The following is a 288,358-nucleotide window of genomic DNA, read 5'->3' as shown; positions in this document are numbered from 1 at the left end:
AGTAATAGCTGAGCTCTACATATTGCTATCAAATTAGCTATTTTACTATGATGGATATATTTTGTTGTTAGTTAAGACTTTTGTGCCATACTTGGATATTTATATTTTCTCTGGCGCATATGGTATTAGGTTTTTATAATTGCTCATGCATCAGAAAAAAGGAATGCATACATAATTGTTCTAATAATGAACATAGGAGCAAGTATTAGTCGCTGGCTATGTTTTGAAGAATCTCCACTTTTTTCTCCTGAGATAAACATTATACTTGTTTGCTACTTGACTCCTGTCCTAGTTTATTGTTAATTTTGAAACTGTCTTTGACAGAATATTTTCAGCTTTTAGCTTCAAGTTATCACAAATTCAAAGCCTGCCTACAAAGTCAGTGTCTTTCTTATCTGCTAATCTAATTATTTTCTAGCTATTTCCAAAGAATGATCAAAGAACAGAATTAGACTAATCATTACTATTCCAATTGGTCATGAGAATCTAGGCCACATCTACACTAGCCAAAAACTTCGAAATGGCCATGAAAATGGCCATTTCAGAGTTTACTAATGAAGCACTGAAATACATATTCAGTGCCTCATTAGCATGCAGGTGACCGCGGCACTTAGAAATTGACGCGGCTCGCCACCGCGCGGCTCGTCCAGACGGGGCCCCTTTTCGAAAGGACTCCACCGACTTCGAAGTCCCCTTATTCCTATGAGCAGATGGGAATAAGGGGACTTCAAAGTAGCCAGGGTCCTTTCAAAAAGAAGCCCCATCTGGATGAGCCGCATCAATTTCAAAGTGCTGCGGCCTCCCACATGCTAATGAGGCGCTGAATATGTATTTCAGCACTTCTTTAGTAAACTTCAAAATGGCCATTTCCATGGCCATTTCAAAGTTTGGAGCTAGTGTAGACACGGCCATTGCTAGAACAAGTCTTAAAATATATTAAAGACCTAAGAAGCTATCCAGAAAAAACATTAGCTGTAGTTTAGACTGTAAACGCATGACTGTATCTTAAGGGTGCGTCTACACTTGCATTCCTCTTTTGAAAGAGGTATGCAAATGAGGGAAATTGAAAATACAAACAAGCTGTATATTTGCATATTTGGCATCTCATTTACATATTCTTATTCAAAAGAGCTTCTTTCGTAGATGCTGCTCTTTTGAGAGTAAACCCCATCTTTGAAAGAATCCTTCTTCCCATTAAATAAAGGGCCACTACAGGCCCTTTATTTAATGGCCAGGCCATTAAATAAAGGGAAGAAGGATTCTTTTGAAGATGGGGTTTACTTTCGAAACAGCAGTGTATACACTGATTTTCTTTTTTCGAAAGAAGCTCTTTTGAAATAAGAATATACAAATATGTAAATATGCCTCTCATTTGCATTTTTGATTTTCCTCATTTGCATACGTCTTTCAAAAGAGACAGGCAAATGAGGTAAAATGAAAATGCAAATGAGGTATACATTTGCATATTTGGTGTCTCATTTGCATATTCTAATTTCAAATGAGCTGCTTTCAAAAGAAGAAAGCCAGTGTAGATGCTGCTTTTTTGAAGTAAACCCATCTTTGAAAGAATCCTTCTTCCTTTTATTTAATAGGAAGAAGGATTCTTTCGAAGATGGGGTTTACTTTCAAAAGAGCAGTGTCTACACTGGCTTTCTTCTTTCGAAAGCAGCTCGTTCAAAATTAGAATATGCACATAAGGCACCAAATATGTGAATTTATACCTCATTTGCATTTTTGATTTACCTCATTTGCATACCTCTTTCGAAAGAGGAATGCAAGTGTAGACACACCCTAAGAGAATAAACGCTTCAATATTATTTAAGTGAAAAAGAATGCTAGCAAGCTTCAAAAGTATGGTACAATTTTAATAAAAGAAAATTAGTTATGGAGCATGGCAATCTTACTCTCCCATTATTCCTTCTTACCCTATATCTATGCCTTTTTAGTAACACGAAGCTACCATACCATGCTCAGAATGTTATTTATGTATGCACTTACTATAATTCTTAGAGATAATTATGTTAGTAACTCAAACATGTTACAAAATCACCCCTACCCCCGCCAAAACAACCCCTAATTACAAAAGTGCTGCATGCACAAAGGCCTTGGTATTAGCTAGGAAAAGGCTTTGGATAAACTGTGGTTATCACATTTTACTTTTGATTTATTTTCCCTGTAGTATTTAATAAAGTTCCCTTTCAATACAGCTAATATACAATCTTCAAAGGGTGATAAATCTGTGTATTCTACTGTATATAGCATATAAGATGAACTTCAGAAAGAATGAGCGGAAAAAAATCTAGTTAAGCGAAGTATTTGTATTTAAAGTTCTACTTTATTTTTGTCATTTGCCTGTATGGATCTTAGAATCATAGCATCCTCGGGCTGGAAGAAACCTCAGGAGGTCATCAAGGCCAGCCCCTTGCACAAAGCAGGACCAACTGTAACTAAATCATCCCAGCTAGGACTTTGTCAAGCTGGGACTTAAAAACCTCAAGCTGTGTCTCCACTAGCAAGTTCTTTCAAAAGATTTTTCAAAAGGTCTCTCTAGTGTAGACGTACTCCTAGGGATGGCAGTTCCAGCACCTCACTAGATAATGCATTCCAGAGCTTCACCACCTTCCTGGTAAAATAGTTTTTCCTAATATCCAACCTAGACCTCCCAAACTGTAACCTGAGACCATTGCTCCTTTTTCTGCCATCTGTCACTATTGAGAACAGCTTCTCTCCATCCTCATTAGAGCTCCCCCTCAGGAAGTTAAAGGCTGCTATCACATTGTCCCTCACTCTTCTCTTTTGCAAACTAAATAAGTCCGTATCCCTCAGTCTCTCTTCGTAGGTCCTGTGCTTCAGCCTCCTAATCATTTTGGTCATCCTCTGCTGGACCCTCTTCAATGCACCCACATCTTTTCTACACTGGGGGGCCCTGAACTGGATGCAATAGTCCAGATGTGGCCTCACCAGTGCTGAATCTTGTCTGTGATTCTAATTCCATTAAAATAAACTACGGCTTAAAGATAAAAAGAAACCATAAGGTTGTACTTCAACACTTGATCAAAGAATAAATAAGTCTGAAAGAATGTTTTCAATGTTTTACATTTTCTTCCAAGGCAAAGGAATGTGGAATATTATTTAATATTATTTTTTGTAAAACCTTAATAGACTCTTTATTCCATCCAGTAATCATAATCCTTTTTAAATGATATGGCATGCTTACATACAATAAATAATGTCCCCTTCAACTCAATGTATATTAAAACTAATAACAATACCTTGTGCAGTTAATAGCTGTAATTGGCAGCAGTGCTGTAACTCCTTGTCAATTTATAGTTGATAAAATATTCATTCTTATGTCTATCACAGAAGAATGCAATTACTGAGTCTCCGCTCTTACCAGACTACCAATCACTAAATATTTAATCAAAAGTTATGTAGCACATCAGCACTATTATGTACAATATTATTTTCTTGTGGTCAAGAAATATGTAGTATTCCTCTCAGCTGTTAGCACATTCAACTTTCAGTCTAGAAAACTGAGGGAGTGGGCGGGGCAATAGTCCCACACTAGGGCCATGTCTACACTAGCCAAAAACTTCGAAATGGCCTTGCAAATGGCCATTTCGAAGGTTACTAATGAAGTGCTGAAATACATATTCAGCACCTCATTAGCATGCGGGCAGCCATGGCACTTCAAAATTATTCAAGGGGACTTCGAAGTAGCCGGGGTCCTTTCGAAAAGGAGCCCCATCTGGACAAGCTGCGCGGTGGTGAGCCACGTCAATTTCGAAGTGCTGCAGCCACCCGCATGCTAATGAGGCGCTGAATATGTATTTCAGTGCTTCATTAGTAACCTTCGAAATGGCCATTTGCATGGCCATTTCGAAGTTTTTGGCTAGTGTAGACATGGCCTAGATGGCACAAGTTGTACACAGCCCATACCATAGGATAAACCTAAATCTTACCCTTTCCAGGGTGGGGATACACTCTTAGAGCAGGAGCTGGATCAAAAAAGGGTCAGCATGTTTTACAATATAGGCACCTGCTCTTGCATATACTAAAGTGTTGGCCATTAAAATGATCTTTAAAGAGTGGCCAAAAGAATAGCCAAAAGAATTTTTAAAGAAAGTACTTGTGAGATGCATGTTTTCCAGTTCAGGTATTCATAGATCGTAAGAATTTGAAGCACTTAAGAACTGCAGAGGGCGTTCTCAATAAACAGCAGATGTGTTGTTTTCTCTTCTTCCTCACAATGGCTACGTCTACACGTGAAGCCTACATCGAAGTAGCCTATTTCGATGTTGCGATATCGAAATAGGCTATTTCGATGAATAGCGTCTACACGTCCTCCAGGGCCGGCAACGTCGATGTTCAGCTTCGACGTTGCTCAGCCCAACATCGAAATAGGCGCAGCGAGGGAACGTCTACACGCCCAAGTAGCACACATCGAAATAGGGATGCTAGGCACAGCTGCAGACAGGGTCACAGGGCGGACTAGCGCTTCCGGGGCAACAGCTAGCCGCTCCCTTAAAGGGCCCCTCCCAGACACACTCAGCCTGCACAGCACGTGGTCTGAGGAACCATAGGAACACAGACCCCGGGCGACGCAGGCATGGACCCCCAGCAGCAGCAGCAGCAGCAGCTAGAGGTCCACCCAGCCCTCCCGGCAGGAGCAGGGCTTGCCCTGACCCATGCCATGTGGGAGGCAGCTGAGCACCTCCTTGCCCCAGGGGAGGAGATGCCCCCAGGGCAGCAGGGCTCAACCCCTACCCCTGCAGCACCCCGCTCCACCCCCCGCCTCACACGCCGGCGGCTGTGGAGCTACCCCACCAGCACCGACTGGTGGGAGCGGCTGGTGCTTGGGGAGTGGGACGACAACCACTGGCTCAGGAACTTCAGGATGACCTGGCAGACATTCCTGGAGCTGTGCCAGTGGCTCACTCCTGCACTCAGGCACCAGGACACTGCCATGCGGCGTGCCCTCATGGTGCAGAAACAGGTCGGCATCGCTGTCTGGAAGCTGGCCACTCCGGACAGCTACCGATCCGTGGGACAGCAGTTTGGTGTCGGAAAGGCCACCGTCGGGGCTGTCTTCATGGAGGTAAGCGAACCCACGGGGGGAGGCCAGGGCAGGGGGGCCAGGGCAGGGCAGGGCAGGGCCACGGCAGGGAAGCCAGAGCCGGGCAGGGGGGCCACGGCAGGGGGGCCAGGGCAGGGCAGGGGGGCCAGAGCAGGGGGGCCAGAGCAGGGCAGGGGGGCCACGGCAGGAGGGCCAGGGCAGGGCAGGGGGGCCAGAGCAGGGCAGGGGGGCCAGAGCAGGGCAGGCCACGGCAGGGGGGCCAGGGCAGGGCAGGGCAGGGCCACGCACACCCTGCTGACCCCTCATTGGTGCCGTCCCATGTGCTTTCTCTGCAGGTCGTGCGTACCATCAACGCCATGCTCCTGCACAGGCTCGTGAGGCTGGGGGACCCAGATGCCACCATCGCGGCCTTTGCCACCCTGGGCTTCCCCAACTGCTTCGGGGCTCTGGATGGGACTCACATCCCCATCCGTGCCCCGCATCACAGTGGCGGACGATACCTCAATCGCAAGGGCTACCATTCTGTCGTCCTGCAGGCCTTGGTGGACAGCCGGGGACGTTTCCAGGACATTTACGTGGGCTGGCCTGGCAGCACCCACGAAGCCCGGGTTTTCCGGAACTCGGGCCTGTGCCGCCGGCTGGAGGCGGGGACCTACATCTCCCAGCGGGAGATCCCTCTGGGGGACACCACCATGCCCTTCTGCGTCATCGCAGATGCGGCATACCCCCTCCGGCCGTGGCTCATGCACCCCTACATGGGCCATCTCTCCGCTAGCCAGGAGCGCTTCAACGAGCGCCTGAACCGTGCGCGCCAGGTGGTGGAGCGCTCATTTGGCCGCCTCAAGGGACGCTGGAGATGTCTCCTGACCCGCCTGGATGCGGGCCCCAACAACATCCCCCAGATTGTGGGTGCCTGCTGCACCCTGCACAACCTCGTGGAGAGCAAGGGGGAGACCTTTCTGCAGGGCTGGGCTGCGGAGGCCAGCAGGGCACACGTCCAGCCACCTGCTGCCCCCAGTCGGCAGGTGGACCCCGAGGGGACCCGGGTCCGGGAGGCCCTGCGGGCCCGCTTCGACGACCAGGCCGCGGGGTGAACTCTGCCCAGGCCCCCTACTGCCCGCCCCCTCCTCCCCCACACTCCTGCCCCAACGCCCACACCATGGAGCACCCCAGCGCCCCCCGCCACTTGTCCTGGACAAATGACAGCACGCACTTGTGACTGAACGTAAACTTTTTTTGGGTCTTTCTGAAACTTTTTTTTGGGGGATGTAAAAAGAAATATGTCAACCACAAACAGAAAACAGGGACAAACGTCCAACCAAAGCAATATGTATAACAATAAAACAATGCAAATAAACAACAGTGTGCAATAAATAATAAAAAGGAAACCAGGGAGGATAAAGGGGAGAACTATTTACATGGGGGGGACAGGGCAAACGGGGGGGCCAAACAAACAGGATGCAACTATATACAAAAGGGGGGGCCACGTCCCGGGCCCCTCGCCCCTATAGCCCGGCACTGGGCGTCGCTGGCCGGGAGCCCCGCCGCGCCTGCAGCCTGGTCCGCGGCTGGGTGGGAGCGGGCTGGACCGGAAGGTATCGGGGCCGGCGAGTGTCAGGTGGCTCCAGGGGTCCCTCGGCACTCTGGCCCTCATGGGTGGGTGGCGGGGCGACGGCGGACGGGCCGGCGACGGGCGGAGCAGCTGGTGGTGGGGCTGCAGGAGCGGGCAGGGCGGGCGATCTTTCAGCCGGCGCAGCATGGGGGGCCAGGTAGTCCACAAGCCGGTTAAATGTCTGCATGTAGGCCCCCCATGCCTCCTGGCGCCAGGCCAGCGCCCGCTCCTGCAGGTGGAGGTGCTGCTCCGCGACCTCCAGCTGCTGACGGAGGATGGCCAGCAGCTGGGGGTCCGTCGCTGGCGGCGGTTGTTGGCGCGGGGTCCGCCGTCTAGCCCTCTGTGGGGCCGGTCGGTCCTCGGCCGAGGGGCTGCCCGGGAACGAGGGTCCCGGAGGGCTGTCCGGGACGACTGATGCCTCGCCGGCGCTCTCTTCCGGTCCTTTTGATGGTGCAGGTGCAGGACACAGGAGAGGAGGGGGGGAAGAAGAATAGAGACAGGCGTTAGTGTGGGCCCCGAGCCGTGGCCTTTGTCCCCCCAGCCCTGTGCTGCAGGTTCCCCATCCCCGTCCCCGGGAGACGCTGCTGTGATGGATGGGGTTCAGGGGTCCCCCAGCCCTGCACCCCGTCCCCTGGTGGGAGCGACTCTCACTTCACCCCGCAGGGTCTGACAGCAGGAGAGGTTGCTTAGGCCACAGATGCCCAGTTTCTGGCAGGAGTGACAGCACCAGCTGTCGGAAGAGACAGTCCTTCCAACCCATCGTGGGGAGAAGACCCCAAGGGGGGCCCCTCGGGGATGTAGCTTTCCCCTTTCTCAGGCTGGCTGCCTACCAGCTCTCCCTTCCCCTAGCCTCTACTTGTGGCCCCCGCCCTCGCCCCCCAATTCCAAGCCAGCTCGGCTCCTCCCTCCTGTTGGTTCAGGGCAGAGGTGTCACCTGCCAGCTGTAGCGCCAGGATCCCCCTTTGGCCCTGGGAGGTATTCGGCTCTTGTGGCTCATATGTAGCCTGAGTCTCCCTTTTGCACTCCCCCCACTCCATCACATGCTGCTGCTGCGGGGTGTCCCACCCCCTCCTCCCGGGGGCCCCTCGAGGTTCCGCTCCCCCCTGGCCCGGGGATGGGGCATGGCACTGTCATGCTGGGGGGGGGAAGGGGCTGATGTCTGCAGTGCTGTGAGGGCCATGGCCCTGGTGTCCTTGGGGCCATGGCCATGTGAGCATGTGGGGGGCCCAGGACACATATCTCTTACCCCCGCCCCTCAAGTCCCGGGGTGTCCACCAGAGAGGGGTACCTACCTGTGGGTCCGCTCCCACGGTCCGGAGATCCCTGGGGGTCGGAGGCCCTGCTGCTGCTCCGGGATGGCAGGAGGAGGATCTGCAGGCTGGATTCTGCAGAGGAGGAGCCCCCCTCCTCCTCCTCCTCCTCCTCCTGCCGCGATGTCCCGGGGGTGTCCTCTGGGGGGGGCCCCCGGGGTGCGGGGCTTGCCTCCGGGGCGGACTCCTGCTGCAGGGCCTGCTGGGGCTCATCAGCCGAGGTGTCAAGGGTGGCCGGAGGGGAGGAGGTGTGCTGGGAGCCCAGGATGTCCCTGAGCTCCCTGTAAAAGGGGCAAGTGACGGGGGCGGCCCCAGATCGGCTGGCTGCATCCCGGGCCCAGGTGTAACCCTGCCGTAGCTCCTTCACCTTACTCCTGACATGGTCAGGAGTGCGGGCAGGGTGCCCCGGGCAGCCAGGCCCTCGGCCAGCCGAGCGAACGCATCCGCGTTCCGCCTCTTGCTCCCCATTACCTGGAGCACCTCCTCCTCGCTCCAGAGCCCCAGCAGGTCCCGCAGCTCAGCCTCCGTCCAGGAGGGGCCCCGCTGCCGCTTCCCAGACAGGCTGGCCCTCTGGTTGGGCTGGCTGCCCTGGCTCCCCTTGGGGGGGGTCCCCTGGGGGCGCTGGGGGGGCTGCCGGCTAGCCATCGCCGCTGGGTGGGTGGCTGAGGGTGCTGCAAGCTGCCCGCATGTGCAGGCTGCAGTCTGCACGTTGCCTCAGCTTCCTGCAGAGGCAGGGAGTGGGAGGGGACCTTTAAGGGGCCGCTCCACGCGGCCACCAGTGAGCTGAGGGGCTGGAGAGAGCGTCTCTCAACCTCCCAGCTGATGGCCGCCATGGAGGACCCGGCAATTTCGACGTTGCGGGACGCGGATCGTCTACACTGTCCCTACTTCGACGTTGAACGTCGAAGTAGGGCGCTATTCCTATCCCCTCATGGGGTTAGCGACTTCAACGTCTCGCCGCCTAACGTCGAAGTTAACTTCGAAATAGCGCCCGACGCGTGTAGCTGCGACGGGCGCTATTTCGAAGTTAGTGCCGCTACTTCGAAGTAGCATGCATGTGTAGACACAGCTAATTTGATTTCACCTTGACCTATCACCCTGATAACAGAATGGTTAAGCTAACACATTATTACACCTGCTTAAGTACCTGAATAAGGGAAATAGACCCCTTCTGTTTTGTTAACATATTTGTGAACAATGGTTTGTTGTCTTTTGTGAAGTCTCTCCTGCCTCAGAACCCATTTACAGTAAAATTGATCTTGAATAGTATCGATCAGACCTCAGATTTGAACTTCTCAGATAAGAATGCAGTTCTTTTCCTCAAGTTTCAGACTTATGTTCCTGGAGGTCACTGTGTCTAGCCACACTTGGGTTATGTCATCACTTGCCCCTGATTGGACACTGTGTTCTCTGGAAAACAATGAAGCTTGTGTCTTACAGTTTTCAGGTTGTCCAACAGATTAAGCTGGTGGTCTTCAACTCCAGCTGTCCAATACAAGAAATATATACCCAGCATAACCTTGCCAAAAAAAAAAAGTACATTGACAGCTCCTTTCCCAGATGTGTATGACCACTTCCTCTCTGCATCATGGTCCAGAGGCAGGCAGAATACCTGGTGAGGTAGATCTTGGACCACAGATTCTCCATAGGAAGAACATACAAAATATCCTTTGGAAAGGCTCTGGTCAAGCTCATCATTAGTGGGAGTGAGCTGACACCACGCACACCCTTACTTCATGCTCAAAGCTGAATGGTTGACATTTTTGAAGGGGGGTGGAGAGAATACTTTTAAGCCTGCATAAGCCTCAATTACATCGAAGTCTGGGCCTGTTTATGTCTGAAGAGTCACCCCTGACTGAGAGGGTCTCATGAGGAGTCAGACAATTTCCTTCAGGTCTTTTGATAGGCCCTATATCTTTCAAGCAAGGTTCATCCAATCCACAGGTGAGGACCTACCCAGGTGATCTAAAGGCAGGTATATAGGCTTCTGAGGGAAGAAGCATCCCCAGTCTGTTCAGAATTGCTATGTAGCTGGGGGTCTTCCTATTGTTACTAATTTCAATGACTTCCCCAGATGGCCCTTTCTCTTCTTTAGCAATGTTTGTTTCCACACCAGCCATCTTATTCCAGCCTGCCACTGTTGTACTCTGACACTCAGATATTCATAAGAGAAAAGCTCTGCAACCTGAAGACTTTGATGTTTTAACTACAATTCTGGTAATCACATTTGAGAACCATAAGAAGTCTTGTGGCACCTTATAGGCGAACATATTTTGGAGCATAAGCTTTCATGGGCAAAGACCCGCTTCATCAGATGCATGAGTGAGGGGGTGGTATCAAAGGGGTATTTAAAGAGTGGGGTCCCAGTAGGAGGGAGGGCCAGAGCTGACAAGGTCTATTCAGCAAGGTGGAAATGGCCCAGTATCAACAGCACTTATCAAAAGCGGAAAAAACAAGTGAGATTAGCCAGGGGGATGTGAGCCTTTGTCAGAGTCTAATGGGGAGATATTATCACCCAGAGCAGAGAAACTACCTTTGTAAGCTGCGAGCCACTCCACTGCGAGTCTCTGTTTAATCCTTGGCTAATGGAGTCAAATTTGCAAATAAATTGCAGCTCAGAGATTTCTCTCTCCACTTGATTTTTGAAATTTTTTTGTTTCAGGACTGTCACCCTTAAATCTGCCACTGAGTGTCCAGGGAGATTGAAGTGTTCCCCCACAGGCTTCTGTACATTACTGTTCCTGATGTCTGATTTATGTCCATTTATTCTTTTACAGAGAGACTGTCCAGTCTCGCCAATGTAAGTTGCAGTGGGGCATTGCTGGCACATGATGGCATATATTATATTAGTAGATGTGCAGGTAAAGGAGCCCCTGATGGCATAGTTGGTGTTAGGTCCTGTGATGATATCACTGGTGTAGATATGTGAGCTGAGTTGGCAGCGAGGACTGTTGCAGGGGCTGGTACCAGGCCTAGAGTCACTGATTTGTGATTTGTAGTGGCTGGTGAGGATTTGTTTAAGGTTGGCAGGCTGTCTGTAGGCGAGGACAGGCCTGCCTCCCAAGGTCTGTGAGAGTGAAAGATCATTGTTCAGAATGGGTTGCAGATCACTGATGATGCACTGGAGAGGCCTTAGGTGGGGGCCATATGTGATGGTCAGTGGTGTTCTCTTGTGTTCCTTGCAAGGCCTGTCTTGTAGCAGCTGGCTTCTGGGTACCCATCTGGCTCTATCAATCTGTTTCCTCACTTCCTTAGGTAGGTGTTGTAGTGTGAGGAAAGCTTGGTAAAGGTCTTATAGGTGTTTGTCTCTGTCTGATGGATCAGAGCTAATATGGTTGTACCTTAGTGCCTGACTGTAAACAACGGATCATGTAGTATGCCCTGGGTGGAAGCTGGAGGCATGTAGATATGCAAAGCAGTCTGCAGGTTTTCGGTATAGGGTGATATTTATGTGACTGGTGCTTATCTGTACAGTAGTGTCCAGGAAGTGAATTTCTTGTGTGGACTGGTCCAGGCCAAGGTTGATGGTGGGGTGGAAACTGTTGAAATCATAGTGGAACTCTCCAAGAGACTCCTTCCCATGGGTCCGGATGATGAGGATATCATCAATGTAGCTGTACCTCTCTGATGGTAATCACATCGTAAATCTCATCATTAATATGGGTGAGTCCAACTGACTGCTCTTTCTTTTGCCCATTCTTCCAAGTACTGAGTTTGGGCTCTGTTCGTATTGGTCTTGGCCCTCCAGATACTCCTATTTCTGCTAAACAATTTTATTTTGAAATTCTGATTATTGATGAGTTGCACAAATTACTGAATTGAGACCCAATCTCTTTTCATTATGGAATTCCCCTGAGCTCCAACCAGGAACAAGGTGAAAAAATGCTGCTCTTAGAATATAGAGGTATACAAATAGAGGCCAATTGCCTGTGATGATGAACCTGTGTGCCAGTATTTAAATGGGGAAGTGAATCTGATCAAGAGGACCCCCAGAGCCATAGAAGGCACACAGACAGGTCAGTCCTGATGACATACAATGCAGTGTGGGACATCTGCTTGAGGACTACCAAGGGACTGTGAAGTACAGATGTGTTCATATGAACCTCACTCTGCACAAACTTTCTACAATATATTTAACCAAATTTCAGACTGAATAAGCCCACTAATAATGGCTAGCCAGTTAACTTTCATGAAAGGATTGTATCATGTGGACCCAGGTCATTTTTGTTTATAAAAAATCACCAGAAGTTATAGTAGGAATTAAAAACACCCTGCTTTTACAGCTAACCACTAAGTTGCTTGAATCCTCCGCAGACAAAAAAAAACCAAAAACCAAAAAAAAAAACCCAATAACAAAAAACAACAACATTGAGGCTATGTCTACACTACAGCAATCTGGTGACATAAGTCACTACCAGAAGAAACTGCTGTCAACAAGTGCATTCCCACACAAAAAACAGATAGAAAAATCAATCCATTCTGTTGACAGAGAGTGGCTGGACTGCCCAGACCTCTCTCAACAGAACAGCCAACTAGAAGGACAGCAGACAGCTTCTGGTGCCGCAGAATCCCTGTGTTGACAGAGGCCCGCCCCCCAGAGTATGCACATGTATTTTCTGTCAACAGATTCTGTCAAGAAAGACATTCTGCCTCATGAGGGAGAGGCAGAAGGCCATCGAGGAAAAAGTGTCAAGTTTTGTCAACTTACTGTCAACAAAACACATTTTGTGTGTGGATGCTCCATGAGTTTTGTCAACCTATCCCCAGTTTTGTTGATGAAACTCTCTGGCCATGTCTACATTAGCCAAAGAATTTGAAATGGCCATTTCGAAGTTTACTAATGAAGCACTGAAATACATATTCAGCGCCTGATTAGCATGTGGGAGGCCGCGGCACTTAGAAATTGACACGGCTTGCCGCTGCATGGCTCATCCAGACGGGGCTTCTTTTCTAAAGGACCCCACCTACTTTGAAGTCCCCTTATTCCTAACTGCTCATCGGAATAAGGGGACTTCGAAGTAGGCAGGGTCCTTTCGAAAAGGAACCCTGTTTGGACGAGCCGCGCGGCAGCGAGCCGCGTCAATTTCGAAGCGCCGAGGCCGCCCGCATGCTAATGAGGTGCTGAATATGTATTTCAGAGCTTCATTAGTAAACTTCGCAATGGCCATTTGCATGGCCATTTCGAAGTTTTTGGCTAGTGTAGACATAGCCTGTAGTGTACACGTAAGCTGTGGCTAATTCTGCATGTCCATTTTGTATGAATTTCTCTCGTCATTTAGACAAGTGTTCTAGAGAAAGAACTGTTGGAGAAAAGAGAACAGAGAGAAAAATGAAGTCCCAATAAATCATTTTGACTTTATTTATTAGTACTATTTATGCCTGTCCAATGTCTATTTGAATTATTTCAGTTCCATCACATAAAATAACATGCTGGGTTTTGATCATGTTATTGTTCTGCAGCATCACTGTGATTTGGCCAGTGAACCTGCATTGCAGTGCACATCAAGTTTGTTGTTTGTTATTGCTTGTCCTTTGTTTACAGTGGATAAGAGGCACAAACAGTGGCCTAAATATTCAAAAGTGGCTACAGGCTGAATCTCTCTAGTCCATCACTCTCTCGTTCGGCAACATCCATAATCTGGCATGATTTTAGTTAGCTGGATGATCACTTATCATGGGTGTGGCCCAGTGTCCTGTGGTCCCATAAAGGTTTGGTTACAGCCATCAGTCTCAAGTGTTCTGTGCTGTTATTCAGCTGTAATTTAACCCTAAATGTCTTCCAAGAGCCCAGTAAGCAGTGGAACCATTGGTAGTGCTGCTAGACAATTCTGACCTCCTGTAGTCTGGCAAATTCTCTGGTTTGGCATTGGTCAGCTCCCAAGGGTGCTGGATGAAAGAGGTTCAAATGATAGAGATTTTTGAAATTCCCCTCTTGGATGGAAGGGATGTGAAACTTAAATAGATTTCAGGAAGGTATCTGAGTTAGTCTGTATCTTCAAAAACAACAAGAAGTCCTGTGGCACCTGAAAGACTAACAGATATTTTGGAGCATAAGCTTTTGTGGGCAAAGACCTGCTTTGTCAGATGCATGAGTCATGTATCTGACAAAGGGGGTCTTTGCCCACAAAAGCTTATGCTCCAAAATATCTGTTAGTCTCTCAGGTGCCACAGGACTTCTAGTTGTTTTTAAACAGATTTGATTTTCAGAAATTCCTGAACACGCCCTCTGAAAATGAGTCCTCAGTATTCAAAGGAGCTAATCTGTTTGGGGATTTTGTTTTATTTTATTTTTAGTAATATTTCAGCATCTTGGCATTGATACACAATGTGTGTAATAATCATCCTTTTGACAGAGACACTTAAACATGCATCGTTTATCCATTTTGTATCACTTTACAAGTGATGTTGTTTAAATTTAGCATTGAGATAATTATAGAGGTTATTATTTTGAAGTTTTCTAATATAATATTTTACAAGAAATATTCTGGTCATAAAAGACTATTCTGTTGTCTGAGGGGGCACCTGTGACTTGATGATGTGTGAAAAAATAATTCTGGCACAACCACCTCTCTTCTTCCAGCTCATTTGTTTGATTCCTCTTAAGCATCCAGAAGATATACCCCCTGACAATTCCCATGTGATGCCAGGAGCATGTGACTTTGCTCGTAATCTGATATAACTGGAGAGAAAATTGTCCATGCCAGGATATTTAAATCAATTGGCACTGCTATTCCACAGAAAATCCTATATTTTAGGAGTCTGTCTGCAAGGACTGGTTAGTGTATACCTGATTTATTTGGCCTGCATTATTCATTTCCAGGCAAAAGTAAAATCCCAGGTAGTGTAGAACTGCGATTTTTAAATGGATATTTCCCACCTCTATTTATTTTTCTTTTATTAACCACTGGCATTTTCAACCTAGAGGTAACTATCCTGAGATGTCTATAATTAGATTGAACACATCTATATTGCAGTTTCTCAATGAAATTTTTCCAGACATGATTCTTTTCTTCTCCCAACTTAGGCTAGATAAATCTTACAGACTGAATACTAGTAATATAAATTATCTCTGTGGCATTTGAAGTCATCCTATAGATATTAAAACATGCTGTCCTTCAGTGTTGCCATTATGTAAGGGAGATTCTGTTTGTTATAACCTGTGTTGGTAAAATACAGAAATATGTTCTAAGGGTTTCTCTATCATGCATCAAAAACAGTTTTTAATTATACACAGCAAAAGGATTTGGACCAGAGCTTCCAGAACATTCAAGTTGCTTAGCAGCACACGTAAAGGAGCCAGAATCTACTAGTGAATCTAGCTGTTGATCTTCTTTCACTTTATTTTTGCATGGGCATGGCAGATGGTTAATCAGATGAGGCTTTGTTTTGGGCATGACCCACTTTGATATACTAGATACTTTCTTAAAGGGATTGAATAAGAGAGTTCCAAAAATATTAGGGATCAAAGATCTGTGATACCTACAGACCAGTGCAACCCAGAAATCCAACAAACCATTTTCTTAAACAGAATTGATAGCTTATGTTTGTCATTTTTTCCTTCACTATACCTTTCAAAACATTGTTATTTATCATTTGTATAACAGTAGCACCTAAAAGTACCATCTGAGATCAGAGATTCATTCTGCTAAGTACTGTACATGAACACTGTTTGCGGAGTAGTTGTGACTCTGTTGGCCCCAGAATATGGGAGGGAAAAAGTGAGTGAGGTAATATCTTTTACTGGGCCAACTTCTGTTGGTGAAAGGCAGGCTGTCAAGATTGAGAGCTCAACTCTTTCACCAACAGGTATGGGTCCAATAAAAGACATTACCTCTCCTATATTGAATCACTCCTGAGTGTAACAGACAATCCCAGCCAAAACAAGTTTACAGTGTCTAGACAAGACCGAAAAAAGCATACATAGTATTTTTATCTCCATGTTATAAATGCAGAAAAGGGGTACACAAAGATGAGTGATTTTCCCAAGGCCATGTATGAACTCATTTCTTCTCATCACCTCTTGTGACTTTATAACATGATTCACAATGTTTGTTGTTTTGCCTCAGGGCCCTGAACCTTACAGTATTGTGATTATGAGTCACAATTTTTTTTGTTGTTTTTGTTTTGTTTAAGGTAAGTTTCTAGCTGTCATGGCTGCAGAGAAAGCTTGACTGTATGTGCCTAAAGGCTGAAAAAACAGAAGATAAAAAACTGAGCATGTTTTCAGACAAATCACATTACCAGATTGTTTTGTGGCTTTGATTCCTGACTTTTGAATGGTTGCGCTGGCAATAATGAATATCAGTGATTCAGCCAAGGATTGAACCTGGATTCCCTGAGTGCCTGTCTAAGCCTTACCCACAAGGCCCTCCTTCCTTGTGTTTGTGTATGGGGGGGGGGGCGGGGGGGGGCAATAACTAGTAGAATATAGTTTCAGTTCATCAGTCCTATAGGCCAAGGGTGTTCCCCCTGTGTCACTCTAATGCTCAGCATGTCAACACATTTCATAAATTTACCTGTCATGAAATCCATCCATTCCTAGGTACAGAAGCAAGGGAAAGTCCCAGTCCTTAAAAATACTATTACAGGTTCCAGACTGACCGAACAAAAATTTATTTTTACAGGTATATCAAAAATGACCTATGAGTGTCTAGTTCATAGGACAAAATGACATAAAAAGTAAAATATTAGTTTCTCTCAAAGGAGTATTAATTTACAGTAGTTTTCACCAGGTTTGGCAGGGGTCAAGTCAGAAGTGGGACATTTGAAATATGTTGTGCCTATTCTCTTTCAAGAAGTGGTCCTAGCAGTTGAAAAATCCTGGTCTAGTCAAAGTGCATGCTTTGTTGAAATTGGTACCACCATTCCTATTTGGAAAACAGGTACTATGCTCACCAGCCTTGAACAAATGTTCTGAGGATCAATTCATCAATTTACTGAGTATAAATTGTTCAGATTCTGTGGTGATTATAGGGCCTTTTGAAAACCTAGATTTTTCTGTTGTTCCTAGAGTATATCCTCCACTGGTTTTGACTGATAAATAGATCAGTATTTAAAAAACTATCCATCTACTATGCACACATACATTAATGGCAAAAAACAATTTAAGTAAAATAATGTGCTGTATTGTAATAGATGCATATTTTTAGTTTCCTAGCAATATATTAAAAGGAATTGGTCATTTTCAATATCTTTTTGATGCTGTTGAGGAACTGATCTCACAGTGATATCACAGTGACATCAGTTGTGATATCAAACTAGCTGTGTAGACACAGGCATTTCAAAATAAACCCCAGACTTTGAAACTCACTTATTCCCAAAACAAATTGGTAATAAGGGATTTGTGAAGTCTGGTGTTTATTTTGAAGTGTCCATGTCTACATGGCTAGTTTGCATTTTGAAAGCAGCACTTTCAAAGTGCAACTAGTGGCCATTGTGCTAATGAGGTGCTGAATATTCATATCAGTGCCTCATTAACCAGTTCTAATCCATGTCATCTACTTGCCCCTTCCGAAAGCAAGGGGCATGTGTAGACACAGACTAAATGGAAGGAAGAGGCTGCAGATTAGAAAATGAGATCTTTAGAAAAAAGCCTGCAACAGGTTGTGGGTGATCCAGTTCTTCATGGTATTCAGAGTAAAAGGGACATTCTCAGGGTATTTATCTCAGTGTTTAAGCTGTTACAACACGTGCACATTAGATGATCCATTCGCTTTTGTAGTTTCCACTTCTCTCTGTTAGAAATAAGTTATGTCTGAATTTATGTTCCTGTTTTTTGTCACTGTTGGTTCGCAAGTGCAACCAAATGTTCATTTATAGAGTGCATGGCAGAGCAGATGTTAGCCATGATCCCTTCCCTGCAATTGACAAGCACAGGAGTTAGCATCCAGTGTTTATTCAGAAAAACATAAATTTGTTGATATGACCAAGACTGATCACATCAAAATCTTAAATAATCCTTAATAACTGTGTACCTTTAGATATATGCTAAATACTTACACTATTCACCATGTAGATGCCATTTTAAATTTCCTCTGATATGCAGAAAAATCACATACATAGTCCTTGTGAATTTGAACAAAATAAGAATGTCACCCTTAAAGTTTACCTGAGACAGTTTGCTCCCAGATGCTGCATAACTCCTTACTCTGCAATTAGTCCCAGGGAAATCAATGAGACTGCTCATGGAGCAAGCTGCTACTCAAAAGTTATAACAAAGCTAAGCCAAGTTTCACTGATATCAGGATGTAAATGAGCGTAGCAGACAGGTTATAATGGAGAATACTGATGAATAAATAAAGTCACCTCACGGTTTTTATTTTTACTTTGTGATACAGTATTTTCCCATTGTGAGTTTCATCCCTTTCCTTGTTACCATGAGGTTATATAATCATCTTGAAAATAGTTTTAAAAGAAACACTTTCAAATGAATGAAATGCAAAGGGTTGCCTTGAGGTCAGGTTACACTAGACTATTCAGTACAATTTCCCAGGTCTATCTGGACTGTCTCACAACACTGAAGAGGATAAATAAATTATGTATCTGTCACTTGACTCCTTTCTCGTCGCTTGCAGAGCTGCTCTGATATTGCCTTCCTGACCAACTGAGGAGAGTTTTCAAGTGGAATTGTATCCAACTGTCTTTCAGCAACTGCATTTGACACTGGACTTTTTTTTTACTTTCCAGTTTGGCATATCAACTAAATGTAATGTTATTCACAGCTTATTACTCCACTGGAAATAACAAGTGTCTAGCAAGCACCTTCTCCTGATCACTCTGAGACCTGGAGACTAAGGTGTGGATCAGAGATGGAAATATAATTGAGATTAGTTTCAGAAAATTGTGCATGCATCTACATGTTGGGGGCAGACCTTCCCTCCCAAACCATTAAATACTGCTAGGATCATGAATTTCTAACTGAATATAATTTTCAGCATTTAAGTGTGCCAACAGCACATAGCAGCTGTTCTTGTACCGTGTATCTAATTGACAAGAATATAATATTTGAAAATTGGCTCAGTGTTGCTGTAGCAATCTACCCCCAAGCCACTGATTTTTTAATGTCAAGATACAGACCCTGGTATTTTTCTAACTTTCATGAGTTGCTAAAGTGTCTTATGACACTTTTAAAAATGATTGTAAAATATATATATATATAGAGAGAGAGAGAGAGATCTTCCAGTCTGTCTTGCTGCAACCTCAAGATTGTTCCTTCTTTTTTTCCAGTTTATATTCTAAAGGGAGAGGCTCATTAGCACATTAACAATCCCTTAGTCAACCCTTTAGGGCAGTTGTAGGTTGCCTTTTTTGGTAAGAATACCAGGCAAAAGTTTTAGGACTGTCTGACTCAAGAAACTTTTGTGGGTATAACCGTGTGAATAGAAGGTGATTTTTGCAATACTTTTATATGGCTAAAACCTTTAGGCTGTGGCCACACTAGCCCCTTCGTTTGGAGGTGCTATGGTAATGTGGCACTTTGGAATATGCTAATAAGGTGCTGATATGAATATGCAGGGCCTCATTAACATAATGGCAGCTGCACAGACTTTGAAACTTCTAGTTTCAAAACGCATGCCACCCATGTAGTTGGGAGCCTTTTGAGACAAGCCCCCTGAGTATGAATGCCCCTGCTTCACAAAACCAGATAGGACAAAGGGGCTTTCAAAATCAGGGGGGTAGTCATTGTGAAAGGCCTCCAGCTACACAGGTGGCATGCATTTTGAAACCAGAAGTTTTGAAGCGCACACAACTGCCATTATGCTAATGAGGTGCTGCATATGCATGGCAGCACCTCATTAGAGTATTCTAAAGTGCCACATTACCATGGCTCCTCCAAAAGGAAGGGGCTAGTGTGGCCACAGACTTAGTGTAAACACAGTTCTATCAACTTCTGCAAGTATAACTTTTATAATAAAAAAACCTCTTTTTTTCTGATATAAGTTTTGTCTTCACAAGAAGGCTTGAGATACTCGTATAACTGTATCAGCAAACCTTTCTAGTGTAGATAGGACCCTATGCTATTTTTCTATATTGTACTGCTGCAACTGTAAACCAGGGTGAAATTATGCAGGTGACTGAATCATAGATTTATATCCCTATGTCAAAGCTTTTCATCTATATAGAAAGAATGAGTAGCAATATGTATCTGGAAATGTATTGGTATTTCTGCCTTGTGGACTTCAAATGATATGTGATGTTTTACTCAACTTCAAATTAGTGTATCGGATAATGTTTCAGTCATGTATTGGCCTGGTCCTTACACAGAACAGGGGAAATATTTAAGGTCTTCTCTCTCCTGTTTTGACCTCCCTATTAGAGGAGGGTGGAGGTGCAGCACTATGAGTTTCTCTGGAGAGTGTAAAGGTAGTTCATTTCCTACTCCTGCAGAGCTGACCAGCGAGGAGGGGGACAGAAATACCCCTTAGTGTTCTCGCATTTCCAGGAGAACCAGATGGGGTTCTTCTTCAGGCATTGCTTGTCTCGAAGCCAGGTAGCTCTGCACTTCTCCTTATTATTGTTCTCATTCAATGAGGCATGTTTGAATAGTTCAATTTTTAAGCACAAGCAGTCCCACAGGCTTCAGTGTGACTATTAACTTACTTACCTGTATTACTAAATATTGGGCTGTACCACAGCATATGTTTACCCTAGGTTTACCTCAGTAAAGTTGTTCAACCTAGAATGAAGCACATATGTGTATAGACTGGAACAGCCCTTAACACACAAGCCTTTGCAAAGGTGTAGGCTAACTTGAGTTAACTGATCAATTACCACCAGGCTAAAACATCTGCACTGTAGAAATGCCCAAAGCAGCACAATCATGCCCAAAATACATAGCTAATCTTTTAAGCTACTAAATGCAGCTCTTTTTAGGAAATTTAAAACTGCTGTTTTAGTTTTAAATGGCTATGATCAGTTAATTAAAATAAAATCCAACAGCATCACAGGATCTATCCTTTATACACAGCTAATATAAATTATTCTGGTAGACCTTCTCCTGCAGACTGAGTGGCTCAGATATAACTACATAAACTGTCCTTTTTACAAAGAATAATCTATGATCTGGTTTGGTGTGTAAAAATGCATCTGTCAAAAGGTATTTGTCACCCAGTTACCATTTTTTATGCACAGGTTAAAAAGCAATGTCTTCAGTTCAGTCTCAAAGGCCCCAGGTATATTTACATGTTAAGACTCTTTCACCAGAACATGTTTAAGGTAGGATGCTGAAAAAGCAAAAAAAAGGAGCTAAATCCATATAGCATTGAAGGTGAAATTCCAAAGTAACCATGAATTGAAAGATGGATATATTGTAATACAAATATATCAAACCACAAAAATACCATGTTATAAAAGACTTCAGTCATTCTTGTCACTATATTATTAATGACCCATCAGCTAGGCATTTCCACTGAAAAATCTCTGTTTTCTGGGTTACAGAGAAGCTTCCCTTGAAGGAAAGTTCAGGAGGCAGTGTTTTTTCTCGTTATCTAATATAACAGGTTTCCAAATCTGACTGGTGTCCTAAGCTACTGCAGCACCATAACATGGATAGTTAGTAATAATCATCATAATAATGACCAGGGTAGGAGTAAAACAATACCTAACCTATCTCCAAGTTCAAAATAAGTACCTAGTGTAGGAGCCTATTTTCTTTCCAAAAAGTTCACCCTTCACTATTATCATTACAAATTCACAAAGGCTACATCTACACAAATGGCTTTTCCTGGCAAAACTGGGTTTTTGTCAGGAAAAACTGCAGAGCATCTACACACAAACTGTACTTTGCTGACAGTCTGACAAAACCCAGCACATCTGTTGGCAGCATTACACCTCTCCCCGTTCAGGTATAACATCTCTCTTAACAGTGTTCTATTAACAAAACAGCCATGTAGAAGTTCCGGGGCCCTTTTGTCAACAGACAGGGCTACCAGTTCACTGGGCAGCCCTGTTTGCAGAGCTTCTGGTCAGCCATTCTGTTGAGAGAGGGCCGGGCAGTCTGGCTCCTCTCTGTCGACAGGCGGATTGCTCTTTAGATCTGCTTTTGTGTGTAGCTGCAATCTGTCGACAGAAGTTTTGCCAGGAAATCCCTTCCGACAGTAACTTCTGTCAACAGAAGCTTCTCATATAGACATGACCACAGAGAGGAGTGCCAGTCACTGGGTTATCTCCTCTAAACCTCAGTGCATATGGCCAATTTATTTTTTTATAAGATGGCATACTTCCATACTCTGCACTCTGAAATTTTCACCCATTCACTAGAACCTTTGTTCCAGAGGGCCCCTTTAGTCCATTAACATCCTCAGATCTGTAAGTAAAGAAGACAGCTGTCACCACTACCTTCTTCACAGTCCCTCCTGTAAGGGGCATACCAGGGGCATGGCAGGGACTTTTTGGAAGTGGGATCACAGCATATACCACTGTAGATATTCCAGGCTGTGATGTCATCCATAGGTACTCTGGGGAGGCTGCTCTAATGCAGGCAGATCCTCAGGGCTGTCTGACTTATGCCAATGCCTGGAGAGAAGCCCAGGATGGAAAGGGTCCTATGGGGATAGTGTGGCCAGCTTTCTAATTTCAGTTATTTGAAAACTTTTGCCATGCCCATCCCAAAGCCCTGCCCATCCTCATCCCCTCCCAAGACCCCACCCAACTCATTCCATCCCCCCTCCATCCTTTCTTCTCCCCTACATGCTCATTTTCACTGCAAGGCCCAAACAGGTGTATTTATTTTTTGGACAGATGTATTCTGCTAAATTTGGGTTGTATTTGTTACAGGACGTAAGAACAACAGAAGAGTCAAAAGAGGCAATTAAAAATGAAATTTTGGTTCTTTCCTTCCCCTCTTCCCATTTTTGTAACTAGTTCCACTGTCTTTTTTTTCCCCTCCTCTCAAATGATTGCGCTTGTATGTGTGGAATTAGGGTCACATATTATCACAGCTGCAATGAGGCCATTAAAAGTCCAGTCTTGAATCCCAAATACCCATCCAGAGAACACAACCAAAGAACAACCTGTCCAGATACACATGTGTATTCATGTGTACTCATCTAGTATTCACAAACGTTTCTACATTACTTATTATTACAATTGTTTAGTAGTGCCTAGAGATCCCAACTGACATTAGGGCTCCAGGGTAGTAGGTGCTGAACATACACAAAAAATGGAAATTGTGCAGCAATAGCTTATGCTATAGTGAGATAAAAGTGGCAAGAACTGTATGATACATTGGCTCTTCTGCAATTACTAGTCAACAAAATCCGTGTTTTAAAGAAACAGTAAAGGGGATTGCTGTTCCCACCCCTACACACTGTTGCACCTGGACATTCCCATTATCTGTGTGTGTGCACTGTGTGGCACCTGGGAACACAGTCTTGTTGGTGTCTACAGGAAGGGAAAAGAGAAGAGAGAGGAGGGATCCAGGCCTGTGCACAATGCAGGAGGCTGGAGGTTCCTCTGCTCTCAGGCTATCTCCATCTGCTGCAAGCACTGGGAGACAGGGCACCAGGTGCTGTAGCTGCAGCCCCACAGCCCAGGAAGAACAAGGAGATGCTCAGCATGGGGGGCTAGCCAGCTCCACCAACTAGACAATTAGTAGCCCAATCAGCAGTGCTGACCTGAGCTGCCAGGGTTCCTGGATGACCAAGTATTTTGGTTCAACACTGGACACCTGGTCACTATGGTGATATAAAGAACAGAATCTCACCCAAATCATTTATTGACACAGTAATGAATCTGATAAGGGGCTTCTGTATGCCAAAAAATGTAAGGCATAGGCTCTGCGAAAACCAGAAAAGGTTGTTTTAAATGTAAACAAGTAAAAGCAACAGACCTGGCCCTGGCCTACTCAGGACCTCTGAATCAGCAAATAGGTGAATCAAGCTATTTTTGCCCTCCTCCCTTTCCTCAAGTTTTGAGATAAATGTATGTCAGAGAGACTCAAGAGCAATGAGTCAATAATACTTGCAACTCTATTGTCTCAAAGGAGGTGTACCAATAATGAGTCTGCCCCAATTCTAATAAACTTTGGGATCTGTCACACAACACAATAACCCAACTAGCAAGGGCAGAAGGAGTCTCGAAAGTACCCCCTGTGAGAAACAACATGTAAGGAGGGACTATCCAAAAAGTTCAGCCCACATGCAGACTTCAGTTGTCAATGTTAGATTATGGAGTTCCCTTTTGGAGAGGCTTTACAATCACATATTAAAATTGTATGGTGCATGGTACCACACTACCATGGTTCCTCTCTCTTGTTAATACTGGAAACAGGTTGTAATCTATAGCCTAGACTTCTTTTGGGCTGAAAGGGTGCATACTGTGTCTTCCATCTCTATCACTGTGAACTCACAAAAGAAAATGAAAACATTAAAATAAAATGAAATCCTACAGAGGTCAAAGGCAAAATTCCCACTTATTTCAGTGGGACCAGGATCTCACGCTTAATGCAGAATTGTTGAATAGCCTTTCGTGCAGAAAGCCAACCAACAAAACAAGTACTTTCACTGGGTTTCAAAAACCAATGAAGGGTCAAGCACTTTTTGTGACTCTGGCCGCATCTACACGTGCACACTACTTCAAAGTAGCAGCGCCAACTTTAAAATAGCACCCTTCACGGCTACACGTGTTGGGCGCTATTTTGAAGTTGAAATCGACGTTAGGCGGTGAGACGTCGAAGTCGCTAACTGCATGAAGGGATGGGAATAGCGCCCTACTTCGAAGTTGAACGTCCAAGTAGGGCACGTGTAGACGATCCGCATCCCGCAACATCGAAATAGCGGGGTCTGCCATGGTGGCCATCAGCTGAGAGGTTGAGAGATGCTCTCTCTCCAGCCCCTGCGGGGCTCTATGGTCACCGTGTGCAGCAGCCCTTAGCCCAGGGCTTCTGGCTGTTGCTGCTGCAGCTGGGGATCCATGCTGCATGCACAGGGTCTGCAACCAGTTGTCGGCTCTGTGGATCTTGTGTTGTTTAGTGCAACTGTGTCTGGGAGGGGCCCTTTAAGGGAGCGGCTTGCTGTTGAGTCCTCCCTGTGACCCTGTCTGCAGCTGTTCCTGGCACCCTTATTTCGATGTGTGCTACTTTGGCGTGTAGACGTTCCCTCACAGTGCCTATTTCGATGTGGTGCTGCCCACCGTTGAAGTTGAACGTCGACGTTGCCAGCCCTGGGGGACGTGTAGTCGTTATTCACCAAAATAGACTATTTTGATGTCGCTACATGGAAATAAGCTATTTCGATGTAGTGTGCACGTGTAGACGTAGCCTCTGTGTGCCTGAGAGCTTTTATCTTTAAATAAAGAAGTTAAATCAAAGGAATGTGACTATTCAGCAGTTCCTACAGGTGTCTTTCATGGGTTGACTGCTGTTAGAATAAGGATCTGCTAGATAACTTTTCCAGTAATGCTAGACTATATAAAATTCTAATTCTTGACCTTCCCCCCCACCCCTCCACTCTGATTTGCTCACCTTGATTATCTTTTTCTGATTTGTCCTCCTTGCTTACTGTTTTTGGTTCTCTGTGCCTTAAATATTGAGTCTGTTCTGGTCTGGCTATGGTCTGAAGAAGTGGGTCTGTCCCACGAAAGCTCACCTAATAAACCATTTTGCTAGTCTTTAAAGTGCTACTTTTGCCTGCTTTTTGTTTTGATACAAACAGGTATGTAGCTCCTCCATATCACAATGGGAATGTTTACACTGCATCTAAAACCCAGTAGTGGTCCCATGCCAGGTGACTTGGGCTTGTGGGGCTCATGCTAAGGGGCTGATTAATGGACAGTGTAGGTGTTTAGGCTCAGGCTGGTGCCTGGGCTATGAAATCCTGTGAGATGGCAAGATCCCAGAGCTCAGGCTTCTGCACAAGCCTGAATAGCTATGCTGCAGTTAAAGAGCCTGGCAGCCTGAGCCCTGTGAGCCAAGTCAGCTGACATGGACCAGCCGTGTGTACCTAATTGCGATTAAGACATATCCAGTGGGAATGTAGAGGAAATAGGATTTCAAATGCTGATAACTTACAATTGAGGACAAAGCTGATGATATTGCCCACTTCCCCTCCTCCTTCACACACTGTATGGCTGTCTTATTTAGAAAGCCAGGCATGTTCTCTGCTGCACTGATTTATCAAGTTGTTACAATAGTAAGGAGTAAATTATTTTATTTTTAATTGTTACTCATGCTACTTGAGAGATCATGTCATCCTAACACCAGCTTAAACAATTAAGGTCAAGCCACCCGAATCCATTATACATTGTCCTGAATCATGTGATATGCATCAACCACTTCTCGCCCTTTGCATTGTTGCCCTTAGCAACAGAAAAAAGCATGTGATGGCCCTTATGTACTATTGCTGCAATAGTGAGCAAAAAGGATTTAAGCAAAATGAGTGGACAGAAATAGTGATTCAGGCAGCTGGTGTTTCCCAATCCATTGGAGGGGTAATGCTGGGTGGAAAAAGAGACAGCTTTCAAAAGAAACACAGTGGTATTATTTTCAAGACCATATCTCTCTGATGTATTTGGGTTTATTTACTTGCTTTACGGGTAGCTAGACCATTTTGCTCTTTTATCTCCGCCATAACTTTGTGTAGGAGAAACGGAAAAGAACTGCTAGGCGTAATATGAAGCTAATCAGAGTGACAGGCTACGCACTGAGGGCTAGCATCTCGCATTGCAAATGAATGCAACATTATCCAGGCCATTGTGGTATATTCAGATGATACAGAAATGTAGTGGAATATGTGTACCTATAATAAAATTAAGTATGTGTACACATTATCCAATCCTTTCCCTATTTAAGAATAGGGAAAGTATTTTAGACATGAAACACAACCTAAGGGATACTTCTCATGGAAGAAGATGGAGGGTTTCAAATCAATGTATTTACACCTGAAGTGCTCTTAATGAAATATGCGCCACACTGTCCAATACATGCCATGCTGATCTGACAGTGTGACATGCTGCTTGCATACCTAACAGTCTCAAAGCCATAAAAGCATCCCTGTAGTCTTTGGAATTAGATCAATTGAATCTAATGTCTGTATTTCTGAAGGTGTTTGGAAAATTTCCACTAGAACATTTTTCTGCTTTTTGTGGACGTGTCAATTCTCACTAAATTACACACACACACACACACACACACACACACACACACACACACGTGTATTTTTTTTTTAAATTGGTGCTGGCACTCAGCCAGTTCTCTCCTCCCCCTGCCTCAGCCAATCACACGTCTGGGGCTGCTGAGGTGCCCGTACTCAGTACTGGCAATTACTGGCACAAAAAAACCCACTAGCTATCTATGTATTGTGGCAGACCATGGGCTGCATGCTGCCAGAGCCTAGTGGAGGGGTGGTATACTGGATGCTGGATAAATGCCTTTCTGTTAGCTACCTAGGCTCACAGAGACCATGGCTACACTAGCCCCCCTGCCCCTTTTGGAAGGGGCATGGTAGTGAGCCACTTCAGTAGATGCTAATAAGGTGCTGCCATGAATATGCGGTGCCTCATGAGCAGAATGGTGGCCACGTGCGTTCTGAAAGTGCTGCTTTCAAAACACACACCACCTGTGTAGATAGGGACCTTTCAAAAGGACCCCCTGACTTCAAAAGCCCCATCTTCCCATTTAGTTTTGGGAAGAAGGGGCTTTTGAAGAATGGGAGGGGGTCCTTTTGAAAGACCTCTGTCTGCATAAGCGGTGTATGTTTTGAAAACGGCACTTTCAGAACGCACGTGGCCACCATTCTGCTCATGAGGCACCGCATATTCATGGAAGCACCTTATTAGCATCTACTGAAGTAGCTCATTACCATGCCCCTTCTGAAAGGTGGGGAACTAGTGTAGCCATGGCCAGAGTGTGCATCCTTGAAGCAAGTGCAGGCAGCTGGGGGTCATTAAGCAACAACCTGCAACAAAGGCTAATCAGGCACCTGCTACCAGTTAAGACCCCCTGGCTCCCTATTAAATGCTTCACCCAGAGAGAAGAGGTGAAGGAGCTGGGAAGCGAAAGAGAAAGGAGGGTCAGAAGACTAAGATAGTGCAGCCAGCTACCAGGAGAAGCTGCTAGAGGGAAGTAGTGGGTGAAGGAGCCTGGGGAAAAGGTTGCTGTGTTTGGGGAAGGGTACAGCCCCATCACCTGCTTCTCACTTAGGCTGGGTCTACACATGCCCCTTCCTTTTAAAAGGGGCATGTTAATGAGCAGGTTTGAAATCTGCTAATGAGGAGCTGCAATGAATATGCAGTGCCTCATTAGCATAATGGTGGCCGTGGCAATTCGAAAGTGCGGCTTTTCAAATCGCATGCTGCCTGTGGAGACGGGACCTTCCGAAAGGACCCCCCCACAGTTTTCGAAAGCCCCTTCTTCCTATCTGTCATCGGAAGAAGGGCTTTCAAAAACTAGGGGGGGTCCTTTCAGAAGGTCCCATCTCCACGGGTGGCACGCGATTCGAAAAGCCGCACTTTCGAATTGCTGCGGCCGCCTTTATGCTAATGATGTGCTGCATATTCATTGCAGTGCCTCATTAGCATATTTCAAACCTGCTCATTAACATGCCCCTTTCGAAAGGAAGGGGCACGTGTAGACCCAGCTTCAGAGTCTGTGGGTCTACCCAGAACAGTGGGTAGGTATGGGCTCCCCTCATCTGGGGGGCTGTCCCACTGGCATGATAAGAGCGTCCAAGCCTGTTGAACGTGGGCTTGCTTCCTGCTGCTTGGGAGCCCTGTGATGGGAATGACTCAGTAAGGAGAGACCCTTGCCTTTGGAATTCGACAGGGCAGCGAAAGGGCCACTGAGTCTCTGAGGCACACTAGAGCCTGCCAGGAAGTTCAGAACCCTGAGGGTGCCTGACAAGAGACTTGTCACCATATATATACAAACATGCTCCCCCCGCAGAATGTTTTGGATGGGGTTGGAATGTTTTCTTTTGACCTTTTGGGATGAAAGTTCTGCTCCTGTATGCAATTGCAACTTCCCATTGTGACTTCTTTGGAGTTGAGTGATTGAGAATTCAGGCTGTTTCAGGAATGAGAAGAAGTGATGGCTTCCCGTACATATGTTTGATCTAATTAAGTTTATTTGCAAGAATATACCAAATCCTATTTGTTCGAAAACAAGAGACGCTTTGCCTGGTCCCAGCAAGAGCTCTCTCACTAGGCTCTCCTTCACCATCATGCTACTGTGCTTGTGCAGGCTGAGTGGGACGTTGCAGCTCCCCTGTTTTCTCTGGCGCTGCTTCTGTCTTGTCTCTCTCCCCTCCCCTCTTTCTTTCCTATCTCTCCCATGTTCCCTTACTCACAGCTATGGTGTGTAGAAAATTAAACATTATAAATTGTTACTTTGCATTCGGAAGGGGTTTTCTGGCCCTGCTGGAAGGGCGCAAGGCCTTGGTGATTATTTTATGTAATCTGTCAGTGTTTCTTCCTCAAGGTGGGATGAGTTAAACCTCTTTGCCTTTGGGAGAAACCCTCCTTCTCTTTCAGTTTTTGGCTCTTGTATGTCAAGACTCTGGGGTTTTAGAATAAAGGCGTATACTTTAGCACCAACCAGAAGATTAAAAACTGCTCTGCAGCGCGGGAACATAACAATAAACAAAATTATACTCAGCTATACTCACATTTTGCTAGTCCTAGGCCAGTTCCCATAAGATTTTGTTGTAGGAGCGGGCTGCTTAACCACCAGTGGATGGTTTTATTTTGCTGGCAGGAGACTTCATGCTTGTTGGCAAAGAGTGGTTACAGAGGAGACTTCACAGTGGCACAGCAATAGTGATGCAGTACAGACATAATCTTCAATGAGGGGTAGTGGTTCTACCTAACAATTTAAATGAGGCTGAATCCAAACTAAAGCAATGTATGATAAGGTAAAAAATTGTAATTTAATGGGCATTGATTTCATTTAAACATTTTGATGTGAACCTTTTTTCATTGGCAATTTTTTTTTGTCAAGTTTCAGAACAGAAAAAAAATTGGCTAATAGAGTTTCCAGCAATAAAGAAAACCATGTTTCTCACCAGTTGTACTCATTTTCAGACTTTGACATTTAAATAACTCACAAGCTGAAAAAGTATACTTACATATAAGTAAATTATGATAAATATATTCAGTATTTTTATGTTGCAGATTTAATTATGGGCATTTATTTTCATTTGTTTGGATAATAGATACTGGACAGACCCATGTATTTACATCAACCTTAAAAATATGTATAATGGACATGAAGGGTACTTGATAAGACCTTCTTGTATCCTGTGTGATATTTTGTTGTAGGAGGGAGCTGCTTACCCACTGAATGAATGAAACGGTGGTCTTAGGGTGAACGCACTAATAATGAAATTCTTTAAATAAAATGCCTAAATAGTTTAGATGTTTCAAACATGTTGCAAAAACCCTATTTTCTGTTCCTGATTCTAATACTTTGATCAAACCATTCCCTCTGTGCTTCAATTTTTCTGCCAGTAAAAATGGGGAAAACATTTTTTCTGTTATTTGTTACTTTGCAAACCTAAGTTTGCATTGCAGAGTTGACATGGAGATTTCCTTACTGCAAAGCTAGAGCTGTATATTAAATGCAGACACAACTGTGCAAATTCACGCTGAAGTGGAGTGTTTACACACCATTGATGCCATTGTCTGATACTGAAATTGCACAAGTGTCGCAAGTGGCCTAGTTTTGACCTGCAAGGTCTTTATTTCTGGTGAAGTTGCACAAGATGAGAAGTGACCATTTCATTGTTTGTGTTTGTGCAGTGCATAGCATAATAAGGTCCTGGTCCATGACTTATGACTGTGGTAGTAATTTTAATAATCTGGCCTGGCATTCAGAGTTTCCTAATTTGGTAGTGTGAAAGAATACTATACTGTAAACCAGGCTTGTTTAATGTGAAAAGCCTTGCAATGAACATGGAAATTTTTTTTTCATTTTCTTGTTTTCCCCCAGACTTGCTTTTTTAGCCAGAATGACATTTTAATGAGGAAATTGTCTGAGTTAGAGTGATGCTTACACTTGGTTCCTCAATGCCATCGTTATTGGAATTTTATTGAATGGGAGCTTATTAACACTTTCCTTGGTTACACAGAAGACTGGTTATAGCAAAAGTAGGGAGAGAGATGCAGATTTTAAATTAACCCATTATAGCCTTTTGTTCCAATCATGTTTGACACCAAGAAAGATATGCAGATGTGGTCCTAAAACCTCTGGAGCTCTTGATTCAGGCAATGTAGATTTATTTTTGGTTTTTAGATGCTTTCAGAGACAAATGATTTGGGTTGGTGGAGGGTGTTTTCTGGACAACTGATTTGATCTTTAAGTGCAATGGTCTCCATTTCTGTAACATTCTCCTGGATTTGCAACATTGAAAAAGCTATGAAAATCATCAATGGGGAGGGGAAACCTCACAATTTTAATAAATGTAATTGTAGTGAAAGCAATGTTACTCCAGCACAGGAAGATTTCATTTTCTCAAGAATATGAAATTGCCCCATACACTAAACAAAGGCAACCTCGTGACAGAATTTATAGATTAATATATGGGGAAAGACTAAAAAATGAAGACAACTATGAAAGTATTTCTTAGCACAATAAACCAATAACTGATTCTACAGTCTTATATAGTTTGTCCATCTTTCTCTTGGAATTCTTTTTACTCTTGAGCTTTCAGACCTTTTCATAAAGCCTGAACAATTGTTAATTCTTGCAATTCTGATTTTTTCCCCATAATATAGAAGCATGTACACAGATTCCTGAATACAGGGAGTGCTTTATTGTAAATGTGGACCCCATTTTTAAAACATAAAGGAGTTCAAAATACTCAAGCAATGGCTGTCCATAGGAAAGTTAATGGAAAAAAACTGAGGGGAAACAGATTGGTAAAAATGATTTTGTTATAAAATCTTAGTATGTTATACAGTAATAAAGGTTTTATAGGAATTACATTCTGGGATCTTGCACTAATATTGTAAGTGAAAAATGCAGTATCTTTCCTGCTTCATGGCCAGCTTTCTAGGCAGGGAGCTGGCCAAGGAACTACAGCTTCCAGGGTGTCTTGGGTTTCCCCATTATGACTTGCCCCTGCACTGTGCAGCAGGGAGAGAAACTGAACCCAAGGAGGTGCATTTGCATCCTTTGCATGCACACCCCTCATAGGGGCCTGATATGTATCAGTTATTGTTAGTTTTATACATTTATTTTAACATGTAGGCCGTGTCTACACTATCCCAAAACTTTGAAATGGCCATGCAAATGGCCATTTTGAAGTCTACTAATGAAGCGCTGAAATACATATTCAGCACCTCATTAGAATGCTGGGGGCTGCAGCACTGCGAAATTGGCATGGCTCTCCGCCAGGAGGCTCATCCAGACAGGGCTCCTTTTTGAAAAGACCCCGGCAACTTCGAAGTCCCCTTATTCTAAACAGCAGATAGGAGTAAGGGGATTTCGAAGTTGCCGGGGTCCTTTTGAAAAGGACCCCCGTCTAGATGAGCCACGCAGCGGCGAGCCGCGTCAATTTCTAAGTGCCGTGGCCACCAACATGCTAATGAGGCGCTGAATATGTATTTCAGTGCTTCATTAGTAACTTTGAAATGGCCATTTGCATGGCCTTTTTGAAGTTTTGGGATAGTGTAGATGTAGCCTTAGTAATTCAGCTGCCTATCTCAGTATATTCATTTTTTCCTGAAAAACTCTGAAAAAAAATGTAAAGCAAAGAAATAACTCTCAATGGCCGTATCTACACTAGCCCAAAACTTCAAAATAGCCATGCAAATGGCCATTTCAAAGTTTACTAATGAAGTGCTGAAACACATATTCGGCGCCTCCTTAGCATGCGGGTGGCCGCAGCACTTTGAAATTGATGTGGCTTGTCCAGATGGGGCCCCATTTTGAAAGGACCCCGGCTACTTCGAAGTCCCCTTATTCATATGAGCAGATAGGAATAAGGGGCTTCGAAGTAGCCAGGGTCCTTCCAAAAAGGAGCCCCGTCTGGACGAGCCACGTGGCGGCGAGCTGCGCCAATTTCAAAGTGCCGCAGCTGCCCACGTGCTCATGAGGCGCTGAATATGTATTTCAGCGCTTCATTAGTAAACTTCGTACTGGCCATTTGCATGGCCATTTCGAAGTTTTTGTCTGGTGTAGATGTAGCCAATGTGTTTGGTAATGCTAGGAGCAAAAGATATCATTAAATTTCCTATTGTTGAGTGAGGTGGGTGTTTTTTGCTTGTGTTTTTTTTAGAATCACCGTATAAAATCTCTAGTGAAAGAACCACTGTTATATGGACACATGCCCTGACATGGATACTGAATGCATTTTTCATAGCTTAGAAATGTTAAGCTGTAGGGATCCAATCCAAAATTATACAACATAATTGTTGTTTGTATGGGCAAAGTACAGGCTGGGGTAGTTAAACAACTGTAATTATAACAATAATTATTTGCAAAGTCTCTGGGCTCCTAACATTTATAGCTACAGTAAAATTAGTTAATACAAAAGCCCATAGTCCAATAAATTCCAGCTTTTAAGTCAAGTATTTCTAAGACATTCTAGCAACTATACACATCTGCAGATCTATCATTTTAGTTTTTCCAGCTGTCATATATTTGGGTAGTACTTATTTGTGAAGTAACACTTTCATTATCCTTGGAGGTCTTAAAGAGTGAAAAGAACCTGGGGAACATGTATTTGAAAATGGGTGGGAGCTCCTGTAATTTCCCACGTCATGTCCTCATGAAGCTAGAAACCATTCACAAAGGCTACATCTCCACTAAAGTTCTGTTTTGAAGGAACATCCTTTGAAAGAGAACATCTAAAGATGGCTTTTTGAAACGGAGCATCCACACACACAAGCAGGGACCGAAGGTTCGGTTTGTTCTTTTGAAAGGCCTCCAGCAAAATTTTGAAAGAGAGCATCCACACGTACCAGGGCGCTCTTTTGAAAGAGCAGGGGCAGGAAGTGCCATGGGCAGGGTCGCATGGCAGATGAGCACTTCTGGGGCTGCTGCCTGCCATTCCCTTAAAGCCGCCCCCACCCCCGCCCCCGTGCCTCAGCCTGCACATGCCAAGGGCCAGCAACCCTGACCCCAGTCAGAGCAAGAGAGAGAGAGAGAGAGACAGTGGAGGTGGCATACCGGGCCCCCATGGACCCTGAGCAGCATTCCCTCTCCATCGCAGCCATGGCCAGTGCACTGGCCACAGTCCTGGCAGCTGTGCTGCAGCGGCTTCAGGTGGCCAGCACAATAGCCACCCTCCTGGAGGCCATCCTCAGGGCACAATGTCCCAGCTGGTCCCCTGGGTCATCTGCTGCTTGTGGAGCTTCTCCACAAGCAGTGACTGGTGGGGCCGGCTGGTGCTGGAGGACTGGGGTGATGAGCGGTGGCTACAGAACTCCAGGATAACCAAGGGAGCATTCCTGGAGCTGTGCCACCGGCTCACCGCAGCCCTTCAGCACCATGACACCCGCCTGAGGCTGGTGCTCCCCCTGCACAAAAGGTGGCCATCGCCCTATGGAAGCTGGCCACCCCAGACAGTTACCAGTCTGTCAGCCACCAGTTTGCGGTTGGAAAAGCCACTGTTGGGGCTGTCCTCATCGAGGTAAGCCATGCCCAGCTCACACCTAGACTGCATGTGGGAGAGGCGGGGGGCAGCCTGGCAATGGGCACTATCGGGAGAAGCATGGGCACCCCAGGGACGGGGTTGGGATGGGGATGGGCACAGGCAAGCAAACCACATCCCACCCCATGCTCACGAGCGCACCCCCCTCTGCCCTACAGGTCGTCTGGGCAATCAACAAGATGCTCCTGTGGCAGCTGGTTCCTGCCTGTTCCTGTTCTCCTTATCCCCACCTCTTCCCAGTTGTAGCTTTCCTGCTTCACTGCAAGTCCTTGCTCTGTGCCCTACCACTAACTCAGGGTTTGACCACTGTTTGTTGTATCTGACTTTGACCTTGGCATCTGCTTCTGATCCTGGCTCTGGCACCAGGGTTCTGACTTTAACCATTAGGCATCCTCATCCATACCCTGATGCCTATAATAAGCTGATGCAGGGACAAGACAATTATCCTAATTATTCACCTACTTCACAGAAATTTCCTAGAGTTAGTTCATTGAATTTTTATGTAATGTACTCAAACCTCCAGACTCAGCATGTCCCTAACCTGGGAACACCCCGGTATGACGGAGGAAGTAGCTCTGCACTCCTATTGCCCCCAACCCCAACTGGGGGAATGCCAGTGCAGTGATGCCTTTCCCCTGTGGCCCTTCCCCACTGCTCCTGTAGTGATGGGGGCCAGTGTTAGGGAGCAGATAGAGGCATAAAGCCACATGTGCCCCCGGGAGTGGGGCACTGGGTAAGTGTTCCACCTCAATCCCTTTTATTCCCATCCCCTGCAGCACCCTCCCTGGCCCAGCAAAATATTTAATCCAGCATATCCTGTTTCCCAGGGCTGCCAGATAAAAGAGTTTCAATTGCATTTTAAGATTCTCCAGTGAGATGCTGTACAAAAGGAATTTTGAAGGAGTATTTTGTCATCTTTGTCCTGTCACTTGTCCACCTTCCAGCTAGGAGCTAGAAAGACACTCCACTCAGTCCATTGCACTACTTTTACTGATGTCACAAACTTGTAACTCATCAGAGCAGTCACCAGTGAATTTTTTTTGACAAGCCTAAGATAATGGTCCAATGAAGCTGTGTAATATTTGGGGTCATTTCAGGAAAAATAGAAGTTTCCTAATTGCTTTGTCAGGGAGTAGATGAGGAAACCACTCCTCTGGTTTCTAGTGTCCTTTGTGAAAATGTTTTATAACTTTAAAAAATGTCAGTGTTTTGGTGTGTTGAATGGTAAATCTGCAGAAAGGCTGGGTGTCCAGTTTGACACACATGTTTAATAGGGTGCTGACAAACGAACAAACAAAAAAACTGGACACAACACCATGAGAGTTCACAGGGCAAGAAGCACTTCTCACCATGCAAGAGCTGTGAATTGTTTTTAGAATGACTATTTCCAGTTGAAATTGGTATTCCTGAGTCTCCTGGTGATGGGCTCAGGTTTGCATATCCGCTGACCTGTTTTTTCATAAACATCAGCAACTTCAGTTCTGTATTCCCTTTCCCATGTCATTGCAGGACTCAGTCCCACCCCCCTTCCACATGTGCATGCACACACAAAACCAGAAGTCCTGTGGTACCTCACAGATTATGCTCCAAGAAATCTGTTAAGCTTTCATGGGCAAAGACCCACTTTGTCAGGTGCATCATCTGACAAAGTGGGTTTTTGCCCACGAGAGCTTATGCTCCAAGAAATCTTAGTCTGCATAGTGCTACAGGACTTCTTGTTTTTGCCAATGAACACTAACATGGCAACCCTTCTACTACACACACCCACACTTTCTCTAGACTAGCACTAACTATGGAGAAACCTTGGGCTCATTTCTTTTGCCATTCATAGTCATTATGCCGAAAACTGAAGCCATGCAGCAGCTGAATACCTCAGCTTTCCTCTTATCTTCTATTAGTTGGTGTCCACAGTGGATGAAAATAGCATCAGCAATAAATCCAGTTCCATTACACCAACCCAAACAACCTTTGCCCTGATGTGATCAATGAACCTTTCTGAACAACTCTACCTCATCAGTCTGCAAGACTCTCTCTTGAAACATCATTCTCAACTACATATTTTGACATATCAAATATTTTGAAATACCAAATATTCATTACTTTCAGGTTCCAAATAGAATTCTACACACTATCACATTCAGGGTTGTTTCATTACTAATAGGTGACCAACACCAGGAGATGTCAGTTTCTAGAAGGTTCAGAGCAGCTGTCTTAAAGCGTCTGAGTGACAATGAATCTAGGTGGTGAATCATTAGATTGCACAAGAAAAGAAAGAAAAATTTTCTGTTAAACTGGATCATATACATCAGTTATAATAAATGGGATTATACTAAGTTAGTCAGATGTAAAGTAGATGTGCAAACTTCTTGTAATTAAACAGCAGAATGAGATCCTTAGTGAGACACCCAAACCTTCTTCTATTCATGTAGGCAGGAGAGAAAGTACTTAACTCCAGTCATTCCCAGAATTCTGCAGAGAGCTCCCCATAGAGTCCAGGATCTACAGGGTGCAGGGGTTCAAGAACAGGCGTTGGAGACCTACCAATGCCTCTGTATATTCAGAAAAATAAGTATTCTTAATAAGCCCCTTCGCTCTGTGGAGCATCTTTTAAAAGCGCACCTGCAGGCTAGGGAGCTCCATTGAGAGAAAGGGAAAGGAACCCTGACTTTGATTTGGTAGTACAAGACCTCTGTACAGAAGGTCTTATGCCTCCAGAATATTAGTCTGCCTGGTTTGGAGGCCAAACCTTGTTCTATAAAGAAGCCAACACCCTCCACTCCCACAAAGAAAATGGAAAAATTCTGCAAGGACTATCTCATGGAGTTTGCTCTGTTGGACTCTTGAAAAAGTGCGATCTGTGACATATTCTATTATATTATCCTGGACAGCTGTCATGGTTACTGCTGAAATCCCCTACTATTTGGACTTGTGACACTTCCTTTAAAAGTATTATAGTAGCAGAGGCTGCATTTTCACCATGTCTTCTCAATATCCTTTATGACCAGTTTTTATCATTGCTATTTACTGACACGATACTGAACTAGAACTTCTATATTGATACTAAGGCAGTTCAGGTATTTGTGATGGTCTGGTGGGGGAGAAAAAGAAAGGCTCAAACTAAAAGCATTCTGAGTGATTCGGTAATATAAAATTGTTTTGTAGTTGAGCAGAATTTGGCCACTAGCTGACTCTGCAAATGGAGGAGGAAAGATACTAGCTACGCTACTCATAAGTTGGTTTTACTATTTACATATGCAAATCCAAATGAGTTGGTTCCCTTAGATTGCTTACACCACTATTTTTTAAAATATCTGCTAACTACCTATCAAGTTAACTCTGCTAACTCAAATGATGAGTAAAGATCTGCCAAGTTCTGTGATCCAACGAAATGCCATAATAAAGTCTAGTCTTTAGAGTGACCCCAGACCTTTTGGATTATCTGAGAGCATTGGACAATCTTAAATGGATCAATGATCTTCATAGTAGCTGCTTGGAGATGCTGCTACTAAGGAGAAAGTGCAAAGCATCTGATTCATCAACCTTTGGATCTTGGCTTAGAGTAGGATCTATCATGAGCTGTGAACTCCTCATATTCATCTCTATGGCTGTGTCTACACTAGCCCCAAACTTCAAAATGGCCACGCAAATGGCCATTTCAAAGTTTACTAATGAAGTGCTGAAATACATATTCAGCACCTCATTAGCATGCGGGCGGCTGCGGCACTTCGAAATTGGCGCGGCTCGCCGCCACGCGGCTCATCCCGATGGGGCTCCTTTTCGAAAGGACCCCGTCTACTTCGAAGTCCCCTTATTCCCACCTGCTCACAGGAATAAGGGGACATCGAAGTAGGCGGGGTCCTTTCAAAAAGGAGCCCCGTCGGGACGAGCCGCGTGGCGGCAAGCCGTGTCAATTTTGAAGTGCTGCAGCCACCCGCATGCTAATGAGGCGCTGAATATGTATTTCAGTGTTTCATTAGTAAACTTCGAAATGGCCATTTATATGGCCATTTCGAAGTTTGGGGCTAGTGTAGACACGGCCTATATGAAACTAAAATAGCTATTCCTATGTGTTACTTGTTGTTTCTCTTTTATCTACAATAAAGTAAGTGCTTTGTATTAACCTGTGCTGTCAAAAATCCCCAAAGCTGTGAACAGAAGTTGCAAGAGATGTTCCTTTTATGAGTTTCCTTTACTTACTATAATTGTCACTGTTCTATTTTAAACATTGGCAGATTACATTATATTACAGAAAAGACCAGGAAGTTTCAGTCTGAGTTTCTGTTGTCTGGGGCATTGTAGCATACTTCCCTTTTCTTGTGGTAGTGCACAACATGCCACTAATTACTATAACCATCTATCCCATGAGACTTTCTTACAGAGCAGACCAGAGTATCAGCCAGAATCTCTGCCTTTGTTCCCCTTGGTTATGTTTACACTGGAGAATTTTCTTGACAAAACCAGTGGAGCATCTTTACACAAAATGCCTTCTGTCAACAAAACTCAGCGCTTCCTTTGACAGCGTTCTGCCTCTCCACGATGAGGAATAATTCTTTTGTCTACAGTTTGTCCCCAAAAAAGCCATGTAGGTGGCCCTGGGGTCCCTCTGTCAATAGACAGAGCTTCCAGTTCACTGCACAGCCCTGTTTGCTGAGCTTCTGGTAGGCCCTTCTGTCAAGACAGCGGCTGGGCAGTCTGGCCACTCTCTGTCCACTGTGCAGATTGCTCTCTCGATCCGCTTTTACATGTGGACGTGATCTGTCGACAGCATTTTGACAGACGATCTCTTCCAACAGTAAATTCTGTCAACAGATGACTGTAGTGTAGACACAGCCTTTGTGTCGTGCAGGCGGTGCGTGACCAGCTACTGACAGCTCATCCAAATCGCCTAGTGTGGGGAATCCCCAGTAGGTATAAATACAGGAGCTGAAAGACTTCCCAGGACCCCAGCCAAGGTGGGGCAAGGACAGCTTCATGCTTTCAGAAAGGGTGGGGTCTTGGGCAGAAGGGGCAGGCCTGGGAGTAACCAGCTCTCAGCACCAGCAAGAGTGTAGTGTGCTGTGCCCCCTTCTACCAGACAACCCGCAGAATTGTCCAGAGCATGCTGCACAGTGCTCCATCAACAACAGCAAGAAGTCCTGTGGCACCTTATAGACTAACAGATATTTTGGATCATAAGCTTTTGTGGGCAAAGACCTGCTTAGTCAGTGATTTAAAGTGCCCAGGGTAATTGCCCCTTTACCCTATCTCAAACAGAGTGTGGGCACACCCATTTGTGGCATGACCACCACAGTGTTGCAAGCCATGGCCTGCACACACACCATGCATGATCAAGGCTTCACTACTCAGTCAGGACCTGGCGTGCCAGTGTGCATTGACAACCCCTGCCCTCCGAGGAGCTAAGGGCTCAGCCACATATGAGGAAGTGGGGCCAGCTAAGGGCTTAGTCACGTATGCAGAAGCGAGACCATCGCCTCACCAACTGTTAAAAGCTCCTAAACAGGAAAACCTCGTAACTCCTAAAAAGGGCACAATGCACTGACATTGGCCCAGGGGCGTTCCTTCTGTGTCCAAACCCTGATAAAAAGTTAACTCCCCACTCCCAAATCAGAGACATGTGTACCGTGACAAGCCCATCGGCCAGCCTGAGTTGCTCGTCCCTCCCGCCAAAAATCCAGACCCTTTCGACTAGATGTTGGTGTGGGCTCTGCTCGCCATCTGCAGTTTGGTAACCGCCCTGTAAGTACAGGCTTTCCCCTGTCCATCACCTGACATCGCATTGGGGTAGACGGTTAGCGCGCACTAGGTATCCCCCCTTAATTCCCCTCATAACATTGATTAAGCCATTGTTAATAAAGTTTTTTTTACGCTCACTGCTCATCTAGTATCAGTCCACCACTCGCTCAATGACCCCCTTTTACTTCCGGGACACTGAGGAAACAACAATGAAAGAAAACACATATTTAATTGTCATGAGAGAGACTGGAAAGTACAGTGTGCTGTCCATTCTGAACCAGGCTTAGCTAGCTTTACCCATATTGGGCAATACTTAGTCTGCAAGTAGCACTATCAGTTTCCATAGTGCAAGCAGCCTTACTGCAGGATCATGTAAAATAGTTATGCTAATTACACTGGAAACATCTGTCTAAGCTACCAAAGGAGACCATTGAGACACTTGAAAAATACAATTTCAATCTTTTTTTCACTGAAGGAAAACACTATACAATATATCCTTTACCTTCTCACTTGTTTTCTGAGAGAAATGAGAGAACAGCAAAAAAGAAAGTTTTATGGTGGTCATTGTGTGATATGGACCTCTGTTCTTTATCTATCTAAATCGATGCATTGTAAAATAATCAATTTTAAAAATCATAGACTCCTATAATTACAGGACCATAAAGAATCGTGAGAGGTTATCAAGTCAAGTCCCCTATGGTCATGATAGGACCAAGAACCATCTAGACCATCTATGACAGGTATTTGTCTAACCTGCTCTTAAAAATCTCCAGTGATGGAGTTTCCATAACCTCTTTAGGAAATTTATTCCAGTATTAATCACACTGGCAGTAAGATTTTCCTCATGTCCAACATAAACCTCTCTTGTTACAATTTAAGTCCATTACTACTTATCCTATCCCCAGGAGTTAACAGCTGTGTCTACACATGCACGCTACTTCGAAGTAGCGGCACCAACTTCGAAATAGCGCCCGTCGCGGCTACACGCGTCGGGCACTATTTCGAAGTTAACTTCGACATTAGGCGGCGAGACGTCGAAGTCGCTAACCTCATGAGGGGATCGGAATAGCGCCCTAGTTCGACGTTCAACGTCGAAGTAGGGACCGTGTAGACGATCCGCGTCCCGCAACGTCGAAATTGCTGGGTCCTCCATGGAGGCCATCAGCTGGGGGGTTGAGAGATGCTCTCTCTCCAGCCCCTGCGGGGCTCTATGGTCACCGTGGGCAGCAGCCCTTAGCCTAGGGCTTCTGGCTGCTTCTGCGGCAGCTGGGGATCTATGCTGCAGGCACAGGGTCTGCAACCAGTTGTCAGCTCTGTGTATCTTGTGTTGTTTAGTGCAACTGTGTCTGGGAGGGGCCCTTTAAGGGAGCGGCTTGCTGTTGAGTCCGCCCTGTGACCCTGTCTGCAGCTGTGCCTGGCACCCTTATTTCGATGTGTGCTACTTTGGCGTGTAGACGTACCCTCACAGCGCCTATTTCGATGTGGTGCCGCGCAACGTCGAAGTTGAACATCGACGTTGCCAGCCCTGGAGGACGTGTAGACGTTATTCATCGAAATAAGTTGCTACATCGAAATAAGCTATTTCGATGTTGGCTTCACGTGTAGATGTAGCCAAGGAGAATAATTTTTCTATCTCCACCTTCTAACAACCTTTCAGGTATTTGAAAGATATCATCCTGTCACCTCTCAGTCATATCTTTTCCAGACCAAACAAACCAAGTTCTTTCAAATTTACCTCATAGGTCATGTTTCCAAGACCTTTACTTACTTTTGTTGCTGTTCCTGGGCCTTTTTCCAGTTTGTCCACATCTTTCCTCAAACATGGTGCCCAGAATGGGACAAATACTCCAGCTGAGACCTGGTCAGCACAGAGTAGAGTAGAAGAATTACTTCCCATCTCTTACTTCAACACCTTTCCTAATATATCCCAAATAATGTTCGCTTTTTTTGAAATGGTGTCACATTTAGCTTGTGGGCCACTATGATTACTAGATCCCTTTCCACAGTATTCCTTCCTCGTAGTCATTTCCCATTTTGCATGTGTGCAACTGATACCGCCCTCCTAAGTGAGTACTTCACATTTGTCCTCATTAAATTTAATCTTATTTGCCTCAGACTGTGTCTCCTGATTTATTAGATAATTTTAATTTATAATCCTACCCTTCAAAACACTTACAACCCCTCCCAGTTTGGTGTCATCTGCAGACCTAAAAAGTATACTCTCTGTGCCATTGTGTAAATCACTGATGAAGATATTGAACAGAACCAGATCCAGAAATGGTACCAATTAAACCCCACTTGTTACACCCTTAGGCTATGTCTACACTAGAGAGTTTTCCAGACAAAACTGGGGTTTACACACACAATGCTTTCTGTAGACAGAAACTGTCAACAAAAAAGCTGTGTAGATGCTCCGAGTGCCCTTTTGTCCACAAAATAGATCAAAAGATTGATCTGCTATTATGTATAGACATGATCTGTTGACAGAAATTTTATCAGAACATTTCTGCTGACAGTAAGTTCTTTAGATAGGTGCTTCTAGAGTAGACACAGCCTTCCAGTATGACTGTGAACCATGGCTGACTAATGTCTTGGAATGGTTATCCAGCCAGTTATGCACCCACCTTATAGTAGCTCCACCTAGGGTGTATTTCTCTAGTTTATTAATAAGAAGGTCATGAGAGACTGTATCAATTGCCTTACTAAAGTCTAGATATACCCAGTGTTGCTTTTTTATTTTGCTTTTATTTTGTATGCCAGTACTTGTCAGTACTGAGTACCGGCACCCTGACAACCATGGGATTGGCTTTGGAAATGAGGAGCAGGGGAGCTAGATGAGTACTGGCTCCTTTTTTTTTTTTTCTTTCTTTCTTTTTTTTTTCTTCTACAAAAAGGCACTGGATATACGACATCTGCCACTTCCCACTTATCCACCAGCGTTCTTGTCCTTTCACAGAAAGCCCCAAAGCTATCAGATTGGTTGACATGATTTATTCTTGATAAATGCATGCTTACTCTTGTCATCTCATTATCTTCTGTTTGTTGTATCTGACTTTGACCTTGGCATCTGCTTCTGATCCTGGCTCTGGCACCAGGGTTCTGACTTTAACCATTAGGCATCCTCATCCATACCCTGATGCCTATAATAAGCTCACCATAAGAATGTGACTAATTCATTTTGAAAATACTGTCTTTGAATCCTTGCTAATATGCTGCTCTAAAGTCCAAGAGTTCTGCAAGAAGTAGGCACTACAGTGCTGGAAGTGTCATTCTGTGAGCTCATTCTCTGGCATATGACTTGCCTTTCATAGCTTGTTCTCATGACTTTGGTCCAATACTGGCATCTGTGTGTGCTGGCTATAAGTTTCTGAAAGCTCATTGAGACACAGAGGTCTATTAATTGTAGAATGAGCCCCACTCTGTGTCCCATTGTATGTCCATCAGTTTAAAGTACAGAGCTTCACGGGTGCTTATTGCTGTCCAAACACTTCTGAAATGTTTGCATTTCCCCAAGCAATAATAAAGCTGTCTAACTTATGAGCATGAAATGATTATCAAATCTCCAGTGGTGGTTATTTCTGCTTCTGTTGTCATGTGCAATTTGTTGAATGTATCTGTCCATATAATGGGGTTTCCATTTGACATTAAGGCTACGTCTACACTTACTAAAATCTTCGAAATGGCCAGATCAAAGAATACTAATGAGGTGCTGAAATGCTGGCCATGGCATTTTGAAAGTGCCACAGTTTGCTCCTGCATGGCTCATCTATACTGGGGTTCTTTTCGAAAGGACCCCACCAAAATTTAAATCCCCATATTCTTATTTTGATGTTGGTGGGGTCCTTTCAAAAGAGACCCCGGTGTAGATGAGCCGTGCAGGAGCGAACTGCAGTACTTTGAAAGTGCTGTGGCCAGAGGCATGCTAATGAGGTGCTGAGTATGCATTTCACTGCCCCATTAGTATTCTTTGATCTGGCCATTAGCATGACCATTTTGAAGTATTTAGTAAGTGTAGACATGGCCTAAATGTAATAGACCATATCAGAAGCTCTTGCCTGTACTGCAGCTCATAGACTGATAGATTAATATATTTTAAGCTTAGAAGGGACCATAGTGAACATCTAGTCTGCCTTCCTGCATGTTGTTGGCTGAATGAACTTCCTAGAAACCAGGTTTGGAGGAATAACAGCTCCATTCTCAATATCCAGAATCTGTACTTCCTAACTAATTCAGTCTAATAAAAACTGAACAAGTATTTTTGTCCTTGTTGCTTGATGAAAGCAAATCTATATGCCTTGATGCCCAAATTGGTATATTTTGGTGTCTGTTTCTTCCACTCACACCATATGTAATGTCTTGAGCTATGTTATGCCCCTTATCTTTCACAGATTCATGTTTCTTGAGGTTCTCTTAATCAGAAGAGATTGTTCCTCCATTTGCTATATGGAAGCCAAATATAAACTATCTGGAAAGTAGGCAGCTGCATCAACCTCAGACACTGATGTTTTTCTGGCCAGGATGTGATAAAGTATCTCCATGAATTTGCAATACAACATGCACCAGCAACAGAAATATGACTTCTTGGGAATGAGAAATGGAGATAGTATCTCATCATCTTGGTAAGAATCTCCCCCTTGAAAGATGGGAATATATTTATAGTTGTCTGGAAGGAAGAAGGTTTGTCTCTCAGCGTGAAGTTGACCAGACAGTGAAATGAACTAAATTCCCAATAAGAGCTTGGAGCTTTTCTTTTGAATGGTGGTCTATGACTGATGCAGGAATGTGGAATTTCAATGCCAATTTCCCTTGCAATATTTCAGTAATGATGCCAGACCTTTGATAGTTTAAATGGATGGCCTTGGTTGGCTGCATATTAAACCTCACTTGAAGACAAACCATTGCTGTGTTGGCAATTTTGGTGCCTTCACTCTTTCTTCAAAAACCTCATAAATGGCATGTAATAAGTCAGTTGGTACTTTACTTAAGCAGCTACGGAGTTATGTACTCTAGCTAAATGAACACTCATTTGCGAACAAACACAGCTGCCTTCACTAACTGTACAGTCTTGTTAAATACAGATACAGACATGAGTCTTTGTGTAGGCAGCACTTGTTGACAAAACATGCAGCATCTAGAGTCAATGGGATTCACAGAATTGGACTGTTGTATTAGGGATACTCGTGTCTTTACTGGGATCAATATAGCTTTCCACATCAGCTTGTAACCTCTTAATTGCCTTTGTCAGCTGAGCAGCACATAAATCGTTATGCCCAATGTACTGAAACTATCTGTTCTGAATGTAAGATGGACTCAGTTTTGTCAATGGCCTCTCTTATTTGATGTGTAGTTTCCCTCCAATGGCTGGTGGCTCATTTCTTCTGTGCGTTCTTTGTTCATCTGCTTTATCTGATTCTTCACAAATAATGCAGAGACTGCAGGGTGCTAGTGCGGATCTCTTGAGATTTACTAGCAATGCCATAGCATACATACAGCTGTAAAAAATTTCAGTGTCCTAAGCCATCACCTCATCTAACTATTCTCTTTGTTAAAAACAAAACAAAAAAACATAATGTCATCATCGCTTCTTGGTTAATTCTACTTTAACAACAAAACAAATACTAAGCATGCATGAAAATAATTTCACAAATAACAAAAAAAATGTCTTGTGTTTACCACCTTTTGACTATTATAGTATATGGATATGTTAATGCTATAAAAGTTGAGTGTTGGGGTTCAAAACCCGTTTTCTCATTTCTGTTGTTAATTGTTAAAGGAATTATGCCAAAGAGTTGGATTTTGCTAAAAAGTTTTCATGAACCTGTTCAAGTATTTGCAGTGAATTTTGGTGACCTTATTTATTTACACGTTTGAAGGTCTAAATATCAAAATTCTACTTAGCAGCAACATTTTTAAATCAGCAGGTTCAAATTATGTTATAAAAAAGCTGTTAACCATTTTTGACAAAAATATCTCAGCTCATTATAGAGTACTGTTTCTGAGATGTCTGTCTGCTTTATATATAGTGAATTTACTCAAAGCTGAAGTGATAACAGAAGCAGCAAAACTTCAGGAAAAGCAGATGACCCTAGCACTGGCCAGCATGCAGCCTTAATCTGGGTGATATCTGATGGCAGTATGTACCCCTGCTCAGGTGACAAACGGTTCCAGTGGCCTAAGAGGCCAATTAACTTACCAAGTTGGACTTGATGGAGTGTTAGGCCTCATTGGTGATCAAACTAGAACATCTAATTCTCCAGAACTGTTCTGAAGTCCCCAGAGAAAAAGACTGATCTTTAAAAATTATGATGTGGTCAAAATTCAGTGAATATGTCCAAACAAAACTGGCAATCTTCAATCCAACCCAGTTAGGGAGGAAGGAGAGGGCCTACAGGAGGAGTAGACAGAAAGGACACCCATCTGGGAGCTTTCTCTCTTGAACTGAAAACTGAGAGGAGCCTAAGTGGCTGAGCCCTGGATGGAGAAAGGAGCCAATAAGGAGCCGAAGCCTGAAGAAAACGGTCAGTAGAGGGAAGTGTGGCAGCACCTGGGAAGTTGGCTGAGTTTGGCTGGGCTGGAGATCATTTTCTAGTTATTTTGTGATGGATTTTATATGAAGGAAGTTGAGCCTCCACAAAGGGTTGGGCTCTGCTGTTTGGCTTGGTTAGAGGGCCAAGTCATGTATATAGCTGATATAGGTCAAAAAGTCATGGAAGAAACTGAGGCACAGCTATCTCACTGCCACATACAATTATGAGAGTTGTGTTGGCATAGCCATTTTACCACATAGCTATATCACTGCATGCCTCTTTCTACAGTACAGAGGTTAGATTTCTTCAGATTTTAGTTCCATTTGCTGGTCGTTTAAACATTTAGTTTGTTCAGATATCACTTGTAGATATACAAAGCCTAATATAGGCATGTCAATACATCTGTACTGTGGCAAAAGTGCAAATTGCTTTACCTTTCCCACAGAAAGCTGCTGAATGCGAAGACAGTTAATTCACTACCATTTTGTCCTGGGGGAACTTTTGGGAAAGGGAAATTTTTAAAGGGGATTTTAAAATCTGATGTCATTTGTAAAATGATTTCACGATATCCCTGCTAGCAATTTTTAGCTTGGCAGTAGCATCTGCTCCCTGAGAACAGCTGCCTCATGACATTATTCCTTTTATTGGCTGGAGAGCAAAGATACACCAGCAGGCTATTCTTAATAGGCTAGATACTTATTTTGATAAACACAACAATGCAGAAAATTTGAAATATATCTAGAACTGGTGTTTGGATGGCCAAATACATATTATGCTGTCTTTTATATGTAATAACTGACAAGCTTGAAGAATATTTAGTTACTAATGTAGTAGTCACTTATTCATTAATTCACTGGAGTATCGCTATCAGTTCAAACTGATCTTGTAGACTTTAGTACTACATAATCTGTTTATTAAGAACAATTTTCCTGCAGTCCTGGCAATATCCTTGCTGTACAATATAAAATCGCATCTCCGAACTATATTTTTTCCTATGTATTTGTATGAAATACAGGTTTTTAAATTGTTGTTAAATTTTTAACAAATTGTACTTATCCCTTTTTAGATACTTCTGAATTAAATTAATTTAAATATCTATAAATAAAGAGACAGCAGGCTTCTACCAGTTTAGACGTTCATATGTTATCACTCTATCATACTTCAACATATGCAGAGAAAGACAGGATGCGTACTGTCACTCATGCATTAAGGGATATGAAGGATATTGGTCTTCTGAAGCTGGTCTATTTTTTTTTCAGATTCCTCAGATGTCAATTTTACTTTCATGAGCACTCATCTCTTTCGGAGGGGAAAAAAAGAATAAAAAGGAAAAACCAAAACCATCTGGCCACTACTGCTGAAATTAACTAAATGGGTGTAGTTTAAGAAGGCGATTTGTTTTGATTTTCTAGTTTCATTTCCCCAAAACAAATAGCTTTTTAAAGTGTGAAAGTCCATGTTTCTGGCTCTGAGTCAGCATCTCAATTCCACTTTAAATCTTCTGGGTGAAATCCTGATCTGAATGATAGTGAAACTCCCACTATGTTCAGAACTGGGATTTCATGGTGGTCACTCTCCATTTTAATTCTTAGGTAAGAAAACACCTTGTACTGTCCAGAAACTTGTTCACTTTTTTAAATGAGCAATTTAGAAAAATTACTATGTAAAGGTCAGATTGTGCTACCTTCACACAGACTGAGTAAGACATATTTGTGTGTCAAGGTTCTACTGAATGTTAATTAGGGTGACACAATCTGGCCCTAATTACTGACAATGGAATATATATATAAAAATCTCAATAATACCAAAGGATCCTATAAATAATCAATGTATTAAGGTTAACAGTGAAGGAATCAGAGTACTGTGGCCAAGCAGAGATAGTCATACTTGTCAGTGTGGAAGCATGTGGGACATCTGTAAAGCATCATTATTCAGATGATGGGGCTCTTTCACTCTGTCTTGACCAAATATAGCCTTAGCAGTAACACCGTTAAACCCATTGAGCTTGGGTTGAACTGACTCCATCAGTTTCAGTGGAGTGGCCTGCTTTCCCCAGTGTTTGGATTTGGTTCTACAGATTCAGGGCAGCCTTTTGGAGCCTCCATTAGTCAGCTCTCCTGCAGGCTAGTTTTGACTAAAGTAATCTGGTTGAGGAGGATTCCAAGATATGTGCAATTATTGGATGACATCATGTGAACAGGTTAAAACACATTAGAAACCACATAAAAAAACTCTTTATTAATGCAGTAAAACAGTCCAATGTCTCATTATTGTATCACATGCAGACTGTTGGGAACCCAACTTGTTACGTGTAGTATTGTGAACATGGATTGAATGTCAGAAGATCTGGGTTCTAATTCCATCACTGCTACTGAGTGTTTGTGTGATTGTACAGAAGATCTGTGTACTCTCTGAAAATCAGCTTCACAACCTGAAAAGAGTGAAAAGTTTTGCTGTTATTTCTATTTACAATATGACCTAAACATTGGCTTGACCAACTGTCAGGTTACTAGATGGACTGATCTTCAACAACCACCCAGTAAACCATTCTTCTATCTCATAGCAAATGAGTTTTTCTCACTCTTTAAAAAGGATACATTTCCTGTTGCTGTTCTGGCTATTTCTTGTCCAGTTAGCAAGCAATAAGACTTGTTGTTAAATCTGTCTGTTACATAAAGTAGCCTACACAAATACACTGAGGATGAAGAACAAGATTTTAAAAATATTAAAGAAAATTATTAGGTCATCCCCATAAAGTGACAAAGAAAAATATTAATATTTCAAAAGTTTTGTAAGCAAGTAGAAAACTCATGCTGGAAATCTCAGTAAAGAATTAGGTGCTGCTCCACAGTTAATTGCCATAAATCCATTGACTTCAATGGAGCTTGAAGTTAGTGATGGTGTATATCAGAGGAGGATTAGGCAGCATATATTTTGGAAATATTTTCTTATAACCAGCATTTTCTTAAACAAGCAGTCCAGTAGCACATTAAAGACAAATATATTTATGAGGTGTTGAGCTTTCATGAGTAAGACTCACTTGTCTTATTACTTAATAAATAAATGTGTGAGCCTTTAAGGTGCTTCAGGACTGCTAGTTTTTTGCGATGCTACAGACTAACATGGCTACCCTTCTGAGACATCGTAACAGAGAGGTAACCATATTAGTCTGTATTCTAACAGTGATACTAATTTTGGATGACCTAGTGACTCAGACTGCGTGTCTATGCAAGTCAATAAGGGAGCTAGTGTTTCCCTTACAGGTCTGTATTAGTTACCTGGAATAAGCTGACAGTCTTGGTGAAATTTCAGTGGGATATAGGATTCTGAGGCCCTTTAGAAAACGTTGGGCAGGAGTTAGGCAGGGAGGGGTTGTTGCAAATTAAACCTTGCTCCATGGCAAGAAGGTAATCAGTGAATGTGTAAAAGCATATCTCTGAAGTCACAGTGCCTCCACTTGCTATTCCTAGTGTTGTAGTTAATGTATTCCTTTCCTCCTCACCCAAGGAAACGCTAAGTATCAGAAGGCAAGCCAAGCTAGTCTGTTTCAGCAAAAACAACAAGGAGTCCTATGGCACCTTAAAGACTAACAAATTTATTTGGATGTAAGCTTCTCTGTGCTGCAGCCCACTTCAGATGCATGATGTGGAAGCTTCACTATGTCAGGGATTTATACATACAAAGATGGAAACGTTACATTACTAAGTGGAGGACAAGTGCTAATGAGGCTAACTCAAGCAGAGTGGATGTGGCCCACTCCCAATAGCTGACAAGAAGGTGAAAATAACAAAAGGCTAAAACTACCTTTTGTAATGAGCAAGCTAGTCCAAGTCCCTCTTCAGACCTAGTCTGATGGTGTCAAGTTTGCATATGAATTCCAGCTTTGCAGTTTCATGATATTTGCTCAGGAATGGCAACTTTCAGCTTCCTGCTGCTCCTCCTCATAGTAATGTAACACACCCATGTATGCACGCGTGTATAAATCCCTGACACATTGAAGCTTCCACATCATGCATCTGAAGTGGGCTGCAGCCCAGAATAGCTTATGCTCAAATGTGTTAGTCTTTAACGTGCCATAGGACTACTCATTGCTTTTATTAAACTCTTTGCCTAAGGACACAATCTACCATGGTGTCATATTTTAAGACAGGTTCAAAAAACAATTCAGTAAAATAGGAGCCAAAACTATGCCAACAGTCAGAATCTTTTTTGAAGTTATAAAACCAAGGCTAAAGTTTGAAAGCAAACACTTCCCTGTCTGGGAGCCTGTGTACTTCCTGGATGGGGTAAGAAGACAAACAAGTTCATGTGACTCAGGAGATGTCTAGCTCAATTTTGAAAGCCTATGAATTTCTGAAGAGCTTAAACAGCAACATTTTGGAGTGATTAGCTGATCCAAATCTCCCCCTTTTGAAGTGCACCCATCATAATATATCTGGAATTTTGTGCGAGAGAAAATTTCAAAGGTCTAACTGAAACTGTGAAAAGCCAAGAATTCAGATTTAATACTAAAACTCTGTCTGCCATTCCACAGTAGATGGCAGATCTCAGAAAAAGATGAAGGCACTGTATGATTTATCAATCACTATGTTACACAAAAACTGTTTTTGAAGTTAGAGTGTAAAAAAAGTGTCTTGAAATGGTGAATTTTATATTGATCAATTAAGAAATCAACCTGTGTTCTACTCTGCATACTATTGCAGCATGAATATTCAAATAAGCCAATTAACCGGGATCCACTGTCAGCAAAAGACCCTTTGCAGTTGGCGTTCTTTAAACACAATTTTGCAAGAATCAGGAAATAATTGAGCTAACAGTGTTTTTGAGGTTGCAATCTGGGAATACAGTTTAATTTTAAACTTTGACCTCCCAAATTTAGTAACTGCCAATAGATGTATCCTGAGTATGTTTTTGCCCTGGCCCCTCACTTGCCTTCCATAAAATTGCTGCTTTACTCAGCTCGCTGATAATAGATATGCCTGTAGCCCTTTCCCCTAACAATACAGTACTGTAAAAGCAATGTGGGGAAAATCCTTGGTAATACAAACAGAGATGTGATCCATACTTGCATTTATTTAGACTGCAGTTACTTTTGATGTGTAATCTTTGTGCAAATCTGCTGACTAAAGCAGTCTAGCCATTGTCTGGATTTAGCCAGCTTCAACAAGAGATACTACTACCTTTCTCATTGATGGAGAGCAGAAGCACTGGTTGTTGCTAATGGGGGTAGACACCGTTTGCTGATGACTGGATTTTAAGCAGCTTCCCTTAAATTACAATAAATGAGGGTTATTTGTGACCCTAGAATGTGAATTGTGACTTTTACCAATTAGAAAAATGTTCTCATAGGCTCAAATATTTTCTCATAGGCTCAAACCTCCCAATATAAAATAATGGCATTAATATAATTTATTGCAGTCGTGCCTAACTGGGGAGTTTGGGGTACCCTAAATCCCAGCTGGGCTGTGGTGAGAGTAAGATGTTCACACCACAGCAGCCCTGCCTGGGCTGCAGTTTCTGGTGCCTGGGAGAGACGCAGCGCTCTCTCTATGGTCTAGGCTGGGCTGGTGGGGAGGACGCTGCACAAGGGATGGAGTGCCAAGACTTCAGTCTGTTAAAATGATGAGGCTTGGGGAGATGTGGCTACATGGGAGATGGGGTGCTGAAGAAACTCTGTTGTCTGATTTAATGCATCAAAGTGAGCTCAGTCCAAGCACATCTTCCTTATTTCTATGTGTTGAGGTTACTATGAGGACTGGGGTGAGGAGAAAGAGTGGTATTAATTGCCAGTTGGTTGGTGACACAGGATTTGAAATATGCCAGGGAAAATATGATGGGAAAGGAATAATGTGGCATTGTCCCCTCCCCTCCTATTTTCCACTGCTAGAATTACAGAGCAACCTCAAAACAGTGAATCATTTGTAATTCTATACCAAAATATGTTTCATCTGGTATCAGCATGGAAAGATGGAGAGCTTGCTTTTGGCCATATTGGCATTCCATTGGAAAGGGGACATCTCCGGGAGATGGTAGAAAGACTGGGCTCAGATTTAGTTTGATTGTAGGTAGACAGATCCAAAGCAGAGAAGTACAGAGGGTTGAGAGAGTCTGTATTAGTAGGTCTTCATGCAGGATCTGACTTCATTTGCATTGGTGTTTTTCTATTGCAAAGTATTTAGACTGCTTTTCGAGATAAGTGGTAAATGGTTCATTTCCTAGAGTTCTGAGGCAGCTATATGAGTATTTTTAAAGTGTGTTGACTGCAGATTAGGTTGTACTTAGGTCTTAATTAGCTCAAGCTCAGGCTCTAAACTGCTGTCAAGTTCACACAGTGAACAGACTGGAAAAAATAGCACATTGATTTTTCCATTGCAATGATTTTTGGGTAAAGTACAGCAATCCAAGGTTCAAAGGCATAGATCTGTGATTTTATTTTCACTGATGTTGCTTTAAGAAGCTGTTTTCATTCTGTTTACTCTCTCTTAGGCTACGTCTACCCTTAAAATATTAAATTGCTGCTGTGGAGGTATTTAAAGTGAAAGTATGGCCAGGACTTCAGCCCTGGGACAGAGCTCTTCCATCTCTCTATATAAAACACCTAAATGGGGAGAGTAGCTATCAGTGCTGGGAGTTTGGCTAATTAATATATGGAAAATTGTTAAAACTGGAAAAATGTTACCATTAATCCTGTTTATTTGTTTGGCCTTTCAGTTAGAGTTGTATTCCAGACAAGTGATTTCCATTAAATTTTAGAAATTTCTTAAGGAGGGATATTGGAAACCATTAAGGCCAGATCTTTGCTTTCTGGCATAGTTCTGGCTCTTCAGAGTACTCCCATTGACTCATAATTAGCAAGTACTAGTTGTGCTGCTAGGTAAACGTGTGGGGAGAACACCTTATTTACTCTTTGAAGCAGGTGTCTGTCTGTAAACTCCAAAACTGAGTGTTTACTGGCTCTCTCCTACTCCTGGAGCGGATGACACACACAATGTGAAAGCTTCAAACCAGGATAACGTAACCTGTCTTTACAGGTCTATGTTGCACTTGCATAACATGGATCCTAAACACTCAGTTAACATACCTGTAACCAAGCACCTGATGTTTTACTTCCCTTTGTATTTTCAATGCTGTCATCTGTTTGTTTGTGCAGTATTATTAAATTAAGAGTTGACCTCCCAGAAAAACTGTATCAACCTTAGTGAATGCCTTTTACTTTACTTTCCAGTAGCAGAAAATGCACTCATATTTGTGATGAGAGCATGACTATTTCTTATTGACGCATAGATTTCCTTAGTGCCTTAAAGATGGGCAATGTGCGCAGATAATATGCAGGGAGAGAGATAGTTTTTGGATGGCAAAATTCCATAACTTGCGAGTGTTTGGCACATGCTTCATTTTTTGAGAGTAGCTTTCCCTGAAGATTTACTGGTCAGATTCTGGGGTATGAGTAAGCTACTTAATTGGGCCTCTTGTGCATATTTTTTATGCTTTTACTTAATGGTCATGGCTGATTTATTTATATAACTCTTTTCAGTATGCCGGTTGTCGGCTCTGAGGACCTCGTGCTGTGCAGGCCGAGTGTGTCTAAAAGGGGCCCTTTAAGGGAGTGGCTTGCTCTTGCCCTGGAAGGGCTAGTCCAGCCTGTGACCCCATCCTCAGGCTTTGCTGGCCCCTTATTTTGATGGATAGTGCTTGTGTGTGTGGACGCTCCGCATTTCCTTCTGGGGTGGCTCCTTTCGACGTTCCTCATCACTACTTCGACATTGAACGTTGACGGCACCAGCCCTGGAGGACGTATAGTTGATATGCGTCGAAGTAGGCTATTTCAACATTCTTACATTGAAATAGGCTACTTCGACGTAGTGTGCTAGTGTAGACCTAGCCCTGTTCTGTTATCCAGTAGGTGGTGAGAGGCAGATTTGTTGAAAGCCTCTCTGTAAAGGTACTATGGGGAAAAACAGGGATGGTGTCATGGTAGGTATCTTTTATAGACTACAAGATCAGAAAGAGGATGTGGATGAGGCATTTCTGGAATAAATAAAACTATCCAGAATGGAAGACCTGACAATAATGGGTCACTTTCCCTATCCAGTCATCTGTTGAGAAAGTAACAAAGCAAGTCACAAAGGCTATGTCTACACTAGCCAAAAACTTCAAAATGGCCATGCAAATGGATATTTTGAAGTTTACTAATGAAGCGCTGAAATACATATTCAGCGCCTCATTAGCATGCGGGCAGCCGCGGAACTTCAAAATTGACGTGGCTCGCCACCGCGCGGCTCGTCCAGACGGGGCTCCTTTTCAAAAGGACCCTGGCTACTTCGAAGTCCCCTTATTCCTATGAGCAGATGGGCTCCGCAATGGCACTGTCTTCCTTGGTCGCTCCTTTTATATCTTTATCGTCCAAGGGCCCCACTGCTTTTTTAGCGGGCTTCCTGCTTCTAATGTATTTAAAAAACATTTTACTATCATTTTTTGAATTTTTGGCTAGCTGTTCCTCAAAATCTTTTTTGGCTTTTCTTACTACATTATGACACTTAATTTGGGAGTGTTTATGTTCCTTTCTATTTTCCTCACTAGGATTTGACTTCCACTTTTTAAAAGCTGCCCTTTTCTCTCTCACTGCCTTTTTAACATGGCTGTTTAGCCATGGTGGTTCTTTGTTAGGTCTCTTACTGTGTTTTTTTATTTGGGGTATACATTTAAGTTGGGCCTCTAGTATGGTGTCTTTAAACAGTTTCCATGCAGCTTCCAGGGATTTTAGTTTAATTACTCTACCTTTTAGTTTCTGTTTAACTAGCTTCCTCATTTTAGTGTAATTCCCCTTTTTGAAATTAAATGCCAGAGTGTTTGACCGCTGCGGTGTTCTTCCCAACACAGGAATATTAAAAGTTATTATATTGTGGTCACTATTTCCAAGCGGTCCAGTAACAGTTACCTCTTGGACCAGATCCTGCGTCCAATCCTGTGTCCAGATCCTGCGTCCAATCCTGTGATTGGAACTGTTTGGACATAAAAGCATTAAAGATGTGATTGGGAATCACACATCACCCATGGAACACTGGAAATGAAAGTAGTGAACTGCATAATAGATCCATGTTGACTAAATATTTTAGTGCAGAGTCCCAGCTGGGATACCAGATGCAGCTGGAATTGCTTCATTAATTTTTACAGCAATTTTCAGTTCCTTAAAAACTATCAGCCTTAGAGTGTAATAGCACCTCACCAAATGCTGAAGCATGTGTTCTATTTCAGTTCCTGGATTTAAAAAAAGTGTGAATGTTCAGTTCATATACTTGTTCAATCTACTATTAAATGTTCAATTATCATATGGTGGTTGACAATTAATACTTACACAAATTCCATTTTCAGGTAATTTATCACTGGGGAATGGCACATGCCTTGGTTTAGGCTGAGACTTTTTAATGGGTGAAAAAAAAAACCCGACGAGGCTGACAGTGCACATTAAGTACAGATCTGCATTAGGCAATGTGGAATCATACTCAAGGTAGCACTGTGTCGGAGGAAATAATACACTACCTCACATTACGCCACCCTTTTGAATGGTGTGTTGTATTCCCAATCCAACACAACCAATGGCACCCAGTCTACAGGGGAGATGTAGTCATGATCAAGTCCTCCTCATCACCCATCAGGATGGGCAGCAGCTGAGACAGTTTGAAGTGAACTGTTCCTCCAAGCATTGTGCCTAGTCCCTGTACAGTAGGCTCCATGCACTCCAGCTCCTCATGACACAATCTGGATTTTAATTTTGCTGATATTACATCTTGTAAATTGTACATTGTAGTTGATAAAATGTGTTTACAAACATAGGGCCATAAACGGTCATTGATCCCATCTGTTGGGGGTTTGAATATATAGGTCACAGGACAGTGAGTATTTTACATGTGGAACTAATAACAAATTAGTTTTAAAAATATACGACCTTATTGTGCTCCCAAACCTGAGGGTACTTATGATGGTAAAGAAATTTGTTTAAAAACACTTAGGCTGTGTCTACACTACAGTGATCTGTTGACAGAAGTTGCTGTTGGAAGAAATCGTCCGACAAAATTTATGTTGGCAGATTGTGGCCACACACAAAAGCAAGTCAATCACCTGGTGACAGAGAGTGCCCAGACTGCCTGGCCACTCTCTCAATAAAACAGCCAACCAGAAGCACAGCAGAGAGGGCTGCCTGGTGACCCAGAAGCCCTGTGTGTCAACAGACGACCCCCCCATAGCATCCACACAGCCTTTTTGTCAACAGATTGTGTCCAGAAAGGGGTTCTACCTCATGGGGTAGAGGCAGAAGGCTGTCGGCAAAAGTGCCAAGTTCTGTCAACAGTACATCAACAGGAATAATTTTTAGTGTGGATGCTTCATGGGTTTTGTCGACAAAATGGGTTTTGTGGACAAAACTCTGTAATGTAGACATAACGTTACAGTATTGCCAACTCTACTCAAAGCTCACAAGTCAAGCTCTCAAAAATCATGACACTAGCTTAAAGATGAGCTTTTGAAATAATCCACTTAGAGGACTTCTTTTGTACTTTGAGCTTTTAGGTCACACTCAATCTGATGAAGCGGATCTTTGCCCACAAAAGCTTATGCTCTGTTAGTCTATAAGGTGCCACAGGACTTCTTGTTGTTCTCAAAGATACAGACTAACACAGCTACCTCTCTGATAATATTCAACCTCATATTTCTTAGGGAAACCATATCTCCCTGTTTCAAATACGGGACAGGGAGATATGCAGGGAGAGGAGCAGCTCCTCCTGGCTCCACCAAGCCCCGGGGATCTGAGAAGGAGGCAGCAGCTGCCGGAGCTCCCCAGGAACCCCAGGGAAGTGGCAGCCACCAGCAGTCCCTGAGCCCCAGGGTTGCGGTCACCACTCAGACTCCCCCACTTCACTGAGACTTGGGAAAGTGACTCCCACCAGCAGCTGTGCCTGTGCAGTTGCTAATGGAAAAGGTCAGAAAGTGGGGTGGAGAGGCAAATAAGGGACAATTAGTCCCTTATAAAAAATAAGAAGGATACAATTAAGGCATCCCAAATATGGGACCTTCCCACCTAATATGGGACGGATGATCACCCTAGTATTTCTGAAAGTGTGAGAGCTAGAAATTTACTTTTTTTGAATGAAAGTTGCATTTCTCTCACACTCACTTGTTTCCAGTAACTAGAGCTTCAAGAAATAGCTAAGTATTGGAGATGTGTGATAAAATCATGAGAATTTGCAGCAATGTATGACTTTAAAAAGACATCTTTGAAATATATCTATATGTAGTGCCAAGGCTTATCTTAAAATATTTTAGTGCTCCTAACCCAAAATTATAGTATACTTAAAAGCATTTTTGAAGACCATATTATGCACTTCCCTAATACTGTAATAAATAGTGGAAATACTTTGTATGTGTATCTTACTAGTGTTAAAAATGCTCTATCTAGTTCCCTTAAAGGAAAACTTTAGTCCTCTGTCTTTGTAACCTTTTTTACATGAGACAATACAAATTAAATAATTTCTGAGGAAAATTAAGTTAGAGGACAATTAAAATATAAATACATTACTATTAAGCCAAAACTCATGGTGCAAATTGACTTGAAGGCTTAATTCTTCAGAATAATGTATACACACACTTTTCTAATCACCTTATTGTCATTAGGGATAATTCCCATAAGCTCTGCGATCAAAGCATTGTGCTGGATTGTCTGTATGTGTGTTTAACATAATCTAGGATTAAGAGTGTTCTTTAAAGAAAGAAATAGTTGTCATTCATTTTGAGATCATTGGATCACTGTGATCATATGTTAATGTGATTAGATAGACTAGAGTATCAGGCATTGAACTTTTTCTGGAAGACTAAATATTTGTATGAGAATATGGAACAGAACTTTGATTAGCTTATTTAAAGAATTAGAACCTCTGAATCAGTTAAAAAACTGTTCACACGCTTATTTTCTCTTCTACACTGTTATTCCTTTTTCTGTTCATGTGTGTGTGGATGGATAAGTGTCAGTTTTCTGAGAGTGAATTATTTGCCTATTAAGAGGATTCCATTTTCCTGGGAAAAGAGGTTTTTCGTCCTGTTTATCCCTTGGATTTATCTATGTTTGTGAGCTCAAATCCTCAAAATTCTTAGGGGACATACCACCCTCATGAGAACTAAGTTAGAATATGTGGCCCTGTTTCCTGATTCTATCCAGTCTTCTACTGGAGTAACTCCATTGATTCCCATAAGGTTACTCCTGACTCATTCCATGGACTCAATCAAACTTTCAGGGAAGAACTTCTATGGATTTCAAGGGGCTGTGGATAACGCCCTTAGGAGCTAATCCTGGGTACAAATACCCCTGTGAAATCCTGGGAGCTGAAGGCACTCAGCTGTGTTTTGAAAGTGATCTGCCATTATTCTGACATAAATAGCAGATTCAGCTCACTTTTGATCTCTGTGAGTGAAGTAGGGGTGAGGGGAGGGAATAATCAATTGAAAAACTTGTGTCTTTCCATGCTTTAACACAGCACAATTAGCAAATTATGCTGTTCTCTATGACAGAATTCCATACACCAATATGCCTCTAAGTTTTGTTTCCCCATTCTTTCTTCTGCCATAGTCATGGTTTCAAACCAAATAACCACATTAATAATAATTCACGTGATACAAAGGTATGTAGAATGTGCATAGCAAATGTAGATCACAGAAATGTTCAGTCTGGAAAGGAAGTTCAGAGGTCATGTAACCTAGCACTCATGCTAAGGCAAGACCAAGTAAACCTAGACCACACCAGACAGGTGTAACCAGTTACATAAAACCCTGTTATAAAAACACATGGATTCTACAACCACTTTGGAAGCCTAATATGGAGCTTCACTGTCCTCATAGTTAAAGCTTTTATTCTGTTATCTAACCAAAATTTCCTTTGATGTGGATGAAAACAATAGCTTATACACATATCTCATAGAGCTGGACCTTGAGAGATCATCAGGTCCATTACCCTGCGCTTCTGGCAGGACAAGGCACCATCCCTAACAGAATTTTATCTGCCCAGATCCCTAAACAGCCTTCACAACGACTGAACTCACAGCCCTTAGTTTATAGAACGAGAGCTCAGACCGTTGAGTTTAACATCAATTGAGTCATGGATCGCCTTATTGTTAGTGTATCAATCCAATCCTGATTCCGTTGCTTGGTGTAGCCAAGGGTTTCACCCCAGGTTTCCAAACCAACAATTTTCAGAAAGGATCATGCCTGAAATAGCTAAACCACCCCCAACAAGTGATAGCAGCTACGTTGGTGGGAGAAGCTCTCCCTTTGACATTGCACTGTGCACATGACCACTTATACTGGCAAAACATATGGTGCTCACAGGAATGATTTTTTCCCCACAGTCTTGAGCAACAGAAGCTTTGTGGACATAAATGGTAGTGCAGATATGGCATAAGGCTGTGTCTACATCATCTCTCAGTTCAGACTTCAGGTCGTGAATAGCAGTATGCACCAAAGTGCTTTGCAGTAATTCTTTCATGGGCACACAGAGAGCATGAACCAAAAAGTTGCTAGTTTTCAGTAAACAAGCCAGGGGTCTTTTCATTTAAGCCCCTGGCATCATCACAAGGGAGCTATAATGCTCTCTATTATTCACACTCCTGTAGTCTTAACTTTGGGTCAATGTATACAAGCCCTTAATTAACAAAGCCACCAATAAATAGAAGCTTATCTTGCTCCCGTTGAAACAAATGGAGGTTGCCATATTATTTTAATGGTGCAGAGTCATGCTCATAGAAGACTAAACCTATTTCTGTGGGTCCCTCTAGCTTGTCAATATGTTTTTATTTTTAAAAAATCAAATATTCTTACCTCTACATTTAGCATTAGTATTTAGCATTAGTTGCATTTAACACTGACATGCTGTGTTTAAACCACATCTTAATATACTTGTCACGTCCCTAGCCAAAAGCAGATGGATAAATATTAACTGCAAAATTATTTATGATTCCTAGAGTCAGACTGCATGTTTACAATATGCCCCTGTTGTATAAAATTACAACAACTTCCTACCATAGATTTACAGGTTCTGATATTTAATCCTCAGAAGGTAGTCACATTAATGTGTTATGCTAAGAGTTTGTCTCAATATATTTTCAAGAGGTTTATAATGTATAAGTAAATTATTGAATCAATTATTTGTACATCCAGAAGTTCTGAGACAAGTGGCTGATCTAAGGGAGAAGTTGCCTCTGTAGAAGTATATTGATGGATCCTCATTCAAGCATTCAATCACTCTACAACAGAATGCTTAAAATGGTATTTTTAGCTACTACAAATTTACTGTGATTCCAACACACTATTCAACTCAGAATGGACTTACATATCTTCTGGGTCATTATTTTCTGTTTATTTTACCACTCACTTTAATATTTAATAAAAGTTATATAGATAGCAGGCTGAACATAAAAAAAGGTCATTGTTACTACAGGTAAAAGATATCGTGCAGATTTCACGCTAATGTAAACTCTCAATCTCCATGTCTTTTCTCTGCTTCATTTCCCTAATTTTGAATAACAGTACATGTACATGATCAGAAAACTGTATCTTGGAATAGTGTAAAGAATAAAGTTTATATAAGTAGGACTGCTCAAAGCAGTGCCTTTCTTGTAATAAAAAAGGAGCTGGTACTCAGCCAACTCTTCACTCTTCCTCCCCACAGCCAATTCTGTTAAACTGTTTTCCAACAACAAATTGGGTTTTGATTAAACTAATGTTTTCATAACGGGTACATCTACACAAGCAAGAACATTCAAAATCCAACTTGGAAGATGGAGGTCTTTTGAAAGAACCCAGGGAGTGTCTACACTCACACGGTTCTCTTTCGAAAATAACTTTGAAAGAACTCCCTTGTTCCTTTGAAGTTGGTCCTCCATTCCCAGGATGGGAACAGCACCCTCCTTCGAAAGATTATTTCAAAAGAGAGTAAGTGTAGATGCTCCGCGGCCCTTTTGAAAGAGGGAGTCCTCCATGGTGGTGATCAGCTGGCAGGAGGCGGCACTGGTCACAGCACAGACTGAGCTGTATGGCTCCAGTGTCCTGCCGCGCTTAAGGATGCAGCCTCTCAGAAGCCCTCAGGCAGGAAGCTCAGAGCGTGCAGGCAGCAGGAAACCCACGCTGCTGCTCAGCCTGCTGCAAGCCGTGACGTCCTGGGCAAAGTGTCTCCCTCTCTGGCACCATGGCCAGCAGCCTGGGCTCCAGCCCACCCCAGGGGCCACCCGGGGACCAGGAGGGGAGCCAGGCACCCAAGCACCAGGCCCTCTCCTGGACCGACACTGAGCTGCAGGACCTCCTCACCCTCTGGGCAGATGAGGAGGTCCTGCACCAGACAGGGGTCTGGCACTGGAACGTGGTGGTGTTCGAGTGTCTGGGGCCTCACTGGCCAGGGTCACCCCACCCAGACCCTGGACCAGGTGAGGTTCAAAGTCAAGGAGCTCCGCCAGGACTACTGCCGGGCCTGGGACATGGCTGGGCGGTCAGGGGCAGTGCCCACCAGATGCCCTTATTTTAAAGAAATTGACCACCTCCTTGGGCCCAAGGAAGCAGGACCCCTGGCCATGGTCCTCGACACTGTGGACCCCCTGACTGAGCTGGAGCAGATGGGGACCAAGGGGGGAAGACCACCCAGGACTGCCAGCCACCTCCGGGCACCCATCCAGGATCCTGGGCAGCAGCGATGATGAGGGCTCAAGCAAGAGGGCCCTCGTCATTGACGTCCTGTCCAGCCCATCCAGCCTGGCCCCCTCCAACTCTGTCTTGCCAGAGTTCCTGGAGGGACCCACAGGTATGTGCTGTGTACGCTGGTGGCCACAGGGCTGGGAGAGGGGGCAAGCAGTCCTGCCCAGGGTGGCTGCAGCCCACCCACAGGGACATCAGTCCCAGGACACAAGCAGGCCAGACAGCCCCACCACCTCAGCCTCAGAGAGCTGACGTGGCACTCAGCACCATGAGGCCTGGACAGCACCATGGGCCACGGAGGGACTGAGGGAGGCATCATCGTGACCCTGACGGGGAGCTCCTGCCGGGGGATGAAAGTCCACTCGGCCATGCAACATCCCAGCCCTGAGTTCCAGAACACCCTCGCATCATGGGCGTGGCCAGCCCAGGCCAGCCCAGGCCATGCAGATGTCCTGGAACCAGCCATTGGCCTCAACAAGCACCTGCAGTACCACTGAATGATAGCCCTTGCAGTTTACAAAGGCCTCTCAGCTGTGCTCTGGGACCCGGATGGTAATGTGGGTGCCTTACAGGGCCCCAAAGCAGTTTGGGAAGCCCAGCTCCTCAAAGCCCCGGATGGCATCTTCCAGGTCCTCAACACAGACTAGCTGACTCAGGAGCACCTTACTGATGGCCCAGACGATCTGCAGGGCATAGGGAGTGCTCTTGTGAGTATGGGGTGGAGAGCAGCTTGCCCCCCGTCCCCACCCCTTCCCTGCTGTGCCCGCCCAGACCTGTCTCTGCCCCTGTTCGTAGCAGGTGAGAAGCACAAGGCCATTGCTGTTTGGAAATTCGTCACCCTGGACAGCTACCTCTCCATCGGGCAGGAGTTCAGGGTGGGCAGGTCCACCGTTAGGGCCTTCATCCTTGAGGCAAGGTGTGCTCTACTTGCTGGCCTGGCACAGAGATTGGGAGAGAGAGCTGCCAGGAAAGGGGGCCCTTAGAAGCCCAGACCCAGGGGAACCGTGACATCCCACACTTACATAGGCTCCCTGCCAGAAGGGCGACCCTTGAGAGAGGCTGCCCAGACTGCCTGGAATGGGGAAGGGGGAGGAGGCAGGGGCACCCGTGTTCACACCCATGAGCATGTCTGCTCTCTGTTCCCTGCAGGTCATCAGAGCCATCAACAGGGTGCTACTCTGGAGGCTTGTGCACATCAGGGACTTGGATGCAGCCATCGCAGGGTTCGCTGCTCTCAGCTTTCCCCATTGTTTTGGGGTGATTGACAGGAGGACTATCACCATCAGGTCCCCAGACCACAGAGCTGGCCGCTATGTGAACAGGAAGGGATACCCCTCCATCGTGTGCCAGGCATTGCTGGACCATTGTAGCTGCTTCATGGACATTTATGTGGGATGCCAGGCTGGGCTCACGACGCGCACATCTACAGGAACTCTGCCCTGTACCACAGGATGGAGGCTGGGATTTACATCCCCCAAAGGGAGCATGCCATCAGGGACATCTCCATGACCCTCTGCATGGTGTGTGTCCCAACATACCCGCTGCAGCCCTGGCTTATGTGGCCATATACAGGCCATCTCACCCCATCTTAGGTTTTCAATGGCCGCTCACACGGGCATGCTACCTGTTGAGTGTGCCTTCAGATACTTTAAAGGTGAGATTTAGGTGCCTCCTCACGTGCCTCGACATTGGGGTGGAGAACATCTCCCAGGTCATGGGGGCCCAACTGAGATCAGAGAGGAGGTCTTCCCCCAGGGCTGGATGGCCAAGGCCAGTCCCGGATACGAGCAGCTCACTGTGGTCCCTGACTGCCAGGTCCACCAAGGTGGTCTCTGAATCCTGGAAGCAATACTGGAGGCTTTTGCCCACGGGGAAGAGTGACCCTCACCCAGGCACCTTCCACAGGCACCTCCCACCCATGCCCCCCTTAACACCCTCCTCCAGTAATGGGGGTATGGGAGGTGTTGCCAGCAATAAACTTTATTTAAGCAATAATCAAAAATCTACTAACAATAAACAATATAATATTTAGAAAAATAAAACTGTGCTTTTACATATGGGAGGTGGGTAACTATATACATTGGAGGAAGTCTCAGAATGTCGGGGAGCATCTCAACTTGAATGGAGGGTGGGGACATGGCCTGGGGGGCATTATTCCAGGGAGAGGGTGGAGGGCTGTGAGCCCCAGCAACCCTGGGAGCCCCTCCAGCCCTGGGAGCCAGGCCGTGAGGCCCCAGAGGGTGGTGGGCAAGAGATCGGTTGGAAGATGGATGATGAGGACCCTGGGGGCTTCAAGATGGGTGGGTGCAGGGGCAGATGGAGGAGCAGGAGGCTGGGCTGGCAGGTTAGTGAGGGCTATGCTCACCACGTGCAGCAGGCCCAGCTTTTCTGCGCATGTCTCCGACCACCAGACCAGCTCAGTCTTCTCCAGTGCCAGCCACCACTCTGCCAGGGTGTTCTGGTGGCAGAAGGCAGCTATGGAGGTGGCAGCCTCATCCTCCTGGCCACAGTATTGGGCCCACCAGGCATGGGCCAGCTGAGACCCCAGTCAGTGGTGGGTCTGGTCTGGCCCTCTCAGCTGTTGCTCCCAGGCTCTGCAGCCCCATGGCCTGGATGGAGCTAGCTGGCTGGAGCTGTGCTGGGGCTTTCCCAGACCTTGGATGCCTCAGCTGTAAGAGATGGAGGTGGGTAGAGAGAGGTACGGGGGTCAGTCACCCATTCTGGCCCTGGGTGCTCTGTCCCATGCCCCCAGTGGACAGCTGCCTCCAGCCGTGACCCAAGGGACGGGCATGTCCCCATAGCAGTGGCATGATTTCCCTGCACAGTGGCTTGTGCATGGTCTCCATGATGCAATGGAGGTCCCCCTGCTCCCTCCCCCAGGGAATGGGCTAGTGGGAAGGGAGCACATCCCAGCACAGGGGAGTCTCTGCTCTGGTGGCAGGTGAGCTGCCCCCGCCCCCGGGTCCTACTGCTCACGTGTGCAGCTCGTGATGCTGCCCACTGGAGCAAGTGCTGGGTATTACTGTAGGGCATGCCCGCATATCAAGGGCACACTCCGGGTTATGGACGTCTGGTGTCAGGCTGGAACCTGTGTGCCTGGGGGTGTGTGACATGCTACACACTTAACTGAGGGTCCCTCAAATAGGTCAGGGGATACCCAGCTCAAGGTGTCTCAGCTTGAGGAGGCTGAGGGCATTTCAATGATACAATCTGACAGCCCTAGACAAGTTCGTCCCACTCTTTTATAATTATAGTTAGCTAATTGGGAGCTACGAGGGTTCTCAAATATGCTTATTTTTCTGTCGTTCTTTTATTCTGTAAAGTGCATGCAGATGTTTTGCTGAAAGACATCTCCTACTAAATGGGTGACATGATACCAATAATAATAATAACACATATGTGTTGCTATTGCTTTCATGTTACATCCCAACCCTGCCACTGCTTTCCTATATCATAGTTGTACCTGCACACAGCACAAAATGGTGGATGGCAACAACGTTAGTAGTGCACAAAGTCCTGGTAAAAGTTTTCTGATGACTGATTCACTCAGTGGTACTCCCAGCTCCTGTTATCCTGAGTTTCCTCCTTGATTTAGCATTTCCTAAGTGGTAGACTCCTAAAGAAGAAGCAACCCATCCTCCCTCCCAAGAATGTTAGTCTTTGCTTCAGCTATGATTGTTACTATTTTGATTTTTGTAAAGGCACTTATGGTTTAATTAGAATTTGGAAAAAGATTTCAAAAGTCAATGTAGGGTATGTCAGTACTAGAAACATAAGTTGACATATACTAGCTCAACTTACAGCAGCTGCAGTAATTACATATCCGCATGACTCTCCTTGTGTTGGTGGTGCGTGCTCACAGTACGGGTACTCCCACAGACCCAGGAATGGCAGTAAGAGTAGCTTAAAACCTGATTTCTCAGCTCTCCTTACAGACCCTTGCCGCATGCCCAGATGCCCCCGAGGCTCTGGGACTGTTGGCAGGCATCGCCCTCTCCCTTTCGCTGCCAGGAGTGTGTATGGGGAGGAAGTCCCATGGGCTTCTCACACCAGCTCCCAGCCAAGAGTGGGTTTGAGCCACCCTAACTTCCCTTTGGGGACAGGGTCCAGCCATCTGGGTTTCTTGTTCCAGCTCCCAGCCAGAAGCAGGATCCATTCTGACCTGGGTCCCAGATGGTAGCAGGGTCCAGCAACCACCCATCTTTTCAGAGGAGCAGAGGCAGCTGTGTTAGCGCTGCCCCACTTACTTATCTATATGATGACTTCTGCCCTACTTGGCCCTAACTGCGTGGTGTAGACTATCCCTTAGTTCTGAAAGCTAGCTACTGTGGTCACTTGGGTAAAATAAAATGGGTTATTCCTTGGGTTAATGTACACTTCATTCTCTGGGGCATCACAAAACCATTCCTTCTTGTTAGATTTTGTATATGAACATGGGACCTGATTTTGTGTTCTTTATTTTCATTCTTTTTCTAGTCTGTAAAATTGTCTGCCACAACATTCCAGCTAGAAAAAAAAGATCCTATCACTATTAATGCCAAAACAAATAAAGGATGACAGACTGTGTCTGCAAAGTAGACAAAATTGTAGTACAAGAATTAGTAACAGTGTCAGTGATGTAGTTTATTCTTTAAAAATATGATTTATGTTGTCTCACCCTTCTCTGGTATGTAAGAATCCAATCTTTTTTCCAAAACTGCCGTTGGGTTTATATGTAATGGCCTGTGTGGAATATATGTTTTACAAGCATATATTTGGAGAGGAATATGTTCTTAAAATACATATTTTGAAAGGAATTTCCCTTTAAAGGTGTCATGACTGAGCTAATGATGTAAACTGGAAATGTTATAGTGCTTCTATTTCAAGCAAATGCCAAATATTTTGGCCATCACATTTGGTCTTCACCAAAGTTTAAATGTGAGCTAATAAGGCATTCGCTTTACACATTGTTGTTTATACAGTCAAGCATTAGAGGCACAAACTGACAATTGGCCAGCCCATGCTGAAATACCACAAGAAAATAGAAAAATCTGTAAAAATAGCAAAGGAAATGCGGTGCATTTCTACATTTAGGGCTAGAGTTCTAAGGAACTCAGCTCTGATTTAGACACCTCAATAAGAGCAAAATTTTCCCAAGCAGTCAGAACATAGCAATGATGACGCCTTTGGTAAAAATGTCAATAGTTCAGCTCCCAACATGTGGAGATCTTGGAAATCCAGCCACCCACATTAATTCCTACATGAAAGTGGAGTGCTTTTGAAAATCTACTCTTGAGGTCCTCATTTTAAGGTTAGCACTTGGCAAAAAATCTAACTGCTTCACAAAATCACACAAATCAGCTCCAGGCATCCTTCCTACTATTTGAAAATCAATGATAGAACTGTTTGGAAAGCTGAATTTCTGCCCCAGGGAAAAGCCTAATATATCAACATGTTTGTGTACTAAAACAGTATGAAAAGTCAAAATATCAAAAATTAAAAATAAAAATAATAAAAGTACAAAGAGTACAAAATCAGTTGGGAATGGCTGTATAAAAATCAGGTAATTTAGTCACTCCCTGGGTGCCAGAGAAGAGAAGGGTTTCTACCTTCTGTGTGCATAATCTAACCACTAGACTATGGGATGCTCTGAAGTGGCTTTCCCACTCTCTTGTGCTGAAGATTTTTTGCCTTGTAGTATCGTGTAATCATTGGGCCAGCAAGTGAGCAAGGATAAGATGAGAACCCATTGGGTAAAGCATTCACCTTAATGATAAGCAATTCATGTGCAGCTCCTGGCTTGTCAGGTGGGGAGGGCTTGAAATGATATGTCCCACACCCCAGGTGAGTCCTATAGCCACTGGTTAAAGATCACAAGAAACCTATTTTTTTTTCCATGCTGTCTTGTGCAGAATTAGGTGACTGACTCCTAAGGAGGGTTCCCAGCAATGGACTGCAAAGCACCAGTAGGTGTCTCTTTTCAGCCTAGATTTAGGAACATGTTCTCTTGAGGGGGGCAAGGCTTAGGTCACATCCATCTGCTCACCATCTGGTGCATCCCATTCTCAGGTACCTACCCTTTCTCTGTGCATTGTAAAGGAGCCTATATGCCTAACACATTGTGGAGTCCAGTAATTTTCAAGAGGCCTAAACACTTGCTGTTGCAGTTTTAAATCCTATGCGGCCCTGGCTCTAGTAAGTTTAATCACCTACAAGTTTAGACTGCAGCTGAGCAGGGATTTTGTGGATTGCAGTGGTACCTAATTCTGGGACTTGGGTGTCTAAGACCCTTTGTGAATTTGGGCCAAAGTCATCATATAAAATTTTGTGTCCACAGACATGCTGACTGTGCTTACATTTAAAACAGAACTTAAGATGAAAAACAGAGTAATTAGTTTGTATATTTAACATGGCAAGGTAACAACTTTTGTTTTTATAAATTGCTAGATACAGCTATAATATAGGATTAATTATATTATTCATTTTAATAATACTCATCACGTAAGCTAATTATCTAAATTACAACATAAGTCTTTTTTTCTTTCTTTAAAAACTCATAAATTCCTCTTTGACAGGTGTTGGAATTTTACAAAAGGTCTAGCAGTACTAATTGTGTGTATTACCTACACTTATATTTCATGAGAGAAAATACTTCAGTCATATGAAATACGTTAGGACCATCTCATTTACCGCTGCTCTTTATTTTCCCTCCACTCGCTCTTGATGTTGCAGAACCTTATGTTCTATATGGTCTTTACTTAACCCTACATTTTGCCTTTAAACTGAGATAATACAAGCTGAACTATGTGCTCTGAATACAAGCTCTACATTCATTGTTTGCACAGTCTTCCCTTGGACAATGGCAATAAATTCTTGATACAGGGCAATCTGCCCCTTTAAGTGCTAAATTAGTCCCAGCCCACTTCACCTGTGCTGGGTATTGGATATAAGAGAAAGGAAAGCCAGCCATAGGGAAGTGGCTAGACAGGTTATAAATCAGGTGGAGACTAAGGAATGGTAGTCATGGAATAGCAGGGGACAAATCGAAGGAGTCTAGGACATGTGAGATGGAAGTGAACCTAGGAAGAGTGAAAACTGAGCTGCCAGGGTGGGCAAAAGAGTGACTGAAATTAAAGGAGAGAAAACAGACCTCTTGGAAGGAGAGGCTGTGGTGAAGACTTTTGGGATTTGGATTCTGCGGACAGGGCAAACTCTTGTTGATGACTTAGCTGTGGGTTAAAGTCACTGTAGCAAGTCAAGGGCATGGTGAAAGCAAGATGAAGACTGTATGCAGAAACTGGTATAGAAGTGCTACATCTCCTGGCCTTGCTGCATAGAGGTTCTACGGGATGATGAATCGTGACAATATCTGAGATTTTCTAACAATATCGATGCTGCTGGCTTTCAGTGTGATAAGTTGTATCGTATGAGAAAAGGTCTTTGGGTAGTAGCCAAAGGTATGTCACAAATCCCCACCCTTCTGTCTCTTCCTTTCCGCTTCTGTATGCAGTAGTGGAGTCATTGGGGAGTCATAGGGATGTACTGCCCCTGCCCACAGATGTTTTGCGTAGGTTTCATCCAAGCTAACTGATAGCTGGAAAGACAGCAAGCGAGCTTTCTCCCAGCCTGTCAGTAGAACTGTCTGACATCTACTAAATGAAGCTATCAGCAGGTGATGGGAAGCTGACACTCACTCAATCCACACTCATAAGCACGTGTATCATTTTCTTTACAACATTATCACAGTTCCTGTATCCCTTTCTAGCTCCTCCTGGGCAGCTCTGTTGGTGCAACTGCTGACCAAAATGTCCTTGGTCCACACACAGAACAAGGCTTTAGGGCATGAGTCAGCAACTTTTCCAAGGTACATACTGGCTTGGTGGACCTGGTCTGAGCATCTTCAGGCACAGTGGCGCAACACACTACTGACCGACCCTTGTGGGCACTGCTGCTAGGTGTCCCACTGACTGAAACTCCTGGCCCCCACATTTTCTGGGAAACAACAGGGAAGGGAAAGTCTCGGCATAGGCCCCATCATCCCATTCATCCCTCATACACCAGGACCCAGGACCCACCTCCTCCTCACAGCCCCATATTTCTCCCCATTTCTCTCTCCTAACAGCTCTGGCACTGTCTGGCTGCTTGTATGGTCCCTGATATATTCTGCACACCAGTTACACAATATCTGGTCCATATTTCTCCCCCTAAACTCCATCTAGTCCCACACCTCTCATTGCCCCAAAGTCCCTCTCCATTGCTCACGGTGCATGCCAGGAGTTAGATAAAGACATAAGCCCTCTTGCTGGAAGGCTGCACTGAGCCACTGTGGTTTCCTGGAGCCATGCCACAGAGTGGCAAAGACAAAGCCAGAGTGGCAAAGGGAGTGCCTCACCACCACATGTCTCAGCTGGCTCTTGCAAGGTGGCCTCTGCTTGCAGCAAGGACTGAACGCATTCAAGGCCAGGATCATTGTGCAGCTCACAACTGCCCCCTGCCCAGCCCAGCCCTGCTCTGCATTTGCTCTGTCGCCACTTACAGCTCTGCTCTGCCATTCACCCTCCCAGCTCTATCACAGAGCCTCTGTCCAGCCGCCCTGGGTCCTGTGGCCATGGGTCCCCCAGCGCCTCCCTGCTCGCCGAGTGGGCACTCTGAACCAGAGGGTGAGGCCCCATTTCCTCTCAGAGCTCCAACTGCCTCAGAACCCCCAGGTCTGTGATATCAGTCACCGACCTTCCGGAATATTCTGCTCCCCACCTGCCCGTCACCCTCTTCCAGCCCTGTTTGTCCTCTGTAACAGTCTGAGGCCCTTGTCCCAGGGTGCAACCATAAGACACCAGCTGCAACACACTTTACTGAGCCTGATATTGCAGCAAGCCTTGCATCACCCAATATCAGTCACGCCACAGAAAACCCTGCTCTTCCCAGGCACATAGAGGGCTGTCACAGGAGCTTGGCAGCTTGGATGTGGGGCCAACCTCCTCTGTTTGCTTTCACATGAGGAATAAACAGAAGTTTACACAGGAAAAGTCATGGAAGCACCAAAGATTTGATGGCAGGAGACTCAAAGCAGGTACCTATCTGCATAGATTTTTTAAAGACTTCTACACCTAAGCATTGTTTTTGCCAGCTCCAGGTCTCTCATGGGAACGTATCCTGATGTCATGTCTGCAATGTGAATGATACCCTGATCCCCTCAGCCCGTGTGGTTTGAGTGCTGGCCTGCTAAATCCAGGGTTGTGAGTCCAGTCCTTGAGGGGGCCATTTAGAGATCTGGGGAATGGTGCTTGGTCCTGCTGTAAGTTCAGGGGACTGGACTTGATGACCTGTCAAGGTCCCTTTCAGTTCTATGAGACAGGTATATCTCCATATGTTTATTTAAATAGTCCTGATGTGTAAAGTGCTCCCCAGCCTGAACCAAGAGGTGCCACGCTGCCTACAGAGGTAGCCTTTTTGACCAACAGGGTGTGACCCAAATGCCAGCTTAGGAAGTCAGCACTGAGGGGCACCATTGGTAAATGTGGGAAAGAGGAGTCAGAACACTGAGTTTCCCCTGTATACTCACCCCGCTAAGAGATGGAAGTGGGATATGGCATCACCCGCACATGCCAGGTGCTTGGAGCAACTACCAGTGCTGTGTTATAACCTCTCTGCTGCGCCTTATATCATAAGCCACCTCTTCCAAAACTCTTGTGAACAACTCTCCAAAGATGAGCTATTGCACAGAGAAAAGATTTAAAACATGATGCTAAATGCTCATGTAAGGAATGTGCCAGCAGGAACTCAATGCTGCTGAAGGCTGGGAGAAATGTATCTCCCAGAGATCATTTGCATGAGAATGCAAAAGTGTGCATATGTGATACCTGGCAAACAAAGCCTGATGGGTAGCAAGGAAGCAATGAGATTTTGTCTATTGTAAACACATTGTTATAAAATCAGAATTTATGCTAACACTCACTATAAGAATTGTGAAATCTCACCAATGCTCCAAGTCGTTTTGAGGGACAGGGCAGGTAATCATAACTGCATAAGACATGGATTACACAGGGCTCCACTGGCTTAAAGCATTGTAAGGCAGAAGGTGAGGGATGTAGGTTGAATCAGCTAGCTGGGTGCCTTGGTCTTGTCTAAGACTTAGCCATATACCTATAAGCCTGGCTTGATTAATTTTCCCTAGGGGTTAAAAAATAGAGGTGGATATTAGTGTTTGTGCCTTGTATGAGACTTTATTTTGATAGATGCTGTGAGCTGAAATCACAAGCTATGCCTACAGCAATAGATGGAAAGTGTGACCAATGGATGGCTGGTAAGAGGAGTAGTAGATGGATGGCCGGCTGGTTGGAGGAGCAGTGGGTGGGTGACCAGTGGGGGCTGGTAGGAGGAGCAGCAGATAAGTGGCATTGTCTCAGGTCTATGAGGGAATGCATCAGCATGAGATGTCAGTGTCTGCATGGACTGGACCAGGTTGTAAGTGGGGCACTTGAACTGGGGGTGTGGAGAATGTTGGATGTGTGGATTGGCTGTTTACAGTATTGGACTGGTGAGCCTGAGAGGCCAAGGACATTGCTCAATGCATTTGAGCTGGGACATTTACTTGAGGATTGGTTATGAACTCTGGGTGTGGTATTTTCCTAAGCTTATGCTAATTGACCTTTCCACCTCTTTTATTAAAAGTTCTTTTCTACAGTCAGGCTATGTCTACACTAGCCAAAAACTTCAAAATGGCCATGCAAATGGCCATTCCGAAGTTTACTAATGAAGTGCTGAAATACATATTCAGCACTTCATTAGCATGCGGGCGGCCACGGCACTTCAAAATTGATGCGGCTTGCCGCCGCGCGGCTGGTCCAGACGGGGCTCCTTTTCAAAAGGACCCCGCCTACTTCGAAGTCCCCTTATTCCCATCTGCTCATAGGAATAAGGGGACTTCGAAGTAGGCGGGGTCCTTTTGAAAGGAGCCCCGCCTGGACCAGCCGCGCGGCGGCAAGCCGCGTCAATTTTGAAGTGCCGTGGCCGCCCGCATGCTAATGAAGTGCTGAATATGTATTTCAGCACTTTATTAGTAAACTTCGAAATGGCCATTTGCATGGCCATTTTGAAGTTTTTGGCTAGTGTAGACATAGCCTCAGACTCTGTGCTTGCAAGTGCGGAAGCATTGCCTCTCTGAGGCGCTCAGGGGCATGTGAAGTTCCCAGGCTAGTGGGTGGGGGCTTGAGCTGGTTCTGTGTGAGATGGATGAAAAGGAACCCCTAGATGTTGAATCCGGCCCTGGCTGCTGCCATCTCCTTCTGGCAGAAGGGTTACACTCACAAACCCAAAGTCAGTGACAATCAAACTTAATATTTATTCTTTATAAAAATCTCATGATTGCTAAGGTAGTCTCATGATTTTGGGGTGACTGAATACTCATGATTGGGCTTTGGGAAAAGGTTACCCATTCCACAAGCCACTCAGTGTATGAAAATAATAGGGATATGAAATAAGAGTCAAAATAGATAGGATAAGGCTGGTGAGAGAGTTTTTTCTGAGCCTGCAACCGGTTCTCCTGCTTCCTGTCCTCCTCCGTCTCTCCACCCCTCGGCGGAATGCAAAGTGAGGTCTGCTCAATAATTTAGTCCCTTCCGGCTTGCCCTAGCGCAGACCACGCCCCGTCCGCGGTGTTTCCATGGGTACACTTCCTGTTTAACACAGCTTTGGCTGCAGCTCGAAGGTTTGCAAGCAAGTCCGCGAGAGCCCGGGCTGACCTGCACCAGACTCCGGGTGACGGGCGTTTTGAGGGGCCGTGGTCCGGGTGCGGGATTAGCCAGTAGCCTTAGGGGCAGCTAGCTCGTCCAACTGCCCGAAAGCTATTCGGGAAGACAGGAGAGCCTGCCTGGTCCCCTGTGGATGGGAGGGGGTGGCACTACCACTCCCAGGGTGCACCGGGCCTGGACGCGCGTAGCCCTGCTGCCAGGGCGTTGCAGAGTGTGCAAGGGCCCTGTCCCGGTGCATTCTGTGAGCTGTAGTCTTGTTGTGCGGCGCCTCTCGGTGCAAGACGGGCCGTGCGGAAGCTGCGGAGCTGCGCTGGGGTTGCCTAGTGATGCTTGGAAGGGGCGTCTTTTCTCTTCCGCGGGGTTTTTATCTTCCACTCCCTCCCCTGAGGGCTGTTGCGCAGCCCGTGCCTTGAACGCCCTGGCTCTCGGTTGAGTAGTAGTTTGGTTGTTGTATCCGCCTTCTTGGTCCTGAGCCTTTTGGCTCTTAGCTGGGGTGAAAGTAATGTACGTTTCTTACAGCTACTGTCCTATTGCAACCTGGGTCCCTCCCAGCTCTTTCACTAGCCCCCCACTGGCTTTTGCAGCAACTCAGCCAGGTCTTTGCAGAGCCGTGCCTCGGGGTACATCTGCTTACTTTCACCTCTGCCTTAGGTTTACTCTTGTCTGTGAGAGTGGGATACCGTTTGTTTTTAATTGATGGTTGAGTTTCTGGGGCCCAGTAGCTGGGCATGGCAGACCACTTCTTCCCCATCCAAAAAAACCCATCAAATGCCATGCATGTGACTCCTCACCCCTGAGACCAAAGTAGGGGTTCACAACATGATAATTACTACCTGTTGTCACCAGGAATGCTGCAAGAGTGTCCATGGAGTTCAGGGTGATGGAATTTTGCTGACTGTATAAGTGTCTGTATGAAGTAGTTCCACATTTAAATAAATTGTTTGTTTTATAAAGGGTCTTATTGACATAAAATCTCAGGGATGGAGATTCTCCTCCCTCCCCAAAGGCTGATTAATGAACAGCTGTGGCTTGTAATTGTTTTAAGGTTTTCTTTGTGCGCTGTGAAATCAGGAGAAAACGTAGGGCTTGTCTACATGGGATAATTTAGGATGCAGTGAACTAGGGTGTGACTTTTGAAACATAGTAGCCAGCTTGCACTGGTCAATGTCTGTGCTCTGTGCTGGGTGACTATCTGTCCCAGACTGACTGTGACAACCCTGTATTTTGGGGTCCCAGAAGGCGTCTCGATGTACTTTTTGAAAAGGGCTCATTTCCCTGTATTTGGCCCTCCAGCGGCTGACTTTTGCCCTCAGCAGTGTGCCCAAGTGCAGCTGCTGCCTGGAGAGCTTATGTGCTCTCCCGCCACAGGAAGAGGGAGCCAGCAGGAGGCCTTCCAAAGATAGGATAGGTTGGTGCTCTGCTTCCTAACTCCCTGCTCATTTGGGAAGCTGGGGGGAGCACCAGCAGCTGCCACCTCCACCCCCACTCCCCAAGGCTCAGCGAAGACCGGGGAGCATGGGCGGCTGCAGTCCCTTTCATGGCTCCTTGAGGCTTAGTGGAGCTGGGAGGAGCTGCCCCTTCCCCCAGCCGACCCCATATCTACCTGTCCTGTATTTGGGACAGGGAGATGTGGTCATCCTAGTTCTGTGCTGTTGTAATGCTGCAGCATAGATTCTTCCTATGTTGGTGAAAGGGTTTTTTTTTGTTGATGTACTTAAACCATGTCTTCAAGAGGCTTTAGCTAAATCTATAGAGGTCCTGAGGATTAGGTCAGCCTAACAATTGCACTTGATATGAATTGTTCTATATCCATGAACCACATAGCTAGGTCAATCCAATACATATAGACCAGGCCTAACTCTCTACGTGAATGCTTTTACATTGCATTCTTAAGAGTGCCTTTTCAGAATAGGAGTGCCAACAAAGAGAGTTAATGAGAAGTAGCTAATGTACACACGCCACTCTGGGCTTTTTCCTTGTGTAGGCAAGTCCTAAAGAATCTTGCTAAACTTCCTGAAATTTTCTTCTTGCGTACGTAAAATTATGATGCATGAATTATTGTAGATCAAACTTTCCAAATGCAACTGGTGCTTTGAGTCCTACCTTTTCAATGGCCATTAGCCATTCTGGTTTTGTTTTATATTTAGTTATATGGATTGTTATATGTTGAACTTATCAGAAGCATTCTAAGCCTACAAAAATTTAAAACAAAATTTGAATCAGAGTCCCACAGATACCTAGCTCCTCATCTTAAAAAAACATTTATCTCTAAACCAACTCTTCTGTTCTAAAACCTCAACTCCCAAAGTGAACTATATTGTACCTGTTGTGCCTCTTCACTCGGCATTTCTTGAGCAGGTACTTATCTTTGTTTTTATACCTAAATTACTATATAGTATGCAGGTGAAAGTCACGTGAATACTGATTATTTATATTCAAGCTTAACAGTAATCCCAACAGGAAAGTATATAGGTTTGTGGAGCTTTGAAGATTGTCTAAAATTTACAGATGTGTGTTTCCATATAAATAAATTAGCATGGACTGTCTGGGCCCACCACCACACCAACATTTTTAGTGGCTCATGTTCATTCCTAGGCTCCCCTTTAGGGTTTACTTTAGGTTGTCAACCCAGATTTCTGCATCTTTGGTGCTATATAAATCCAAGTTAGTTAACCTAAGCGAAGAACACACTTTTTTCTCCAGTATAGATAGTACCCATAAGCTCATGCAGTTTACTCTTCTGAGTTATTTCCTTGAAGCCAGTTAAAGTTGCACACATGAAAAAGTTTGTGTGAATAGGTCCCAAGGTAATATTGTAGTGTTTATGTGCCCACTTCATTACCTACAGTATTGATAAATATAGAAGTTTTGTTCCCAGTACTGCCTAACCCTAGTTTTACAAAGGTATATATTTCGACTGACATCAGTTTACTCTAAAGTAAGTGTTTTGGAGCCTTACTGTGGATAATGATTTTTTTTGCCTTTTGGAAAAAGAGTTCTGATATACTTACTATAGCAGGGACAGGCAAAATATTACCCATGGGCTTCATCTGTCCCACCAAACCACTGGATCAGGGTTGCCACCAGCATCTCACCCAGTGGGAGCCTTGGAAAGGCTGCCATCCTGCTGTGTCCTCAGATGTTGCTCAAAAATGCAAGCTGCACGGATCATGTGCATCTCTGTGGGCCATGTGCGTGGGAGGTGGAGCTTTGTGTGCTTCTCCTGCCCTAAGCACAATCTCATAGGTCCCATTGGCCAGTGTGAGCTGCCTGGGCCAATGTTTGCAGCACAGGCAGTATGCAGTTTCCCCTAGGTGTGCAGTGCACAGAAATGTACATGCTTCCTCATCTTGTCCCTTTGAGTGGTATGTGGGGTCACAGCAGGTAGGGAGCCTGCCTGAAGGTCCTGCTAGACTGCTGGCTGGGAGCCGCCTAAGGAAAGCACCTCCCAGCCAGAGCCTACAACTGGCCACTTGCTCTCTCTCCCCAATCCTCTACAGCCCTACTCCTGCACCCATATCCCTTCCCAGACACTGCATTCCAATCCTTGTCACAGGTCACAACTCCTTCTTGCCTCTTACCCAAACCCCTGCAAACCCCACTCCCCTCGGCACCCAGCCTCCAGGTGACAATCCCCTCCTAGGCACTGCACCCCTTCTTACACCCTTCAGATCAGAATTCTCTCCTGCACTCATACCTTCTCCTGGACCTGAAGTCCCCCGTCTTCCCCAGTCCTCTGTCCTAGGTGACAACTCCCTCCTTCATCTAAACTTCTTCCCGGGCCTCACATCCCCTCCTGCAACCTGATCCCTTACCCCAAGCTCCCTTCTGCACCCAACCTTCATCCCAGACCCTGCTCTTCCTCCATTAATATAGTGAAAGAGTGCATCCCTTGACCAGTTAGCAAATACTTAGAGCGCCCCCCCATCAGTAATTATTGTCCACCTCTTACTCCAGCCACAAATCTAGCAGTAAATACAATATATCTACTATTGTACGGGATCTCATTTTTCCTTTTTTCCTATTACATTTTATTATGGAAAGCTATGGAAGAAGAAGATGATGATGATGTAATACTTGAAGAAGAAATAAATAGAGAATTAACCAGAATCAGTGTAACATCCCTTGAAGCAGATGATCCCAGCACTGATTTAACGACAGATTCTTGCAGTGATAGTGAAACAGTAAGTGTCTGATAGGAACAGGTGAAATAGTATGGCCTTTACTTTTACATGGCAAACTTGTGTCTTTTGGTGAGGCCTCTCATATTCTGTCTTTTCTAACTTCCTTGTGATGTACCACAGACATCAGAAAGTCTAAAAGATAAATGAGCTATTTCCTCAAATTTATTCCATAGAGGAAAACTTCCTTCAGATGTAACCTACTTGTATTCCCCTGAGCACCATAAAAATGTGAGTTGAAGTGACAGAGAAGCCCCTGGAATAAGCTGATATTAAAGAAATGCCTACCGTAAACTATTATACAAAACAGCATATGACATAGAATGAGTAGGAAATTCACTTTCAGAAAACTGCAAAATCACATGATCAAATAACAGCGGATAGCAACTTTTGACAGAATCCTTCAATGTTAGAGATGTTTAAATTTTAAAAGTAACAAGATTAAAATTATGATTATTTACAAAATTAATCTTTGGTCTGCAAAATTAGGTTTGCAAATATTGCTAGAAAAAGCTGTCTTGGGGTATATTTAGTTTTATATTTGATTCTGTCCATACAAATTAATCCCTTTAGTTTCCCCCTGTCTTCCCCTCACCCATTTTACAAGCTGTCTTCTGAATTCCATCCGCTTGATTGAGACACGATAGGGGGAAGTAGCAATTTTATTGTAGCTCCGCTTGTTTTGGTGGAAAGTATAAGCTTTTAGTTTCATAGAGCTCTTCTTCAGGTATGGGGAAGGTAATCAGAGCGTGGCAGACACTGTCTTCTCCATACCTGTTTGACTTCCTCATATCTGAAGAAGAGGTCTATGAAGCTGAAAGCTTGTACAGAAATTTGTCAATAAAAGATAACTTCCCATCACCTCATCTATCTTGTCTCTCTCCTACTCTGGGACCCACACAGCTGCACAACACTGCATCTAGTTGAATGACATAATTCTGATATGTAGGTGCCGAGAAGTATATGCAGTGTTATTCTTTTTTTGGAATACTTCTAGCAGCATTAAAATCAGAAAGTACCTCAAGAGCCTGAACAATATTGCATACTTTTTCCAGGCATCTCTATACCAGAGTATCATTCAACCGGATGGAATTCAAAGAAGAGCCAAAGGGGTGGGGAAACTGTGGGTTTAGATAGTTTAATATTTGTGGAAAGATTAACAGAACTTCTTATTCTTGTAGGCTTTCAACCCTCAAGTGAGTTCTGCATGGGCTTTGGGGTCCACCTACACAGAGGATCAGACTCTTAGTAGCCTATGTACATATCAGTCTTTGAAAAAAGTTATTTGGAGGGCAAAAGTACCATGGAAAAGGACAAATTGCTAAAGGTAGATGGTAATTGGGAATTATGGGATGAAACTGAGAAAAGAAATATTTAAACTGAAATTTAGGAGAAAATTTTTAAGGTCAAATTTAAGGAGATTGACTCAGGACTTCTTTATATCTGATTTATTATAGCAGTGTATAAGGATGTAGGAAAAAAAAGTCAAGGTGAAATTGACCTGAACCTTTTTCAACCTTATGATGTTAGATTTGAGTTTTGAGTCAGTTCTTATAGGAGGCAGAGCCTGTCGCAATTGATGCCTGTAAGGTTGCCTGATGCTTTGCATTGTAATACTGTTTTTACTTGTTTGTGTTTTAAATTTAAATCCATGGATTCACCACTTATGAACCAATATGTGATCATGGAAATACATGTGATTTTGGCAACAGAAATTTCTGTTGTTCTGCTTTGCCTCTTTTTGGCTCCAGCTCCCACTATCACTTATTCTTAGCTGCCCTTTTTCTGTAGGGGTTTGTCTACACAGTAAAGTTATTTCAGAATAATAGTCTACATAATGCAACTGCTATTTCAAAATAATGGATGGCTTATTTTGAATTTGGTAAACTTCATTCTCTGAGGAATAGCCCCTATTCTGAAACAGACGTTTTGGAATAGGGCCTATTTCAAAATCAGATATTTCAGAATAGCATATTCCGAAATAAAGCTGCTGTGTGGACATAGTATTTTGGATTAGAGCCCCTAGGAGCATAGCTAATCTGAAATAGGCTCTGTTGTGTGGGGACACACTATTTTGGAATAAGTTTTGCTTATTTTTGGGCTGCTCTGTAGTGTGGACATGTTATTCTGGAATAGTTTATTTTGGAATAATAACTCTGGAATAAAATATTCTGGAATAACTCTGTAGTGTGTACTTACCCTTGGGATATGTCCTTGCCTCCAAGTCTTTGGACAATGAAAATAATTTCAAGGACCCATTCTGTTATTTCCATCGTAAGCAACTTTTCTCTTCATAAACGCTATTGGCAGAGGGATCCTAGAATATTGATCAGTGGGATCCATTGCAAAATGTAAGGCATGATCCTGAAAGTACTGAAACATCCACAGCTCCCACAAGAAAAATGAATGTCAGGAGTTCTCAGTGCTCAAGATCTCTGAGGTACTAAGAGCTTTCTAAAAGCTGATGAACACTTTAATCTCCTGTTGATATAAAAAGGCATTAATGATACTCAGCTGCAATCTGAAGGCCCTGGGTTCCTCACAGAATCAGGGTCTTTAATCAGGAGATCAAATACAAACCAAACAGTGAGGATAAGGACTCTCATGTCTAGGTGAGAAATTGGCTGATGATATTCCACACAATTAAGTTCACTTCTCTGCTTCTGATTGCCTTTCTGTGTCTTCTGGCTGTAACTTGTTTAGTTGGGGACCAAGTAGAGTATCAATAAGAACAGGAGTAAGAACTGGGATGTCATTTGTAAGCTCATTTGAGAGAGCTAAATTTCCACAGATTGGGTATAAATTCTGGACTATACTTTCCCCAGAAGCACAGTAGTATTCTCTTTGATGCAAATAAGATTTTTTTTTACAGAGATCCAGGGAACCGTATGGCTGTTTTGTAGTAACTAAACATTTAGTTACATATTATTTGTTCAGTGCCGTCTTGTAACATTCTCATATTGAAGAAGATCTGTTTCCTTTCAAGCCACTATCATTTCTGCTTTCTTTCTCTCATCCTCTTGCTCTGTTCTTTTCTTTTCCTTTTCTGCAGAAGCATCCTTTTCCCAAGTCAGTGCTCTTTGCACCCATCCACTGAAATTATCAATAATTAAGTAGAAGAGCAGGGTGAAAAAATCCTAAATAATTTTTTGTCCCACCAAAAATGTTTTGTCAGAAGTGAAATGTTTTGTGGAAATGGATTGGTGTTGATGGAATTTTCATTGGGTAGTTTTCTTTACATCTAGCCCCTGAGAGAAGGAAAGATCCACCATCCCTAGAACAGCAGGTAGAGTAGTGGCTAGGATGCTTGCCTAGATTGTAGGGAGTTGTGGGCTTCCAACTCAGCATAGACACCTGAACATAGGTTTCTCACATTTAGGGAAAGTACCTTAATCCCCAGGCTATAGACTCATTCCCTTGCTCCTCATCAACAACAACAACAACCATGGGCTCAGCACCCGTTGGTGCCCGATGCCTCCCTCACTCTTTCCTTCCATATTTTCCTGTCCAGTGTGAAGCTTCTTAGTTTCTATAGACTAGTTCTGCACCAATCTACTATAGCATCTACCCATTCTCTGTGGGGTCTGCCTCTCCTATCCCAACCATCCATTATGCCGATTACCAGGATCTTGATTTTTCATTCGTCCTTCACAAATAGCTGTAACTTCCATTGTCTAAGCTTCTTCAGTAGGTTCTTTTTTGGCTGTGTCTTCCTATATAAGTCCACATCGGTGACTTCCTGTATCCATTCTATTCTCAGGATCTTTCTATAACAACTCCTCTCAAATGCCAATATCCTTCTCTTTGAATCTTTCGCAGTCAACCATGTCTCCCATCCATACAACATGCTGCTGAATACACACATATTCAAGGTGCTCAGCTTCATTCCTAAGCTAATTGCTTTGCTTTTACAGATCTTATCCATCGCCTTCAGACTTGCTCTTGCTTTCGCTATTCTAGTTGATATTTCCTTCTTACAGTCTATATCATACATTACGTTGCTCCCCAGATATGTGAACTTCTCTACGTTCTCTAGTTTGATTGCATTTAAACTGATCTTCCTTCTTATTTCCTTATCTCCAAATACCATTGTTTTTGTTTTATCAATGTTCATAACCAGTCTGTACTGCTTCCCTTCTTCGTTTAGCACCTGCACGATTCTACCTAGTTTGTCTTCATCTTCCTCGATGATAACTATATCATCTGCGAACCTCAAATTATTGATTCTCACCCCATGCACGCATATCCCTTTGACCTCCTCCTTGATCTTATCCATCGCTCTGTATAGATGCATGATGAAGATACTTGGCGATAGCAGATCTCCTTGTCTCCTATCTTTACTCACTCTAAATCAACTTCCCAACTCTCTGCACATTCTCATTGCTGCTTCAGCATTGTTGTTGATATTCTTCAACAACTGTATCAGTCTCCTATCCATTCCATTAGACTCCAACACCACCCCAAGACACTTTCTGATCTGTACCGTCAAATGCCTTCTGAAAATAGACTAAGCTACTGTAAATGTTCTTGTTCTTTTATCGAGTTTTCTCTACTATCAATCTCAATGCCAATATCTTCTGTATGGTACTTCTATCTTTCCTGAATCCTGCTTGCTCGTCCACTATATGATGTTCTATCTGTGATCTCAGTCTCTCCGTCAGTATCATCATGAGCACCCTGCCTAGAGGACTTGTTAGGGCAATTGTCCTGTGGTTCTTGCACTCCAGTGTGATTCCTTTCTTGTGTATTGCCACTAGAACAGATCTTGGCCATTCCTCATGTGATATTACATAGCCAGTGTATTTTCTGAATCATACTTTCTCCACCTTATTTGATCATGTCTTCCACAATATTATCATTTCCAGGGCTTTTGTTGTTCTTTAGTCATTTCATTGCTCTTTCTACTACCTCCTTCAAAATATCAGTCTCACTCTTGATGCTAAGCAGAGATATCGCTTTCAGTTCTTCAGTCAGTCCCTCTGAGACAGTTGGGTCCAACTGTACTTTTTATGAATCAGTGCAATATCTCGTCCATCACTGCACAACCTTCTCCTTGTTCATGAACACCTTTTTCTCATCTTTGGTCGCCGTCTGCTTTGGTTGTCACTTCCTGTTAATTTTCCTGATCATCTTATACACATCACTGGTCTTACACTCACCATAATACCTCTCTATACCTACACACTGCTCCTGTAACCATTTCACCTAATCTTTTCTGGCTGCTTTCCTCACCTTGTTGCATTTCACTCACCTCGTTGCTGTTCTGCCATCTTGGAAACATCCCTTCTGATGTTCAGTTCTCTCTTCTCTTGGACCAACTTCAGTGTTTCCTGCGAAATCCACTTCTTATTGGTCTTCTCTTCTTCTGGAACCATCTGCTCAATTGCCTTTTCTATTGCCATGGCTGTCCCTTCAACTCTCTTGTCTAGGTCTTTCTCAGTGCCCACATTCCTAATCTTCTCTTCAAGCGCTGCTCTGTACATATTCCCTATTTTTTCCTTGTCTAGCCTTGTCACATCTCTTCTTTTCTTAAACTGTCTTATACTTGCTCTTGAGTTTCATCTTGAAGTTTCCAATCACTAGACTGTGGTCTGAGTCCACATCCTCTCCTTGGAAAGTTTGGCGCTGCTGTACTGATGTTACCCATCTTCTTCTTATCATGATCGTATATAGATCATATATCAAGATCATTTTCTCTTGCTGCCTACTGAATATTATCGAAAGTGGATAATTACATCAGAGGATATTAAGAGAGACTAACTGTATAGTCTGATTATTAGGGCATTCACTGAAGATGTGGGAGACCCAGATTCAAATCCTGGTAGACTTGTTTTTGTGAATTTAATCTGTCTTTCAAAAATTTGAAATATCCCACATCCCATGTCTGATTCCTCTGTGTGGAATCATTTGTCCTTTTATTCATTTTGGATCAAACTAATAACAAAGAAAGATGCTTCAACAGGGATTGCAGTGAAGTCTACATGACTGTCAAATAATGAGTGATGCAATAATGAACCTAAGTCCTGACTGGCAAGGGGAAAAATACATGTTTTGTATGAGGTAGCAACAGCTCCTGAAGTCTACATGTCTACACAGCATTTTGGAATGAGCTGGAAAGAGATTTACAGCCTGGGTGGATAAACTTGGGTAGTGGGGCTGGTGCTAGTGCTCTAAAAATGGCTGTGTAAATCTACCACGGAGCTTAACTACAAGTGTCCAGCATTTATCTACAGTCTTGATAGAGAGATGAAAATACGTAATTTAATTAAAAATATTTACCTCTAGACTTCAGATGACTTACCAGAATCAGTTCTGTACTACCTAAACTTTGTGAAGAATAGAAGTCAAAATGCTGAAAATCTCATATTGCAAAACATGGAAGATGAAGAAACTACAAGTAAGCTGTGATCATAATAAATGGATATGTGATGTCCACCCACCCTAGCGTTCATGTTGGCAATGTAAACCACATCAACAACCATCAGTAATATAACCTAAATCTTCAAATGAAACAAAACTATGAAACCTACTGTACCAACTTTAACTCCTCACCCAATATGGCAGCTCCTGTGGCCCCCCTTTCATATGTTCTCTGAACGTCACTGACTATTGTAGCATATGGTCTGGAAAATATGTGGTCCTATATGGCAGCAAATAGGACCTGTGAATGGCCATACCTGTGGATACCTAAGTACATAAAGTCTGGTGGGCCTTCCAGAGGCTAACTATGTCCAGCTTGTGGACATACGCCCTAGGTTTATATTCCTGTTAGAGTTAATCTTGTGAAGTTCCCGCACCTCCACATCCCACTGTCATTAGTGTGAGCTGAAGCAATTGCTCACCTCACAAAACTGAGCCCTTAGTTTCTAAGTGACCCTAGGTTTTTAAGATGCCAAGTCCCAGGTTAGCCAGAGTTTTTAGGTTTCACACTCAGAAATGTTCCTGAATAAAGTTGAGTGTACGCTATTCATGTTCATCCTTAGGGGAAGTTCCTTCCATTTTATCAGTACAATAAAAACCATGTTGTTTAGCACTCAGATAACCAGCACATTCTGTTAACTGGCACTCGGGGTGGCTGCCCCAGGGCTGGCTGCTGTGTGGCAGCCCCTCCCAGCTATCAGAAGCAGCCCCCCACACCCAGTGGTCAGCAGACAGGGCCCCTGATTGACTAAGCGGAAACTTTGATTATCTGGCAACCCGTTACCCAAGAATGCCAGAAAATCAATCTTCTACTGTCATAAGAATTAGGTACATCCTAAATTTAATTTACATACATACTTACATATTTATGTTGTCTTTTACTGGAGCAGCAGTTTTTCATGGTTTCGATGCTATATAAGTAACCACCCAAACTTACTGCTGCCTTCTAGCTGGAGAACGTGTCTTGCCCGTTAGAGCACTTTTTTTGCATGTATGTTGCTGCCGTAGATTTTTTTCTCTGTTTATTTGTATATATCCAGTGTTTTAATTAGATTAATCAGACTGAAATAATATTAATGGAAGCCTGCTTGTCTGAGTGGATTTGGTGTTTTTCTCAAAATAGTACCTGAGTGGGCACTTTTTTAAAGAAAAGAACTCATTGGCTATGGTTACACTGACTCGAACCGCTGGCAGCAGTATGCAAATGGGTGGTCTCAAAAATACAAATGGCCTGGAAAAAATCAGGCATAAGAGGCTGCTGACAAAGGCCGGGGGGTGGGGGTTGCTGGCTGAACATGTTTACACAGCTTTTTTTGTGCTGGCAGCAGCGTCTGCCAGTGAGTGAATATGCAAATAAGTATTCATTTGCATTTGCAAGACAACCTGTTTGCATACTGCTGCTGGCAGTTCGGGTCAGTGTAACCAGAGTCTTTGTGTTTCAGGGTTTGGATTTTATGGATAGATAATAGGAAACTAGCATTCATTAGAATTAGGCTGCCATAGAACCTGAATGACAAACACCTTGGGAATGGAGGTTTTCTTAACTCTGAAATATTTTTAACTCTGAACACAATGTTATGATTGTTTTTTCAAAAGCTTACAACTTAACAGTGACTTAATACAACTTTGAAATTTTACTATGCAAATGAAAAATGCCGCTTTTATCTGCTTTAATTTAAATGAAACAATACATAGAAACAGTTTCCTTACATAATCACATTTTTGTAAACTTTCCCTTTATTAGTAAATTATATTTAACACAGTACTGTACTCATCATCATCATCCATCGTCAATAACTGTGGGCTCAGCACCTGTAGGTGACAGTACTGTACTGTATTTGCTTTATTTTAGTTTCTGTGGCTGCCTGATTGCATACTTTGGTTCCAAATGAGGTGTGTGGTTGCCTTGTCGAGTCATAAATTTGATGTTGGTAACTCTGAGTTTCTACTGCGCCTAGATTAAGACATCTTCTCCCCGTGTTCTCGCCCTCCCCCTTTGCTCCTCAGGTGACCTCTATCAAGTAGTTTCTCACCATGCTTCAGAGTACCTGGCAGAGTTGGCTTCTGAATACAATGACGATCCTGAAGCATTGAAGAAGCAGGTATTCTATGTTTAAACTATCTACATAGTATATCAAGTCCCATAGTTGTTGCAGATAATCAACAGTCCCATTTTTGGATCCATTCTTGCCATGACTAATGCAGTTGCTTAAATTTACATACTCTCTAAGTCAAACTAGAGGTGTGGATGGTATTTGAGATTAAACATTACATGTGGTTTGCAGGTTGGACTCCTTGGTCATGATTCACTTTGTCCATAGATCATGGAATTACAACATTTTGATATCAATGCTTATTAGTCTTAACTACTGTGGATGAACATTAAACTGACTAACATAGGCTTGAAATATCAATTATTAATATTTATTCCAATTATAAAATGTCACTTGTGTAATATAACATTTTAAAGTGTTCATTTTTAATCTTATCTATTACTTTGCCATTGTCAGTTCTTTTCCATTGTTAGGCATATGAGATCACTAATATAACTCATTTATTGAAAAGGTTTTGCTGTCTCATGGAAAATATTAAAATAATCATGACTGGAATTTTCAAGTGAGCTGTACGTAGTTAGGTATATAATTATTTCATTGGGATTCAGATGCCAAATTCTCATAGGCGCCTTGTGAAACCTGAACCTATTTTTATGGACCAGTTCTAGTTATATGCTATTTTATTATTTGTTTGTCGTTTTGACCGATGATCACTATATAAAAACAAGAACTTGAATTACACTGAGGCCATGTCTACACTAGAGAGTTTTGTTGACAAAACTGAGGTTTTGTCAACAAAACTTGCAGAGCATCTACTCTCAAAATGCATTTTGTAGACAGAAATTGTCAAGAGAAAAGCTGTGCAGATACTCCAGGAGGCCCTTTTGTCAACAGAGCAGATCAAAAGATTGATCCACTTTTATGTGTAGATGCAATCTGTTGAAAGAAGTTTTGTGGGAACATCTCTTCCCCAGCTCTAGACAACGAAAATGAAGTCCCTGATCCAAAGTCTTTGTCTGAAATTTCTGCTTGGATTTTTATAGCTTTGTCCCTTTTCATTTCATCATGAGAATTTGTTTGGTTTTGTTCAGATGCTGTTTGAAATAGAAAACGAAGAATTGGAGGCCAGTGCAGGTCCTGATAGTAATAGTCAACCCCTCAATGAAGATGCAATTTGCCGTGTGGTTGCCGATGAATGTTCTGTTGCAGGTAAACAAATTTAATATTAATTTGTGCTATTAATTATATCAATACTAATTGCTGTATAAAGTATTTCTTCTGATCTGTTCTTTTGGCAAGAATAATTGTGGAAGTCAAGCATGATATGGTATATGATAATGGGATTTAGACACTGATTCTGGAACTGGAGTCATTTAGACAGATGTCTGTTTTTCCAATTGTAGGGTTGGGATTTTCTCTTCTTATTCTTGTTCCTATCTGAAGTCTTGATAATGGTTTATTTCAAATGACATATACACTAATAACTTGGTGTATAATTTGTTAGCATTGTATTGATTGTCTAAGCATACTGAAAGGTGTCCAAATCAGCAACTAAGCCAATTTTAATTCTTGATAATTTCCGGGTTTTTTTTTTTTTTTTTTTTAAGGGCCACATTTTCAGAATGTGGCTTTGGTCTGAATACCACAGAACCTGAATGTGCCATTTTTTGTGCAGTCCCATTCAAATGCCCAAACTGAGTGTAAATAAACTTCATGTGTCAGTTCTCTTATTTCTTCAAATAAAACATGGTACAGGTTACATCTCCCTGGTCCAGCACTGTTGGGACCTCAGTGATTGTGGACGAGGGATTTTGCTGGACCAGGGGAGGTGAGGAGGTGAATGCCCCCTGGTCCCTGGCCTTCTCACTGGTCTGTTGCAATGGACTCCTTGGCTCCACATGGGGCTGAGGGCGGTATGTTGGTGCTGGGCTGTTGGGGGACACTATCTCCAAACTTGGCCCTGCTGCCCCTTGCAGAAGTGCTGGCAGATGAGGGATGTTGCCAGAGCAGAGAGTGCTAGTTTTCAGAGGCAGAAGCTGTATGAAAGTAGATGGAAGTTAGATTGTGGGCGCTGAACATTTGTTTAATAGACTAGTCACTTTTAATATGTATATGGACAGATTAGGTAAGAATGTCACCCTCCAATAGGGTCTCTATAGTCTGCTGTGGTAGAATGTGGGACCCTTAAAAGACTATATCTGGTAGAATGCCTATGTGCTGTGGTGGAATATAGGAACCATAAAAGCCACATGCCCTTGATGGCTGCATGGGTATGATTGCCAAAAACAGCCACACACAGAACCCCTTACAAATACTGGCGTAGTGGGCATGCATGTTTGTGGCAGGCCTTTGTGCTGGAGTGTTTAGGTATATGGAATTGTGGGCATTTGTGCAATATCATCTCTAGTAGGCAGCCTGTAACAAATTGCTGTATTTTAGAGCCACACTATGGATTGCCATGTTCTTCTTGTAGCTATTAAACTTGTGGAACAGCTCTCTTGCTCTCTACCAACAGAATCTTATTCATACTGTTTTCTTTTTAATACATTCAATTGTTTCATGATTTCAAATAAGTAATTACAAAGAGCTCAACCCTTTAATTAATGGGTTTGTTTGTTTAACTTCTTGTAGGTAAAGGTGACATGTTTTTAAGCTGTACTTACCTTGAAGTAGAGGAAAGGTGCAGGCAAGAATTTGAGCTGTGGGAGGAACAACAAAAAGAACTTGAAGACCAGAAAAGGAAAAAGCTAAAAGCTGAGATGGAAATACAAGAAAAACAAAATGAGGATGAAGAAAAAAGAAGGCAAATGTGTCTGGAGGAATTTGAGGCTGAAAGGCTGAAGTTAGAGATGCTTCATAAGGTAATATTTTAACAAAGGTATCTATAACATCTGGACTACTTGAATGACCATATCTAATACTGACGAGGGGGAAAAAGGCACCTTTTCCAATCTGTGCACAACACAGTGCCCCATACTTGTGGTCAGAAAGAGAGGTACTGCTTAGAACAGAGCACGTAGATCTTTGTATTATCGTTCTCTCTTTCTGTTTTGATGAACTGCAAACAGTTTAACAAAGCTGACATTTAAATTGTCATCATTAGGCTTTATCAGTATTAATTAATATTCATAGTTTGGTGCCAGCCAAAATCACAGGCAAGAATTCAACTCCAGAGTGCAAGATGCTGTACAGTATATCAGATAGATAATAGTGCAACTCGGAAGAAGATATTTTTCATGGAAAAGTTTGGCTTTTTGGTGAAAAATCCAAAAGAAAATATTTTGGCCGAAAGCCAAACGCTGCTGTGTACCTCTTTGGAGTTGTAGTTCTGGTTTTTTGTGCTCCAGTTATCTAGGTCATGCTGTTCTTCCTGGTCAGGGTACATCTTCCCTGGTGCGCCAGAGTTCCCTCACAGTGAGTTGAAGTGGTTGCATCATTGAAGATGTAGTCTGATTGGGAATCCCAAACCATAGAGAAGACCGAGGGCATAAGGAAAATGAATTAAAGCTTCTATGAAGTATCTGAATTATATACGTAAATTCAGGGGGTTTGTTTTCAGCCTGAATATGTCAGTTTTGGGGTGAAATAGTCTGGTGTTTGAAGAATCTGCTTTTTAACAAAAAATGTACAAGTTTACGGTTTTGTGAAAATGTTCATTTAATTCAAGCTCCAGTTTTTTATCAAAACTGCGTTGGTGTGAATTTTTCGTTTAGCCCTAGAATATACTGTTCCTTCACAGAGCTTGTGAACTTCAGATGAAAGTTTATCTGGGTAAAGTATGAAGTTGGTGACCTTGTTCTATCTTTCAGTGCATGATCAAATGGGTATTACTGAATCTGCATTTTTAGCTGTTTGATTTTTCTGATCCAATCAACCTAATTGCTTATTATATCTCAGGTATCAACACATAATAAATAGATCTTTGGAGAATGCTGTTTTATAGATAGCTATGATTTTAGTGAGTTATGTAATGAAATATATTAAAGTAATTGATGTAAGGTTACTTGTTTATACAGCAGCAACAAGCTATTATGGAAGATGAATTACTGAAAGAAAAAGACGTTTGGAGAGAGAAGTTTAAGCAACATGAGGTAATTTGCACACAAGAGCTTTCCTCAAAAAGAATTTAAATATTGTTGTAATATGCATAAAAGATACCTTCAGGCTGTGTCTACACTAGCAAGTACATTCGAAATTAGGATTGGAAGACTGAGCTCTTTCGAAAGAACCCACAGAGCATCCACGCATCCACCACACTCTTTCGAAAGTAACTTCGAAAGAACTCCCACGTTCTTTCAAAGTCAGTCCTCCATTCCTAGGATGGGAAGAGTGCCCTCCTTCGAAAGATAATGTCGAAAGAGAGCAAGCGTAGACGCTCCATGGCCTGCTCATTTGAAAGAGGGCGTCCTCCATGGTGGCGAACAGCTGGCAGGCAGCGGCGCCGCTCACAGCAGAGACAAAGCTCTATGGTTCCAGTGTCTGGCCACGCTTGAGGATGCAGGCCCCCAGAAACCCTGAGGCAGGAAGCTGAGAAAGTGCAGCCAGCAGTGAGGCCACGCTGCTCTCCAGCTCACCAGCCACTGCGACGGCCAGCCAGTCCCCCATACCACCCGGACCCATGGCCAGCCACCCGGACCTCCACCCACCCCAGGGGCCCTTCAAAGACAGCGGGGAGTCATCCCAGGAGGTGGGCCAGGCCCCAAAGCGTCGAGCACCCTCCTGGACAGAGGCCGAGATCCAGGACCTCCTCTCCCTCTGGGAGGATGAGGAGGTCCTCCAAGAAATGGGGGTCCGTCGCCGCAATGCAGTTGCCTTCAAGCGGCTGGGAAAGGGGCTGCTTGGCTGTGGCCACCCCACCCGCACACCAGACCAGGTCCAGTTGAAGGTCAAAGAACTATGGCAGGGGTATGGCAGGGCCCGGGACGCAGCCAGGCGGTCAGGGGCAGCCCCCACAGGCTGCCTCTACTACAAGGAGCTCCACCGCCTCCTGATGCCGAAGGAGGCTGGACCCCCCACCATCTTCCTCGACATGTCCGTGGCTGACACCGAGCCGGAGATGGCAACTGAGGGTGAGGAACACCCGGGACCATCAGCCAGCTCCAGGCGACTGCAGACAGCACGGCGACTCGACCCCACCAGTGATGATGAGGGCTCAAGTGAGGGGGCCCTCGTCATTGACCTCCCATCGGGGCCATCCACCCAGATCCCATCTGACCATGCCTTGCCTGCCTTCCCAGAGGGACCCATAGGTAGGTGGCGTGCACACCAGCCTCCATAGTGCCCAGGAAGGGAGTGTCAGGTCCCACCCGGGGTGGCCACAGGCATCCCACACGGCCACCACCGCAAGTGCATGTGGACCCTGGACAGCTATGCTCACCGGGCTCTCTGGGGGATGATGTGCGGCACTTAACACCACGTAGATGGGACAGCACGAGGGGCTGGCCAGACTTGGAGGGACTGGGGAACAGCATGGGGGTGGCGTGTTCTCAGTACTGCTGCGGGGCACCCAGGGACATGTACCCTAGGAGCAGGGGGTGAGCAGGACACGGGGACCTGCACATGGGCCTAATGGCCCATTGCCCCCTCCCCTTCTGTCTCCACAGCTCCTGCAGCCAGTGGCCGGACCAGCCCCACCACGGAGGGTGAGAGGGAGCGGCCCGGATCCCAAGCAGGGACCGTGCAGGGCCGCTGCCGGGCCATCCGCTGGCGCCACGAGGATGGCGACGAGGAGGCGGGGGACGCTGCCCATACCGCAGCTTTGCGGGACCTTACTGGTGTGCTGTGGGAGTGGCTTGCCATGGAGCAGCAGGCCTGGACTGGGTCACGGCGAACATGGACGCCCTGACCTGGGCTGTGGTGGGCCACCTAGATCCAGCTGCCACCCATCGCAGGCTAGTCCCACACCCTGCCGCCCTCTCACCATCCCTCATCCCCCGTCACCCAGCTGCCCCTTCACCTTCCCAGTTCCCCAGTCAGCCTCCCCACCCCTGACCTCCCCCACCTCCCAAGTCCCTTGGTCAGCCTCACCACCCCCGACATGCCCTGTCCTCATGGTCTGCCCCTCACCCCCTCCAGCGAACCTACCCCTACAAGCCCAACTTCTCTGCCCTTGCCCAACCCACCTGCTCCTGGCTGCCCTGATGTTGCTGGCCCATATGTTGATGGCTAGGGCTGGCCATTCCCCCTGCCCCCCACTCTCCCCATGCCAACCCCAAGGAGCCCACAGGGGCCCCACCCCAGCAGCGCCCCACCTCCCTGTGCCACCTGCCCCAACCAGCCGCGATGGACCGCCCGGACCTGGGGCGGGGAAGGGGCAGATGTGGGTGACGAGGATCCTGTCCCTGAACTCCCGTAAATGAATAGGGCCTTCCGCCCTTACTTTCGGCCCTCCCAGGGCCCGGAGGGTGACCACCTGGGGCCGCAACGCCCCTGTATATAGTCCCCCCAAGCCCCTCTTTCTGTGATACCCCTCCCTGCACATACGCCGCAAAGCACTAGTAGCAGTTAAGTAAAGTGTTTATTTTGTGGTTCCAGCTGGGTCCCTTGTACGTGTGTGGTGGTGGTGGGGTGTGTGTTCATGGGGGTGGGGGTGGGGTGTGTGTGCCTGGGGGTGGGGTGGTTACTGCAGTCCCCGCTCAAAGGCCTGCTGCAGGGCCTCCCGTACCCGCACCCTGTCCCGCTGGGCCTGGCGGCATGGGGCAGCAGGGGGCTGCTCATACCCACGCCCTGCCTCAATGGCCCACCCTTGCACGAATGGCTTGTGCTTTGCCTCCACGAAGTTGTGCAGGGCACAGCAGGCCCTAACCACTGTGGGAACACTGGGGAGGCCTGCCTCGTGAGGAGGCATCTGAAGTGCCCTTTCAAGCAGCCAAATGCCTGCTCCACCTTGTTGCGGGCCTGGTTCAGCCACTCATTAAAAACGTCCTGCCTGGGCTGTGTGTGTCCCGTGTATAGCCTCATGAGCCAGGCCTGCAGGGGGTAGGCCGCGTCCGCCATGATGCAGAGTGGCATTGTAGTGTCCCCAATGGGGAGCTCCCTCTGGGGGATGAAGGTCCTATCAGCCATGCGGCGGCCCAGCCCCGAGTTCCGGAACACCCTGGCGTCATGGGCATGGCCAGACCAGCCCACACAGATGTTCTGGAACTGACCGTTGGCGTCGACGAGTGTCTGCAGGACCAAGGAGTGGTAGCCCTTAAGGTTTATGAAAGCCCTGCCGCTGTGCTCTGGGGCGTGGATGGTGATATGTGTGCTGTCCAGGGCCCCGAAGCAGTTTGGGAAGCCCAACTCCTTGAAGCCCTGGATAGCATTGTCCAGGTCCCTGACATGGACCAGCTGCTGCAGGAGGACCTCTTGATGGCCCAGATGACCTGCAGGGAGCGGGAGCAGGATGCACTCATGAGGATGGGCTGGGATGTAGTGTGCCTGACCATCCCTGTCCCCTGCAGGGCAGGCCTCCCTGGGGCCCCTGTCCCCATCCCTGTCCCGTCCCCGGTGAGGGCTTCCCTGTGATCCTTGATGGTGCCCCATGCCGGAGTGCCCCCCATTCCCTGGCCCCTGCATGCGCACGGCTCACCTCATTGAGGACGGGCCCAACAGTGGCCTTCCCACCCCGAACTTATGGCCGCCGGATCGGTGACTGTCCAGAGTGGCCAGTTTCCAGAGGGTGTTGGCTCCCCTTTTCTGGAGTGGGAGTGCTGGCCTCAAGTGGGTGGCCTGGTGCTGGAGGGCTGCAGCGAACCAGTGGCACAGCTCTAAGAATGTGCCCTTGGTCATCCGGAAGTTCTGTAGCCACTGGTCGTTGCCCCAGTCCTCCGGCACCAGCTGGTCCCACCAGTTGCTGCTTGTGGGGAAGCTCCACAAGAGGCGGATGCCCTGGGGGACCAGCCGGGAACATTGTGCCCTCAGGATGACTTCCAGGAGTGTGGCTAGTAGGCTGGCTGCCCGTAGCCGCTGCTGCGCGGCAGCCAGGACCACGGCCAGTGCGCTGGCCACGGCCTTGATGGGGACGGGGGGAGCTGCTTGGGTTCCATGGGGGCGCGGGGTGCCCCTTCTGATCTCCTCGGTGTGCGAGCCTGGGAACAGGTGGTTGGCCCTCAAAGTGTGCAGGCTGACGTATGGGATGGGGGGGCCCTTTAAGGGGACGGTGGGCCGTGGTTCCTGAAGGGCTCATCCGCCATGTGACCATGCCTGCAGGACTTCCTGCGCCTGTACTTTTGAAAGAGCTCCCTGTGTAGTGTGGACGCTCACTTTCGAAATTGCACTCTGGGACTTTCAAAAGAGCACCCTGATAGTGTGGATGCTCATTTTCGAAATTGCACTTGGAAACTTTTGAAAGAGCAGATTGCAACTTCAGTCTCTGTTTGTCTGTGTGGACGCCCCCTTTCGAAAGAATGGCTTTTGATGTTCTGTTTCGAAAGCCGTCCTTTTGAACGGGGGCTGTAATGTAGACGCAGCCTCATTGTTATGTAGGAAAATAAAATCAAATGATTTTTACCATATGTATTAAGAGAGTGTGGCTTTTAAAAAAGAAAAATGTTTTTAAAAATTGTGAAAACAGTCCTTTTAAGAGAGTTAGCTCTGGCTTAGCAATCAATTTTTCTTCTTGTTTGAGCAGCTGTAAATATCTCTGATTTTCCAGCTAAGCAAAAGTTTTATTCAACTTTTCAAACTAGAATTTTTTAAAAAACAAAAAAAAATACAGCTTTTAAGAATAAATTTGTCTGTCTTGTGTCACATATTACAATTACACCTGAAGAAAAATTCAGTATCTCAGATGCGGAATGAAATATGTTTCTATTATTGTTTTTGCATAGGGATTGATCAAAAGGTTACAGCTGCAAATAGGGGAGGAGAGAAGGGTCTTGGAAGAGCAGAAAGCAAAAGAAAGGCGCAAATTGGAAGAACAGTGGAATATAGCAGCTGTGAAAATCCAAGCTAGATTTAGAGCATTTGTTGTGTTCCAAAAATATGCTCCCATCTTAAAAGCAAGGAAAGCAGAAATTAAAAGGAAGAAGGAACTGCAACAAAAAATGGAGAAAGAAAAGAGAGAAAAGGAATTAAAAATGAGGAAACGGATGCAGGAAAGGAAGCAAAAAGAAGAGGAGGTAAGAAAAAGGCAAGAAGAAATCGAAAGACAAGCACATCTGGAACGTGTGAGGAGGTATGAGGAATATGAAAAGAAGAAGGAAAGTCTGAGGCTTGCGCGAGAAAAAAGCCTGCAGGAAGGACCAAGAGGGCAGCAAGGAACAAAACAGGAAGAGAAAAGAGTGATAAATGCAATGGTTGAAAATCAAGACAAAGATTCAAAAAATACGAAGGAAGAAAAAGAGAAAGAAAATATAAAAGATAAAATTGATCAGGAAAAGGAGCAGAAGAAACAGACACTGGAAATACGAGAAGAGGAAGAGAGTGAAAAAGAAAAACATGTTGGAAAGATAAACAAGGCAAACAATTCAGAGAATCCAAAAGAAAAAAAACAGACACCAGCAGACTCTGAGAAGAAAAAATGGTCTGATGAAAAAGGTAATGAAAATGAAGATGGCTACCTGATGACACATCCAGGAAAAAGTTCTCTACAAATTATAGATCTTGACAAAAATATAAATATGTTGGATAGAGAAGCCATTGTCCTTGTAGCTAATGATGCATTTGCAAATAAGGAAAACAGTATGCACTATGCTCAGTGGAATGTGGAAGCCCCAACAAATACCAGGAACAGTAAATACAAAGTGCAATCTCATAAATCTGAAACAATTAAAGCAGCAGAAGTTGTGATGAAGAAAATTCAGGAGGAGGTTGCTGAGGATTGGGACAATACTGAGAGTGTGATTAAGTGTTCTGTAAGGCTCCTGTCACTGCCTGATGATGTTGAAAAGAAGAGGCTAACTTGGATGACAACATGTAAACCATGGTCTAAAATTTATAGGGAAAACCAAAGGAAGAAAGTAGTTAAACGATGCAGACCAAGAAAAATCTTAGCTAGCAAGATGCCCCCGTTAAGTACAGAAATTATTATTCAGTCTGGCCCTTGGAATGCCCTCCAACAGGTAACTAAATACTGTAAGTGATTGTTAAACTTTGACCTCTGTGAGAACTGAGTAATCACTTGAGATGGAAGTTTCAAAGCCTTGGCCTAGTAACTGTTTTCTTCAATAGGCAAAGAATGAAGCCAATATTAATTGCTTTTGAAAATCCTGCTCGTGATGCTGATTTTTTGTTTTTAGCTGCTAAACTGCACTAAGTCACAGCTGAAAATACATAGTTTCCTAACTTTATTTTTCCATGAAATAAATTATTTGAAACAACGATGTTCTATGAGTGGGACAGGAAAATACAACAATGTCTATTTTAAAATGCCTCAGAACTGCAGAACAGTTTATTTTAATTCAGAAAAGGCTGAACGTATTTGTTCTTTGGTCATCTGACTGGTATCAACATACTGTTCTTATTTTTAATATATACAATATTTGCTTTAATGATCATTCTCTTCACTTCTCTTATGTTAAGATTATGTACACTTCTATTCTACTGACATTGTAAATGGGACAACACACACATTGGCTTATGTTTTGCTAGAGTATTCTGTTCCTTCATGTTATACATCATTAGTAGTGAAACAATTATGATTGAAATGGACAGCAAAATCAAATGAGTTGGCTTACCTTTGTATGGCTGTACTTATTTTTTCTACTGTCAGTTAGAAACTAGGGCTGTCAATTAATCACAGTTAATTTAAACAATTAAACAGAACCAATTAACACAATTAAAAGATAATCAAGTTTAATTGCCGTTTGAATCAAACTATTAATAATAGAAAACCAATTGAAATTGTATTGTAAATATTTTGGAAAAGTTTATATATTTCAAATGTTTTGATTTCAATTACAACATAAAATATTAACTGTACGGTGCTCTCCTTATTTTTTATTACAAAAGGCTAGCACTGCCTATTGTCACTCTCAGTTGATATTTTAAGTAAGAAGTGGACAGTGTTAGCTCTCATAAACATTTTTTGTTTGTTTTATTGATTGGCTGAGGAAGAAGTATGAGTGGTTGGACTTGTTTTGGTTTTGAGTGCAGTTACATAAAACTAATAATTCTACATTTAAAAGTTGAACTTTCAGGAAAAGAGATTGCATTACGGTACTTGTATGAAGTGAATTGAAAAATAACTGTTTTTACAATGCAATTAGTTAAAATATGATTTAAAGAGAGCACTGTATACTTCATACTCTGTGCTATTGAAATCTATATTTCAAAATATAGAAAAATCCAAAATATTTAAATGCATGGTATTCTGTTTAACAGGGCAATTAAAATGGCAATTAATCACATTTTAAATTGTTTGTTTGACACTGCTATTACAAATAATTGTCATATGTTTCTAATGCCTGAGTATTGTTATGCTTTTTATGATGGGAGCAACATTTATTAGTTAATGTTTTCTGCTTAAAAGCAGAAAACTTTTAATCTTTTTATGAACGTTTTTAGTAAATTCAAAATCTAGACTTAATCCATATAATTGTTTGCTAGACAGTACATATGCCAGAGTTTAAATAGGCTGCATAAAAATATTGTTAGATTGCAATCTTAAAGACATGCTTTTCATTGAATATGCATAGGTTACAACACTTACACTTCAAGATTTGCCTGGCTGTAGTCTCTCCACATTGTCAGAATGTTCAAATCTTCAGTTCTTGACCCTTAGACGCTGTGGACTAACTGCACTGGAAGGACTCAGTAACTGCAAAAGCCTAAAGTATATTGATGTGACGGTGCGTACCATATTTTCTGTCTGTATGGATATTGGGTGAGAGCGCCATCTCTGCCATTTAGGGTATTATGAGACTAAATACATCTGTTTAGATGTGTATGTGCCTATAGTTCAAGATTTTTTAAAAGGATGCCAAAAAGTTAAGAACATAAGAATGGCCATACTGGGTCAAATCAAAAGTCCAGCTAGCCCAGTATCCTGTCTTCTGACAGGGCCTATGCCAGGTGTCCCATATGGAATGAACAGAATAGGTAACCATCAAGTGATCTATTCACTGTTGCCCATTCCCAGCTTATAGTAAACAGAGACTAGGAACACTATCCCTGCCTACCCTAGCTAATAGCCACTGATGAATCTATCTTCCATGAATTTATGTAGTTCTTTTTTGAATGCTATAGTCTCAGTCTTTACAATATCCTCAGGCAAGGAGCTCCACAGCTTGACTGTGCATTGTGTGTCTTTCTGCTGCTAATTAATTTGCTGCCTATTAATTTAATTTCATGACTCCTAGTTGTAGTGTTATTGGAAGGAGTAAATAATTCTTTTTCATTCATTTTCTCCACAACAGTCATATAGATCTTTAACAAAGCTCCCTTAGTCATCTCTTTTCTGAGATGAAAAGTCCCAGGTTTATTTCTCTCTCCTCATATGGCAGTCATTCTATACTCCTAATCATTTTTGTTGTCCTTTTCTGAATCTTCTACGATTCCAACATATCTTTTTTTAAGAAGAGGTGACTATATCTGCATGCAGTATTTGAGATGTGGGCGTACTGTGGATTTACAGCCAATATGATATTCTGTGTCTTGTTATGTATCCCTTTCCTAATTATTCCCAACATTCTGTTAGCCTTTTTGACTCCCACTGCATATTGAGTGGACATTTTCAGAGAGCTATCCACAGTGACTCCAAGATCTCTCTTTTCAGTAGTAATAGCTGATTTAGCCCTCATCATTTGATACATATAGTTGGTAATAAGATTTCCAATTTGCATTTATCAGTATTAAATTTCATCTGCCATTTTGTTGCCCAGTCACCTAGTTTTCTGAGATCCTATGGGGGCTCTTCACAGTTTACTTTGTACTTAACTAATTGGAGTGGTTTCATGTCATCTGCAAATTTTGCCACTTCACTGATTACCCTCTTTTCCAAATCATTTATGAGCATATCGAATGGGATTGGTCCCAGTAGATACCCCTGGTTGATATCACTAGTTACCTCTCTCCATTCTGAAAATTGACTATTTATTCCTACCCTCTGTTTCCTGTCTTTTATCTAGTTACTGGTCAATGAGAGGACCATTCCTCTTATCCTATGACTACTTACTTTGATTCACAGCTTTAAGTGAGGGATCTTGTCAAAGGCTTTCTGGAAATCTAAGTATACTATATCCACTGGATCTCACTTGTCCAAATGCTTATTGACCTGTTCAAAGAATTTTGGTAGATTGGTGAGACATGATTTCCCTTTATGAAAATCATGTTGAGTCTTCCCCAACAAATTATGTACATCTATGTGCTGGACAGTTCTATTCTGTTTGTTTTTGTTTTTGTTTTTGTTTGTTTCAACTAGCTTGCCTGATACTGAAGTTAGATTTACCAGCCTGTAATTGTCAGGATCACCTCTAGGACCCTTTTTAAAAATTGGCATCACATTAGTTATCTTTCAGTCATTTTGACAAGTTAGTCTCCTAGGATATACACTTAAAAAGGAGACTGTTTTTCTGAAAGTTCTGTGTGCCTAACATTGTTCCTTGTCTTTGAGCCATAAACTAAGTTGAAGGGATGCAAGGAAATGCTAGTCTATTGTATATATTATTATAATTTTAACATGCAGTAAAGTAGAGCTTCCAAAGCTAAAAACAAATAGGCACAGTCTGTTTCTCTGTCTCTAAGCATTACACATGAATGGCCCTAGTGTGAGTATGGAGGGAAAGTGATAAATCTTCATTCCCTCTGTTACATGACTCTGCAAATGCTATTCAGCTTAGCAGTTTGTATGCTCTGCCTCCCCCCTCCTTAGGGACTAAGGTATTTAAAAGGAGAGGAGGAAGAGAAGTTAAGGTCTTAGGCACATACCTCCTTGGTACTAGTACAGATTGCTTGCCCATATGGGCAGGCAATCTTCACCAGCATTGATTTTTTGTGGCACAGTATCCCCATGGCATCTCCTGCAGGGGGTGACACTGCACTGCTGCTAGCAGAGCTGTGGCTTAAAAATCTGAGTGAATAGAGAAAATGTCTTTGCAATGAATGTGCCCCTTTGAAAGACTTGACAATCTACACAAAACAGATGGTTTTACCTTTTTGATTTTTAGTGTTTTGATTATATCAGTGCACTGGCGGAGTTCATGCATCATGACTAACAGAAGAGCCATTGTGCATAAAAGCTTTGAATATTTCTTTTTTGCCCTGTGACTACTGTTTTATGTATGCTATAACATTCTCAAAAGATAGAGAGGCATGGGCAAGGTCTTTTATAATTAAGGCAATGTTGTGTAGTGATTAGAGCAGTACACAGAGTCTAGACTCATGGAATTTTTCCCAGTTTTGTTACATGTTAAAAATAACCTTGGGCAAAATTTTCAATTGTCTGCAATTTGCGGTTCCTCAAATTTCAATGCAAAAAGAGCACAAGGATTTTATGTATTTAGTAACCTGTTAATCTTTCTCTAAATGAGATTTGTAGGTGGCTAGGTTTTATGCTAAGTGTTGCGCAGTATTGTTACAAATAGCTGGGTGTTTTTAAGCAATAAAAATGTAATTTTAAATATAGTATTACACTCATTGCCAGTTAGAACACGGTTATACTAGTAGTTGGGTGGCTTGATCTGGTGCTGGTTCCTCTGATAGAAGACTTTTGTTCAGAATAAATTGGCAGGGCAGTTAAATGTGCCTCTGTTTAGTAATAGCTGAAATAACTGAAGCCACTACCCAAATCATAGACTAGCATGGTAAGGCATGAGTCGGAGATGAACCATTTAGTCTGAGGGCTTTTAGCATCTGTGTGCCATCATAGGGTACTGAGTGTTCACAAATCTGAAGGGCAGGAGGGACCATTCCGATCATCTAGTCGGAGACACTGTAAAATGCAGGCCATATAATTGCCCCAAAATAATTCCTAGAGCTTTGTTATTTGGTGGAGCTGTATGTGTCTGTGAATCAGAAGGAGGCAGCAAAAGCCAACTGAGCAAAGGAACTTCCTTCTGTTGGGTGCTTCCTACTGTGTGCAGTGAAACAGGGCATGGTATACACTCTTTATAAATAGGATTACATGAAAGATGCCTGACTCCACCATCAGTTTAACTTCCTGATGGAAATGCTCGTTGAGGCCCTGAATACCGGCTAACTGCTCAGACTGAAAATGGTTAACCATAGTACAGTTCATAATATTTTTGAATGACCCATAATAACATTTAACTTAATGCAGCACTTTATATCAGTAAATTGCAAAGTGCTTCACAGTCTGTACCGTATTTACCCTCCCCAACAACCCTGTGAGGTAGGGAAGTGACAGTGTCCTCATTTTTACAGACAGAGATATGAGTAACGAAGACATCACATGACGTGTCTAAGAGCACACATGTAGTCTGTGGTGAAGTTAGGGAATTGAGCCTGAGTCTGCCAAGTCCTAGACTAGCTACCCAGTCATTAAACTATTTTTCCTCTTCCATTGTGAACTTCCTATACTTTTCTGTTCATCATTATCTTTAATTTTATCAGCTTTCTTCTTTGTTGTAGGAGAACAATATTCAGACAATAAATTGTGAGAATCTAGAAAATCTCTGCATTTTAATTCTGAATAAAAATCAACTTGCATCACTTCATGGCTTAGATGGCTGCAGAGATCTAAGGAATCTTGAATTGTCCTATAATAAAGTTACTCGAATTGGTAAGCAAATATTAATGGTGATGAATTTTATACATGTAATATCAGTATTTTGTATTTATTATTAACATGGTTTGGTTGAAGATAAAAATTGATGGCTGCCAATGTAGTAGTAGTAATTTTTAGTCCTATAACAAGTTTATTTTAGAGGTGCTATTCAGAATTGATGGCATTATTAGCATGGAAAACATACATAGAATCTTAAAGCCTCTTTAGGTTGTGAATAGTTTAAAATATTAAAAAAAAGGTGGAGTAGACAATGAGTGAAGAACCAGAAACATGAAGAAAATGAGCTTGTTTTAGATTAGGTAGGAAAAATATTATATAAGTAGAGAAGTCTTTATCCTAGTCTCTCCCTCTGGGACTAAGCAGGAGACTCATTAGCCTGATGCTGGTACAGGAGGTCTCAGAATCTTTTCTCCAGTGGTTCCATTCTGGGGAAGACAGAGAGATTGCAGAAGGAAGCAGGGATCCCAGCCGAGCTACACAAATGCACATACTGGCACTCCACCAGATTCAGAGGGGACCTGAAGGCTGAACCCTTCCACCCTCAGCCCTGCCCCTTCTGGGTCATGGAGCTGGGCCTTCTCCTTGGGGCCCAGCATGGCTATCAGCCCCATTGCCCCTGCTACCAAAACCTGAAATGACACCCCTGCTTTTCGCCCTAATGAAGGGACAGGTAAGTGCAACGCAGTCAAATAAACTGTTGATTATTATGTGTTAGAGTAGGGAGAATGGATTCTTTGGTTGTCTACAGAAGAGAGAACCTATTCAATTGGTGAGAAACAGACTCAGGTTTTCCTCTCAAATGTAACCTCAGTATAATTGAACGAGGGACAGAGGTAAACCACCTTGTAATTACCTACCACAGTGATCCCAGTGCTGAAAGGAACAAGGCGCTTCTTTCTTCAAATATGCAACAGATAGATCCGCTACTGAAAAGATTCCAGGTCCTGCTGTGGAGATTGGGTCATGCTGGATAGTAGAGCTCCACAAAGATATAGGTAATCATTGGAATCCCTAACCAATTCAAATACTGAGCCTTTAAAGCCCTTACTAGTTACTAGTTTTAGTGAAAATCAAAGCATAGGTTTTGAGTCAAAATAAAAGATTTTATTTGTGAAGGAATTCATCTTTCATTTGGAGGAAACTCATCCTTTGGAGATGTTTTAGTAGGTTTTATGTCCTTTTACAGTTTTGTGTTTTTAAATCTTTCTATATATATTAATCTTTTTTAAAAAAATTGTAAGCCACATCAAATATTTTACATAGAAAGGTGGGGTAAAAATATTTTAAATAAATAAATAAAATAAATTTGAGCTGAAAAAGCCCATTAAAGCAGTGGGTGCATGAGTGTCCAGGCTCTTGCGTTGAGGCCACTTCAAATACGTGTATGGAAGGACTCAAGCTGAACATCAGAAAGGCAGTGCTTTTGAGTGCTTTGTCTTGCTTTAGACTTGTCTTGATTTTTATCTAAAAACAAAATGAGATGGTAAAGTAAATGAATTAAAATAAGGAATTTAAGGAAAAAACAATTTTATTGCAACTTCCAGGTTGACAAATGAAGCCCATGAACATAAGGTCATTTTCTTTTTAAAAGTATTTACAGCAGCAAAAATAGAAGATAAGACAAATAAATGTGATGAGGACCAAATTCCATGATTAATATACAACCAAGGAAATGACAAATAGGAGATATTAAACTTGAAAAATTAACAGCACATGTGTGGCTTGTAATAGCTTCAGTTTCAAAGTGCTATTACTTTATTGATTTTATATATTAAAGTATATGACATAATTCATATTTGTGTTGACAACGTCCTGCACTAGTGATTAATGGTGGTGTTATTGTTGACTACTATAAAAATCCATGTCAGCGCTGGAGGAAAACTGATGAAACAAACTGAAAAGCAGTACTGACACTTTCTCTGTCAGTTTGAGAGTTATGCTGTGTGAGATTATTTGTTTGGAATGTTGCCAAATATCTTTAAGAATAATGTGCAAGTGATATAATAATAATTGATGATCTTTAGCTGTATACAGAGCAAATGGAGTAAAAGTCTCCTATGCTATTTGCTATGTACAATGAAAGTACTGTGCTTCCTGAGTGTGAAATTAGTTTGAATGGGAAAGCGAAAGTTCAAGAGAAAAAAATGAGGAGTCTGCTTTTCTCTCCTCATAATTGCTTTGAGGGTGTCTGGATAAGTTAAATGTATAACATGGCTTTTTTCATTCAACACAATAACACACTGATGGTAAGAAATCATATAGAATCAAACAAAGAATGACTTGTGTTTTTTAACATGTTAATTTGCTCCACAGATCTATAAATTTAGAAGCATGTCCCATGGCAGTTTTGGAAGTTGCACTGCTGTTTAGTACTGTTTTTTTTTAATTCAGTTTATTCAATCTTAAATTAATCTAATATGTGGATTTTCTTTTGTTTTTAAGGGTGTGTTAATATTAATAGTTGTAACAATTCAGTTTAACTTATTGCAGGATGTTTCCTAGATGCTCAACTTGATCTTAGCCTTTAAAGGGCCGCTTTTGTTTTCACCAAAATTTAAAAGTATGAGGGAAATGGCAGTTGGCACAATTTGTTAACAAAATAAATGGACATTGAGAGGAGTGCATTGTTGTGAATGACCATATCCTCTGAAAGCAACATGCACGCTACCTGGGAGATTGTGGCATATGTGTATACTGGGAGGGGCTTGATTCAGTGAAGTATGTCTTTTATTCATTAAAATATGTTTAAACTTGCAAATTATGGGATTCATATATTGCAATGCAGGAAGTGACCACTGTGATCATCTAGTCTTGCATCTTGTGTCTGACAATAAAACTTTCTCAAAATAGTTCTTAGTGCAGATTTTTTACGGAAAAAAATTGAATGTTCATTTACATATCGCCAGTGATGGCAATTCTACCACATCCTTTGGTAAATAGTTATGTACTCTCATTGTTAAAAATGTACGTCAATCTGCATTTGAGTAGCTTCGACTACTCAGCTGTTGGCTGATGTTGCTATGTCAGGGATTCTCAGACTTGCACAGTGAACCCCTTCTGATTACAAAAGTTACTTTATGGCCCAAGGAGTGTGGGGCCAAAGCCTGAATCATCTAGGGCTCATTGACCTGGGTTAGTGGGCCAAAGCCTGAGCCCCATTGCTCTAGGCAAGGGTGTGGCAAAGCTGAAGCTCAAAGGCATCATCCCCAGCTAGATGGACTGTAATCTGGGTTTCATCACCCAGGGCTGAAACTGTTTGGTTTTGGCTTCAGGCCTAGGCAGTGTGGCTTGGGCTTTAGCCCTGGTCTCCAGCAAATCTAAGCCAGCTCTGGTGACCCCATTGAAAGTGGGTCATGACCCATGTTGGTGTCCTGGCTAGCAGTTTGAGAATTACTGTTATATGTTAGCACCCCTTAAGCCTCTCTTCATTAAGCTATACAGATTGAGCCCTTTGAAGCTATTGCCATAAGTCTTGTTTACTAGCCATTAACCATTCTTATGGGGGTTTTTTTTGTTTTTTTAAATCCTCTCCAGTTTAACATCCTTCTTGAATTCTGGAAACACAGTAAGATCTCAGAGTACACAAACTCAGAGTATGCGACCCTGTTCTTACGCGTCTGACCCCGATTCCTATTGTAAACCATGTACCATGATTTCTGGTTGTGCTTAACTCGCTCCCCCTGCCCTGGTTCAACCCCCTCAGCTCCTCATGGCCCCAGAGCAGGTACTCCCAGCTCCGCTCCCCACCCACATGCAGCTCCGGCTCACCCCGCACGCCCACACCTGGCTCTGGCTTACCACCACTCTCACATGGCTCCAGCTCACCCCCCAGCTCCTGGCCCGGTTTAAACCACCCACAAGTGGCTCTGATTCAAGCCGCCCCACGCATCTCCAGTGCAACCCCCCCTGCTGGCTCACAAGCCGCCTGCCTGCCTCCCCTCACGGCTTCAGTGCAACCCCCCGGCTCACAAGCTGCCTGCTCATCCCCCTGCCCTGCACGGCTCCGCTGCAAACCCCCTGCCAGCTCACCAGCTGCCTGCCTTCCTCCCCCTGTGGCTCCTGTGCAACCCCCTGGCTCACGAACTGCTTGCTCAGCCATCCACCTCTGCCCCGCGCGGCTCCGGTGCAAACCCCCTGCCAGCTCACCACCCACGCACGGCTCTGGTTCTGGCTCAACTCCCCACCCCTCTGCAGCCCAGCTCACCACCCGCTCTCAGCTCCACCCCTCACCCCCCTGCAGCCCTAACCCACCTCAGGCTAAACCCTCTCAACTGCCACCCCCAGCCCAGGACTTACCTTTCTGCTGCTTCCCCCACTGCAAAACATGTATTCTGTTTGGGAAAAAGCCGGACGCCCACTTACACAAAATCCGTGTATGCGCGAGGGTGTGTGGAACGGAACCCTCGCGTAGTCTGAGACCTTACTGTAGTATCACAGCGGTGGCTGTCAAATACAGACAAAGTGAAACTTCTCTAGTCCTATTTTTGAGATTCCTTAGGCAGCCAACAATCTTGTTAACTCTTTTGGCTATACTGTCACACTGGGAGCTCATTGTTGTCCACCACAATTTCCAAGTTTTTGGATAATAACCAGATTGTCTTCTTGACAATACTTGTGAGCTGCTACTGCTTCCCTCCACCTCCTGTAAATCTTTCTGTGGATTATAATATATTTAGTCTACCTAGTATGTTAGCAGTGATGATGAGAAAAGAGCACACTCCTGAATCCATCTTTCAGACAGTCTTGATTTTGCTACTTTTAGAAGATAAGACTTCTAATTGGAACATCAGCTTCTGCAGAACTACTCCGCTCTCTTTCCATCAGAAGTCTTCTCTTGCTCTTCATGGGACTTCACTTCTCTTGTCTCATCCATCTTCTTTCTGCTTTGAAAAAGAAATATTTTTATTGTTTCTTGTCACTAGGTCAGGACATTTTGTGTTGAGTGGGGTACCCTGGGCAAGTGGATGTTCCATACAACTGTACTGGTTCACATTACTGAGAATAGTTCTGCTCATAATGAGGTTTTCACCTCTGCCTGTTTTATTCAGACATATGGTCAAAGAGCACCTTTGTTCATTCACTGCCATCTCTGATATCACATTGTGGCTACGTCTACACGTGCACCCAACTTCGAAATAGCTTATTTCGATGTTGCGACATCGAAATAGACTATTTCGATGAATAACGTCTACACGTCCTCCAGGGCTGGCAACGTCGATGTTCAACTTCGACGTTGCTCAGCCCAACATCGAAATAGGCACAGCGAGGGAACGTCTACACGCCAAAGTAGCACACATCGAAATAAGGGAGCCAGGCACAGCTGCAGACAGGGTCACGGGGCGGACTCAACAGCAAGTCGCTCCCTTAAAGGGCCCCTCTCAGACACACTTTCATTAAACAGTGCAAGATACACAGAGCCAACAACTAGTTGCAGACCCTGTATATGCAGCACGGACCCCCAGCTGCAGCAGCAGCAGCCAGAAGCCCTGGGCTAAGGGCTGCTGCCCACGGTGACCACAGAGCCCCGCAAGGGCTGGAGAGAGAGTATCTCTCAACCCCCCAGCTGATGGCCGCCATGGAGGACCCCGCTATTTCGATGTTGCGGGACGCGGATCGTCTACACTGTCCCTACTTCGACGTTGAACGTCGAAGTAGGGCGCTATTCCCATCCGCTCATGGGGTTAGCGACTTCGACGTCTCGCCGCCTAACGTCGATTTCAACTTCGAAATAGCGCCCAACACGTGTAGACGTGACGGGCGCTATTTCGAAGTTACTGCCGCTACTTCGAAGTAGCGTGCACGTGTAGACGCAGCCTGTATGTTTTGTGTTGATGCCTTGGCAGTGCCCATGAACAGTATGACTCTCAAACAAATAATTGATGTTTTTTGTAAGCAAGACAAGGTCTTTAGTATTGTACACAGCATAGAAGACCTGTTCTTGCCAGACTTCAGGTTCATCTTACCAAGAATCCTATCTGCTGACAATGGCCAATGCCAGGTGTTTCAGAAGGAATGAATAGAACAGGCAAACATCGTGTGTGATCTATTCTCTGTCATCTGCTCCCTTTCTACCTAGTGCAAAATACATGGTCACCTAACATCTCTGGCTGGTTTATATAATCTGCAATACAGCCAGTATACATTCAAATTACATATTTGTTTTACAATACTGAAAAGAGGTCCCAAAGTAGATCAGAAAATCCATTCTTCTGAGCATTATACAAACACAGTGAGCAATAATACCTGTCTCAAAGAGCATACCACTTAAATAGGTCAGACAGACAAAATAGACAAGACAGACACAGGGCTTGCAATCTAAATAAATGAGGACACAGGCAAAGAAAGTGAAGTGAATTTTCAAGATTCTGTAGCACAGTAGTGATATGGTTGAAAATAGAACCCTGGTCTCTTGTTTCATAAACACCTCCTATAGGGGACTCTTTTGCACATCCTCCAACTATATGAAGTCTTTTTCAAGAGTATTGATGTACAGAAATACAAAGCCTTAAACATGGAAAAAATAATGTTGAGACAAGTTGTTGCAGCTGTCAGTTTTCACAACTGTCTGAAATGAAACTGCAACGAAGGGTCCTGTGGCACCTTATAGACTAACAGAAAAGTTTAGAGCATGAGCTTTTGCAGCATCTGAAGAAGTGAGTTAACTCACAAAAGCTCATGCTCTAAACTTTTCTGTTAATCTATAAGGTGCCACAGGACCCTTCGTTGCTGCTACAGATCCAGACTAACACGGCTACCCCTCTGATACTTGAAATGAAACTGTTCTCAGTCCACTAGATGGTGCTAGTTCCCTTTTTAAAAAGGAAAATTATAAAAAGGTGAAAAAAATCCAAAAAAGCAGATCTTATGTAATATGTGACAGACATATTTGAAATTATTTTTTAGTAATTAAAGTCCAGTAAATTAATTTCTTAAAACATGGATGGTAAGAAATAAACTGCTTGTAACAGACCATTTGGCTTAAATTTAGTGTAATATCAAACTGGCAAGGAGGGGCCAACATGCCACTCATGGGGGACCTGTGCGACTTGGCTGTCATTACCCACGCATTTCACGTCCTGACCTGCCCCAATGCCAGAGTGGAGAACATCACAGAGAATCCCTTGAGAGAAACTATGTGGAAGTGGATCACCAGGGCCCCCTCCACTCAGGACATTGCCATCTATGTAACCAGCTCACTCAAGAATAAATTCAGGCAAGACAGAGGAGACCTGCCTGCAATGCTAACTGCCACGTGGGGAACAAGATCAAATGCTGCTGAGTTTGGAACGAGGAGTGGCGGAACTGGTTGTGCTGTTTCCCGGCATCACCAGTGCAGACTACAACGCTGTCAGCCCTGTGGCCAGGACCACACTGGAGAGGGTGCTCAAGGACGCCATTTGTTGCAAGTAGGCAGAGGCCCTGAAGAAGAAGCCTGACCAGTGGAAGGTGTTTGAAGTAGCCAGCAAGTGGGATGCTAGTAATCACTTCCTCCGTGCTGGCAACTTCACCTGCTTTGTTGACTAGCACTTCATCCACTGAACTGCATCCCACTCAATGGTGCCATCCTTCAAGGTGACCATGACAAGAGATGCAAAAAAGACGGTTACACCAATGAGATCCTTCCTCCTGGCCTGTGCAGCTGCCAGATCCACTCCAGGGCCTGGAAGCTCTGCCACAACGCCATCCAGGACTGCCTCATTGCTGCCCTGCCAAAGGAACTGGGCATCGTCACCATGGACTCACCCATCTGGGGAACCAATAGCCTGCTCAGACTGGACTTGTCATCATTAACAAGTGGGCCAAAAAGATCACCATGGTGGATGTTGCTGTCCCCAGACAGCTGCCTTCTGAGCAGCCCAGGAGAAAAAGGTGGAGAATTACACCACACTAGCCAACACTCTTCAATCCTGGGGCTACACTGTTGAGATCTGTGCCCTGCTGGTGTGGGGGTCCTGCACTCTTGGAGCCCCCACAATGAGGCAGTGCTAGAAGCCTACGGCATCGGCTGCCGTTTTGCCCACCTCATATGTCAGCTGATGGTGTCTGATGGCAAGAGACATTTACACAGAGGACATCACAGGCCGCTGCCAGTACCAGGAGAAGTAAGTGACCTGCTTCCCCAACAACACATGCTGCAGCCTGCCTACCATTCACAGACCCTCCCCCTCCATGGACATGGACTGCGACCTTTGACTAGAGAGGACTGAATGATCTGCCCACCAAAGAGAGGCACAGCTGGGAACTCTAACCATTTACTCCCTTCATGCTGTCTCCACCCACAGGTGCTGGACCGCAAGGGACTCTGGACAATGACTGAAACTTCAACAAGGGACACAGTCAAGGATAGCTCCTAGGGCCTGCCCTGATGAACTGTAGACTTTGCCCCAAGTAATCTTTGCCTGATCACCCACTGAGGATGGACTCAGCCGGGGACATATCTTTCTTTATCTCCCTCTGACCCCCACTTTGCTTCCTTCTATGGGTGCCAGAGCAGAAGACCAGCGAGACAGCAACTGACTGCAACAATGACTGAAGACAGAGATGACCGCGGAGGAACATACCCAGGGATTGCCACCAGTATCCTCCCTGACAGACTCTATTTTACTAAAACATCACTTGGACGCTCACCGAGGAGGGTCATGGCCAGGGTCTCAACCACTTTGCCCCAGAGGCCTTGCTTCCCTACTAGCTAGCAGAGGAGACCATCACCAAGAGAGTGACCGACTGCAATCGTGACAAAGACAAACGACCAAAGAGGGAGACAGATGACTGACTGAGGACATGTTCGGGGATTGCTCCCAGTGCTTTCCCTATTGGACAATTAGACTCTGCTTTTATGAAACTTTTACTTGGACTCCACTGAAGGGGGACACAGCCAGGGCTTCAACCGCTTTCCCTGAGGCCTTGCTTCCCTCTCCGGTAACAGAGGAGACTGTTGCCCGGACTTCAGTGGACTATAGGTGGACAGGACACGAGATGACAGATGAGCAGCATGACTGAGGACAACAAGGGACAGTATCGGGAACTGATTAGAAGCAGACTGAGGAGTGAGAAACACGTGCCAAGGGACATGACTGGAAACAATGAGGGATATTTTAGGGGAAACATTGGTTTTTGTACCTGATGGACTGAGTTAAGCTGGACTGAGCTCTTTTTAAATCTTAAGACTTATCTCCAATAAGGGCAATTCTTTCATTACTGTATGTGCTTATGGTGAATAGACTAAGACTCTGCTATCTGTTATGGAGGTTTGCTCAGAGGTTACTTATTGACTTAAGTGTAATCACAAAATGTGTATCTGGGCAAGGCAGGCTATGGCATATACTCGTTAACCATATTAAGTGCTTGTTACTGCTGTAACCCACCTTTGTGCTGTGGGTGACTTATATGTGCTTTCCTTCTTGTCCTATGCAATTTGGCTTTGGTTGTAAACATTCACTCAATAAAACTCCTTTAATCAGTATCTGATATGTTTTTTCCATCTCCAATTGTTATTTTTTTAAGACATATAGGCTGTGTCTAGACTAGTCCCCACCTTCAAAGGGGACATGGTAATTAGGGTGTTGGGAGATTACTAATGAAGTGCTGCAGTGCATATGCAGCACTTCATTAGGCTAAATCTCCCCTGAGGCAACTTCGAAGTGTGAAACTTCGAAGTGCTGGCTTGCGTGTAGCTGCGGGTATTTTAAAGTGTTGGGAGGGTTGTGACGCAACAATACTGAAAAGAAATATAAGTGTGGGGTGGAGTGTGGGGGCTCAGGGCAGACAATAGAGGGGTGGGGAGGATGCAACAAAATGGTAAGAAAATGACTGGATGGAGATGGGCTTTAATCCTGCCCTTCCCCTTCTCACCCTCCAAAATTGAGGCTGCAGGAGCACCCCGGGCTCTCAGGGCTAGGATCCCAGGGCTGCTGCAGCACCCTGCCCATCCTTAGCTCTCTTCTTGGGCCCAAGAGTACTGCCATCACAGCTTCCATTTGGCTGAGAGGAGGAGCAGCACGGGGCAGGCTTGCCAACAGGGACTGTTGCAGCCCTGAGCCTTCTGTCCTGCACTCCACCCTATACACACTCACCCCCTACCCCCTGCATGACTCCTGCATTCTCCCCACCCCCCTACTGTCTGTCCTGAGCCCCCCACTCCACCCCACACTTACATTTCTTCCAGGTATTGTTGTATCACAACCCCCCCATCTCCTGCCCTGAGCCTGCTTCAAAGGAGGGCAGGTTATGATAAGACAGTAGCTGTTAGAATTTTCAGTTACTTTCACCCCAGGGACAACACCAGGAGACAACTATTATAGACATAATTGTTGGATGGTTGTGATGGATTGTGATATCAACTATAAGGAATGCTCTTTAAAAATGTGGTAGTTGTAAATATAATTCAATACATATATATGTTTATAGATACCTCACTTTCCTTATGACTTTTTTACTTTTCTTGCTTATGCACTACATACCCTCATTCATATCCCTGCTGATTGGCCAATGTATTTTAGTGGTAGGATAAGTTCTTACCATTTCTGCTCACTCTAACTTTAATTAAAAATATTGCAAAGTGAGACCGTTACATTTTTGCTCTTACTAGAGATTTTATGATGGCAGCTAGCATTTTGCATATGCCTTGACTAAAAATGCTCTCTGCCTTGAGTTTCTGGTAATTTCTCGAGTCCCAGCACCATAAGAGCAATTTACCACATGAAGCAAGTTCAGTTGCAATATTTTGATGATGTGATGCACTCAGGGAAAGTAAGCTAACTATATTGTTAGTCTTTAAAGTGCTACAGGACTGCTTTTTTTGCTTGTCTTGTTTTGTTTCTTGTCTAATTAATAGAATCATATATTTGTTAGCTATGTGTTCTGAAAATGATTATTTAAAATACTTGCAACACATGGGGATAAATATAAAATTAGTAATAGTTTACAATAATTGTGAGGTATTTTAAAGTCTTTTATAGAAAATTGAGTGTATTAATTTTTTATGTATAAAATATGGACTCGTTACAATCTCAGCTGCTCGGTATTTCAAAACAAACACCATTTTAATCACGTGATTTAATTCAGGTTAAAATATGAATTTTCCTTTTCAGGTGGTTTGGAGTCATTGAAAAATCTCCAGCAACTAATTGTGGATCACAATCAATTAATCGGTACAAAAGGTCTTTGTGATGCACCAACACTCATGTACATAGACTGCTCTTTTAATCATCTTACTCAACTTGAGGGCATTGAGAATTGTGGTCTGCTTCAGGTTCTGAAGTTACAGGGAAATAACCTATGTGAGGTAAAATCCATTAAATAAATGGACTGTTTTGTAAAACCAGGATTTTCTGACATCAGTAATAGAGTCCATGATGCTGACAATGTTACATTTTTCTCCAGGGGTAGATGTACAAAGAGCCAGCTCTAGGAATTTGGTGGCAGTGTTCTTTGCACCTCATAAAATCTCATACTTAGTTATTTAGCTTCCGTTCTTTGTGCTATAGTACATAGTTTTCACTTTGTTATATGACAATTTTTAAGTTAACCAAATTGCTATGATCATTAAAGGTAAAATGAATCATACATTAGAGATTTTTTTTTCCTAGAATCAGTAAGGGATAATTTTCATGCGTGATAACTACATGTAGCTTAAATTGAATCATTGTGGGTTGCAGCTCTCATAACGAGGCCCTAGATAGCTACCTGAACACTTAGTCCCCCCTTTTTGGTAATCAATCATAAGTCATTGCAAAAATAAAAATAATAAAGTCTGTGTATATTGCTAATCTCAAATGCTGTGGTGTACATTGACAGTTCAAACTATGCACAAAGTATAGAAAAATGTTAGAATGCTGATAAATAGGAAATTATATACATACTGTGATACAGCATATCTGTAATAGTGTTTTAATAATCAAGAAATGCATCTAAGTATTTGATTTTTATTGCTATTCAATCTTTTTATTTGAAAAATAATAGCAGAAATAACTTCTGTATTTAAGCTTCCTATCCTGGAAAATCATGTTTTGCTGAGAGAACTATATGTGGATGACAATAGTATTTCAACTATGGAAATATTTTCTTTGTATTGGCTGCCTCTGCTGCAGATCCTTTCTCTATCTCAGAACAGGTAAAGTGGAACCTTTTTCTGTTTACGCAATTTAGCATGCAGATATTTACAAAGAAATGGTTATCTTAAGAGTTTTAGATATGAACCTGAGTGAGTTATCCAGAACCAGTAGAGTTCCCAGAACGTTGTTCTTTGAAAAAATTATGTTTAGCAATAAATTGGTGTAAGTGAATTTAAACATATAAGTATGTAATAGTGTGACACTGCTGAAACCATGTTAACAGAATTCTACCTTACTTCATAAAGAGAGTTATTAGTAAAACATTCTTTGTTCCACTTCCACCATAAGAAGTGGAGCACCCGCTTTGAGCACCAGCTCTACAGCTCTCATTGGACTTAAAAGTCATCTCATACTCTGTCTGGAATAAACAGTGCTAATTAAAATGTTCATCAAGTTATTAAATTTATTTTCTGTGCACCCATTGTATTCAGGTGTCAAAGAAAGGGAATTTCAAGTTGCTTATCAGCTTTAACTTTTCATTGATCCAGTTCTGTTTCATTTAAGGTATAAAAATAAAATAGAAATAATAAAAAAAATGAAATCATATTGTAAAATTCTAATTTAAGATTTCCTGTGGGTCTATGTGTAGTCCATGCATCTATGGTGTCAACATGTTCAAAATCAGAGGTTGGCTACCCCTTTTTTTACCTAGTTGATTCTAAAACTGAGTCTACCTCAGTGCATAAACAGAGGCAACCAATAAGAGCTACAGTTCTGGATATTTCAAGACTGTATGCAAACGTGGGGGTTTTGTTTCTTTTGGAGATATATTTTTGAATTGAAAGTGTATTTTACTAGCTTACATCATATTTGCATATGTTTTTATAAAAGGATTTTTGTTAGCAGCGTGCTTTCTAGTCATAATATAGGGCATAGGTTGGCAGACATTTGCATGCCAATTTTCTACCAGAACGCCCAGCCAATAAGGGACCCTCATGGTTTCAGTCAGCACCCCTGACTCTCAGAAGTGTCTGGTATATAGGTGGAGGGGCCAGAGATCTCTGCCTCCTGCCTCTGCTCTGAACACCAGCTCTACAGTCCTAATTGACTGGAAACTGGGAGCTTCTGGGAGTTGCCTGAGGTAAGCACTGCCTGGAACCCACACTCTTCTTCCTACCCCTCCAATCCCTGCTGCAACCCTGAGTCCCCTCCCACACCCTCACTGTCTCCTGGAGCCTTCACTCCTACCCTCTGCCCCAGCCCTGAGTTCCCTCCTGTATCCCAAACCCTTCATCCTTGGCCCCACCATAGAACCTGTATGACTAGCCAAACCCTCACTCTGTACCACACCGCAATTCTCTCCCCCAGCCCAGCGAGAGTGAGTTACAAAGGGAGATTGAGGTAGGCTGTCAGAGAAGGAGCAGAGAAAGGGTGTTCATCTTTGTGCAATTAAATTTGAAACCATAATGTAGAGTGTTGGTGCCAGGAGTGAGTTAGGGTGTGGAAAGATGCTCAGGGCTTGGGTGTATGCAAAACAGGTTGCCTCCCTGTAAATAAAGGAAATGCTAATTAATTTAGAGCATGTCACACTAAGCAGGGTTCTTTCATAACTGGAGTATGGTGCTTTCTTTGTGTAAGGGGAATCAATTGTCTGTGTTTGTGGGGAGATGTAAGTAAGAAGTCTAGATTCACTCAGAGGACATTCTGACTTTTCAAACTAAGCTTTACAGGTAACCTATAATGTAGTGACTTACATAAAAAAATTGGTAGGCATGCAGTGTGGAAATGCCAAAATCTGGACTTTGTTCTTGATCAGACTTTCTGGAGATAATGCTTCATGCCTGTAGCTAACATGAACGTTGTTTGGTGAGCAGTGGATTTTGTTTTATGCTCATTTTGGTAACTCAGATACAAATGTCTGTTTATGATTTCCCCAGACAGTATTGTCTAATATTATTCTTCATGTCTTTTTTTCTGTTTCCTATTCAGATTGTATAAAACATCCATCAAAGTGGTATCTGAAACCTAGATTTGCAAAGGTAGCTAATCACTTAGCCCTGAGACTTAAATAACTAAGTTTGGGTTTAGGTGATGTTAGCTCCCAGTTTTAGGCTCTACTGTGATTCGAAAACTTCTGCTGCATGCTTTGCACCTAAACTCATTTGTCATCTACTTTTTCAGGGTAAAAATGCCCTCCACACTTAGGTTTGTTGCCTCTGGGTGAGAGCACTGCTGCTTCTCTTTAGGTATCCAGATTTGTAAAATGGTGGAAGATAGGCATTCATCTGCCTGCTTTGTGGATGGGAACTGATCTAGTTCAAATGATCAGAAGCTGCCTTCTGGATTTGGTCCTATTCAAAATCTGGCTTCAGCATAAGGTGATGGTGATGAACTTTGAGCCCAAGTGATTACAATGGTTTGCTGGGCTGTGGGAGAGCTGAGTTCATATCCTCCCCACCGCCCCCCATGAACACACACTGACAAAGAAGATGAAAGAATTTGAACATGGGGCTCCCAGCTCTCGGGATAGTGCTCTCGCTGCTAAACTTATGGGCTAAGTCCAGTGTGAAGTGCTGTCAGACTCACCTAAAGTAGTTCTACTTTGGATTAAAAAATAGTGGAGAAGAGGAACTGAATGCTAGGTTTTCTACTTCCCAGGTGAATGCTCCAATTAACAGGCTACAGAATCGAATTCTTTCTCTCTGGCCGAAAGACTGTAGTATTTATAGCTATTCCACTTCGTATACATACTTAAGTCATAAAGGCCGTGTCTACACTAGCCCCAAACTTCGAAATGGCCACGCAAATGGCCATTTCAAAGTTTACTAATGAAGCGCTGAAATACATATTCAGTGCTTCATTAGCATGCGGGCGGCTGCGGCACTTCGAAATTGACGTGGCTCACCGCCGCGTGGCTCGTCCCAACAGGGCTCCTTTTCAAAAGGACCCCGCCTACTTCGAAGTCCCCTTATTCCTGTGAGCAGATGGGAATAAGGGGACTTCGAAGTAGGTGGGGTCCTTTCGAAAAGGAGCCCCGTCTGGACGAGCCGCGCGGCGGCGAGCCGTGTCAATTTTGAAGCGCTGCGGCTGCCCGCATGCTAATGAAGCGCTGAATATGTATTTCAGTGCTTCGTTAGTAAACTTTGAAATGGCCATTTGCGTGGCCATTTCGAAGTTTGGGGCTAGTAAAGACATGGCCAAAGTGGGAGAATGACTGGCTGTAGCTTAGTAGATAGCATAATCACTTAGAAGGTGTGAGAACTTTTGATCTAATCCTCCTGCTCCAGTCATTCTTCACTTATTTATAAAACTGAAACATCTTCAGTAGGAGCAGAGCCACCAAGGGCAGGGGCAAAGGGGCAGTTGCCTCAGGACCCATCCAGGCAGCTCTGAGGGCTGGCTGCAGGAGGTTAAGTGCTAGTCCTGCTACTTCTGCCCAAGCCTCCATCTCTTCCTGGGGGCCCAGAGCACAGCCATGTCCATAAAGCTTGGAAAGTCTTTCAGTAGCCCTGAATAGGAAAGACTGAGGGAGCCTGATACCATACTCTCCTATAGCTCAGTAGTTATAGCTCTATAAGCCGTGTCTACACGTGCCCCAAACTTCGAAATGGCCACGCAAATGGCCATTTCGAAGTTTACTAATGAAGCGCCGAAATGCATATTCAGCGCTTCATTAGCATGCGGGCGGCAGCGGCGCTTCGAAATTGACGCCGCTTGCTGCCGCGCGGCTCGTCCCCACGGGGCTCCTTTTCGAAAGGACCCCGCCTACTTCGAAGTCCCCTTATTCCCACGAGCTGATGGGAATAAGGGGACTTCGAAGTAGGCGGCGTCCTTTCGAAAAGGAGCCCCGTCGGGACGAGCCGCGCGGCGGCAAGCGGCGGCAATTTTGAAGCGCCGCTGCCGCCCGCATGCTAATGAAGCGCTGAACATGCATTTCGGCGCTTCATTAGTAAACTTCGAAATGGCCATTTGCGTGGCCATTTCGAAGTTTGGGACACGTGTAGACGTAGGGGTAACTGAACCAAATCTATTTCAATACTTCCCTACCTACAGGGTTTGGTTTAGGACATACCATTGAGATTGGCATCTCTTGCCAGCTGCCTTAGGCATCTCCCTGCCTAGTATGCTGGCTTTTGTGAATTGCATTCTAAGGTGCCTGTCTCTCTCCTCATTCATTGTATAGGAGCCTAGGTGACTAACACAGGACTGGTGAACCACAGTACGTTCCTGTGATTTTTTTTCCAGATACCTAAAAGTTAGTGTTGCGATGCTCAGCACCTCAGTGTCAAAGTACCTTGTGAATCCAGCCTGAGTATCTTTTTTTTTTCTATATTTTATGAAGGTCTTCTCTGTTTTCTGTCTCCCACTTTATCCCCATCTCCCTCTGTCTGTCACTCTCTTTAGAGACTCATTCAATCATCCTGTTGCCATTTTGTCTCTTAACATCCCTGTTCCCTGTCATGTGTTTTCTCTCTGCTAGTCCTGCAGATGCGACGTGCTTTAGTAGTTGGCTGGTTGAAGTGCTGTAGTCAGAGCATCAGCAGAACAGATACATGAATGTTAAGTCAGACATAAACAACTACCACATCATGCGCCAGAGCCTTAATTCATATCTTTGGGGCAAAAGAGACAAGTAAGCATTAAAAGTCTCAAAGTTCCTAGTATTGCAGTAGCCTACTCTGTTACATTAACTTTATGTACATTATAAGCAACTCCATATGTGTCTACTATGGCATAAATAACTGGGTGTTCTATATGGGAGAAATTAATGTAATGGAGTAAGCTGTTGAAAGAAAAGCTGTTTCTTTGCTTTAATCCTTCAGCTAATGCAATCTTGTGAATCTTTTTAAGAGTGTGCACTGAGTGCCATTTCCTTTTTGCTGATTTCAGGAAGCCCCTGAAATGGTAAGACTGTGAATTTATATTCTCCCTAAAAATAAAGTAGTGTTTAAAAAAAAAAAAAAAGGAGAGAAAGTTCTGCACAAACTAACTTGAAAGTATTTGTTGATTCCAATATTATGCCGCTATCCTAGATTAAAAAAAAATTGCTCAGTTTGTTTTATAAAGTTGAACTTCCAAGCTTTAAGAAAACATTTTAAATCTACTAACTGTTAATGGTAATTGATACAGATGTAAGCATTACATATAGTAAATGCATCTGAGCACAAAATATTTGAAAAGAAGTATCTCTTGTATGTACCTTTAAAAGTCTAAGTTGTTTGTGGTGTTCCAGTGCTGCAACATAGATGGTCAGAGAGTTCACATACAGCACAAACTCTGTATGGATTTGATCCCTACAGTCCATGGCAAAGCTCCACTGACTTTAAGGCTACATCTACACTAAAGTACAGGGATCTGTCAACAGAAGTTACTGTTGGACAATATCTTCTGACAAAATTTCTGTTGACAGATTGCAGCCACACATGAAAGCAGATCTCTCTACTGATCTGCTCTGTGGACAGAGAGCAGCCAGGCAACCCGGCCACTCTTTCAACAGAACGGCAAACTGGAATCGCAGCAGACAGGGCTGACCTGTGTCCCAGAAACCCTGTCTGTTGACAGAGGATCCTCCGGAGTGTCCACACTGGCTTTCTGTTGAGAAAGGTATTTTTGCCTCCTGGGGGAATGGGCAGAATGTTGCCAATAGAAGTGCCATGCTCTGTTGATTTACTGTTGACAGAATCCATTTGTAATATGGATGTTCTGCAAGTTTTGACAACAAAATGCCAGTGTCATTGACACAACTCTGTAGTGTAGACATAGCCTAATACAGCAGAATCAGGGCCTATATGAATATACTAGTCAAGAGCTATGTTTATGTTGCCAGTTTTCTAATATTTAAATGCCAGACCTTTCAGCAGGAGTTTCAGAGCACAGGCCATAGCAAATCCCCAAAATAATAAACTGCCCCTTCTCCCTAAGGCTCTAGAGGAACCCCATTTGCTCCTCTTTTCCCCTAACACTTACTGCCCTTTTCATCTCTCCCTCACCTCTGTTCATCTTGGGAGGAACGTGCCCAGGCTGGGGACTCCAGATGCCCAACACAGGTAGGAGACAGCCCTGGATAACTAAGGACTGGTGCAGGTGATGTCTCAGTGCCTCCCTACCTCCTCTGCCCTCGGCAACCAGACTTTGGGTGTCTGTGTAGTAGATCTCCCAAGATGCTATTAGAACCCCTTTTTCAATCAGACTTTCTGGTTGGAGACAACGCTGGCTAAGATGTAAGGGCTGATGCAGGTGATAACTCAGTGCCTCCCTAACTCACCTGACTGCAGTGACCAGGCTTTGGGTGTCTAGTCAGTAGATCTCACCACATGACATTAGGACTCGTATTTCAATCAGACTGTCTCTGGCCATGTCTACCCACACCCTCCCTTTCAGATGGGGTATGCAAATCCACAGGATCGGAATTGTGGATAAGGTGGGGATTAAAATATCCCATGTCTCATTTACATGTTCTCATGAGATGTGGCCGTCGAAGTGGGGTCATTTAGAAATGGAAAGTGCCATGTAGGCACTGGCACTTGGACAAGAAACCCTGACTTTGAATTCCCCTATTCCCGGCATCTACACAGCACTTTCGCTTTCAAAATGACCCCACTTCGAAGGCTGCATCTTGTGGGATTATGAAAATGAGGTGCGGGATATTTAAATCGCCACCTCATCTGCAATTTCGATACTGCAGATTTATATTCCCCCTCTGAAAAGGAGGAGGTGTGTGGACATGACACCTATGTAATAGCTGAACATCACAAACAACCAATTAGAGACGTGTGCAAGGGAGCAAGAGTTCATTACTTTACTTTAGTCTTCTGAGATTACATTAGATGTTGTAGAGAACTGGCCAGTAGGTGGAAGAATTCATTTTCAGAAAGTCTTTCATTAAAAAATCTGTAATATTTTTATCCATACATATATTTTGCTAATGACTTAACGATCTTAACATTTTCCTTTGAAATGACAAAAAGCTTTACAATGGGAATTTAAATTAGCCTAATATACAGTGAACAACTGTATTTTTGAGTATTACTTCATAGATTCATAGATTGTAAGTCTAAAAAGGGACTTCTTGTGATCATTTAGTCTTACCTTCTGCATAGCACAGGCCATAGCAAATCCCCAAAATAATTCCCAAAGCATATATTTTAGAAAATAGTTCCAATCTTGATTTAAAAATTGTTAGTGATGGAAAATCTACCATGACTCTTAGTGCATTGTTCCAATGATTAGTAGCTGTTACCATTTAAAAATTACTTTATTTCCAGTCTCAATTTGTCTAGCTTCAAATTTCAGCCATTGGATCACGTTAAAAATGAACAAAATTATGTTTTTGAAATTTCTGTTTAACAACTGAAAAAAGATCATTCGCATTTTAAGGCATTGTGAGAATTTGCCTGTTGAAGTCAATAACAAAACTTCCACTGAATGGTTTCAGTGGGATCAAATTTAGTGTGAACACATTGATCCGGCAGCAGGGTTTTACCCACCATTGCATGTGTTTTTAAAGGAGTTCTAAACCAAAAAGTTGAAAGGTCCTCTCCATGTATTAGTGTCTCTATTAATGTACATATGCTTTATGCATTCTTATGTTATATGAATAATTGTAATTATGGCTGTATTTCCATTGCAAGCCACTATCTTTTCAGAATTATAACCTTCTCAGAAATCTTTAGTGTAAAATCTAAACATAATATTGGAATTAATCAGTCATAAAAATACATATAGATGTAGCATTTTTCAGTATGTGACTGGATTTGTATAATCAATTTCAGTAAGCTTTTATTGCAGTTATTTATCCTGAGTGTCTGATTTTAGACAAAGTTAAGTATTACCAGCCAGAATATTCAGGAAAAATAGAGGGATATTGTAGGACAATAAAGTACAGTAAGTATAGGAGAGCAAAATGTCAGTAAAATATTGTATAAGTTTTAAAGAATGTGAAAAATACAGGAGCTTTATTTTAAGACAAGAATATAAATTATAGAATAGAAGTTAATGTTAACTTTTCAGTCCTTCTCTCCTACCTATTAAATTACAATTAATGAAAATTTTGTGAGTAAAGGCAAATATTCAATACGATTTGGGCCATCACATTCTAAAATTCATTTGTTACACTGTTTTGTCCTACTCAAATATTTTAAAAATCAGTTTTCTGAGTACCAGCCTGTCAGTGTCCTCTCCTGCTACAACATTAAATGGGAACAGAAAACGAAAGCTGTTGCTTGCTATTTTGTGAATATCTTTTACTTCTGTGTCTTTGTAATTTATCTTTTTTTATGCCGAGGGCTAGTGACAAGGTCAAGTAGTATTAAGTTTTCAGTAATGTCCTTTTGTCTTTCTGCTTTGAATTTTCTTAGAAAAAGAATTAACCAAGAATGTCAGTAAAAGGAAAGCTATAAATTGAAAAGAAAGATTTAAATCTCATAATAATCTCAGCAGACAAAAGCAAAGCAGAGCCATAAAGAAATTGTCTGTTCCTCAGAGTATAGTACTACAACTACCAACATAGTCAACACAGCTTTAAAAAGTGCATGATTTTATATAGGAAACTGAACTCTTGAAATAAGTTTTTACCCTATCACATCCACTCAGGGTTGATTCCGAGTCTTTTCATGAATTTTCAAGATGCAGGATAAACTGTTATCAGAAATAAAAGTAGATTCACTGTGTGCTAGTGGAGAAACAGTTTTTGAACTGTTTTAAATGATACTGTCAATAACATTGTAAAATTATATTAAACCCATTGTTTCTAAGACTATAATGTTTCATAATTTGTTCAGTCGAGTTGAAAATACAGAGAATTTTCAGGGGCAGAGAATAGATTAGAGTAAGTGCAGTTCTTACTGTAACGTGATTCAAAGCAAAGACATAATGAGACACAACTACTATAAATTTTACTGACTCTAGATCAGATTTCTCTGACTTTAAAACTATATTTTCACTTGTAGGCTGCCCTTTCAATATATTGACATGAGATATGAAAGTGAAGTTGAGTTCCTTTGTGGCTCACATGCCCACATTTTCCTCAATAAAAAAGGTTTTGCAATAAAAACTTGGTTCACAATTCTCTTGATACCTGAAGCAGAAAAAATCCATCTTTTTCTCTGAGCCGTAATGACTGCAGGAATAAATGTTTTTAAAAGCATAAGATATATTTTGGCAACACATGAGCAGTTTTGACTTACAGGTTGTGGGTCTATAAGTAGATACCATTTTTACACAAAAGGATTTCTGACCATACCAGACTCTAATTTATAGGTTCATTTACTTTCTTCCCCACAGTACCTTCCTTTCAATTTTAAAAACTAACAGTTGCCAACAGTCACAATGCCATATGTGATATTTAAGCCTTGTTCATACAAAAGCTTGAACCAGATTAATTAAGTGTGCGTTATTAACAGATTTAGCTAAACTTGTACAAGTTTGTGCGTAGACTATCTGGTTTGCATTTAAGAGTGGCATATTAGTGTAGTTTGAGTCCTTATTTTTTCAGGTTTATGATAAAGCAAAATGTAAGCTACCCGCAAGATGAAATAATATCATTTGCAAAAAAACTAGTGATGTTTTAAATAAATCTAATTAAACCACACTTGTCATTAAACTAGTGTGCATTTATGTGGGGTGAAATTCTTAAAAGGGTGCACGGCACAACTATGGATATTTTTTTTTAATAGCAATAACTGAACGTTTTCTTAGTCCGGGAAAACTTAACATGTGGTGAGCGTGCATGCCACAAGTGCTCTCCACCCTAGCTTTCCTATTTTGAGGATCCAGTATTTTGCCATTTCAGACTGCAGGGAAAGTTCTGTTCTGGCTGAATCACATAAGAAGAGTGACTGTATAGCAGTCCTTGTACTTGGCACATCTCTGATGGAGTTTTCTGAAGTAGCGAGATGCAGGAGGCTATACAGAGTTAGTTAACCTCAGTACAACCTCTGATATGTCAGCGTATATGTATGCCTACGGGGTGTTACTGTTTTGTATCTTTTGAAGTCGAAGAAGGAGATGGAAATAAATAGTGTAAGCGTGGTGAAAACTGAGGGAAAAAGAGGAAAATGTAGGTTTGCTTATTTCTTCAGAATCATGGCCCTTTATTTATCACTAGAATAGTACTATGTGAGGAAAGCCGTGATAGTTGAGTCATTGATGAGCAGCGGAAGACTTGAAGCAATCAGAACTATATTTTTAAAAGAGTAAATGCCCTTAAATGCCATGCCATGCAAAAGATTAAAATATTCTATAATGCAATATATAAGGTTAAAAGGAAAACTGCAGCAATTAGTTTTCGCACCTTGGATAGCTAAATGAATAGTTAGTAAAATTATATATGTTTCTGACATGACCATATTTCAAAACTTGTTTCAGCAATACGTATCCCTATGTCTGTCTCAATAAGAAATGCTGCTTTCTTAACATAACTTTCTCTGGTTTTTGTTTTTAGTTTGACTCAACTAGCACCTCTATATTCCTGTGTATCTTTGGAGAAGCTTAATATCAGCAACAATTGCTTAGCAGGTGAGCATGTAAAATAGATTAAATAATATTTCGGGCGTATTATAAAAGTACATTGTTTAATAAAATGTATAGAAAGGGGGAGTCTAAAATGACTGGAGCTATTGTATTCTGTCACCATCTTCATCAGTGACGCGTACTGCCACTTTTCAATCGTGTCCTCAGTGAACATCACTTGTGGTTTGTTCTATTTCTTCTCCTCTCCCCAGGAGAAGAGTTGGGTTTGTTTTGGTTTGCTTTAACATATATGCAGCTATGTGCTTACATTAAAGAAGCCTTGCATCTTGCATTTGTAGTAAAAGGTGGTAGTTTGTGAGCCTATTCTACCATTGCAAATGAGTCACTCAAAGCAGCTGTCATCCATGCAGAAGAGTTTTACCCTTATGACAGGAAGATTTATTACACTTTGAGAATAAAGTTGTTAATTAGACTTCATCCCAAAGCTTCTGATGATCTTTGAGATGTACTTTGCCCAGGCTGTTGAGCACTTGAAAGGTAAGGACCTAAATCGTGGTTCGTTATTTTATGGGAATTGTAACCAACCAGGCTCGGGTTCCCCAGAGACGAGGCTGCACCCAGAAGGCGAGTGCTATATTTGGTTTATTGAAAGCGCGTGACACCCGCAACGGGAACCCCGGAGACGCAGCAGTCACCAGTCGGGGAAAACCCAATGCGTCGCAGCCTCTCCCTGAGCAAAGCTCTGACGCATCGGGTTTTCCCCCACTGGTGACTGCGGTGTCTCCGGGGCTCCCATCGCAGGTGTCACGCGCTTTCAATAAACCAAATATAGCACTCGCCTTCTGGGTGCAGCCTCGTCTCTTGGAACCCAAACCTGGTTGGTTACAATTGGCGTAGCGAGCAGGGTTCTCCAGGTATGATGCCTTTTTGGTCGAAAGCAGGGGAGGCAGGGAAGCCAGCGCTGTCCCTGCAGCGCATACCAGGATGGCCCTCGACAGAGCGATGGGGGCCGGTAGCGTGGATGGTGGCCTGTTGGGCAGCCCCGGCAGACTGGCTGGAGTTGCAGGAGGCGGCAGGTGTGATGCCAGTACAGGTAGAAGGGGTGTTGCGTCGGCTGCGGCTGAGCCGCCAGCCGGGGACGGAGAAAAGGGAGGTGGGAGAGATAGCATGGCTTTTCCTAACTGCCTTCCGGGCCCTGGATGATGAGCTTCTCCGCCTGCAGAAGGCGCTGGCGGGGAAGGAGCAGGAATGTCGCGATTTGGCGGATGCGCGGGCAATAGCGCAGGAGGTGGTTACTTCACAGTCTGAAAGGACGCAAGAGTTAACCCATCGTTGTGAGGTGTTGGCAGCGAGAGTTGCGAATCGGCGGTGCGTGAAATTAGGGAAAGCACCGGTGTCGACGGCCCAAGTGCGTGCGGTCCTCGTGCTAGCCACTTGGGACCCTGTGACCTGGGATGGTAACATTTGGAGCTCTTCCTCGTCTGAGGGGGAGGAGGAGATGAACGGGGAGTCTGTGCAAACCATTCCCGAGACAGGCGCGCCCCGTTCGGGAGCTGAGGTCGGAAGGGGGGCAACCGCGACCCGAGGTCTGGCAAACATTTAAGACAAGTGAGTTGCAGGAGCTAGTGAGGAGTTTTAAGCAGAAGCCAGGGGAAGGCCTGTTGGCCTGGCTAGTGCGTGTACGGGACAACGCAGGCAACACTGTGTTGCTGCTGCTTGCGGAACTCCACCAGATGGGCGTGTTGTCCCAGGATTCACAGGTCAGACAGGCGCTGCAGACTATGCAAGGTCTTACTGATGCACAGGGAAACGCCCTGGAAGCGCCGTCCCTGTACTGCTCGTTGACTGCGGCGGTGGACCAGGTCTACCCCTCCCCGGGGGAACTGGAAGCACTGGTGAGGCCCTGGTGTACGATCCCAGAAGGGGTGAGTGCGTTGCAGCAGCTGGGCATGGCTTGGGCTGTGGCTTTCATCGACATGGGACCGGACGATATAGGGGTCCATAAATCCATCAAGGCCACTCTGTTATGCCTTGCCCCCCTCGAGCTGAAGGCCTCCCTTATGGCCGTGGTCATGGCAGCGGGCAGGAATGTAGGTGACTTGGTTGGAACGTTGATGCAGTTAGAGGCTGTCATAGGCAGGAAAGCGGTCCGTGCCACAAAAGGAAAAGGTGGTCGGGCGGGAGCCCCTGGACTGGAAAAAGGGCACGCTAGGGTGACCCGGAGAACCATGTGGACGGACTTGCTGAAGGCAGGAGTGCCCCGTGAGGAGATCAATGGTTTGCCAACACCAGACTTGTACAAGCATTGGTTACAACTGCCGCCTACCCAGCGGAGTGAGGATGTGGGTGCCTCCAAGAGGGCTGGCGAGACTCAGGCACCACAGAAAGGTACATGAGCTGGGGAGAGGACCAAGCCCAGCGCCCCGGTCGACTGGACCCTTCCCCCTAGGAAGTGATGGGGAGGCGGGTCCCCTGCGGTACGGGCTGTGGCGGTGCAACAGGTGGCAGGGGACCAGCGCCCATTCGTCCCGTTAACCATCAAGTGGCCCCTGGGAGGGGAGCAGCATATGCTAGCTCTGTTAGACACTGGAGCCAAGGTGACCATTCTGCATTCTACTCAGACTGCGGGTCATGCGGTGGTCGTGCAGGGCCTCTCCCCGAGCGAAGCTCTGGCGCGTCGGGTTGTCCCCCACTGGTGACTGCGGCATCTCCGGGGCTCCCGTCGCGGGTCTCACGCGCTTTCAATAAACCAAATACAGCACTCACCTTCTGGGTGCAGCCTCGTCTCTGGGGAACCCGAGCCTGGTTGGCTACAGGAATCCAGTGTAGGCACCAGAGGACATACTTGCCATGCACACATTAGCCCATCTTGCTGAGGGGATGTGTGCTATACTAGTTGGAGTTTCCCAAGGGCTAATAGTTTGCACTCCTGTAGTCTACATGGGAGGTGAGGAAGTCTTATGTAAATGAGGCCAAGTGATTGCCCTCCAGCATGGAATGGTGTCTCCTGACCAACCAAAATTGTTGAAAATGCTATTCATGGATGTTGCTAGGTACGAATTTGGAATCTGCAAAGAATCTAGGAGTACTGCTCGTATATAGACTGACTTTACCAACTGTGAGAGTGTGTATCTTCAACCAAAGGAGATTGCACTGTGGCTGCAGAGGCTTTAGAAAGCTTCCTTCTCCTCATCAGCATAACCTCTGTTAAGTCCTTTTTTAATGAGCTGTTTTCAATAAGACAACTTCATCTAAGTGCTGATGCAGCCACATGGTGGTAGATCATATGTGGTGAAGGATGGGTGAAGTGGCATGCCATCAGCATACTGCTGCTCAAAGACAAGGAACCTAGACATGAATAACTGCTACCTTCCAAAGAATGAAGAGTATCCTGTACCTTCTTTTCATAGATTAAAGAAGGAATTGTAGACCACATGTAGTAGACAGTGTTTTTTGTGCATTTCCAGCTATAATCCAAAGACTCATTATCAAATGTCAGACTGCTGTTCAGAAACAGGAAATCTGGAAAGACGGAATATATCAGCATTTTACGTTTTGTGATGTTCAGCTGCCTTGTTGTCCTTACCTGTATTTCTAAATGTAATAGGATAGTATTATCAAATACTTATTTTTCTAGCTATTTCAGGTATTTCCAAACATATTCCCATAAACAGGTGATTATTGTGCAATACAGCAGAAATGTTTGTAGCTTTTTATACATAGTGCCCTATCAAATTCAGGGTTTATTTCTGTAAATTTCATGGTCATAATATTTTAAAAATCTTGAATTTTGTGGTTTCAGATATTTAAATCTTAAATTTCATGATGTCATAACAAAACATGAAGAGTGTTTCAAAAAGCAAAATTATAAACATATAAAACCCTTGAGATGCAGCATTTCTCAAGCCAAGGATCACAACCCAAAAGAGTGTTACATGGCTATTTGTAGGAGGGTTACAGTATAGCCACCTTTACTTCTGTGCTGCCCCAAAGCAGGGTGGCTGGACAGCAGCAGCTGCTTAATGGGTCCCCAAGTCTGAAGGAAGCATGGCTGCCAACAGCAGCATGGAAGTGAGGGTGGCAATACCGTGATTCTCCTCCTCCTCAGTAGCTTTGTTTACTAACTTCTGGGCTGAGCCCTCCAGACAGAGAAATGTGGTGTATTTTTATATATTTTACCCTACAGTATAGTGTACTTTTGTTTTATAAAGCAGTGGTAGGCAACTTGTGGCTTGCGAACCACATGCAACCTACTGGGGTTCACCTGCAGCCCATGAACCCCCTGGTTAACCCTTGCCTCCATGTGCCTCTTGTGCTCTGGAGCACTGGAGTCCCCCACTTTCTTGCTCCTCCCCCTCTCTGTTACAGCTCTGGGAGGGAGGAGAAGTGAGGTCAGAAGGCAAATCAGGTGATTTGTGTGATCCAAAAGTGCTGGGAGGGGTGCAGGAGGAGCAAGGAAATGCAGGACTCTGGTGCATGAGATCCAGGAGGGGGCAGGGCTGCAGGTGGAGTGCGACTGAGGTGAAGAAGTGCGAGTCATGTGGCCCACTCACTGTTTGGGGTTGTCCAATGCTGGTATAAAGGAACACAGAAGATCAGATTATGCTGGGGAGACCAGATTTCATGGTCTGTGATGAATTTCTCCAGGCCATGAATTTGGTAAGGCACTAATTACATACAATTACTGAATGGTATGAGTTCTGTTCAAATGAACTTTAATGTACTCTATACTAGAGCAGGTTGCAATTTGAGAAAACCTTCATATAAAGAAATATTAAGTTATCATTTTGTTTCTAATGGAATCCACAGTAACTGACAGTTTTAGTGACACTAGTTTACTATAATTGTTTGCTTTTATACATGGTTTCATCTTAATTATTCAACTTTATATTTACATTTTCCTCTCTAATGTAATATAGACCTTGACAGTATCATCACATGGTTGAGTGGATGCCATAAACTAAGTGAGTTGTCATTCAGTGGAAATCCAGTTCTCCAAGAAAAATATTGGAGGTAAGATAATTAACCCTTACAATGTAACCATTGCTCAGTAAAATCTGAATCAACCAAAGTTCACATATAAACAGTGTATAAATTGAAACATTTAAGTTAGTTAACTAGTAATGTTATAAATATTTGGAATTGCAATCAACCCTGTACATTTTATTGTTCTGATGATTTTTGAAATCTTAATATTCTAAATGTGCTTCAACCCAAGAAATGACCAAATTGTCTTTCATCTCTCCTGCTACTCTGGAAATATTGAGTTAGTATGCATTTCTGCGTCTAGCCTGGTAAAGTCTGCAAATGTTAATATTTTTATATGGGATATGGTATTTTTTGGTGTGTAAGTGCAACATTAAAGTTAGATATTGTTGTGAAATAATATCCAGAGAGTCATCATCCTCCAGATGAATGTAATTTTAGGTAGACCTTAAGGCTTAGTCTACACTATGAGATGAAATCTAATTTAAAGGAGTTAGCTCAATATTAAAATGCCACCGTCTTCACTGTAAATACCATTACCTCGAAAAAGTGAGCTCTAATACCGATAACAAAATGTCAATATTATGGGATTGTTATAGCATCAATTTTGAATTTAAAATTTTGACTCAAAGCTAGCGTGTAAGTGCTATGTCTTTAATTCAAATTTACTAGCCTTCAGAAGTGTCCCATATGTATCCCCACAAAGCTACGCAGTGATCCACGTGTGGCTGCTTCCTTCTCTGCTGCTCTCCATCCAAGTGCACAAGAAGAAGGTAACAGGAAGCCCTCAAATTTTTGTTTGGATTAGAATTAGAATTAGAATTTTGCAGCTCCCAGGCCTGCAAATATAAAATCTGGACACATGGCTGATGGAACCGGGAGAGGGTGGATAGGACTGATAGCACAGCTGCCTGCTGCTACTACATCAACATATAAAATATATAAATATAATAATATGGAGTTATACATCTCATAGAGCTGGAAGGGACCGGGGGAGGTCATTAAGTCCAGTCCCCTGACCTCTTGGCAGATTCAAGCACCATCCCTGACAGATTTTTTTTTTTTTTTTTGTAAATCTATTTGTCCCAGACTCCTAAATGGCCTTCTCAAAGATTGAGCTCACAACCCTGGGTTTAGTAGGCTACTGCTCAAACTACTCAGCTACCCCTCCCCAGAGCATCTGTAGAGCATGCACCACACAGGGAACCTGGGCAGGTTTGAGGGAGGGCTAAAGAGACAGCTACCTGCTGCTATGTCAATGTCTACAGCAGATGCGCAGCACAGGGAACCCATGCGGGTTTGAGGGAGGACTAAATTCTGTTACTGGGTGCTCTGAATTCCGGGACAGTGCTTTGCATTCTGGGATTCTAACATGAAACATCCACAAGCAACCATGGCTAAGACACTGTGGGATAGGTACCACAATGCACTGCTCGTGCTGTCAAACTTGAAATGGGGATGCAGAAACTCAACACAGAAAAATGATGGTTTGTGGACACTTACGTTTGAATTCATAAGAACAAGGTTAAAAATCGAATTTATTAAAAATCGAATTTATCTTATATTGTAGACATATCATAAAACCTGAGCTTGTGTGATCAGGGAAAACTTATAGTGGTAAATATTAATCTTTCTCTATATTTCTTGGATGTAATAAAGACTTACATGTGTAACTAACTTATAATGAGGTGAATTATGCAGAGCTTTCCAATTGTGGGAGATATTTATTTCCCCTGTATAGAGGAATAATTTTGTGTCACTCACTAACTTCAGATTTGGGTCTGTCTTCCAGTTTATGAGTATGATGGTTAATAGTCTGGATAGCCTTCCTGTGGATAGGTATGCACTGAAAAAACAAATACTTTGTTGTTAACTCAAATAACTCTGGTTAAAATAGCGTTGAAGACACAGTAACTAAGTTTTTAGTTTGGATTAACAGCTTGAATTCAACCAGCTTTCACACAAGTTGCTAACCCAATTTGCCCTGTTTTTGATGGTATTTTAACTTGAGTTAGCTCAGGAGGATGAACTAACAAATTAAGAGCACACCTTTTTCTGTGATGTAGACATACCCACTGTTTTTGGAAATATGCTTACTGCAGGCCCAATAACGATAAAAGTTTCAATAAAACTCTAGAAAATATGGGCAGATGACAGTGGCTGGTCAAGTGGCAAGCTGAAATTACCTTCTATTTTGCAAACAGTTCTGCTGCTACCATCCCCTAATCCTTTTTACATGCTTCATCTCTGTGTTACTGTGTCTGAGTGTGAGCTTAGATTCTGAGCTCTCTACGATAGGAAACTGTCACAGTGTGGTGCACGAGTAGGGGCTTGGCTGTCTGGGGTCGGGGCTCTGCATGCTGCCAGCTTCGTGTAAGGTTCCTGTGCCAGTGGTGGGCATAGGTTGCCTACCCCTCCCCTTCTGGCCTCCAACAGGATCCCAATCCACCACCAACCTGTGCCCTCCAGCCCCAGATAGCTGGAGGTCAATGGATGAGATCCCAACCCCAATGGGCCCAAGCCAGCACTCACAACCCCGGGTGGGCAGCGTGACCACAGCACCCCAAGTTCTAGCCCTAGAGCTCTGGTGGTTGGGCGGTGTGGTGGCTGCACTTCCAGCTCTGAGCTTCCTCCAATTTCCTGCCTTGAGTCCCACATAAACCCTCCCACACACTTACTGCCTTAAGTCCTGCACCCGCTAGCCCCTGCCCTGAGCCCTCCACACCTCCCAAACCTCTGTGCTAACTGTGCACGCCCTCATCCCTACCTCCTGCTCCAAGTCTCCCCCTCACTCCATCCCACTATTAAAATTTCTTATAAGTACTGTCCTGTTGCACCCCTCACAACTCTCTGTCCTGACCCCACCCCGAGTGGGTGCGATAGTACCTGTAAGTCATTTGAGTTATTTTCACCCCTGCACTTTGCACAACAGGGCTATGATCCTGACTGGGGCCCAGAGACTAACTGATATGTCTGGATAATGCACACTGCAAAGACCATCCAGATGTGCACCTAGGCCATACTAGTACAGTGTTTTGGTTAAGGAAAAGGAATTTACATCAGCTAGAAAAAGAAGGCACAGCCTCTTTCGTTTGTGTTTGAGAATGGGATTTGGGGGAAAAAATGTTAGGCTCCTCAGCAAGAGGAGTGAAGCTGATTGGCAGTATTTAGTTTTATAGGGAATTGCTGTCAGTAACAGACAGAAAGAAAAATTCCCTCACCTAAGTAATTGCCACTCATGAACTGGAACAAGCAGATGAAGGGATAAGTCAGTGTGTCCTAGTCTGTGGAAAGGGAACTCCATGATTACACTGACCAGTGGGAGACTACCTGTCAGCATCAGTAACTGGGCTTCTTGTGCACAGGGAGACAAGGAAAGTTCAGGGTTTGAGCAACCTAGACTCTGCTTCCCTGCCGGCCTAGCTTGTAGTGAGATTCCACAGCTATGAGTGTTGTGGCATTGCAAGTAGGTGGTTAGGAGATGGAAAGAGAGCATAGACCTATGTCTGTGTGTACACAGAAAGGTGGAGATGCACAGAAGTAAAGAAGCATGTCAAAATGTGCGGCAGGCTGAAACATTCATTGAATTATCTGTAAATTTATTTTGCATCAGTAAGCCTCATAGAACTTCAACACCAGGAATATGCCATCCAACCTAAAATTATTTTTAAAAGCTCATCTTGTGCTTGTCAATTTATAAATGAATACTTACATTTACTCTAGTGTATGTGAAAGACAGGATTGTAGGGTTTGGGAGTGGTTTTTGAAGGGAAGTTTTGTTTCACTGACACTTAGTATGGTTGGAAGGGCCTGGTTAAAGTTGGATCCTGCCAGACCCTGCTCATATTTGGCACATTGCCCACTCTTTCCTTCTCTTCCAACTTTGAATTCCTTAGCTTAAAAGTAGAACATTTTTCACCACCACTGTTATATGTGAGGCTCTGGGAAGGGAACTCTGTCTCATCCCAATGCAAAAATTTCAACCCATCTATGGGTTTCTGCAGTTTTTTTGTGGTTACAGATTTATAACCTGGATGAACGTGAGAGGGAATGAGAACTAAAATTGGAAAAAGTTAACGACTTCATTGTTTTTATAAATGCATTTTGTTTCCTTCTGACTTATTTCCCTCATAATGAAAAATTGTGAAGAGTCATTGGATGTATAAGTGAATGAGTGGCTGCCTCTCTCTTGCAAAATACTACAGATTATGATAGTTCTAAATGAATGAAGTAGGAATAGTAGAGGTATTGTGTGAAAGAGAACTGTGATGCATGTACACAAATCCCTGCAATAGCACTGGTGGGGGAAAACTGCAAAAAGCATGTATAAAAATGGACTGAATTCTGCACTCTTTATTTGAGAAAAATTCCTTTTGATACTTATGAAAACTTTGCTTGAACATGGACCATAAAATTTAGCTCAGCATTTCTGCATTCTTAGTAAAATGCTACACATTTTCACAAGTTTGCCAGACTGCAGCAGATGTTACTTCAAGGTTATTCTCCTTCCTAATTAGCAATCTACTCCAAGTAATATTAAAGAACATTTCCTAAATTTTTTTACAGCTTTATAAAGTTAAATATACAACTTAAGATAGTTTAGCTGAGTACTTACCGCTTTACAAAAGAGAGTGTGTATTGACCTGTTCTGGCACAGACATTTGTGACTCAGCATACCTATCACTTCATCTCTGTACTCTTTCTCGGTTGGTGTACAAATTAAAATTGGCAGGTTTACTAGGTTCCATGTCTTTGAGTTACTGAAATCCCTGTCACTTTTATGATATTTCCAGTGAGTGATTGTTTTCAAGTGCTTTTTAAAAAGTCATTTTCACTTGCATAAATTTTGAGAAAACAATGTTTAGATTATGAATTTTTGTGTGCAATTCTATATAGGACTAATTCTTCAGTTGTGGTGGAGATCCCTATAGTATAAGTATAAGAGACAGAAGCAGACTGAGTGTTAAATGTCAGCCTTCAGACTGAGACAATCTCAGGTAAAAAGAAGAGCTGTTTTGAGGGACGGTAAGGGCTATCCCAACAGTTGAAGAATACAGGCAATCAGCTATGCAGATTTTCCTTGTCCACACTCCATGTGCTGGGAAAGTTGTTGGAGAGTCTCTATAACAATTCCATGTTACCCAAAGGTTCTTATGTTGTTGGAAAATTATTAGGGGCTGCATCTGCTATCTTTCTGGCTGTTTTGTGGAATATGTGGCAGCTACAGTGAGCACTAGGATCTGGCCTAATCATGTGGGGTTATCTTTGCTCTCACTATATGCTTGAAGCCGCTAATGGGCATCCAGTTCTTTGTCCAGGAGTTGTATTTCATTCATTCTTATGGGATTTGAAAACCAGCAGAAAACCCAATCCATAAATAAGACACACATTCTTTTGTTGTGATAACCCAATAATATTCCATGAAGCTTGTATTTTAATATGAAGAAGGAGCCTTTCTGTGGTTACTGCCTCCTCTGTAGCATTTTCTGAAGCAGCGTGTTATTATTAACCTCCCTTGCTACCATTTTTTAGCCCAGGGGTTGGCGAAATATGGCCTGCAAGACCACGTTTGGCCTCCCAAACTGCTGGATCTGGCCAGCCATGATCCTGCAGTTCAGTGAGAGCTTGGGGCAGGCTCCCTACCTACCGTACCCTTGCACACTGTCCCAGGCGGCCAGCTGTGAGGGCAATGTGCATTTTTGCATGCTGCTTACCTCTGGGGTGGGGGGTTCATACACTGCTACCACCCCCTAGAATATTATTATAGTTTTCATTGGCTAGAGACCTGCATCCCTCCTTCAGTCATAATCCCTTTCCAGATCCTGCCCCTGCTTTGAGAATCCTCTCTTACACACACAACCCCTCTGGATTGTGCACCTCAATGCTCTGCCTCCCTCCCAGACCCGCACTGCCCCTCCTACACACAATGCCCCATCCCAAGCTTCTTTCTGTCCCCAGTCTCCATCCCAGACCCTGCTCCTCTTCTATTAATATCAAGGAAGAATGTGGGAAGGGGCCACAGAGCAGCTTCAAGTTGTGCTTAACTCATGTTAAAGCGACTTATGCTCGACTTGAAGCTGTGAATTTTGAGGGTTTACTGTAGTAGAAAAGAACATCCTGTGAATACCTGCCAAATTCTTGGAGTGCCCCAACCACCACAGAAATTTTTGCCCATCTCTGGGCTAAACATGTGCATACCCATTTGTGCTTCAGCCACCATTCCAGAGGATATGCTTCCATCTGATAATACCCATGAAAAAAGTGTGTTAATTACATTTGTGACTGACCTCACTGGGGGAAAATTGTATGTCTCCAGTTTTGTTTTACCCACATTTTCTCATCTTTTTCACATTACACCAGACTCACATGATTACACTGCAAATTTTTATTTTAAGAACACTTTCACAGGAGATTTGACACAAGCATGTACTTAGAAGTCTTGAATGAGCAATACTCTCAACTGAAAACTAAAGTATATGAACCAACAAGTAGAAAATCAACCTTCCCCTAAGAGCATCTGACTCAGATGATGAAAATGAACATGTTTCAGTCTGCTCTGCATTCGATCATTATCATGCAGAACCTGTGATCAGCACAACACGTGGCCTCTAGAATGGTATTTAAAGTGTGAAGGGCTATCTACAACAGTGCCACGTGAACACCTGTTCTCAGTTTCAGGTTACACTGTAAACAAGAATCAGGCAGTGTTGGTTACAATTTATAGGAGACAATCTTCTTTGTCTGAGCTATTGGCTGAACAAGGAGTAGGACTGAGTGGATATGTAGACATTTTACATATGTTTTATTTTTGAATGCAGTTATTTTTTTACATAATTCTACCTTTGTAAGTTCAACTTTCATTAAAAAGAGATTGCATTAGATGCAGGTTGAACATCCCTGTTCCAGTACTCTCAGGACCTGACCGTTCCTGAACCAGAGAATTTGACAGACCAGGGGAGGTCAATACTGGCTCCTCCACTCGCAGCCAGCAGCTCCCAGCACTCTGCTGCTCCAGCTCCTGGCCCACTGTGCTCTGTTGCTCCATGCCCCAGGGCACTGATGGGGCTCCCCTGCTCTTCTCTGTCCTGGCATTGTTCCTGACCCCAGCTCTCCAGAGCTTCCCCATGAGTTCTCCAGCCCCAGAACGCCCATGACATTGCTGTTGATGCCAGATCAGGTGTAAGAGTAAGGAAATCCAGACTACAGAGGTTCAGCCAATGCCTGCATCAAGTGAACTGAAAAATATCTTGCTTTTGTTTCTTTACAGTGCAAGTATTTGTAAGAAACAATAAATATAAAGTGAGCACTGTACAGTTTGTGTTCTTTGTTGTAATTGAAATCAGAGTATCTAGAAATGTAGAAAAGATTCAAATATTTAAATGTCAGTTTATGATTCAAAAGTGTGATTAAAAGTGCAGTTAATCAAGATTATTTTTAAATATTTGACAGCCCTACACAGAATAGCTGTAGGTATATGAAAGGGTATTTAACCCAGAATACTGGCATTTTTAGTGGGCTTGAGCTAACAAGAGAACTTTCAAACGAGATATCATTAATATAGTTGATTCTCATTTTCATTAGTAACACTGAACAGAAAAAGAGCTTAGCAATTGGATCTTGGCCTGGGTTGTACTGTTTTTCAAAAGTAGTATCACAAAGTCGTGAAAGATATAGCAGTGTTTGAGGGGCTTTTTAAGCTGTTGTAAAGAAAATACTGTAATTGTTAAGCCCTTCTTGGAATCATAGATTGAAATACATTTCTTAACTTCCTTTTTTCTTTGGCCCCAGAGACTAGAAGAGCAATCTTCTCAATCTGCAGAAATATGCTGCTGATAATGCTCTTGTGATTTTTCTACTTTTGCTGAACCATAGCTCTTCAAGTGCAGTACTGCATGACTGCATATAGTAACTTTCTGTATGATCACTTCAGTGTCTGAATAAACATTTACTTTGACATTTATTTATATTTATTTCTGTAAAGTTCTTGTACTTTTTTCTCAGTTCCTTGCATTACTACAAGCCAGTTAAACACAAAATTTTATGCTCCCATGCTACCACAAGCTTCCCAAACCCAGTGACCTGCTGCTATTACTCTGTTGGTGTGAGAAATTCCAAGACATGGGACTGTTTTGTGTTTTTCCTGGGATCTATGAAGAAATAACATATATATACATATATTTTCTCTCGTACGAGATCTTTTTCCAAGCTTCAGATTAGTATTAGTCTTCAAGTAGAAAAAATGCGAACATTTTTGGTATTTGAAGCGTTCAAACAGTAGCTGAGACAGCTGTAAATAAAGTTTATATTATTCAGTGCGTACAGTTATTTACACTGCTGCTACTGAATGCAGGTACTATTAAATATTACTCTTCAACATGTGACATAGTGAAGATTATGTTTATGTTTATATTGTTTTTAATTTTTGATGTTTCATAGAACTAATTTATTCCTTGGACATTACTCACGAAATAGAAATTACTTCTGAGTTCCTATTAATTTTAAGAACTGGTATCTCAGGTTCCTCATAGACCATTTTGCCCAATAGAACTTTTACAATTGGATAAGAGATTAATTTATCTAAAGGATTTAAGGGCTGAGATAGTACAAAATATGGATTTGCTGAATACACTATTAACTGTAACTTCAGGCAATATGTTCCAATGAACTTTACATAACCCCTTGATACCAGCAAAGGAATTAGTTGTAAAATTTTCCAATCAGTTTCCTACTTTTATGTCCAGCCAGCGATAACACCAACAAAACTGAAGTACTAAGAAATTGTTTTTTAAAAATTAAACCCTGGGATCAGTCTGACCATTCCTAGGGGAATGTATTTCACTGCTGTAATGATTAATAGGGCTTCTTATGTGACACAATATTCACCAGGAAGTTTTCACTAAATGAAATACTGATTCAGCCCTTTACCAGGAGAAACCCAGCTGGAAAAATTAGTGTTGAGATCTCATAGCTCTAAAATACACTTCTTTCAGCATTAATCAACTTGATATTGCACTTTTAAAAGTTATTAATATTCTAAAATGCCTCTTTACTACAAGTTCAAGGCCAGTACATATCTAAAACCATCCTTTTTATTTCAAATATATTTTAGACAATACTGCATTTGCCACAACAGAGAGAGAGAAGGGTAATCTTTTTTGTCTGCATCATATAATATTGCTGTTGTGAAGAATTTTGCAAATCTATATTTTGAATAATGCAACCCAGCCATAGATATTTGCTCAGATTTGAAACTTGGCATATATGATCTCAGCTAAGTAATATATTCTTTTCTTTAATTATGGGGGGGGGGGCGGCAATCAAGGACTGTGCTGGTTCTGAAGGATTATGTAATATAGTTTTAAGTGATGGCAAGGCTTCTTATAGCACAGAAAGCTTGTATGTTGTTCAACAAAGTAAATGCTAATTCAGACATTTAAAATTCTTTCAACTAAGATATAACACTTTACCAATTTAAGATATTTTTGCAGTCTGATCAATTGAAAAGAATTTGAATTGAAAATTAAAAAATAAGGGACGCAATACATGTTGTCTTCTCCTATTTTAAATAGCAGGAGATTTACTTGGTAAATTAGACACTTAAAAAGTGTTCTTAACATCTGTGTGCCAGATTATCCCAGTGAAAGGGCTGCCTTGGAACTCTCCTAGAATCTTCCTTCTGCTTTCATTGATACAAACTCTCCTGTAGAATGAACTTCATGCTATGAAGTCATATTTAATCCCATATGTCTGTTGGGTCAACCATTACGCTTTTTTGAGTGTTTTCAAGAATAGATCATCTAGAAAAATAAAAATGAGTTCTAATAGCTACCTCAGGTGAATTTATATAAAGGGGGTGAATTAATCCAGTCCTGTTTTATTTGAAATCAATGAGAGTTCCATTTTTTAGATGTATACAGAATCAGGGACCTATTCTAGTGACTGGGACTGGAGCAGAAGCCATCCCTTAATTCTGGCCAACAGCATTAGAATTTTCTATAGTTCATGCAAATTCTGTGCCAGTTTTCTCCCTTTCATGACTTGCAATAACACTGTTATTCTCTAGGGACCTTCCCGAAACTGCTACTCTGGCTGAAATGTCTTATTTTGTGGCATATACAAATGGACAGTGGGTTGTAATTGGCAATGCCATTTTCATTGACAGTCTATGCAATATGTTTAAATTTTTCTCCAGAAGTTTGAAATCAGCCTGTTATGCTTAATTTTTTTATCTTAATCCATCATGATACAGTTTTTTGTAGTGCCTGCTAATCAGTTTCCTGTGTTCTTTTTTTAAAGAAAAAACAACAACAACAAATCACGAAGTATTCCAGCTTTATTGTTACTGACTTCAGTGTGGCTAGTATTTCACCCAATCTCTAAATAGTTACAAATTATTAAGAATCACTGCTAAGAAATGATTTTTCATGTTAAATGTGTCATTTCCTAAGAGTAAATTTTGCTAGTGACAAACAGTAAATATTAGGTTTGTTAATTAGTTACAGTTGACTCACTTGATTAACACAAAAATTAATCATTTATCACAGTTTTAATCACATTGTTAAGCAATAGACTACCAAGTGAAATTTATTGAATATTTTGGATGTTTTTCTACATTTTCAAACATACAGGATTCAGTTATAACACATGATGGAAAGTGTATAGTGATCACCTATTGTTATTATTTTGATTACTCCGAAAGTGATAAATAAAAGAAACAGTATTTTTCAGTTCACCTCGTACAGCTATTGTAGTTCAGTCCCTTTATAATGAAAATGTAATTTACAAAAGTGGATATGTTTTTTGTTATGAACTACACTCAAAAACAACAACAAAACTTGAGAGCCTACAAGTCTACGCAGTCCTATTGCTTATTCAGCTAGTCATGAAGACAAGCAAGTTAACCTGTGTCTATACTAGGAAATAAAGTTGAATTTATTAAAGTTGACTTCATATCCACAGGCACATGGTGGTGGGGTCGAGCTGGAGAGCCCAGGATGATTACTGTTTCCTACTTCTTGCTCACCTGGAGAGCAGCAGAGATGAAAGCGATGGTCAGAATGGACACACTGGGGGCATTGTGGGATACTTCTGGAGGCCAATAAAATCAAATTAAATAATGCTATCATTAAATTGACCTTACAAATTCGAATTTGGTGTTATTCCTCATGAAAAAGCTGGAGTAGAAAAGTAGACGCCTTAAAATCAACCTAATGATGTTTGTAGTGAATAGGTACATTATAAAATTGACATAAGTCCCTTAAAATCAACTTTATTCTTTAGTGTAAACATAGCCTTAGTTTACATTTTACTGGACATAATGATACTTTTCTTCTTATTTACAAAGTCACCTGAAAGCGAGAGCAGGTGTTAGCATGACACTTTTGAAGCTGAAATTTCAAGGTATTCACATGCTAGATATGCTAAAAATTCATATGCCCCTTCATGTTTCAGGCACCGTTCCAGAGGACATGCTTCCATGATGATGATGATCATTTAAAAATATGTTTATTAAGACAGTCTTGAATGATGATCCAGCTGATGCTGTTCGTTTTAAGAACAATTTTTGCTTCAGATTTGACAAAACATAAAGAAGGAACCAATGTGAGATATCTAAAGATATCCTCAGTGCGTGGCTGAAGATTTAAGAATCTGAAGTGCCTTCCAGATTCTGAGGGGGGCTAAGTGAGCTTTCAGAAGTCTTAAAAGTGTAACACTAATGTGGAGACTACAGAACCTGGATTACCAGAATAGTAAATCTACCTTCTGCTGAGGACATCTGACTCAGATGTTGAGAATGAACGTGTGTTTGGTCCACACTGCTTTAGATTGTAATTGAGCAGGCCCCATAATGACTATGAATGCTGAAATGACAATTGAAGCATGAAGAGAGAAATGAATCTTTAGGGCTTCTGGCACATAAATACCTTGTGACACTGGCTAAAAAAGTGCATCTCAAACACCTGTTTTCACTTTCAGGTGACTTTGAAAACAAGAAATGGAAAGCATTATATGCTTCAATTTTAACTAAACTAGTTTGTGTGAGCGATTGGTTTAACAAGAAGTAGGACTGAATGGATTTGTAGGTGCTAAACTTTTACATCATCTTATTTTTGAATGTGCGTTGGGAGGAGGTTAACGTAATTTTATGTTTGTAAATTCAGCTTTCATGATAAAGAGATTGAACTATAGTACTTGTCGTGTGGGAATTGAAAAATACTATCGCTGTAATTTTTGCCATACAAATATTTATAATAAAAAATAAACGTGATCCCTGTATATTTTATATTTCGTGTTGTAACTGAAATAAATACATATTTGAAAATATAGCAAAGGCCCCTAATATTTAAATAAATGGTATTATATTATTAAACAGTAAGATGATAATTAATAAGTTTAATCATGATTAATAATGATTAATTTAAATGACGGATAGCCATCAGAAATATTTAATAAAATATAATTTTTATTAACAATTTCATGTACACCAAAATATTTAGAAAAATAACATACTTAAAAGTCAATTTTTTCATGTAGTTGTGAAGCAGATTTCTAGACTTCAGGTTCCAGAATTCAAGGGTTTTTTTCCATAATGCTAACAATGGCTTGTTCTCTCCTTCTTTAAGGTGTTCCGTACTTAAAATTCTTCCTTGTTTGCAATTTCTTAATGGTGAAAATGTAACTTCTCATGCAAAACTCTCTACTGAAAGAATCAAAGTGTTGGAGCCAGGAAACTTTCTGAAAATTTGTCAAGCTCAGATTGAAGAAATCGACTTAATAAAAAAGAAGACTGCTGAGCGAGGGTAGATATCTGAATTCTTATTTTGCAAAATTTCAATAGCATATGTTAGTATACTTTCATATTGTTTTCCTGTGTTTTGCTTTAGGTTTTATCTGGGAATATAAATTTTTAAGAGTAAGAATATATATCAGTAACTTAAATAAAAGGTTATTACTTGATGATATAATTATCCTCAAAATAAGCTTACACAGCCATGTCAGTGTCAAGGTTAAATTTAAGACAACCAAACTTGCTCAGGCCTTCACAAAATTTAATTCTGTTCTCTTGGGGTCCATTTATCACATCAGGTATGATTAGTAAATTTTTAGTATTTATGGCCCCACCTTATGTTAAATTGATTTTTGTTAAAGGGACAGTAACCACTGCACCACTAAATTTGATGCTTAGAACCTTGAGCAGCCATTCTGTGATAACTTTTTTTCTTAAATGAACTCCTGAGATTGAAATTTGCTTGCAGGGAAATAATGTAGAAGTTTGGGGAAACATCTTTCCCAGAATAACTTTAGAAAAGATAAAATAAAGTGAGTAATTAATAAGGCAGATAACATTGCTTAACAAATCAATTGGTCTTGGGCTACCCTATAGCTTGCTGTTGGATCATTAATTTAGTTCTCATACATGTCTATATCAATGGAAATAATATACACTGCACTTATAGATCATTGAAATCTCATGACCTTTTGGAAACCAAGAAACTGGTCCGTGTGTGTGTGTGTGTCTGTACATAAGATACAGTATTTAAGAGGCATCCTCATACTATGTGGTTGTGTCTACATACCTGCGCCCTTTCAGAGGGTGTATGTAAAGTCGCAGGATCAAAATTGCAGATGTGGTGGGGATTTAACTATCCCACCCTTCATTTACATAATCCCACAAGATTCAGCCTTCAAAGTAAAGTCATTTTGAAAGTGCAGGTGCCATGTAGACACCAGCACTTCAAAATTCCCTTATTCCCAATTCATTTTTGCAATTTTGATCCCGCGGATTCACATACCCTCTCCAAAAAGAAGCAAGTATGCAGACATGACCTATACGTTGCATAAAGAGCTTTTTTTCCAAATTTGTTACAAGTTTATTTTTGCACAAGTTTTTGTAAGTATGCTTTATTTTGACATGGGATCTTATTGGCGCTTTTGTTGTGCTAATTAGTCTCCCGGATCACTCAGATATTTTCCTTATGGGGCAACATGTACATTTACAGGATGAGACCTTCATGTGTTAGTCTGTAATGATTATCCTACTTCTTAGTAGTGGATTACAGATTTTGTTGACATAAAATATTTATTATGTGAATTTTGAGCTGCTTATTATTACCATAAGGAATCTAAAATAGCACCCACAAAATATTTGTTTTAGTTCTATTTTTCAGAAACTCACTTTTATATAGATTTCATAAAATGATGCAGAAACTTGTGATACGTGTTTTTCAGTCCTTTCATGAGTTCTTTGGTCTTTACATAAAGACAGAAGCTTCAATTTACGTCTAGTATTAAATGTTCTTTCATCAAAAGAAACATGTTACCCATGCATCTGATGAACTGGGTCTTTTCCCACGAAAGCTTATGCGCCAAAATATGTTAGTCTATAAGGTGCCACAAGACTTCTTGTTGTTCTCAAAGCTACAGGCTAACATGGCTACCTCTCTGATACATTACCCATGTTTGTTGGACGTATTCTCTCATATCATGAAGCAGATGTTAATTGTATTGCTATATCTATGGATTGTTACTGAAGTTTCCTATATGGTTAATGCTGTCATGTTGACTGCTCTTAGATTTTATGTTGAGAATTTTGGAGTGGGTTTTGTTTTGTTTTTTTAAGAGAGAGTCTTACTTTTTCAAGTGCTTGCTCATGTCAATTCCAGTTAGGTGTATATCACATAAACAGTATCTGTATGGCTTTTTCCTCGAGCAGCACAAATCAGGTCAGCTCAGGCATACCCTGGCATTGTGCCTCCATAGTACTCTATGTAGGGCTGTACTGACCCATTGATATTTCTGTTCCTTCTTATGCCTGTGATGGTTACCTGGAATGCTCATTCTCTCTTACTCTGGCAAGCCTCCCTATCAGTCTCCAGACATTTTTTTTTCCTGTAAATAGTTAGACCATTAGTTAGTAGTTGTAGTTAGTTCAGTCATTATATACTTCGGATTCTAGTAGGGAATTGTTCTGGGGGTATCCCCCATCCCACTCTTTCACAGGGTGCTACTCAATGCTCTTCTTCAAGGAGTGTCCCTGTGGGTGTTCCACTTTAGTGTCTGAATGCACTTGTGTTTCTAGCCAGAGATTCGTAGTATCAGAGCCCTGGTTGTATGGTTAGCCATACAAATGTGGCAGATGCCTCACAGTGCTCTGAACGACTATCCCATGTGTTTAGTGAGAAGTCCCGCAGTTCCTTCTGTATCACTGTTGGCTTTGGTCAGGATAAGAGCAGCACCCTCAGAAAAAATTCCTTACTCCTCCTTTTTACTCCTCAACTTACCCTTTGTTGTTTCATTTTTTCCATTTAGGGATAACTTCTCTTTCCATATCATTGTTAAAATAGACCAAAAAAAAATCCTTTCCTCTTCCCCTTACCTCTGGCAGCCATTGCCTAAAAACAAAGGGAATTAGGAATAGACTCTCGCCATCCCCCTTTTTCCACCTGGCCTTTTAGCAATGCCTAGATCTCCAGGTTTTAAATGCTATCTGACTTATAGACTGTCTTAATCAATCTCAGGCAGCCACACAGTGTCTGGTGTTTTGGGGAGACACACAATATGCAAACGTGTCACCACTACAGAAAAAAATTGCCTGCAAGAACAAGAAAGGTAGAGAGCATCAGCTAAAGCTTATGTTCATGAAGTAAGCACTTTACCCTGTTTCTGACCCTGAATATATGACTCCTCCTTGCCAGTACTCACCAAATGCTGTCACACAGGAAATCCTCCTCAAAATCAGTTACAAAGGAACCTGTTCCTTCAAAAACCTCTAAATAGCTATGCTTTTCTTTGTTTTTCACAAGGCAAGTCTCTCCAAGGAAATCTCCCACTGCCAAATCTGCCCTGATACCCAGAATGCTGAACCACAAGGCACTGGGTCCATCTGGCACCAAGATGACCTGAGGAGCAAAAGATCCAGTGAGTTCTAGATCTAAGACAGGCACTTATACTAAAACTGTGCCTGCTACAATGGCCAAAGACCTCTTCAGAAAGAGTGGCTTCAGTGGCACCACCTGATTCTCCAGTATGCTGCAGCAAGCTCTTGGCACCAACACCACAGATATTGCTCCCCAACCTATCTGTGGCTCCATCACCAATACCAACCTTCTCTGTGCTGCAACTGTTTGTCAGTCAGGCAGACTGCTCTGTTACTTCTACTCCAGGCATGCCTCTCTTTAGCATTGTCAGTACTGCAGCCAGACCAGTCATGGGCCTGACAAACATACCTGCAGGCTCAGCCCCTCTTCTCTCTAGCAATGAATAAGAAGTAGTAGTAGCAGCAGCAGGAAGATGCACCCCTCACCTTTCCTTGCCAAAATATGGACCCTAATGGCAGAGAACCAGTGTGCAACCCCCTCAGTAGGTGTCTCCAATGATCCTTCCACCAAACTGTCCATACTGTGGGCATTTTACAGGGACCAGAATATACAGTTCTCTATCCAAGTCCAGTACAGGACACCAGAAAAATCACCTTCTACCACAAGCTCTTCAGATGTCCTTGGAGAGAAGCAGAAGGGCTTGAGAACCCAACTGAGGGTGGCACCTTCCTGCCTAGCCATGCTTCTTTGTAGTCTCCTGATAACCAAGTTTTGTCTCTCCCCACCCTCCACATCAGGGGGTGACTGTAAATCTTTTCAAGAATTATTTAAATATGTAGCTAATTCCTTGGACATCTCACTGGAAGAGCTGTTGGAAGCACAGCAAAAGTTCACTGATGATCTGCTAGCCTCTCCTTCTGTCAAAGTCTCATTGTCTATTAATTCTGCCATTATGGATCCAGCTAAAACTGTATGGCAGACGTCAGTCACAGTCCCACCTTTTTGTAAATTTTTGGACAAGAAGTATTATGTGCTACTGAAGGGGGCTGAGTTTCACACATCCCACCCCAAATTTACTGGTGACAGAAGGCATTAGTCAATGGGGAAAACCACACCTAGCTTGGACCACTCGTTACAGCAAGGGTTGGAAATGCTTCCACCTGTTTGACAGTAAGACCTATGCTTAGGCAACCCTTCAGTTCCACATTGCTAACTACTTTGGTCTACTAGCCAAATACTCCCAACATCTTTACATCAATGTTTTCTTTAATTAATCATCTTCTAGCATATAAAAAGGACGACGACAAAGTCAAAACTCAGAAGGCTTCCTGATTGCCAGAATGACCTTCCTGGCAGATTTCTTTGGACTCTGTTGATATAGTGGCTCTCCTTCACCACATCTGTCGTCATGTGAAGACTCTTGTGGTTTCACCTTTCCTGTTTTCCCAGAGAAGCTGAGGATGCAGTCAAGGATTTACCTTTTGAGGGATAGAAACTCTTTCCTGACACCACAGATGCAGTCTTAAACACACTCAAGAGCTCACATGGCATGTTGAAAACCCTTGGAATGTATGTATCTGGTAACCATAAGGAACAGGTTTTATACCAAGTACTTTTGCACTATGCAGTATACACAACCTCCAAGGCATACTGGTATAAATAACAGCTACCAGGAGGGTATCCATGTGTAAGCCCCTAATATGTGAAGCTCCATATATAACCTTCTGTAAGGACAAAGATTCAGCTTCAGTCTTTCTCCTGAAGGTTGTCTCCCAGTTTCACATCAATCTGTTAATCAGGACATATTTCTTCCAGTCTGTTACCCCAACATACATGTAAACAGTCAGTAACAAAGACTTCATTCTTTGGACGTTCACCAGGCATTGTCCTTCTATAATGAAAAGATGAAGCCATTTTGAAAATCTGCTCATCTATTCGTAGTAGCATTTGCCCCAATGCTGACAGTACAGCCCATGAGGGTGCAGGCATCTTTAGCGGTATTTTTCCAAGGTTCCAGACTAGGAAGTTTGCAGGGCTACAACGTGGTCCTAAATCCACACCTTTGCCTTACATTATGCCATTACCCTGTAGGCTAGATGATGCAGCCTTTGGCAGTGCAATGCTCCAATCAGCAAACCCATGAGTCTGACCCTAGTTCCGAGTTCTTCCTTTGGAATCACCCAGTTGGAATCAGTCTGAATAAGGATTCAAAGAAGAAATGGTTATGTGCTTTTTATAACTATTATTCTTCAACTTGTGTTGCTCATGTCCATTCCAAGGCCCATCTATCAGAGCAAGGCTATCAAGAAGGAACTGGAATGGCAGCAAGTTGGCAAGCCCCTATATATAACACCATAGTGGCATGACTCCAGAGGGCACCTAAATAGAGCTAGTGGTACTGTTAAGGAAAAAGAAAACCTGACTACTGTGCATGCAGTGCACACACACCTAATTGGAATAGACATGAGCACCATGTCTCAAAGAACAAGTAATGAAAGCAAGGTAACCATTTTTTTCCTGTACATGAGGGTATCTCCTAAAGTGTCTATTCTCTTCTGTTTCAAATTATATGTACATATTATGTGGGCTTGCAGTGGAAGATAGATATAATCGCTTCATTGAAAGTCTTTTTTTTTCCTACCTTAACCACCTTTTTAGCTAGTAACACCTTTTTTCTTTTCTGATTGATTTTAGTATCGGCATGTTCTTCTTCGAGTGATTGCTCATGTGCATTCCAATTTGGATGTGCGCTGGCACATGCCCAGTTGCCAGAAGCTTTTTGTCCTAGCCGGTAGCCCTAAGGTTGGTGCGGTGCCCCCTGGAGTGGCACCCGTATGGCTGCCCATATATACACTGCCCACCCAGTTCCTTCTTGCTGCGCTGTCGGTTGCTGGAGCTCCCTCATTGTTGAGTGTTCACTGGTAGCCTTTGTTTGTAGATTAGTTGGTAGTTAGTCAAAACAGTTGTAAATAGTTTAGATAGTTGTCTTTCATCTGTAAATAGTTCCACTTAGTGAGCCAAGGCAGGACTTTAACCCCCTTGGCGCCTTGGCGCCAGGGGATGCCTGGCTCCCCAGGGTTTAAAACCTGCTGAAAATGTGGCAAACGAATGCCCAAAAGCAACCCACATAGGGCTTGTCTGAGCTGCCTTGGTGAGGCCCAGCTCCGGGAATGCAGCTCTATTCGCAAGGCCTTCAAGCCTAGGACTTTGAAAGACAGAGGTCAATGGCTGAAAGCACTACTAATGGAATCAGCCTTGCACCCAGACATTTCCCTGGCAGGAGCTCAGAGTGGTGCGTTGTCAGTGCAGAGTGCTCCGGCACCATCGGTGCTGTTGGAAAGCTCCCGGTGATGAGAGCAGGACTTGGCGCCCCCCAGCACCATCAGAGCCAGTCTCCAGTGCCTCACAAGAAGAGGAGGCAGGACCAGGGTCGATCCCAGGAGAGGAGGAGGTGATGGCAATCCTTGGGAGAGTCCGCCAGATCGCACCATGACCAGGGTCATGAAGTGCGGGCGTTGGCTCCAGCACGAGGTGGGAGCCTGCGCTTTCCCAGACTGCTCTTGATGCTGGAGGCCTTTAGTGCAGCTCAAGGCCTACTGCAGGTAATGATGCTGCTGCAGATGCTGCACTGGGAGCCTTCATCACCCCAGAGGCAGGCATATGAACAGTCTATAGGGGCGCTGGCACGTTTCCTGACACTGGTGAGAACCCCGCAAATGGTCGCCTCTCATCAGATGGTGCAGGGCATGCAGGAGTAGATAGGCACCACGAGACCCTTGGCACCGCCATGGTTGTCAGCATTACAGTCGGCGTCGGAGTCGGACTCCTTTTACTCCAGCTCAGCTCTGAGCAGGAGTACAAGATCATCCCGGTGCAGTGGGCATCGTCACTGACCCTGACGCCCCTCGGAGGGGGAGTGGCAAATGCCCCCTCAAAGTGCCCCACAATGGCCTTTCTGAACTCTGTGGGCAATCCATGAGGCACAAGGGCTGGCTGTGGGACTCCCAGCTAGGGCACCTGGCACTCCCCAGGTGCCAAGATTGGCACCGACCGCTTCGTGGGGAGTCCCCCCTGAGAGAGCGAGTGGAGTCATCGGCACCAGCACCAACTATGGTGCCGACACTGGCACCAATGCAGTCGGCTCTGACCCAAACATGGGCCCTGCCCCTGCGGCACCGGACCTGTGGTGCAGTGGGCACCGACAGAACAGGTGCCGTCCCAGGTGCCGAGTGGCCCCCTCATCACGGCACCTGACCTCATGCCACTAAGGGGCCCTTCACCCCAGGCACTGAGCACGGCACCGCAAACCATGGTGCTGGGGACTCAAATGGAGGTATCTGATCCCCCTGCACCGATGGGCTTGAAGGATGTGATGCCCTAGTCCTTTTCCTTCCCAGATAAGGTATTGGCTGGATCCTCTGCATCCCCTGTAATGGAGGATGGAGGAGTGTACCAGCAGTTACTGAGAAGGGTGGCCCAGACTCTGGGGGTGCAGGCAGAAGAGGTCAGGGATGAAATAGACCCTGTTACAAACATTCTCTCGACATCTGGACCTACCAGGGTGACACTGCCCACTATAAAGACAATCGCCAACACGGCAAAGACAGTGTGTCAGACCCTGGCCTCAGCCTTACCCACAGCTAGAAAGAATGAGCGCCGGTATTTCGTCCCAGCCCAGGGCAACGAACATCTGTTCACTCACCCTCCCCCTGACTCCCTGGTCATAGATGCTGTGAACAACAGGGAGAGTCAGGGGGTCCAAGGCCCCTTCCCTAAAAACAAAGAGGCCAAACGTTTAGACCTTTATGGCAGAAAAGGTTATTCTGCAGGTGGTCTCCAGTTGAGAATTGCTAACCAACAAGCCATGGGTAGCAGATATGCTTATAATACGGCCAGCTCCACGGACCGTTCACTGAGTTGCTCTCACCAGAGACCAAGTCGGACTTTACGGCCCTGGTGGAGGAACAGAGACTCATATCTAGAGTGGCACTGCAGGCCGTGCTAGATGCAGCAGATGTGGCAACCAGGGTCATGGCCTCAGGTGTAGCCATGAGAAGGCGAGCATGACTGCAGGTCTTGGGACTCTTGCATGAAGTGCAACAGTCCATACAGGACCTCCCCTTTGAGGGTCCCTCCCTATTTTCAGAAAAGACTGATAAGAGGCTTCATAACACGAAGGACTCAAGGGCCACCCTGTGCTCGCTGGGTCTGCATACACTGGCAACCTTGAGAAGACACTTTGCCCCGAGACCCCAGTTCAGACAATTCCCACAACAACACCAGGATGGGAACAGGAGAAGGGGCCACCATAAAAGGAGACATCAGGGACCCAGGGCCAGACACAGGATCAGAGCCACCAAAAACCCCCACTGGGGTCTAAACATCAGTTTTGATGAGGCGTTTGGGAGTGACACATCGGCCACCCCCACAGTTTCAGCTCAGCATTTGTTTTCATCCCGCCTATCCCCATTTTACCATGTATGGTGCAGCATGGCATCGGACCAATGTGTCATCCACACGGTAGAAAAGGGATGTGCTATCCAATTTTCTTCCTACCCCCTTGCCACCCCCCCGTCCCTGTCCCTCTTCAAGGACCCCTCTCATGAGATGTTTCTCAGGCAGGAGGTAAAGGCCTTCCTACAAAAGGAGGGGCTATAGAGGAAGTTCCCCAAGAATTCCAGGGGCAGGGATTTTATTCCCATTATTTCCTAATTCCAAAAGTGAAAGGGAGATTATGGCCAATCTTGGACCTGCGAAACCTGAACAAATTTGTGAAAAAGATAAAAGTTTCCTATGATATCCCTGGGCATAATTATCCCAATGCTGGAATGAGGGGACTGGTTTGCCACTCTCGGCTTACAGGACACGTATTTTCACATAGCAATCTATCCACCTCACAGGAGGTTCCTCCGGTTTGTGCTAGGGAAGGACCATTACCATTCACAGTCCTGTTCGGCCTCTCCTCGGCCCTGAGAGTCTTTACCAAATGTATGTCAGTAGTGGCAGCCTTCCTACACAGGCAGGGAGTGTACTTCTTCCCCTACCTGGACAACTGGCTGATCTGAGGTCAGTCGCAGCGACAGGTGGCGTGACACGTGCAGCTGATATGACAGACATTCGACACACTAGACCTCCTAGTAAACGAGGCAAGGTGTGTACTAGCCCCAACTCAGGCCATGGAGTTTGTGGGCACCCGTCTAGATGCAGAGCAAGCCAGGGCCTTCCTGCCCCAGAGCAGGGCCCAAGCCATGGCGTCTTGCATCCAAGAACTAATTGGGTTCCCAACCACAATGACCAGGGGATGCCTCAGACTGTTGGGCTACATGGCAGCATGCATGTTCACAGTCCAGCATGCCAGGTTGCGAATGTGCCCCTTCCAGCTGTGGCTCGCCTCAGTATACAAACCTGTCACGGACAATATAGACAAGTTAGTGACAGTCCCCCATGAGTGTTAGTGGCATTACACAGGTGGCTAGAGGCCCAGTCGGTCTGCATAGGAGTGCCCTTCAGTCCCCCGCAACCCTCCCTCTCCCTGGTCACAGATGCCTCAGGCCTGGGCTGGAGAGCACACTTGGGGGATCGCCAGTCTCAAGCCCTGTGCAGCAAGACCAACACTCAGCTCCACATAAACGTGTGGGAACTCAGAGTGGTTTGGCTGGCATGCAAAGGCTTTGAGAGCAAACTGAAGGGGCAGTCCATTGCAGTCAGCACAAACAATACTATGACAATGTACCATATAAACAAACAAGGGGATGCACGCTCATCATCCCTGTGTCTCGAGGCCCTCACGCTCTGGGACTTCTGCATCCAGCACCAGATTCTCCTTAGGGCGTTCTACCTACCTGGGGCTCACAACTCCCTAGCAGACCATCTCAGCAGGTCCTTCATGGACCACAAATGGTCACTACGCTCGGAAGTACTGAGTTCAATTTTACAGAGGTAGACCTCTTCGCCACCCATCTCAACGCAAGGTGCAGGACGTTCTTCTCTTACCAGAACCGAAGTCCAAGCTCTTGGGCAGACGCCTTCAGCGTTCATTGATTGGGACCCTTGCTTTACGCCTTCTCCACCAATACCACTCATCCACCGGACACTGCTGAAAATTCGGTTGGACCGAGCGTCAGTTATCCTAGTGGCCCCAGCTTGGGCTCGACATCACTGGTACTCGACTCTCTTGGAGATGTCTGTTCACAACCCAGAGGTGATTCCACTACACCCGGATCTGCTGACACAGGAGGAAGGGAGACTGCTATACCCCAGTCTCCAGGCACTACATCTCACAACATGGAGGCTCCATGGCTGAGACCGATTGAGCTGGCCTGCTCTGAACCTGTCACGGAAGTATTGTTAAACAACAGGAAGCCCTCCACAAGGGTAACATATGTAGCCAAATGGAAGTGGTTTACTATATGGGCCACTCAAAGGGCAGTATCCCTGGGGAAGGCCCCAATACCACATATCTGAGACTACTTGCTGGCCTTGAGCCAGACTGTCACTATCTTCCCTGAAAATACACTTGGCAGCTATTTCGGCATTTCCCCTGGGGCCCGGGATGTCATCGGTCTTCTCAGACCCTGTGGTGAAAAGGTTCATGAAAGGGATGGAAAGGGTCAAACTGCAGGTTCAGGTCCCCCTGCCAACATGGGACCTTAATTTGGTATTGCTTAAGCTTATGGCTCCCCCATTTGAAGCCCTTGCCACCTGTTTCATGTTATTCCTTAGTTACAAGACAGGATTCCTGGTGGCCGTTACCTCAGCCAGAAGGGTATCAGAGCTCAGGGCCATGACGGTGGATCCAGTTTATACAGTCTTCCACAAGGATAAGGGCAGACTGAGACCCCACCTAGTGTTTCTGCCTAAGGTGGTCTCCCCTTCCACGTTAATTAAGACATCACCTTACCGGTGTTCTATCCAAAGCCCCCTGCCTCCCCTAGGGAGCAGAGCTTACACACTTTGGATGTCCGGAGGACGCTGGCCTTCTATATGGACAGGACCAAACCTTTCCAGAAGTCTCAACAGTTGTTTGTTGCAGTGGCAGACAGGATGAAGGGGCACCCAGTCTCCTCTCAGTGGATCTCCTCCTGGATCGTGCCCTGTATCGGAGAGTGCTACATACTGGTGGGGGTTCCTTCTCCCCTGATCAGGGCTCACTCCACCAGGGCACAGGCATCCTCTGTGACATACTTGGCCAGGGTCCCTATCCAGGACATCGGCAGAGCGGCCACTTGGTCCTCCATTCACATGTTCTCAGCGCATTACGCATTAACACAGCATGCACTAGAAGACGCTGTGGTGGGCAGGGCTGTCCTGCACTTCTTCTGGGGCTCTGGCCCCACCTCCCAGACACTGGCTTGCATTCACTCAAATTGGAATGCACATGAACAATCACTTGAAGAAGAAAAGACACTTACCTGTTCTGTAACTGGTATTCTTTGAGATGTGTTGCTCATGTCCATTCCAAAACCCTCCCACCTTCCCCTCTCTCGGAGTAGCCAGAAACAAAGAACTGAGCAGGGGGCAGGTCGGGCGGTGCATATATGGGTGGCCATACGGGCTCCACTCCAGGGGGCGCTGCACTGACCCTCGGGCTACTGGCTAGGAGAAAAAGCTTCCGGCAACTGGGCATGTGCTGGCGAAAACCCAAATTGGAATGGACATGAGCAACACATCTCAAAGAACACCAGTTACAGAACAGGAACTTTCTTTATTCTTTTAATCTTTAGCTATAGCAAACTCTGCAGATGAACTATATACAGTCCATTTAATTTGTGTTTACAGTTCATTTTGTCTGAGCCTCCCTGGGTTCTATGTCAGACTGCCCTAGTTATTTTTAGGGCTTTAGTATTTAGTTTTATTCTTATTTTGTGTGTCCAGGTTTCCTCTCTACTTCCCAGAACATGTTTTCATTGCACATGCTTACTCCTAGAACACTCTTTGAGTTTTCACATCTCCGTAGTTATCTGTGTTTTTAATGGCGATACTCAACTTCTGTTTTGCAGATGAATCACTGACGCTTCCTTACCAGTTTGCCACTTGACGCAATGTCTCTTTGCTAAAAATTTTGCCTACTACTCACTTCTTTACAGTGTAGAAGATTTTATAGTGTTCCCAATTGTGGAGTTGTAACTTGTACCTCAGACAGCAACTCACTTTTCTGCAAAGTGACACTTAGCACCGCTTCAGTCCTCAATATGGTTGGGAAATACTGCTTGCTGCTATATTGGGGAGGATGCAACACAATTCTAAAGCTGTAGCAGTTCCTGCCATTATATAGCACTGTGCACCCAAATGTTTGAGTATGTTTGAGAAGAGCACTTACAAGTAGATAATTCTCATGTCCACATTTTGTTTCACGGGTAATCTTTTTAATTTAACTATCGTCTATTGTCAATGATATTTGAAGATCCTTTAAAAAATTGACACTTAGTAATTTTTAAATGTAAACTTATAACTTGGAAATGGATAAAATAACTCTTATGAAATTTGGATTTAAAAAGTATTCACTTATGTTACCACCCTCTACGTTATAATTTTGCCCTGGAGCACATTTTGTGAACGCTTAAAAATTGGAAAGCACAGTTAAAAATACACTCACAAAAAGCCCTAAACAAAACATGCCTACATAAGCCTAAACAGCACCATTATTATACTTATATACTGCAGTGCTTTCTTGAAGTTGACTGAATTAATGTAACATTGAATAAGAACAGATTGAAAAAAGAGCAAGCTGCTTGTCTGATTCACATCTCACCAAGTTATGAGCCCCTGTAGGTACGACCTCAACTATGTAATCTGCCAAAAGTAATCACTAGTTGGTTCTCTAATCCATGTTTCATTTACCACTGCTGCTCAATTAAATTTACTGTGCAGTTTCTGCTTTCAAATGGCCTGTTTTTAACATACTTAAGAATTATGTTTTTTAATTAAATTTCTGTATTCTAATAATGCCTGTCATATAATCTTTTGGCACTTCCTAATAAATAGCTATATTAAAAATAAAAAACATCAGTTGCAGTAATAGATATTCATGGAAACTGAAAACCTCATGAATAGTAACTATTTAAAATACTGTAGTGAAAATGACAGGTAAGCTCCATTATGGGAATGTGAAAGAAGAAATGAAACAATAAACTCTTTTTTTAAATGTATCATTGTGATTTTGTAGTTGAATAATAACGATGATTCTACATATTTCCTCTATGCAGAATTACTTTATTACGCAATTTAAAATGGACTTTAATGTAATAGCTGAGTGTACAGTCTGCGTACACTATTTATTGCACTCTCATATTTTAAACACAGAATTGGGTAATCTTTATTAAAGCAACATAGACTAGATTTCAGTATTCAGTATCATTTATGTTTGAGAAGGTAAGTAATGCTGCATTTTCAAGCATTATTAATGACTATATTGCTAGCATTCATAAAATGGTGCTTTTAAATATATACTTGAGGATACAAATCAAGATAAGAATAAGCCATTTTGGCCACAGTTAACCCAGACTTTTAATTTTTCTCTGCAGCAAGTAAGCATTTATTCATTAGTGCCTTACATGGATGACCTTATGTGGATTTTTGCAGCATTGCAATCTAGCGTATCAAGCAAAATGTTTTATGGTTTCTCAATAGTAGTAGTATTAGTAAAGTTAGTTTGTTCATGGCTGATTACTGGTGACATAATAGTAGAATTTTTGCAAGTCTTTTCAATTCACTGCAAATGTCATATGCCTGGGTGAATTCTTACTGATCTGCCGCAAGTCAGCTATCAGTCTTCTCTCTGGTTGTCCTTTACAATGACCCATTACTATTGCTTTCATAACTTGTTTGAGGGTGTTTTTATCTGTGTCTGATTAGATCAAAATGTTAGTTTGCACCTGGTGATTTCCAAGAGCCAAATCTGCTTCTCTCTGATCATTTTTCCAATGTAAATGCTTGTCTTTTTTTCTGTCCAGGAGATGCACAAGAGTCTTCACCAGTACCACATCTAAAAGGCTTCAACTTTCTTCTTGTCTGCAATATTGGTTCCCCAGGATTTACATCTATGTGTAATCATGGAAAAAATAGGCTTTTCACCAGACAAATTTTCATTCATTTGAGATTGGACCATGAGAATGGCCTTACTGGGTCAGACCAAAGGTCCACCTAGCTCAGTATTCTGTCTTCTGACAGGTGGTTAGTACCAAGTGCCCCAGAGGGAATGAGTGGAACAGGTAAATCACCCCTTTCAGGAATAGAATATATTTCTCACTAACTGTTTTTACAGACTAACATTCATTTCATTGCATTAGTGGTTGCCTCTAAGAGCATCTTATAATTGGCATATCTGAGCTTGCTTAAGAAGTGTGCACCAAAGGAAATCCCAGCTTCTTTTATTTTCATCAAAACCTTCCATATCTTGGCTCATAATAATAAAGTCTGTGTACCTATTCAAAAATCTTGGAGACTGTATGCACTCTGCCCAATGGAAAAAAACTCTTTGTTGCCTGCTGCTGGTAGCCTCATGGTTGGGATTTTTACAGCAGAGGTTTAGAATAAGCTCAGTGACATTTTTTTATTCCCATATCTGCCAGAAAACTGTAGAGACTGTTGTAATGGGTGGAATCAAATGTTTTGGATAGTCAGTGAAACACATAAATATGGGTGATTATAGTCCCTGCACTTTCAATGATGTGACACATTTGTAATTTGATCACAAATGACTTGTTCTTCTCCGAAACCTCTTCTTGTGGTAGTAGTTCTTCTTCTATCATTTTCTTCTTGTAATCCTGAATTATATAGAACAGCAGTTTACATGAATTGATATAAGGGAGATGATACAGTCCCCACTGTGTTTTGTTATATCCCGTTCATTTGATAGGGTCAGAAAGATTCTCTTCATCCAAGCTGTCCAGCCAATTTTTAATCATTTGTATATAGGTACAAGTTTTCCACAGGTGGTCAATGTCATGGTCACCACTCACTTTCACCAATTCTCTTGGTAGGTTATTTACCCATCATGCTTTCTTGGGCTACATTTTCATAATAACATTCACTGTTTTGTATTAAAGGCTGTAGGTCTCATCTCTCTGTTCCATCATCCTATATTACAAATGCTCAGATGAGGCATACAGATTGGCACATGAATCTCACCACTTCCATTTGATATCATGACTTCAGATAACCTGCTATCATAAACTTTTATTGTGCTCAGTCATGGAGGAAAGTTTTTAGAAGTCTGACAATGTTGAAACAAGACTTTTATATTGTTAGTCTCTCTTAAATCTATAAGCCTCACACTTTGCCCTGATATTCTCACCATTAAAAAAAACCTGAAAATTTCACTCGTCTTAGTAGTTCCTTGCTCAGTTCCTCTGCCTCTGCTCTGTCTTTGAATGTGTCTGCTCAAAACCTTGTGCTGTTTCCTTTGTTCCTCATGTTCAATCCACTCTTTGACTCAGTGAAAAAACAACGCAAGATCAAGTATCTGTTCAATTAAAATGGTGTGGTTCAATACTGATTTGTTTTAGAATGTGCACTTTGACAGCTTTGAGCATGATGGATCTCATTTTATTCCAAGTTTTAGGGTTTTTTTCAATTCTTTTGCACATGGTAATGACTTAAACTCATTCTGCATAGAAGTCTTATAGGCTATGTCTACACTAGGACACAATGTCGAAGTAGCCTATTTCGAAGTAAGAACTATTTCGAAGTTGGGGACCTGGACGCAGCCATTGAGGGATTCGCCGCCATGGGATTCCCCAACTGCTTCGGAGCCCTTGATGGGACCCACATCCCCATCCGTGCCCCAGATCGCAGTGGTGGCCGCTATGTCAAGAAGAAGGGCTACCACTCTGTGGTCCTGCAGGCCATAGTCAACAGCCATAGCCACTTACAGGACTTCTACATGGGGTGGCCCGGCTCTATCCACGAAGCCTGTGTTTTCTGGAATTCGGGACTATGCCGCCGACTGCAAGCAAGGACCTACATCCCCCAGAGGGAAATCCCTCTGGGGGATACCACCACCGTACCCCTCTGCCTTGTGGCGGATGTGGCATACCCCCTCCAGCCCTGGCTTATGCGGCCCTATATAGGCCACCTCTCTGACAGCCAGGAGCGCTACAACACTCACCTCAACCATGCCCGACAAGTGGTCGAGCGAGCCTTCGGGCGCCTGAAAGGCCGCTGGCGTTGCCTCCTGGCACACCTTGATCTGGGTCTCCCAAACATCCCCCAGGTTGTGGGGGCCTGCTGCACATTCCACAACCTGGTGGAAAGCAAGGGGGAGGCCTTTGTGCAGGACTGGGCACAGGAGGCCGCAACAGCCTACCCCCAGCCAGCCGCCGCCCTAAGCTGCCAGGCCCACCAGGATGGGGTCCGGGTCCGGGAGGCCCTAAGGGAGTACTTTCACCAGGGGACCCAGTGAGCGACCCCCCCCGGCCATCCCTGCACCCCACCCCAGCACCCACACCTCACCCTCACCAAAAGCACATGGGACACAGGTTTTGGGAAAAATAAAACTGTCATTATTTACAAGAAAAACAAAAATGTCACCTCTTTTTGGCAAATAAATAATAATATTAGCATAAAGAACAGATTAATGAAAATAATAACTATGTACAAGTGGGGACATCTCTACAAACTGTAACGGGGGGGTCAACTATAAATAACTATATACAAGGGTGGGGACAACTATTTACAGAGGGAAGATGTGGGCAGGCTACCGATCAGCCCATCGTTCTGGGACGGGTGGAAGGGTGCGACCCCCACCGCGTCTGGCTGGCCAGTCCCCCTCTCAGCCGGGGTCCCTGGTGAGGCTGGCTGGGGGCCGGGAGCACGGGGAGGTATGGCCAAGGTGGGTCCATGGCCCAGGGTGGCTCCTGCTCTGAGGAGTTGGTGGGTGGGGCAGCAGGCGGGACGACAGCGGGCGGGACATCAGCAGGCAGGGCGGCGGGGAGGGCAGGATGGAGGACATCGGGGGGAGGCAGATGGGCCACCAGCTCCTCAAGGGTATCAGCCACCCGGTTAAAGGTGGCCATGAACTTGCACCAGGCCTCCCGGCGCCAGGCGGCCTCCCGCTCCTCTAATTGGAGCCTCCGCTCCATGAGGTCTGCCTGGCACTGGAGGGCGGCAGCCACCTCTGGGTTGTAGGTGGTGGTGGTGCGGCGGTGTGGTCCCCAGGAGTGGACCTGGACTGGGGCAGGCGGTGTCCCCGACAGCTGGTGCTCCGGTGGTCTGGGAGGGCTGTTGGGGACGCCAGATGGTGAGGCTGCAGAAATAGGGGGAAAGGGGGAAGGGAGGCCATGAGTACTCAGCCTGGACCCGTGGCCCTCCCCCCAAGGGCCTGTGTCCCCGCCCCATCCATCCCCCATTGGTGTGTGCAGTGATCCTGTGGGTGGCCCCCTCCAGTGGTCCTTCCCTCTCTCCTCCCACTGGGGGTGGGGCACGGCACCGCCATGGGTGGAGGTGCTGCTAGGCACCAGTGGCTGTGACACTGTCCCTGTGCTGTGGATTGCCCAGGCCATGTCAGGCTGGGGTGTTGTGGGGATGTGGGGAGCTGCCGGTCAAGTGGTGCCCCTGCCCCATGCTTAGGGGGGTCTGTGCCCTGTGGGGTACATACCTGATGGTGCACTGCCAGGCTCCGGAGATGCCCATGCAGCGGACACCCGGCTGGAGCTGCGGGATGGCACGTCCAGCACCAGCTCCCCCTCCTCACTGGACCACTCCGTGGCTGGGGTGGAGGGTCCCGGCTGTAGTCTTGAGGGGGAGGCAGGACTGGCCTCCGGTCCTGACCCTGTCTCCGAGGCCAGCTGGGGCTCATCGGCCGTGGTGTCAAGGGTGGCTGGGGGGGAGGAGGTGCCCTGGGGGCCCAGGATATCCCTGAGCTCCCGGTAATAGGGGCAAGTGGCGGGGGCAGCCCCAGACCGGCTGGCCGAGTCCCGGGCCCGGGCGTAACCCTGCTGCGATTCCTTGACCTTGCTCCTGACATGGTCAGGAGTGCGGGCAGGGTGACTCCGGGCAGCCAGGCCCTCGGCCAGCCAGGCGAACACCTCCTCATTCTGCTGCTTACTCCCCATGACATGCAGCACCTCCTCCTCCCCCCAGAGCCCCAGCAGGTCTTGGAGCTCGGGGTCTGTCCAGGAGGGGCCCCGCTTCCTATCCCGCCAGCTGGAGGCCTGGGAGCCCTGTGATGGCCCAGAGGGGGAGCTCTGGGGTTGCTCATGAGGCTGGCTACTGCCATGATGTCCCTCGGGCAGTGCAGAGACACCACGTGGCAGGGCTGCTGCGTGCACACTGCCAGCTTCCTGCTATGGGGTTTCTGGGTCCCTGTGGCTTTAAGAGCCGCTGAGTGCAGAGACCATAGAGCCCCGCAGGGGCTGGACAGAGCGTCTCAACTCCTCAGCTGATTGCCGCCATGGAGGACTCCACTATTTCGAAGTAGCGGGACGCGGATCGTCTGCACACACCCTGCTTCGACATTCAACGTCGAAGTAGGGCGCTATTCCCATCTTCTGATGGGAATAGCGATTTCAACGTCTCACCGCTTAATGTCGATTTCAACGTTGAAGTAGCACCTGGCGCGTGTAGAGGCGATGGGTGCTATTTCGACATTGTGCCGGCTACTTCGAAGTAGCTGGCTAGTGTAGACGTAGCCATAGTGTTTTAATTCATTTTTGGACGACTCCATATACAAAGGACCTGCCAAACATATTTTTTCAATTTTAATGTTATGTATCAAACTAACAGTTGATGGTCAAATTTGCTGTCTGCGTACAGGAAAGTCTCTGTCCATTGATCACCTATTCTCCATCATCCCAGTATCACTACATAGTCAGTTTGCTCTTTGTCACACTGTAAGGGGACCCCCATATATAAACATCTAGGGTGTTGCCCGAAAATGGAGTTTGTACTGACAAGATGATTAGAGTGGCAGAATTTGACTAATTGCCTAGCTCTCTCATTTTCTAAATCAATACCATTGTTTCCAATTACTTCCTCAAGAGACAAGTTACATCTCCAGCTTTTGAGTTCAGGTTTCCAATTACAAGGCTGCAGGCTTTGCTTGGTGTTTTAAAGAGTGGCAATAGTAGTAGCATCAGTAAATTCTGAATCAATGGCCGTGTCTACACTGAAACAAAATTTTGAAATGGCGATGCAAATGGCCATTTTGAAGGTTACTAATGAGGTGCTGAAATAACTATTCAGCACCTAATTAGCATGCCACCAGCTGCGGCTCTTTGAAATTGCCACGTTTCACTCCCACGCAGCTCGTCCAGAGGAGGGTCCTTTTTGAAAGGACCCCACCAACTTCGAAATTCTCTTATTGCTATGTGCTGATAGGAATAAGGGGATTTCGAAGTTCCTATGGTTCTTTTCAAAAAGGAGCCCCATCTAGATGAGCCGTGTTGCAGCAAAACATGGTGATTTTGAAGGGCCGCAGCCGGTGGCATGCTAATGAGTTGCTGAATATGCATTTCAGCACTTCATTCGTAATCTTCGAAATGGCCATTTCGAAGTTTTGTTTCAGTGTAGATATAGCAAATGAGTGCAATGAAAATTTCTGACAGCCCATCTGAAATTGAAAAATAAGCACTCAACATGAGGTTATTTGTTTTATTAATGGTATTACTTTTTCTAGTAATATTATCATTGTTACATTAATTGGCAGTTCTGAAGTTCAAAAATTCAAACATTATAAAATGTGTTGTGGTATTTCTGAAATTCAGAACTAATGAGGGCCATTATTATAATGTTTGGAATGCAACGCATCTAGAAATTTCAGTTTCTCTGTGAATTTTTACTAGATGAATTGACCAAGAATTGTAGGATTAATATTACTCCATCCCCTTTGACAAAATGCTCTTAATATATGTTTTAAATGGTTTATGAGTACTTTATAAGAGTGATCTGACTTATACTGGCATTTTCAGAAGATTTTTCACTAGTGATATCTCAAACATATAGTGTAAATTGTTCAGCTGATAGCATTTAACTCATAACAAAGTCAATGGTAACTGTTTGCTTACTTCTTTGATGTAATATATTTTGCAGCATTTTGGAAATGCAATTCCAACCTCTTGGCATGTTTTCAACAGCTCTATTTTCTAAACCTTAACAATATTTAATTCATTATTAAACATATCAACCTTTTTCACGTTGAAGTCAGCGGGTGGAATTTATCATAGTTCCTCAGGCAAATGTACAGTATAGTTGGATTTAACAAGTCTTTAAAATGTTGTCATTATTTTGGAATTTTTTAACAGGGGAGAGAGAGAGATGCTGTCTAATGGACAATCAAGTGGTTTGGCCAATATATCTACAGAAAGTTATCTGATTCTAGTGCATGGACTCATTTTCTGTTAAACCAGTTTTATGAAAGTGAAGCTCCCTGTAAGTCCATAGAATCAAATTGGTGAAGACAATCAGGCTGTCTTTCTATGAGGGCCTGGCTCAATTTTCAAGCATATAATACAGGTAGAAACACAGCAGAGGATTGCATTTATAAGGAAAATCAAGGTGTGACTTTCTACATAGTCACGAATTATGAAGGTCTTGTCTTTCAGTAGTAAAATATTGCAAGTCTATTGTTGTCATTCTTCTGCAACAGTTGCAGGTCTCAGTTTTGGTAGGTCTAATACAGGGCAGAAGCCTTCTTAGTTTCCACTTCTCTTGTGCCATTGACCCCAGAAATATTTATTGAGTAATGCTATGCATTCATTTGATGTAAACGAGGATCAGTAAGACATACTCTCCTTCCTGTAGTACCTGGTTATTATATGCACTTACTCTTATTATTTATGGAAGGGGATACAACAGATAGCCCCACTTAAGAGAAAAAGGAAAGGAATATAAGACTAGGGACACAGCAGCCAAAGGGGAAGGCAAGGGCCCTGTGTGCCTCATTTAGCCACACGTCGCTTTTTCTACCCTAAGCTGGTTATCACACTTCGGTGAATTTAAACCTACCAGTCAGCAAACCAGTAAAAAAAAACAAAACAAAACAAAAAACACCATGAAAATTCACCAGCAATTAGCTTGAGTAGTTCTCTGAAAACCAGCAAGATGATGGAGACTGGTAACCTGCTGTAATGTTTCTCTGTAGCATCTTCTTTATTCCTTCTATGGTCTGTTTAGCCTGCAATCTGTTTTAGAACCTCACTAGATATTAAGGCATGTTGATTGGAGTCTGAGATGTGTTATATTGTAGTCTAGTTTTGGATTATTTAATGGTTTGTCTTGCTTAGTTCTTATTGTAGGATAGATTCATGTGATTATTAGCATGTAAAATAAAATAGCCTCAATCCTGGAGAATTTGCTTCACTATATGCTCCTAACTGCACTAACATTTGCAGTGAAATAGATACCCCATTATGTATTTCAAACCCAAAGTCTGAAAACCAAGCAAAAATGATTTGCTAATCAAGCTACTGGTACAGTAAAATAAACAAACAAATGAGGCTTAGTGTATTCAAGATATTGGAAAAATAAAGAGGGCAAAAGGAACCATTTAAGAATACTATAAATTGACTAGTAAAGCAGGAGTAATTTAGTAGTCTGTGTTCACAGTGTTGCTAAAATAATCCAATATATGGTTTATGTACATTTGAAAATAAAGGCACTCTTGATTTAAAAATATAATTCTGATTATTGTCTAAATAAATGTAATTGCATTTTTATCTTTATTCAGAAATGTTTCTTTCTTGGATGCTGCACAGAGTCAATGTTGGTATTTTAAGCAGCTGATGAAACTTAGCAGTGAACACCGATATACACATGAATATGGAGACCTAAACATTGATGACAGAGATGAACCAGAAGCACAGAAACACCATTTGATGCAAACAGCCACAGACAGGCTACAGCAAAATAACCTCTTTATCACTGGTGCAAAGGAAAATAAGCAGGACTTCTTGAATCATTCTGAAAGATGGATTACTACAAGCCACATTCCGCCTATGTTCATTAACTCCTCCATACCTGTGCCTCAAAAGAAAAGTAATCAAGAGGACAAAATAAAGAAAAGTACTGAATGTTACATCAGTTACAGTGGGGAAAGCAAAGAGAAGATATCAACCCCAACTACAAGAAATACATTCAGAGAGAGAGACATTGTATGTAATGAGGGAGTGAATCTTCAGCATGTTGAGAACAATGTGGATAAGTAAGTTATGTCAAATATTTGCCATAAAAACTCAGTTCCATTTCTGAATAATGTTAATGTGAAAAGTCAATCTTCAAAATAATTTTCAGGGGGATAAAAACTTGTAACTATTAGGTTCTGTTAATGATTTGTCTACACAATAAATTACTGTGACATGAATCTACATTACACTAGCTTGCCAGGCCATAGAATCCTGTGTGAACACTGACACGTAAAAAATCCTGGACTATGGCTTAGCATTCTTCTACTTCAGAGCACAGTGTGTTATATTTTACATGCTTGTTTGCAGTACAGTAACTTACTATGTAGACAAATCCTTTTCTTGTTTTTCTGTTCCCTTGTTTTTTCTGTTCTCCTCCTATGTCTATTGTCTCCTAATCATTATTAAAATTCATATATTTTATGCATGATAGTTCTGTAGTATTTTGTCAGTGATTGCATTTTACCAAGCTTTTAAAAATGTATTCTAATTGAAAACTGTGTGAAATAAAAGGAAAGAGAAAAATTACTTCTAACTTTTTTTCCTTTCTCAATAATAAATATGTGAAGCCTTTTCCAAATTATATAAGACAATAAGATACAATAGCGTAGAGGTTTTTCAACATTCCCTTTTTTTTCCCCATAACCTTTATTAGGTCTCAGTTCTCATCTGTGCTGAGTTTACAGCTGATACACTTGAGAAAGTGGGAGGGAAAAGTGCTGTTAAAGTGAATTTTCCATTTTCTTGATCCTGGGCCAATCGCATGCAGCTGAGTTGACTGAAGAGCCAACTATCTGTCCTGGCCCTCACGTTCCTAGCATGATGCTTTCTAACCCATAGAAGAGGTTCTGGGGACTATAGAGCCAGCTTGAATTCAGCCACCTAAGGATTGTCTTATATAAAGTGGAGTGCTCTGTGGTAGTTTAGGGTGTATTTCAAGCTGCTTTGTGCTGATTAAGCCCACACAGGAAGACTAGGAGGTAAAGATTTTGTCCTATCTGTGTAAGAGTTCAGACATGACATGGCATTCAATCTCAAAAATACAGTGTACAAATAAGGCTGGGGTGCATTGTGAGGGGCAACACTGAAGGGCATGCTCTTTCAGTTTTCTTAGAAGTGCACTATGTAGACAGCATTCCCTGTGTTTCTGATATCTTTTGGGAGTTTGTATTTTTGGAGGGGGCTGTAACTGGGAATTTATTTATTATAAATGTATTTGTTGAGCACTGAAGTTTTCATAAGGAAGTTGAATGAAGATGAGCAGGCGCATAGTAGGTCATTATGACATTTCAGTGAATTTGAAAATCTAGATCCTTTTTTAAATATAGATTACAATATGTAAATGCAATTTTCTAATATCATTATTTCAGGAATTCTGATTGGAAACCCATCCTTTAAGTGTAAATTGTATACAGTGGTCCTGGAACAATTTTTATATGGAGGAGCTGAGTGTTATTGGCCAAAATACAAACCCTGCATATGGTGGAAACCACTTCAAATTGGGCTGCTGCACCCTCAGCATCCTTGCTTCCCCTTCTATGGTTGGGCACCAATACTTATGCACAGCTTTCAAATATATTTTTCTGTGGTAATATCAGTTATCTTTAAAAATGTTGTTAATATTTTCTTGAAAGTTAAGATTTTTAAAAAGCCACTCTTTTTGTATTTAATAATTATTTAACTCTGAGCTAACTTGTTGACTTCAAATATTCCTGTGAGAGGCTGTGATTTGTTTAAGTATCTTATTTTACTGTAAGCTGCTTCACATTTTAAGGAGCCTACCTGAATAAGAAGAAAAAATATAAAAATACAGATTTTTTGGAATTGTCTGCCTTTCCATTGGTGTAAGAATTGCTTGGCATTTTCCCCCTAAATTTTTGAGATAACAAAACATAGAGAAGCTAATTTAGAACTGCAATTAGATATTAACTTCTTATATAAAATTTTCCTCTGCAGATCACTGTAGAAAGAATGTGCTTTAGATTCTTGAATTCCCCAAGCCTTTAGAAGGCAGCAGTCATTTGACAGATCTGAGTATTCTGATAATAATGTAACTCAAGACTGTATAACAGCATTTAAATTGAATTAATAGCTCTATTTTTCAAACAATAAGCAAATTGAAATTGACCAGTATTTTGACCATTAGGATTGCAGTATGAAATTATAAACTATATGATGACTGCATAAGACAACTACATGGCACCTCATACATTGCTGTTCTAAATGAATCTGTAGCTTTAACATGTGTATTGCTATTTTGAATAGTAAAACTTTCTTTTTCTGGTGTTGATAGCTTGGCAGCTACAATAATCCAGTCTCATTGGCGAGGCTACATAATTCGCAGAGATATTAATTTCTATACTAGACTACATATGGCAGCAACATTGATTCAGTGTTCTTGGAGGAAGTATTGTGCCAGGAGAAATGCTGTCCACTGCAGAAATGAAAGCAGTCAGCTCACAGATGTTATGGAACAGAAACATAAAGCTGCTTCCCTTATTCAGGTAGGTTTGCTGCAGTGTTCTCTTAGTTTCTTGCAGTTAGACTTAGCAAGGAATGAACTGATTAAGTAGCTGTAATAAGTAATTACTATTATAAGTAATGTTCATTCTGTTTTTTCTTGAACTAGTTTATTCTAACAGAAAATCATATTTTGTTTAATAAATCCCTGCATCAGCATAATTTTTGTCTTTTACCAATCCATTAAATTAGTTGGTGTTTGATTTGAATATTATTGTCATGGCTATGATAAATGATGCCATATGCCCCACACATTCTAAGTTCCAAAGTATTTCTAGTCTTTTTTTTTTTTTTTAAGTTTATGGCTATACATAAATCTATCTTGAAAGCTACCCCGTATTGTTTTTTGTTGGGCGAAATGTCAAAGATACCTACATGATATAGGATCTTAAGTTCCATTTTCAAAAATACCTCAGGCACTCTGAAGCCTAAATCTGACTTAAATGTCAATAACATTTACTGTAATAGTATTCTTTAGAAAATTTTACTTCTTGCCTATGGATTTTGTCACATTGTAGCATCTGCTCAATGTGATTTGTCTTCTGGGAAAGTAGAATAGATGTCAGGAAAAAGGACCAGCATTAAGGAGAAATTCTGGCTTTTCCTTCTCTTTGAATTCTAGAAATGGGTTTTCGAAGCATAGGTCACATGCCCATGCCCTTTCCTGACAACTGAGCTGTGGAAGACCTCAAGTTATAAGCTAATCTACAAACTTTTAACCTAGCTGCTCATAAGGGCTGTAATATGCCATATGGTACCGCTGTAATTGTTTGTTCCTAGTAGTTAAAGGCCAACAGAGTAACCGGTGAGAAAGTGGGTTTCCAGTCCCAACATATCATTATGTTTATGATAAATCTTGAGTTTATGACAGCTCAGTGCAGATGATAAGGCAAAGCAGATACAGGGTTATTATTTGCACATATTTACCATAAAATATCCAGTATATCTTTCAATGTGTTCCTAATATCTTTCATCATTTTCCAGTATTTAAGTGCTCATTTTTTGTTAAATGATTTTTTTAAACCTAACTGATGATGATAAAGAGCGTCTTAAAAAAAAAAAGTAGTGTTGATGGTAATTGTGAAGATGTGGTTCAGGTTAATCACATGAGATGACAACAATAATTGTCATGTATAACTATTTGAAATTTGGAATAAGTGTGTTTTTATTTTTGTTCTCGGTAATATGTAAGAGAGCACTCTTTTTTTTTTCCTTTTTGTTTTCTTCTCCCTCATCTTAGAATAGGCCCTGTAGGAATTGTCAAATAATTAATTAGTTGACCTAGGTTTGCAGTTGAGGGAGTTTCAAGATTCCATTCTGCTTATTTGAGGAAAACCTCTTGAGTATTCTGAGCTTTAGACATATGCTGGCATTTAATTTGTCTTGTAGTTTTAGATGTCACATAAAGTTCAAAAAACAGATCATTGAGCTATTAAACCAAGGTCTAAGACGTTTCATCTTCCTAATGGGATAACACAGAGAATCTGGATTTGGGTTTGATCTATGGCCTTGTATAACATGCTTTAAATTTTTGTTTAGGCATTTTGGAAGGGTTTCCTCTTGAGGAAGAAATTAGCCAGTGCTCTTGCAGCTGTTAAAAGTGATGAAGTGGAAGATGACTATGAAGAAGTAAATGTGGATGATTTTACATTTGATGAAGTAAGCACAGTACTTAACATAAAAGTCCTCCTGAAACAACAAACATACCTACATTAAAGCTGTATGTTGGATGCCCTAGGTAACATGCGACTCTCTCTCAGGTTATGTATATCATTCATTTAAATGTGCTTGTTATGAATTACTGGCTTTCTGGTGGCACTGATGCTTCAGTTCTACAATGCTATTAAAGACACATCCACCCTAGAATCTCAAGTATTTCTAGAGCCTGAAGGCAGATACATGGAATGAGCAAGTTGCTGGTATTGGCTGTTTTTGTCCAAAAATATGAAGTTCTGTAGCTCTTTTAATAATATTTTTATATCCTATGGGGGTATAAGGTACAATGTAGTTTCAAAAAATATTACACCACCATAATTTTTGGAGAAAATATAGCGTGACCCTGACCCTCATGAGTGGTTCCCAGCGATTACAATGTTCCTAGTACTTGAAATGTCACCAGCGTAGTGATCACTAGGGAGATCAGAAGATAAGACACTGTGATGGATGCAAACTTCCAAAAGAAATACATATTTGAAATTGAATGAATATGTATCTGCTATTTAACAATGAGAGATAACTAACCAAATAATTTTAAAAACAAACCACAGCCATCAATAACAAGAGGTGGAAATGCTTTTTTTTTTTTTTTGTAGATACCTCACTGTAAATGGAAGACTAGGGGAATCAGGATTCTTAATAAAAGAATAGTTAGGCTGCATCTACACTACAAAATAACTTTGAAGTTTCTTACTTCAAAGTAGAGCATCTACACACAAAATGCACCCTCCCTTACTTCTAAGTAGGCTTCCCTGTACTTCAAAGTAAAACATCTACACACAATTAGCCCCTGCTTCCCAATATGGGGCCAGGAAATGATGCAGGCATGGGGTCTCATGACCAGCAAGCCCCTCCAGGCTCGCAGCCAGCTGACCCCTAAAAGGGCCCCTCCCAATACCCCCACCCTGCACTTCCTCAGGACTGCCAGGCTGCAAATGGTAGCAGAGCATGTATTGGCCAGGCTGGTTGCCCTGCTGTTCCAGCAACAACAGCTGGGTCACCCACGTGGGACCCAGTCTGCAGGTCCTGGCCGTGGCCCTGCTGCCCTTCCCCCATCCCACTCTCAATCTGGCACTGGTGGGCCTTTGCCACCAGCACCGAGTGGTGGGACTGGCTGGTGCTGGAGGACTGGGATGATGCATGGTGGCTGAGGAGCTTCAGGATGACCCAGAAGACATTCGAAGATCTCTGCCACTGGCTTGCCCCGGTCCTCCAGCACCAGGACACATGGATGCAGCCAGCGATCCCAGTGTGGAAGAGGGTGGCCATCGCCTTGTGGAGGCTGGCCACTCCCAACGGCCTCCGGTCCATCACCCACCAATTTGGAGTCAGCAAGGCCACCATCAGAGCAGAGATGATTATGGTAAGTCTGGCATCCACCACGGACCCACCCTGGGAAGGGGGCTACTGGGCAGGGGTCCCTGGCTGAGAGGGGGCAGAGGGGCCTTCCAGTTAGGTATTCATGGATATGTATTCCTTCCCCCCTGCAGGTCATCTGAGCCATCAACAGGGTGCTCCTGCAACATGTTGTGACCCTGGGGGACCTGGACCCTGCCCTGGCCGGGCTCGCAGACCTGGACTTCCCCAGTTATTTCAGAGCCCTGGATGGAACACACGGAGTGATCTGGGCTACAGACCACAGTGAGGGCGCCTACATTAACAGGAAGGGGTACCACTTGGTGACACTCCAGGCCCTAGTGGATGCAAGGGGCTGTTTCCTGGATGTGTACTTGAGGTGGCCAGGCAGGGCCCATGATGCCCGGGTGTTCAGAATTCGTGGCTGGGATACCAGATGCAGGAGGGTACGTATGCCCCCCCAGGGGAGCTCCTGCTCAGGAACATCATGATGCTCCCTTGCATCATGGCCAACGCCGTGTAACCACTGTACCCATGACTCATGCAGCCCTATGCTGGACTCACCACACCAACCCAGGACACCTTTAATGGTAGCCTCAACCATGCTGGGGCGCAGTTGAGTGGGAGTTTGGGAGGCTGAAGGGGAGATTTCACAGCCTCCTCACCAGGCTGGATGTCATCCTCCCAAACAACCCCGCAGTCATCGCCACCTGCTGTGGCCTCCATAACCTTGTGAGGGGATGGCAGAAGCCCTTCATCCAGGGCTGGGCCGTGAACCCAGGGGCCGGGTATGAATAGCCGACTGCTGTCACATGCCACAAGGCTCAGAGGGATGGGGTGAGGGTCCAGAACGCCTTATACCAGGCCTTCCCCCAGAGCCTGTCCTGACACGCCCAGCCACACTCTGTACCACGCCCCCCACTCCTCCCCCTACGCTCCCCCCTCACTCTCCCACCAGGAAACAGGGACATGGGGTTAGGGTGGGAACAATAAACTTTACTTTGGGGAATAAATGTCGTTGTACAACAGAAGAGAATAACTTGTGAACTATTTACAGTGCATGAGGGGAATGGTGCACAGGAGGGAGTGGGGGAGACTGAACTGGGAGTGGGGCTGCGATGGTGAAGGCTCAGTTGCCCAGGGGTGTGGAGGGCCGAGAGCTGCATCGGCCATGGCTGCTTCTAATGCCCTGGGTCTGGGACCCCCTGCAGGTCTGCAATGAGGACCCAGGACCACGAGGAGGTGGGGCTCAGCTGGGGGTACCGCGGGCTCGGCCTCTGCAGGGTGTGCAGAGGGGGACGCTGGGGCTGGGCCAAGTGCACCTGCCACAGCCAGCATCCACCCAACCACTCGAGGTGGGCAGATGGTGACAGGTCCACCATGCACTGGGCAGCTGTCAGGGGACCAGCTGCTGGCTGGGCTGGCGAGGGGATAGAGGTTGGGCGAGGTGGGCAGCCAAGGCCTGGGCCACAGCATCCAGGCTGCTGGTGAGCTGCACCCACATGTCCCGCTCCATTGTCAGCCAGTCCCAGAGCACGGTGGTGATCTCTTGCATGGCCGCGTCCTCATCCCTCCAGCATCATCTCCAGGAGACCTGGCTGCGGCCGTGGGGGGATGCAGGTTAGGGCGATGGGGCAGCCTCCTGGCTCCCAGTGGCCATGGCACCCTCTGACGGGCTGCGGCAGCTTCCCAACGATGGATCTGTCAGGACACAATGGGACAGGGGTACAGCCTGTGAGAGCTGGGTCCCAATCCCGGGGGGCTAGGGCCCCTGCTCTGCTGGCCCTAACCCTGCACTCCTGCCGTCCAATAGCCCATGAGCCCTGTGGGATCCTGGATGCCCAGAGGTTCCCTCCTGGCAAGGGTTGGCCAGTGTTCCCTCCCCCTCCCCTATTCCCAGGCATGTGGGCTTCAGGGCTGTTCTGGGGAGCTCCCTGTCCCCAGCCCTTGTAACATCCTGCTTGCCCCAGGCATACCAGCTGCAACCTCCCAGGGCTCGGGCGAGGCTTGGCTGGAGAAGACCCCACTTGGTGTCCTGGAGGGGGAGGGTGGTGATGAGCGTACCATCGCTGAAGTCCTCATCATCCTGTCGGTCTCAGTGGGCCACCCCCCGCGTGTGGGGCTCGTGATGCCAGAGGAACCCACCTCGTTTTCACTCTCTGGGGTGGGGGGAACCAGCATTGTCCACAAGGTGCTCTGGGGTTGCTACATCCCTCAGCCCCAGGAGCCTGTGCAGCTCCTGTTAGTGGGGTTAGTGCACAGTTGTGTCCCCAATCAGCTGGAAGTATCACGAGCTTTGATGTATGTCTGCCTCAGTTCTTTTACTTCGATGCATATACTGCTGCCAGTGCAGGTTGGGTGGCCTCAGGTGGTCAATAGCCTTGGCATTTTGCCTGTTTGTCGAAGGACCTCCTCCTCCCCCCACAAAACAAGGATGTCCTTCAGCTCATCCTCAGTCCAGGAAGGTCCCCTCCTGGCACGGCCCTTGCCTGAGCACTGCTAGACCTCAGACTTGTCATCTGGGGCCCCTGGGGAGGCACAGTGGGGGTCATGGTGTGTAATCATGGTGGCCAGGGGGTGCAGAGGCTGGGTGGTACGTCGAGCAGGGCAGTCTGAGTGGAAGCTCGTGCTACCCCTGCTTGTGGCACAATCTCAGCTTCTTGCCTGGGGTGCCAGGGAGCTTCTTCTTTAAGGTAGTTGGCAGGAGCCATAGAGCCCTGCCTGTCTCCGTCCTCTGGGGTGGGGCTGCCTCTTTGGCAGACTCCTTACTTTGAAGTAAGTAGTGCAGAGCATCTACACACACTTTAATTTGAAGTTAAACTTGGAAATAAGCCACTACTTTGTTCCCTGGAAAGGATTAGTGACTTCGAAGTTAGCCTCCCTCAAGTTAAAGAAGCAGTGCTTCAGAACATTCAGGTACAGTAATACAGGAACCATTAGAATCCTTCTCAAAAGGGCAGCCAACTTTTGAGGGTATAAATCAGAAAAGTCCCAAATACCAGGAAATAATTTTGCAAGCATAAAAATGGGGCTGTAAACCAGGAGAATAGACTTAAGTTTTACATTTTTAGTGTTTAGGATTTTGAAATGAATCCGAAAAAGGAGCATCTTTGTCATTTCCTCCTATCTTTCTCTCAAATAATGCTTGTGACTAGAAAATTGGAGGACTTTCTCATACAGGAAAGGAAGTGTCAGTTCGTGTGTATCAAAGAAGGCTAAAGTACCTATACTGTATTCCATTTTAAATCCAGATCTTTATCTAGTGTATATCAGTCTATTTGCATTAAAGTCAGTGAAGCTATGTCTTTTATTACCACCTGGAGTTCATGCCTGGAATCTCTGTATCCCAAATACTTTAGTACGTTTCTAAAATAAATAGCAATATTTATAGCCTGTATTTCAAGTTGTTCATCTAGGTCCAAATAGAGTCAAGCACCTGACCTAAATAGCCAGGTCAGGCACAGAACTGATTTATTAAAGGGAGGAGTCTTTCTTCTCCCAGGGTCATAGACTGAATATTCCAGCTTTGGAAACAAAGCTGTTTCTATGGCTGCATCTACACTACAAGGTAAAATCAATATATAATAAATTTGTATACTCAATCTCTATATTATGAATTTGAATAAAGGGTCCACAAAGCTTCTTGAAGTTTGACCCACCTTTTCTCCATGTCAAATCTCTGTGTGCCCATTGCCCCGTGAAAGTTCGACAGCGTGAGCACTGCATTGTGGGTACGTATCCCACAGTGCCTTACCCCCGGTTGCTTGTTGGTGTTTCATGTTGGGATCCCCCAATTCCAAGCACTGTCTCAGAATTCACTGCATCACTAACTTCACAAAAAAAGAACTGGAGATTGCGCCATTTCTTGCTGCAGCATTACAATTTGTCTTTCAAGTCCAAAGCTCAATGACGCTTGACTATCCAACTGGTGGTGGTGGTGGTGCTGCTGCTGCTAATGATGATGATGCTGATGGTGTTTTGGAACACCAATTGTGCTAACTGTGGTCCAAGGACACAGAGTTGGTGGCTGCCGTGAATGCTTTGATGACAGTGAAGCTGCGTTTTTCAACTCAAGAGACCAGCACACACTTGTGGGATCACATCATTTTGGAGTCCTGGGACGACCAGCATTTGGGTACAGAACTTCTTCTTCGAGTGGTCCCCGTGGGTGCTCCACAACAGGTGTTGGGCTCGCCCGGCGCCGCAGATCGGAAATCTTCCAGCAGTTTCTCCTGGATCGTGCATGTGCCAGTGTGCGCCGCTCCCCTGCGCGCCCCTGACCACGTGCGTGATCCGGTCCCCGCCAGTTCCTTCTCAACCGCCATCAGCTGCAGACGGAATCTGCTCAGGCTAAGGCCAGAGTCAGATTAGATAGTTGTTTTCTACGTGTAATTTGTTGTTTTTGGTTACTAAAAAAAAAAAAAGAGAGAGAGAAAGCAAGGACAAAGAGAATATCAGCAAAAAAAAAAAAGAGAGGAGCGGAGAAGAGAAGAGCGGACATGAAGGCCATTTAGGCCGCCCACTGCCCCGCAGGCCGGTGATCGCTTTTGGGGTGGAAAGGCACGGATTAAGTGCTAAGTACCCTATTAACAGTAAAGGACTCACCGCAATGGCCTCTTCAGGTTTTAAAAAGTGTGAGTCATGCCGCGAAGCTATGCCGGCCTCCGATGGGCATAGCAAATGCATCCGCTGCCTGGGGGAATCACACGTTACCCAGAAGTGATCTCACTGTGCTAAGCTCACAGCCAGGGCCAGGAAGGACAGAAAGATGAGGCTTAAAATGCTCTTGTTTGATAAGGCTCTCCAGCCGGACTTGCCGGAGAAGCCTCACCCAGAAGGGCCCTCTGGGTTGCATAAGAGGAAGGCAGCTTCTCTGACCCCCTCGGTGCAGAAACGGAGGAAACTCTCCCCGGCTCGATCCTTGCCGGTGGGTTCAGCGAGCAGCACGAGCGGTGCACACAGTCCCCAGCCGCATACTCAGGCAAGCGGCAGCGCACGTGGCAGAGGCTGAGCCTCCGGTTACACAACAGCCGGCACGTGCGGCGCCCAGAGCATCAGCGAGGCAAGCGCCGGACCTGGCGGCACCGCCGCAGGGGGCACTGGCCCCTGCAGCACCAACGATGCAGGGGCACCAGGCACGGAGCCTGCAGGCGCCGGAGGAAGCTACCCGCGTGGCACCGCAGCTGATTGTGCCGAGCGCGGCGCCGACAGCAGGGCCGAGATCCCCAGCACGGGTGGGGGTGGTGCCAGCCCCGCAGGGGAGGGGCAAGGCGAAATCAAAAACCCGGCACCGCAGCCCATCTCCGGATAGGGCTGCGCTGCTGTTAGCACCAAGCCCTCCCCCTGTGATACACACGCCGCACCGAAGGCCTGTGTCTCCACTGGTTTATCCAGAACCACCTCCTCCATTTCTCCAACCAATGTCACCATGGCTTGGGCCACCTTCACCATTTCTGGGAGTGGATCCCCTGGAGTACTATCCAGGGAGCAAGTGTATCATCGACCTCAGGAGCCTGAGGGTTCGAGGGAGGTTTACCCCAGTGGTTCCTCCTCATCCTCCCCAGATGAGGCCACGGCCCCCGGGGATGTCTTCCCCCCGGATGACTTTAAACAATTTCAGGAGCTATTTAAAAGGGTAGCTTTCACACAAGACATTCAAATGGCAGAGGTGCAGGAGAAACATCACAAACTCCTGAAAAATTTGAGACCCCTGGCTCCATCCAAAATTGCTATTCCGCTGGACGAAGCCATTATGGAGTCAGCCACTACCATATGGCAGACTCCGGCCTCTATCCTGCCTATGAACAAGACAGCGGATAAGAAGTACTTCGTCCCGGCAAAGAGCATGGAGTTTCTCTTTAGTCACCCACAACCAAATTCTTTGGTGGTCGAATCGTCCCAGCAGAGGTCGAAGGCTTCTCAGTATAAATCGGGGGGATCGGACAAAGATGTTAAGAAGCTAGAGCTGTTTGGCAGGAAGGTATATTCCTCTTCTACCCTGCTATTGAGAATGTCAAATTATGCGGCACACCTAGCAAACCATAATTTTGATAATTACTCCAGACTTACTCCCCTCATGGATCCACTTCCAGAAGACAAAAAGCCAGTGTTAAAGGCGATTGTTCAAGAGGGCTACACAGCATCGCGGACGGGAGTCCAGGTTGCCCTGGACGTGGCGGACACGGCAGCACGTTCAACGGCTACAGCAGTGGTCATGCGTAGAGAATCCTGGCTCCAGACGTCTGGTATCCCTAGGGACCTACAGGCAAAGATCGTGGACCTTCCCTTTGATACACAAAAGCTGTTTGCAGACTCAACTGACTCGGTCCTCCACTCCAGTAAGGACTTGAGAGCTACACTTAGAACCTTGGGCATTTATACTCCCCCATACAGGAGGAAAAAATTTTATCCTCAGCAAAGACGCTACGCTTACCAACCACAGCGTGCTCAATATCAATGGGGCTACGACCAAGGGCGCCATCAACAGCAGCAACAGTACAGAACTCCCAGGCGACATTCTCAACAAAGCCGTACGTCCTTGGGACAGGCCCAAAGGCAACAAGTTTGACCGGTGTGTCGGGGGCTGCACTATCAATACCATCGCTCAATGCCACTTTCATCTCATGTTCCATCATCGCCTCAGACCGTTCCACTCCCAATGGCAAAAGATCACCACAGACAAATGGGTGCTGGAGATCATAGCCACGGGTTACACGATCCCCTTCCAGTCGCTCCCACCGACGAAGCCTCCCGCCAGTCCTCACCTCAGGGATGCTGCCCACGAGGCGAGGCTCAAGCAGGAGGTGGATCACCGTATGTACATAGGGGCGGTGGAAAGAGTGCTGGAAGAATTCCAAGGGAGAGGTTTTTATTCACGCTACTTCCTAACAGAGAAGAAAACAGGAGGCTGGAGGCCCATCTTAGATCTTCGGGGCCTCAACCGTTACTTGCACAAGCAACATTTTGGATGATCACAGCTGCCTCGATACTCACGGCACTGCACGATGGAGACTGGTTTGCAGACCTCAACTTACAAGATGCTTACTTTCATATAACAATCCACCCGGCACACAGACGCTTCCTCAGCTTCACGGTCGGCAAGGAGCACTTCCAGTACAGGGTTCTTCCGTTCGGCCTCTCCTCGGCCCCCAGAGTCTTTACCAAAACCCTGGCAGTGGTGTCAGCCTACCTGCACAGACAGGGTGTGTTTATTTTCCCATATCTGGACGACTGCCTGCTGAAAGGGGCCTCGAAGGCAGAGGTCTTATGCATGATATGCGTCACAGCGGACACGTTTTCTTCGCTGGGCCTAGTTATCAACCTCGCAAAGTCAAAGACCGAACCCACACAAGATATAGAGTTCATAGGGGCACGCATAAACTCTATCACAGCAAGGGTGTACCTACCCGACGCCCGCTTCCGCGCCATGAGTTCGCTGGTGCAAGTCATCACATACAGCCCCACGGTGCCGGTCTTAATGTGCTTACAGCTGCTGGGCCACATGGCAGCAGCGACGTTTGTGGTACAGAATGCCAGGTTACACATGTGAAGCCTGCAGCATTGGCTGGCGAGCGTTTACAAACCGGCATCCCACACTGGCCACAGGGTGGTGTCGCCCATGACAGAGGTGCGCAGATCCCTGGCATGGTGGGAAAACCCCAAGAATCTGCTAATGGGGGTGCCCTCTCACCAACCACAAATTTCTATTTTTCTTACTACCGACGCCTCCCGCATAGGATGGGGAGCGCACATCGGCGACAAGTTGGCGCAAGGGCTATGGTCCCCTGCGGAACAGACACTGCACATAAACATACTGGAGCTCAGAGCGGTGTTCAACGCCTGCAAACATTTTTGAGATTACCTACATGGCAAAGTAGTCGGGATCAATACCGACAGTACCTCCACTATGTTTTACATCAATCGACAAGGAGGAGCACTATCCCGTGCCCTATGTGCGGAAGCAGTCCGATTGTGGAACTGGTGTATCGCCAACAACATGACGTTGAAAGCCTCGTACTTGCCTGGTGCTCACAACGTGAAAGCAGATCAGCTGAGCAGGTGCTTCGCACTCATGCACGAATGGCAGATCCGCTCCAATCTGCTATGGCGCATTTTTCGTACATGGGGGTTTCCCCAGATCGATCTGTGTGCCACCCAGTACAACAAGAAGTGTCCCCAGTACTGCTCCAGGGCAGGAGTGGGGCGGGGGTCCCTGGGGGACGCATTCATGATTTCATGGAGGGGCCCCATACTTTACGCATTTCCCCCCACAGCGCTTATCCACAAGGTTCTTCAGAAAGCCAGAAAGGAGAGAGCTCGCATGATACTCATAGTCCCAACTTGGGATCGGCAGCAATGGTTTCCCTTGCTTCTGCGCATGTCGGACCGCCCACCGCTTCCTCCACCGGTGGCGCCGGACTTACTCACGCAGACTCAGGGGTCCATAGTACACCCGCACCCTCAGGGTCTGCGTCTACAAGCATGGCTAATCCATGGCTCAGCTCCTTAGAGAGCATGTGTACGGAGGGAGTACAACAAGTCCTGGAATGTAGCCGAAGGACCTCCACCAGGAGGACTTACAAGCAGAAATGGACTCGATTTACACCCTGGTGTTCCGCCAAGAAGTTAGCTCCCCTTGACGTTCCTATACCTGTAATACTAGAATACTTATTGGACTTCAAAAGAGGCGGGCTTCTCTATCCTCGCTAAAGATCCACCTCGCCGCTATATCAGCTTTTCACCATACAGAGGAAGGGCCCACTGTATTCGCCCATCCTGTCGTTACAAGGTTCTTGATGGGGCTGGTAAACCTGTACCCTCCTTGGAAACCGCTTCCACCATCGTGGAATTTGGACTTGGTGCTCAGCATGCTATCGGGTCCACCTTTCAAACCATTAGCCACAGTTCCCCTACGTCTCCTTACGATGAAAACAACCTTCCTCCTTGCAATTACGTCAGCCCGCAGGGTGAGTGAGCTCACAGCAGTGATGGCAATGCTGCCCTGCACAGTATTCTCAAAGGAGGCGGTAACTTTAAGGCTGCACCCAGCCTTTGTTCCAAAAGTTTCTTCGGAGTTCCATCTTAACGAACCAATAGTTTTACCCTCGTTTTACCCGAAGCCTCACAGCTCCAGCAAGGAGGCACGCCTGCATCTCCTGGATGTGAGGAGGGCATTGGCCTTCTACATAGACAGAACTAAGTCCTTCCGGAAAACGGACAGGCTTCTAGTCTCTCTCACTCCCAGGTCAAAAGGAGAAGGTCTCTCTTCACAGAGAATCTCAAAGCACATTGTGTTCTGTATAAAAATGTGCTACGAGCTTCGAAAGACTACTTTTCTGGCCCCGCCCAGGGCTCACTCCACCAGGGCGGTGGCGGCGTCAACAGCCTTCTTCAAGGGCATCGCGTTAAAAGACATCTGTAGAGCGGCGACCTGGTCATCCTACGACACCTTCGCCAAGCATTACGCCCTACATCGGGTATTCGAAGAGGATACCTGTCTGTTGACAGCAGTCCTCTCGGGGGCAAGCTGCACATAAACCGATTACCCACCTCCTTACTTGGGTTACTGCTGGGTAGTCACCTATTGTGGAGCACCCACGGGGACCACTCGAAGAAGAAAGAGAAGTTACTCACCTGTAGTAACGATGGTTCTTCAAGATGTGTCCCCGTGGGTGCTCCACCACCCGCCCATCCTCCCCGCTTCGGATCTCTGTCTAGTGTTTTTCAGGAGCATTCGAGGCGATTGGTCAAGGAACTGGCGGGGACCGGATCGCGCACGTGGCCGGGGGCACGCGGGGGAGTGGCACGCGCCGGTGCATGCGCGATCCAGGAGAAGCTGCTGGAAGATTTCCGATCTGCGGCGCCAGGCAAGCCCGACACCTATTGTGGAACACCCACGGGGACACATCTCGAAGAACCATCGTTACTACAGGTGAGTAACTTCTCTTTTCACATGCGCAAGTCCACCTTTCTGGAACTGTGTGATGCACTGGTGCCCGCTCTGAAGCACAGCAACACCAAAATGAGACAGGCTCTAATGGTACAGAAGTAAGTGGTAATTGCACTGTGGAAGTTTGCAACCCCTGACAGTTACAGTCAGTGGCAAATCAGTTCGGGGTGGACAGATCTACAGTGGGGTCCGTGGTGATGGAGGTGGCCCACGCAATCTGTCGGTGTCTCCTCAGCAGGACTATGACCCTGGGAGATGTACGGGTCATAGTGGATGGCTTTGCTGCTCAGGGGTTTTCTAACTGCAGTGGGGCAATAGATGGCATGCACATCCCCATCACGGCCCCAGCCCACCTGGCTTCGGAGTATATTAATCAAAATAAGTGCTTCTTCATGGTCATGCAGGGGTTGGTAGATCACAAACATCATTTTACCAACATCAACGCTGGCTGGTCAGGGAGGGTTCACAACGTGTGTATTCCAAAATTTGGGACTGTACTGAAAGCTGCTGGATGAGACTTTTTTCCCTGATTGGAAAATCAAGATTGGTGATGTGGAGATGCCCATTTTTATATTGGGTGACCCTGCTTACCCTCTGCTTCGCTGCCTGATAAAACCTACACAGGAGCCCTGGACCCCCACAAGGAAAACTTTAACCACAGACTGAACAGGTGCAGAATGATGATGGAATATGCCTTTGGATGTTTGAAAGCGAGGTTCAGATGTTTATTGACCCATTTGGAAGTTTCTGAAGCTAATGTCCCCATCGTTAATACAGTGTGCGCTATTTTGCACAACATACGTGAATCAAGGCGGGAGACTTTCCTGTCTTATATGGACTTCTGAAGTGGAGGCCAGAGGCAGGGCTTACTCACAGCCGTCTACGCTGCCATCCAACAGTAGCCACACTCAGGCTGCAGCAATAAGGGGTGCTTTACCAAACAGCTTTATGACTGATCTGTAACACACATGGTACCTATGTATATCTCTGCCATAATGCCAGTAAATCAACCATGCCGTAATGAATGAATGCTCTTTTTTGGTGGGGGGGGGTTAAGTTGCAATAAATACAATGTGCTGCGCCTTCAGCACCTCCCCATCACCAGCTGGTTCCCTCAGCTGCCCATCTGCTGCAAACAAGGGAGTTTCACTGCCCAGCTGTGCCTTCAGTGGTACTCACCCTCCCCCCACCTGCCCGTTTTGATTTGTGTCCCCCCTGCACTCCTGCAGGACAAGAAATCACACTCAGCTCAAAGGAATGATTTTATTTTGGGGGCAGGAGAGGCTTAAGTGGTTGGGAAAATAATCCTTTTCAAGGGTGCTTCAATAGCCTTTTGCAGTGACCCTCGAGGCTGGGGCAGCAGGGTAGCCTTGCCCTCCCTCCCCGTGTGCAGAGACACTGACGGGAGGGCGTGATCTCTCCTCAGGGGATTTGTCATGGGGAACATGACAAAGGGTGGTGGGCGCCCTCTCCTCAGGGAACTCTGGACAGTGGGTATCAGCTGATGCCCTGCTGGGTTGGGAGTCCCTCTGTAACTGAAGCAGGGAGCTCAGAATCTCCATCTGCTCAATAACATCCTTTACAAGCTTTGCAGTGACCTTGGTCTGCTTTGCCGTGACCTCAGTCTGCTTTGCCATGACCTCATTCATCTTTGACAATTGTGGCTGCTGGAGGTCCAGCATTCTCTCGTTAAAATTTACTTGACTCTAACGCCACTTAACTGTACTGTGATGCCACTGAGTAGTGTTCTTTTTTAATTTCTTGTGCTCTGCCAGAGTGTCTTGCACGTTATGCAGGATCATATCTTGTTGCGCTTCCTGCATCTCCTAGTTTTCTTTGCAACACTGGACACTGGGTCTGGAAAATGAAGGTCAAAATTAAGATACAATTCACATAATGTTCTTTGAAGTGCAGTGAATGGATCTTTGTGTACTGTCACTGAAAGAATACTTTTGAAGGACACATGGATTGTGAAGAATGGTACAGTAAGCATGCATTTCACAATCCCTCACTTGCCATCACTTCTTCAGCACATTGCTTTGTGGACATGGTAAGTTATAAGAAATGGTCTTCTTTTGGTGGGAATGGAAAGGTCTGCAAAGCAGGGGCGGCCGCCAGGTGTCCTGGCTGGGTGCCCTGTGGCAGTGACAAATGGATGGCTGCCTGGATGAGACCAAGAAACATTAACAGACTATTCTGAGGGCCAAAACCTGTGCAAAACTCTATAGCTATACTCACCCCCAACCCACTTCTTGCATGCAGAATAAAGAATCACCCAAACTTCTTGCTCCGGAGGGCTCAGGGATGTGTGTAGAGGTGACCACCATGAAGAGGATTGCTGTGGAGGGGCCTGCCATGGAGGGGACCGGTTTAAGGTCTATGGTGAAGAGCTCTGGGCTGTCTGGAACAACTTTCTCTGTCCTCTGTTCATTGCTTCTTTCCTCCTCTCCATTGCCCTCTTCCTCCAGGCCACACGGGTCCTTCATGCTCACCTCAGAAACCATACCAGAGCCTCCACAAGTATAGTAATTCACTCTGGGCTCTATGGTGGGGTTGCTTCCCACAAGCATATGCAGCTGTTGATAATAATGGTAGGTCCCTGGAGCCGCCTCAACCACTGGTTGGCTTCCTGGACTTTTTGATAAGCCTGATGCAGTTCTTTAACCTTAAGCTGGTACTGCATAGAGTCCTGGGAGTAACCTTGGACTGCCATCTCGTGCGCCATCTGATCATAGATGGCCACATTTCTCTTGGCCACCCAAAGTCTGTTCACCACCAGTTGGTCTCCCCAAATGGCAAGGAGATCCGGAATCTCCTGGTGGGTCCAAGCTGCAGCTCTCTTGCGAGCCTGAGAAATGCTGGTCAGATCACCACCCTGAGTGCTCATGATTGCAGTACAGAGCTGCGATAATTGCCACAGATGCGGCGTGATGGCTGCCAGTGCAGAGTGACACAATGGGTGAAGGGATTTTTTCATAATGGGTGCCCTTTTTATTTGCAGGGCTGGGCTACTAAATTCCAATTCAAATTTTAATTCAAATTCAAATTCAATCCAAACTTCACAGGCTTACTTTGACCTTCTTCCTGCACACCTGACAGCAGCACACAACGAAGCAGCCATACTTGGAGGGTCACTGCATAGCTTTGTGTGATAGGTATGGGACACTTCTGGAGGCTAACAAATTCGAATTAAGGACACGGTGCTTCCACACTAGCCTTGTTTTGAGATTTTTAAATTCAAGATAGATGCCATACCCATCCCCTAATATCAATATTCTGTAATAGGCATTATGGCTCAATAAATCGAGTTAACAGTATTACGTGTGAAGACAGTCACATTTTAATATTGAGCTAAAGCCTTGAAATTTGAATTTATCTCATAGTGTAGATGCAGCCTATGACATGTTACGGTTCATAGACACGTGAAGACTTGGGCAGTGACATATCCTTACACCTGGCCTGTTTCTCAGAGCAATTGCATCAGGAGTCCAAGCACAACTGAAGTGAGCATGAAGTGCCAATTCCCTGCATTTAGCTCATCCTTCCAAACTCATGAAGCCAGAGCGGGGGAGGGGGTTAACTTAATGTTATAGTGATTGGTATATTTTGCCTTTAAAAGGTCCTCCAGAATGTATAATATCCAGAGAGATGTCACATCAGTTACTTGTTCATGTAATATTTGGTACATTGATGGCAAGAGAAGAAGTCTTCTGTAACACATTTTCAAATACCATGAGTACTTTTTCCCTGTCTGGAACCTCCAATGACTGTATTCTGCTTTACTGATGTGTGTGTCCCTCTATTTCTTCTGCAAGTTCTTGTCCATATTAACTAGTTTCAGGTGTTCCTGCAGATCAAGATCAAGGACAAGACTATGTCTGGAGTGAGTGAGGTTTTATATGCATCTTGCACCATGTTATGGTTTTAGCCTCTATACATTTAAAATGCTGAGAGATTCTCTATTAGAGTATCTTTCAGTTTTCTGCTATTAATTATGCAAAGCTCCCAATTTGCCCTTGTATTGTTTTATCATAATCTGGTCCCTTATATAAATGTATCATGGCATGTATGATGTCGTTACATGCAAGGTGAGGTAATGTGGGGCCTACTTAATCTTTTCCAGCACGTAGCCTAGGGGCTTTGTATATTGTTGCTTCTAAAGAGTCAAGAACTTTGGATTAGGCTCTTACTAAAGCACTTGAATTTCTTTGTGCCAAGAATTTGCTGATTGTAGCAACATCCACTTCCATGCTCTGTGAGAAGAGATCATCCGTGCTGACAATATTAACGACTTAAATATCAATACTTTTAGAAGGACAAAGGAGAAAAGTGAAGTGTCAGTTTGCTTTCTTTCTGTCTCCATACAATTATCCACATGTATCTGTTTGTGCTTGATCATGAAACACTTTTAAGTTAGAAAATGGGATGTCTTCTAATGTCCAGGCTAAATATGTGTAGAATTTTTTTTATATATCAGTAGAAGTTTTATTAATCATTAATTCATTTATTTTTAAAAGAACATCAATATTTAGTGTAGCAATAATAAAAAAGAAACACCAACTTACTTAAAATCTAGAAAATAACAAATTTTTGCTTCTAATTTAAGTTCTTTTATTTAGAAGCTAACCTGCAGAATTCATAGATATATTCAGCTTCAGTATAAACTTCAGCAGCATTCACTTCCTCTGATCTTAAGAAATAGAAATAGTGAAAGAAATATTTGAAAACATCACTAAATTAAACACTCCTCTTCTCAAGAACAATTACTATAACCTTTTTACTGAACGCATAGCACAGTGTTATACAGCTCTCAAACTGTGGATTTGTCAGACAGTCTTTCTTTCCTAAGTGTATTAGGACCTATCTTTCAGGTTGCAAACTACCTGGAAGCAAGGAGACAAAGATGGTATATCAGTCACAACTGCTATAAGTAGCTCAACCTACCTACTTTCTTCTAATTGTTTTCCCTCTTTCTCCTGGTAGCCTGAAGTATATGCCTTATTTCTCTAAAACTGTTTCCCCTTTATGAGTTCTTAAGCCTCTAAAGGAATAGAGAAATAGGGAAGGAAGGAACAAATCAAATAATGTCAGTAACAAAACAGATACAGTATGTGCCTCTCATAACCATGTGCATTTTTTTGAGTGTAAAGAGTCATAAGTTTTGTCAAGTTCTAATAATTTATTTCTGGAGGAAAAAAAGCATAAAGAGCTCTTTCTGGAGACTATTCAAATACAGCATTATTTGTTTACAAATGGAAAGAATTCCCTGACCGTATATTAATAAAATCCTTCAGTTTTAGGCAGGATTGCATCTTGTGTTCAAGGGCCCAAAAAGATGTTGTTTTTGTTGGTCCTTGCATTGTTTGTTTGTTTTGTACCTTCCCCCAACCCTTGTAAGATAATTTTGATGTACAATCAGTAATCAGTGATTGTTTTGCGGAGGTGACTCTTCAACAGAGGAATTTTAAGGGGCCCAGCATTTGGAAGCTTGAAAAACTTTTCAAGCAGTGACATATTGAGCATAGATATCTAAAGAAATGTGGATCCAAGACACAAACAAGACATTTGGGGGCCAACTGTTTTTAGATTTACATAGGACTTTTTTCTAAAAAAGAGTTGGGCTCAGGAGGTGCAGAACGTGAGGACTCAGGTCAAGGGAGATAGTCACCTTCTGGGCTTTTTGGCCCAAATCTTCTCCAGCAGAGGGTCTTATGAAGCATATTGTATCCACCTTCAGCACCTTGTGCTGTGATTTAAAAAAACAAAAACAAACAAACAAAAAACAGGAGTCTTAAAATATGTTCTGAAGTCTGTTTTTAGACACTGAAAAAAGTAGCCTGTCTTTCAAAACTGCAGAGCACGCAGCAGCTCCTCAGTTTTGAAAGTTTCTGTCTTGGGTGGTATTTCTTCATTTTACACTAGAGACCACCCCAGGGTTACATTTATATGTATTTTATTAAATGTCATGATTGGATTAAAGGAAAAAGGGGAACTAGTCTTCAAGCACACGCCCAAACACACTCATACCCTTCCACACTCATACCCTCACTCAGGTGAAGAGTTGCACAGGGCAGCAGAGGAAGCCAAGGCATAGCAGGTCCAGTGTGTCTGTCTGAAGTCATGAATCCAGGGTGGTGAGCTGATTGTGTGACCCCCACCCTTGTTAGCTTGCTCTCTTCTCAGCTATAGTACAGTCAGTATCAACCATTCTGGGGTCAGGGGGAGGGGCCCAGGATCAGGGCCCTCGGCTACCTCTTGCCTCTCAAGGTAGCCAAGACTAACTCCTGAAGAGAAGTGATTGCATGAAGAAGAACTATAGCTTTGCATCCATCTTTTTATATCGTTTAGTCTAATAGTAACTGTCCTGTTCCACTGCCCTAGGATGCTGTACGACCATGAGTCATACCACTGGCCCAAGACACTGTATGACCATGAGCCATCAGCTAACAGCAAATGGGACTTTGATCTTCTCTTGATGACACCTCTTTCTCTTTCTTGGGTAGTTTCTTTTGCGTGGCTCAGCTCCTATTATTCTCTGGCCATCAAGGTGTTGCTGGCAGCTAGTTGTCCAGACAGGCTGGCTTCAGGGCAATATTCCATTGCATGCACACACACACATTCACACTTTCCTCACTTGCACAAAGGAAAGCTCACTTCAGAAAATGAAATCTCCCCTACAAAAGAACAGGCAGTATTCCTGAGACTTCTGGTATCTATAAAAAATTTATTCCTAACTTATATTACTTAAGAGACCTGCCAGCTGCTACAAAACAAAGCTTACGAAATAAAATATAACTATATAGAACAAAGCTAAATCTATAAAACAAAGCTACTGTTACAAAGGTTAAGTGTTATACAGGCAACGACTGTTGCAAAGCTTACAGAATGTTACAGGATTTACTGCATTGTACTGGACTCAGTGGAGAGGCATTATACAATATTTTGTACCTTGACATATATCTTAGTCTGCTATTAACTTTTCTCTCAGGCTTCTCTTCCATGATAAAGCTGCTGTCCCCAAGAATTATAGCATATTATCTGATAACATCCCACATTGGAAATCTAGAGGTTAGTATACTCTTGAATTAACTCTAGTAGAGAAAACTTTTTAGATAAAGAATCTTTGTGTCTTGTCACAGTGTAGCAAAGCTGTTTATATTTTGAGTTCCTTAGCTTTATGTACAAAGTAGGAAGTCTAGGAGATTTGGTTGTGTGGATATGTCATGTGGAACATATAGGCATGGTGGTCTCTTTGGGATCTTGTAGAGTGTGATGGAATCAGAGACAGGAAGAAAGTAGGATTCTCGTAGCTGGAGGGAAGATTGCATAGGGATCTGGAACCTTTCCAGAGGACAGAGGGTGTCAAGAGTCTGAGAATTCTTGAAGTTGCTGAGACGGTGATATTGGGGCATTTTTATTAAACAAAACAAAGGAATTGGCTTTCTTTGAACTCTATGAAGATTAGGGCACAAAGCACATTTTGCAGAAAAATTGCATACGTCATGAATGACTACTGCAATGCTATCATAAGACTTGACCTCTTTACAGTTAACTATGGCATGTTTTCATATGTAAAAATTTCAAAGTTCTGTGAGGTTGGTTTATTTTACTCATTTATTTGCATTCCTCTTCATATACTGAGTAGACTGGTAATTTTACACAGACCTAGTCATATTTAGTTTAAAAATATCAGGCAATAAGAATAAGAGTGAAACCTGTCATTAGAATGATTTTCTAAGGTTACTCTAACCATTTTGGCAAATGACATTTGGAGCAAGCATTCACAAATATGGTTTTGCCTTAAATTTTTCTCGGCAAAATGTTGTCATTTTCTCTTATGTCCTCCTACAAGAGAAAAAAGGATTATGCTGTTACACTTGTACTTCTCTAAATTAACTCTCTTAAAGGAATGTTCTGTAATAATTATGCTACTTTTTTGTCCTTAATCCATGGTGATCCCTTGAGAATAATTTACTATTTCTTTGGAATCTGAACAACATCCCTCTCTCTATTTTCTTTGCTTAGCTATATTGCTTGGTTTTAACAATTGTAACAGTGTTTTAAAATAATTTCAGTTAGTAGTAATTTAGAGTTCTTCCTGAATCTGGGAATGGCAGGTTTCTAAAGCTTCCTTTCTGTAGTCCTTATTTCTGTATTTAGCATGCAGACATAGTTTTGCACAAAGTTTATTGATTCTCATATCCTGATGATCCATATTGTCCTCACCTTGCTTTCAGTGGTTTACCGTGTGGTTCTAATTTGAAAAATGATTGAGACAAACATGGCACTCCAGAATGCCATTTTAATCATGATTTATCTATGAAATATGCTGTTTCCAAATGGAAATTTTTCCAACTGCCAGCCTTGAGAGCAGAAGCTCATATTTTTTCTGCCTGTCACCAGCCTGCACTACATAGATCTCCTTGCAAATTTACCAGCAGCAGCTGAGGTGTTGACTTGAGGGTATGCTGCTACTCCTTACTACTCAGGCATTTTACTTCCTGTGGCAGAGAGAGCCATCATGCTGCAAACTTGCCCACTACAAACAAAGTGTCTACCCATTTTGCTAGCAAGAAAACAGTATTAATCTCTCTCCATTCTGATTCTCTCTTAAGGTGTTTTTGTAACTTTGGGACTTAAAGGAAACATTTTTAAGCTCTCATGCGCATTTTTCCTTTCCCGAATAGCAGCGGAGGTCAAGGAAGAAGCATTGGTCAGAGGTCAAAGTGCTTTTTTCTGGAAATCTAACCTGCTTACCTCTACCAAATTGAATAGATCAGGAAAAGTAAAACCAAAAGAAAAGGCGAAATTATTCTTATTGGCTGCAATTCTAATATTCTTTCCATACACATACTTCATCAGCTGAACTGTTTTAAGGAAAAGTAGAACTTGAGACAAGCTGATTAAAAACTTATCAGGATGATAACATTTATGTAAAAAATAGGGCCAAATCCACCCAGTAACACGCTTTTATGCTTATGTAACTCGACTGACTGCAAAGGTGAATGCACAGAAATGTAATGTTGAAAAGTATTGGCCCAGTATGTACACTTTCTGTGACACATGACTGATAATGCCTCCTCTTCAAATTTTTATCTGATCTTTTTGTTTGACTAGTACTTGTGTAATGCCTTACCTTCAATTGAAAAACCAACTAAAACCTTTTAATGGAAATTATGTCATATTTGTCTAAGGAGACCCCCTTCAGTAGATGAAAATAAGTATAGCCACATTGGATTCAACTGCATTTAAACCAGCCAAAAGTTTGTCTCTGGCCTTGGATATATAAATATAGTTGGCTCCTGATTCCATATTAAGCTATGCAAGAGAACGCCTGTTGCTTTCATGCTTTGGAAAACTAGCCTGCAGAGTAATCTGATTTATCAAAATTCTAGGGATGAAAGAGAACTTTAAATGCACTAAAAAAAAATGGATCTCTAATTTCAAAGGCGGTTTTCATTCACAGTCAATCAGCAATACATAAACAAATGGGAAGGAATAATTCTGGACTCTTGCGCCAGGAAACCTGTGAGTTACAATTGCATTATTTCTTGAAACTTCTTTGCAAGAACTTAAGTTTACAGAGAGATTTCTATCACGTATACTAAGATTCTCATAGAAAATAAGGGTTAAAATAAGTGGTAAGAAGATTTATCCTGAAGTTCTCAATGCAATATCCCACAAAGAGTTGTTTTAGATAGAAATTTACAGCTTGCAGCCAGATAAAAAGCAATATTGTAATTTTTTTCTGATACACTCTTTTCTACTTCCATCATCCACAATGTTGGCCAACTTTATGGCTATGTCTACATGGCAGGCGCTATTTCAGTATTTGGTGATATCCTGAAATAGTTGCCCGCATCTAAGAAATGCATCCGTTGTCTCAAAATAGTTTGTGAGATAACGGGCGCACTATTCCGGCATCCCTGTACACCTCATCACAGCAGTACAAGGATGCCTCAAAATAGCACTTTATTTTGACATGTGGCATTGTTTAGACGGGCCACATCACAAAATAGCCTGTTTCAAAATCTACTCAAAATAAGATATGCAATGTGACACAAATTACGTATCTTATTTGAAGAATAGTGTACTATATAGACATAGCCTATGGGATTCCTTATTCCTGAGCCAAAGAAGAGAGAAAACAACTGTACAAGACACAAAATAGCATAGAAGAAGCTTTTGTCTCTGGCATGTCACATGAAAACAAATTGTGTCATCATCAGCATCTTGGTAGGTGACTCTTCTGAAAACACTATTGAATGTATTGAAAATGTTTTTATTTCAACACTTATCTACTCTGTTCCTCATTTCTGTTAAAGGTCAACAACACCTTTGGTGCTGTACAAGAACAAAGGGAAGACATCCTAACATGAAAAAGTTAGTTTAAATACAAAACTGAAAATGCTTTATGCATAGGGAAGGTCAGCATAATGATTAATTTTTCTGTTCCTGCACTCTTTGTGGTAAATACGGAAAAATCAATGTTAAAAAGGAATTTGGATTCCAAGAGGATAGAAGCTTAGTAAAATCAGGTTTAAGAGGATATTCCTTACTTAGAAATCATGTGTAAAAGACATCGTGACAGGATTGGGAACAGGAACTGAATAACCTCATAGGCAGAGCACAAGGCAAGGAAACTGAGGAGACAAAATTCAGAGGTATAGAATGGTGCTGAGTGTAGACATGCCTTCAGTTAACAGAAGCAGAGGATTTAGCTGTTAGGCCTGTGAAAATGTAAAGAGATACTTTTTAAATATTTTACTCATTTTCCCTTTTCTCCCATTCTTCTAATGCCACCATCATTCCCACAAGCCAACAAGGCACCTGAATTCAGAATAACTGGGAATAAGGCTGCTTCTACAAATGCCACCTCCCATCAACGATGGTATTGTAATGAGGCAACTCAAAGCAGGCTAATGAGGTGCTCACATGCATATTCAGCACCTCAGTGGCATAATGGCAGCTGCGCAAATTTCGAAGTGTAGATTGACAGTGTAGACGGGGGCAGCTTCGAAATAAGTGCCTTAATTTGACATTCCCTTACTCTGATCTAGTTCTGTGTGGAATAAGGGAATTTCGAAGCAGAGTGCTTATGTCAAAGCTGCCCCCATCTTCACTGTCACTCTGCAATTCGAAGTCTGTACTTTGAAATTCGCGTAGCCACCATTGTGCTAATGAGGCGCTGAATATGCACATTAGCACTTCATTAGCCTGCTTCAGATTACCTCATTACCATGCCACCTCTGCTGGGAGGTGGCATGTGTAGAAGCAGCCTAACTCTTTTCATTCCTTTGTGTACACGTGGAGAGTTCCAGACAGAATTCCCAAATTCTGGTTTCGAAGCACAGTGTAAACACAAAAACCACAAAAAGTCCTGTGGCACCTTATAGACTAAAAGATATTTTGGAGCATAAGCTTTTGTGGGCAAAGACCTGCTTCATCAGATGCATAAGTGGGGGGTTTCAGTACAGGGGAGGGCCAGAGCTGACAAGGTCTATTCAGTCAGGGTGGAAATGACCAATCGTTGGCAGTTAATGTGGAGTTGTGATCATCAAGAGAGAAGAAAACAAGTCAAGTCAGTCGGGAGATGTGGCCCATTGTCAGATGCTAATGTGGAGGTGTGAACATCAAGAGCAGAGAAACTGCTTTTGTAATGGGCCAACCACTCCCAATCTCTGTTCAATCCTTGGTTGATAGAGTCAAATTTGCAAATGAATTGCAGCTCAGAAATGTCTCTTTCCATTTTATTTTTGTAACCACAAATATGACAGGTTATTCTGGACAATCCCATGTTGTACAGTAGTGAGAGAAGGGGTCAGTTGATGGGAAAGGTGGTGATTAAGGAGATCAAAAAGATATTTTAATTTTGAAAAAGTGACAATATATTGAACAGCTTTCTTGTAAGTTCTTTTTCTAACATACAATATGTAGATATTTCAGTGACTACCTCAGTAGACCAACAGATTGTCCATATGTAGTACCCAGAAGCACTGAGACCTCATCTGGGGTGAGTGAAGTCTCTTCTCTACAGCCTCAGCTGACAGCTAGCTGGCCTTTAGCTCATGTGGTAGAGTGCAGGGCTTTAGACCCTCTGCTTTCAGGTTCTGTCTCTGGGGCCCGCAACCCAGGTCTGTCAGTGTTACACATACTTCCTAGCAATATAGTAATAAATATATTCTGTGTTTAATAGAAATATAGCTTAGGACAGAGTTACTACCTTGTAAACAAGAAGCATTGAGAAGGTATTATAATAATTGAATCATTTCCTAAATCTGCTTAGAAGCCTTCTGAGGGGTGCCTTGCCCATCGCCTTCTGAGGATAGCATCAGGCATTCTGCAGCCCCTCGTGCCCTATTCAGTACCTTCCGTCTCAGGGCTGTGTGGCCCACCAGCCATGGTCAGTGACCTTACCCCCAGTCCACCGGGCAGTGTGGCCCAAGAGCCAGTCAGTCTTCTCCCCCACAGTCTTCAGGGTAGTGTTGCTCAATGGCCAAAGTCAGTCTATTCAGCACTAGTCTGCAAGGTAGTGTAGTCCAATAACCAGTCAGTCTTCTCATCCCCAATCTAGAGGACAGTGCTGCCCAATGGCCAGAGTGAGTCAATTAAATTCTTCTTGTGGTCTCAGGGTAATATGGCCTAGTGATCAGCAACCAACCAACCAACAGGTGTAAATCCCTGTATGGGGCTGATGATTATGGAGTAGGTGGGCTTGGACCCTCCCTCTGCACTGGGTCCCAGCCAAGGTCCTGCCCTTTCCTTCTTAAAAAGTCACTTACCCGTCAACAACACTACTGCAATTATTTGTTACAATTTTATTAATTTTGTTTAAATTGTTCCAAGCAGAATTCTACAGTTTTATATACTGTTATCTGCAAAGTGCTGAGCTCCCATTGGCTAACATAGAACTGTGAGTGCTCTGTACTTTGAAATATCAGGTCCAAAATGAGAAGTAGTTAATAAAAGCTGGGTTTATAATACTCTGGACAGAGAAGTTGGGATTATTTTAGAATGAACACATTAAAGGTAGGAGAGACTAGCTATATATGAAAAGATTATGTTGTAAGCTATGGAGTGGAGGAATTCACTGATTATTGAAAGTCATTTATGAGACACCGTGATACTGAGGGAAAATAATCACAGGATTACATTAACAGAAGTTTGGAGAATTTTATTCAGTGAATCACTGAATTATGTTCTGTGTCCTAATGGATATACCAGAAAGTACTTCCACTATAAGAATTCCTAATTACTACAGATAGAACACTCTAGTTTGGCACCCTTAGGTCCTGACTGGTGCCAAACCAGAGAATTTGCTGAAACATGGGAACTCAGTATTGTCCAGCAGCATTACCCACACTTCCATTGCTTACCAGGCTCTTAGCCAGACTGCCACAGGGATCAAAAGAGTGATCTGTTCTGTCGACAGCAGCTGGACTTCCTGGCCACGCTCTCAACAGAACAGCCAACCAGAAGCACAGCAGTAAAGGTTATCCAGTGTCCTTGAAGCCCTGTCTGTTGACACAGGGCCTCCGAAGTGTCTAGAAAGTCTTTCTGTTGACAGAATCTTTCAAAAGAGGCATTCTGCCTCATGGGGTAGTGGCAGAACGCTGTTGAACAGAAATGCCGCATTCTGTCAATTTACTCTCAACAGAACGCTTTGAGAATGTGGACACTCCATGGGTTTTGTCAACAAAATGCCAGTTTTGTCGACAAAACTATCTAGTGCAGACATTAGCCTTCTAATAAACACAGAATTGATTTTTTTATGTAACCCATGTAATCATGCTTTCCACTTTTTACATGTCTTTAGTCTCTACCATCTTTTGTTTTTCTTTTTCAATCAGAGTAGACCCTTGGTGTCTTAGGGATGTTAATATTTAATTGGCTATCCATTGTGGGGCTGGAGCAGTGGACCTGGAGCAGGACCAGCTTGGGCACAGTCCAATCTGGCTCCACTGCAGCCTGGGCACACAACGGATGGGGGCTCTCCCCTATTTAATCAGTTAACTGGTTAAACTTAACATTTAACTGATTAACTAATTAAATAGGATATGACATCCCTAAGTATTTATTTGGAGACTATGAACAGGAGCTCTTGAGCTTGGTACTGTAGAATTCTCTAGGGATAAATATAGTAGAATAATATACATTTTGAAAATCAGAGATGTGTTTGTTATTGTTGGCCAAATCAAATGACATTTTACTATATTTTTAATACATAGTACTTTTGTAGTAGTGCCAAATATGCTTCATTTTAATAAATCTGGCCTCCATGATAAATCTGTTGTCTTGGAAATGTTAGTTACTGTACATTTTACAATTTTTAATAGTACTTTGCTATTCTGTGCTGTGGTGTCCCTTTCTTCCAGTTTTAGACATTTTGTATTTTATGTATAATTGTGAAACGAATAAAAGACTATTAAAATGGTAGCATTCAAATTCAGTAATTCATAAAAACTAATTTAAAATAATAGATTAAAGCTTCAACATAAATCTAAAAGCCCAAGAAAGAATATTAGTAAGCAATACATACTCCCCCTGACGGTCATAGTGAAAGTCTGGATTTCTACGTACAATGATTCCGCAACCGTGCTCAGACTGACATTATACGCAAACAATGCCAAATGAGACACAATCTCAACTATGCTGAATGCTATGCTGTCCAGAGTCTCAAAAATAACCCAGACATTATAATCAAACCAGCTGACAAAGGGGAAGCTGTTGTCATCATGAATAAGTCAGACTATGAACAGAAGGCAGCCAGAAAACTCTCCAACACCACATTTTACAGACCTCTCTCCTGTCATCCCACTTTGGAATTCCAAAAGAAATTACAACAACTACTTGAGGCACTCCCTGCTGCTAATTGGGACCTTATTCACTCAGGCACACCATCTGAGCCCCATCCTGGATTATTCTATTTGCTTCCCAAAATCCACAAACCTGGGAACCCCGAATGACCTATCATTTCGGGTATTGGCACCTTACCGCTGGAATATCCAGTTATGTGGACTCCCTCCTCAAACCCTATGCCACCAGCACTCCCAGCTATCTCCAAGGTACCACTGACTTCCGCAGGAAATTACAAAACATCAGAAAAGTTCCTGACAACACCATCCTTGCCACCATGGACGTAGAGGCTCTGTACACTAATATTCCACATGAAGACGGATTACAAGTGATCAGGAATACCATCCCTGATGTCACCACAGCCAATCTGGTGTCTGACCTCTGTAACTTTGTTCTCACCCACAATTATTTCTGATTTGGGGACAATTTATACCTCCTGATTAGTGGAACTGCTGTGGGCACCCGCATGGCCCCACAATATGCTAATATATTTATGGCTGATCTGGAACAAAGATTCCTCAGCTCTCATCCCCTATTACCCCTCCTCTACTTAAGATACATTGATGACATCTTTATGATTTGGACCCATGGTATAGAGATTCTAGAAGAATTCCACAAAGACTTTAACAATCTGCACCCCACCATCAACTTATGCTTCGATTACTCCATGCGAGAGATACATTTCCTGGACATTACAGTACAAATCAAGGATGGCCTGATTGGTACCACACTCTACCGGAAACCCACTGATCACTATACTTACCTACAAGCTTCTAGCTTCCATCCTGCACACACAACTAGATCCATTGTTTACAGTCAAGCCCTGAGGTACAATCACATTTGCTCTGATCCTACTGACAGAAATCAAAAACTACAAGATCTTTACCAAATATTCACAAACCTGAATTACCCACCAGGAGAAATAAAAAAAAAAAAAAAACAAATCGACAGGGCCAGACAAATACCCAGAGATCTGCTACTCCAAGATAGGCCCAAAAAAGCCAAGAACAGAACACCACTGGTCATTACCTACAGCCCCCAATTCAAACCACTGTAACGCATTATTAAAGACCTACAACGTATCCTTAATCAGGATGCCACACTCCAGAAGGCTCTAGGTGACAGACCTGTGCTCTTCTACAGACAACCTCCCAACCTTATGAGGATTCTCACCAACAGCCACAGTCTATACCGCAGGAACACCAGTCCTGGAACTTTTCCTTGCAACAAAGCCCGCTGCCAGCTTTGTCCACATATCTATTCTGGAGATACCATCACTGGACCTAACCAGATTATTCACAGACTCACGGGCACATTCTCATGTTCCTCAACTAACATCGTATATGCCATTATGTGCCAACAATGCCCACATGCTTTGTATATTGGACAGACTTCAAACTCTCTTAGACAAAGAATTAATGGGCACAAAATATCCATAAAAACACTCGTGATCCACAAACTGGTCAGCCAACATTTTAATGGAATGGGCCATTCTGTTAATGACTTAAAAGTTTGCTGAATGACTTAAAAGTCTTACTGAAGAGGAATTTTCACAACAGTCTTGAAAGAGAGGCTGCTGAACTCTCTTTTATATTCAAATTTGACACCTTAACACGTGGTTTGAACCGGGATGGGAATTTTCTGGGTCATTATAGGGGCTCTTTTGCATACTTGGCTTAATCTAATTCTTGACTTGCCCCCCCCCACCCCTCTACTCTCTGATTTGCTCACCTTGATCATTTTTTTTTGTGATTTGTCTTCGTTGATTACTATTTTTGGTTCTCTGTGCCTTAAATATTGAGTCTATTGGTATGGCTATGGTCTGAAGAAGTGGGTCTGTCCCATGAAAGCTCACCTAATAAATTATTTTGGTAGTCTTTAAAGTGCTACTTTACTGCTTTTTTGTTTTAATAGTATGTAGACTAGCACAGCTTTCTCTCTGTTACATATCTAAAATAAAGGACTCCAATCCAATCAATACTCTATCTAGGGCCCATCATGTTAATCTAGTCTGACTTCCTACATACTGCAGGCCACAGAGTTTCACCCATTCATTTTGAATATACGCCCATAATCTCTGGCTGAGCTCCTGAAGTCCTCAAATCATAAAGCTTTCTAGATTTCTATGTTTATTTTTGTCGACTGATTTCTCTTTCAAATTAACTCATTGTAGAATAAAAACTTCAAATGCCAGGTCTACAGTCTTGACCAAAGATATGAGAGCCAAGCTTGGGTCTTATTCTGCGTTAATAAATGTTTTGCAGAATCTTCTTTCAGATATGCCTGCCCCAGGTAGCTTCAGTGTGATTACCCAACAGTGACTGATTACAATTCAGTATTATCAGGAGAAAGGGACTGTAACTGTGCTGGCTCAGTACTACTGAAACATAATGAGACTTCTGAGCTGCTTGATAGACCAGCCTGCCTGATTGGATGAGGCTGCCATCAGGCCTGTTCTAAAAAGCAGAAAGAACAATAGCTTGCTGACTGCTCAGTGGACACTCCCGCAGAATTTCTGCCTATCTGGGCTTATCTCTTACCAAAACTAACTGTAGCTCTGAATCCTCACAGCATTATTGCCTCAACCCTTGGCTCTGGCCTTTGGACTTTAACCCTGGTTGTGGCCCTGTCTAGATGTCAAATGGAATCCTGCCACTAGACCTGATGCTTGTTCCAACCACTAGTTCTGACTGCCTATGACCCAGTCTCCTGTCAATGCACAGAAGAAATAACAGATTCCAATACTTTCTTAGCTGTTGACTTTGTAGTGCTAACAGAAACGGAGATTTTTGAATAAGATCTGTCACCTTCATAAAACTGCTTTTTGGAACAGAACTGTCTTACATTGTCGGTGAGATTACTCATGACAGGCTTGCAGGACTAGACTTGGGATGAGTGAAGACTCATTTGGACTATTGGAAGTGGAGTTTTGCTTGTTAATTGAAACTGAGTACAAATTTAAGAGGCTGTGAAGAGTAATCCTGTGTAAATGAGTACCTCTTCCAAATGAGATGTATGGTAGTCTCACTTAATTTAAAAAAAATCCAGATTTGACAACCACTAAAATTGTACTTTATATCAAGATTGAAGAGCTTATAAGCTTCAAAACATCTTCCCAAAGCTGAGAAACTACACATACAATGAATATAATTTTAAATACTGAGGTCCAAAGTTCAAGTCCATAGTTTGCTCATGTATATTCCAGTAGGTTTGTGCCCATGCCACATGCATGATCACTGCAGAATGTTTCCCTTAGCACTGCTTGTTGGGTCAGCTTTGGAGCTCTTCGGTGGGGCACATTTGAGGCACAGTATATAAGACACTGCTGACATCTCCCACTCTTTCATTTCCTTCTTACTGCCAATGATGGTAATTGGAGTTTCTCAGCCTCTTGCATTACAGGAGCTTTGGTATCCATTGTTAGGTTAGTGTTAGTTAGCATGGGGGAGTTCCCCCTCCATTTTACAGTTCCTCTGATGGGTGTGGTTTGATCTCAGGGCTTTAAGTCACATGAAGACTGTGGGAAGCCTGTGCCCAAGAGCAACCCACACTGATCTTGCTTTAAGTGCCTCGGTGAGCACCATCAACACATGCACTATTTGCAGGAGTTTCAGGCCTTACACTAAAAAGGAGCAAGACCAGTGTCTGAAGCTCCTGCTCATGGAGGCAGCTCTTCATTCTTAAATCATACTGCATCAACACTGGCTCTGGGAATGAGCAGCACCACCACCCCTCAGTATCTTGCAAAGTGAGGATGGAATCACCACAGGCGAGTTCAAGATAGTACCATTGTTTCCCTTCCCCAGGGCCACATGAGAAGAAGAGGATAAATAGAATCCAGTCTCCAGGCAAGCGTCCCCAAAAGGACACCAGTAGAGTGCACCATAAGTCTGGGCACCTGGAGGCCCACCACATGGCTCATTTGGTCCACCTTGTCTCCATTGGTTAGGAGGACTTGTTGGAGGACTTGGACTCTCCCTCCTTTCTCAAAATTTTGAGGCCACCAGGGACTTGATTGCCATGATTGTGGAAGCTACACCTTGGCATGACTTGGCTATTGCACCCATCAGCTCTGAAGCTGGACCTGGTGCCCACACAGGCTTCAATGGGGACCCAAGCTCTGGCACAGTGGCTAACACTGTCTCTGGTGCCCTTGTCAGTGCCATAGGTATCACAACTGGGCCAGCAATGGGGAATGCTCATGATGTGACACCGATTGATATCACCACAGTCATGTGTTCTGGTTATACTTAGGAAGACATCTATATACCTTTCTGCCCTTCCCCTCCTACACAGGGTTCTCCTCAAAATTCAGCAGGACAAGGCATCCCTCATACTGTTGGTGCCAGTGTAGCCCAGACAGCATTGATTCACCAGGCTCCTGACCCCATTGGTGGACAGTCCACTAGAGCTGCCTCTGTTCCTTGATCTGATTGCCCAGGACTGGAGAATCTAGGGGAAAGGTAGATACGTTGGAGGGTAGAGAGCGAATCCAGAGTGACCTGGATAAATTGGAGGACTGGGCCAAAAGAAATCTCATGCAGTTCAATAAGGAGAAGTGTGGAGTCCTGCACCTGGGGCGGAAGAATCCCAAACATTGTTACAGGCTGGGGACCGACTGGCTCAGCAGCAGTACGATAGAAAGGGACCTAGGGGTTATGGTGGATGAAAGGCTGGATATGAATAAACAGTGTTCCCTTGTAGCCAAGAAAGCTAACGGCATACTGGGGTGCATTAGGAGCAGCATTTCGAGCAGATCTAGGGAAGTAGTTATTCCTCTTTATTCGGGACTGGTGAGGCCACATCTGGAATATTGTGTTCAGTTTTGGGCCCCCCAGTATAAAAAGAATGTGGATTTGCTGGAGCAGGTTCAGTGAAGGGCAACAAAAATGATTAAGGGTCTGGAGCACAAGACCTATGAGGATAGGCTGAGGGATTTGGGTTTCTTTAGTTTACAGAAGAGAAGACTTAGAGGTGATTTAATAGCAGCCTTCAACTTCCTGAAAGGGAGCTCTAAAAAGGAGGGTGAGAAACTGTTCTCAGTGGTGTCAGATGGCAGAACAAGGAGTAATGGTCAGAAGTTGAAGAGGGAAAGCTGTAGGTTAGATATTAGGAAAAACTACTTCACCAGGAGGGTGGTGAAGCATTGGAATGCGTTGCCTAGAGAGGTGGTGGATTCTCCTTCCCTTGAGGTTTTTAAGTCCTGGCTGGACAAGGTCCTGGCTGTGATGACTTAAGGGGGGGTTGATCCTGCTTGAAGCAGGGGGCTGGATTAGATGACCTCCTGAGGTCTCTTCCAGCCCTGTGATTCTGTGACTGTGGCTGCGTCCAGCATTCCAACATGGCATCCTTCCACTTCGTGGTATGAAGGCTGTGTGGTTGACCCAATTTGAGCAGCAATACTTGGACTCATTATGTGAGGTGCTCATGGGTAACTGCCTTTGCAGGCACCATATGTGGCAATGTGGAAAGAGTTTATGGTCTGAGTCCCTCACTGGGGATACTTCCACAACAACAGCCCTATTCCCCAGTGTTTGATTACCTCTTGCACCTGAAGCACCGGGCTGTGGCTGTTTCGTCTTGTAGGCCCACCTTGCAGCCATCTCCACCTTCCATCTGGGGAAATGGAGTAAATCAGTTCTCAGAAACAACCCTATGATGGGGAGGTTTATAAAGGACCTGGAGAAGTTGTACTGATTCCCCACCTGGGGCCTGAACCTAGTCCTTTCTAAGCCCCTGGTGACCTGCTTCTTGTCATACGTCTCCTAGAGGGTGGCTTTTCTGGTGGCCATAACCTCAGCCGGAAGGGTCTCCAAGCTCCAGACTCTGGCTTTGGAATTGTCTTTGTTCAGCTACTCCTTCACCTAGTATTTCTGACTGAAGTGGCTTCCTACTTTCATATTAACCAGGACATATTTTTGCTGGTGTTCATATGAATCAAGACTTTTTATTTTGCTGGTGTTATTTCTAAAACCCTCTGCCACCAACAGGGAGGGCCTTCTGCTTGCAGGATATCATACATGCCCTGGTGTTTTACATTGAAGGTACAAAACTCTTTCATACATCATCACAACTCTTTATTGTAATAGTGGAGAGGATGAAAGGTCTCCCCATACCAGCCCAATGGCTTTCATCCTGGATCACATCCTGCATCTGGGTGTGCTACAACTCAGCTTAAAGTCCCAGCACTGGTGGAGAAAGCATATTCCACAAGGGTGCGGAAGTCTGTATCCAGGACATCTGTCAGACAGTTACATGATCATCTAGCTACACTTTCATGTTGCAGTATGCTGCCTCTTAGCAGACATGGGACAATGCAGCTTTCAGCAGGGCGTTCCTGCAATCATCAGCTAGGAGATCTCTGACTCCTCCTCCAGGGGAAGCTGCTGGTGAGTCACTTATTGGAGTGCACATGGCAATCACTCAGAGGAGAAGAACAGGCTACCTATCTTTCGTAAATGTTCTTCTTTGAAGATGTGTTGCTCATGTCCATTCCAAATCCCACTCTTCTCCCCTCTGCCAGAAGGAACTTAAAGGGTTGAAGGTCAACAGTGTCTTATATACTGCAACTCGAGGGTGCCATGCCGGGGGCTCCACAGCCAACCCAACGGGTACTGATAATCATGCATGAGGCATATGCATACACCTATTGGAACGGACAAGAGCAACACATCTCAAAGAACAACAGTATGAACATTTTATACCATTCCAAACCAAAATCTTGGAAACTGCCATTTCTCGCTCTGATGGGTCATGACGTGTCAAACCTGGGATTAGTCACTGTTTATGCATCTGAATGAATGTTGTCCATCTCACGTCTCAGATTGGTGGCTCTTAAAATTTGAGTGCAAAGGCACAATTCACATTTGGAATGGCACTTTAATATTTGTTTTTAAATGGTCATGATTTGAAGCTGCTCGTTGGTTGTGAGTGTTAAAATGAGTTCCAAAGGAGATTGATCAGTGGAAAGAGGGCAAATGAGACAGTCACAGATGCATGATAAATTTATTTGTTGCATGTGTTTGAAATTTAGCACACTGATATTTCCTTAACATGCAGCCAATATGAGGGCATTAAAGGAAAACTTACAAAACTGTTCTAGAAATTAAACAATAAATGAGAAGTAACAATGCTGATAGATCCAGTATAAAAGAAGAAGAAATAGAATGTGATCTGAATTTAATAAATTGTTAAACCCCAAATATAAAATATAGTGAATTCCATCATATCAAGCTTAAAAAAAATCTAGAAACAAGAAGTCTATCATGGAATTTCTTGAGATTTAAAACTTGCATATAAACTGTGAAAAAATTGCTTCAGGAATTTTTGAGTAAGTATGGAAGATGAATGGCGATTCAGGATCATATAATGCTTATACATGACAACCGTTTTAAAATCAACATTGTGTTTGACCATCATCCAAGGTTACCTTTTCAAAATAAGTGATATATGAATTTGTCATTTCCTCTTTGGAAAGAACCTGGATGCGCCCATTGTTCACCAGTGTAAGATGTGCAAAGACTTGTTAAGTAAGCTAGCCAATAAAAAGTATTGTAATATTATATTAAGATATTCAAAGCTGGGAGTTCTGATGCAGACAGAAAAGAATTCAAACTAATAATATCCCACACATGGGCAAAAGACATTCTTGAAATATATATTCAACTTTTTGGAAGAAAGAGTAGGATTAGAATGAACCTCAAGGCTCTTATCTGCTGAAACAGGAACAATCTGAGTGACTGAGTTGTCAGTAAAATAAGGCAGATTCTTACAGATATTTATGTATGTCATCAGGATATGTGTAACACTTCTCTAAAAGCGTTAAGGGAAAATGTGGTATGAAAAAGTTTATACAATAAAAAGAAAAGAAATTACAGAGTGACTGAGTTTTAAATTAGTTAAAAAGAAGGTACCCTTTAGGATTTGATTCTGCCACTTATGTGAGTTGTCCCATTAGGCTATATAAATCAGTTGGATTACTTGAGTGAATAAGCTTTGCACAGTCTTACCCATTGATTTTAGTGGGACTGTCCATCAGAGAAGCACAGTGCAGCATGAGTAAGGGTGGTGGCATCAGGCATGCAAATGGGGATTTAAAATACTAATTGTTCAAAAAAGCCAGCAAGTTTCTCTGTGATTTTATATTAATATTTGAAAACTACTTCAGCTGTGTAGTTTTTTCCAGGGTTTGACCTTCTGCTTTAGTGCCTCTTATTTGCTTACTGCAACTTAATCCAAAATTGTTGAAGTAAATGACAATCTGTGAAAAAGATAGAAACATCTGAATGATGGATTTATTTGTGTATTTTTGTTCTTCTTCTAACGTGCCTACTACATGAGGTATCTTGGTACATGATCATGGTCCCAGAAGTTGCAATAATACTAATAGTAAATAATAATAGAAATCAATCCAGTACAGTACCATCAGAATTGTGACTGTGATTACATGGCAGATTGTAATTCTTTCATACAACATAAATGCATTTGAATCAAAATTCAAGACAGTTTAAAAGAGACTGTGCAAATTATTAAATTAAAGTTAAACTGTTTTGTCAATGCATAACTTTACTCATTTGTACAGGCTGCCTTAGAGCAAGAATGGCTAGCTTCGGATTCCACCCGCTTCCCTTCAAAAACACTGCTGCTCACAAACCAGCTACATTGGCCAAAGGTAACATGTCATGGAAACTTCTTACTCTTCGGTCTTTGTTCATTCCTTGAGGATATGCTACATGGGGTGATTAATATTTCAATTTATTGACTTGAAAAACACAATTACTTTTAGAAGCCTCGGACTTCCTCTTCATCCCCAGATGTAATTTTTCATGTAGCTTTTCTTTCATTTGCTTAATTTTTTCTTTATTTTGGATTTCTTTCAACACTTTACTTCACAGTAGCTAAAAAAAAACAAGATGATGTTCTTCATCTGCACATTTGGCAATGGATTAAAAATTGCTTGTTGACACATTGCTTTAAAAATACTAAAGTCTGCATAATATAGAAACAGCTGAGGACTTTCAGAACAGCTAAAGGTCATTGAACTGTAACGTCTGTTAGTTATTTGATAAACTTTGAAGTTTCTGCTTTCTGGGGGGGTTTGTTTTCATTTTAGATTTTTCCCATTTTTCTATATGCTATATGCAAAGTATTCTTTAAAATATTTTAAATATTTTTGTCCATATTAAAACAATGGACATCCATAAATGTATTGGGATTATCTTTTTTTTTTCACTTTTATGATATAATCATACTCACCAGCATTTTGTAATATTCCACAAAGCATTTAATTAATTGAAGATAATGTCTGTGATGGATCTATCATGTTTGTTTATGCCTCTGAGATGCACACAAACAGTATGATGGTGCAAGCATACTCATGTATAACTACACAAGAGTTGCCCATTAAAATCAGCAAAGCTATTTGTGTGCATAAAATAAAGTTTCTGATTAAGCATTTGTAGGATCAGGACCAAAGTTAACATATTAATCACAAACTGTTTTTAACATTTTCCCTTATGTACAAGAATCCTAGGCCTTTAAATTCAGCTCATGATTCATTTAATTTACTGTGGCCTCCATATGAAGCCTGGCAGTGTGATGAGAGACAACATTCATTTTCACCAGAAAACACACAGTTTAAAATCAGGTAATCCAAAATGATTTTTTTATTGCTACCAGTATGCCTCTTTTTGGTGTTTATTACAGTAGTTTGATTGGTAACTTAAATAATTACTAATTTTTAAGTAAATGCACCTGTAAATTATAAAATATTAACAAAAAGTCTTAATGTGTAGACCTTAACATATATAGATTAGGGTTGCCAGTTTTCTCATGGCACAAAACCAAAGACCTTTGTCTTGCCCCCATTCTCACCCATTCCTGAAGAAGGCCCCCTCATCCTATGCCCCTCTCTCTCCCTCACTTTCACCAGGCTGAGGTAGGCAGTTATGGTCTAGCAGAGGGTGAGGGCTCTGGCTGGAGATGCAGGTTCTGAGGTGGGGTCATGTATGAGGTTTTTGGGATACAGAAGGGGGCTCAGAGCTCAGGTGGGAGTTGTGATGCATGGAGGAGAGACCATGGGTGTGCAGACTCTAAGGTGAGGCTGGAGATGAGCAGTTTCATAGACTCACAGGTATGGAAGGGACCTGGAGAGGTCATCTAATCTAGTCTCCTGCACTCCTGGCAATAGTAAGCATTATCTAGACCATTCCTGACAGGTGTTTGTCTAACCTGCTCTTAAAAGTCTCCAGTAATGGAGATTCTGCCATATTCCTAGGCAGTTTATTCCAATGCTTAACCACACTGACTGACTTTTTTCCTGATGTTCAACTGACATTTCTGTTGCTGCAGTTTAAGCCCACTGTTTCTTGAACTATCCTCAGCAGTTAAAAAGAATCATTTTTCTCCCTCCTTCTTGTAACAACCCTTCCTGTATCCAAAAACCATTATCAAGTCCCCTCTCTGTCTTCTCTTTTCCAGACTATACAGGTCCAGTTTTTTACAATTTTGCTTCAGAGGTCATGTTTTCCAGGCCTTTAATCATTTTGGTTGCTCTTCTCTGGACTGTTTTCAGTTTGTCCACATCTTATCTGGTTCCCAGAATTGGACACAGTTCTCCTGTTGAGGCCTAAACAGTGTTGAGGAGAGCGAAATAATTACTTCTTGTGTCTTGGGAATAAAGTCGAATTTATTGGAGTCAACTTTTTAACACTGGATTTTATAAAGTTGAATTTGAGTTTCTGAAACTGCTACAAAGTCAGTTTAGTGTGTCTCCATCCAGTTGCCTAAGTTTGACTGTGGCAGCAGTGCACTGTGGGCACCTATCCCAAAATTCCTCCAGACTCATTGCATTTTGGAATTCTGTGCCAGTTTCTTGTGGGGAAAAATAGTCACTGCAAGTGGTTCTGGGTTTCTGATATCATCATCCCAGAATGCATTTCCCTAACTTCCTGCTTCCCACTGAAAAGAAATGAACAAGGGAATTTTTGTGCCACTTTTACATTGACTGCCACCCACCATTACACAGAATAACATGGATCCCAAGACTCTTCAATGTTTGGTGCAGTGTTTTATGATGACATACAACACTATGACACAGTATATTCTGAACGTAATGCCCATGCATTATGAGTGCATTGATGCTGGGGGCACTAATGGATGTGAAGATATGGAAAGTAGCACTGTGGAATTGTTGGCAGCACTGGAGTCACTGCACAGCATGGAATGCAGGTTATGGACCCACAAAACTAGCTCACACTGGTGGGATTGCATGATTTTGCTGTAAACAGACAATCATCTGTGACTGAGAAACTTCCACATGCGTAAGGCCACTTTCATGGAACTTGCTGAAGTACTGTCTCCTGCCCTGAAGTGCAGCAATACCAGAATGAGATCTGCTTTAACTGTTGAGAAGCATGTGATAATTGCTCTGAGGATGTTTGCAATGCCAGACATCTACTGGGCAGCGGGAAATCAATTTGGAGTTGGCAAATCTACAGTGGAGGCTGTTGTCATTCAAGTATCCATGGTGATCAATGAGTTCCTTCAACAGACAGAGAGTTTGGGGAATGTGCAAGGTATAGTGGACAGATTGGCTGCCATGGGGTTCCCTAACTGTGGTGGGGCCATAGATGGAATGTTCAGGATCTGCTTCTGCACTCGACTGGACCCCCCATCGTCCACCTCTTCCTTGTTCAGCAAATCAGACCATGCTTCATGATCCTGTCGAGCAGCACTGTTTATTGAGGAGTCGATGCGTCCTCTCAGGGAAGAGGTTGCATCTGTCCCCAGAATGGCATGAAGCTCATAATACTATCGGCATTCTGGGGAGATGACCCATTTGCTTCTTTGCACTTTTGGTAGTTTTGCCTCAGCTCCTTGATTTTAACGTGGCACTGCTGAGCATCCCTGGTGTACTCTTTCAGAATCATATCTTGTGGTATCGTCACACAACTATTGGCATTTCTTTTGCTGACTTTGAGCTGAAGGAAGATAGCTTCTTCCCGTCCTCCACACACTGCAATGAGGTTCAAGATCTCCTGATGGCTACATGCTGGCTTTTACGATTCTGGGAACTCATGGTGACCACTCATGGTGTGCTGCAGAGATGTGCTCCAGGTGTTTGCTCACCACACTGGCCAGAGAGGAAAGGAAATTGAATCAAAATTCCTGAGGTGTTGACTACTGCTTCCTGTCACCTACTTCCTGCTCATGTGGGGAGCAGTGTAGTTGAAGCGATGACCTTAAGGACACATTGAGGGGCATTGTGGGACAGTTTTGGACGCTAATTAAATCTTTTTTAATAACACTGTGTCTGCACTTGCATAGATCAACATTGTAAAATTTACTTTTAGGAGTTATTCCCAAAGAATTTGGCATTACAAAAGTCAGCCTTAGAATCAAGCACTGTGGTGTTGAATGACGGTTTATAAAATTGACCCTTAAATTCAACTTAATCTCCTGTAGACCTGGCTTTGCTTATGGACGCTCCTGCTAATATAGCCCAGGATTATATTTACTGTTTTTGCAACATTATCACATCATTGACTCATATTTCGCATGTGGTCCACTATGACTCCCAGATTCCTTTCTGAAGTATCCCTTCCTAGTCACTCCTTACCCATTTTGTATATAGACAACTGATGGTTTCTTCCTAAGTACAGTAATTTGAATTTGCCCATATTGAATTTCCACCTGTTTATTTCACACCATTTTTCCAGTTTGTCCAGATCATACTGACTTCTAATCCTTTCCTCCAAAGCACTTGCAGCCTTTCCTAGCTTGATAACATATGCAGACGTTAAGTATACTCTCTGTGCATTGTCCAAATCATTGATGAAGATATATAACAGAACTAGACCCAGAACTGATCCCTGTGGGATCCCATTCATTATCTCCTTCTACCATAACTGAACTGTTGAGAAATTCTCTCTGGAAATGATTATTCAACCAGTTTTGCACCCATCTTATAGTAGCTCACTTGTTTGTTTATGAATAAACAAAAGTTGATCTGGCTGATGGAGGGAGCTCAGAGCTGAGACCAGGGGTTGTGATGAGTTGGGACATGAGGCCTACTTCTGTGGGTATGGGCTCAGGAGATGGGCCAAGTATAAGGGGTTTTGGGTTCAGGAGGGGCTCTGGACCTGACAGAGGGATTTGGAATGTGAGAGGGAGTGCAGGCTCTGGAAGGGAGTTTGAGTGTGGGAGTGGGCTCAGAGATGTGGCAGAGGGTTGACATACAGAGGGGCGCAGGCTAAGGGGTAGGGCCAGGAATGAGGAGTTTGTGGTTCAGGAGGGGTTCTGGACTGAAGACAAAGGGTTTAGGGTGTGGGAAGGGGCTTGAGGTTGGGATAGGGGGTTGGAGTGCAGGAGAGGGTGCAGGATCCAGGCAGTGCTTGCCTAAGACAACTCCTAGGATATGGTCAGCAGGCTTCTTCAGGTGCTAGGTGAAAGGCCTGGGGGTCTCTGTGTGCTGCCCATTCTCTCAGGCACTAGTCCTGCAGCTCCACATGATTGCAATTCTCAGCCTCCAGGAGCAGCAGAATTTATTCTTGGAGTGGAGGCAGCACACACAGCCTCTCTGGCCCCCTGTATGTGTAGGAGCTGAGGAGACCTGCCAGGCGCTTCCTGGGAGCCGAGCAGTCAGGTCATGTAGGGGGCCTGCTGTAGCCTCTCTGTGCCACCAACCAGAGCCATCAGAATCCTTTTTCAACCAGGCATTCCAGTTGATAACAGGACACCTGAACACCCTAATACAGATATGTAACAACATATTACTCTCATTGCTGCATTCCTTTGCAGAAAAGGACTGAAATATGCTTCATGTAACTGAAATGTAAACTGTCAAAGTCATTGGCAAATTTTTATTAATCTCAGAGGCAAAGCTTTTTGGAGAATTAGGAGAGGTGGGTTTTTTTTGGTTTTTTTTTTTGTAGCTCTGAGTTTCAGAAGGCAAAAATTGTACACGTTGTTTGCATAGTCATAAAGAATGCAAAGCCATACTTTTACAACTGCCTCGAGTTTTAATGTTGCTCTGCTACTATTTTTGTCAGGTCAGAGAAAAGACTTGTGTCACATCTCTCTGACTCACAACCCAAAAAGAAATCATCTTTCAAAACGGAAAAAGAAGAGAAAATTTCAGAAGAATGGTATGTCCAGTCTATCCTACATTTTTGCTTTTAATGTGAATTCTACAAAGCAGAAACTGTAGATATAGAGACTTTAAACAGGTACCCTGATTAAGTAGGTATTTATTTCTAAATGTCAAAAATATTATTTTAACCTTGTAATCAGAATCTGAAATACAAAATCAACTAACTACATTTTCTTAAGTACTTAAGACAAGCATTGCAAGCATCTGTTTAGTTTAGTATGTCCAGTATTGTACATGAAATGTACTATGCTCTTGCTGTATTCTGTGTGAAATGTGCAGAAAGAGCGGACTATGGAGTTGGTGTGTGAAAATGTGTATATATTGATAGCAAAATATCACCTTCCCTTAGGGGTTTTCAAGATATTGCCACTGCACAGCTAATGCTGAAGAGGGCCCGTAAAATGAAATCCAAGAAATCTAATAATAAAAATCTAGGTAAGTTAACAGTCTTATTACAATATATGGTACATATGAATATGTATAAAATAGGAAACACCAAATCTCTACTTTTTCTGAAAGCTTGTTATCACTTTTAGAAATTTTCTTTGTATTTTCTTAGCTTCAAATGAGATAGGGAGGAAGGTACTTAAAAAATGAACATATTATAAAAGGAAGTTTATTTTGTTTATATACTAAATGCATAAATATTCAGATAGATATACCAGTGATTATTGAGAAGAATGTTTGAAATGGGAACTTTATTTCATTGTGTTCTGTACATTCCTTTGCTAGATATCAAGTTTGTATTTTTGTGCTGCTTAGACATTTTTTTTCCTTCAAGAGAATATCTCAAGTGATAATATCTTGCTCTGGGTTGTTTTATTTCTGTTTGACATGCTTAAAAGTCTGTCCTGAAAAAAATTCTGTATTGTGATCACACCTGTTGTCTCCTGCTCCTGATTATCTCAACTGCTATTATATATATTTGTGAAAGTTTCACAGATATTGCTATCTCTGGAATTAGTCATAATTTGGCATTTTAGCTTCCAAGATGATTCTGTGAATCTTGAAAGGTTCTCATATGTTCTGCTTTTTTTCTTGACACATGCTAAATTCACTCCTTCCCTCCCTAGTCCCCTCTTATGTCCATGATTTTTCGGAATCTATAGCTGTTAATATAGGAAAGGAGAAAATACCTTAGTTGCTTATTGGTGGACACCTTTAAGTTCTTTAGTCATGGTTAGCTGTCTTGAAAATAATTCAGTTAATAATGTTTAACTCTTTGGTGATATGTTTGGCTCTCTGAGCGCTGGCTCTAATGCATTTTCCATTACTGCATAACATGGGAAATCCCTGTTTTGTGTCAAGTGGTGTTTTTTGTTTTTTGTTTTTTTAAGTCCAAGAGCATTTTGCACTCAGGGGGGAAACGCAATTTACAGACAAAAAGAAGTTAGAAAAGTTTGAAATCCCCTCCTTCCTAGCCAAATACCCGAACCTAAGACAATTTATGACAGATCTCTTGCTTTAAACCAAAATTACTATACAATTAACCTTTTCAGTATGGATGAGGAAAAGACAATGGACAGAAGGCTCAAACATTGTTATTTAATCCTTTCCTTAGTCTTCGTAGTTTCCCACCCTGCCCCACCACGCAGCCCAACAACAAAACCATGAATATCTGGTGGCCAGCTGAATGTTTGACATACGTATAACTTGGTTGCCCATGTATCATTTTTAATGAATAAAACCTATTAAGTTATATCATCTTTTCTCCATATGTTGTCTGGTTTGTATTAGTGGTGATTAATTCAGTCGTAAATGGTTTGAGTATCAAATTCTGTTATCCTCTTTTTGTTGCTCTAGTGGATTTTGTCATGTTTTTTTTTTTATATTCATATTGTTCAAGTGACTGGAGAGTTTTTGTTTTGTTTTGTTTTGTTTGTTTCTAGAATGTGCTGCGCTACAAAACTCTCATTGCATATGAGCAGTGTTTAAAGTTAATAAACTGAGGAGTTATATCAGAATAGACCTGATCTGTTGTATGCTTGCAAGATATCTCCTTCCATGACTACCCAGTAATGAATCCCCTTTCTATATATTCCATCCAGGCAAAGGAGAGTGGCAATCTTCAGTGTAAATTCTCCTTCACAGAAAATACTCCACCTTCAACCCCCTTTCAGACTTGGGACTATTAGGTCAAATGCATCACTTCATTTGAAGTGCTTTGGTTTGGCCTGGTGAAAGAAGCAGGCTCTCAGGTAGTAAGATCAAAATAGAGCTTAACTTTAAATCAACATTTTCAGTTGCACCCTGATCTGAAGTGCATGCCAGTACAGATACTGAAGCACTGCAGTTAATCCCTTCTACAGAAGCAGCCCTCAGTACATAAACAAGCAACTATTATCAGAACATTCTAGGCTGGATTCTGTAGTCTGCCAAATTTCCTGCATGTTGCTTGTGCAAAGTGACCTTATACTGGTCATAAAATCACAGTGGAAAATTTGTCTTGTGACAGGGGAATCTCCACAAGCATAGCTGTCTCCAACATCCCTCCCAGCATGCTGGGAGGATGGGGCTGAGCATATCTGGGATGGATTCAGAGCATGGTGCAACTGAGATCTTACACCAGAAGCTCAAGAGCAGGGGGACTCTTATTCTGACTTGTTCTGAGGCCAGACAACCCTGAGTCAGATTGCTGCAACAAGATGTGTGTGGCTGGTACTCTCCTCTGCTCAGGGATAAGTGGTCTTCAGGCACAGCCCCATGTAGAACACATTGCGGTAATTTCAGTCTTGAGGTAACAAAGATTCTTGGCAATGTCAACATCCTTTTTAAGAAAGTGAGAGAGAGGGTTACAAACTCTTAGGTTATGTCTACGTTATGTGATAAAGTCAAATTTAAGGCAGCTACCTTGATTTTATAATGTCACTGTCTTCACCTTAAATATAATTAGGTCGATTTTAACACTGTGAGAAGAGATTTGACATAGTGTCCAGTTCAAATTAAGGCTAGTGTAGAAACACCATGTCTTTAATAGACTTTATTAGCCTCCAGAGGTGTTCTGTATGTATCCCAGAATGCCCCACAGTTGCCTGCCCTGGCCACTTCCCTCTCCGCTGCTCTCCAGGTGCTCAGGAATTAGATAACAGGAAGCTCATTAAGAAGCACCAAGCCTGCAAAGTTAAATTCGGTACCTGCCACATTACATGAAGCTCCGAATGATGACCAGAAAGTGTGAACAGTAACAAACACTTTTTACAGAGGATATTTATTTCAAAGCCACAGAATTTTTCAGGGGAGAGGGTTAGGGCCATTCCTGTTTCATAAAAATAATAACTTTATATTGCCTCACATTTGCATTTGCTGCACTGTAATCACTCAGTGGTCTATGGTGCTGCCTTTTAAACAGTGAACTTTGTGTTTGGGGAAATGTGATCCATTTTCAAAACTATTCCGTTTCAGTTAAAGGTAATCCAGGCAGTCCAGAGGTGACACACTCATTTGTCCCACATATGACTGGAATTTGCAGTTTTGTCCTGAAATGTGCTGTGAGGTGGGAAGGAGGAAAGCTGTGGAGTTCTACATTTGCATGTGGTGATAACAGAGTAAGCCATGTGTGAGCAATCTCAGCATCCTCATTCAGTCATGGATTTCGACTCAGTTCTGATTTCTCATAGTTGAAAATTTTGCTGAAGAAGTAATTCTGCTTAGTCTCATTGTGTGGAAGTGCATATTTTCCAGGGCCGATTGGGCAGCTCACTCCCCTCATGGATAGTTCAATCATGGTATGTTTGAATACTTCGGATGCATGCACTACAGATTTCCAACCCACAGCTTGGAACAACACCTTCCTTTGCCAATACAGCACCCTGAGAACAGTGAGGTCCTCCCCAGAAATGAAAGGCCTAAAATGATTTGAAAAATAAAAAGCTTTTTGTAGCCAGGCCACCAACCATTCCCCCCTCTATCCCCAGTCCAAGTAATGATGTAAGTTTTGTAAAATAAGAACAGATTCAAATATTTAACTTACCATTGTCTCTGCACTACTTTAACTGTGGTTACCCAGTCTGTGTCCAGGGAGACTCTGTGAACTGAAGATCGAGAATATTGCAGTTTAGTTTTGAAATGTAATGTTTTTTGTCCTTGAAATTGCACAAGAATTAGTTAACAGCTCCTCCACTGAGATGTTTGAGAACCTGTATGTGTCTTATTGCAGTCTCCTCTACTGGCTGATGTACTTCCACAACTCAACATCCATACCTTCAGAGCCGACTCCAAGAGGAAGCATTTCTGTGACAAACTGATTGAGGAAGTTCTAGAGTGTGCCAACAGCCAAATTAGTACTCGAAACAGAGGTGCTTAAGACTGGAGAAAAGGCATTCTGATTGGCAGGATAGAAGTCTGAGAAGAGGGTTTCAGTGCAGTAGTAGCAACACCGTTTAAGGAAAGACACAGTTTGAGTAGAAAGAACTATTTGAGCTGCTCATCTCAGTCATGTCTGCAAGATTAGCAACTTCAGCTGCCTTTCCCACACAGCAACGAAGGGTCCTGTGGCACCTTATAGATTAACAGAAAAGTTTTGAGCATGAGCTTTCGTGAGCACAGACTCACTTCATCAGATGCAGTGATGGCCACAGGACCCTTCGTTGCTGTTACAGATCCAGACTGACACGGCTACCCCTCCGATACTTTCCCACACGGTGGCTGGATCCTCCTATGTCCAAAAACTGCTGCGGAAACTCCATGCCTAGAGGCCCGTGCAGTCTGACCCCACGAGTGGCTGGAAAGGATATGAAACCCCATATGGCCTTCCACTTACACTCCCTTTCCTGTGAATATTTCCATCTATGGAGCATCAACTGCATGGAGAATGAAAGACAAAGACAATGGGGGAAGATTTAGGGACATACAGCAGTAGGGAGTTTCTGTCATGTTTGCACTTATTCTTTTTCTATTTTAGGGGCATTCTTTTGTCTCGGTTGTTTTTGGTGTTGTAATGGCAGTTGATCTTGGCTGTTCTGCACTGTTTTAGTTTATAAGTAAAGCCAAGAAAGTTTGCCATCACTGCTTCTCATAACACAGCTAAGACTGGAAATAGTAAAGCTAAACATGTCAGGAACAATTAGGAATTAGGAAGAAATTACTGTTCCAATACTGTCAGAAACACCAGTCCACAAGTCATTTCCTTATAGAAACCCATGGAATGACGTACTTTCCACAATTTCATAAGACATCATGAAATTCTTAACTGTTTCCCCCCACACATACTTTAGCACATTTGTAGAGGTATTGTTCCGCCTCTTGCATTGGGCCATGAAAGTCCATGATGTGGGAGCACAAATCATCTCTGACTTTTGTTGCTCAAATGCATCTAGCTCCAACGGTGGTAGGTACACTTTATGACTGAATGTACTAACTCAGTGGCTCCTGTGAGTAAGTGCAGAGTGACTAGATGGGTCTGCACTATGTCCTGGGAAAAGCTGACTGGTATCAAGAAATTCACTTGGAAGGGCTAAGAGGAGCTGATCACAGAGAGGGCACAAACTAAGGAGACCTCTTCTCCCCTGAAATCAGGACCTGAGAAGCCCTAAAGCTGTAGGTGAAAGCACAGGGTAAAAAGATTGGGAGCATGAGATACTGTAGTAGTATTGGGAAGGAGATGTGAAATCTCTCTCTTCTCAATCATGAGAGAGAGAGAGAGACAGAGAGAGAGAGAGAGAGAATGAGAATAATATTGGGAAGGAGATGTGAACTAAAACTGCACTGAGAGCACGCCTAGAGGACTGCAGTTTTTGCAGATGAAGGAGAGCCAGCTGGGGGGTTTACCTTCCCAAGAGCCATCTCATCCATAGGATGACTCAGTGTAACCCTGCGGGACCCAGAGCAGCCCAGTGGATTAACATGAGACCTGAGACCAGCAGCAGAGGTTGGACCTGCCACTGCACTCACTGGTGGCAGGAAGTAGAATGATCTGGCTCAGGCCACTACACTCACAGCAGCTCCCAGCCATGTTGCTTGGGGTTTTGCAGGAAGGGTGGAACTACCCCTCACACTCAGCAGCAGCTGTGGAAAGTGGAGCAGTACAGCTGGGAGTCAGCAGAGTGGAGCAAGCTGGGATTCCACTTCTCCCCCCAAACCCACACCCCTGACCAACATGTCCTTTGAGAAGAGCAGGGATCTGGTGCAAGCAGCTGGGGTTGTGTCTGCCACTGCACTCATCAGCAGAGGAAGGAAGCAGGGTGGTCTGGCCCCGCCCCCTTCAGTCTGCGAGCTCCCAGCCACATTGCTCAGCTTCCCACCACCAGTGAGTATGGGAGCAGTTCCACCCCTTCCTTCAAGCCCCCTCCCTGAGGCATGTGGCTGGGACCCAGGAGAGCAGATCGGGGTGCGGCAGGGTGTCTCTACTTCCTGCTGCCACTGGTGAGCATAAGGGAGGGAGAACAAAGAGGGCTCAAGACCTGTTGCCTCTGCAAGGTCCATGGCCAGTTCTCCAGGCAGCATTTTTCAGGAAAGAAAGGTTGGTGGGGAAGAGGTAGAACTACCTCAACACTCAGCAGCAGCAGCAGGAAGCAGAGGAACACATCTGGGAACTGGCTGAGTACAACATGCTGGAACCAAGTCACATGGCTTCCAGTCACCAGTGAGTATGGAGGTGGGCCAATCTTTCTGCTGCTGGCAACAGACCCCCACTAGCCACGTTGATCCAGACAGAGGGCTTGGGGGAAGGAGTGGAATGGGGATGGGAAGTGGGTGAAGCAGGGGAGGGTAGAGGCAGGGCAAAAGATTTGTGGGAAGGGATGGAGTGGGGACAGTGCAGGAGAGAGAAGAGGTTTGTTGCAGAGTGGGAGGTTCTACCAGACCCTGCTCCTGCCTAGGATAGCCCTGGACTTCCCCAAAAGAGGGTTTTATAGGGTGGGACTTTGTGTTTGTGCATTATAATGTTGTGTTTTTTGTTGAAACTTTGTGAAGCAGATTGCAGTGCAAGGGTGTGAGTTTTTTGTTTTGTTTTTTTTACCAATCTTAATCTTGAGCACAGGCTGGAAAAAACTTGAACCCAAGAGCTGAAGAGTATGGGGTCTTCTACAGAGTCATGTTGTGTCTGGGCCCAAGACCCTTGCTCAAGGAAACACAGGTTTGAAAGATGCTAGTGAGTGCCTCAAGTCCTGGGGCTTCTATCATTTGGGAGAGGTAAAGGTAAAGGTAGCCTCTCCTTATTACAGATATTTTGGCAGAAGAGAACAGAATTTCTGGTGTAACTTTAGGATTTAAGGAGCTATCAGCAACTCCACAGAATCAAGGAAATTCAAAGACTTTAATAAAGTTAATTTATTTTTTTGTTTCACCAAATATTTTAAGATGACCAGAGGTCTGGAGTAACTGTTTTCAGCTGCTGACTTCAGAAATTCTGTATTTTTACTTGTTTAACCATTTCCTTTCTGGAAGTGGTATTTCTGGTGACACCCAGGCAGAGACACAAGGGCTACGTCTACACGTGCACGCTACATCGAAATAGCTTATTTCGATGTAGCGACATCGAAATAATCTATTTCGATGAATAACGTCTACACGTCCTCCAGGGCTGGCAACGTCGACGTTCAACTTCGACGTTGGGCAGCACCACATTGAAATAGGCGCTGCAAGGGAACGTCTACACACCAAAGTAGCACACATCGAAATAAGGGTGCCAGGAACAGCTGCAGACAGGGTCACAGGGCGGACTCAACAGCAAGCTGCTCCCTTAAAGGGCCCCTCCCAGACACAGTTGCACTAAACAACACAAGATACACAGAGCTGACAACTGGTTGCAGACCCTGTGCATGCAGCATGGATCCCCAGCTGCCGCAGCAGCAGCCAGAAGCCCTGGGCTAACGGCTGCTGCACACGGTGACCATAGAGCCCCGCAGGGGCTGGTGAGAGAGCATCTCTCAACCCCTCAGCTGATGGCCGCCATGGCAGACCCCGCTATTTCGATGTTGCGAGACACGGATCGTCTACACGTACCCTACTTCGACGTTCAACTTCGAAGTAGGGCACTATTCCCATCCCCTCATGGGGTTAGCGACTTCGAAGTCTCACCGCCTAACATTGATTTCAACTTCGAAATAGCGCCCAACACGTGTAGCCGTAATGGGCGCTATTTCGAAGTTGGCGCCGCTACTTCGAAGTAGCGTGCACGTGTAGACACGGCTCAGGAGACGAAGGAGTAGTAAGGCTGAAACTTGACTACTCAAATAAAACTGAAACAATGGATTGATATGTCACAGTACAAGAAATATTGTTCTGTCAGTCTGTTTTTCTTCATCTTTGAAGGGTATTAAATTAAATGAATGTAGATATAAAAGATTATCTAAGAATACACACAAATGTAATTAACTGAAAATAATTTACCCGTCTGTACTTCCCAAATACTCTTATTGCTGCATTTTCCTTAATGTATGAAAGAATCGTGCTGGAAGAAATAAAATGCTTTCATATCTTTTTCATTATTGTTGTTATTGTTGTTATTATTATTATTATTATTTAGTCTTAGTGTTGCAGCAGTATAGGAGCCCTAATTTTGGGCCAGTAACACATTGTAAATAGGCATAGTATAAACAGAACAAACAGCCAGTCCCTCTCTCATTTAACTTACCCTAAATAACCCTCCTACACATGATGCAGTGTTTGCAGTTTTGAAATATCAACTCTTTGAAACTGGCACAAGTATCTATTTTTATTTTCTAATTTTTCCCAGCACCCAAAATCAGGGACAAACAAAGCAGACTTTTTTGATTGTTTGCTTTTGTTGTTTCACCTGTTGCCAAGAATAGTCAAGCAACAAAGGCCAGGTCAGGGGCAGTAACATAAATTTGCATAATATTTTATCACATTTATAATATTTGTCCAAGTTATCTTTTCTATTTGAAGTCTGCCAAGATCTGTGCTTTAAATCACCTCTTTGGTGTCCAGATCTTGAGTACAAATCTTCCTCAAATAAACCACATTTGGTACTGTTGAATTCTTTCATAGTTCCTCTGTGTGAAATCCACAAACATTTCTTGATTGCCTGTAATAGAAACACAAATCCAATCCATTTATCCATTTCTCTGATACTGAAAAACACTAATATAATAAAATAATCTAAATAATATTGCCTTAATTTGCAGCGAGATTTTAAAAGGGTTCCTTTAATATCAGAGCTGTAAGCAATGATTAAAGTAATCTGTGTAGGCATAATTTAAGTACTCTGGGAATTATATTGAATCTCAGTGATTATTTAAATTATTTTGCAGAGCTCCAAAGCAGATTTTCTGATATAAATCTCTCAGAACAGTTTCCATAACTCTCTTTCCAATATACATATCTCCATCAATACTTACTTTGACAAACTTGCATATAGATGAAGTATAGAATAATTCCGAGAATAATCATTTTAGGTGACTTCACCCAAATGTCCCTAATGCACTGTAGTATTGGACTAGTTGTCTTTTTTGTTGGTTTAATAAGCAAGTTGGAATGTGAAAAAGTTCCATTTCTAAAGCTTTTAAACTTAGCAAATTTAGAATAGCTTCAATAGATGCAAGAAGCAAAACAAGTTATAATAGTCTTTTAGGAACATCAGAAATGAAATCTAGGAATCCTTTATCACATTTTGATTTGTGAATGTCTTATCTGTCAATTTTGGTAACTTGGTCTTTTACCCCTTTCAAGGAAGTTACCATATTTGAAATTTGTCTTAAAGTTAGAGTGTCAGAATTTTAACTGACATTACAGGCTTGGTTTTGGAGAAGCAATCATTACAGAAAATATTCTTCTCTACCTTTCTTCACCGTGTTGTACTATACATATCAATAGAACTCATTTTATAAGTAGAAATTACAGTAACCAATTAAAGTATAGTTTAACATTTGATATTTAGTATAGCTTTTCTGTCAGCTAAAGTTTATTGAGAGAGAGTCTTTGAAATTAAAATTATATTTGCCTGACAAATACACAGTTATATAGTTGCAATATTTCTGCTGAGTTATAGTAAAAATGCAGGATAAATGCTCTTGTGTTTTGTAACAAGTACTGCTTATCTGCTATTGTATTTTAGATATGTTATGAACCATCACACCAATATGACTGAGAATTGTAAGCATTTGCTGACACGAAGAATAATATATTAATAAAGCGTTTGGTAATTTACCAAAATAGAAGTACTTGGCTTGTCTAGCTGCCCATCCCAGCTGCTAAAGTATCCACAATTAACAAGTTACCTATGCAATAGTTGAGTTCCTCCACACATATGATCTAATTATCTGGAACAGTTTAAAATGTCCCATTTAAGTGAACAAAGCTAACCTTGAGAGAAAGGCAGATGAAACTTGCAGCCAGGCAGGTAGGGGTTCAGGATAAGGTGGCTTTATACTTCTCTTGTGATATCACAATACATGGCTCCTGCAGATGCTGGAGAGCACATTACCAGGATATATATAGCCTTCTGCATCCAGCATATGGCAACATCTTCCAGACTTCCTTGTAGACCATATTACTACTTAGAATTTCTAAATTCTTTGTAATACAGTCCCTGTTTCTGTGTACATTTTTTTATATCACACTCATAACCGTAGTATCTGAGTGCCTTTAAGTAATGTACATTTAAGAATTGAGGCCAATCTTTGGAATCCCTTAGCCAATCAGATGGTAAAAAGTGTACTTTGTAGATACTGGTATGTGAAAGCTCAGTGTCAGCAAGGAATCCAAGAGTATTTTGTTGGAGGGGTTAGGGGCTGATAAGCATAGACCAAGCTTCCTTACCATCACCTCTTTAAAAAGCTACCTGCTTTGCTGCTGTCAAGTGACCCATTCCCTCTTGTTCATTCCCAGCTTCTGGTTAATAGAGGCTAGTGACATCGTACCTACCCATCCTGGCTAGTAGCCATTGATGGACCTATCCTGCTTGACTTTATCTAGTTCTTTTTTTAACCTTGTTGTAGTCTTGGTCTTCATGACATCCTCTGGCAAAGAGTTCCACTTGATGATTACCCTTCTGTTCATTCCTTCTGGGACATCTGGTATTGGCCACTGTCAGAAGACAGGATACTGGGATAAATGGACCTTTGTTCTCACCCATTCTTGTGGCCTTACATTTTATTCAATAGACATTGCATTGTCTTATAAAAAGCCTCCCACACCCCGATACACATCCCTGCCCTCCCAACCATGCCATTCTTTTGCCCACTATTCTGGGGCTTGTGAAGGAGTCTTGGGTCTGGCATACTTTCACCAAGGGAATCCTGTCCTGGACAGAACTAGAACTTCTAGGGACTGCTTCATGCTATTCTAGACCTTTCATTTGGCATGAAGGGATTTGTGGCAATTTTCTGGTCTAAAGTCTAATTCTACTATTATTGAAGTTAGTGGAAAAATACATATTGATTTTGTAGGGGTAGGAGCTGACAAGTATCTTTCTCAAGTTTAGCATCAGATAATAAAATATTTACGATTTACATTATACTATGGTTCAAATAAAGGCGTCTCCACCTATCTATTAAGTTGCAGATATTGCAGTTTACATATATGGCTACCTAATATTTACGATTGAGAGTCCCACCTTCAGAATAAAATGTTTAAATATTTCTTAGTACATATACTTTTTTTTTAGATTTTTCACAGGTGGCTGATTAAGAAAACTTTTAAAAGTACATGAAACAAGTTCAGATAGCTGCTTCTTTAAATATCTATATTGATTTATTTAAAAGTATTGTAATTGTTTTTGTTAATGCAAAATGTACACAAGGGTTTCTGTTTCTTTTATTAAATGACTAAAAGGTGAAAAATTGCTTTAAAGAATGAACAAGCTAGATCTGACCTCTGATTTTAACTTGTCTTCTAGATCCAGCTGTGCGCCTGGCGTTGTTCAAAAACAATGAAAATAAACAACCCCCTGTGAAACCACTGAGGAAGAGACCTCCAGCAAAAGTCAGCTACTTTGAAGGTATGAACAGGAATTTCTCTTTATATGTAGTTATGTACTTTGTGATGTTTTTATGCAATTCTTTCTGAGTTATGAAAAACCATCAAGAAGCAAGAAGAGGCAGTAACTCCAAGTCCTGAATTGTATATGGACACCTCATATGACATGATGAAACATTTCAGTTTTAATGTATTTTTCTAGTGATTAATTTTTAATGCGCATGGTGGACCTGACCAAAAACTCTTTGAAATCAGTGTGAATTTGTTTCATTGACTTCACTGAGCTTTGGATAAGGCCCTAAATATTTCTAAATTGGGGGTGTTGATATAAGTGATCATGTGCTTGAAGCTCCATGTGAAGAAGGGAGCTGAAAGACCTTTCCAACAAAATGAGGAGCTGCTCACCATGCTGTGGGACTGGAAATGGAACTGCATGCATGACACCAGCTGCTACAGATTTAATAAAATATTTATGCAAGCAACAAGACACTGTACAGAAAAAATACAAAACAGTTGCAAAGAATACTACGAATGATAGTAACCAGAGAAAAGTTTTAGGCTTTTGTACATGGGTATGTCAGACATATTTTTTGACCTCTCTAAATACACAAAATTCTTGGGTTTTTTTCCCCAGTTACTCATTCCTAAAAATAATCAACGTTTATTTAAAATAAACTCAACCGTGAAATCAGAAGAAGAATATGGCAAAAATCTTTAAATGTGGGGGTGAAGCATTTGTTCTCCATGCTCATACAATACAAAGATTATATTGAGCATACAAAAAGAATTCACCTTTGGCCTGAGGGTATGAGAAATTTCAGCAGAAAAGGTAAAATTTATGTAAGAGGCTTTTCATATTCACTCAGCCTTTATTCAAATCAGCTACTATTGAAGTCAGTGTAATCCAGTTGTCTGCACCAGAAACAGAGTTAGACCAAGGCTGGGCATTTCTCCAGTGGTCCACAACTATTCCCCCGATTGGCAACTTGGATGAGCTTTATTTCCATTGAACTCTCACAGGCACTGCATACTATTGGTAACTCTTCTCTGAAGAAGTCATGCTTAGACTGGAAATGCAGCCACATTGTTTCATTCCTTGATCAATTGTGAAGACAGCATTTCTCGTGCACGCAATCTGGCCTCAAATGAGCTTGCCAGAAGGCTTGAAATTGAAAATGGGAAATAGGGTCAAGTAAACACCGGAGAACAACTGCTTGTGCTGTTCTGACACCACCAGGATGACTTTGGAGTTTCCTGTGCCACACTTTGGCCTCCACAAACCAAACAGCGAGCATGAAAGTTTCACTGAACAGGAGCAGGCCTGAACAAGAGCTGTGCAGACCGGGTTACTTGTCTCTCATCTCACAAGCAGCAAGCCAGTGTCTGCCATTCTTGCCTTGTGGTCATGTCTTTTCCTGCTGTGAACGGAATCTTTTTTTATAGCTGGAGTTCCCACTCTCTGCCAACAAGCTTTATAGAATATCAGATTGTTTCAATGTGGGAGACAGGGCTTCTTCTCTGGAGGTATGTGCTGGTACTGCGTACCGGCACCTCTTCAGGAATGTTCCTCCTGGCCAGTGTTCCCATGGGTGGGGCTGTCAGCACGGCTCCACCTTCAACTGGCTCCCAGCTGCTGGGCTGAAGGGTGCCCCCACGCGTCAGCCAGGGGTGAGTACCAGCACCTATAATTTTAGAAAAAGAGGATATATCTTTTATTGGACCAAATGCTATTCAAGCTCTGCACACATTGTCCCCCAGAGCAGGAGGAAGAGCAAACCAATCAACAACCATATGACCCATTTTACCTCAACAGTCAGTCAGCTTGCCTGTCTGACAATCCGTGCTTTGGTGAAGGGTTTGAATCCGAACCCATCTTCTTTAGAAGCCCACTAACGAGAGATCTCAAAGAGGGAGTCTGCATTCTAAATACTCCTGCTTTAATGTGGGAGGTGGGGAGGAGAAATTGTAACATCAATGGCAAGAACACATGTTATCTGTTAAATAGTGGAATTGCTACTTTTGAAAGGGGATGCCCTAGGAAGTGAAACAATTAGACCATTTTTAGCTTTTAAAACTGGAACACATCACTGTAGAAAACATCTAGAAGGATTAAGTTGTCAAATGTATATGTCTCTTGAATCTTCTCCATTCTTTTGGTTGTAATTATGGAATTTAGTTAACAGTATTTTAAATAATCGTAATGCAAAAAAGAAATACTTCATAGAAGAAACCAAGTGGTAGGAAAAAAACAGTATCTATAAATGCTTATGTCTGATTCCTTTTTTATACAGTATTTACAAGTATTTAAGGTTATTTAAACCATGGGGGTCATATATGTATTTTATATTCTATCCTTGGGTTGGTTAAATTTGTTTAAACTTTAAATATATCTGGTATTTCATTTCTTCATGGTTATTTTAGAATATTTATTATTCTAAGGATTAATGGATACTAAGCATTTGTGTGAAGGAAAGACTACAATAAAACTTTTGTTTGGAAACAAATCCATTGAATGGAAGGAAATAAATAAAGATAAGATAGACAATAAGTGAATAAGGTCGACAATTCACTGAATTAATTAAAGCAAATTAATTCTGTAAAAGGTGAAGACGACACTTTGCCATAACTTACCTTTTTTCTTAGAAAGTTCAGAAGTCTCAAAATATTGTATGCTGTTGTTTGACATATAACTAAATACAGTGGGGAAATTAGGATAAATTGTTATCAGCAACACTCATATTCCTGGGTTTAGGTTTAAATAAGACTAATATTTTTCTTTGAACAATGGATTTTTAAAAATTTTGGTTTAATACTGCGTAAAAGTTATGACGTTCCCCTCCGCCACATCTTAAATTTGCAGCTTATTGAAATATACATGCTCACTGAGATTTCATGGAAAGCTTTAAAACAGTGGTTTTCCTTCTGACAAGTCTCTTACTGGTTCATGTATTTTCTTTCTATCTTCATTTATTTTTATTGTAGATTGTTGTATAAATCCAGAAGCTTTAGTTTCAGGACATCCTACTCCTGCTTTTTCCTTATTTGAAATCTGAATTTCATTTCTGGCATCACACTCGTGTAATTTTAAAAGCTAATGTGCCACAGATTTACCATAATGAGGTATCACCAAAAAGAGGAAATGAGCTCTGGAGAAGATATCCCATTTTTTATGCAAATCAGTTTATAACAAAGCTATAGGGGAAAGTGAGATAAAGAATAAATTTATGGCCTCATTTCTTCAAAGCATCAAAGCATGTGAATAATTTTGATCACACAGGAGTACTCATATGAGCAAAATCTTATAATGTTCCTTTCCTGTTTTATAGGACTGGCATTTTTGTGAACAGGAATATCTAAAAATATATGTATATTTAAATTTGACATCAAATCTTTATGAAATGTCATTGAATCCACTGCTGAGCCTTTGTTGACTTTATAATAGCCCTGAAGTAGAAATAGTCATTAATGTTATAGAATGCAGAAGACCCAATTAGAAACAGACCTCTTTATGTTAGAGGCTGCACAAACAACATATGAATATTTTGAAAGACTTCCCAATCTAATAAGATCTGTGATTATATGTAAAGAGGATGGCAGGAAAGATACATAAATGTACAAAAATAATTCTAGAGGTTTGAGAGTAACTTGGCTGTTCATCCTAAAGCTAGAAAACCCACCTAAATATTGGCGTTGTAAATGGCACTGAAGTGTTAATATTTAGTGAACTTTTAATATATTTTAAATGTACACACTCATGTGTATGACACAAACACACAAACACTCTGAATACCTGCTTCCCCGCCCACCCCCCATGGATGTTAGGGCCTGATCCAAAGCCCATTGAAGCGATCTTAAAGAGGTGTTCTCTAATTTCCCATGATCTGTTCGACACTCATATTCATTAACTATATTGGACTAGATCATCTGGTACAGCTTAATTTTGCTTAGATCAGTACTAGAAGATGATGAGGTTAGGTAACTATAAGCTAGAGCAAGTGAATTTTTTGTCAATTTTTCATTTCAGTTGACAAAAGAAAAATGTAATTAAAGTTCAGTTAAATTTTGGGGGAGCAGGTTGCTTATTCTAAAAAAATCGTATTATTTTTCATGATTTTTAGACCCGCTCTGCTTTAAGTCACTTTTATGTCGACTCCTTCATTCTGGGACTGCCTAAGGACCAGTCCAGTTCCTCATGGTAACTAGTCAAGGGCCTTTTGAATCAAAAGAGTTGCACTGACAGTTAAAAATGGCTGGTGTTCTCTTTTGTCTCCTTCTTGCAAAATTCCTGTAAATCATGGACCAGAATATGTCATAACCCTTCTCTGCCACATCTGTGTCATGGATCCACTTATTGAAATTCACAGACATTTAGTTCAACTGGCATTATGGCTGTATTGCTCTGCTACAGCAGCACAAAGCTTCTGTAAAGGGTGGGAGGGAAAGGAGAGTCTGAAGGAGGGGTGGCCAACCCACGGCTCTCGAGCCACATGCAGCTCTTTGAGCAATTAAATGTGGCTCCTGCTTGGAGCCATGCACTGGGAGTGCCATCCTCTGCTCTGCACACACACGCCAGCACTTGGTGGGAGAAGCGCATAGTGGCAGCAGTGGTGGCAGCTCTAGAGAGTCACTGGCATTGAATTTAAGCAGGGGACTAGGGTGCCTGACTCTGGGGAAAGGGGAGGACTTTGGTTTAGAGTGGGGGGCTGGGATTCCTGACTCTGAAGGTGGTGGGGGGATTGGGTTAGAGCAGGGGGCTGGGGGTGCCGGGTTCTGGAGGAATAAGAGGAGGCTTGGATTAGAACAGTGGGTTGGAGGTGCTTGGCTCTGGGACTGGGGGAGGGCATTGAGACATGTATTATAAATTTATTTTTGTATATCAATGGATCGATTGAGCTATCTACTGATCTAGACTGATAATTAGATATATCTGTACAGATAGATAAAAATTAATATATAGTACTTGGCTCTTTGCACTCTATTCATGTGGCTCTTAGTCCCTAACTGGTTGGCCACCCTGAGTCTAAAGGTCTATCTCATTTGTAATATAAGCTTCTGCAGCACTTTTTTTATCCTCTTGGCTATTTGATAATGAATGCATTCCATCTACACATATTATTGGTGAATGCTGCCCATCGTTTCTCTTACATGAGGAATTAGTTTTGAGAAACTAAATGAATCTGTTAGAAAGTCAATAAGTCTGTTGAAGATTATCGAAGTCCAGATCCACTTTTCTTTCTCTTACTCAGAAGTTCAAGCACTATACTCTCTCTGTATAGACTTATAGCTAATAACTCTGAGACCTCTATAAAGGTTTAATCACAAAAGATGACTTACTAACATAGGAGTACATCATTCAGGGTATATCTGAATTTAGTGCATGTGCATTCTCTCTGTATAGACTTCAGAATCAGTGAAAATAACTCCTGCATGTGCACAGTGTTCAGTGTCAGTAAGTTTTCTACTAGTCATACTGGTTTATATTGTTAGATATAGCCTGCAGGTTGGAAATTTCTGTATAGGCCTTAGTATCTAATTAGTACTACTGCATCTGCTGTCATCTTATGATCATTGATCACTAAATTACAGAAAGTATAGTAAGAAATATAGAAAGTATAAGTATTAAGGACAGATTGTCATAAATATTCATCTGAAAATAACAGATTCTGCTTATTTCAATTAGTTTTTAAGAAAAGACAAAGTTACCAACTTCCCTGTAACACGCACATTGTTTCCAGATATCATTAACCAAAGTTAGAATAAAGATGACTGTATGATTATGGCAGAGGACTAGAATTCAAGAGAGCAGGTATAAAATCCTGACCTTTGTAAAATGAATGGCTAAACTCTTGATATCTTCATTGGGTCCAGAATTTCATACATCCTAACTGAGACACAGACCACTTGTGTGACCTTGAATATGTCTCTTAAAATATCTCTGTATCTCAACTTTCTCATAACTCATGTTTGTAAAGCACATCTACATCCTCACATGGGTGTTAAGTGCAAAATATTGTTATAGCATATTAATTATTACTAGGTTTAACTTAAACCCTCGTAAATTGAGACTTAGGACTGCCACTTTGTCTTTAATTTGCTCGATGTACGAGGCCAAAAATATCTGGTAATTTAGGATTGCCTTTTTTGGTTAATTCAAGTGTGTGCTTTTAAAATGTTTTTTTACATAAACATGTTTAACAGATGTAATATATTACATTGTGGCATTGAAAGGAAATACATTGGAAAATGTCAGTGTGCAGTAAGAAAATAGCATTTACTTATTGATTCAAATTCCTAGTGGTCGTCTGGATATAATATCTTCAGATGAAAGCTGACAGAAGTGTCATAGAGATTGAGATATTTCCAGTAACCTTTACTAGTGCTATGAAACAGATAAGCTTTCATTATATCAGGATGTTTATGTCATTCAAAAGGTAGATAAGAATATTATGAAAGGTTGCTAATACTCATGAGTATTAGTTGTTTTTAGTCTTTAATAACTTATCCATCTTCAGTTAAAGCACATAAAAGCTATTAGTTCCCAGAAAGTACAAATTGTTTGAATATATCCAATTTCTAAAATTAAGTTATCTTTTGCTTACCTGGTCTAAAAATAGTAGCCATTCTGCAAAATTAACATTCTATAATTTAATAAATTCTTTGCCATTTTTACAGTAAAAATATAATAATCTTTTCTTGGTACTAAGCTTGTATAGCAGTCTATGAAAGCAATATCTCATTCTTACAGTATCGCACTGGTGAGAGTGACAGAACAATTCAGTTCCAAAAAGAGTAAGATCTATATGGAGATGTGATAAAAATGCATTTTAAAAACCTGTAATATGGAAAGGAGTCTTTTAAAATCATAGTTCTACAGCTTTGTTTCTCATTATCTAGTGTGAGCTCACACAACAGAGCTCCACACATTGAAATATTTTCTCATTTTAAGGAATTAATGGCTCTCCACCAGCCCTTTAACATGTAAAATGAGTAGGTTACTTGTGTCCAGTACATCCAAAAAGAGCCAGGATAAAATAAACATAAGGAGTTGGATATCTTGGAAAAAATCTGTCATGGGTTTGGGTTAATCATCTCCAGAAGAAATTCAACTTAATGCCTGAAATGTAAGACTTCTTGGAGAAAGCAGTAAAGCCCGAGGCAGTGTTGATCTGAAGGAGTGCTCTCCCTGGGTCAGAGCTGCTCTGCTGGCAGAGTGCAAACCCAGTTCACAACAGCGGCAGGCTGAAAAGTTGCAAAAGACTGCAGGGGCCTTACAGTGCATTCACTCGAGCTTCAATTACATAGTTTTAGTGGCCCAGTTTCTGGTTATGAATTGAAACTTTAAAATTAAATCTGTGCCTAATTTGCCAGTCTTCTGTCCATCAGTGATAACATAGGCATTTTCAATTGTCTTGGAATAAACCAATCTTGAAATGGTGCACAAGCTTAAAAATAAATACAACTTTGTTTGTGAGGTAAGTAATGCTGTATGTGTTGGCACCTGAATATTTAGAAAGTGATTTCTGCATATTACATTCTGAAGTGTATTTTAAACAGTAAAATTGGTATTTGCCAGAAGTTCCAGCACTGTAAGCACTGTGAGTCTCCAGACATGAAGAGACTGTAGCTTGATACCCTGATGTATAATTGTGCTTCTGGTCTTCCAAATTCCATGGTATTGACTACTCGGATTTCTGGAGTTGGTTGAATGCTCACCCTGCTTGTACACCATACCCTCTACTCATTTCTAATGCCTGTCCATTTATAGACTGTGGAGATTTATATCAATACTAGGAGGACCACAGTAAGCAGCTTGTGAAGCTTTCTGACTCTGTGTTCTCCCCTTTTCTATGCCAACAAATGTGGATGCCAAACTGTACCAACAACCTTTTAAAGCCCCAAGACATTATGAAACAATGAGCTTTGACACCGGGGTATTCACACCTAGCTATTGTACCAATTTACCTGGCCTGGGATAGGGGGACATTTAAAAATAATAGAGCTAGGTCTTCCTGCTTCTTAAATTAATTACTAACTAATGTGGATTTCAATGTGAACTAATGTGGGTCAAACAAGGTTATGCCTCATAATTTTTGCAGTCACTGAAGGCAAGTCTTATCATTCTTGAATAAGATAATGAACAGAAATTTACAGAACCTGATATTTCCTCTTTTTAAGTTAGTCTTCATGACTTGGAGCTCGTAACATTAAATAAATATTTCTACCTCACAACCAATTTATAGATGAATAAATTGAATGCCCAAATCAAAATCCACAGCTTATATACTGCATAAGGCAATTGTTTTAGATGAATAGACCCCTGAATACTAAAGCATTTCAAATCCTTTTTCATCTGACCATTCAATGACCTGATAACTATTTCCTGTCCCTAAGTAAGGTTGTGACCCAGGTCCTCGAGTGCAAAAGACAGATAATTTTAGCAACAAGTTAAATCCAAATGGGTTTGGTTGGAGGGGTTAAGGGAGAGTAATTTTGGCTAAATTCCTTTTCAATTTTTTTTTAAATATTTGAACTTAGGTGTAGTTAAAAATTATCACTGAATTTGTAGCCATATACTTGGATGACATAAGTCTGTGCTGTTTTTTTTAAATAGCTTGCAGAGGTGCTACTTTTATTTTCCAGAAAGTCATTGAGCTCAAAGAGTCTAGGTTACTTAGTTTTGAATAGCTAAGTAGTCTTTAAGTTCAACTAATTTAGGTATACAAATAGCCTTTTTCACGGGTTATGCAGAATGTTTAGGTATACATTGCATATTCAGAGAAGATCCTGAGGTGCCACATTTTGTTCACTTCACAGAAATTAGTTAGAGATATACAGAGTTATGAAGCTGGGTGAACAAATGAATTCTTAGGAAACAAGTCCTGCATACAACTCTTGTTACAAATGGCTACATGTAATACATTTTAAATCCACAACAGAAGAAATAAAGCATTCTATAAATGTATATGTTAGAATATGAATACTTCCAATCATTTATTTTAATTTGGTAAAATACCTTTAGGAGGTTGGATTAGGACAAGAAGGAACTTTACCAGATCATTCTGTTGAACTGAAAATGTAATTGACTGACATTGCTTATGAAGAAATTATTGGTTTTCTAGTCTGTGCATCGGATCTATAGTGTTTTGAAGGATTAATTGTCTTAATGAGGTCAGAGATCTACAGCATTCCAAAAAAGTTGTTTCCTTGTAACAACTTTGTAATTATTGAACACACACTTAAAAGTCTTTTTTCTCACTAATAAAGTTGCATCAACAGTTTAACTCCTTTTGATGTTTTGAAACATTCTTTTAATCAAAATATTGAGCAAAGACTCCCAAATTGAAAAATTATATATTTTAAATATAGTGTTGTTAAATAAAATAAAAAAATCCACGTACCTTTTACAAGATTCATATAATCTGCACCAATAGAAGGTTTTACAATTAATTGTAGGAAGAGTTACAAATCATTCAAATATTTCAATAAAAGAACTGTAGAATAATGCAGTACGTAGTCAACTTTATAGTAACCCTTAGGACAGGTATTCTACAATGTATATTTTTCATCTGAATAACTTTAACATTCAGATTGTAACACATACTGTACAAGCTTTTCAACAATCATCAATTTTTTTATATCTGTACTCTTTTTATAAGAAAGATAGTTTTATTTTGGAGTTATAGCACAGTGCCTCGTGGTGCACGAGCTTTAAATATTGTATCTTACCACATGCATATTCAAAAAAAAAATTTAAAAAAACAGAATATTGAGTTTCAAAACAAAATAGTGTGTTGCAAGTTTTAAATAGTCTTGAAAACAAATCTCATAATGTGCAATTAAAACTGGGCAAAGAACATTATAAAAAATAATATATTGTCCAGTTGGGTCAGTTAGTTTCTTCAGCTGTGACTCAGAACACTTCAGTGCTTGTAAATATTTTCACAGCACTTTAGAGATCATGTTCTACAATCAAGTGTCACTTAGAGGACCATTCAAAATAATTCTCCCATACGTACACACCATCAGGTTAAAATTTCTGACATTTGTTTATAAGTGCATAAATTAAGCTATTGCAACTAAAAAGCCGGTGATAAGTCTTGTGTTTAGTCCCCTGTGACATGTTACGTATAAAGGAATAAAAATAGTCAGACAAGAGTAGCAATTAACCTCACTTTCAAATTCATTATACAGCAAGTAGGATATGCTTAATCTTCAGTTATTTAAGTGGTTTTTCAAGTGCAGATTGAGTGCCAGATTTACTAAACTATGGCAGGTCATTTCTCTTAAAATAGTTACATCATTACTGTACTCTAGTATGAAGTATTTTGAAGCATATGAAGAGATAAGTGATATTTTTATGGATATAATTAAGGAGTTAATTACAAATTTTATTGTTTCTAAACAGTTTAATATATTATCAAATAAAATCTAGTAACAGAAATTTTGTTTGCAGCTGATAGAGATTCCTCTTTTAAGTAATACATTGACAGGGAATTAAACATAAAACAATGAGCTCTAAGGTATTAAACAGAGAGTTCTGATTTAACCTCAAGATGACCTGGCCTTGTTTGTTCAGATGACGATTCTAAAAGTGTTCAGAGAATATTCTCTTTTGATACAATTATTTGCTGCAAGCCCTGACCTCACTGACTATCAGAGAGCAGGTCTGAATTGGCCCTTTCTCTGATATCGTGACATTGCTTCTGTTGCCTCGATTGTGACCTCTGATTGCAAGATTCCCTTGAGAATTCTGTATAATAAGCATGACTCCTGATTCCTAGCTAGGTCTGCTTGCTTAGGTTTTGTCAGACTCTGCTTGTAGTCTGGGCTACATATGCCAAAACATCACATAGGCTGTCAAGGTATTATGTGACTTTTGTACACCATAAAAATCTCTTTGAAACCTATTTTATTGCAGTTTGCAAATACTAATATTTGTAAAATTATTTGACATATATTACACAAACAATTTTTGTTCATTAAATTTCACTTATCTCGAATGATGGATGTGATGGATTTTTTATATTTGTACAAGCATCAAATAGTTTCCTAGTCAGTAGAGATCCTGTAAGTCTTATAAAGTTGTGCACATTACTTAACAAGATCTTTCTTTAATTCACCCCTTTGAAGAGTTTCTTGTTTCCAAGTCTCTCTGCCAATATGAAATACTCATATTTATCATATGTATCCTGGAAGCCCTTATCTGCCTAGTACAATGAATCATGTATTATGAGGCAACACTGGTGAGCTTCCAGACCACCTTAAAGTGAGGTGACCTAAGGTCTGCCTCGATGAAAACTGTAGAACATGGTTGAAATCTAGAAGAAAGTAAGTAGCATGAATTTTAAGTTTGATGTTCACATTATCTTGCTATTCATTACTTTTTTACTACATTACATTATTTTTATCCCTTTCACTAATCATAACAGCTAGAAACTTAAGAGAGAGGAGAGCCTCTTCAGAGAATGTGCTTGTTGGAGGGGGCTGTGATGCCATCCAGGCATCACTCTGCATTAATTGTCTCTGCTGCAGATGCTGAGCCAAAATAAGGGAGCTGCTTGCTTGAAAGTTTTGAAAGGGTGTCTTGAGGTATATAATGCACCCACTGATGGCAAATTTGTATGTTTTTCATTAATATTTTAATCATCTCAGTGCAATGATACATTCGTTTCTGTGAGAATATTTTTAATATGCTGTTCCAAATCAATTTATATTTCTTTTAGATCAGAGGAATAGAAAAAATTTTGCTGTAACAAACAAGAATGTTAAGCAAGTACTTACTTTCAGTTATTAGAGTGCATTCATCTCAATGCAACTACCAAATGTTGTAAATATTTCTATTTACTGTGGGACATTTTCATTTCTCAAGTTAAAGCCATCATCACTTTTGTTCATCCTATTTGCTGTTCTTTGTGTTGTAAGAGTCTAATAGAGTCTATCTAATAAGGTTTCATATGAATCTCTCTCGTTTGTTTTGGTTTTGGTGAGTTATATCAGCTCTTCCTGAGAGAAGCTGTAGATTCTTGCTTCTCCCAAACAAACCCAAAATCAGGTTTATGGTATTTCCAGATTTGTCCATTCAATGCCATCAGCTCTGCTTTATTTCAGCAGTTATTGTGGATGAAGTAGAATCATTTTAATTGGCTTGTTGTGACTGTGATTATCTTTTTGTCATTTTTAGAAATTCTCATGTGGAGTGACAGAAGTTTACTAGTATAGTTGTAGTCTTTTAAATTTGAAAGATTATCATATTATTGAATATTCCTTGTGTTGGGTTAAAACTGCATGTGTTGTCTGCTCAGTGGCAGTGACAGGGAGTAGGCATATATAATTGATGTGAATTTGCAAGTGAACAGTCAGGAGCAAACAATAGTGAAACAATTTCATGCTTCTGCATGTATCTCATATACTGACATTTTGGAAATTGTTGGAGATGAAAAAACAAAACAAAAAGAGACTAGAGACAGAGGAGAAAAGCATTACCCAAAGTCAAAATCAGCATCCTAACGCCAGAAGTTAACTGGTTCCTTGAGAAACATCCTAATTAAATTCATGTCCCTGTTATGTGTGTCTCAGTTAAGTGAATTTGGGTGTGTTCACCATATTTTAATAGTTGCCCAAGTAAGAATGTTTAAAAATCATGGGAATTCATATACATCTCCAGTGAGAATAAAATATCATTTTATAAGTTTAAGTGAGAACTTGGATAACTAAGTGATACAGGTTTGGATACTGGCCTTTTGTTGTCAGATCAAAATTAATTTATAGGAAGTAGGCACTGTGACCTTTTATTTCTGTGAGGCAAATCATTTACTTGTGGTCTACACAAAGAAATTGTGCCAATATAACTACAACTGTTGCTAAATCAATTTGTGAATTTGATACAGTCTTCTTAGTTTAACACACTTAAATAATTTTAAAAATGCCCTCATAAAGATGTTATGATAGTTATAAGAAAATTGGTTTAGAGACAACTGTAGTTGAATTGTTGCCATTCCTGTGTGTAAACAACTTAGGAAACTCCTTTCCAAACAGCTGAGACTTCTTTAAGGAACATTTAAAGTCCTTTGAATTCTTTGATGTAAAAACGTGAAGTGTTATATTAGGGTTTCAGAGTAAATGCTCAAATGACTCAGTGCCTTTTTCCATGCTTTCCCTTGTTCATAGAATGTCCTCCCTGAACTTAACCACAAGACCTTGTCCTCCTCAAGAACCACTTTTTACAGTATGTGTATAAGTTAGCCAACAAGTTATAACTTGAACGGAAGGGCAGATGGAGGGAATTGGCATTTATATCTATTTATAATTATGTACGTACAAATTGCAAATATAAATATATATATATTTAAATGGTTTTATTTGATTATGCACCTCTCCATCTACTAAAATTACGTGGTTCCATAGATTTAAACTTCAAGAAAAGAGATCAAGTCTTCTTATGTGTGTATCCTCAATTAAAAGCAACATGCCTATTGAAATCAATTTTATTCTCTCCATTGACTTCAGCAGCACATTGGGTCAAACATAATGCAATGCATAGCGAAATCAAATAGCCACTCCTCACTGATGCTGCTGGGTACTTCTGTAATATAAATATTAAACTATAATCCTTACACACATTTTAATTCACAGTGGCTGGGTCTACACTTGCCCCCAACTTCTAAGGGGGCATGTTAATCAGGGTGACAGGAGATTACAAATGAAGTGCTGCAGTGAATATGCAGCACTTCATTAGGCTAATTCTTGCCCACGGCAACTTTAAAGCATCAAACTTCGAAGTGCTGGCATCCACATAGCTGCGGGCACTTTGAAGTGTCCTCACTACTTCAAAGTCCCTCTATGCCTCAAAATTTGTGGCTACACACATGCCAGCACTTCAATGTTTGATGCTTTAAAGTTGCCGTGGGCAAGAATTAGCCTAATGAAGTGCTGCATATTCACTGCAGCACTTCATTAGTAATCTCCCATCGCCCTGATTAACATGCACCCTTCGAAGTTGGGGGCAAGTGTAGACCCAGCCAGTATGTGTGGAATTTATATGAGAAAACACAATTGAGGTAGTGTGATATGACTTATTGCCATTTGTTTTCGAATTGCTGCATTTCTTACAATAATGAAGCCATGAGTAGTTTCCATAATATTCTTACCTAGTCAAAGAATACATATTTCATCACAAAGCAACTATCATGACTGACCCAAAAGTTAATACTCTTTTTCATCAGTAACTGAAATAACACAAAGTAAAACCCTTCTGAAATGAAACACAAATGTGTATGTATTGATCAGCATAGTATGCAAGCCTGTGTACATGTATAATTTTACCATACAATAATGAAGTACATATTCTTTGTTAAACCTCCCTTACAAGCCATGTCTACACGTGCCGGCTACTTTGAAGTAGCCGCGCCAACTTCGAAATAGCACCCGCCATGTCTACACGTGGCGAGCGCTATTTCGAAGTTGAAATCGATGTAAGGCGGCGAGACGTCGAAGTCGCTATCCCCATCAGGAGATGGGAATAGCACCCTACTTCAACGTTGAACGTCGAAGTAGGGCATGTGTAGCCGATCCGCGTCCCACAACATCGAAAGAGTGGGGTCTGCCATGGCGGCCATCAGCTGAGGGGTTGAGAGACGCTCTCTCCAGCCCCTGAGCTCTATGGTCGCCGCGTGCAGCGGCCCCTTAAAGCTCCCCGCCCCCTGTGTTCCTGTGCAGGAAGCTGAGAGCGCGTGCAGGTGGCAGCTCTGCCACGCGGCCAGCCTGCACGCCCCTCTGCAGCCCCATTTCAGCACCCCCACAGCGATGGCCGCTGGGCAGCCCCCCAAGCTCCCCCAGAGCACCCCTCCAAGGGGAGCCAGGACTCCCAGGCAGCCAGCCAGCCTGGGAAAAGGCAGCGGGGCCCCTCCTGGATGGAGGCCAAGATCCGGGACCTGCTGGGGCTTTGGGGCGAGAAGGAGGTGCTCCAGGTAATGGGGAGCAAGAGGCGGAACGCGGATGCGTTCGCTCAGCTGGCCGAGGGCCTGGCTGTCCGGGGTCACCCTGCCCGCACTCCTGATCACATCAGGAGTAAGGTTAAAGAGCTGTGGCAGGGTTACTTCCGGGCCCAGGATGCAGCCAGCCGATCTGGGTCTGCCCCCGCCACTTGCCCCTTTTACAGGGAGCTCAGGTCCATCCTGGGCCCCCGCTACACCTCCTCCCCGCCAGCCACTCTTGACACCTCGGCTGATGAGCCCCAGCAGGCCCCAGAGACGGAGTCCTCCCCGGAGGCAAGCCCCACACCCCAGGGGCCCCCCCAGGAGCCCACCCCTGGGATGCCGGAGGAGGAGGAGGGGGAATCCTCCTCCAGCTATGGAGGGCTCAACATCGCCCTCCCATCCCGGAGCTCCAGCAGGGCGTCCACCCAGAGGGTGTCCCCTGACCGTGGAAGTGGATCGTCAGGTACGTACCCTCCCCGGTGCACACCCCCGGGGTTAAGGGGCGGGGACAAGAGACATGACCAGGGCCCTCCACATGCCCAGATGACCATGGCCCCAAGGACAGCAGTGGCATGTCCCTCAGAAGAGTGCATCAGCCCCTGCGCCCCAGCAGGACAGTGCCATGCCCCATCCCTGGGGATGGGGGGGAGCGGAACCTAGGGTCCCGCGAGGGGGCGGGGGGACACCCATCAGCAGCAGCAGCATCTCCCGGGGATGGGGAACCAGCAGCAGAGGGGTGGGGGGACAAGGGCCACGGGTCGGGGCCCACACTAATGGCTGTCTCCACTCTTCTTCCCCCCTGTGTTCCACAGCTGCACCATCGGAGGGCCTGGAGAGCGCCGGCGAGGTCTCAGTGGTCCCAGAGAGCCCACCAGGCCCATCCCAGCAGGCCTGCCCCTCGGTGGAGCACCAATCAGCCCCAGGATGAGGCCAACAGAGGAGGAGCCACCAGAGGACGGCGACGGATCCCCAGCTGCTCGCGACCCTCCAGCGTCAGCTGGAGGTGTCGGAATGGCGCTTGCGGGTGGAGGAGTGGCGGCTGGAGCTCCAGGAGCGAGCGCTGGCCTGGCGCCAGGAGGCATGTGGGGCCTTCATGCGCACATTCGAGCACATAGCGGAATACCTGGCCCCCCTTGCCGCGCCGCCCGCCGCTCCTACCACCATCCCACCGCCATCCGCCACCCTGGGCCCTTCCGCCAAGGGGGACCTGGGGCCTGCAGACACCCACTGGCTGTATCTGCCGGTTCTGCCGGCCCCCACCCAACCTCAGGCCGAGGCGAGGGTTGCGCCCTCCAACCCCGGGCACTGGACAGTAGAGGGGTGCGGGGCCGAGGACATGCCCCCCGCTCCCCCTTTGTACATATCCCCCATTATTTGTATGTAGTTTGTGTTGGACCCCTGTTCTTTTATGGTACCTGCCCCCCATGTAAATAGTTCCCCCTTTTGTTCTACTATATATATATGTGTGTGTGTGTGTGTCGTATTAAAAAGAGAATTCACTTTTTTGGTTTCAAAAACGACAGGTCCATTTTTATTTGCAAGAAAAGTGGGGGGCGGTTCTCTTGGGTGCTCCGTGGTGTGGGCGTGGGGGCAGGGAGTGTTGTGGAGGATGAGGGGGGTGCAGTGGGTGGCCTGCCAGCGTTCACCCCACGGCCTGGTCAAAATGGGCCCACAGGGCCTCCCGGACCCGGATCCCCTCGGGGTCCACCTGGCAACTGGGGGCAGCGGGTGGCTGCATGTTGGCCCTGCCAGCCTCCACAGCCCAGCCCTGGAAGAATGCCTACCCCTTGCTCTCCACCAGGTTGTGGAGTGCGCTGCACGCGCCCACAATCTGGGGGATGTTGGTGGGGCCTGCATCCAATCGGGTGAGGAGACACCTCCAGCGCCCTTTGAGGCGGCCAAAAGTGCGCTCGACCACCTGACATGCATGGTTCAGGTGCATGTTGAAGCGCTCCTGGCTGGCTGAGAGATGGCCTGTGTAAGGGTGCATGAGCCAGGGCCGGAGGTGGTACGCCGCGTCTGCGACGATGCAGAGGGGCATGGTGGTGTCCCCCACAGGGATCTCCCACTGGGGGTTGTAGGTCCCCACCTTCAGCCGGCGGCACACGCCCGAATTCCTGAACACCCGGGCGTCATGGGTGCTGCCAGGCCAGCCAACATAAATGTCCAGGAAGCGGCCCCGGCTGTCCACCAAGGCCTGGAGGACCACCGAATGGTAGCCCTTCCTGTTGAGGAAGCGTCCTCCACTGTGCTCTGGAGCACAGATGGGGATATGGGTCCCATCCAGAGCCGCAAAGCAATTTGGGAAGCCCAGGCTGGCAAACCCCACAATGGCAGCATCCAGGTCCCCAAGCCGCACGAGCCTGTGGAGGAGCAGGGTGTTGATGGCGCGGATGACCTGCAGGGGAAGGACATGGGAGAGCACCAGTGAGGGGTGTGCAGGGTGTGTCTGGCCCTCCACCCCAGGGCTCCCCCCACCAGGGCTCCCTCCCCAAGGGCTGCTCTCCACCCCAGGGCTCCCCACCCCAGCGCTCCTTCCCCCAGGCCCCCCCCAGGTCCTCTTACCTCCATGAGGACAGCCCCAACAGTGCCTTGCCCACACCAAACTGCTGCCCTACAGATCTGTAGCTGTCTGGAGTGGCCAGCTTCCAGACAGCGATGCCGACCCGTTTCTCGACCGTGAGGGCACGCCACATGGAGGTGTCCTGGTGCCTCAGTGCGGGGGTGAGCCACTGGCAGAGCTCCAGGAATGTCTGCCGATTCATGCAGAAGTTCTGGAGCCAGCGCTCATTGTCCCACTCGCCGAGCACCAGCCGCTCCCACCAGTCTGTGCTCGTGGGGTAGCTCCACAGCCAGCAGCGTGTGCGGCCGGCGGGGGGGGGCGGGGTCGGAGGACAGCAAGGTCTGGGGCTGCTTCCTCCTCCCCTGGGGGCAGCTCTTCTTCCGCGAATAGAAGGTGGTCAGCTGCCTCCTGCATAGCATTGAGCAGGGCAAGCACTGCTCCTGCAGGGGCGGGTGTGTGGACCTCTGGCTGCTGCTGCTGCTGGGGGTCCATACTGCTTCGACAGGGTGTGTGTGCCTGTGGCTCTGCAGACCGCGTGCTGTGCAGGCTGCGTGTGTCTGGGAGGGGCCCTTTAAGGGAGTGGCTAGCTGTTGCCCCGGAAGTGCTAGTCCGCCCTGTGACCCTGCCTGCAGCTGTCCCTGGCACCCTTATTTCGATGTGGGCCGCTTTGGCGTGTAGACGCTCCCCTGCAGCACCTACTTGGAAGTAGTGCTGCCCAACGTTGACGTTGAACGTTGAGGGCACCAGCCCTGGAGGACGTGTAGATGCTATTCATCAAAATAGCTTATTTCGATTTCACTACATCGAAATAAGCTATTTCGATGTAGCATACACATGTAGACGTAGCTACAGTGTGATACTAAAGTGCAATTATAACCACCTGTAATATCCTGTTACCAATTGAGAAATGTTAAGTTACAATATCTTAATTAGAACATCTTTTAAAATGAAACATTTAGATATTGAAAGATAAACATACATAAATACTGTATTTTTTAAAATAACAGTGGGTTCAGTAAAATATATGCATTTCTTTTTACTCCATACATAGTATTGGCCAAATATTCATCTGGTGTAAATCAGTGTCAATCCACTGATGTCATTATATACTACTCCTGCTTCGTTTCCTTGTTTTTAAGTACATAAATTAAGGAAAGTTTAAATTCAGTGATGTCACGTAGTAATCCCTTCTTTTAAAAAAAAGTGTTTCATGTTTTTCAATATCCCAGGATTTCCTCCCTTGTGCTCATCATGTCCCTCCAAAGACACAGATTGTTACAATGATTGCTAAGATGGGAGATGTTTCCCAGCCTCCTTTCCCCACAGAATCTTGAGAGATGGTGGGTAGGAATAAATTCTTCTGCTTTGACAGAATGGCTGCTGATACTCTGACACTAAGCAACCTTCAGCAAGTGTTGGGCTTGTGCCTGCCACCCTGCAACTTTCAGGATCAGAGCTGAACCATATTCAAGTCATGAAAAAAATAACAGGCATACAAAGTATATCTGAGTCTAGGCGAAAGAACAATCATAAACCAAGATGAGAAATTCCTGCCCAACCTCTTTTTGTTACTCTGTCCTCTCACTTTATCTAAGAGTAGTAGAATGTGTTTATCCATACTGCTTTCTTTAAGCCACTTCCTTATGCCCAATAGCAGTGCCCCTTATCATAAGCCTGTACTTCAAAGTGAAGGCACCTTTCCATTTGTACTGCAGGCTAGTCTCTGGTGCCTCCATTCTTGTTTTGCCACCTAGAATCTTTTGAATGTTGGCTTCTGCTTGTTTCCCCTGAAAGGAGCTGCTGCATTTGTACTGTCTGCTAGAAGTGCCTAGCATATTTCTAGGAAACTAATATAAACTCAGCAAGTTCATGGACCCTTCTATTGACTCACATTGGCCGCGCCCACACTAGACTTGAAATTGACATTAGGCATGGAGATGTCAAAACCGCTATTCCTATGAGAAGATGGGAATAGCACCCTACTTCAACATTTAATGTCAAAGTATGATGTGTGTAGACAATCTGCAGCCCACTATTTCGAAATAGCCTGGTCTGCCATGGCAGCAATCAGCTGTTAGGTGGAGACATGCTGTCCAGCTCCTGTTGGGCTCTATAATCTCTGCACTTGGCAACTCTTAAAGTCACACGGACTAGGAAACCCCGTGGCAGGAAGTTGAGACCATGCAGGCAGCAGCCATCATGCATGCCCATTCTGCATGCCCCAGCAACAGCCACTGCAGTCTCTGAGCACTATGGCCAGCCAGCAGCCAGGTGAGGGGTTTCTAGGCTCCCCCTATGACCACTCCTATGGCTCATAGGCCTCCAGCCAGGTGGGCAAGAAGCAGGGTACCTCATGAACCAAGGCCGAACTCTGGGACCTGCTGAGGCTCTGGGGTGAGGAGGAAGTGCTCCACGTAATGGGGAGCAAGCAGTGCAATGCGTCTGCCTTCACCTGACTGTCTGAATGCCTAGCTACCTGGTGTCACCCTGCCCACACTCCTGACCATGGCAGGAGCAAGGTCAAGGGGCTGCGATAGGGTTACGCCCGAGCATGGAACTCAGCCAGCTGGTCGGGGGCCGCCCCACTGCTTGCCCCTATTACCAGGAGCTCAGGGCTATCCTGGGTCCTTGGGACAGCTTCTGCCCCCTGGCTGTCCTTGACACTGTGGCTGAGAAGCCCCAGCAGGTCCCGGAGCAGGAGCTCGGGCCTGAGGCCAGCTATGGGCCCACAGCTGGAGCCAGTCCCTAAGTCAGAGGAGTCGAGCGAGGAGGAGGAGCTCGTGATAGACCTCATCTCTTGCAGATCCAGCCAGGCATCTGCCTGACAGGCATCCCCCAACCATGGTGGTGGACCATCAGGTATGTTTCCCAGAGGGCACACACCCTCAGGGCATAGGGCGGAGGCACCATACATGACCGAGGGCCCCCCATACCCGCACCAGACCCCAGCCCACCAGGGCCCAACTGGCCCCCGGCCCTGGGAGGGCAGTACAGCCACCAGTGCCCATCAACACCCACTCCCGCGGACAGTGCCATGCCCCTGCCCCCGGGGGGTAGGGTGGGGTTGGAGGACACAAAGGGGCCCTCCGCAAGGACACTGCACCTTCAGATAGGGAACAGGGGAGGGGGACCTGGTGCCCATGGCGGAAACGGGGGTGTGGGGTGGGCCACAGGGCTGCGCTCAGCACTCATGGCTTTCCTCCCTCTTCCCCCTTGTTTCCACAGCCACACCATCCAAGGGCCAGGAGAGTCTCACTGCGTCTATGGTGCTGGACAGCCCCCCAGAGGCTTTGGACCGTGCCAGCCCAGTGGGCCAACCACCACCACCTGAACTAGCCCACCCCCGCCGGAGCCAAGCATGAGCAGCCATTGGCTCCCACATCTTGCCACCCTCCAGCACCATGTGGAGGTCACAGAGTGATGCCTCCATTTGGAGGAGAGGGAGGCTGCCTGGTGCCGGGAGGCTTGGGGGGTCGTCATGGCCACATTCAATAGGGTGGCCACCTCCTTCGAGAAGTTTGTGGCCTGTCTGCCCCCCCTTGCCATCCCCCTGTTGCCCCCTCCCCGCTTCCCTCACAAGCCAGCCCACTAGGGCAGGAGCCCGCTGGGGCCGATTGCTTGGCTGAGGACCTGCCCTGACCATACCACCCAGTCCTCCTGGCTCCTAGACAGCCTTGCCAGGGACTCCATACAAGGGGGGCACCCATGACCTGGACCCGGCAGGGGTCGCACCCATCCACCCCCGCCTCAGAGTGATGGGCCAACAGCTAGGCTGTCCACGTGCCTCCCCCCATGCATATAGTTATCACCCTGTCAGGTGTGTAGTTGTGATCATTGTTTTCCAGAATTATACACAACCAGTTCAAATAGTTACCAAAATATTTACAGTTTTACTGTTCCCAAACCCTGGTGTCCCCTGTGCTCATTGGGGGGGCACCATGTGGATGGTGGACCTGGTGTGCAGGAGGCCCACCGGGGGTGGCCGCGGCAGCACTCACTGGGCCACTGGATCAAAATACTGCCACAGGGCCTTCCAGACCTGGATGCCCTCCTGGTGGGCCTGGCAGTTAGGGGTCATGGCTGGCTGGGGGTAGCCTCTTCCGGCCTCAACCACCCAACCCTACATGAAGGCCACCCCCTTGCTTTCCACCAGGTTGTGGAGCTTGAAGCAGGCACCCACAACCTGGGGATATTCAGAAGGCCAACTTTCAGGCGGGCGAGGAGGCAGCACCACTGGCCCTTGAGGCACCCAAAGGTCTGCTCAATCACCAGCTGGGCATGGTTCAGCTGGGCGTTGTAGTTCTGGCTGGCGTTGAGGTGGCCCATGTAGGGGCACATGAGCCAGGGCTGGAGTGGGTTGGCCGCATCTGCCACCAGGCAGAGGGGCATGGTGGTATCCCCCAGTGGGATCTCCCTCTGGGGGATGTAGGTCCCTGCCTCCAGCCAGCAGCACAGGCCCAAGTTCTGGAGCATGAGGTTGTCATGGGTGCAGCTGGGCCAGCCCACAAACACATCCTGCAACCAGCCCCGGCTGTCCACCATGGCCTGCAGGACCACCGAGTGGTAGCCCTTCCAGTTTACATATTGTCTTCCACTGTGGTCCAGGGCACAGATAGGGATGTGGATCCCATCAAAGGCCCCAAAGCAATTCAGGAACCCCATTGCAGCGAAGCCCATGATGGCCGCATCCAGGTCCCCAACTTGGATGACCCTCTGGAAGCAGCAGGGCATTGAGCACTCCCCCATGACCAGGTGCTCCCACCACTCAGAGCTGCTAGGGTAGCTCCAGAGATGGCAGAGCACTCGGCAGTGGGGGTGGGTGGGCAGGAGCACCCCATAGTCTGGAGCATCCGCTTCTGCTCCCAGGGAGGGCTCCCCTGCCAGGAGCTGCTGGGCAACTGCCTGTGCAGTGTCTAGCAGGGTGCCTGCTCCACTGGTGATGGCTTGAAGGGTTTCCAGTTGCTGCTGCTGTGCATCCATGTCTGCAGTCACTGGGTCTGCAAGGCTAGTGGCACCTTTGCAGGACTCGTGCTGTGCAGGCTGAGTGTGTTTGGGAGGGGACCTCTAAAGGAGTGGCTTGCTGTTGCTCCAGAAGGGCTAGTCTGTCCTGTGACCCCATCCCCAGGTTTCCTAGCCCCTTATTTCGAAAGGGGCTGCTTGTGTGTGTGCAGACGCACCCTTTCCACATCTGGGGTGGTCTGTTTCGACATAACACATCGCTACTTCAACGTTGCACATCGACAGCGCCAGTGGATGTGTAGACACTACATGTTGAAGAAGTGTATTTCAATGTCACTACTTCAAAGTAGTGTTCTAGTGTAGATGTAGCCTTTGTGATTTTATACTTTATGTAGCAAAAAAGCAGCCACCTTGGTCATTATACCACGATTACGTGTATGGATGATCTCCATTCTTTGACATCTCATCTTTCTCTTACAGTTCTTTATAATAACGTGTTTCAACCTTTTGAAATCGTCCATCTGTCTACCACTTTTTTTTTTTAAATTTGGTATCCCTCTGTGGTGCTCCAGTGACAAATGTGTTCTATAAATGAAAGTAAGACAGGTAATCTGTTTTCAGTTGAATAGAGCTGAATGTTTTTGAAAGTTCTGCAGATGGTTTATTGGTTTTGACAATTCTCTTGAAATTGTGAAAATTGAACATCCTCTCCATGCTGATCTATTGTGTACTCTCTGAAGTTCAACTACTATTTGGACTTAAAGCCAGATTTAATAGAGTTAGGGCAAATGCTGTAAACTTCCAAGCTGCGTCTACACGTGCACGCTACTTCGAAGTAGCGGCAGTAACTTCGAAATAGCGCCCGTCACGTCTACACGTGTTGGGCGCTATTTCGAAGTTGAAATCGACGTTAGGCGGCGAGACGTCGAAGTCGCTAACCCCATGAGGGGATGGGAATAGCGCCCTACTTCGACGTTCAACATCGAAGTAGGGACGTGTAGACGATCCGCGTCCCGCAACATCGAAATAGCGGGGTCCTCCATGGCGGCCATCAGCTGGGGGGTTGAGAGATACTCTCTCTCCAGCCCTTGCGGGGCTCTGTGGTCACCGTGGGCAGCAGCCCTTAGCCCAGGGCTTCTGGCTGCTGCTGCTGCAGCTGGGGGTCCGTGCTGCATATACAGGGTCTGCAACTAGTTGTTGGCTCTGTGTATCTTGCACTGTTTAATGAAAATGTGTCTGGGAGGGGCCCTTTAAGGGAGCGACTTGCTGTTGAGTCCGCCCCGTGACCCTGTCTGCAGCTGTGCCTGGCTCCCTTATTTCGATGTGTGCTACTTTGGCATGTAGACGTTCCCTCGCTGCGCCTATTTCGATGTTGGGCTGAGCAACGTCGAAGTTGAACATCGACGTTGCTGGCCCTGGAGGACGTGTAGACGTTATTCATCGAAATAGACTATTTCGATGTCGCAACATCGAAATAAGCTATTTCGATGTTGGCTGCACGTGTAGACGTAGCCCCAGTGTCCATCTCTAAGATTCACAGAGACTCTTTGAGGAATGAGATGCATATTTTATGCACAATTTTTCTTTGTTGAAGCAAAATCAGATGATTGGTTCTCCCTTCCTTCAACTAAGCATTTGTTGGTCACCTAGGCTGTGTCTACACGTGCCCCAAACTTCGAAATGGCCATGCAAATGGCCATTTCGAAGTTTACTAATGAAGCGCTGAAATGCATATTCAGCGCTTCATTAGCAAGCGGGCGGCAGCGGCGCTTCGAAATTGATGAGCCTTGCCGCCGCGCGGCGCGTCCAGACGGGGCTCCTTTTCGAAAGGGCCCCGCCTACTTCGAAGTCCCCTTATTCCCATGAGCTCATTGGAATAAGGGGACTTCGAAGAAGGTGGCGTCCTTTCGAAAAGGAGCCCCGTCTGGACGCGCCACGCGGCGGCAAGGCTCGTCAATTTCGAAGCGCCGCTGCCGCCCGCTTGCTAATGAAGCACTGAATATGCATTTCAGCGCTTCATTAGTAAACTTCGAAATGGCCATTTGCATGGCCATTTCGAAGTTTGGGGCACGTGTAGACACAGCCCTAATGTAATGTATTACTACAGTTGTTAATCTGAAGGTCTTGAGAAATGTAAAGTAATTTCGTAAGGGAGAAAACTGTAAGTGTCATGAAGTTTGTGCTCATTTCTGGTTCAGTCCACAGTTCAATGGTTAGTTAGTCAAAGACTCCATTATCCTCAGGAAGAAGTATACCCTGAGGTCTGAGGGGACAGGATAGGGTGGAGAGCCAGAGGCCCTGTGAGAGCAGGAGTATCAGGCCAGGGGAAGTAGCTGCACAGTAAATGGCTGTGGAGCAAAAGCCTGGAAGCTGGGACTGAAAAGCTGATAGTCAGACCCTGTGGCTGGCTAGGAGTCAGCAGTAGCACGTCCCAGGGAGACATGCACACCAACAGAATGGGCTGGGTACAGTGTGATTATACGGATGAATTGGGCTGCCCTTAGGGGCTGGGCTGTGGACAGTTGGTGGTTTGGTTTTTGTATTTTAATATAAAATAATTGTGCTTCTGGGGCCATTGTACATCTTGTAGTGTCTGGCAGCCCTGGTCAAGCAATTATGTGTTATTTGAGGTGTGTGAATGTTGATTGTGTCCTTTTTTCATTGTATTCCCTCAAGAATATGTCTGTATCCATCTGTTGTGTTTTGCTTTATCCTTGGCTTGTAAACTCTTTGGGGCAGGCACAGTTTTTTTTCTGTTTATGCAGTACCTAGCATAATGGGGTCTTGCTCCAAAATGTTGGGCTCCTAGATGCAATGTCATACAAATAATTCATAATCCATCAAGGTCTGGATCCTGAAGAGTTTAGTGCTTGTAGCACTTTCAGCGCTTGCCTTCGAGTATATGGCATTGACAGCAAAATATCTGGAAATATCTGGTGTGCCAGAGAACATACTGCTATATCATAGAGCAGTGGTTCTCAAAGTATGGGGCCAGACATGAGAATGTGTCCAAGGGTGCATGAGCTGTGTGCTTTTTGTTTAAACTAAAGAGCTCTGGCTGTCTGCTCCCAGTAGCTGGGGCTCATGTAGAAGGTCCAGACAAACCTGGAATGTGGGTATAAAGAGGATACCTGGAGCCTTGCCAGCCAGGCTCAGGCTCTTCTTCCCTCCCTTCACCCCAGAAATCCCTCACCTGGAGGCAACATGGCTTTGGCTGCCAGCCCTGGGTGTCTGTAGAAGCATAGCAATATGCGTGGTAATGAATGGGGCATGAAGGCTGGGTCTACATGCAGGGGTACTTCTGGCAGTTTCATGCTACTGAGCAGTCTCACAATTGCTAATGATGCTCATTAACATAATTGTGTGACTCATTAGCATAATCACACAAGATCTCACTGACTGCAGAAGCTGCTACCGGCAATAAACAGGCCGTGTAGACGTGCCTTTGCCGGCAAAAACTCCCTCTGTTGCCAGCCCCTTATGCCTGAAAAAATTCAGGCGTAAGGGGCTGGTGACAGCAGGGGTTTTTGCCGCCAGAGACATGTCTATACAGCCTGTTTACTGCCAGTGGCAGTTTCTGCTGGCAGCAAGATCTTGCATGGCTATGCTAATTAACCACATGGTTATGCTAATGAGCGGCCATTTGCAATTGCGAGACTGCTCATTAGCATGGAGCTGCAGCCAATCCCCCTCCATGTACACCCAGCCTAAGTCTACTGGGAAAAGTGATATTGATGAATTTTGCTTTTTACATTGCTTCACTTGCTCCCATTTTGCTAATCTTGTATATGTATCCTTATGCAAATATTTATGATCACTTCACAGTTATGGGTTCTAATGAAAACTGTTATGCTTTGGTTTGCAGCCACAAATACTGTTCCTATGATAAATGTCTCCTGTTTTTCATAATGCAGCCTCATATGTTTCAAGAATCTAAATGTCAGTTAGATCTGAATGTTGGCACAGATGTTACATGATTTGATAACTCATCCAGAATACAAAAAAAAAAAAAAAGACTACTTTTTTTTTTTTTACACTTTGCTTTGGAAATAGTAGCACTGACTTTTGTTTGTCGGGGAATTGAATTATTCCTGTAAATCTGGAAAGTTACAGAGCAGTTAGAATATTAGTATTTCAACATTCACATGCAGTTTAGATGTCTTATTTTTCTTTTATATTGGTCACTTAATTAACCATTTGAGTCTGGCTAATGTGCACTGGGTGCAACAGAAGCAAAAAAGAGAGGAAAAATAAAAAAGAGACTGTTTTGCCCAACACCCCTCATACAGTATATCTCCTTTAAAATGTCCATAATACAACATGACATGCTGATATTTATCAGACCAATGCTGAATATAAATGCCAGAATGGAGATTGTCATGTTAGTCATTTATAAAGGAGTTAAAATACATCTATTCTTGAAAATAGATAAATTGTACTCTACATGTTAATCCTGGATTTTTCTCATCCTAGTTTCATTGTCAGTGAGCAACGGTGGCCCCCAACTTCAGTCACTAGCAAGAATCCTGGTAATCGTTGCTGGAATCTCAGTTATGACTACCCAACACAATGGCCAGGTCAAGTTTTCTTAACTTTGTTTCTAGATCATAAAAAAAAATCACACAGCCTTCTCAGGAAGAAAAAAAAATCTTCCAGGTAATTTTAATACAGTTCACGTAATACATTGCAAAATGGGGTTAATTTTGTGAATCTGGGAAAACTGAGTTGTTTTTCTTTAGTTAGAATGCTGAAGAAAGCAGCAAAGATAAGGCATTAAATGGAAGGAGGCAGGTCAGGACTGGACAAGGAGATTTGCAGTTTGTCAGGTAGCTGAAGCCATGTGAATGGGAAAAGTTATCCAGAGACAGAGTATCTGGAAGGGGAACTGAGATAGCTGCCACAAAAACTGAAATTGGGAAGGAGGAATATGGCCTCACAAACAAAAAGTAGGGCAGATTTACCAAGATACTGGACTTTGGCCCTGTCTGAGTCATTGCTTTTTGAAGATTAGGGAGACCAGGACATGCTTGTATTGTAAAAGGAGAGAGATAGGGAATAAGGGCGGGGTCAAGAGAGGCCAGGTTGTGAAAAGGAAGGGATCACTAGGGCAGGCAGAGGGCTTAAATGACAGCAGGAGGGGGAAATTGGCTTCTGGATGCTTGTTAGTTTAGAGTTCATTTTCATGGCCAGACATCAGACCCTCGAGAAATTTCCATTTTATAGATCTTCAGTTATCTATGGATGTTAATTGTGCTCAGTGAGGAACTCCTGGATCTGTGAGTCCGCACTCAGGGCAGCTAACTTGTGCTGTCACTCGCCATTGCCTGTGCTACTGCAGTCACACTACTACTTTTAGTGCACTGGAAATCACACCCCCAGCTCCAAGTGTACCTGTAACCTAAAAATCCCCACTCAGCACACTGCATGCTTTCTAATTGCCCATCCCCACCTTAGGGGGTAGCTGAAGTTGAGCCTTTGCATTCTCTAGCTCAGCAGACCAAAACTACAGATGAAATATGAAAAAAATTCTAAAATATTACTCTGAAGTATGTTTACCTAGTGGGCTAAGCTCCTAGCACTTTACATGGGTGTTATAGTTACACCTCAGGTATTACGTTGTATCTTAATTACTCCTGAGAAATAAAACCCCACACACACACTTGAAAGATTCTTCTTAGATCAGACATAGTCCTTTAGAGACCCATGTCAGCTGATTCCTCCACTAGCATGCTCAATAAGTTGACCACTCTGGAAAAAAAGTCATCCCTGAGAGTCCAAGCTTCATGGAAAAAGGTTGGTTGTGCACACTTCTGAGAATTTTATCTAGCTTTGAAAAATTTTGTGTTGATTTAAGACTCACAACCTGTCACTGTGTAATGCATAATACGCTGCAAGTAAGTGTTGTGTATGCTGTTAATTGACAATATCTAAAAACTCACTGTTGTACTAATGTCAGCTATAAAAGTTTGCTAATCATAAATGGTTTAAATGGATGTATCGTGTAAGTAAAGGGTAACAAATTGAAAGCTTAATATGTTTTCAATGCCTATGAAATGAATTTGGTTTTCTTGTATTTGCCTGGTGGTTTGAGTGCTGGAATGGGACTCGGGACTTTTGGGTGTCAACTTTTGGGTGTTTTGATAGCTGGATCTCTTGTGGCCCTATTGGGTGTCCTGGGCTAAGTCAATTTATCTCCCTGTGTCTTATTTCCTCATTTATAAAATGGGGAACAATGACACTGACCTCCTTTTGTAACGTGTTTTGGCATCTACTGATTAAAAAATTATTATTATTTCTTTTTGAATAGTCAAAAGTTCCCTTTAATCTGGCATTCCTAGAGTTGTCTGTGTTTTGCAAATAGGCCTGATATTCAAAGATAGTAAGATAGTTATTGCCTGTAGCGCCTAAAGATTTCAGTGGGATTTTCAGGCATACTTTTAAAAATCAAGCCACAAGATGTCAGAAAGCTGGCACATAAAGAATCTTGTAGTACAATTTATATACCAGACCCCCAATGACATGATCTTTGGCACGGGTGGTTCACAAATGGAACAAGAGTAATTAACACGTGTTCATTTTTAATATGTAATTTTTCTAAATAAGTATAAACATTGTGGCCTCAAGGAAAATATTCAAGACATTAACAGATTTTAAGTGTGTAGATCTATTTGAGAGGGAGACAATAGGACAGAATTTTCTGATACATTACTAAGCAATTACTGCATAGCTTTTGACCATCTCAGAAAACTAATCCCCCCCACAAAAAAAACAGTATGAAATATAACATGGAAAGTGACCGTTGAATTAATTAGCAGATGTGATTTAAAAATCAAGTCATACATTTGTCAGTTTAATGTACTTATATTTATCTTGATCACTTCCTTTTTTAAGTAAGTGGATGTCAGAATTTTTGCTTTGCTATGAATTAAGCAATTGGCAGTGGTCCCCAGACATAACACAGTCTGAAATCCAACCATACATGTAGCAAATTAACAACAATAATTTGGAGAACATAATTTGCCAGTTAAAAAGTATAATACGTGATTTTTATTATAGCTTATTTTGTATATGCTACTTTCTCCCTCCTTCATTCTGCATTTTTCCCCACCACTCAGAAGTACGTTTCATCTGTTCCAGCTCTTTATCTAGACTTCCTATGGGGAGGAGAAAAAAAGTGCTAATATGTAGTTAAGATCAGTTATCTTCTGCTGATAGATTGTGTGAATTTTTGTGTTTTGTTTGGCTCCCTATTGGAAAAATGAGAATCAGGATATTTTCTTACCTTATGGGGGCAAAATGAAGATAAACTTATTAATATTTGTGAGGTACATAGATGCTGCACTAAGCAAGGCTGCAAGTTCTTAGATAAAACTTTATTCTCAACTTCTGCAGAAAGTTGCTTTGCAGTCTTCCCTTTCCTGACACTTTTCTTCAAGAAAGGTCAAAAATTGTACTAAAAAAATTGAATATAAAGAGTTTTGGACTATGAAAGTATAATGGTAAGTGCTGATACGTTGACTTCCTCTAAGCATCTTCCCATATTTTGCAGAGTTTGATGGTCACTCTTTTACTTTCTGTTGTCAAATAAAAGTGGAAGATGAGGATCTCTTTTTCTTCGCCAGGTAGAGAAGAAGAATTTGTCCACTTGGATACTACTTCTGCTGAGAAATTACAAAGGAGTAGAGAACTTACATATCAGTGGCTTCACACACAGGTTGGAGACTATGAAGCAGCCAATATGAAAAGTGTTAAATGGTGAGGTCATTGGCTTTTAAATTTTATTTTTGTATGCTGAATACTGATTGTAAAGTGCAAGCTAGGCTTGTTGTCATAAAACTAACAGGGCTTTCTAGCCACAGGCCAGCACACCACATTGCCAGATCCTAAAAGACTCATTAAACGTGATTTAATAATTCTGTGGATCCCTCATCTGTAACTGATAGTGAACTGGTATGCTACCCAGCAGACAATAACTAATGGTAACCTTATAAGTAACTTTATACCAGAAACATGTGCATAGAATGCATATACCAGAAACATAGAATTGTATTCTATGAAGACGATAGGAAAAATAAGTGTTCTTCACATGAGGCATAAGTCTCTTGTTATATAATGTATTCAAAGTATTTTAGTGTAATAGTTAGTTAGGTACACTGCATATGTTCGGATAAATTAAGGAACTAAATAAAACTTTGTAAATAGATAAGATATATGTATATAAAATTTTATCTTCAAAAAACTAAGACAAGTTAAGAAAATACTTCTTGACAAGTCTATAAAAGGGTTGTCTATTCTTCATTATCTTTGTTTTGGTTACTAATTAGATCAAATACATATATACATGTATTAAAAATAAATTTGCTTGTTAAATGCAGTTGGTAATGTAAACACAGTGCATTTAACATTTCTTTTTCATAAAGTCACTATCTAATAAATATTTAGCCACTGAAATCACTGGGAACTGCAGATGAGCAAACGTTTTTAAAAATATATCAAGCTAGTTGTCAATATGTAGTACATATTTGTATGCTTATTAAACATTTTTAAAAGTGAAAATATAACTAATTTTTGAAGAAAGAAACTACTGTAGTAGGATATTTTTGCATTTGAAAACTTAACCTTTCTTGAAATAGTTAAAGTGTATATCACGTGAGTAAGATGCTTTTGATTGTCACAGTTTTTGATTTTTGGCTTTGCAAAGGTCAGCAGGATGATTTTCAACAGTAAGAAATTGTGACGACTTACAAGAGGAAAAGTTTTAAAATGTTAAGTTTGCCTCTGGAAGTGCATTTAGCAGGGGTGTTGAAATATTTTTTTGTTTTGTTTTTTATAATGAGGGTACTGAGAGCCATTGACCCAAACTGTAAGCACCACTTATGAAGGAAATCGCTCCAAGCCCCGGGGTGCAGCAGCACCTCTATTAACATCTATAACTTATAGTACATAAATATTTGTACTAGAGAGTCAAGATGAGTGAGGTAATATGTTTTCTTGGACCAACTTCCATCGTTGAGAGAGACAAGCATTTGAACTTTTATATGGAGCTCATTTTTAGGCCTCTGTCCCATATGTGTTACTGTTGCATCCTGGGACCAACACAGCTATAACACTGTATGAAATATCTGTACTGACATTCGTTAAATTGATTTAGATATTTTGTCAGGTCCTATTCCTAGGCAAGTTAGTTGCAAAACTCCCAGTGACTTCAACGGGAATACAATGTGTAAAATGACTAATAGACTTGTCTAACTAGAAACAAACTTCATTTGTGTAGAAGGTAAATATAACTGATAAGATCTGGTAACTGTGAGCTTGAACCAAAAAGCCCACTGAAGTCAAAGTGAATCTTTTCCCTTTCTTTAGAGGCTTTTGGATCAGAGTGTATGTTTGTAATTTAATCTCATTCACTAAACTACTATATTTATATGTTTTCAGTCATTGACCAACTTGCATTTTGAGAACAAATACATCTTAGGCTAGCTTGAAAGAACTAATGATCATGTTTGAGCTGCTCAGATGCTAAAAAATTAATATACCTTTATATAAAATAAAAATAATGAAAATAATTGTTCATATTTAGACGAATATGTTGTTTTCTGTATTGAGCAATAGCATTTCCAGGAAGACTTTTTATCAAAAGCAGTATACTTAAGGTGTTAATGCAGTATTTGTTCTGCTTTTTATCACTACACAGCAATCGCTTCTTGCCTGATTTAGACCCAGACATACTCAATGGTGGACGAGTTCAGTTAGTGGTAAGATATTTGTTCACTCTAAAACTTTATAGAATCACAAGTTAAACCATAATAGCTAATATTTCCAAATGGACGTGCAGTATGGAAAACAAGCATGTATTTATTCTGCTTAAATAATCCTTTTGTTTAGACTCTGACCTTGCCTGATTCTTGGCAGAGTACAACTGAGTTCCGTAGGATTGGACGGGGCACAAAAATGCACCTACACCACAGAGGCATAATTTTCAGACGGAAATTTATATTATTTTTTTAAGATTAACAATTACATTGAATTCATTTTCAAACTTCCAAATACAGCTTTTTAAAAAATTCCTTTAAACTCCAGTTCAGGAAAGCATTCCTCTTCAGAAAAAAGCACTATAGCATGTTAAAACAAAAAGGCAGTCTAGTAGCACTTTAAAGGCTAACAAAATAATTTATTAGGTGATGAGCTTTTGAAATGGCTCTCTCTCTGTCACTATAGCATGTGCTTAACTTATTTGCTGAAACAAGGCCTACATTTGTACTTGTTTAAATGTGCATATACCATATAAAGAGGTCACAAATTTAAACTACCCCAGTGTGTCAAGAAAATCATTTTAGTAAAAGATAGTAAATTGCATTTGAGCATTAATACATTGCCATAAGTATCACACAATCCATAAAATTACATTTATTCCTAAAATTTCTATTCTATAAGCAGTAAAAACCCAGTTTTAATTGTACTCACGCTATGTGCCTCTTCTTCCTTTTTGCTTGAGATTTAAATATATTCTGAAGTATTTTCTGTAATGGGTTATTCTGGGATTTTTGTTTGTTTCTTTTGAATTTGTTTTGTAAAATGATGATGCAGTTTAAAGTTAAATATGTCTTAGAGGAAAAGGCTCAGCATCCAGATAATGTTTTTGATTACTTTAATGGTGCCTGTGTTATGTAGCTGTACTTAAATCAAATGTGATTTAAAAGCTTAGTGCCACTCTAGCATTGGTACCTGATGATGCAACTACATGTGGGGGAAAAAAAAATAAGATTTGTTAATGCATACCACAAGATGACATTTAGCATGGCTTGACACAGAATTTTCAGCACAGTATTTTTACTGTTTCTATCCATTCTGAAAGTTGACCATTTATTCCCACCCTTCATTTCCTATCTTTTACTCAGGCTACATCTACATTAGAGCAGAAAGTTGATTATAAGGCACTTAGCTCAATTTTACAATATGACTGTCTTCACTGCAAATACCATTAGGTTGAATTTAAGGACCACTAAGGTTGACATTCTTGTATCGACTGTCCAGTGCTGTATAATACCAAGTTCGAATTTAACCAGGGATGGGCTTTAGGACTTCAGGGCCCGGGGCTGGGACCCAGGTGTCCCCCTCTCCCCACTGTGTGCACTTTCCCGAGGTGGAGGGCATCGCGATGACGAGGGACCCATCAGTGGACTCCCCATCAGATGGGACGTCCACAGTGGCGGGTCCCTTGTCCTCCTCCTCCGGTGCAGCAGGGGGCTCTGTTGCGGCTGTCTCCACAGTGACATGGGGTGGGGAGGTGTCGTCCACAACCAGGAGGTCCCGCAGCTCCTAGTAGAAGGGGCAGCGGGCAGGGGCGCGGGCCTGCATGTACCCCTGCCGCAGCTCCTTCACGTTGGACCAGATCTGTTGTGGTGTCTGGGAGGGATGGCCACAGGCAGCCAGGCCCTGGGCAAGGCAGGTGAACACAGGGGCATTCCTCTGGTGCCTGCTGGTGTCCCGGAGGACTTCCTCTTTGCCCCAGAGGCCCAGGACATCCTGGAGCTCTGGCTCAGTCCAGGAGGGGGCCCTCCGTTTTGGAAGCAGGTCAGGATCCTGGCTGCCCTTGTCCGGGTTCCTGGGGCTCCCCTGGGCAGTGCAGGGTGGTGGCCGGCTAGCCATCCCTGCGGGCTGGGACTCGCTGGGCACTGCGGGGCCTCAGGGGAGTGTGGCAGGCAGCCCTGATGTGCTTCCTGTCTCACACTCTCAGCTTCCTGCCTGGGGGGAGGGTCGGTGCAAGGACTTGGGGACCAGAGAGGCCCACTGGGGGTTTTTAGAGTGGCCCCGCTCTCCAGCAGGCTGCCGCCATATAGAACTGCTTCTTTCAGAAGAAGCAATCTGGGAACATCTACACATGCCCCCCACTGCACCTATTTTGGGGGCTGCTGCCACCACCCCACCTGAGCACACGAGTGATAGAGAAATGTCAACAAGTTACAGGGGAGCTAGCTCCCCTGCCTAATAAGAAACCAGGTGACTGCACCATGTCAACAGGAGCCTCGCTTGCCCCTGACATCTGTTTTGTTGGGAGGCTGTCCCTGACCACACCTATTTCTGAGGCTGGCCCCCCACACTCTGCCTAGGCATGCCGGTCTAGTACTCTCTCTTCCCATTCTGTGTGGCTCCGGGGAGCCGCAGTCTCAGCTGTGGCCTGTTTGCAGCATTTTTACCAGGGGAAAACTAAGATACCTTTTGACGTGATTCCCTCCCTACCTTTCTGCGTGGTATCTGGTTTTAATCCGCTGTTGTCATGGATTTGTGGGATTGAAGGTTCTCTGCCTTGCGAAAGGCATTTTTTCACCAGGGGAACACAGGTATCTTTTGACATGGCACAGTCAGCTGCAGCACATACACCATTGTATGTGAGATTGACAGTTCCCTGACGCGCTGCCTTATGAAAGTTGTTCTTTCACCAGTGGAAAACTGGGGTACCTGTTGACATGATTCCCTCCCTACCTCTCTGCATGCGATCTGGTTTTAATCTACTATTATCGTAAACGTGGGATTGAAGGTTCCCTGCCGTGAGAGTTGTTCTTTCACCGAGGGGAAAACTGAGGTACCTGTTGACATGGCACAGTCAGATGGGTGTTCCCAAGCACATTTTCAAAGAGAGCTTCAGCTTCTGAAGCTCACCACCTGTTCGGCTTTCTGTCCCTCAGATTTCCCTGCTTTCCTTGTGAATAATATTGTCTTTCCTTGTTCACGTGGACCCATATACCAGGAGAAGCAGGAGGAGCTCCAGGCCCTTGATGACCTCTGGGCCCAGGGCTCCTTTGTGAGATTCTGCATCCATCTCCTTTGGGAGATGGATCACGGCTCCCACTTCTTCTACACCCTGGAGAAAAAGAGGGGGGCAAAGAAGCACATCTTCTGCTTGCTTGCAGAGGATGACACCCCCCCTCACAGATCCAGCGGAGATGTGTGAGAGGGCCAGTGCTGCTCTCTTCTCCCAGGATCCGACCAACACCAACACCTGCAGCGTGCTCTGGGACCAACTTCCAACAGTCAGCGCAGGTGACCAAGACCTGCTGGAGCTATCTCTCACTTTGGCCGAGTTCTCAGAAGCCCTCTCTCTCATGCCCACCAATAAAACCCCAGGCATAGGTAGGCTGACCGTGGAGTTTTATGGCATGTTTTGGGATGTCCTCAGCCCAGACCTCGTCAACATCTGCGCTGAGTCCTTTCAATGCAGGGTCCTCCATTTGTTGTGCCGGCGAGCACTTGCTGCCCAAGAAGGGGGACCTCCACGACCTCAGGAACTGGTGTCCCATCTTGTTCCTCAGCATGGACTACAAGATTGTTGCCAAAGCCATCTTCCTTCACTTGCCATCCATACTGGTGGACGTGGTCCACCCAGACCAGACCTACAAAGTCCTAGGCTGTACCATCTTCGATAACCTCTATTTGGTCTGGTATCTCCTAGAGCTAGGGTGTAAAGATTGTCTGTCATTTGCCCTCCTGTCCCTGGATCAGAAGAAGGCATTCAACAGGGTGGACGACAGGTATCTCCTGGGCACTCTGCAGCCTTCAGCTTTGGACCCCAGTTTGTCAGTTTTCTCTGGGTGCTGTATGTCGCCTCAGAGTGTCTGGTCAAGCTCAACTGGACCCGAACCTCACCAGTCAGCTTCAGGAAAGGAGTACGTTAGGGCTGCCTGCTGTCAAGCCAGCTATATACTCTGGCCCTCGAGCCCTTCCTCCATCTCCTTTGTCAAAGGTTGACGGGATTGGTGCTCTGTGAGCTGGAGATGTGGCTGGTCCTGTTGGCACACACCAATTATGTGCTTCTTGTGGTCCAAGATCCAGGTGACCTGGCATGGGTGGAGGCCTGCCAAGTCATCTACTCAGTGGCCTCCTCCACCTGGGTCAACTGTGTCGAGAGCTCTGGCTTGGTGGTCGAGGCTGCGTGGAAGGTGAGCTGCCTCCCACCCATGGTTCAGGTCTTACAGTGGAGCGCGGGTCCACTGCTCTATCATGACATCTTTCTTTCTGCCACGCATCCCTCCCCAGAGAACTGTCAGGGTTTGGAGGGCAGGGTGGCTGAGTGGCTGTCCATCTTCCCCTGGAGGAGGAGGGGCAGGGCGTGATATGCTTGCGCAGGCAGGTTCATATCTTCCACCTCTGGGCCCTACAGGGACTTCTCAACAGTGCAGATAGTCCAGCATGGAGCATGCTGGCACACTCTTTCTTCCGCCGCTTCCGAAGGCTCCGATATGACTGGCAGCTCTTTTCCCTAGCTTTGAGAGGTCATCCATGAGATCTCTCGGAGCTGCCAGCCTTCTATCAGGAACTCCTCTGCACCTGGCGACTGCTCTCAGCTGCCAGGTCTTTGGGGGCCTCCATGGGGGAAGACCTCCTTGTGGAGCCCCCGCTACATAACCTGCGTTTTAGTGTGCAGGTGGCAGAGTCCTCCACAGTGTGCTGCAGGTTAGTCCTGGGAAGAATCACAAGAAGCAGAAACCTCCTGGACTATGACCAGGAAGATTGGATGAAGGCCCCAGTGCTTGCTTAATGCATGGGGCTCTCCACCCTCCGCACTCCCTGGCATGTGCTCCAGGAGGTAAGGGCTGCTTTACCACCCACTGCTTGAGTCTACCTCAGCTGGGTCCTGCGAGAGGGTGCACCCAGCCCCCCTCTCAACCTTGGCCCTCCGTATCTTTCTGTAGGACCTCAGCCCTGCGAGCCCTCCTGACCTCCTCCTGCTCATCACCCCAGCTAGGTGCACACCTTACAGCTGGTCCCCTTTCAAACTGCACCGAGATGTCATCTGTACACACTCATGCTCCACTTCCCCGCCCTTGTGTCCTGCCCAGATCATAAGTGGCGGGATCTCCTGCCACCTTCAGAGGGTGGGAAGCGATGATGGGCCAGTTTATATTCCACCTTACTCCCACAGCCCACCGGGGACATCACTTGGAGGATCCTCCATGTGGCAGTGAGCATGGGTGTGTACTTGGTGTGGTTTACCCCATCCCAGATACCTGCTCCTTTTGTGGCATGAGAGAGACCCTGGCCCACATCTACCTCAAGTGAGCCAGGTTGCAGCCCCTCTTCTGGCTCCTTCAGAACCTCCTGCTGAGGTTCCAGCTGCACTTCTCCCCACACCTTCTGATCCTGGCACATCCCATCTCTGGCCCCACATAGTCTCAGGAGCTCCTTGTTAGCCTCTTCCTGGCTACGGCCAAGGTGGCCATCTATAAAACCAGGGAGAGGAGGCTGGCTTGGGGGGGTGGGGATTGCGACTGTGGGGCCTGCTTCCATTCCTCCACTCACTCACGAATCCAGGCAGAGTTCCTTCGGGGAGCAGTGGTCACTGTCAGGGGCTCTCTGCTCAGTATCCCCTTCTGGCTCCCTCATTTTAGCCCTATAACCTTCACACCCCTCCGTGTTGTTTTAGTGGAGCCCCCCCCCCCGGGGGGGATCTTGTAGCTGTGGGCAGGTTTGGTGCACTCTGGGCAGGGTGGGGTGTGTTCTTCACACCAGAAAGTTGCCGCACAGTAAAGTGGCAATGCGGATTTAGCCAGAGACACTAACTTAATCCTGTTGCACCTTAGAAACTAATACATTTGTTAGGTCACGAGCTTTTGTGGGTAAAACCCACTTCTTCAAATGATTAATAATGGACTATTCCACACACCATTCTTTTTGAGAGTCTTTGAACAAGGAGACTTTGGGGAGAGAATGGCATTGAAAACAGAGCTACTATAGGACGTTTCACCATCAGGACACCACCCCTTCTCATCCTAGTCTCATAGGATCATGGGCTTTTATCATCCGTATCCTTAGAGATGTGCTATCCAAACTGGTCCAAAGAGATGGATCCAAATGCTGGGGCCACCCCTAGCAACTTCAGCTGAATCATAATCAACACCTAAGGATCATATTTTGACAACAGCAGCAACAATGGCTCCAACCCATTTCAACCAACTTCTCTCTCCTGCCCACCCTGCCCTCCTACCAATAGCTATAGCCATCTTTAATATCACCTAAAAGACTTCAAACAAGCAGTTTTTCTTTCTAAAAACACTTCCCAGCTAAAGAAAAAAATGGAAGCTAGCACTTTACAAACATTTTAACATTTTTTTATTCTTTTTTTTTAAGCTTTAGTAAAAAGTGAAAAGGACTTCTAATGGTCTGTTTTCCATGGTACTAAGCAAGCTCAGGTCTTTGTATACCAGACACTGTACTTTGTTTAACATTGTTTAATGTTCAGCAGGGGCTGGATTATGTTAATACTTTTGGCCCATTTATTCCATCTAAAATAATACAATGTTTACCTAAATAATTGGGTTAACTTCTTTGCTACTAAAACCATCCACATACCGTTCACATGTATTGTCTTTTATAACAGACCTTGCGTATAAAAAATCAAATGTACAAATCTACAGCTATATTCAGTGCAATAAAAGGGATGGGAATATGAATGATTTATCAGCTCAGTTTATTTTAAATTGCTATAATTGACAGAATGATCAGATTGTACACAAATACTTGATGCTAGAGGGAGACAAAGATGAGTACCTGCAGTTCTCATTCACCTCTCATTCACCATGAACCTCTGAAAATGAGGCCAAAAATTACAGTTTTTCAGTAGAAAGCAAAGGCATCTTTCAGAGTACTTTAATGTTGTCCCTCAAGAGAATATTGATTGTTGAAGGTAAGAGCAAGAACAGAGATTGCAACTTGTGCAAAAGAAATTTTAAAAAGCGGTGGCCACTGAAAACATAGAAAGCAAACTTCAAGAATGTGTCATTTACCCTTTCTGTTGTCTAAGAGTGAAGAATGAATTCTGGACTACTAATTTAACTGACTTCATCCTTGAAGTTGATGATTTGAAAATAACCAAGGGTAGAAGTGGAAAGATGGAGAAGCCTAATGAAAGGTTGTGAATTACACATAGAAAATTGTGTGAAATTTAATATGCAGATTAACTACGAGCAGTGAGATATGGTGGGTTAGTGAGAAGGTGAATGCATTGTACCTCTGAGGCTGACAGTTGGAAAACTGCAGCCACAGATGAATATGCATAATAGGAACAGTTATTAGAGATAATCATGGTGGAGAGATAGCTGTGTTAGTCTGTATTCTATCAAAACAAAAAAGCAGTCAAGTAGCACTTTGAAGACTAACAAAATAATTTTTTAGTCTTTAAAGTGCTACTTGACTGCTTTTTTGTTTTGACAGAGATAATCATGTAAGACGTGATGCATCTGATGAAGCGAGTCTTTGCCCACGAAAGCTTATGCTCCAAAATATCTGTTAGTCTATAAGGTGCCATAAGACTTCTTGTTGTTCAAGTAAGACTGTGATTTCTTACAGATGGAACCTCTCTCATTCGGCACTCTCAGGACCTGACCAGTGCCGGATGAGAGAATTTGCTGGATGATGGAAGGTGAAAATTTTCTAACACATTACCAACGCTTCCTCTTCTTACTGGGCTCTTAGATGAAATTTGGGGTAAATTACAGCTAAATTAAAGCACAGAACACAGAGCCATATTTGTGGCTGTAAACAAACTTTATGGGACCACGGGAAACCTCATTACACCCATGAAAATTGGTTGTGTTGCTAACTAAAATCCTGTCAGATTATGGAGTTTGCCAGATAAGTGAATTCCGGATTAGAGAGTTTCAACCCGTAATATGCTCCTCTTCTTGTGCCTCTTCATGATCTCTGTGCATACATGATCTATCTACTCAAGAAAAAAAATCAATTATCCACAGCATTCCTCCCTCTAGCCTTCTTGGTCCTTGGAACTGGGTGAGTTAACACAAGAGATTTTTCCTGTCATTCTACAACCTATAATGGTAACAGGAATGTTGGATGCAGTAATTAAAAGTCATGATTCTAAAATAATGTTTCCTTTTCCCTAACATTACTGCAGTTTTTGTCTATGGAGTAGATAGTGTGACAGATCAATGGATGCACTGAGTAACTAAAGAGAACAGACAAGTGTTATTACTGTAGAGAATGAGAAGCTACACTTCAGACTTTATAACAGCTCCATCAAGAAATAGCAATAATGAGAAACGGGTCTGGAAGAGTGACAGAACAAACTAAAACAAGAAGTCCTGTGGCACCTTATAGACGAACAGATATTCTGGAGCATATGCCTTTGTGAGCAAAGAACCGCTTCGTCAGGCGCAAAATAATATGAACAAAAATAAATAAATGAAAAGAACAAAATAAAATGAACAGCTTGTACATTGTGGCTGAGAAGCCCAAGAATTAATCCAACAGCCTTCTCTAGCATGGGATTCTCTGAAGTTTTAAATCTAGAATAGGAATGCACATACATGAAAATAAACACTATTCACTGCTCATTAATTCCTCATTTCTTGGAGCTCTAAGACCAGGAGCTGTTATACTGTTGCTCCATAACTTCATGGATAAGGAGAAAATCCTAGTAGCACTGCAGAGACAGTGGAGGAAATTGTGTTTTAACATTTTTCCCCAATTATATCCTTAAGTAAATCCGCTTTTATCTGACAGCACTAAAGGTCACAAGGCAATGTATTGCAGGCAGTCTATAAATCCCACAAAACAGCAGCTTACATTTGACAGATGGAGACTGAGGTGTGAGGATATGACAAAGCATGATAGTCATAAAATAAAACCAATCACTCTGTCTCTCAGAAAGTGAACGAATGCCAGCTTTATTCCATTTCATGAAAACTCTCTTGCTTATACTCTGTTGACATGGAGGTGGTTTCAGTTTCTTTCCCTGGTCTAAATCATGTCTATCGTTTAACCCTGATATGGAAATTTCCTGTTACACAACGGCCGTGTCTACACGTGCCCCAAACTTTGAAATGGCCACGCAAATGGCCATTTCGAAGTTTACTAATGAAGCCCTGAAATGCATATTCAGCACTTCATTAGCATGCGGGTGGCCGCGGCACTTTGAAATTGACGCGCCTCGCTGCCGCACGGCTCGTCCCAACGAGGCTCCTTTTCGAAAGGACCCCACCTACTTCGAAGTCCCCTTATTCCCATGAGCAGATGGGAATAAGGGGACTTCGAAGTAGGCAGGGTCCTTTCTAAAAGGAGCCCCGTCTGGACGCGCCACGCGGCGGCAAGTCGCGTCAATTTCAAAGCGCTGCAGCAGCCCGCATGCTAATGAAGCGCTGAATATGCATTTCAGCGCTTCATTAGTAAACTTCGAAATGGCCATTTGCGTGGCCATTTCGAAGTTTGGGGCACGTGTAGACGTAGCCATCATTTATAATGATGTTATTCTCAATGTTTAGTTGCAGTTTGAATGGAGATTACAGTGGTCTTTTTTTTTATTATTTTTTTTTTTACAATGGCACCTTTTTTCCTGTCCAGCTCAATTCAGGAATTTAATATGTACAGGTTGCTCTCTCTTGTAAATTACATCTTATGACTGTTGTCTCTTTATACCTTTCTGGCATGAGATACTGTTGCTTTTCTCACAATTGTATCCAGCCTGAGCAAGTTAAATTTTACTTTTCTTTTCCCTTTTTTTGGTACTTCTTTCTTACATCACAGTTCTCCAAATTTTCTACTCATCTGTGGAATCTTCCTAAAAGTTTAAATTTTAACTGTAGAGCCCTCCCCTCACATGTGCAAACACGCATGCTGGTAAAGAAACTAAAAAAGGACACCACCATTTTCCTTTGCAGGTTGCCTCTAAAGCCTCTCACTTACACATTTTTTTTTCAAGTACAAGATGCTGCTCCTCAGCACAGCCTGAATTTCTTCCAAAATGAGTGACGGTGTTCTACCTTCATTAAACAATATCCCCTTACAAGTCATTGCTTTACCCACATATAGTTCAGTGAAGCCCCAGTTCACAAGATCAGTGTGAAAAAAAGTCCCTAAGCTTTTATCTGGAGCATACTGTATTTGTTAGAAATTCATCACAAAGGCTATAAGCAATCTCAGTCATTGTGCTGTTTTGAATGAAAAGAATATTCAGTTCCATCTATCATCACTGTAGTTGCTAAACTCTACAGAAGAAAGAGCTAAAGATCTAAAGCTGTGGTTTACCTGACCTGGGCATGATTGCCCCAAGGACGGTACAGTAGACCCCCAAATTACATGAGGGTTGCACTCCTGCACACCCTCGCATAACTCAATTTTTGTGCAAGTTGGGTTCCCAGCTCCCGGCTGCTGGCAGGAGCCAAGAAACTGACCAGTGCTGGTAAGTTTCTCAGCTCCTGCAAGACCAGGGGAGCAGATAGGAATAAGAAGATTTTGAAGTTCCTGGGGTCCTTTTGAAAAAGACCCTCATCTGGATGAGCTGCACAGGAGCAAAACACGGCAATTTCAAAGAGCTGCAGCCGGTGGCATGCTAATGAGGTGCTGAATATGCATTTCAGCGCCTCATTAGTAATCTTCGAAATGGCCCTTTGCATGGCCATTTCGAAGATTTGGGCAAGTGTAGACACAGCCATAATATGGTATCTTTCAGGTCAGTGTTTCTATTCCATGCTGCGCAAGCTCCCAAGGTCAGGAACCCTGTGCTAAAATAAGAAAACATTTCAATTTTATTACTGTATTTAGGTTAATATGTCATGTCTATCACAAACATGTACCACCATTGTATGCCACACAGTTATAATTAATATCATATCAAAGTATAATTTGAATGCTCTCTGATATCCATGGTTAAGTAGCAAACCACTAAAAGATGAAATTACTTACTGCATGCTTGATTGATAGAATTGATACTTGCCCTGGATAAAACATAAATATTGCAGAAAATAATTTGATATGACATTTCTGGCATTCAGCTATGACTTAAATTATAGACCGGTCAGCAAATGATCTTAAGCTGTTTAAGGTTTCATCATCTGTCTGCAAGACTGATTTTCTTCAAAATTACTGTACTGAAAATTTTCTTTTGTTGTTGTACTGACTCAGATCTCAGACCACAATTTTAAGATCGGCTCTTATTTACAAAAATGCTTTGACATAGTGCATTTGTTCAGCCGAGGCAACAATAAAGGATTGTGGTATCATTTTGAAGAAGGTTGTTTGACAGAGTCTGTTTGTTTTATCTGAAGTAATGTGAGCTGCATTCAGAAAATGTCATATTTTGTTTCATGATTGTGTACATTCACTCCCATTGCTCCCAGGCAAGCCCTGTAAGCAGAGAAGACACGGATTTAGACCTTATTTCTATGATCAGCGGAAGCGCTTTGACTCAGAAGAGAGAAAAAAATAATAAGCCACACAGACACTCAGCAGGATCTTCAAGTAAGTTGTGGTTTCTTTGAATATTCACTTTAAAAATCACTTAAAATGTGTTGATGAAACTACATATCTAACTGTATTTGCATAGAGACAGGATAGGATGCCAGCCATTATAATGCCCTCTAACATGTATATTTATTTATTTCTTACCTGAAACTTTCCCTTTATGTTTTAGATATTCATAAAAAACTCTGAATCTCTTCAGAAAAATAACATCATTAGATTTTTTTCCGTCAGTTAATTATAACCTGTGATTCTCCTGTAAGCTATGCCCAATCCTTTGAACATTGATTTCATAAATATTTATTTTTGTCTAACTCTTTAATTGTGAAATGAAGGTTGTTTGTTTTTAATTCTAAAGAATTGCTTTTCTTGTCTTTCTTCTATAAGTGTTCATTTAAAATATGTAAGGAAAGTTGATTTCTATAACTACTGAATGCCAGTTAGTATATCCAAATAAAGGCACGTATCACCGTGATTTCAGTTATTATATTGGGATGCAGGTACTGGTGATTGTTGCACTAAGAGCAAATGGTATTTTCAAATTTCTGGGGAAGTTTATCACTGCTTAATTGTCATAGAAATAAATAAGAGACTCAACACTGGAAAAAAATTCTAATATTGATTAAAATCATGAAAAGCTTAAAACTAACTGAGGAAAATTGGAAAATCATCTGTTATATAAACTTATTACATTCCAGTGCCTTTTATACTTTAGATGTAGATTTTGGAAAATGTGATTTTTGAGCATAAGTGATAAGAGGCAGCAAAGGAAGTGTCAGATGTGTTAGAAAACCTACACAGATTGGTGTATTTCAGTAGCACTGTATAACTAATGGAGTTCCTAGAGGTTGTTCATATCATTGTAAAATAGGCAATTTCAATAAAAAGTAAATCTTATAGCTGATCCGGTAGTTTGTTCAGACTATTACCATTGATATTAATATTGATTACTCAGTTTAAATGAAACTTGAACCAAAAATATGTCGAAAGGTCAACCAACTGATATCCTAAAAGAAAAAAGTAGACATAAAAGCATATGGAATATGTTTTTATCTATATTTTGCTTCCGTAATTAAAAATAAAAACTCATAAAACAACAGATGAAATGCAAATACAGCTGGAATATTATCAGTCACAAAATCCAGTAAGAAAAAGAAAAAAGAACATGTCTCTATTTCTAAGTAAAGCCAATTACAAAAGTTCCACGGAAATAAAGATTGAGCCCCTGTGTTCATAAGCATACAGTGATACAAAGTCCTGAAATGATCACTTAAATGATTTTTTCATAAGCAAACACATATATAGTGAAAGCATCTTGCCTGTGATTCCATTAAAAACATAAATAGAACTTATCTTGAACAATACATACATAAAAATCTCAAAAAAATACATAATTCTGAAAAGTGAGTCTATTTTATTGAACAGTACAACATATAACAATTGTGGCCTAGCAGTGTGTGACCACCCTGGAAAACATGGGGGGATGTGTCACAGTCATGTAGCTTTTTTCTAGAATTCTGAACTGGGGGCAAATGGGAGAACAGATACCACACATGTTAGCAGGTGAGCATTCTATCATGATTAAAGAACAGACGGTGTACTAAATATAAATGTGAGATGAGTGGGAAATGTTCTGTGATTCTGACATGCTTTAAGTCTTGCTAAATGTAATACTTAGTGGAAGGGTATGGACACCTTTTGAAAAGTCTGATAATTTTAAATATACTTTAAGGGATTAATAATTACAATCATCATGATAATTATGTTTTAGGCTTATAACATCATTGTGTATATTGAGCTATATTGTAGTCCCAGCTGTAATCAAAATACAGACTTTTCAATTATATACTTTTCAACTGTGACTGATATAATATTGATGGCTTTATTCTTAAATATATAGTGAATAAAATGTAGCAGTAACTAACACAAGTTATGTAATGTTACTATAGCTGTTATTCAATTTATTAAGGTGTTCTTGAAGTAGAATGTGTGAGAAACCACAACACTATACAACTGATTCACACAAAATCTGAGACATAAAAAAAGTAATTTTCTTTATGTAGCCCAGAACTGTATACTTGGGCTATGTTATAGTTACTTAGGAGGCAGCATGATCTAGTGTGTAAAGCATTTGACTCGGACCCACCACTACCTTCTAGGTCACCTTAGCCGTGTCTACACGTGCACGCTACTTCGAAGTAGCGGCACTAACGTCGAAATAGCGCCCGTCACGGCTACACGCGCCGGGCGCTATTTCGAAGTTAACTTCTACGTTAGGCGGCGAGACGTCGAAGTCGCTAACCCCATGAGGGGATAGGAATAGCGCCCTACTTTGACGTTCAACGTCGAAGTAGGGACCGTGTAGTCGTTGCGCGTCCCGCAACTTCGAAATAGCTGGGTCCGACATGGCAACCATCAGCTGAGGGGTTGAGAGACGCTCTCTCTCGAGCCCCTGCGGGGCTCTATGGTCACCGTGGGCAGCAGCCCTTAGCCCAGGGCTTCTGGCTGCTGCTGCGGCAGCTGGGGATCCATGCTGCAGGCACAGAGTCTGCAACCAGTTGTCAGCTCTGTGTATTTTGTGTTGTTTAGTGCAACTGTGTCTGGGAGGGGCCCTTTAGGAGAGCGGCTTGCTGTTGAGTCCGCGCTGTGACCCTGTCTGCAGCTGTGCCTGGCACCCTTATTTCAATGTGTGCTACTTTGGCATGTAGACATTCCCTCGCAGCGCCTATTTCAATGTGGTGCCGCGCAACGTCGAAGTTGAACATCAACGTTGCCAGCCCTGGAGGACGTGTAGACGTTACTCATCGAAATAGCCTATTTCGATGTAGGCTTCACGTGTAGACGTAGCCCTTGTGGAAGTCACTTCCCCTCTCTACATCTCAGTCTCTGTACTTGTAAAGTGGGGATAATGGTACTGACTTCAGATGTGTAAAGTGCATTGAGAGCTAATTGTGAAAGCTAGATAGTATTATTTTGTTCACTACCTAAACTAGCCTGTGAGAAGGGGAACAAGTAAACATTAATTATGTATTTCCTGCTCATTGATGAGTTAGCTAAACTGCTTGGAACCTCCATGTCAAGACAGGGATAGGTCCTATAAATGGCTCCACCCAGGCATATTCCTGTACCACACAGAACCCCATTTAAAGTTAATGGAGCTCTTATACCAGTGCAAATCCATTTGCTTGGCCAAGGCCTTTATTAGCAAAAATAAACACATGGCCAGACACATGCAGAATGATGTACTTGCCAACAAACCAAACCAAAGGTGGTTGGTCAGAATGCAGATCTATCAGCCTTTCCACATCACTAACTTTTTTCTAGCTATATTAAATGACAAAAGTTCAGTACCACTTCCAAGTTCTATTATTTAAAATTTGAGAGCATATAATAAAATAAAATGGCACAGTGAATGAAAGATTTGAGGAAAGGACATGGGCTTGCTTTTTAATATTTTTCTGTCGACTTAGGCATGTGTTTAATCTTCTGTGCCATTATATAGCCCCATTGACTTTAACATGCAGGTGCAGGGAGCCTCCCATATGCAGCCACTACCAAGAGTACAGAATCACAAATAATCGTGAGGCAGAAGGAACAGCTGGACTTCTGAATCAAATCTTTATTCCACTGACATCAATGGCAAAACTCCCATTAATTTGAGTGGAACCAGAATTTCATCCACAGCATGATGTTAAGACAGAGTGCAAAAAAACTTAAACATACATTCTTTGCTATGTTTCTCAGTTCTCATAAGTCATGTTAGATAACCTAAACCTCTTTTTGTGGACCAAATGGCAATCAAATGTTATACAGTTCTTGTTGGACTAGAAAGTAGTTTAAAATATACTATCTTTAGTATTTCTTCCTAAAATTGCTGAATATTTCATGGTGATTTATGGTTCGTCTTTTAAAATGTAACATGCTATATTGAAGCCCCATTCACAAAAGCAATCACACTGACATCAGTGAGAAAATGTTTGCAGATAAGGCTCATAGAACATGATTTTCATGGAGAAACGTATTCTAGGCCATGATCCCATAAACCCTTGTCTATGTGCTTGGCTTTATTACTGTGAATATTGCTAGTGGTTTCAATCAGATAGCTCTTGTAAGCAAAATTAAACATGTATTTAAATGGCTACAGGATTAAATTCTTTATCAGTTTGTGAAGTGTGGTGCAAATATATGGCTTTCTTCAAATTGACTTATTACAACCTTGGACGTGTTAATGCTACATAATTAATCTTCCTAAATGTACTATTATGAAGCCTATTTATTGCATCCATTTAACAAAGTGTGTAAGCTGTATATTTTGTTGGAAAAAGCCCTAGAAGTAATGCATAGACACATACTGTTTGCATCTACCAGACCAGATCAGACTCCAGGTTGTAAATTTAGGTACTCGGAAAAGGAACACTTAATTAGTCACTACTTCTGAGCAGTTTGATTTTAGTGACTTGTCTAAAATCATGTAGTAACCTAATGACAGGGGAAGAGAGAGAATCAGATTCTCCAGGGCAGCATTCAATGTCTTAACCATATAACTGATCTTATCTTCCTTCAGTCACCTGTCTCATTCACTGCACACATTCATCTTCTGCAGCACCCTCGTTTACTATACAATGCTGATTTATCTCCTCACCAAGTCCATAATGTGAATTGAATGAGAGAGAGAGTGAGTTTTGATAGAAAAAAATGTGTATGTGTATATAATTAAAGACTGTAACATAGCCTGTGAGGACAAGGGGCAATGAGTCAAGATTGCAAGAGGAATCTGAATTTTGTCATGACCTAGTTTCTGCATGCTTGATTTTGCAACCTTGTTCATGCTGGTTTGATATTGGCTTTGTAAGGAATTTTCTAGAGTGTTTTTTTTCTTTTAATTAGCAGCCATTTTGAAAAAAAAGCAGAAATTTTATCTTGTGACACATGGACATCCATTTGGGTGTTTAATAGGGCTGGAATATTTATATTCACCACTCAGACTGATGCTACTTGAGTTAACTGAGCAAAATAATATGTCATCATCCTCTAGCTGAATTAGCACTCACTTTGCCTGTGTTTTTTATATATATTTACTGATTTCAGAAGAATGGTGAGAGACCGAGAGCTCAGGTTTCATTCCTGGTGTTAGAGTGGAGTGTGCTTTAATGGTACTGGACTTTTCTTCTCTTTTCCCCAGACTTGACCACTTGTGCTCCTTTATCTCCAATCCGTACCAATCCCATCTCTTCTTCATATGTAGTTCTTTGTACCCATCCCTAGCCAGTCTCAGGTTCCACTCCTGACATTCTTATGCCAGTACTTGTTTCCCACCACCAGTCACAGTCTTTGTCCTACTCTCAGTCCCAGTGTCCTTACCCTTATACACACAAAAAAGATTATTTTGAAAGTAAATTGAAAGAATGTGGTTCTCCTTTCGAAATCGCTCTTCCTTTCCTGTTTCAGGAAGAGTGCTCCCTTTTGATTGCATCTTTCAAAAGAAAACGTGTAGATGTTCCACAGACCCTTCTTTTCGAAAGAGCTGTCCTCATGGAGCCTGATTTTTCGATCCCTGGCCTGTTCTTTTAAAAGAGCGGGACTGTGTGGATGCTGTCTTTCAAAAGAATAAATTGTTCTTTTGTTACGCTTTTTTTGTGTGTAGAAGCACTCTTTTGAAAGAAGTTCTTTCGGAAGAGATCTTCTGGAATGGCTTCTTTTGAAAGATCTCTGTAATGTAGACATAGCCAAAGACAAGAAGACTTGTACATCAAATTTAGCTCTTTCATAAATGTTTGCAGGCGTTGGACTTGACCAATAAGAATATCATTAAGAATGTCATATCCCAAATCACTCAAGATTTTTTCTTCAATTTTGTTGTTTACACCAAATTCTAGATGTATTGTCTCATTTATTATATTAAATAAGAAGAGTTGGTAGTACTGGGTCTATTTTTCAGTCTGAAAAGTGGTTGACAATTTTTGATGATTCCTCTGAATAATTTTAAAATAACAATACAAGGAAAATTGATCAAATTAGAATTACAGTTAAAGTATTAAAAAGCCACTTTGAACATGTTTAAAAATATTACAAGACAGTGTAATTAAGAAAGGTCACAGTGTATGTTTGAGATAACAGCCATTATACATTGGGGTAATATCCTCATTCTACTCTAAAATTCACATTAATTTCAAAAAGGCCAGAAATTAACCTTCACCTTTTTATTTATTTTCTTCCCTGATATTTTTTTATCTATTTGTAAAAAAATTAAATAGTGCAATTAATGTTCAGAAGAACTGGTGAGTGTCATTTCAATGTGGACATAAGAAATAATGTTGAAAAGCAAATGCTGTTAGATTGTAGCATCTAGCTCAGCACTAAATCTGATGAATTTTACTCATTCACAGAGCTTAAATTGATGTAAACGCTTTGCTGCTAAAGATTTGTTCTGGTCACTTCCATTAAAATGTTGAATTTTTCTCTCCATGCTTTCTTATGCAGTATTTGCTGTTAAGCAATACAATATGGTAAGGACTTTGAAATGAATTATATATCTAGACAACATGTTAGGTATATCGATTAAAATCCTGTGATGTCTTAGGCACATATCATGAAATTTCTAACATAACTTGTTTAATAAAGGTTTTTGATAGATACCAAGAGTTTCATTCAAAGCATTTTACATATTGCATTACTTATCTAAATCAAGCATATGTAAACCTTGACATTTGTTAAAGAACCAAGGATTTAACCAAAAAAGACCAGAACAAATCATTAGCAGAAAACAGATTAAACATCAGATAAGTGACTGCTTGAAAATATGAACACTCTAACCAAACTCAAGAGATGCTTTTAGCACATATTTAACTAAAAATATTGTTTGGTGTATACAAGCACCTGAAAATTTCTTTGAGACTTCTTCACATAGACAAAAATACATAGTGTTACTATAAACAAATCATTTTCCATAACAGTTTCACAATTTTAAAAGTATGAGCAGTGTTTGTTAAATTACTTTATTTAAGAATTGTTCATGATTTTATTCCCACCTGGCTAAACATTACAATTTAACACACTCATTCACTCATAATTATTCTATTTAATAGACTTGCCAGATTCTGTTTAAATATAATACCAGATAATTATTAATAAGAATGTTAATGTGATTGCCAAATAAAAACCTGTATAGTCCTGTTGTTTTGCTTAACAGTTTGTTTAGTCACTATGTTGTATTTATTTAAAAACCAAGACTTTCCATTAGCTCCAGTGGGCTTTAGATAATAGACAAGATCCTATAAAAATTAACTGATGAACACAAAATGAAGTGAAGGTATAAAGATAACTAGTTATAAGTGTTTATTTACATATGTTTAACAAATAATGAATGTAAATGCCACTAATTATTTTGTCAGCAAAAACTCTCTTTTAAAATTCCTTATTTATTTAGTCATATACTATTCCACTGTCCACTCATTTCAGAACATTGTTTTTCAGTTTAGAGAAAAGAAGCTATTACAGAATCCCAAGCTCTTGTAAATCTTTTCCTCTTGTCAGATAATGGAAGCTTTTAGGAATTGTTAAACAACCTTGGTAGAAAAAGTTATAACTGACCCGAGAAAGATTGCAAATTATGGTTTATATGTAGAATCTGACTTTAAAAATGTGCACAAAGACCACAGCTGAAGGTTCACAGAATAGTTTTGCAATGAATAAATGCTTAACCATGCAGCTCTTATATGATTAGCTCCACTGAGATCAATGTTTGTTACAGCACCTTGAAAAAATATACCAATCTCATAGAAATGGAAGGGACCTTGTGAGGTCATTGAGTCCAGTCCCCTGCCCTTACAGCAGGACCTCTCACCATCCCTGACAGACTTTTTTTTAATCTATTTGCCCCTGAACTTACAACCCAGGTTTTAGCAGGCCAGTGCTCAAAAGATCGACCTATCCCTCCACCCCAAAAAATACAAAGCACTGTACAAGTGCTAGATATTTAGTAAGGATCTCTGGCTTTTTGTCCAATGGCTCCTATCAGTCACTTTCCCCTATCTCTCAATTGCTGAATAGTAACAGAGGTAGCCATGCTAGTCTATATACTATCAAAACAAAAAAGCAGTCAAGCAGCACTTTACGCTAACAAAATAATTTATTAGGTGATGAGCTTTCATGGGACAGACCTACTTCTTCAGATCATAGCCATACCAGAACATGTTAATGGCCTGAAAATCTGCATTTTACTGAAGAGGAATTTTCACAGCAGTTTGGAAAGAGGGGCTGCTGAACTCTTTTATATTCAAATTCGACACATTAGCTCGTCTTTAAACTGGGATGGGAATTTTCTAGCTGGTTATAGGGGCTCCTTTGCATACTTTGCTTTATCTAATTCCTGACTCCCTTTCCCCCCATCCCCCACTTCTGCCCCTCTGATCTCTGATTTGCTCACCTTGATAATATTTTTCTGATTTGTCAACCTTGATTACTATTTTTGGTTCTCAATTATTGTTTTGTTCCCTCTCCTGGCTGTTCAAAAAACTCTTAAACATAATAATCCTGATTGTCCACCTGCAGCCAGAAGGAAGCAAGCAACTGCAAACACATAGGCTGTGTCTATACTAGCAAGTTCTTTCAAAAGATTTTTTCAAAAGAAGGGGGTTCTTTCAAAAGATCCCCTAGAGCATCTACACACAAAAGCTATGTCTATACTATGTCTTTTGAGAGTGCCTTTCAAAAGGGTGCCATTTGAAAGAGAGGAATCAAAAGATGTCCTTTCGAAGCAGAGCGTCTACACACAGACTGGGGCTAGCACCGTTGATGTGCGCCGTTGAAAAGGCCATCTGCCCTTTCAAAAGGGGCCAGCAAGCCCATAGAAGGAGAGTGTCTACATGTACCCACACCTTCTTTCAAAAGAAGGGACTAGGAAATGCCATGGCCGGGGCTGCATGATGGACAAGCCCTTCTAGGGCTGCAGCCAACCTCCCCGTTAAAAAGTCTCTCCCCAACACCCTCAGCCTGCACAGCACAAGGCCTGCAGGGCTGCTACCAGCCCCACAGACACAGTGTCTGCCAAACAGAGCATGGACCAGCAGCAGCTGGAAATCCTGCTTGTTGCTGCCAGAGTAGTAGTTGCCTGCTGACCACAGCAGTGGTGGCTGTCCTGCAGCTCCTGTTGTGGGAGGCTCCCTGAAGCAGCCGGGGATACCCCAGACCCTTGCCTCCTTTGGTGCCACACACCCCCGTTGCTCTGCTGGCTCTGGAGCTACCCCATCAGCTCAGAGTGGTGGGAGCACCCGGTCATGGGGGAGTGGGACAAAGACCAGCGGCTCCAGAACTTCCAGATGTGGCGGCAGACCTTCCTGGAGCTCTGCCAGTGGCTGTCCCCCATGCTGAGACATCAGGACACACATATGCAGCATGCTGTCCCTGTGGAGAAGAGAGTCACAATAGCTGTCTGGAAGCTGGCCACTCCAGACAGCTGCTGCTCCATGGAACACCAATCCAGTGTGGGTAAGGCCACAGTTGAGGCCATAGTGATGGAGGTAAGGAGGCCTGGGCCACACACGCACCAGGGGTTGGGGGTCCCAGGACCGGGGGCCCAAGGTGGGGCCAGGACAGGGGCCAGGACAATCTGCACACCCTCACGGGGTGCGCCTGTCTCACCCCCGCAGGTGGTGTGTGCCCTCAATGCGATGCTTCTCCAGAAGGTGGTCCACACTGGGGACCTGGACGCAGCCATTGCAGGCTTGGCTGTGCTTGGGTTCCCAAATTGCTTTGGGGCTCTTGACAGGACCCACATACCCATCTGTGCCCCGGAGCACATTGGAGGACAATATATAAACAGGAAAGGCTACCACTCCATGGTTCTGCAGGCTGTGGTGGACAGCCAGGGCCAGTTCCAGGACATCTATATGGGCTGGCCCAGCTGAACCCATGACATGCAGGTTTTCTACAGTTCAGGCCTGTGCTGCCAGCTGGAGGCAGGGACTTACATCCCCCAGAAGGAGGTCCCAGCGGGGGACACAACAGTGCCCTTCTGCTTGGTGACTGATGCGGCATATCCATTCCAGCCCTAGCTCACGTGCCCCTATACAGGCCACTCCACCCCCAGCCAGGAGCAGTTTAACACCCAGCTCAACCACAGCTGCAATGTGGTTGAGCGAACCTTTGGCTGTCTCAAGGGCCGGTGGTGCTGCATCCTGGCATGCCTGGAGTTGGATGTCCTCAATGTCCAATATTGCGGAGAGTAAGTGGGAGGCCTTTGCACAGGGGTGGGCGACTGACGCTGGCACAGGCTATTCCCAGCCGGATGCCACCCCTGGCCACCAGGCCCACCATGAGCAGATCCGCGTATGTGAGGCCCTGTGCCAATACATTGACCAGGGGCCCCATTAAGTGCCACCCCGGCCACCCCCAGTGGGTCCACCACAGATGCACCTCCACCCCATGCACTCACCACACATTGCCCCCCACCCACTGCACAGTGCCCCCTGACCTCCTGCACACCTCCCTCCCCACCAGGCACACAGCACAACAGGGATATGGGTGAAATAAACAGTTATTATTGAATGCAATGTGGAACTTTGTTTTCAAAATATGCAGAATATAAGCATAGAACTGTTTACGGGGGGGCATAGGGGGCCTGCATGGGGGTCCTGTGTTGTGTGGCAGGGGTGGAAGGCCTCGACCCATGGCAGCGCCAGGACCCACAACCCCCGCAGTCAAGGGTTCCCAACGGGGCTGGGTGGGTGCGGGGAGTATGGGGAGGTTGGGCTGGGGGTCCACCACAGCTTGGTGATCAGCTCCAGCTGGGTCCTCTTCAGGGGGACTGGCAGGAGGGACAGCAGGTGTGGCTGAAGGGGAGGGCAGCGGGAGGGGGCATCCAGGCCAAGAGCTCTCTGATGGTGCCTGTCATATCCCTCAGGGTGCCCATCAGTTCTGCCCAAGCCACCAGGCACAAGGTGGCCTCGCCCTCCTCCAGTTGGAGGTGCTGCTCCCCCACCTCCACTGCCAGTGGCTAGGTGGAGGTCCTCTGCCGCCCACCTTTGGCACCTCCAGGAGTGCAGGGGGGCTGTCGGGCACTGAGGATGGTGCAAGGCTCTCCTGACCCTTGGATGGTGCAGCTATAAAAATAGGAGGGAAAAGAGGGACAGGCTGAGAGTACCAACACCTGCCCTATGGCCCATTCCCCCTATCCTCCCATGGGCGGTGGGTCCCTGTCTCCTGTCCGACGGCAGGGCAGCCCTGGAGGTCCATGGTGGCAGTGGTGGCAGTGGGTGTCTCTGTTCCCCTGAGGGTGGCCCCCTTGTGCACTCCAGCCCCTGGCATTCCCTCACCCCAAGAGGCAGCTGCAGCGCTATCCATGGAGGTGAGTTCTGAAGGCCACTGGTGGCCATGCTGCCAGCCCAAGGGCCACCGCCCAGCTGGGCGGTGGCTGGCCAGGGTCCACTGGGGGCATGCAGGGCCCTGTGGCGAGCATGCAGCCCCTGCCCTGTGATCCTGGATGTGTGCCCCATCAGGTACGTACCTGACAGTCCACTGCTGAAGTCAGGGGCTGCCAGGCTGGCTGATGCCCCCCTGGAGATGTGGGAAGGGAGATCAATGACCATGTTCCCCTCCTGCTGGGCCATTCAGTGGCTGGCTCTGACTCTGGCCCTGCTGGCATTGGGTGGCCAATGATCCTGTCTCATTAGGGTCCTCAGGGTGGGGCTCCTCCACAGAGGTATCAAGGATGGCAGGTGGGGAAGTGGTGTCCCATGGGCCCAGGAGGCTGTGGAGCTCCCAGTAAAATGGGCACAAAGTGGGAGCTGTTCCTGACTGGCTGGCCAAGTCCTGAGCCAGGGCATACCGCTGCCGCAACTCCTTAAACTTGCTGTGAACCTGGTCCAGAGTACAGGCAGGGTGGCCACAGGTAGTCAGGCCCTTGGCCAGCTTGGCGAAAGTGGCTGCATTCCACTGCTTCATGCCTATTTTACACAGAACCTCCTCCTCCTGCCATAGGCCCAGCAGGTCCCAGAGCTTGTGCTCCATCCAGGAGGAGGCTCCCTTTTTTGTTCCCCCTGGCTGGACCCCTGGGAGCCCTGGGCACGTTTGGAGGGGTGGCCTGGGGCTCCTTATGTCCCTGGCTGGTGGCCATGTTCCTTTGGTTGCTACTGTGGGTCTTGTTGAGGCACTCCCAGCTTCCTGCAAGGGGGTTTCTGGGTGCATGCAGGTTTAAGGGCTGCTGCACACACCGATAATAGAGCCCCACAGGCACTGGGCCATATGTCTCCACCTAACAGCTGATCAGCACCATGGCGGACCCTGCTCTTTCGAAAGAACAGGTCACGGAGCATCTACACACGCCTTCTTTTGAAATAAGCTTATGAAAGGGGTGGCTTTTCCTATTCCATGTTTGGAAGAACGATTTCGGAAGCTGGACCACATTCCTTCAATTTCATTTTCAAAAGAGGGCCTGAACTTTCAAAAATAATGGTTAGTGTAGACGCAGCTAAAAAGTGTTCATTCATAAGTAAATCAAAAGAATGTGGCGCGCCTTTCGAAATTGTGCTTCCTTTTCCATTTGAGGACAAGTGCCCCCTTTCGACGTACTTTTTCAAAAGAAAACATGTGTAGATACTCACAGTGCCCTTCTTTCAAAAGATCAGTCGTCATGGTGTCTGAGCTTTTGATCCCTGGTCTGTTCTTTTGAAAGAGTGGGGCTGAGTGGATGCTCTCTTTCAGGAAGAATGGATTGCTCTTTTGATCTGCTTTCTTGTATGTGAACACACTCTTTGTAAAGAAGTTCTTCTGGAAGAGATCTTCTGGAAGGGCTTCTTTTGGAAGATCGCTGTAGTGTAGACATAGCCATATACCAACAAGAAGGAGGAGAGAAATATGAAGAAAAGAGAAAGAAGTATAAACAAACAGAAGGAAGCTAGGTTTTCAGTTACCCATTAATTTCAATTAGAGACTGCAGTGTGGAATTTCTGGGAATATGTAGTGCAATATAAGTAAGGAAAACGCTCTCCTTTCAAAATGTTATTGCTGATTCTGTAAATTCCTGTTGAGCCCCTGGACCTAGACAGGACTGAGAACATTGGAGATGGTTGTCACTTTGGTGGAGCACTTCACTCATGGATAAGTTTTCCAAGGCTTCTATTTTATATTGTGGAATTAATAGGGAGGTTGTTTACAAACAGATTGATACCAAAATAACTAAATTGGTTTTAATTGACACATTTTGGTTTTTTTTTTCAGTGCTAGTTAGGATATGGATGCTCATTTTGCATAAATAAGACACTCCTAATCCAACATAAGTATATCTATGTGATGTACAACTTTCACTAATGCAAGAAACTAAATTACAATCCATATAGTTATTTCAGGGTCATTTTTTGGGTGGATAACTTCGAGTTCTGTAATGTGTGCCATGAAGTTGGTTCCTCTTTCTTCCCTACAGGTAGTTTCTATGTTCAACTCCAGGAAGGATTGTAATAAAATTAAGATATTTTTCTGATTAGGCAACCGCCTCCACTGACTACTCAGACTGCCTCTTTGTGATGGGTCACATGATCCCAGGGCCCAGTCTTTAAGTCACATTTAATGTATAAACGAGTCAGTAGTTTTCTGTGTGTTTGAAGGCTGCAGCATCAGGCTAGAGAAGTTACAAAAAAGAACAGCCTTCAGTGTACTCCTATGCCAATTTGACTTGATTTTGTGTTCAAGGGACAACTTTTAGGTATAAGGCTGCTTAATCTCCCTATCAATTCAGTCTTTAACCTCTCTACTAAGATGGTTGGTAGTAGTAGTAGTAATAATAATAATGTCTAGTTTCTACATAGTGATTTTCATTGATGGAGCTCAAAAACTTCAGAACAGTCAGTATTATTCCATTTTACAGATTGGGCAAACTGAGGCACACAGTGGTGAAATATCTTGATGTATCGTATGTTATAGCTTCCCTAAACTCTTGGTATTTCATATTAGTTTGGTTAATCTTTCCCTTCAGACAGGAGACATTTTTTTAGCCACCTAGAGAGCAATCCTTTGCACCCCATATGTGGACCTTTTCAGTTATGAAGGCACAGAATGGCTAGATAATCAGGGAGCCACAACTGGTACCCTTTCAGATTCCTTCGTTTCACTGACTATAAATCCAATGAAACAGAAAATCTAATTATGTAGGATTTTCTGGAAACCTGCAAAATTATCAAAAGACTGAGGGAGTTTAATCCTACTCTGCAACATTGTATAATTGTATGGACTCTGAGGTCTTTCATTCTTCCCACAGTTTTAATCACAGACTTTTTGAATACAGCATGTTGTCAACACTCTTTACAGATTCTAAAAGTTATTCCATTTTCTGTACATATGTATTAATTTAACAGGGTTGTTTTGTTTTGTTTTTTTTCTAAAAAAGATTACAATCTGTTACACTCAGACATACAAAGTAAATTCGTAGGCATTTGAACCTGAAGTTTTAGGATTTGGGGACAAGAAAAATTCATGTAGTTCAACATGGTTTCCTTCTGTCCCAATAAAAAAATGTATCTGAATAATTTTGTAAAGTGTTAATAGTTATAGCAAGTTGCAACAAACTGGAAAAAATCTTACATTACCATTTCAGAATAATATTTCACAGTAAAGGAAATGTAGCACTGTCCCTTTGAATGAATTATGTACATTTATATGTGGAAAAATAGAAAATCCTACATGCGAAGATTTCTGTAGCCCTTCAACTGGGAATCATATTTAAATTCAGAAATTTATAAGCAGCCCATGCTCTTAGTACCTAGGGTGTAATAAATTTCAGGCTTTGTTCCATTGATTTTTTTCCCTTTTGGGTGAAGTTCCAGAACTGTTACGGTAAGGGTTCTTCCCTTCCCCCTCTTCCTCCTCCCCCTCCCCCATAAAGGAGATTAAAGTATAAATTGGGGCAGGGGGAAAAATATATTTGTTAAAAATGTAGAAAAATAATCAGTGTCTCCACCTTCACTCACTTGTATTGCTGCAACTTACAAGAGAAATGCTGTAGAAAGACTGTTGCATACATACAGTAGCCCCAACCTTTGTTTTCAGTTTAAATAGGTATCAATGACTTCCTCTTATTTTACAAATAAATAAGGAATGTCCTTATTGTTAATTCTTTGCGTCTTTTCTTTTTAGAAACTGTACTTTCCAACTTCAGTATTGAGAGAGAAACTTTTTAATGTTGTTTTATTAGGCTTAATTTAAACTTCCCCAGAGAAACTAATGAATTCATCATTTTGCTGCTGCCAATTTGGGGTATCTTCTGAGGGTCCTCTACGTCTCTAATTAAAGAATACCCTGAAAGTTCACAATAAACTTCCATTAAGGCTTAAATACCATATCTCCTTGTTACCTACTAAATATCCCATCTGTACTAGTGAGGTTTTCAAAACATTTGCTACCATTTTTATCATTGACAAGATAATGAAATGACCTAGTGTAGATGGAAGAACAGCCACTACTAGCATTTTTGTCACTGTGTTAATTATGCCTACTTTAAGTAGTCTAAGAAAAAAGTTCTGAGGAAAGATTAAATAGGATAAATATGTACAGCTTGGCTAAGCCACAACTAAAACTGGGGATGCATCAAAAATACATGAAAGGTCCAAACATCAAGAAGAAAGACACATTGCTTTGTTAGAATGAGAGGGTAGAAATAGGAGCAATGGGGTAAAATTAAAAAGGGGAACTGTCCTAACAGTGAGATATTGTTAAACTGTAGAATTTGCTCTGAAGGGAAGTAATGAGAGTGCTGTTGCTTGGGACTTAAAACTAAATTAGATAACATGTATCACAGTGGACAACCCTGTTTTGGCTGAAGTGAATTCACTTAGGCCTTTTTGGCATCACTCATAGGCCTTTTTCATTTCTGATCTCTGTGATTATATGAATTAGCTTAATGCAGCTAATTAAAAGTGTTAAAAATAATCTACCTGAAAGGGGTAAATTTGAATATGTTCTATATTTGGCAGAAAGACACTTGTAAAATTCTGTAATGCTTGCTTAGCTTAGTTTAGATCCTTCGAAATAAAGACATTAGTCAACTGTGTTATCTTTACCATTTCCCTTTCTGAGGATTTGCTGCAGTATGTGAGACATATGGTGCAGACTATTAGAAAATTTTGCCTACATAATGAGAAAGAGAGACATTTCTATCATTTTAAGTGTTGATCTTCTTAAAATAATATTACATCTATGTTGGCACACTACATATTACTCGCATGTCTATTAAACTACTAATTTTGTGTTTGTTTTTAGAAATCAGTAATTTCATTATTTAGCTATTTGCATAGAATGTTATTGAAGTCTTAATATATCATAATTTCATAAGATTGAAAATTTTTGGGGTTACAATGTTTTTATACATGCTTTTTGACCCAGTTCCACTTTCATTGGAACTAGTGGCAAGATTTCCTTTTACAGTACTCAATCAGAGGCAATCTGGTGCATTGTATTTGTATCCATGTATCAAAATAGCAATCAGTCAAATAGATAAAACCTCCAAAAGTTCCTTGTTTCTCTAATTTATCATGCTTTTAAAAAATAATTTCAAAATAAAGAAGTAAGGAAACTTGTTTACCCATGCCCATGTCAAATGTACCCTCTAATTTTTTCCAGCCATGTGTGGAATAAATTTAATGTGCACTGAGGCATCTGCAAATGTGCACCACCAGGGAAACCAAACCTAGCTTTGGGTGCTCTGCTAATCAGCTCAGCAGCATTCGATTCTCTCCTAATTGGCCATACAAGCACATAGCTTGCTGGGAATACTACCTATCTCTCATAATTTTTCAGTTCATTTTCCAAAATACAGTACTTATTTGCACTGTTACAAGTTTATTTTAAAACATGTAATTACTTAGAAGAAAAATCACAAAGACAAGAGATATAAGCTATGCAAAACTATAAACTATCAAATTAGATAGTAACAGAGAGATAGCCCTGCTACTAACAAGCCCGTTGCCAACTTTGTCCACATATCTATCTATTCTGGAGATACCATCACTGGACCTAACCAGGTTATTCACAGAATCATGGGCACATTCTCATGTTCCTCAACTAACATCATATATGCCATCATGTGCCAACAATGCCCACATGCTTTGTATATTGGACAGACTTCAAACACTCTTAGACAAAGAATTAATGGGCATAAAACAGACATAAAAACACTCCTGATTCACAAACCTGTCAGCCAGCACTTTAATGGAGTGGGCCATTTTGTTAATGACCTGAAAGTCTGTGTTTTACTGAAGAGGAATTTTCACAGCATTTTGAAAAGAGAGGCTGCTGAACTCTCTTTTATATTCAAATTTGACACATTAACACGTTCTTTGAACCGGGATGGGAATTTTCTAGCTCTTTACAGGGGCTCTTTTGCATACTTGGCTTTATCTAATTCTTGACTCCCCTCCCCCGGCTTCTGCCCCTCTGCTGTCTGATTTGCTCACCTTCATAATATGTTTCTGATTTGTCAACATTGATTACTATTTTTGGTTCTCTGTGCCTTATATTGAGTCTGTTCTGGTATAGCTATGGTATGAAGAAGTGGGTCTGTCCCATGAAAGCTCATCACCTAATAAATTATTTTGTTAGTCTTTAAACTGCTACTGGACTCCTTATCAAATTAGATGTTTTTATGGAAGAGTTTTTACTTGTATCAAAAGTAATCAACTCTGAATTCATCCCATATTTCTTGCTGTTTGTTTGATCATGTAGCAAAGGACATATCTGCTTCAGAAAGAATACACCTGGGTTCATTTCATAAAGAGCGGATATCGTTTCGAGACCATCCAGTCCAGCTTAGTGGAGGATGGGGAAGTGGCAAGAGAAAGGCAAAATCTCTGAAGAATTAATAGAAACTTCTGCATGCAAAACATATGGAGAGATGTTTATTTTCAAGAGATCTGTAATTATAAACTATTTTAGGATTCTGTATATAAGTGTTACCAACTAGATAGAGAGTTTCAGAGAACCCTGTAACATTTATTATGCTTTATCTGTTTTGCATGTTTTTGTTTTGTTTTTGTTTGCTGGTGATGATATTCTATACATACAATATTTTGTATTTGCAATTGCTTATTTATGTGATATGAAATACAGAACCTATTAACTTGTTACCATAATATTTGTGAGTAAAGCTTCAATTTACTTATATCAACTAGTTTACATATATAAATGCAATAATGACTCATGATTATTTTTGAGGATGTATGTTAAGAACTAATGTACTGATTTCTTGTAGCACAATAATAATATATATTATCTTTATACGTCTGAACTATGTTGTGGCTCTAATGGCCAAGAAGGGCATCCTGAGAAAAGTCTACCTGTATGTATTGTTGAAGAAGTAATGGAAATTCTTGGCACATTATAATGTGTTAATATCTATTTTTAGTAATATGAGATATGCATATGAATGCTGGTACTAAATTATGTTAATACAGTTCTGGTGTGATGCTATGACAAGCTTTTAAGGATGTCTAACATTTTTTCCAGTATAAAATTGAATTTACCACCCTGAAATTTTCTCGTGGGCTGTGTAACATTACTTCTCTTGGTCAATGATAGGCAGTCTATTTGTTCAAGTAGTTTCATTCAAATTAATGCTAATGAACACGTGTAAAAGTTTTATAATACAGCTTTAATTAAGGAAGCCTGAGAAATAGTATGTTTACCTTCAGCATGCTTGAAATGGGTACATAACATTATTTTAAATGATCACTAGGTTCATCCATAGACAGGACAGAAAAGGCTGTTTGATCTGAATTCCAGTTTCTAAATGGTTTCTGTTCAGAAGGTGGAAAATGCTAATTGGATATAGAGAAGCGAATCTTTGGTATTTCCCCATCTGTACATTTCATCCTTTCTTGAAGCCTTATACCGCAACAGAGACAGGGGCTTGAGACATCAGTAAAATAAAACATAAGTGATGATTTCTTTATTGTTTTAGGAACATAGCATAAATTCTATATGACATTGTTTTCTGAAGTGACTATCATGTTATTGTTTTTAAAAGCTACAAGTTAATATGGATGGGAAGTGTTTAACTTTATCATCTTTTACTGTAAACACTTCAAAGGAAATTTGTGTTAACACTGTTTAAAGACTTTTACTATTAACATGCAGAGCTCTGGGTCATGAAGCTGATCTCTTCCTGTTTAGTTGCTTTGCTATTTAAAAAGAAGAAAAATATTGTTCTCTAATTAAAATTTCTGTGCTAATTTTTCGTCCTTGAAATTGTGAAAAAGATGAATTACTACTTACTCTACTGGGCCTGCTGTTCATATTGAAGGCCAATGGGACAGAATTCTGTAGTGTGAGCCAGCACTCCCATCACTTAGGATCCAGTCAATTCCCCTGAAAAAGACCAGTTGGCAACATGCAGCTTATTAGCTGATCAAGGCAGGAGGTCTGATGAGCCTATTCGCCATGAGCTGAAAGGTATATAAAAAGGATAAAAGGTAAGGAAAGGGAGGACCTGAGTTATTTGAGCTCTAATATGTGTTGAAATCTCTACAAAAAGGACACTGTTCCTGATCAGCTGCATGAGATTGTATTGGTGATAGTAATATAAATGAATTCATACAAGGCTGCTACTTACTGAACCAAATGTGAGAGATTTCTAGGGCATCCAAAGAAGGGGATGGAGCTTGTCCCATTACACCCATTACCCTATTCAGGATTTACAGAAATTTATCAATGGAACTGCCTGTAGAGTAAGCTGCTATCCATCATAAACAAGAATATAACATGCACTTATGTAGTCTATATTATCTGATTCTGTGTGTGTCTGACAAATTGCTACTTACCTGATAAAATATCTGTTTTGGACACATAATGCTCATTTAAAGATTAAAATGCACCGCTAGATACCTTGTAGACACCCAAATTTGAAAACTATGACTAGCATTATATTATCAAGAATGGCACTTCTGCAGGACCAAATTTCTTCCATCACTGTGCAGATGTTCATAAGTCAGATGTTTGTAACTCGGGGAGTGCCCGCAACATGGTTTACAACGTGCAGCTGCACAGTCATCAAGTATATGTCTGACTAAGGCTACAGCTACACCGTATCTGTAACTCAAAATAACATACGCAACTTGCATTGTGCAAATTGCATAGTTTATTTTGAGTTAACTTATTTTGGACTTCAGTGCTATCCACAGGGCACCGAAGATCGAAATAAGGGGCTATTTCACAATTTCCGCTACCCCTCATATGACAAGGGCTACCAGAACTGGAACACCATTCTCGAAATAGTGCTGCTATTTCGAGTGTGGTGTTTAGCCACTGAGTTGCTATTTCAGGATACGTCTATATCTCAAAATAGCAACTACAGTTTAGCCAGAGCCCAATGGGTTTTGTGAGTGTATCAGCTAAAGCAGAGATCCAAATGTAACATCTAGCAATTCAGAGTTATTACGTGATCTGACTCACCCTAAGGGGTGTTGCAGATGCCAATCTGTGTCACACTGCATGTGTGAGAGCGGTTACAAATAAAGGGGATTTGTATTCCAAAGTTCATGCAGGTTAAAAGGGAACTGTTCCTGCTTTCCTCACAGCAGCAATACAAATATTCAGAAGTTAAGGATCGTCTTCAAGCATGAATAAAAGGAAAAACTCTTTATGCCAACTGATTTGGCATCATCGTTTAAAACTTAGGCTATGTGATGAAGTGGTTGTTTTATTTTAACTGCTCTACAGCATAAACAGTCACCAAATCCTCTGCAATGACAGAATTTTGTGGCATACTTCTTTGTTGTAGTATCATCCTTAGCTATTCCACAAAGCAGCATTGTCATAGTGTACTTTAAATAATATAGCCATCCAAAAGTCAAGTATAAGCTATGGTACATACTGTTGCACTATTATGTACTGTAGTAACAGAAAACACAATTTGCTTTGTTTTCAAAGAGCTCAATCCTATGATCAGCAGAACAGCACAGGGACCCTGCATCTGGACAAATGTGGACAAAAGGGTCTGATCCAAAACCCATTAAAATGAATGGCAAGACTTCCAGCTATTTCAGTTGGAGCAGAATCAGACTCTTAGACTGTGCAAACATTTTATGGTGGATAATGCACAATTTTGTAATGTCTAATATTATGAATAAGTATGAATGTCTGTGTATGGCTAGAGCCTGCAGGGATACAAATACCTTCCTGCAGATGCGGACATCCACAGGTCGACATTGGGATCTGCAGAACTGTACTCCCAGGAAACACTACAGTGAATAGAGAGGAGCAGTATTCCCCGTAAGCTGAGCACTTGGGTGTTCACCCGGAAGAGATTCAGGTAATGCGCAGCTGATCAGCAGAGCACAGAGAGCTGGTAGCATGTTTCTACTGGTGGTGCACATCTGCACATGCCTTTGGGCACATAACAAAATTTATTCCATCCATGGATAGAAAAAATTGGAGGGAACGCTGGGGAGAGGCATAGTCCCTTCACAGCTGGGAGCCAGCGCCCCACCCCCACCCCTATGCTGGCAGCTCTTCCTGACTGTGCAGCTGTACCATCTCCAGCCTGCCACGGTACAACCATTACAACCCCTGACAGGAGACACTGTAGCTGCTGGGAGTGATGGTACTATACTCCTCTGCATTGACAGCAGTGTCTCTTGGGAATAGAGTCCTGTGGATCTGCGGATCCTGATGTCTATCCACAGATATCCAGATCCGTGGGTAGACATTTGTATCCACCCAATGCTCTACGTATGGCAGCATGTTTATGATATGACATCTTCACTATTAATTGGGTTCTAGTTCTATACACCAATAGTTTCCAGTGGGTGGTCTGCAAACATCTGGGTTCTACAGACTATCTAATTTCTAAAGGGTTTCACACCTCCATTTGAAATTTGCATATGTCCATACATTGGGAAAAAGAGGTTTGAGAACCACTGCTTTACACCACAAAATGTCACTTCCTATATAAAACAGAAGACGCTGCTTAGTTAAGAACATGGTTAGATTATTTTCAAGGAAAAATTTCCCATGGAGCTCGTTCTCTTTTCTGATGTCAGAACAGGAATGTATGAAATAAAAAAAAAAAAAAAACCAGAGAGTAACACTGACCCTGGATACTGAAAATTCTCCTCTCTCTTTTGTGGCTCAGCAAATGCAGATTCACAAAAATCCTAGAGCATAGTCTGCTAGAAGTTCTACTGTCCATGTGGGTCACCAGCACTTTCAACAACATTTTCATGTAAAGCTTTTTTTTTCTTTACATCCCATAAATCAGGAAGGAAAAATATTAACGTGAATTGAATACATTCTGAGAAACATAAAAATGCAGTGGTTTAAAATTTATGATTGAAATGACAAATGCAGAAATATACATGCAGACATTTGTTAATAACAGTGTCTTCTACAAAACTGATGTGAAGTTTGAAGTTTTTTGTTTGAAGTGTTCGAAGTTTTTATGTATATTCATCTCTGGTCCAATCATTGAACTCTTTGCCTATCTATCCTGCAGCTTCTTTGGTTTCCTTCTACACCATGGTATCAGAGTTCATAAAATTATAACTTTAACCACTTGTTTATTTAGAAACTTTTAACAGGGTAGCAGCTAGTGAATACTGCAGAGACTATATTGAGATTTGAATATTATTATTCAGTTAGTATTTGATGTATCAATGCTCAGATAAGCTGTGGTCAGATGATTGAGTACCATAACCATATGCCTCTGGGTCACTGTACAGTCCTTTCTGCTTCCACAGTAGACAGTTATTAAATAATCTTATTTTAATGAAGACTGTTTTTCAAAATGTTCTCTGCTTTTAACTGATCCCATTTAACAAGGCACTACTGTATTTACAGAACATATTTTTGATTGGAACAAAGAAAAAACTATTCTACAGAATTCTTTTCTTGTACGGTTAGTGCTGCCTTTTACCTTAATAAAGACTCAGAATTATTTTTGACAGGAATGCTTCTTAAAGGTGGAGCTACTGTAGGGCGCTTATAATTTTCAAAGATGTTCCCATAACTAGGATCCAGATCAGTCCACAAATATACAGGAGCATGACTACCATTTGATTGCCTGCTGCACAAATTACAGGCACTGCAAAGAATGTAGTTGATTAACAGCCCTTTGATTTCAGTGTCACAGCATAGTA

At 43.1% G+C, this 288,358-nt stretch overlaps 1 protein-coding gene across 1 annotated transcript; it reads left to right on the top strand.

Annotated features, from left to right (window-relative positions):
* Positions 1–74,214: 74,214 nt before the first annotated feature.
* On the top strand, positions 74,215–283,247 carry LRRIQ1 (leucine rich repeats and IQ motif containing 1). The gene is made up of 27 exons (XM_074984002.1): positions 74,215–74,259; positions 78,347–78,486; positions 84,769–84,880; positions 86,911–87,005; positions 88,049–88,166; positions 89,589–89,818; positions 90,974–91,048; positions 95,771–97,003; positions 98,579–98,731; positions 102,471–102,621; positions 113,718–113,911; positions 114,612–114,739; positions 125,122–125,195; positions 130,070–130,163; positions 142,760–142,936; positions 164,619–165,092; positions 167,366–167,576; positions 169,132–169,251; positions 204,051–204,140; positions 204,994–205,115; positions 209,521–209,616; positions 209,971–210,056; positions 221,419–221,520; positions 251,618–251,750; positions 253,690–253,750; positions 265,124–265,244; positions 282,951–283,247. Exons 2-27 carry the CDS (start codon positions 78,349–78,351, stop codon positions 283,085–283,087), a joined length of 4,725 nt encoding a protein of 1,574 aa, XP_074840103.1. The 5' UTR covers positions 74,215–74,259; positions 78,347–78,348; the 3' UTR covers positions 283,088–283,247.
* The last annotated feature ends 5,111 nt before the right edge of the window (positions 283,248–288,358 follow it).

This window comes from Carettochelys insculpta, chromosome 1 (assembly GCF_033958435.1).
Source record: "Carettochelys insculpta isolate YL-2023 chromosome 1, ASM3395843v1, whole genome shotgun sequence".
NCBI lineage: Eukaryota > Metazoa > Chordata > Testudines > Carettochelyidae > Carettochelys > Carettochelys insculpta.
The sequence above is the reverse complement of the archived record's forward strand: the minus strand, read 5'-3'. Positions and strand labels throughout refer to the sequence as shown.

What these genes read in the sequence shown, in the direction of transcription:
- LRRIQ1 (XM_074984002.1), top strand. Translation starts at nt 78,349, where the DNA reads ATGGAAGAAGAAGATGATGATGATGTAATACTTGAAGAAGAAATAAAT. An exon ending in CTCCAAGAAAAATATTGGAG is followed by an intron (nt 130,164 to 142,759) that starts GTAAGATAATTA and finishes TCCTTCTTTAAG; the next exon opens with GTGTTCCGTACTTAAAATTC. An exon ending in AAAAGTCAGCTACTTTGAAG is followed by an intron (nt 221,521 to 251,617) that starts GTATGAACAGGA and finishes TTTCTTCGCCAG; the next exon opens with GTAGAGAAGAAGAATTTGTC.